At 40.7% G+C, this 251477-nt stretch overlaps 4 protein-coding genes across 13 annotated transcripts; 1 reads left to right on the plus strand and 3 right to left on the minus strand.

Moving 5' to 3' along the window:
- Positions 1-35449: 35449 nt before the first annotated feature.
- Positions 35450-51463, minus strand: TOMM20 (translocase of outer mitochondrial membrane 20). The gene is made up of 5 exons (XM_080822569.1): positions 51136-51463; positions 45475-45521; positions 43323-43404; positions 39264-39406; positions 35450-35950 (listed from the first exon to the last, which is right to left on the minus strand). The coding sequence occupies exons 1-5, from the start codon at positions 51254-51256 to the stop codon at positions 35906-35908; spliced, it is 438 nt and encodes a 145-aa protein (XP_080678695.1). The 5' UTR covers positions 51257-51463; the 3' UTR covers positions 35450-35905.
- Positions 51464-55764: 4301 nt separating this feature from the next.
- On the minus strand, positions 55765-80064 carry RBM34 (RNA binding motif protein 34). Of its 2 annotated transcripts, none has more exons than XM_080822830.1 (11): positions 79171-79646; positions 78897-79068; positions 78563-78699; positions 75817-76045; positions 75022-75081; positions 69708-69751; positions 63377-63460; positions 63156-63219; positions 61586-61625; positions 61242-61360; positions 55765-56815 (listed from the first exon to the last, which is right to left on the minus strand). In XM_080822830.1, the coding sequence occupies exons 1-11, from the start codon at positions 79221-79223 to the stop codon at positions 56534-56536; spliced, it is 1284 nt and encodes a 427-aa protein (XP_080678956.1). In that variant the 5' UTR covers positions 79224-79646; the 3' UTR covers positions 55765-56533. The 2 variants fall into 2 exon arrangements, with proteins under 2 accessions (XP_080678956.1, XP_080678955.1); XM_080822829.1 differs by having other exon boundaries at positions 55771-56815; positions 79230-80064.
- Positions 80065-82523: 2459 nt separating this feature from the next.
- ARID4B (AT-rich interaction domain 4B) lies at positions 82524-224759 on the minus strand. Of its 5 annotated transcripts, none has more exons than XM_080822832.1 (24): positions 224482-224759; positions 223427-223481; positions 166621-166731; positions 163743-163808; positions 159923-160013; positions 156521-156600; positions 150694-150785; positions 142538-142676; positions 138459-138538; positions 137015-137091; positions 135606-135760; positions 132430-132502; positions 130395-130489; positions 129396-129493; positions 128090-128333; positions 127597-127772; positions 123287-123538; positions 108770-108854; positions 106213-106411; positions 96789-98003; positions 93618-93731; positions 91219-91434; positions 89741-89887; positions 82524-84291 (listed from the first exon to the last, which is right to left on the minus strand). In XM_080822832.1, the coding sequence occupies exons 2-24, from the start codon at positions 223430-223432 to the stop codon at positions 84164-84166; spliced, it is 3939 nt and encodes a 1312-aa protein (XP_080678958.1). In that variant the 5' UTR covers positions 223433-223481; positions 224482-224759; the 3' UTR covers positions 82524-84163. The 5 variants fall into 5 exon arrangements, 4 of the variants coding, with proteins under 4 accessions (XP_080678958.1, XP_080678959.1, XP_080678957.1 ...); XM_080822833.1 differs by having other exon boundaries at positions 123395-123538; positions 224316-224758; XM_080822831.1 differs by having other exon boundaries at positions 224316-224758.
- A 349-nt stretch (positions 224760-225108) lies between these two features.
- On the plus strand, positions 225109-242063 carry GGPS1 (geranylgeranyl diphosphate synthase 1). 5 transcript variants are annotated; one of them, XR_013967931.1, is made up of 5 exons: positions 225109-225321; positions 228962-229054; positions 234507-234577; positions 234818-236100; positions 240962-242063. XR_013967931.1 is itself a non-coding variant. In XM_080823168.1 (4 exons), exons 2-4 carry the CDS (start codon positions 228985-228987, stop codon positions 235577-235579), a joined length of 903 nt encoding a protein of 300 aa, XP_080679294.1. In that variant the 5' UTR covers positions 225109-225321; positions 228962-228984; the 3' UTR covers positions 235580-237473. The 5 variants fall into 5 exon arrangements, 2 of the variants coding, with proteins under 2 accessions (XP_080679294.1, XP_080679295.1); XR_013967932.1 differs by having other exon boundaries at positions 240986-241815; XR_013967933.1 differs by lacking the exon at positions 225109-225321 and adding an exon at positions 227119-227224.
- The last annotated feature ends 9414 nt before the right edge of the window (positions 242064-251477 follow it).

Below are 251477 nucleotides of genomic sequence, written 5' to 3' on the forward strand. Positions count from 1 at the left end.
GCCCACCTTGTGCATCCGCGCCCCCCCCCCGGGGCGCTGGGCGCAGAGCCCCGACAGGCCTCTCTCCCTGCAGCACCCACCCAAGGGCCGCCGCGTCCCCGGAGCGGGTGGCGAGGCCTCTAGCCGACAGCGAACGACAGGCAGCATGTACATTTAATTATAGCTCTCCCGGATAGGAAGGGCTGGCTATATACAGTACGTCTGCTGTTACTAATTATATTTATTTTCAAACGAAGAAGGGGGGGGGGATCTTCTGAAGATGAGTCAGAGAAAAAAAAAATCCTTCATTGTTATGAAAGCAGAGGAGCGTCTCCTGAGGGTGTCTGTGATGCATCGCCGTCCCCGCCCGACAATGGAAAACCTGAGCGCAGAGCCAGCCCCGCCGGTCCACATCGGACAGAGGCTTTCCTGGCCGCGCCCCTGCGCGCCCGGCACCACCAGGCCGCGAGGCGGGCTCCCTCCCGGCCCAGCCGCCGCTCTCGAGCCTGGCCCGGCGTCCTGTTCCTGCGAAGATGGGGCCGCTCGGCGTCTGCTGTCACCTTAATTGGGAGGCAGCGCTCCAGCTGAAGTACGGCAAAGGTGTCTCCCTCGTCAGAGGGAAAGCATCTGACCAGATGGCTGCAGCGAAAAGGCTTCATCCTCAGCCTCCGCCCGGCCGACGGGGTTACTAAGAACAGCGCCAAGGATGCCGCCCATCAGACGAGAACACCTAGAAACCCAGAATCGTCCCCCACACTCAGGGAAGAAGCCAGCTTGCACTTGGGAGGCAGAGAATTCTCTGCTTTCGGGGCACACACGTGGGCTGCCATCCGTGTCTCTGCGTGTCAGGGGCACACGGGTGTGCGAGGGGGCCTGGTCACGGGGCCACCTCCCGACTCAGCTCCCTCCTCCCTGGAGGCCACACGGCTGCCCCGCCCCCTCCCCACAGAGGGGTGGGGGAAGCAGCAGGTGACCCGTCCTCCGCGCCCAGGAGAGCCACACGAGGCCAGAGTGTTCAGAACGGGTTTTCCAATAATTTTTTAAACAGTCACACTTGTTTTTGTTTGCTTTCTTCCAGGAAGGCCGCACTGCTCTGGAAAAGGAGGGGGAGGGGAAAAATGTGAGTTCATATGTCTCCGCAGACGGAGCGTGTGAGAAGCTGTGGCCAGAGGGCAGAGCGGCGCTCGGTATGCAGCACACACGGCAGGGCGACTGGAACTTGTCCCCACCCCCGTGTGCTCTTTCCCGGTCGCAGCAAGACACAGCGTTCGGCAACGAAACCGCGCCGAAGGATCGGGATACACGTCGGTTCCCCACCTCCCTCCCAAGAAAATGGTTTTCGGGCCAGTTGTTTTTGGAATGGGTTTTCCCGTTTGTCCAGCCAGGGTTGGACTATTAAATCAGTTTATCCAGAAGAGAGGGCAGAACGCGGGAGCGGGGGCCGGATGACTAGGGACCCAGGAGACTGCCGGGAGCAGCTGGCACTTGTCAAAGTGCTTTTCCACACCCATCAGTTTCCCCACTTCCCACAGCAGCCCGTGAAGCCCGTGGCGATGCGCCCGTTCCACAGGTGAGGCTCTAGGAGGTTAAGCAGCAAATCCAAGGGCACCTCGGCTGCTCCTGCAGCAAAGCGATCTTGCCTGTCGTGTGCTCTCCTAGCAATCTGTTCCCCCTCGCCGCTGCTGTAGTCAGCATCTTACGCAAAGCTCTTTGTGGGTGGAGCTGGCCCACATCCATCGGCCTGTCTCCCCGACGAGGGTGCAAACACCATGAAGACAGGGACTTTCCTTGCTGGCTGACGGATGCGGCGCCGCGCACAGCCCTGAGCACAGGAGCCCGTAGTATGCACTTGGCGGGGGAATGAGGAATGAATAAATGAGCAAGAGCCGCCCGCCCTGCAGGAGGAAAGAAGGGCCAGAAAGACGGGGGTGGGGGGGGGGTGGGGGCAGTCTCGAGCAGGCCAGCGGAGGAGCTACGGGGTTTCATTCTGAGACCTGGGCGCCAGCTCCCTCCGACAGCCAGCACCGAGGCCCGGAGGACCTCACCACCAGGCAATGAAGTGGCCTTTGCGGTCCCAACGAGGTACCGCGCGGAGCGTATGCGGTGTGTGTCCTCCCCACCACGCAGCGGATGGGCACTCAGCAACTGCGAGGGCCCTGCTTGTCCCCAGAAGTCACATGGCAAGTCGGGGGTAGAGTTTGGAATCAGAGCTGTCGGTCTCTCCCATAACTTCCCGGATGGGCTCGTAGACGAAAGCAGTGATCTGCTTCTCAGAACAGCGGTCCCGGTTCTGCTATGGCCTCCCGAGGAGGACACCCTGCCTCACAGTTGAGGAGCCTGGCCACTGAGAAAGTCTCCCTAATCCCCACCACGACTTCCCCCGTTCTCCTCTGAGACCCCAAGGGGGCTTCCGTGGACACTCAGACTGAGGAAAGGAAAATGCCCAGCAGCACAGGGAGAAGACAGGACTGGAAAGAGGAGAGCCCCCCCACCCCCCACCTTGCGCCGCTGCAGGCTGATTCTGCCCTGCTTTGTGTTTGTCTTTGAGCTCAGTTATTGTTGCTGTTGTTGTTTTTTAAGATTTTATTTATTTGACACACACACACACACAGAAGCAGGCCCGTGCCGAGCAGAGAGCCCAATATGGGACTCGATCCCAGCACCCTGGGATCATGACCTGAGACGAAGGCAGACGCCCAACCCACTGAGCCACCCACGCGCCCCTTTGGAGCTTGGTTTTAAGCACAAGCATGTGTAAGCTCTGCCTGTGCTCCTGGCCTTGCCTCCAACAGCAGGACGGCTGAGGAAAGCCAGGGCCCTGCCCTCAGAAGGTCGCCAGTCCAGCGTGAGGCCCCAGAGCCCCGAGGCACGGTCTGGGCTGCCTGCCAGTCGTGGGTCTGCTGCTGCTCTGCGCAGGTGTGAAGAGGTTGGGCGCTCCCAGCCTCCAAGAGCCGATTCCTCCCTTTCGGCCTCTTAATCTCTGACTCTGCCGGCCAAGGTTTATAAGAAAGTGGATCCCATTGTTTCTAGAAGAGCAGCGTAGGGGGTTTGTAACAAATCACCCTTAATGAGACCACATTTTTGCTCCTGGGTCACACGGAGCAAATGTTGGAAACTGGACTCATCACGTCACCTTTCTTCTGGGAGGTGGCCCTTTAGAGCTGTGGCATTAATGACAGCTCCGGGACCAAAGGGGCCAGGACCACCAGTGGGCACAGAGCAAACATCCGCCAGAGGAGACCTGGGGACAGCGGGACTCACTCGTGAGCTGTGCCTTCCACAACAACTTCCCTCCAAAAGGCCATTTGGCTACAACATATCATATGACTTGTTCTTAGAGTTACATTTTAACTGACAAAGTTTAACAACAACTATGACTTATGGCCTTCTAAAATTGGCAGCAGAAAAATGAACTGAGGAAGTAATGGAAAAAAACCACAAGTGAAGCCACTCTGTATTATGCGCAATTTCTGTTGTGCTTCTTTTTTTGCCCCCTTTCCAAGCATGTGTGTGTGTGTGTGTGTGTGTGCTTGCGCACGCGTGTGTTTTCGAAGGGTAGCAAATATTTTCCAGATACACTGTCCTGGCATTCCCAAGCACATATTTATGCCAAGTTTATAAAAAGCAGCTGCAGACAGGGTTGACTGAAAGGATTGCTCTGCTGTCTGGCTTCCAGAAGGTGCTTCGGTTCTCACTCTGTCACCAGGACACAGCCCTACCTCCTGAGACGCTCTAGGCTGCCTCATGCGTCCGAAAGAGGACAAACCCATGGCCAGGAGGGACCCGGACGGACACCCCACATCACACTTCTGGTCTGCCAGGTGCTTCAGCAACACGTGCGTGATCATGTTCAGTCATTCACAATCCTCACGCAGATACGAAAAGGAAAGTGGTCCGAGACTCATTTCACAAGTATCTGGATGGCTCAAAGGGGCAGAACCAGCCCCGGTTTCTGGAAGTTCAGGACTACGGTGGAGCCTTCTGTGGGCAGGCTTGCGTCAGCCTGTCTTTGCACCGACTGACCTTCGGTTCAGCAAGACACCCTTGCTCGGGCCCCAGACCCTCCAATCCTTCCCTTCCCCTGCCCTGGGGCCTCCCAGCCTTCCCCGACTTCTGCCCACTGAGAAGCTCCAGCCTCCCCTTTAGAATGTCCTCCATTCATCCTCACCACACACCCTCCGACACGCCGGGCCATCCCAAGCGACGGCTCACCTGCGCCCAAACCCAGACTCTCACCGGCCTGGGGTGGGGACTCCACTCGCCTCCCTCCCCCACCACGGGCTTAATGAAGACAATAATAGCCTGCTTTGTAGCTTTCCTGGGGGTGACTAATTGGTTAATCTTGGGAAGGCCCTTTGAAGATGAAGAGCCAGTATTACTCATGGGGCTGAAGGCATGCACCTGCCCCAGTCGGGGCCTGAGTCAGCAGAGAATGACCTCCCACCTGCCGCCGGGCGGGTGAGCGGGCTTGGGTCCCCGCTCAAAGTCGCGTTGGCTGGCAGGTGGGATGTGGGGAGCACACCCGGCAGCCCCCCACGGGGAAACCCAGAGGCCTCAGCGGCCTGTGCTGTGTGGCCCACTCTGAGCTTGGGGACCGTCCCATCAGCATTGACGTGGTTGAACAAGCCTTCAGATAACGCTGCCGGGAGGGCAGCACATGTCCGCATGTCCGAGAGTATCAATCAAGACAGTATTTCCTGGTAATTGTTCGAGGAAAATGCTTTCCTTACAGCTAATTCCTCCCAAGCAATGGCATTTTCTCCCTCCTCTTGGGGAAGGGGGCCCGGGGAAGGCAGGCTGCGGCAGCGACGGGTGGCTCTATGCTGGACGGACCTGAGGTCTGGGGGGCCAAGGTGGGGCAGTGGTGTTTTCCCCGTCTTTTCTAGCTCGTGGTCCCCCCCGCCTCACATCTCTGAGAAAGAGGAAGTGGCCACAAGAACAGGGAACCAGAGGCCAAAACAAGGGATGAAGGCAAGGGTCGCCCATGACCACGCCCCCACCCACCCTTGACCCGGTGGGTCGAGGGGGATTTTGACACAGTGGCAGCTGGGAAGCCAACAACAGAAAGCCTTTAATCCGTGCAACCTAATGCCAAGATTCCGCCCGAGAGAGCCCGTTTCCTGCACGGTCTGCACATTCCTCCCATTCCGCCGGAGCACCTTCTCCCAGTGACCCCTCTCCACGCAGCCTCTGCTCTCCCCCACGGCTAACTGCTTCTTGCTTCTAGAAAACGACTCCTGTGGCCAGAAGGATTCCACACACTTCTGCTTTCTCTTTTAGATCCCCAGGTTCTTAGAAGCGTGTCACGGCCCTTTCTCCTCTGGTAGGTTGCCTGGAACCCCAGAGGCCCCGGGGACACAGAGAGGGAGAAAGATCTGGCAAGTGGGCTGGAGGGTCGGGAGCACAAGGGTGGGAGAGAGGGCAGAGGGGCGACTAACTCTGCGTGCCCCGCCGGGAAGGGGCTGTAAGGCGTGGGGGCCACGCCAGCAGGAACAGGCTAGGAAATGATTTTATTCTGCCTCTGTTTGCAAGGAGGTGGGTGGAAATGACAGTTTGGAGAGGATTAAAATGGGGTGGGGGGGCCTGTTTCAAGGGAGGCAGCCTCCGTTCTGCAGTTCTAACAGTGCCATCAAGTGGCCCTGTGTGCAGACGCAGGGCAGAGCCTCCAGACAGCCCGAGCTGACCTGGTGGACGGAGGAGCCGTGGGCTTTGCCTGCTACCTGCCGGCGGCCGGCCAGCACCCTTCCCTAGAGCAGTCCGCCAGGTGGGAGGGAGGCGATCTCCCCAAGTGTGCGTGTGACGACCCTCATGGAAACGGGCCATCACGTTTAGCCCGTTCCTGCAAGCTGCTCCGGCGAGCCTGTCTGCCCACACGCGAGGCATCGCTGGGAGGCGCGAGGGCGAAAGTTAGCATCCCGTGGGAGGCGCCACAGCACACTGTCAACCTGACACAAGGTCGGTGACCAGAACCCGTCTGTCTGGGCCACCAAACCCTTGCCTATGTTTGAAGGAGGGAGGACTGAAGGGTGCCACGCAGGACTCGGTCCGGCGAGGAGGCCCTGCCAGCACCCTCCAGCCGCCCTCCTGGCCAGGGACACGGGTCTCCTTCTGGCGTCCCCTTTACCTTCCCTGTGTGTAGGGGTTTGGGTTTTGCTTTTGTCTTTTTAACTCTGCAAGTCAAAATCGACTCACCTTAGAAATACAAAAGTGGTTGTCTCTCTAAAAAGAGGAATTTAAAAAGAAACAAAAGGCTTCCCCAACAGTGGTGTGTTCGTGTTACGGGGAATGAGGAGACGAGCGAGGAGGAGAGCGGACATCCCACAAGGAATGACAACATGACACTCGGTTGCAGCGGGGTCACCTCTGAGTGACCAGCCTTGATGCCTCAGAGGAGGTGACCCCACTTTTTAGCCTCATTTTTCTATCAAAACAGGGGGTAGAAATAGATCCATAGTTTTCAAAACTACACTTCCAGGCCCCAGGGGAGGGGGTGCCAGTTTGGTAAGACTTTGGCCCCCGTACTCGTTACCAGAACAACTGTCTTTATCCATCCTACGTGTGAGGCTCTCAGACAAGATCTTATTTCAACAAAGGGTTCCACGGTATCATAGTCAGTTTTGAGGTATCTGCCCAGATCACGACTCCCCCAAACTCTCCACCGTGCCCGTGGAGTTGAGGCCCGAACACCGTGTTTCTACTTCATGACCTCAGACCCAGACGACAGTGGACCACACACAGTGAGCCAATATGAGCCCCCTCCCCAGAATCTGTAACTGGATCCGACTGGATCCAAGCCGGTCTCTGTCCGAGCTGGGGCAGCCTTCTTGGATCCCAAGGCAGAGCGGCTCAGAGCACCAGCCCCTTTCTGCTGCGCGCCGTACCTTCCCCGTGCTCCCCGACAGTGTGTTGCCCCTGTTGAAAACTTTAAAAGCTCTGGACAAGACCATCTAAAAACTGCTCCCGGGGGGACCTGCGTGGCTCAGTCGGTTGAGCATCCAATTCTTGGTGTCAGCTCAGATCATGATCTCAGAGTCATGAGACTGAGCCCCAAGTCTGGCTCCACACTCAGCACGGAGTCTGCTTAAGGTTCCCTCTCCCTCTCCCTCTGCCCCTTCCCCCTTGCTTGCCCTCTCTCTCTCTCTATCTCCCTCTCAAATAAATAAATCTTAAAAACAAAACAACAAAAAGACTTCTTCCCAGCTCTAAGAAACAAGATCACCAACCCATTCTGTTTTGGAAAATAAAGGGAAGTTCCTAAACAGACCAAGTACTGATGATTATCTTATGAATTAAAATGTTGAATAGAGTAGGCATATAATGACTCAGTAAATATTGACATTATCATCATTTCTATTACTGAAGTATTCAAAACTTCCTTATAAATCAATCATATTATCCTATTACTATAAATTTTAATTTCGAAAACATTTGTTACTTGTATCTACTTGGACCTCATCTGCCAATAATACTTTTTTTAAAATTTATTTGTCCTGAAATCTTTCATCCAAGGACTTAAGTGTTTGTACATATGCTAGTTCATTCGTTCTTCCATTTTCTTAGATGTTCCGAGTTCACCAAAGAAACAGATGCCCTTCACTAAGATCTCACAATTTTAAGTGCATTATTTTTTAAATATCTTCTTACGTTAAAGAAGACCTCTGCACTCCACAGTAGACTGAAAAATCACAGTCTCCATTTTAGAAAAGGCTCACAAGGTACTTGAGTATTTGTCAAAATCTGGGTCATGACTCAAGAGTGGGCCCTGAAATCAATTTAGCGGATCAGAAACAGTATTTTAGAAATTTTTTTTTTTTAATGTAAGGGTGTCACTCGCAGTAGGACTGCGTGTTGTTATGTAAACCCTGATTTCAGGTATGCCTGTGCATACCTGAGGAAGTCAAATGCACGTCCCACTGTGGGCCTCACAGTGATGTGTCGGGGTCCCAAGGCCAGCCATGCCACCCCTCTTCTTCCTCACCCCTCAGCCCAACCCCACGTGTGCATGGCTACACCTGCACCCCACAATGCGTCCACACCATCCCACTTGCATACAACACCAGCAGGATCACGGCAATTTCCACCCGATCATGACTTCCTCTCCTGAGTGTGCCACACCCACGATGGGCCAGGCCCGCCACATTCGATTCCCAGCACACATCTGTTGGGCTTTCGTTTTGGTTTCAGAGGTGGAAGGGTGGTAGGCGGCAGCCGGGGAGGGTGGGAGTTTGGGCAGGTGGCTGTTGGCATCAGCGAAGTCCGGGCAGCTGGGCATGAAACCCGAGAGCTCTCTTGGACATGCGGGTGCTGGGCCTGGATGGTGGGGGGGATGATGGGAACTGTCCGGTGGCCATTAGTCTGACAAGCAGGCAGGGCTACAAAGGGGCCTGGTTGTCTTCACCCCCTTGGCAGGACAGCAGCGGTGTCTGACAGCCATGGCTGCGTCCACACAGTAACAGAGAATCTAGTCGGAAAACTGATGCAAAATAACCCTTTTACCTAATTTTGTATTTCACTGGCACGAATGAACCACAGGACGGTTTCCAGGGCGGTACAAGGCGCACTCTGGCCACGCAAAGGTGGATCTAGGGGCTGGATTCACCCAGAAGTTTGTTAAAGGGAGACTCTCAACAACACCCCCGCAGCCACACCTGATGAATAAGAATCTGCATTTTCACAACACCCCCAAAGATTCGTGCTAGCTCTTGAAGAAGCGTGAGGAGCTCTGATTCAAAAATGCTGGTCCCCTAACTAGCGACACCCACTGCCCCACTTTCTCGCCGGCGCGCGGTGAAGATGTAACGTGAGATTGGTCTTTTCTTGGTAAGCACTGTCTTTCACTCTGATTTTGTTCCCTTTTCTGCCCATAAAACGCGCTTTGCCTTAGGAAGAGTGATCGTGAATGTGAGTGCAGGTGTGTTCAGGAGGCAACAACACGCGGTTACCCGCGCCTGCCTTCGGGCGGAATTGCTTGAGTCCGCGAACCCACAGCCTGGGACCAGCTGGAGAAAAGGAAGCCGGAAGCGGGTCTTACTGGTGTCGGTGCCGTCTAAAGCAGGACTGGAAAGCGGGTTCCGCGTTAAGACTGGGGGCGCAGCCACATCTGCGGAATCCCGCACAGTTCTGGAAACTCCAAAAGGCGCATGCCGTGAGGAGTGCTGTGTGCTGCTCAGGCACGGGCCCAGGGAGGGAGCCGGCGGTCAGACATGGCATTCCCGTCGCCTGCAGAGCCAGCTCCAGCCCGGCTCGCCCCCCCGCACCACTGTACCCGGGCTTGCCCACCCCCTCCGCACCCATGCCCCCAGCACCCCCCCCCCCCCCGCCCAGACGAGCAGATCGCGGGAAGAACGTCCCGTGCTTGCAAAATGGCATCTTCGGCCAAAGCGAGTTGGACGTGAAACCTCAGAAAAACGGGCCCCGCACTCGGGCCGGCGTAAGAAGATCGCCTCCGCGGCTGGACACCCAAACGTGGGCAGGTGTGCCTTCCCTGACGTGCCCTCCTGAACCCTGGAGGACATGTGAAGGGCAGGAACCAAGCAGAAGGTGAAGAAATCCTGCCATGGGATCCGTAAGAACGTTCTTCCTGCGCACACGGGGTCCTTGGGGCGACCCTGTGATCCTCAGGAAGAGCCAAACTAGGGCCTGGCGTCGTGGGAATGAGAGAAGACCGGGAAGGAGGAGGCATCTGAGGCCCGTGGCCCTGAGGAGGGAGGGACAGGAGCAGCGCTGCTCTCCGCCCGGGAAGCCCACGTCTGCGCAGCGGCATCAGGCCCCCTGGTCCTGCCCGGCCTGCCCGGCCTGCCGTGCCTGGGGCAGGCCGGCCCTCCTGCCCAGTGTCCTGGGATTCCCAGCATTCCAAAGCCCGCAAATAACAAAGGCAGTTTTGTGGCATTTCAAAACAAGCTTGGAAACTTTTAAATGTCAAAATGAATGATGTGGAAAGACTTGTGGGAGAAGCGAGGAGGCAGAGGCTGAGCTGGGAGAATGGAAAGGCTCGGGGGCGCGGAGGGGCCGCTGGTTAACACGTCTGTGGGGCTCAGAAGTCTTTTCATAAAAGGGATACTCAGAAGCAGAAAAACATCTTGAGCTGTCACGAGAACCAGTGATGTGGCGAAAATGTAAAGATGAATGCGGTCCCGGCCGGGAAAGCTGGGACGCGTGTTATTGATTTTATTGGGGATTGGCTGAAGGGGGAAGCACCCGGCCCGGGCCAGACCGGAACGGAAGGGCAGGGGAGGTGGGCAAAGGCCCGAGGCAACGCAGGAGACAGGCCAAGCCAGCCTGCCTCGGGGGCGGAGGGGCAGACCTCAAATGAGGGGAGCGCAGCCTCGTGGCCCCTGCCTCCCCCCAACTCCTGCTGGCGGGACTGTCCAATGGGCCTGAGTTTGGCAGGGATTCTTCCAGCAGCAGCTAGAGAACGGGGAGAGCCCGGGGGCCAGGTGGACCTCGGTCTGCTGCACGTGCTTGTCAGGGCTTAACACCCCCACCCGTGTTCCTGCGTGCAGCAGGGGCTCAGTAAGTGTAACCACTGTCAGCTTAAGGCGGCTCCTCCAACAAAGCAACACCAAGGTCTGCGGCTTGGGGGGGGGCTTGGGCACCCCCGAGGTTCAGAGGACGTCTGAGTCCACAACGGGGGGATGGGTGCTGAGGGAAAAAGGCTGCAATCCTGAGGTTCTGAGTAGGGCAGGGGGCAGGGACCACGGCAGGGAGGCACAGGACTGGACCGGCCTCCTCCTCCTCCCTCTAGTCAATCCTGCCCAGAGCAGACGCTGAGAGAGAGGAGTGAGGGGATTTATTCCTGCCCCAGGCCCAGCCCCTCACGACCTCAGCCCCTGATTTCTTCGGGGACCCTCTCAGCCCATCCCTACAAGGCAGCCCTCAGCAGCGGCCTCCACAGGCACCGCTGGGAGCTTGGGGGCGCAGGCCCCGATCTTTAAAGAACCACTGCCACACTCTGGCCAACAAAAGGACGTGGTCCCCGGTGCTCTGCGCCTGTAAGACAGCCACCGGCCGTCCTCTGTTTGTGGAAGGTCACAGCCAAACAGGGCTGAGGCCAGGCCCGCCCGTACAAGCCCCCGGCGCGCAGCAGCCGGAAGCTCACGGCCTCGGGCCGGGAGTGGCTCCCGTGGGACCAGAGCCCTCAGAGGCCAGGGCTGCAGAAGAAGACACAAGGGCGGAGCTACACGGCCCGGCCAACCTCACGATGAGCGCGTGGAGGACGCAGAGGCTGACAGCCACAGGGGCTTTCAGGAAGTCTCAGGTCTGGGAAGCAGACCGGGTGCCTCTGACACTCGGTCCCTCGCCTAGGACGGGACTCGCAGCGCCGACCCAATGCGACCCTGACCGGCACCAGCACAGCCCACCATGCAGAGCTGTCCTCTGCGGCCACAGCAGGGAAGCCCTCAGGAGGCCAGGGGGATACGTCCTGCCCCCCACCCAACCTGAGCCGCGCTGCTCTGGATGCCTGCCCAGGAATCCGATTGGCTGAGACATTCGGGTTCTTCCTAGAGGACCAACCTGAAAAGTACACGCCCGAGAGCTGGACGCAGTCCTGCCCTCCTCCATAAGGGCTGGGAGGATACAAACGTAAGAGCTTTACAAGAGAGAATAGAAACTAACAGAAGCACTCCCAGCCTCCCCCTCAATTCTGTGAGCTATCTGATATTTTTCCAAGAAATCCTCTCTCTACTTAATGAAGTTTGATTTCTGGTGCTTGCAACCAAAAAACTCAGACTGGCCATGCATGTTATCACATTGAATTCCCATAACATGACCCTACAAGGGCAATACTATGATTTGTCTTGAACAACAAGGAAATTAAAGGGAAGTCTCCAGAGCTTGGATCTGCTCCTGGACAGTCAACCTTCAAAACCCACTGTCTTCCCTGTGGCGTCGTTCGCCTCTGAGGCTACCTCTCCTCAAGCATAAAGACGGGAAATCGAAGGAGATAATGTCACTTGAATCTAAGTTTCTGCTATTGGCCTACAGATCTACGCTCATGACGGGATGCGGCCACCGTGAAGGAAGCAGGCGGGGAAGGAGAATGAGCCGCCAGCCCGAAGGCTGCTGCAGGGGGTGGCCATGACCCTTCCATGTCCAGAGCCAGCACCATGCCTGGACCAGAGTAAACACTCCACCGCATGGTGGCCCGGCCTCCAATCCCCCTGGCTCGGGCCTCGCCTCCTTGTTCACCCTTCCCCCTTGTCCCTGAGCAACAGTAACTATGATCACCAGCTTTCGTCCTGTCTCCGGTGAGACTATGAGCTCTGTTGAGGCGGAGAGACCACTTGCTCTTTGCATCCGCTGCACAAGCAAGCCCTCACTAGATGTTTGTTGAGTGAATAAAAGAGTGAACGATGCACATGAATATGCACGTCTCCTCATATGTGCTTTGGGAAGGAAAGGGGTCCTGCCTGCCGGGGAAGCAGGGACGCCAGGCTAGGACCCTGCAGTACCTACATCGGGCACTAGATGGCACCCACACCCACACACACACCAAGGAGGTGCTTCTGAGAAAGACAGGAGGGGCGGTTTTGGTGGTGGGTTTTCGAGGAAGGCTGTAGATGTTCATCCACAAGGTCCGCCTGATTGAAAGTCTAGAGTCTTGCACAAATGAGCCAGCCTCAGCAGGACACACGGGACTCATCAGGTCGTCCGGAGAAACGGAATCAGCAGGATGTGTACACTAAGAGATTTCGTATAAGGAATTCGCTCCGATCCGCGGAGGCTGGCAAGGCCAAACTCTACGGCGTGGGCTGGCAGGCTCAAGATCCAGGAGAGCTCATGGTGCAGGTGCAGCTGGAAATCCTTCTTACTGACAGACGCGGGTCTTTTTGTTCTATGCAGGCCTTCAACTGACTGGATGAGGCCCACCCATGTTGTGGAGAGTAATCTGTGTTACTCACAGTTCACCAGTGTAAATGGTCATCTCATCCAAAAACACCCTTGCATTGACAGATAAACTCAATCACACACACACACTTTAAGCTTTTGGCCCAGAGTGGTCGCGATCTTGCATGGAGACCTGTGTTTCTCTGTCTCTCTCATCCTCTCCTAATAGTTCTGTAGTGAGTGTCAGGTGCTAGAACAAAGATCCTGTTTCCTCCCAAAGAAACCCAAAGGTTACACTGATCATTGAGTTCTTTCCACGCACCCCCAGAAGACAATGCAGGGAACACGGCCCATGAGAGTGGTTATGAGCTCAACTTCTGAGGGCATTATCCTAACCTAGAAAGCTTAAATACACTGTTTGGAGATTTTTAGTCAACATTTAAAAGTGAACGGATCAACCATAAAGGCCTGTGAACTGACTGTAAGGAAATTCGCTGGAGAGGAGTAACTGGGAAGACATAGGGCGAGATTCTTCTCTTGGCTAACACAGCTCAAATCATAGATAGGAAAAAGCTACTAGTATATTCACTAATTAGAGTCATGGGTACGTTCCCCTTGTCAACTGGAAACATTTGCTTGTGTAAAGGAAGTCTCCTGAGCTCAGTGGAAGGGTTACAACTCCTCTACGGAAGGAGCGTCCTGGGTGTAGACCAGAACGGGCACCCGTGTAAGTGACCGTGCTAAGGCAAGGCACCAACCTGCGATCCCGCTAAATCATTCTCGTTCACGGGACAGCGGTCAAAGTTCTTGCCACCAGTGAAAATGTTCCTCACTCTTTCATGTAAAGAACTGACAACTGTCCTCAGGGAGAAAACCTTTCATCTGTGTTTACATGCTATTGGTTAGCATAATAACAGAATTTTGTTTAAAGTACAATGAGTCCATTTGGAATAGACTCACACAAACTACTAGAAAGAATAAAAACCACGTTGAATCATACAAGATACACTCTACTTTGCAATCCAATTTTTAATAAAATAAGGCTTCTAAGTATATAACATGAATCGTACCCTGGTAAGGCGACTGTGTTGGAAGAAAGCCATTGTGTCCTGGAGAGACAAAGCAACCAAAAAAAATTTCTTTATGGTGGGGCTGTCCCTCTACCATGGCAGGCGACCTAAGGCATACGCTTACCAGGTCACATCCTATTCCCCAAGAGCACGCTGAAATACCTAAGGCCCATTCTGAGCAATGGTTCTCACCTTGGAAATGCTGGTGGCTGCTGGCCCACTCACATAATGTCCTGCAAAGGAAAAGGACCACAATCCAGAATCCCATGAATAGAATATAAAAACAAGTAAAAACACTAAAGTCCAGGGGCACCTGGGTGGTTCAGTGGGTAAAGCCTCTGCCTTCAGCTCAGGTCATGATCCCAGGGTCCTGGGATCGAGCCCCGCATCGGGCTCTCTGCTCAGCGGGGAGCCTGCTTCCCTTCCCCTCTCTCTGCCTGCCTCTCTGCCTACTTGTGGTCTCTGTCTGTCAAATAAATAAATAAAAGTTAAAAAAAAAATTGAAAAAAAAAAACACCAAAGTCCAGACCGTAGGAATAACAGAAGAGAGACTGATCAGATCATACAGGAAAGGTTACAAATCACTTCCTTTCTACAGTCAAATTAGTCTCCCATCTGGCTTTTCCAGAGGGGGTGGGAAATGCTGCCCATGACAAAGGTGCAAACAGGACCAATCTAGGGAAGAAAATATCCCAAGCAGTAGTAAGCCCAAAAGGTGCCCTCCTCTCCCTCCCTCTGGGGGATCAACAGTTCCCTGTAGCTACTTTGTAAACTTGAAGCCGCAGAGCCAGGAGGAAGGGGCCATCAGGTTAACATTTTCTTTCCCCAAAGCCGCCACGACATTTGTCAGGAAGGCTCCCTGCGGGGCCCCGTGAGCGGCCCTCTGGCCAGCCCTCCCCTCAGCATCCGCAGGGCCAGACAGTCCAGCTCCGCTCCGTTAACAGATGAGCCCCGGGAGAGCAGGCCCAGGAAGGGGCCAGCGCCATGCCCAGCCCCCGCAGATGCGCTTCCTCTGCTCGTCAACACAGGAGAAAGAATTGAGTGTGAAACTCTCAGGATCTGTGAGAAACTGTGTGGTCTGGGAGGAAAATCTCAGAAAACCTTTTTGATGCAAAAGACATTGTGAGGTGGGCTTCGGAGAGGAGAATTCGACTCCCCCCTGCGCAAGGCGCTTTCTACAGTCAGGCAGGAATATTGGCATCCCCTTCTGATCCAGCTCAGTCCTTGTTCAAAGGGGGAGAGTCGGGGGGTGGAGGGAGGGGTTGGAGATGACTCAAAGGGAAACAGAACTAAATTCCAAGTCCCTCGACCCTTTGTTTCTGGCTGACTGATGATCCGAAGGCAGTGGATTCTTAGCCTTTCAAGTTCAGGTTCACTGCCTTCTGCCAGAAGTACATAGTGAAATGGGATCGCTGCGCTGATCCAAGCCCCCAGATGTTCTGACAGTTTCCTATTCAACTGTGAAGAAAGAGCAGCGGGCCATATGGTGGCTCTAGGGGATAAGGACTCCACTCAGTGCACGAGAAAAAGGTGAAGACTGACCAAGACAAGACGAAAAAATAAATAAATAAATAGTAAGAAATGTTGGAGATGGACAGACAAAACCTCTGGAGCGGACAATTTAAAATGAGCCTTGGAGGGACGCCTGGGTGGCTCAGTTGGTTAAGCGGCTGCCTTCGGCTCAGGTCATGATCCCAGCGTCCTGGGATCGAGTCCCGCATCGGGCTCCTTGCTCAGCGGGGAGCCTGCTTCTCCCTCTGCCTCTGCCTGCCACTCTGTCTACCTGTGCTCACTCTCTCTGACAAATAAATAAATAAATAAAATCTTTAAAAAAAAATAAAATAAAATGAGCCTTGGAGGGGCATCTGGATGGCTCAGTCGGTTAAGTCTCTGCCTTCGGCTCAGGTCATGATCTCAGGGTCCTGGGATCCAGTCCCGCATCAGGCTCAGCGGAGAGTCTGCCTCTCCCTCTCACTCTCCCCCTGTCCTCCCCCTCTCAAATAAATAAAATCTTTAAAATAAATAAATAGATAAATAGATAAACAAACAAGCCTTGGAATCTTAGGAAAGCTTTGTCAGTTGTTAATGCTGATGGGCTAGCGGTCTGCGAACCAGACTTTGCCTTTGGCGTTGGTTGCCAGGAAGCTCGGAGCTACATTCTGAGCTCAATTATAGTAGCTTCCCTTAGCCTAAGTTTTCTGCTGGGGTTACTGCAAATCATTTCTGGAGTAGGGAGGAAGACAGCGTTTGCGATTTTCTGGCTACGCACCATCTACTCCCCTGCATCTGTGTTAACTGGATACCAAATTCCCTGTAGGAAAATACGTTTCCCTTCTGCTGGCCCCTGCACTTCGGGGAGGGGGGCCCACCTCCACCTCAGGGGAAAGGCATGTAACCCAGACACAAGCCAGTCAGTTTTTCTATCTCCCTTGTCACAGCCCTGAGTTATAGGTGGACAAAGGAGCCAATGAGAGACTAAGAGCATCTTGCCAGGACTCGGGGGCTACCCATTGCTTCCACCGGACTTGCAGTGGGAAAGATACACGTCTCAAGCCCTCACGGTTGTGACGTGACCACAAGGGAAGCATCCACCGGAACATGGAGCTAAATCTAGAGCGAGGCCTGCAGGATGAAGGGAGACGAGGTAAGCAGGTCCAGGGGCATCCCTGGAGCCCCAGCCCAGCTGTGCCTGAAGCCCACCTGCCCTGTTTATAAAGCAGCAAATCCCCCATCTGCTTCCGTCTCACCTGGATTTGTTGTCATAGCAGAAAGCATCCCACCTGACACAAAGGTAGAGACAAAAAGCCATTATTTCGTTTTCTCCTACTGTGAGAATGATACGAGGCAAGGGCAGAAATTCTGAAAAACACAGGCAACTCTGAGAAAAAATATCACCCGAGTCCCATAACCTAGAGACAACGGTAAAATGAACTAACTGTTCCCAGAATTTACTTTGAAGCCACGAGAAAAACACCACTCGTGACCACCTGCAAACAGGCAGTCCCTCTATCCGCAGTCCCGTCTTGGTTTACCAGCCTCAGCCCCACGGCGGGGCAGTCGCGGCTCCACTTCTGGTGGGCTGCGGAGGGCGGTTCTAGCAGGCCCTGGACTTAGATTTCACCATTTTGTTCACCCCCCAAGTTGAAAAGCCATAAATCTGGCCCACCACCAAAGCCATTCTTGCTGGAAGAGCCGAGCTGCTTGAGCGCTGCCGGCATTTCAGGCGGACTCGTCAGCTTTCCGAAGCCACTCGAGGAGCCACGGGGAGGCAGCGTCGCAGCCGCCCAGCGGCTCAGGAGCCAGGAGCTGAGCGGGGGCCCGTCCTCTGGCTCCTCGGGCAGCCATCGTGGGGCATGTCGCTTTCCACGGACAGCACTGCAAAAACGCTACTGCTGCGGGTTTCCCACAAAAGCTACACAGCAGGTTTTCGGTTTCTTTTCTGTTATGAAAGTTTTCAAACACACAGAAAGAGTAGAAAGAATACAGGATAACAAACACGGGCGCACTGGTTCAGTTTCACACTTGTTTACTTTTTGTCAGCTTGGCTTCATGTATTTCTTTTCTATTTCAAGTGTGTTGTTTTAATTTTATTTTTAAGTAGGCTCCACACCCAATCTGGGGCTTGAATTCACGACCCTGAGATCAAGGGAGTCAGCCAGGAGCCCCTTGCTGAAGTGTATTTAAGCAAACTATAGACATATTATATGTGTGTGTGTGTGTGTGTGTGTGTGTATTTTAAAGATTTTATTTATTTATTTGACAGACAGAGATCACAAGTAGGCAGAGAGGCAGACAGAGTGGGTGGGGGGGAAGCAGGCTCCCTGTTGAGCAGAGAGCCCGATGCGGGGCTCGATCCCAGGACCCTGGGATCATGACCTGAGCCGAAGGCAGAGGCTTTAACCCACTGAGCCACCCGGGCGCCCCTACAGACATATTATAAATGGACATATCTGATTGCTTCTTCATGGTGCCATTTTCTCTCTTAATTTCCTATTCCGATTAGGTATCTGAGGAGGACAGTGTAGAACAATTGCCACCGCATATTTCATGGCTGCTGTTCACCAACTGCTTCATGCACTTGTTCATTCAACCATCCACTGGCCAGTATTTATTGAGCCCCAAGTAGGCCACAGTTTGAAGCCCCACGGACATAGGGACACACAACACTGGGGGCGCGCGGGAAGCCAGCCCTCACGGAGCTGACATTTTTGTGGAGAAGATGCACGTTAAAGAGATAAGGTGGAGGCGGACAAGAGTGAGCGCACTGGGTTCTGGCTACGTCATGAAGGCGGAGTCAACAGCAGGGTTTCCAGACGGACTGCATGTGAGGTGTGAGAAGGGAAAAAAAGGGGTCAAGGACGATGGACGTTTTTAGCCTGAGCATCCAGAAGCCTGAAGGGACCATTCGCTAAGATGGAGATGACCCCCGAGACAGCAGGTCTGGACGGGAAGATCTTAAGTTCAATTTGGGGACCCCTGGGTGGTTCAGTCAGTGAAATGTCTGCCTTTGGCTGAGGTCATGATCCCAGGGTCCTGGATTCTCCTACTCTCTCCCTCTGCCTCTGCTCCCCCTACTTGTGCAATCTCTCTGACAAATAAATAAAACCTTCAAAAAGAGAAAAAAAGGTTCACTTTGGCCATGCTACATCTGAGATGGTCACACGGGAAGCCAGTTGAGTCTGGGTTCAGGGGCGATGCCAAGGCTAGAGATGCTACTCTGGAGTCACCAGCATATACGATTATCTTCAGCCCCGAGACTGGATATTATTAAGGGGCAAAACTGGCAAAGATAAGTAAGGACTGAGCCCTGGAAAGTGGGAAACAGCAGCCAGTGTGGTAGAAAACGTCAGTGTAGTGTCCTGACGCCAAAAGCACAAAAGGTTTCCAGAAGGGAGCGACTGTGTCCAATACTACTGATAGGCCTTTGCAGATAAAGACTGAGAACTGGGGGTGTGTGGGTGGCTCAGTCAATTAAGCGTGCAACTTGATTTCGGCTGAGGTCATGATCTCCAGATCCCAGGAGAGAGCCCCACATAGGTCCCCAGGCTCAGCACAAAGTCTGCTTGTCCCTCTTCTCACCTCCGCTTGCATGCTTACTCTCTAAAATAAAATAAAGTCTTTAAAAAAAAAAAAAAGAAGAAGAAGAGTGAGAATTGATCCCACAGTTCAGCACCAAGAAGGTCACTGGTTTCCCTGGCAAAAGAGGTCTGGGTGAAGGACTGAAGTCTGACAGGCCGGGTCATGAGAGAATGGGAGAAGTGGAGAGAGCAGGTCCGGCAGCCCATTAGAGACAGTTTGCTATGATACAAAGGGTATGATATGATACAAAAGGTATACAAAGGTTTGCTATGACAAAGGGTCAACAGGTTTGGTTAAAATGGGATAAATTACATGATGTCCGTGCTAATGGAAATCCCGAGTAGAGAGGGGAATGACGCAGAAGACGGAAGAACGGCCGGAGCAGGGTCCACGCGTGACCCAGAGCAGTTGGGGTCCGGGAGCCGGTGGCCGAGAGGGGCGCCCACAGAACGGGGGACCGGCAATGGGGCTGGGTGCAGGCACAGTAGACACTAGGTGTGGTCAGGGGATTAATTCTCCTTGTGAGGAGATACTACTGTCCTCTTTGGAAATGAATCGACTGAGCCTCAAAGAAGTTAAGTCCCTTGTAAGGGTCAAATCTGGGCCCCAGGTCCAAGTTTCCAGTCCCAAACACCGTTCATTCCGCCGTAGGCACCCCTCCACTTCTGCCCAGAACCAGACGCGAAGGAGTTAAAGAAACCCTCTGCCGCATTTTAGTCTCCACCTTTTACACAAAACAAAGTTGCTCTGAAGCAGTCTGACGATAAAATCGGGATGAGGCCTCCTCTTGGACGAGTCCTTCCAAGTATTTGTATGACATTTTCTCATCTGGCATGTTCCCACGTGAAATTTCAATTTATGGGGCCCAGAGACCAACCCTGACAAAACGTTATCCTGGTACATTTTCCAAACTGAACTTTATTTCCCCCTAAACACATAAATGTTCAGTGCTCTTACTTGGTGACGGGCCATCTCCACGCTTTGGGCAGACCTTGGTCCGGGGCGCGGGAGGCCAGAGCCGCAGCCCGCAGCGCTCGGTTTCCTGCCGGCGGCCGGCGCGGCGCCGCCACCAGAGGGCACCAGAGCTCCGCTCGCTCCTGCCCGGCCCCGCCGCGACCCGCGCTGCCCGGACTCCCGCCCGGACCGCGGCCGCCCCCCACCCGCGTGCCGGCGGCGCCGCGACCCCAGCCGCTGTCCCCTCCGTCCTCCGCCCGGCTTGCAGCACCCCGGCGCGCTGAGCTCCCCGGCAGACGGTCCCAGCACGGCGCACGCGACCGCGGCAGAGCGGGGCTAGGCGGCTGCCGGCAGCGGGGAGGAGCCGGGTTTGTGGGAAGCAGGGCCCGGCGCGCCGTCCGCTGGTCCATGGCTCGCCGAGAGCCCGGCCCAGGGTCCAGCACCTCCTCTGCCTCGAGCCCGACGCAGCGGAGACCGGTTCCGCGTGGCGCGGCTGGGACTTTGGAGCGTGTTCAGACGCGCACGCGCGGCTCACCGGTCACGTCCGTTCCGTGGGGACCCGCCGCGGGCGCGGGGCGGGTGCGTCCCCGAAGCGCTCGTGCGCGGCCGGGACAGGTGCGCGAGCCCCGCGGATGGCCGAGCCCCGCCCAGAGCCCTCTGCGAGCTGCGGGACCCGTAGGTGACTGTCCGGTGACTTTCGGCACGGAATGAACTGAAGGTTCGAGACCCTGAACCCCGAAGCAGGTCAACTGTGACTCAGGACGGGTCTCCTCCAGGCCCAGTGCTGCTCCGCAGCTGTTCGGGAGGCCGGCGCAGAGTCTTCTGGAACCATCAGTATCACAGGCCTCAAGTCCCTCCGAGGAAGAAATCTGTCTCCGCTTTGGAAGGCGACAGCTGTGCTAAAGGAGAGTGTAACTGAGGAGATACGACCTTCACGATGACAAGTCCTTTGTGTCCCTATTGCTTTCTTTCCTTTCTGGAGACGGGGGAATCTGATGGGTTTGACTAACAGTTTTCTATCAGACTCCATAAATTTTGTGTGTGTGCCTGTGTGTGTGGAATCGACATCTTTTTAATTAATTCACTTAGCTTTTACCGAGGTGCCCAGTGTGTGTCAGAACCCATGCTAGGCACTGGGAATGCAACAGCGAACAAAAATAGCAAAAAAAAAAAAAAAAAAAAAAAGCAAGGCTGGGGGCCCCTGGGTGGCTCAGTGGGTTAAAGCCTCTGCCTTCCGCTCAGGTCATGATCCCAGGGTCCTAGGATCCAGCCCCGCATCGGGCTCTCTGCTCACTGGGGAGCCTGCTTCCTCCTCTCCCTCTCTCTCTGCCTCTCTGTGATCTGTCAAATTAAAAAAAAAAAAAAGGCAAGGCTGTACTATAGAGCTTACCTCCCTCCAGGGGAAACCACCAAATGTTTCTAAACATGCATCCTGTTAAGAGGAGGGCGTTCATCAAACTTGCTGTCCTCAAAGCTTTGTGATACTATTAGTGCGACCTCTGGTAAGGTGGTTCGGGTGCGAAGCAGGAAGACGAGCCTGAACTCACTGTGATCACTAACTGTGATTCTCAAGAAGACGCCAGTTTCAGGCAACAGGCTTGAGCAGTGGAATCTCGGGCTGAAGGTGCCCCCCCCCCCGCCCCGTAACCCTCTGGCTGAATACAGAGGGGGGCAACCCGCCTCAGAATACCCAGAGGCCCGAACTAACCAAAAGGCTACAACAGGCACAGCTACCAAAAAAGGAGAATTCCCTACGCTCCCATACCTACCCCTCCTTAAGTCAAGTCCCCACCCACTGCCTCCAGGCAGGTAGTCTCTCCTCCAACGACCTTTGGATGCTCCCCTGGTATTCAATAAACTTCTGTCTCCTCTGTCCTGTCCCAGGTGAATTCTTTCACCACCAGCTTCCACCCCATTGGGTCACCACACATTTTAGGGTTCCAGTTCCAGCACCGCTGCGCCGCACCCCCCCCCCCGTTAATATCCTACCTTCCTCACAGCTTAGAGAATTCAATGATAAGCCACCTAGAGCTGTCAAAACATTACACAAATGCAGGTTTATACATGTTTATGTTATAAAGATTAGTAACTAAAGAGAGCATAAGATAAGGGAACCCAGTCACGAATGATTAGAATGATTCTTCAAACTGGGTTAGAGGACTTAAAGACTGGGCTAGAACTCTACAATCATTAACTTTCAACTCTTACTTACTTCTCTGAAGCACAATCTTAGGAATCCAGAATATTCTAAATATCTCTTAAAGGATCAGGGTTAAGGAATGTGGTCAGCCCTGAAAAGGAATCCCTGAGTTTTATCCCCCCGGCAGCCAGCCTCCCTTGGAGAAGAGCGTTAGGCACATCTTTCGGCTTTACAATGACTGGCTCCCCCAGACAAGCTGACCAAAAACCAACCATGCAAACCCAAGCAGCTTGGATATCTGACCAAGCTCAAGGCCACTGGGGATAAGGTGACACAAGGTGTCAATAACCTCTGAGGTGACTCTGTCCAACAGAGGGACATTCCAGAACCTCTCTCACGAGGCGGGATGAAAGTGAGATGCAGAGATTAGAGGACACTCCCCATTTCCTGAAGGAAGCTGTGCTATGTACCTGGTGGTCCAAGGCCTACAGGTGCCTCCCAGATAAGGAGTCTGTGGAGGTGACTGAGTGACCTTCCCCGGTGTTGAGATGAGTTTGCTTTCTAACCTCCCCACTTGCCCCTGATGAAGAGAACAAAGGCAAAAGAAATGTAGATAAAATTAAATTTCCTTACAACTTGCAGCCCATTGACAAATACTTGGGACAGGCTGAGCAGGACAACCCTCAAGGAGTTCACAAAGGAGTTAATGTTAATGTACCTCTACGGCAAAAAGCAAGGTTGGCTTGAGAACAGCAGCCCTCCAGGAGCGTGCTGTAAGTGTCCGCTAACACAGGAAAATCCTTTTGGAGACTTCCTTTATCCCCGCCCCTCCCTGCTAACTTGAAAGTGTATTTTTTATCAGGCACTCCTCACACTCGCAGTGCTGCTCTTCCGGCCCACTAGTCCCTCCCGTGCAAAAACACCTTTTTGCACCAAAAATGTCTCAACAATTTTTTCTTGACCACTGGCTCCCAGGACTTCCCCATGAATCCTGACAATGCCATCACCTAGAGGCTTCATGTGGAAGGATTCTTCCATTTTCTCAGAAGATTAAGTGGAATTAATACTATTTTTCTTAAGCAAGTACAGCAAGATCTGCCCTTTTGTAGAAGGGTAGTTACACTTGGCCAAAGGAAGACTATCTAAATTCTGCAAATTCCCTTTTCAAAGTTCCTCTTTATTGTGAATAGAGTGCTGGCTGACCATTTTGTTCCCATTAGAGAATCAATAGAAATATACTCCTTCATAGGCTCAAATAATAAAAAAGCCTACGGGAGTGACAATTTATCCACATGGAAATTAAGAGTCAGAAGACCTCTCCCTGTCCACCTCCTCCACTCCACAGAAGTCTGGTATCCTTGTGTCTCCTCTCAAAATCAAGGACTCTGCAACCAGCAGCATTTAGGAAGAAATCTCAAGTTTAGCAGACAGCTGAAAGCATTAACAGAAATAGCTGAATGCTGCATGGTATTGTCTTTCACAAAAATCAAAGGAGCTGGGGCACCTGGGTGGCTCAGTCAGTTAAGCGTCAGCCTTCAGCTCAGGCCACAATCTCAAGGTTCTGCAATCAAGACCAGCATTGGGCTCCTTGCTCAGTGGGGAGTCTGCTTCTCCCTCTGCCCCTTTCCCTGCCTCCCTGGTTTTGCAAGTGTGCATGCTCTCTCACAAAAATTAAAAAAAAAAAAAAAATCTTTATAGAAAAAAAATCAAAGGAGTAGAAACATTTTGGCTGACTTTTCACCCCTTCCAGAAACTTCTGTGCCCTTCTATTTAAAAGCATCCATGTTAAGCCCTAGCCCAGAAAGGAAAATCATTTCTAATTTTTTTGTCAAGTACTAGAATATTTTAATTCAGATCAAATGAACAAAACTGTCCATCCTCCCTGATTTCAGCTCAATAAATATTTACTACCTGCCTACTGACATGCCAAGACAATACTCAAGATCCAAAGAAAAGGAAGATCTAGCTCCGGCCTCAAAAACTCACGGTCTAGGGGCGCCTGAGTGGCTCAGTGGGTTAAAGCCTCTGCCTTCGGCTCAGGTCATGATCCCGGGGTCCTGGGATGAAGCCCTGCATCAGGCTCGATCCCAGGACCCCGGGATCATGACCTGAGCGGAAGGCAGAGGCTTTAACCCACTGAGCCACCCAGGTGCCCCTATAAAGGTGAATTTTAACCTGGGGCTCCTGGGTGGCTCAGTCATTAAGTGTCTGCCTTCAGCTCAGGTCATGATCCCCGAGTCCTGGGATTGAGCCCTGCAGCAGGCTCCCTGCTCAGTGGGGAGCCTGCTTCTCCCTCTCCCACTATCCCTGCTTATATTCCCTCTCTCATGGTCTCTCTCTCTGTCAAATAAATAAGTAAAATCTTTAAAAAATAAAGTTAAAAAAATTAGTCACCTGTGAAAACAGATTAAATGTGACTAAAGTCTTCAAAATTCTGTATGAGGTGCGACTCTGGACTACTGTTTTAAGTTCCCCTTGCCCAAGGGGAAGGTACAAAACAAAACAAAACAAGCTGGTCCCTTCAAAGGGATTGGGAAAAGACAGAGTATACACTGGTCCGCAGAAGCCTTGAATGAGGACTACACATAATTCAGCCCCATATTTGACAAGCTTTCAAGAAAAGGATAAATAGTTTAGAATGACATTTTTTAAATCCTCATAAATGTAAATTCAATGGCCGGCAGGTTCACTTTTTAATAAATGTTTGACATTTGTTCAGCTACAAGGCTGTCAAGATCTATGAGGAAGACTAGATTTGTGCCCTTCTCATCTCAAGCTTTGTATGTTTCTAATAATCCAGTGATGTAACTGATGTGGGAAAAAAAGGCAGAAGAAAAATTATTAAATTTCCTTACAAGCCACAACCCATTAACCAGTCCTTGAAGCAGGCAGAGGGACGTTCCTCTAAAGACTCCACTGCCCCAATGTTAACACTTTGCTAAGGGCAAAAGGCAATCTTAGCCTGACCCCCAGGATCCTGTAAGTCTACTTTAACATATAAAAACTCTTTTGGAAACTTCCTTTATCTGTAACCCCCCAAGATACCCGTTGGCAATCATCCCCCAAGGATATGACCCACCAATCAACATCTGAAGGGTCTCATGACTCAGGTTAGATGGAAATAAATGACCTTTTCCCAACAATAGCTGGAACCCTCAAGGTCCGAGAAACCTTGCTTCCAAAATCCCTGAGATATTTAAGCTCTCCCTAACCCCCTCTCAAATTGAAAGTACGGAACAGGCCACTCCTCACGACTCCACTGCGGCTTTCTGCCCACAGGTCCAATCCCCGTGCTTTAATAAAACCATGTTTTGCACCAAAGACGTTTCTTTATTCTTTCTTGGCCATCAGCTTCAAACCCTAATGTCTCTTCCTGCATCAGTAATTAACAGCTTTTCACTCTTCACAACCATATGCTTTTTTTCCTTCCATTCACCACCTTTCATGTGTCATGTCAAAAAAAAATTTTATATTCATTTCACTGTTAAAGATTCCTGGTCAACTTCTGCTCATGTGGATTTCCACTCATTAAGTATTTCCTAAGTATTGAACTATGCTTTATGCTGGGAAACCCAATCATCAGTAAGACATATGTATTTGGGAATGGCCTAGTGGAAAACGGGGCACATTACTAAAAAAATTACAGTCGATCTTAATGAGAAAATCCCAGGGTTCTACAGAATCTCCCAACAGGGGGTGTCTAACCCTGCAACGGGTAAGGCTTCACTGATTATCTTTCAACCTAAAGGTAAAAATCAGTGAGGGAATGGCCCATTTTGTCTATCCAGAGATCCTTGGCAATAAGCATAGTGGCTGGCCCACAGCATAGGGCACATCATGTGAGATGACAGAATGAGAGCTAGAGAGGAAAGGGCCTATGGGGGAAGTTTGCTCCATAGGATCTAAGCCTGTGTGCTTCTGTCTGTTTGAAGAGGGAGGAGGACATCGAGGAATAAAGTTGGAGAATAAGCCACATCTGATTATAGGGGCCGTGGATGCCATACAAGGGAGGGACAAGCCTCAGAGCAATTCGTGGGGTAGCAGATCAGATCAGAGGACAGGAGGCCACACAGCAACTGGAGGCAAACGTCCTAAGAGACCGGCAGTGAGGCCAGAGAGAAGCGGAACGGATCAGACACCTACTAAGAACAGGAGGGGCAAAGTTTGGTCATCGATGGACCGTGGTGAGTGTAACGGCCAAGCGGAGGGCAGCTCAGAAGGAGCATGTTTAAGGGGAAAAAATCAATTCTGTGCATGTCATGTGAGGTGCCTGTAGACATCCATGTGACACTGAGCAAGCAGGAACCCATATCCACCTGGGACTGGGGTGGGGCTCCGGGGGTACAACCTCAAGGACAGGTGCTGCTGAAGCCAGACATCATGAAATCACCCAGGAAGAATAGAGAAATTAGGGAGTAATTCTAAATGAAACAGAATTTCAGAGAGGAGCAATTTCTAGCAGAGGTCCCACTCCCTGCCAGGAGCCGCAGCTCCCAGCCCCAGCCACTAGACCGCTCTAGCCCAAGTTCATCCCCGCCCTCTCCAATCTAGCCTTTCCAACACTCTGGCCCCGTTATCCGGTCCAGTCTGTGACAGCAGCTTCGGAAGTCATGGCATGGTCTCCTGAAGCATTATATTTGAGTAATTTGGGAGGAGGCAAAAATACTATGTTAGATAATGCAAAATTATAAAGTGGAAAACAAAAAAAAATCTCTCATTTTTTAAAACCAGTAAGACATCATTTCAATACTGTTTTGGGCTTTCAACTCCTCAGACTGCGTATTCTCTCCAGAAATAAGCATCCACCCTGTGTACTGTAAGGACCTATTTTATTTTTATATTTTGTCAAGAGGCTTTCATTGAGGTTAAACAAAACCTTGTTTAGCCCTTGAACTGTCCTCGCTCCCCTTCCCCCAGGGGATTCACTTAAAGGCGGGTCCCGGAAACCAGCTCCGGGTAACAATGCCCAGATACAAAGGTGGGTCAGGCCAGGTGGAGACATCCGATCAGTGGGGGGTTGCATACTGTCTCCCTAGCTACCAAGGAGCATGGGCCCCCGCCCTTTGGGAACCCTTCTGGCGCCAATCCTAATCAAGGTGTAATAGGCTGATTCAAATGTCTACTAGGGTAAATTATAATTCAATTGGTCACCTAACATCACTGTGGAGTTTCCTGGGTGTGTTACAATCTCATTGGCCACCTGTGCGTGGCCAGGCCCGACCGCATGGTCTTTGCCCTTAAAAGCTAGACTGTGAAACAGACAAGGGTCGCCCTCTCTTATAAGAGGTGCGGCCCCGAACGTTCGGTTAGATTCTTGATGCTTGGCGCGAAATAAAGCTTTGCTTGACCTTCGCTTTGTATCAGTCTCGTTCCTTTAATCACGGACCCGTTATTGGGGCATAACATGTACAACTTGAATTATATAACGGCCGTCTTGTTTTGTTTCCTCATTATGTCTCTCGTGTTTGGTGAAAAAGTACCTACATTCTTAAAAAAAAAAAAAAAATAGACGGACCCTTACCCTCTCTCTCAAATAGATAACCAAGTACAGTGCTAAGTTACCCTTAAGTCAAACCCTAAATCTCATAATCAACTAATCTTCAACAAAGGTGCCAAGAATACACAATGAGGAAAGACAGTCTTCAAAAAAATGTGTCGGGTCCACAAGATATCCGCGTGTAAAAGGATAAAACATACCATGTACAAAAGTCAACTAAAAATGGGTTAAAGACTTAAACATAACACCTGCAACCATACGACTCCCAGAAGTAAACACAGGGGAAAAGGTCATTGACATTAGTCTTGGTAATGATTTTTTTCCTAATTTGACACCAAAAGGTTAACAAAAAGGAAAAACAAACAAGTGGGACTACAACAAACTAAAAAGCTTATGCAAAGAAGACGATCAACAAAACAAAAATTCAACCTACCCAGTGGAATATATGTGCATATAAAATAAGCGATAAGAAGTTAATACACCAAATAAAGGATTTATACAACCCAACACTCCCAAAACTTATAATGTGATTAAAAATGGGCAGAGGACCTGAACAGAAGACATTTTTTCAAATAAGACATTTTCCCAACAGACATATGCAAAGAGGCTCAACATCATTCATGATCAGAGAAATGAAATCAAAACCACAATGAGAGATCATCTCACACCTGTGAGAATGGCTAGAATCAGTAAAGCAAGAAGTAACAAGTGTTGACAAGGATGTGGGGAAAAGGGAACACTTTTGCACTGTTGGTGGGAGTGAAAATTGGTGCAGCCACCGTAGAAAACAGTGTGAAGGTTCCTCAGAATGTTAAAAATAGAACTACCATAAGATCCGGTAATTCCACTGTTGAGCATTTACCCAAAGAAAATGAAACCACTAATTGAGGAAGATGTATGCATCTCTCTGGTTCACTGCAGTGTGATTTACAACAGCCAAGATACAGAGGCAAAGTAAGTGTACATTGATAGATGATGAATGGATGAAAAGTAGTAAATACACGCAACAGAATCTTAGTCAGACATAAAAAGAATGAGATCTTGCCATATGTGACCACAGAGATGGACCTAGAGGATATCACGCTAAGTGAAATAAGTTGTACAGAGAAAGACAAATACCGTGATTTCACTTTTATATGGAATCTAAAAAACCAAATGAACAAATGAAAAACAGAAACGGACTCATCAATACAGAGAACAAACTGGTGGTGGCCAGAGGGGAGGCGGGTGGCAGGATGGGTGAAACAGGTGAAGGGGATTAAGAGGTACAAACTTCCAACTATAAAACAAGTAAGTCAGGGGGATCAAAAGTATAGCAGAGGGAACAGTCAATACTGTAATAATGTTGTATGGTAACTACACTTGCAATGGTGAGCATTGCACAATGTGTAGAATTATTGAATCATCATGTTATATATCTGAAACTAATAATTCTGTATGTCAATTATGCTTCCATTAAAAAAGTAAAACAGCAAAAAAGAAATTTACAAAACTGAGACTTGAAAAAGAATTCTGGTTTCAGAATGTTGTATGGAAAATTGTGAAGGTGAAATTCAGAATTCTGAAAGCCAAGGTATTAAATATTTTCATGTTTATAGTGAAATCATAAACAGAGGGGACCACATCGAACTAAAAAGAAATCATCAACAAAGTGAAAAGACAACCAATACAACGAAAGAAAATACTTGAGAATATCTGATAAGGGGTAACATCAAAAAAATACGAGGAATGCCTACAACTCAATAGCAAATATAATCATCATCATCATCTAATCTTAAAATGGGTAAAGGACCCAAATAGACATTTTCTTCCGAGGACATACAAATGGCCAGCAAGCACTCAACATCACTAATCCTCCAGGGAATGTGGATCACGCTTGCCTTGGCAGCACATACACTAAACCACAGTATCACCTCACCCTGACCGAACAGACAGCACCGGAGTCAAAAGGGAGGTATTGGAGAGGACATGGAGAAAGGGAGCCCACTGTAAAGTGGTGTAGCCACTCTGGAAAACAGTATGGAGAGGTCTCAAAAACTGAAAAAACAGAACTACCAGCTGATCCAACAATCCTACTTCTGGGTATGCATCGGGCAGAAGTGAAGTCAGGATCTCAACGAGCACTCTCAAGTTCATGACAACATTGTTCACAAGACAGGAGAAGAAGTTAAATGTCTGTCCGTGGATAAACATGGAAATCCAGCCTTAAAAAAGGAAATTCTGTCACTTCCGGCATCGATGGACCTAGAGGATATCATTATGCTAAGTCAAATAAGCCAGAAACAAAAAGACAGATACTGTTATCTCGCTTATAGATGGAATCTAAACAAATCGAACTCATGGAAAGAGAATGGTGGTTGCCAGGGATAGGGGGTAGGGTAACTGGGGAGATGCTAACTAAGGATACAGACGTTCGGTTACGAGGGAGTTCTGGACATCTGATGTGCAGCATGGGGACCACAGTATCGAATTAGGTGAGGTGAGAGATGTTAATTAGCCTGATGGTGGTGTGCACCTCATATCCACATACACTGAAACACAGCATCATATATCTTAAATACACAAAACTTTAATTTATAAATCACCCTTCAATAAAGATGGGGGGAAAATCTTGAAACTTCCATTTCCCGTGCAACACTAGGCAGGTCTCTTAAGCTGTGAAGGGGGAGATTGTAAGGAGTGAACTGAATCCATTCTAAAGCCCAGGAAGGGTTTGTGTCATCCATTAGGTATGTTAGCGAACATCAAAGAGCACAATGAGGGGCGCCTGGGTGGCTCAGTGGGTTAAAGCCTCTGCTTTTGGCTCAGGTCATGGTCCCAGGGTCCTGGGATAGAGCCCCGCATCGGGCTCCCTGCTCTGCGGGGAGCCTGCTTCCTCCTCTCTCTCTCTGCCTACTTGTGAGCTCTGTCAAATAAATAAATAAAATCTTAAAAAAATAAAAATAAAAAGCACAATGAGATGCAGAGGTGGAGAGAGCGGGCCTGGTATGGGGTGCTCACTCGAAGGTGAGGCAAGAGCTCCTTTTCCTGAGGAGCTAACAAATGCCACTAACGCTAATCCAAGCTGGGTCTCTGTACTTGCTAGCGGAGTCCTAACTAGAGCGGAAGCTTTTGAAAACTACCATAGGGCTCTATAAAAGCAGCATATTGATGTATAACTGGTTTATAAAATAATCAGTCTCTAAACCACAAAGTTGTCCTCTTCAAATGCTGAGTAGGGTGAGCAGGGGCAGGCACAACGGGACACTGTCCGGAGGTCACCAAGGAAGCTGTCTAACCTGTCCAGGGATTCGTCTCATGTGCTGTTCTGGGTGAAGGGAAACAGGTGCTGGTTTAAAACTTCACAAACTTACCCACTCTACCGAGGTAGACTAAAAAGGGCGCTCAGTGCAGTCTATCTACTTCCTCAGGCAACAAGGGAAAGGCAGGGCCTCAGGGATTTTAAGATCTCGGTGAAGTTCCAGTGGGATCTAGTTGTTCTCCCGGAATGAGCAGATCCCGTGCTGGCACATTACACATGGAGGCCCCGCTCGACACCCCATCCGTCAAGTAAAGGTCCAGCTTAACCACAGGCTCTCTTCAACTGGTTCTCCTTCCCCTCACCCACTCAGCTTCTATACCCCTATGACTGCAAAGTATTCGACTGCTCTATCAATGCCAGTGGAAATTAAGAAAGGATTTAGCACCTCTGCAATCTCCTGGACTGTTTCCAGAACACAGCTGAGTGCAGCTGTTAAAAGTGAAGGAAAAAATTACATATATAAAAATGTCCTGGAGATCCTGTATCTAAAAAAAGAGAAAAACCTATTCGATTCACCCAAAGACACAAATATGAAATAAAAATTTTAAAACTCACAACTAAAATGCTTAGGGAATGTAATTTCTACTTAACTGATACATCCAGTTGATAGGCTGTTTACAGAAAAAAGTATTAAAACACATTTAAATGAACTAGCCTATCTTGAACATGAAAGTCTGGGAACTGATGGTCTTTATGCTTCAGATCATTAACATGAGTACTAGATGTTCTTAATCACATTCTACCACTGGTTAGCTGACTTTTTAATTACACATCTCATTTTTACTTTTCTTTATTTATTTTAAAGATTTTATTTATTTATTTGACAGACAGAGATTACAAGTAGGCAGAGAGAGAGAAGCAGGCTCCCTACTGAGCAGAGAGCCCAATGCAGGACTCCATCCCAGGACCCTGGGATCATGACCTGAGCTGAAGGCAGAGGCTTAACCCACTGAGTCACCCAGGTACCCCACACATCTCATTTTTTAAAAACATTTTATTTATTCATTTGAGAGAGACAGAGCACAAGCAGAGGGGCAGAAGGAGAGGGAGAAGCACGTTCCCTGCTGAGCTGGGAGCCCGACACGGGGCTCAATCCCAGGACCTAGAGATCACAACCTGAGCCAAAAACAGACACTTAACCATCTGAGTCAGCCAGGTGCCCCTACACATCTCATTTTTACAGAGTACGGTGCTAACATACATCACCTGTGACATTAACACGGCTGCTATCCTGTAACAATTTCCTGTTTTTATACCACCTTTGAGGAGTTCACTTAAAATAAAAATAAAAATATCTTGGGAGCACCTGGGTGGCTTACTTGGCTACTAAGCATCTGACTCTTGATTTTGGCTCAGGTCACGATCTCAGGGTTGTCAGCTACAGCCCCACATTGAGCCTGGAGTCTGCTTGAGATTTCCTGCCTGTGCCCCCTCCCACTGCTTGCACGCTTTCTCCAAAAATAAATTAACCTTTTAAAAAATGTATTTTGAGGGGCACCTGGGTGGCTCAGTTTTTAAGCAACTGCCTTCGGCTCAGGTCATGATCCTAGAGTCCCAGGATCAAGTCCCACATCAGGCCCTCTGCTCATCAGGGAGTCAGCTTCTCCCTCTGTCCCTCACCCCTTTCATGCTCTCTCTCTCTCAAATAAATAAATAAATAAATAATCTTTTTAAAAAAAAATGTATTTTGAGGGGCACCTGGGTGGCTCAGTTTTTAAGCATCTGCCTTCGGCTCAGATATCAAGCTTCACGTAGGGCTCCCTGTTCAGCGGGAAGCCTGCTTCTCCCTCTCTCTCCCCCTGCTTGTGTTCCCTCTCTCGCTGTCAAATAAATAAAATCTTTAAAAAAATGTATTTTGTATGTATGTATGTATGTGTGTGTATATATATATATACACACATATATATATATATATATGTCCATCTTGATTAAAAAAGAAAGAAATACTGATAATATGCTCCTGCCTCAGACCTACTGCCCCGCAATGTGTTTTAACACTCCTTCCAGACACCTGCTTAAGTTGGGAACCCACTACTACGAAGAATCCTCACCTATTGACAGGAAAGCACGGGCTCTTCACCTGCGATCTGTCAATCCCATGTCAAGAGCACATGTGCGCTGTCCTGGGAGAAGCTGCACAAATGTCAACATTCTCCGAGGGATATGAACCGAAAAACAGGTGCCACCTCTAGGAATCAAACTGAGAATTCACTTCTGCAAATATACACTGAACAAAAATTTTCTCCAAGCCCTTTAATATTTAAACAGTTGAGGCACAAGCAATAAAACTGTTTATTTTTATGTTACAAGAAAGAAAGTTTTATGTAACATTTGCATGATATACTAATTTTCTCAAAATCTTTTCTGTAATATTTCATTAATACTCTGTTCTGTAAGTTGGTTCAACAAGGTCAGAAAAGCAAGCAGAAAGATGGTAAAAAATATCAACCATATTGAGGGATAAGAGGACTCAAACATCTGTTGACTGCCTACTATGCCCGCTGTACTAGGTTTTTATGTACTTTACATAAATTCAATGTGAATGTAAATTCTAGTTATCAATCAACAGGACAGCACCGACACGGCCAGGTAGGCCCGTTTTAAGTGCACTTTCACCTTATGTACAAACTGTGGAATCAGATAGCTCCTTCCCAGGGAAGCACACTAACCATGCACTAATACATATTTCCATTCCCAAAGACTTTCAAGTGTTTGGAAGCTGCACACAGGCTGCACACGTGCAACGTGAACATGGGCACATTCAGGGGGTCATCACTCTAATTAAACCTTGGGTTGAGCACCATTTGCCCATCATCCCTACTGCCCGGGTCCATCACCCTGTAAAACTTTACACAGGAAACCATGTTCTATAATTATGGGCCTGGGAGAAAACCTTGTTTGGACTTTTTTTTTTTTTTTAAACCAAACTATATCACCTTTCAGAAGTAGCAACTAATTTTAAAGCACAAAAGTTGTCATTTAAATAAGAAAATGACCGCATAATCAGCTCCTTTGGGCAGACAGCATAGCCTATTCAACAGGCGTTAGATCAAAGCTGATTATCTTTCAGAAAAGCCAGTGCTACCCAGCTTAGACTACAATACAATTCTCAAGGGCATACAGCCGCCGTCAAACCCCCTCCCAAAGCTGAGTTGACTGCTCCCTCCTCCAGCTCATCCTTGGCTTCTCTAGACCGTTCCTGCCTTGCCACGGGGTCTGCCCCTTGCTCTTTTCACCCCCTATGTTCTAACTCTGACCTATACACTGAATGCCCCTGGTCTGAAGACTCCCATCTGGCTGAGGGGAGTACAAGATGAAAAGACTGTTTCCCAGCTATGTGACCAATGACCACAACACTGCTTTGGATTTGGGATCTATGAGTAAAACTGACTAACCAGCATGTTTGCACTGCTCACGTCCCTATCCCCAGGCAAGAGAAGGCAGGGTGCCATCAAAAAATTTTTTAAAAATTAAAAAAAATTTTAAAAACCATACTGTTTAAGGGTACAGGAACACAAACTTGGAAGGTACATGAGGAAGAGTCCTTAAATGTCTGCGTTACATAGTTTAATGTTCTAATTTTATAGATGAGAATACTCGGGGTAAGTTCAGAGATGTACTGTGACCTGCCAAAGGCTATGCAAGCTGTCCAGAAGCAAAAACTTAGAACTAACTATACTCCAAACTCTTTCCTCTATACCCCAATCACAACAAAAACCCAATGCTAAGGTTAAGGAAAATTTGTAAGCAAATTAAGTAAAAGACTTAAGTACATAGGAAAAGTCTGCAGGATTGCTCCAGATTTTGAGACAGAATAAAGAGGAATTGTGACTCAGTTCAACAGATGACAAGTAAGTACCAAGGATCTTTATTCTCAGACCTAATGTTCAACCTGTGACTGCAGATAACATGTCACTATTTTGAGAACACCTCCATTCTTTCCAAGTCTTCAGCCACAAGGTTATACCTTATTCTCATCATAACAAGATAAATGAATCAGACTGAAAGAGGATTAAGGAGATACACTGAAGATAAAAGCAAAGGGGAACAAACATTTTACAAGTTTATCATCCCAGTTACCCTAAAGGTTAAGTTTCAGATTTACAAGAGTAATGACAAAACCGCATGATTTCAGTGAAAACCAACACAAGTTAGATCTTTAAAAAAAGGGGTGGGGGGGGGGAATCAGTTCAGAAATACTAAGTCAGGCAAGCATGCAAACTTCAGAGTATAAAAAAGGCAAGGCCTGGTCGTCCAAACAAATATAACCCTCAGGAGAAGGTGGTTTTTAAAGATGCTTAACAGAAACAAATGAATCAAAATTGAAAGGGACACTTCTCTGAATTAGCAGACCAATTCCCTCACTTTTTAAGTGAGTAAAGAGGGCAGACAGTAATTAGTGAGGCTCACATGGCTAGATTAAGGATGTACATAGATTTAATTCCCGGTGCTATTTACTACATACATCTAAAATACGATAAATATCTAGAACACATTAAGCCCACCGATTTAAATGACAAATACACAGGGAGGCGGTGAATTAATACAGCACAGCAGCACTTCTCACATCATATTTAAGAGATTAAATGGAAAAAAAATAATCTCTCAAAGATTTTAATGCTCAGTTTTGATAAAGATTCCATCCAATTCTTTAATGTAGAGCAAATGTACTAGCTTAAAAAAAACGTGCATTCTTCAGCTTTCTCCTATCCTTTTCTGCCTATCTTTCAAAACTAAGCACTGAGTATTTTTAACATAAGTAATGTGATGTTATATGTACACTTTAATTGCACGTTTTAGGAATAAAATAAATCCATGATATTTTGGTAACTCATAGTGTATTTATAAAATGAAAAGCTTTCTATCAAAATACACTTTTCACTGGGAAAAATAAATAAAACAGACGAATGGATCTACACAAAGCAAAAATTAACTTTGGTAGATTTCAGTGTAGGACAGTCCATAACAAGCCTATTTGCCCTTTCTCCCCCAGAGCTGCTCATCTTCCGACTTAAGATTTTAAAAATATTTTTAATTGAGATTATGTTGACATTTTCTCATTCCACATCATCTTCAGCCAAGCTCTGAGCACTTACAATTCTCTGAAAGAGAAAAAAAAAAATTTAATTTTTAGAAGTCCTTTGTAGGAGGCAAGAATATCCAATGGAAAAACAGTCTCTTCAATAAATGGTGTTGGGGAAACAGTACAGCCACATGGAAAAGAATGAAACAGGACCACTTCCCTACATCATGCACGAAAATAAACTCCAACTGGATTAAAGATCTAAATGTGAGACCTGATACCATAAACTCCTAAGCAGTAATCTTCCTGGACACTGGCCTTAACAGCATTTTCTAGGTGTGTCTCCTCAGGCAAGGGAAACAAAAGCAAAAATAAACTACTGGGACTACACCAAAGTAATAAGCTTTTACATGGCAAAGTAAACCAAGAAAATGATACGGCAACCTACTGAGCTAGAGGACATCTGTACATGATATATCTAATGAGGGGTTAATATCCAAAATGTAAAAAGAACTCATACAATTCAACAGGAGGGAAAAAAAACCCTAATAATCCAATTAAAAATGGGCGGAGGACCTAAACAAGACATTTTCCCAACAGACAGATGCAAGGATGCTCAACACCATTAATCATCAAGGAAATGCAAATACAAAACCCCAATGAGATATCGCCTCACACAGTGTCAGAATGCCCAGAATCAGGAAGACAAGAAGTAACAGGTGTTAGCAAGGATGTGGAGAAAAAGGAACTCTCATGCACTGCTGGTGGGACTGTAAACTGGTACAGCCACTGTGGAAAACAGCTGGAAGGTTCCTCAAAAAAATTAAAAAAATAGGAATACTGTATGATCCAGTAATTCCACTGCTGGTTATTTACCCAAGGAAAATGAAAACAGAGGGTGCATGGGTGGCTCATTCAGTTAAATCATCTGCCTTCCCTGCTCAGAAGGAAACCTGCTTCTGTCTCTCCCTTTGCCACCACTTCGTCTCTCTCAAGTAAAATTAAAAAAAAGAAAGAAAGAAAGAAAGAAAGAAAAGAAGAGAGATGCCTCGGCTCATCCCATTAAGCCACTGCCTTCCGCTCAGGTCATGATCTCAGGGTCCTGGGATCAGAGTCCAACATCAGGCGCTCTTCTCAGCATGAAGTCTGCTTCCCCCACTCCCTCTGCCCCTCCCTCCTAGCTCATGCGCATGCTCTCTCTCTCTCCCTCTCTCTCTCTCTCTCTCTGATAAATGAATGAAATCTTTAAAAAAAAAAAAAAGGAAAAGAAAAGAAAATGAAAATACTAATTCGGAATGATGTATGCACCTCTAGATTTACTGCAGCATTATCTGTAAGAGCCAAGAAAGGGAAGCAACATTAGTGTCAATCAATGGATGAATGGATAAAGAAGTGGTAACCATATACAGTGGACTATTATTCAGCCATAAAGAATGAGATCTTGCTATCTGCAACATGGATGGACCTAGAGGATATTATGCAAAGTGTTATTTCACTAAGACAAACACCAGTTGATTTCACTTATATGTGGAATCTAAAAACCAACAAATGGGGTGCCTGGGTGGCTCAGTGGGTTAAGCCTCTGCTTTCGGCTCAGGTCATGATCTCAGGGTCCTGGGATCGAGGCCCCCATCGGGCTCTCTGCTCAGCAGGGAGCCTGCTTCCCCTCCTCTCTCCTTCTCCGCCTGCCTCTCTGCCTACTTGTGATCTCTCTGTCAAATAAATGAATAAAATATTTTTAATTAAATAAATAAAATAAATACCAACAAATGAACAAACAAAGGAGAAAGAGATCTCTAAATATGAACTGATGGTTGCCGGAAGGAAGTGGGTGGGGGCAAAATTAAGTGAAGGGGAGTGACAGTTGGTCCAGGCTTCCCGTTACATAAGGATTAAAAGTACAGCACAGGAAATACAGTCAATGATCACACAATACTGCTGTATAGTGAGAGAGAAGGCAGCCACATTTATGGTAAGCAGACTATAACGTACAGACCTGTCAAATCAGTAAGTTGTACGCCTGAAACTACTGTGACATCGTGTGTCGTCAATACTTCAATTAAAAAAAAATTTTAAGGGGGGAAAAAAAAAGCATGTCCTTTGTAGTCAAAGAATATAAAACTTGCTAAAGTTTACCCATTCTGAGATTTCAAAATTTAACATTTCTAAACACTGTTATCAAAAAAATAATGATCACACTACTGTCAGTCCCATCTCAAAATCTAAGAAGGAATAATATGTTTTACATGTTAACCAATTATATAACTAAAACCAAAAAGAACTCAAGATATCTTTTCACTCCCATATAAATTAAGAGTACTGGTCATTCTATGCTCCAAACATTTCCCTTTTTGGCCTAAAAATGCTCAGTCATCATACAAGAAGGAATACAGTAATTCCAAAATTAGCATTTGAAAATATTTCCAAATAACACGAGTTAACTGAGCAAAGGAGGTCATTTTTATAAAGAGGAGTTCAGGTTTCATCCTGAACTCATCCACATTTCAAAAGACCTCACACCCTCAGGTCCATCTTCCCAAAGCACTATGCTCTGCTGCCTTTCCAAGAGCAGGTAACATTAAAACGAGGATTCTGATTTAGATAGACTAGGAACCACATTAGTCTAAATAAAAAGGGTTAAGACCAAATCTTTGGTTTTTAAATCTCTGGGGCCTTTATTTTCTCTCCAGTCCCTTTTCAAACTGAGTAAAGATCAGTTTAAGGAATTAACCAATCTTAAATCACACCAACTGTGGAAATTCACATACGAGTAAACAAACTATTCCAAAAAATAGATTCATTTCGATTTCTTGGAAAAAACTAAAAATGAACAGAATGCATCTTAATCAATTCTTAAATTATATATAATCTTTTATACAAATGGTGGTGTATTCAATATAGCTTTGGAGATGCAGTCAAATAACTCCAAGCCCAAACCCCATCTTGGCAGAAGCAGAGGCTTTTTAGACAAGTGAAGTCAGAGGCTATCCAACAATCCTTTAAGATCTAATTACAGGCTATGTCATCTCAGCCCCTATGCCCTTTGCCAGGCCACATAACTGAATTCATGGGCTCACAAAAGTCGACAGAAAGCTAGTTTCAGAAAGTAGCTGAGAGTGGCCCGATTCTGGTGAATACCAAGGCCTAAGATTTCAGAATATGAGACGTACTTCCTGATGCACATAGGACACAATGACTCGATCTTGGTATCGCTCACTCCAATATTGTTAGGGAAGAAAAATTTCAAGCACTGCTATTTCCAATTCTACTTTGATTCCAAGAATGGGTTTCAAATTTCATCATGTTCACCAGATTAATTTTTAAATGCCAATGTCCTTAAAACATTTACTTCTCAGATTCTACTCACTTTTACTAACATTTCAAATCCTTACCTGACTAATTGTTGGAAGCTTGGTCAGAAGCATCTGGAACACTGGTGGTGGGAGAGTCTGCTGTAACACTTGCAGCAACTGCTGTGGCTGTCCACACACAGCAATTGCATTTGTCAGATGGTCTACACCTTTCTCATATTCGCCTGAAAGGGTTACATAAAAATAACATGTGATCTGGAAAGCCTTTGCCTTTGTCAAAAATTCAACTCTAAATCCTTCACTGTATCTCCAAGTGATACTGACCAAAAACATCCCACAAGTAAAAACTTGGAAATAATGTACAGTACATTCATATAACTGAGTGTTATGAAAGCATTAACAAAAATGAATCAGATCACAGGTACTGATATAAAAGTGTCTTCAAAACACATACAAAAAGGGAGAAATTAAAGTGCAGAAGTGTCCAGGTATATTACCATTTATTTCTGAAAAATTATTTAAGAAATTGCTAACTATGGGGCACTTGGGTGGCTCAGTCAATTAAGCGCCTGCCTTCGGCCCAGATCACAATCCCAGTCCTGGGATCAAATCCCACTAAGGTCTGCTCACTGGGGAGGCTGCTTCTCCCTCTGTCCGCCGCTCCCCCTGCTTCTGCTCACGGCACGTGCTCTCTCGCTCTCTCTCTCTCAAATAAATAAAATCTTAAGAAAAATAAATAAATAACTTGCTAACTATGGAACACTACCCTTCTGAGGACTGGAAGACTGGGGACTGAGGTGGAAAGGAGGCCCAAATTCACTTTAGATTAATCCTTTTTACTATTTTGAATGTTACCAGATGGAGTTTCAAAAAAGAAAATTTATCTTACAGTGGACATATTACTTTTGAAAGAAAAATGATTACATAAAACACAAACTGAGCAAACTTTAATTATGTCAAAAATTATTTCTTCAACTTTCTGGGTTGGTGAACACATCGAGGTATTAAGAGGGTGGTGCATCCAGACACAGTGGAAGATTCTCGTATCCTGCCCATCCTCACCCCCACACCTTGCCCTATACGATAAACCAGTCAACAGTTTTCTGACCCTGACTAAGAGCGTGCCTAAGTAAGGGACTGCAGAACAGCACATGAAGCAGAGAACTGCCGGCTGCAACACTGCCCTTGAGAAAAGCTAAGGACTGAGGTATTCAAACTGAAAAGAGCAGAACTCTACAAAGCATTAAAAATGGAAAATACAAAAGACTTAGATCTTCTGCATGGGCTTGGACTTCCATTGGGGGATACAATGGCTCCACAGACTTGGAAATTAAGATGCCACCTGGCCACTGAATCCTATCACTGAATTTACAGGCAATATAGGGGATTACAACTCTGTTGCCTGGGGATATTAATTCCAATTATTAAATGGAAACAGAGCTGCTACTGGACTGTTGTGTGTAGAACACAGGATCCTGAGACACCTAATATTTCTAAACACACTGGAAGCAGTTAATGTACCACCACAGCAACTCAATGCAGTTTTCCTCTCTGCATCTGCAGACTTGAGCCTGTTACCATCATCCTGAGATGAGATCTGGCTCAGTTAACAGAATTATGCTTATGGGAGACCCCTAGGTGGAGGAGACCACCAAGCAATGAGGTTCACTGCCTAAATCACTTGTGCCTTCACAAGACTTACTTTGATGTTGACTTTTTCCCTAATTTTAACCACCTGAGTCTTCAACATCAGGTTCGGTTGGTAGTTTCCACCAGAAGAAAGGCAGCTTGGCAGAGTTAAGTAACCCTCTGGACAGTGCTGAGCTACAGTGTGAAACATGAGCTTGGGAATGAGAGTAACTCCTGCCTGTCCGTCCCCGGCCTTCTTCCCAGCCACCACAAGTTACTGTCCTCAATCTGGAGCTGACAGCTCAAGTCAACAGATGGCCACAATGCAGAGCTCTCCAAGACAATCCAAACAGAAGTTATTATGAATGCACTTTTTTCTTTCTATTTTTTTTTAAGATTTTATTTATTTGACAGACAGAGATACCAAGTAGGCAGAGAGGCAGGCAGAGAGAAAGGAGAAAGCAGGCTCCCCACTGAGCAGAGAGCCCGAAATGGGACTCGATCCCAGGACCCTGAGATCATGACCTGAGCTGAAGGCAGAGACTTTAACCCACTGAGCCACCCAGGTGCCCCGAGTGTACTTTTTTCTAATATGTTTGACTGTGAGTAAGATAATTTAATATAGCAATTCTAGGGGCATCTAGGTGGCTCAGCTGAAGCATCTGCCTTCATATCTCAGGACACGATCCCTGGGGTTCTGGGATCAAGCTCAACACTGGGCTCCCTGCTCAGCATGGAGTCTGCTTCTCCCACTCCCTCTGCCCTGCCTGCTCTCTCTCTCTCAAATAAATAATCTTTTTTAAAAGTAAATTAATTAATTAGTGTTTCTATTTTGGAAGATAGAAAATCTTGACAGTATCAAATAGGCCTCTTTATTTAGGAGCATGAACAAAATATTTTGAGACTGTTTGCATGAAATGAAATACAACCTATACCTTAGATATCCCTACACATGCAGATTTTTCTTTTCAGATACTAAAGTAACAGAGTCTTTCAAAAGAGTTCTATAAAGTTTTAAGTGCTTTACTATTACCCCATGATTAAACCTCATGTGTTTCTTAACACATGATAACACGTAATAGGCTAAAAGAGCCAAAATTATTTCCCAGTAACACATCTGCATTTTTATTTATAAATATTATCAGTCTACTATGCCATCCAAATAAGGTAATTATTTCCTACAGAAAAAAGCAAAGCAAAGCAATTACTAGGAAGGGGGAGACATGACAAAAGATTTAACGTGTCATTACCACCTCAAACCTTTAATCCTTTCCGTAAAAACAAATTTTAAAAAATCACAAATAACCTCTATCATGTAGTTCAATACTATCTAAATCTATGATACAACAATAAGCATTAAGAAAAACTTGACACCTCATACCATTTTTATTAATGCTAGCAAATACTTCAAAGCTACTTCTGAAATAAAAGCTAATTGGGGGCACCTGAGTGGCATAGTTGGTTAAACATGAGACTCTAGATTTCAGCTCAGGTCGTGGTCCTGTGATGGAGCCTGATGTCTCTGAACTGGGGTGTGGAGACTGCTTTAAGATTTTATCTCTCCCTCTGCCCCTTCCCTAACCCCAGTTCCCTGCATATAAACACTCTGTCTCAATAAATAAATAGAAATCTTTAAAAAAAAATAATAAAGGCTAATTTGTCACTAAAAATTTACAAATACATTTAAGACTCTATTGAATTATAGTTCTCAAATTTGTCAGTTTCATCATTTTAACTTCATAATAGTCGTGTCTCTAAAAAAAGAACTCTTAATCCTTCATTAAATATGTAAAGCACATAGCCTAAACTCTAGATCAGATTCAGATCACTGGCTGGTCCTGAAATCAAGGGCATGAACTCACTGTGTGACCTTGACAGGTAAATTAACCTTCTCTGGGACTTATACTAGCCACAGCCTTCTTATAAATATTAGAAAAGACCTGAATGTTAGATGAAGAAGTTGAGAAAGTATATGCCTATATCACATTCTTTCAATTACTATTTACGTATTACATTATGACTATATTCTCTAAACTGGTAAAAAAATAACCTCGTTTGTAAAGAGTACTTATATTTTTTGTATCATGTATCAAACAAACCTAAAACTCAAAACATATTATGGACAGTGACAACCCACAAGAAATATTTTTCCAGAGCCAGTCTTTTTTTTTTTTTGAGAGCAAGTAAGCCAGCACGCTTGCATGGTGCAGGAGGGGCAGAGGGAGAGGGAATCTCAAGCAGGCTCTGGGTGCAGAGACAAGAGGCAAGGCTCCACCTCAAGACCCAGAGGTCATGAACCAAACTCAAGAGTCAAAGGCTTAACTGACTGAGCCACCCAGGCGTCCCTAGAGCCAGTCTTAAAATCATTTTTCCATTATTAAATGACTTATCTTGAAATATTTAATAGCTTTCTTAAAAGCTGCTACACTATACCCAAAAAAGCCCCTTATCACCACAAATTTATATTTACTGTAAGGAATTCCAATTTCCTAGTCTAAATTAATGACTTACCTTGGGCTAGCAACTCTTCCCCAAGCTGTATTTCTTCAAGGAAGAATTTCTGAACAGCTTCGGCATCTTTAAGGTCAGGTAACTGTTTGGAAATAAAATATTTAATAACTGATACCAAAATTATAGGCCACATAAACAATACACAGAAAATCATGCCACTAAAAAACAAAACAAAAACTGAGTAACTCGAGATAAAAAATGATAAAAATTTACTCTTCAATACTTACAAGCATTAGTTTAATCTACATTTATCTACATTTAAGTGAATACAAGAAAAAAATATGTATTGATCAAACTGATACTGGAACAGTTCTCAAAAGCTGTACATCAAACCTAACGTAAAAAATGAAGAATTATCTCTATCATAAAATATGCACTTTACCTTTTATACTATTTTGCCTGCTATTTCTATAGCTTTTTATGTAACTGTAATCAACTTTTTTTTTAAAGAGTTTATTTATTTGACAGAGAAAGAGAAAGATTACAAGTAGGCAGAGAGGCAGGCAGAGGGAGAGGGAGGAGGCTCCCTGCTGAGCAGAGAGCCCAATGCAGGGCTCCATCTCAGGATCCTGAGATCATAACCTGAGCCGAAGGCCGAGGATTAACCCACTGAGCCACCCAGGCGCCCCTCAACTTTCTTCTGATCCAAATTATTTTGTATAGATTTTACATTCATCTAAAAGACTATTTTTAAATGGTAACAGAATATTCCACTGAGAAATATATGACTGCTTCATCATGATCTATTTGTTGCACATGAGCTACTTCTAGTGTTTTTGCTATTACAAAGCAGCTTTACTTAAATAGTTGGCATTTCTTGTTTTTGTTTTGTAGTTTGTTACATATTACCAGACTATGGTAATATATAATGCCATCAGCTATATGACTTATTAAAAAATATAAACCTACTACAGGGACACCTGGGTGGCTCAGTGGGCTAAGCTGCTGCCTTCAGGTCAGGTCACGATCCTGGGGTCCTGGGATCGAGTTCCGCATCGGGCAAGGTCCTTGCTTGGCAGGGAGCCTGCTTCTCTCTCCGCCTCTACCTGCCTCTCTGCCTGCTTGCACGCGCTCGCGCATGCTCTCTCTCTCTGACGAATAAATAAATAAAATCTTTAAAAATATATATATAAACCTACTATTAAGAAATCCTATTCTATTTAAAAACCTAGACTTCTGTTAATGGAAGCTTTTGGTTCCTGATTAGTATTATATACACTCTCATTACCAACACAGACAGAATTTAAACTTCTGAAAGTAAAGGCATCTTTCATCAACTACCAGACCACAGGCAAGAATTTGATTTTCCTGATCTAAAAATACACACTGATGCATGTCTGTATTTACCATCCCATGTCCTTAGAAAGAAAAGGCTACTGAAACACTAAGAACATATACTTCAGAAAGGTAGCTTATTAATTACATGATTGTTTCAAAATAACAACACGTATCATTTTCTGATTTAATTTTTCTTTGCCTCAACTTACTTTAAAAAGAACCACTACTGATCCTTTAAGTCCTGGGAATCCAGACAATGGAACTAATTTTAGTAAAAAAGAAAAGCTATATGTGTAATGATGAACATTTACTTACACATGTCACAGAACATTTTTTTATCAAGCAGAGAAACCTATGTAGTCACTAAAAATAATCATGAACACAGGATCTATAAAAAGAAAAAAGAAGATTTTTATCTACGTGTACATATAACATCAAGGTAAAAAATCTGCCATATGGTAGGATTCTGGATCAGTGGCTATGAATAATCCTATGTAACCTTCGAAATAAACAGCAGGTGGTTCTTTTAAAAGAAGCCGAAGGAAGGAAAATTAATTAATTTTTTATTGTATTGTTTTGAAGCAGCTGAGAAAGCTTGAACCGTTTGGTAGAATTGTCTTCTGGAGACTAGCAGCTTATTTCCCCTTAAATATTGCTCATGTAGTAAGCTGTCTCCTATTTGGGCCTACAAGGGGAAAATAATGATGGACCAATCTGCAGCTGAACTAACCAATCAAAAAAAAAAAAAGCGCAAGTTATATTTTAAAACAGAAAATGTCTGGTATGAACTAGCTTTCTCAAAAGATATTTGAAGTAGATTTTAAAATCATTATTTCTATAGCATTTATAAATACAGTATTAAAAAAAAGATCACCTTGCAAAGTCCGGCTCTCTCCTTGGCAAGCTTTTGTTTCTTTCTTCCTGCAAGAAATGGAGTATTTTCATTTTACCATTATTAAAGTGGGAATCAAAGAAGTGAAACTGCCGTAGCAGTCATTCATTCTATTTATAAAACATCCCAGAAGTAGGGCTCCCCTATTCTCTTGTCTCCTTGTGATTTGTCAGGGTCAGCATTCTGGTCAATGAGCTACAGACAATTTAACATTTCTGGGCAAGAGCTTTTTCCATCCCTCTGGTGTACCAAGATCAGCAATTTTGAAGATGGAGATAGTTCTAACAGGTGATTAACTGCCCCAAGCAGAGCAAGCCCCACCCACCCAAAAGCTACACAAGACCTGAAACACAAGCAAGAATTAAACCACTGCTGTTAGAAAGCTTTATTATTGAAATATAACAGATTCGACCTTTACTGAATGTGGAAAGACATTCCTAGATGGGGGGGGGGGGGGGAGTGGGTAGGAGGACAGTATTCAGAAACACACTGCAAAATTCTTAACTACTGCTGGCTGGTTAAGAAAAAACCCTCTGCCTACACTCTCTAAACTGTTTAGTTTTTTGGTCTTGTTTTTGATTCAAAAAAGCAACACTACGTATCTCAGAAGTAGGAGATGTTTAAAATCTTAAAACCCTTAAGTCAAATCAATAAAGGACACCAACAATATTTTACATTGCTATAGGAGCACCTGAGTGGCTCTATCAGTTAAGCTTCTGACTCTTGGGTTTTGGCTCAGGTCACAATCTCAGGGTCATGGGATGGCCTGTGCCCGGCTCTGCACTCAGTGCAGTCTGCTTACCCCTTTCCCTCCACCTCTACTCCTCCCACCCCTCCCACCCCCCAAAGGCTGAGGGTTTATCTCTCAAATACATAAAATCTTTAAAATTTTTTTCAAAAAATAAAAAATAAATAGCTACTTAATGATATACTCCATATGAAAGGGTGTTAGCACAGGGGTGGCATAAGCTTGGTTGGTGTCAGCTCTTCTTAGTGTCAGAGTGACTGTGGGCAAGTTACAGTAACCTGTACCTCACTTTCCTCATATGTAAAACTGGCCTAAGAACAGGTACATGCTTCACAGAGTTGTTGTGCATGTAAAGTATTTTTTAACAGTGTCAGGCTTATAATGTGCCATATGAGGGAGTTGGTAAAGAACCACCTCAATAAGCATCTGGTACTGAGACAGCGCACTACCAGCAACTTCGCTAAGGAGCTGTGCTATATGCTAAATACCTACAATAAGTTCCCCGAGTCACTAAAAAGTACCAGTGACATGGACACTGTGGCATAGCTATGAAAGGTTAAGGCTCTAACACTTATTTTTTTTTAAGATTTTATTTATTTATTTGACAGACAGAGATCACAAGTAGGCAGAGAGGCAGGCAGAGAAAGAGAGGAGGAAGCAGGCTCCCTGCTGAGCAGAGAGCCCAATGCGGGGCTCGATCCCAGGACCATCCCAGGACGCTGGGATCATGACCTGAGCCGAAGGCAGAGGCTTTAACCCACTGAGCCACCAAGGCGCCCCAAGGCTCTAACACTTATTACCTTGGTGATCTCTGGCAAATTAAATCTCTTAAAACTCTAAATATAGGGCATGTTTAACTTTACCACTGTGAGACATAAAAGCTTCAAAAAATGTCCTCTGAAAACCTTAAAAAGTGTTCTACAGGTCCAAGTCTCAATCAATGCATGACTAAAGAGACAGTGACCTGTTTGCCTACCACGTGAGATGGGTTAATTTATTGCTGTTAAACACAAGAGATAAGAAAAGGAGTTCTCTTGGGGCGCCTGGGTGGCTCAGTGGGTTAAAGCCTTTGCCTTTGGCTCGGGTCATGTTCCCAGGTCCTGGGATCGAGCCCCGCGTCGGGCTCTCTGCTCAGCCAGGAGCCTGCTTCCTCCTCTCTCTCTCTGCCTGCCTCTGCCTAGTTGTGATCTCTCTCTGTCAAATAAATAAATAAAATTAAAAAAGAAAAAAAAAAGGAGTTCTCTTATCCAACTAACAAACTGGGTTTAACCACACCCATACCTCTTGCCAACTCTAGCCCCCAGAACACCTAAAGTGCTACAACTTTAAGGCTTAAATACAATTCTAGCACTTCCAACAACAAAAAATACGTTAAATAAGCTGATCTTATATATAAATTTGAAGACGCCTATTTTTCTAACAAACTACCTTTCCTAGGTGTTCGTCTTCGGGCAACCACCTGTAGGAAAACAGAACCGTAACATTCTACCCTCTATTTCTTCGAGGGTTTCATCTGGCTGTCCATAAGCAGAAAATACTGAATGCTACCCTACTACATTAACTAATACTGAGTATCACTAGCAGGAGACTACTAAGACTAGAAGAGACACAGAAGACTTAACAGAAGCAGTGGACATGAAGACAAAGAACACTGAGATGTTAGGGCGGGTAAGCACCCAGAAAGTCTTAGATGCCAGACGCTACTCTAAAGGTTAATTTGCTTACTGGATCCTTACAGTAACACTAAAACAAGTACTATCACGACCTCCATTTTACAGACGACAACATTTACTAAGGTCACAACCTGCAAGTGGTAGAGAGGCAGTTCAAAGCCAAGCAGCTCCATTTACGAAGACCTGCGCTCGAACATGACTGTACCGCCGCCGCACGCTGTAGAGAGGCCGAGGGGGCAGACAATACCGACCCTGTCTTTGGCCTTCCAGCCTGCCCACGTGCAGCAGATGACCTCTCTCGGGGCTCTATGTGCCAGGTCCCTTGGAGATTCCTACACAGACCTTAGAGAGGCCCAAGACCACGACTGAGGGAGGCTTTCTTTCGTCTCCCATGAATCTGTGAGAGGTAAGTCTCTCCCTCCTGAGGCACAGGAAGTGCCACAGTATCTAATGAAAGATTAGTTGTCATTTAGGTGCACAGAAATCCTTTGATCCTGCAACAGTGCTCTTCTGCTAGTGCCCTCAGACTAGAAAATCTGTGGGCTAAGGTCTGGACTCTCTACCTGTGTACCTGTGCAGCTGGATCATCATCTGCCCACTCCTCCGTGAGTAAGTTACACTGCATGAACCTGTCAACTGTATGGAGTCACCTGCTCCGGGTCTCAAAGTGCCTTCTCAGTTTGGGAAATACTTCACTATCCCTCTGCTATCTTCTAACAGAAGTGAAGGCATTCCCATAAAAATAAAAGGCACCTCAGAAGTGAACATGGGAAGTTTGTGGAATAAACAGAGAAATACAGTCTGCTAAGCCAGATTTACGGAAAATGACAAAAAAATAATGAAACCCAATAGACAGAAACTTAGTTTCCATTACTATTCAATCTTACAGTTTTTTTAATATGGTGGAGACCGATTGTTTTTGAATGTTTGACTGATACAATTACCAAATTTTAAGACTGATTGGGTGTTTCAAATTTCCAAATTTCTGGGGTGCCTGGGTGGCTCAGTGGGTTAAAGCCTCTGCCTTCAGCTCAGGTCATGATCCCAGGGTCCTGGGATCAAGCTCTGTATCAGGCTCTCTGCTCGGCGGAGAGCCTGCTTCCCCCTCTATCTCTGCCTGCCTCTCTGCCTGCTTGTGATCTCTCTCTGTGTCAAATAAATAAATAAAATCTTCCAAAAAAAAATTCTAAATTTCTAAATTTAAGTTTGGAATTCTAGCTTTAGTTTCATAAGACAATTTACTTGTTACCTTATCAGTGTATTATACTATCTCTGTGATAAAGGGAAAGATGGTAACAGACTGAAACATCAGTTACACATCCAATGAGCAAAATTAAGCCCTGACTCAGTATTTACGAGAAATCAGTCCCAAGTGCTACTGAGTAAACCTAACAAGTGGAAAAAGACTTTGTCAACTTTCAAAAATACACATAAACATGAACTGACAGAATTACTCTGAACGTTAGTTTTACTTCCTAAAGAAAACATCAAATAATTATATTCATAGACAATCTTTAGCATCCATCAATTACCATCTGTCAGGGACTGTACTAAAACTCCCTATGTATTGTAACATTTTACAAAAGAGGGAAAGGAAAGCTTTAAGTCGCTCACCCAAGTTACTCAGCTAATCATTCAAGCCAGACCACTGAGATCTTTAGGCCACCGATAAAGCTAGAAAAAAAATTTATGGATTAAAGAGGATGGAAAAGGGATTTTTAAAATAATCTCTCCAACTGTATAAAACGACAGCTGTTATGTATGATTTCTTCAACCGAAAAATTAGCTCTCTCAATTCTAACAACAGGATTGCAGGGTTTCCAAAGGAAGAAAGGATTAATCCAATTTTTTCCTGAGCTCTCTAGACATACCACCACCACCAGCCCTGACTATTCTGAAACTACCAGAAAATGATCCGAACTTCCAGCTATGATTACAGCTGGCATTTATGGAGGAGCTAGCTCTCCGTCAGGAATGGTGGTGGGCACTTCAAACAGTTCAATCTTCACAAAAACGACCAGAGGCAGGTGACATTACCTGATTTTACAAGCTAAGAAAAATAGGATTCAGAAAGTCTAAAATTATGCAGCTGATCTGTGACTAACCTGGGCCTGGAAAACTCAGTGTCTGAATCCAAAATAGTTTTCTTTCCATTAGTCTATAAAATAAATTCCCCGTATCCCTTCCTTCCTATAACTAGAATTAGATGTCATATTCCAGATGGTATAAGATACCTATACCCCCAAAAGGGTAGGTCACTAGCCACGTGGGGCTCAACACTTGGAATGATCTACTGTTACTTAATTAAATGGTAAGCATTCATTAGGATAATCACACCTTCATACGTTCTGGGCTTTAATAACTTACGTATCAATTTTTTTTTTAAGATTTCTTTATTTTAAAGAACGTGCACAAGTGGGGGGAGGGGAAAGAGGGGTAGGGGAGCAGACTCCCCGCTGGGCACTCACGACCCTGATCTCGTGACCCGAGCTGAAACCAAGAGTCGGACGCTCAACCATATGAGCCAGCCGGATGCCCTTGCATTTTAATTTTAGGACTCATTTTGACTGAGCAACCTAGATGGGTACAAAAACACTCATCGCAGCAGGTTCAGTTGGCTCTTCCGCTGCTGCGAGTAGGGCGGCCTCCGAATCTCAAAAATCTGGGGGACACGATCTCGCTCGCAGGAACCGCTCTCAGAAAGATGTCGCAGGTATGAAATAAGACTGAGCCACCGCGGGAGCGCAGCCCTTCGGACTCCCCGCGGTCTCTGTAGCATTCGCTCATATCCTGGAAGCGTGTGCAGGGCCACCAAGAGGGTTTAGGAATGCAGCAGCGACACCGCGCACCGGCGGGCCTGGTTTCGAGCACAAATCCGTAAATACCCGGCTTCCCAGCGAGGAACACGGGTTTAAACGGGTGACGGCTAAAAGAGACCCCCCCACCCCGACAAACGCACACCTAAATCACCGCCCCAACCCGAGTGCGTTCACGAGGGCGCGGCGGGGGAAGACACCACGGGGAGAGCCGTCCTCCAAAATGGAGGGAACCGTGCGGGGCAGCAGCGGCGGGAGCTGCACCGGGAGCGCCGCCGCCTCTCGGCCGGGCGGGCCGCGGCCGCCGCCCCCCCCCCACCCGCACGGCCCCGCGAGTGGGCAGCCGGGGGCAGGCGCGCGGAGGGGCGGCGGCCGCTGGAGCCCGGGGCCGAGGGGACGCACTCACGTTCTCGAAGCCTGTTCTTGAAGTTGGGGTCACTCCGCCTCTTGCGGTCGAAGTAGATGCAGTAGCCGATGAAGAGCGCCCCGCAGACGCCGGCGGCGATGGCGCTGTTCCGGCCCACCATCTTCCCGCGGCCGAGAGGCAGGAGCGAGCGCGGCGGCGGCGCGGCCGGCGAAGAAGCTGTCGGCCGGGACCCCGCGGACCACGCCGCTGCGACCGGACGCTCGCCGCCCGAGACGCGGAAAGGCCGAGCACACGCACTTCCGGCCCCAGCCGCGCGAAGTCCTCCGGCACGTCCGCGGCAGCGCCTGAGCGGCCGAGTCCGCGCCGCTTTTGCGCCTGCGCGGGCAGCGTAGGCGCGGCCGCCCCCGCGCTGCCGGGCGGGGGGTGCGTTGGCGCCGGGCTGGGCGGGTCGTCTCGCACTTCCTTAGAAGCCGCTGAGCGTGACGTAGGGAAGGTGGCGCGTGGCCGTCGTGCACAGCCTCGGAAGACTTAATCGCGGACGGCCTTGCTTGTGTCGGGCAGAGAGGGCAGGGGCCGACGACGCGTGCTTCCTGCTCTTGTGTAATGGAGGCAGCCTGCGGCTCCGCGAACGGAACTGAATCCGCTTTTCAGGTTCCTGCACAGTCCGCTGTGCGGCGGCAACGGGATCTAGCGACTCGCTGCCCGAGAGGGTTACGATATCGTTTCCTGGGGGGCGGGAGAAAATTGAGCTGCGCGATTCCTGGAGAAATAACGGATAAGAGAAATTGAAAAAAACGGAAAACATGAGTTGTCTTACAGTCGCTGGAAACAGGCGGGGTAGTTTGAATGTAAAGGACAGGGGCACGTGGGTGGCTCAGTCGGCTAAGGGCGTCCGCCTCCCGCTGAGGGCACGATCCCGGGGTCCTGGGACGGAGACCGGCACGGGGCTCCCTGCTCTTGGGAGAAGTCTGCTTCTCCCTCGGCTCCTTCTCCCCCCTGCTCATGTTTGCGCTCGCTCTGGGTGACACAAATAAAATCTTTTAAAAAGTAAGTAAAAGTAAAAAGACAAAACCTCGGTCAGAAAGCAGACGTAAAATAACTACAAATTGAGAGGGGTAAGAGAAGGCACATACAAGGCTGTGTAATAAACGTGGCCGCCTCTGTCACCGGTCTTAGGGACGGATCCTCTCTAACCCTTGGAGTGACAGCAATGGCTCTTACGCAGGGTGAATCGCGCTTTATGCTAAGGAGTCGCCTCCTTATGGGGCCTGGCCGGGCCAGAAAGGCCAACTGTGTGGTTAGAGGGTTGGGGCTTTTGATCCTGGAGATATGCCTGGAGAGGAAGGGGTTTGGAGGGAAGGAGAGTGGGAGGTGGAGTTGAATTTCATGGCCTGCATAATGAAACCCAAATAAAAATCCAGGACCCAGAAGCGGGTGTGTCTCCCAGGTTGGCAATACTCTTTGTAGTGTGCCACGTGCAAGGAGGGTGAGGTGTTCTGACTCCACTGGGAGGGGACAACAGGAGCTTCAAGTGTGGGACACTCCCAGCCCTCTCCCTAGGCGTCTTTCCCTATGGCTGGTTTGGTGTGTGTTTGTTTGTTTTGCCATAGCAAAATTATAATCCTAAATGTAACATGTTCCTTGGGTACCTGACTGGCTCAGTCATTGTAACGTGCATGTGGAGGAAGTCTTGTAGGAAGCTGTGCTCTGTGTGCTCTTAACCTAGAAGTCTGGCCTAATTCTGGGTAGCTGGTGTCCGAAGTTATTGCAAGGGTACTTACAGAAACATTCAGAGGCCCTAACTTAGTCCGGGAGTCCCGGGAAGCCCTTCTGCTTCAGTGATGATGAACTTGAGACCCAATGGAAGACTGGAAATTGGACCAAAGGTATGTATGCTTTGCCTAGACTAGGGTGGAGGAGGGAGAAGTGTGCGGAGATGCATTATGTACCAATGCAAAGAAGATAACTGAGATGTACACAGAACGAATAACACAGAAAGCTTCTCCTTATGCACTGCAAATATACATTCTCATTCTTGTTCCAAAACACTGCCAGTGAACCTCAGCTATTAGAAGTATACCCTGAGCCTCAGGTGTGTTAGAACAAAAGGGACTTGCCCAAGGCCACACAGATGACATGAGGCCTAGCATTCCACTCTCTTGAAAACTAGAACAGAATACATTGCCATTAGATTAAGACTCCTAGGTGGCTCAGATGGTTAAGTGTCTGCCTTCGGCTTGGGTCATGATCTCGGGATCCTGGAATGGAGCCCCGCATCAGGCTCCGCATTCAGTGAGGAGCCTGCTTCTCCCTCTGTGCCTCCCCCTGCTCGTGCTCTCTCTCCCTCCCTCTCTCCCTTCCAAATAAATAAATAAAATCTTAAAAAAAAAAAAAAAAGATTTTGCCTCCTGAATGAACAAAGAACTATCCCTGTGTTGTGCACGGTAAACATGAGGTAAATATTCAGGTCACTCCTATGACGTACAATATACCTGGAAACACGCTTCTAGAAAGCACAGTTGGAGCAAGATTTGTGCCTTGTTAGCCCTTAACCGCTCTACATTTGAAAACACTTGTTGTACAACACAAGCACAGAATCCTGAAACAGAAACAGTCTGGAATCCCCACACTTGTTTGTGAGTCAAATCATTAGTGAGTTGTAATACCCTTAGTGGATCATAACCAGTCTTTTTAATAAAATAGAATTTAAAACGGGGCGCCTGGGTGGCTCAGTGGGTTAAAGCCTCTGCCTTCGGCTCGGGTCATGATCTCAGGGTCCTGGGATCGAGCCCCGCATCGGGCTCTCTGCTCAGCGGGGAGCCTGCTTCCCCCCTCCCTCTCTGCCTACTTGTGATCTCTTTCTCTCTGTCAAATGGACAAATAAAATCTTTAAAAAAAAAAAATAGAATTTAAAGTATCCAAAAGCAGGGCGTCTGGCTCCTGGTTTCAGCTTGGGTCACAATCTCAGGGTCCTGGGATCAAGCCCCGCATCAGCCTCCCCACTCAGTAGGGAGTCTGCTTGAAATTCTCTCTCTCCCTCTGCCCCCTCCCTGCTCATGCACTCACACGCACTCTCAAATAAATCAATCTTGAAAAAATTATATATATATTACATGAAAGCAACCTGTGTAGTAAGAACCAGTACTGCCATATGCAACTTATGTCAGTTAAATATATCCATGTTTGTACTGGTTGCAAAGTAAAGTTAAAGCTACTACAACAGATTATAATCAAAAAGTATGAGAACACTGCTCTAGTCCTTGCCCCTTACTTCACCAATCAAGATATTTAGCTAAAGAGGTTGAGAGGCTTGTCCAAGGTCTTGCACACACAGCCACAGAGCTGGGTCCAGAACAAGATGCCCCTACATTCCAGTCCAGGGCTCCTTACACAAAAACCTAGAGACCAAAGGAGCACTCTATGTTAAAGACTGAAATTACACAAATTTATATATACACTATAAATCATACACAATATAATGGACACTAATAAACACTGTAAGATACATACAAGAAAATTATATACCACATATGGTCTCCATCTACAGTGATAGTCTATATAGGCAATGCATCTTTATGTAAGTTTAACTGGAAATACATGCAAAAATGCTCAAGATTATCAATTAGTATTTACTGAACCATATTTATGAAAAACTAGATTCTAAGCACCATAGGGGATGCCAAACAGAAATATCCAGTCTCTGGATATAGGAAAATAGAGCTCTGATTTTTACAATTTATGGGGTTTTTTGTTTTTTTTTTTTAAAGATTTTATTTATTTACTTGACAGAGGGAGATCACAGGTAGGCAGAGAGGCAGGCAGAGAGAGGGAGGGGAAGGGAGAGGGAGGGAGAGAGGCAGGCAGAGAGCCGCATGCGGGGCTCAATCCCAGGACTCTGGGATCATGACCTGAGCCAAAGGTAGAGGCTTTAACCCACTGAGCCACCCAGGCGCCCCTACAACTTATGTTTTCAAGACCCATTATGTTTTTCTGGTGCTGCGGCCAAAAGAAATGTTTTTTTAGTCATCAGTAATAACTCACTGTCCCTCAATCCACTTACTCACCTGATACACATGATATCATAGATTCTGCCTGCATCAGAGCAGCACCCCTGCATTTCTCCCACTCCTCCCACCTGGGCACAGATGCAGCTTGGTGAAATTTGTGAGGCGGGCAGCAGCCATAGCACGAACGTGAGCCCCAGGGGAATGCACTGATAATCTCTCCCCTTGTTGAATTTTATACTTTGTGACTTAATTACCATATTTTATCAGAAAATATCCCTTACATGGGATTTTTTTGAAGGACTGTTTCATTCTACCGTGTGATACTAATTTAAGAAACACAAGTTTTCCTGAGAAAACATTTTTTCGAATTAAAAAACAAATAAAAGTAGAAATCTGCTTGATAGTTTGCCAAGGACTTCAGTAACAACTTTAATGATTGGTTAAAAAGTCAAAGCAACTGGGGTGCCTGGGTGGCTCAGTGGGTTAAAGCCTCTGTTTTCAGCTCAGGTCATGATCCCAGAGTTCAGGGATCGAGTCCTGTATCGGGCTCTCTGCTCAGCAGGGAGCCTGCTTCCCTCTTTCTCTCTCTGCCTGCTTCTCTGCCTACTTGTGATCTCTGTCAAATAAATAAAATCTTAAAAAAAAAATCAAAATCAAAGCAACATTTCATATAATATTCTTGGGTTGGTTTATTACGAGGTTGTTGAAAGAAAATAAAAACCCAGAAGTCCACTTTTCACAAGTTCAAGAGAAAGGAGGAAAAAATTAGTAGCTATTATATAACAGCCCTTAAAACCCTTTGTTCCTAGGGACTGGGATTTGTATTCGATCAGTATTTCGACTCTGTCTAGGTCCAATCAGTATTAAGGTGTGTGTGTATGTGTAGGTATATTATATATATATATAAAAATTTGCTCACTTTAGTCTCATCCCAAATAATTCTCGAAATAACCATCTGAAATGTTAATTACATATTTCTAACTTAAACTAATATATAACCACTAACTTACACTAGTACATAACCACTAAAATTCTAAGTGTTTACCCTAAGTCTAAAATCTTTAAAACTATATACATATCAGAAAGCAACAGATGTAATAAGGACCAGTACTGTCATGTGCAACTTTCATGGCAGTTAAATATATCCATGTTTGTACTGGTCACAAAGTAAAGTTAAAGCTACTACAACAGATCGTAATCAGAAGTATGAGAACACTGCTCTAGTCCATCAGCAGAAACACATAATCACTGGTGACTAATCTGCCTACATTTTAAAACAAAGGCTTCAAAGGTGTTATTACGATGTGAACAGACTGAAGAGGTTTCCACGTTTCACACGCACCATCCATAAAAAACTCTGAAACTCAGTTCACGGGTTTACCACACATTCATCCCCCGCGCTCAGCGGGAACAAAAGAATCTTCAGGTGGTTACTTCTGTTGTTTCTGCTTCTTAGCTTGTCCACTTTTCTTTTGTCCTTTCTTTTTCTTCTTAATGAGAACAGCTTTTTCTCCAATAAACAAACTTTTAGAAGGTCCGACATTTTTTGAAGCAAAATTAAGCCCCTGCTTATTAGGTTTACTGACATTCTTCAAGCCGGGATTTGAATTTGATTTTAATTTTTCTTTATTAACAGAGCGCATGACTCTGAGTTTTCTTCCCATCATTTCAGAATTATTTAATTTCAGAGCAAGATGAACAGCATCTGTATTCTGCAATAAAAATTAATATATTAATTTCTACCAGAAATTCCTCTGCAAAAGAACTACTAAAATTGTGACCTGAATGGATTAGAACAATTTTCCAGCTTGCCCACAGACTTTTTTTTTTTATATATATATTTTTAAAGATTTTATTTATTTATTTGACAGAAATCACAAGTAGGCAGAGAGGCAGGCAGAGAGAGAGGAAGGGAAGCAGGCTCCCCGCTGAGCAGAGAGCCCGATGCGGGGCTCGATCCCAGGAACCTGGGATCATGACCTGAGCCGAAGGCATAGGCTTTAACCCACTGAGCCACCCAGGTGCCCCTGCCCACAGACTTCTATTTCCACCTCCATGAGAGCCGATCCCATGGGTTACACCAACTGTGCTTGAAGTGCTGTTTTCATCATGATCCTCACGAGTCTTCCCCCAGGAAGCACTCAGCTGCCTTGTCACAACCTGACAGGCTTCATCTTTCTCACGGTAAAAGGGGAGTTTTGGCCAATGACCTTGGTTACATACAATCTTTTAAACCACTGAACCCTCCCCCGACCCACCCACAGGCTCTTTCTGCAGAAGCCCCACTGTGTTAGCTGACTTGAGAGAAGGGAACAGTCTGTGAGATGTTCAACGAGATGCCCTACAGCCTTCCGTTTAGATCCCAAATTCTATTACTCTTTTATTGTAACATAAAACCACTAAATGCTGACAGTCCTGAATATTCATGAAATTTTTGTTAAGGACTTCACCACCTTATCAAGTAAGAGTAGACAGCAGAGAGACAGTAGGGTCACTCCAACGCAGTCAAGACAGAAACAAAAGGCTATGACCACCTCTGTCAAAAGCTCTCTGGTAATAAAACACAGCAAGAGTACTAAATATGGCCGCATCTCTTTGATGAGGGAGCAGAAGGCAAGCTGAGGGCAAAGCACAAGCCGACACCTAGCAACCCGACCCCCAGTACCCCCAGTAGGATGACTGTGAGATTCCTCAGGCGTTCTTGGTTGCCCTTAAACTAAGGGAACGCAACCCACGGAATGGGAGAAGATATTTGCAAATGACATCTCAGATAAAAGGCTGGTATCCAAGATCTATAAAGAACTTCTCAAACTCAACACCCAAAAACCAAATAATCCAGTCAAGAAATGGGTAGAAGACATGAACAGACACTTCTCCAAAGAAGACAAATGGCTAACAGACACATGAAAAAGTACCCAACATCACTAGTCATCAGGGAAATACAAATCAAAAGCATAATGAGATACCACCTCACACCAGTTAGAATGGCAAAAATTAACAAGATAGGGAACAACAAATGTTGGCGAGGATATGGAGAAAGGGGAACCCTCTTACACTGTTGATGGGAATGCAAGCTGGTACAGCCACTCTGGAAAACAGTATGGAGGTTCCACAAGAGGTTAAAAATAGAGCTACCCTATGATCCAGCAACTGCACTACTGGGTATTTACCCCAAAGATACAGGTGTAGTGAAAAAAAGGGACACATGCACCCCAATGTTCAGAGCAGCAATGTCCACAATAGTCAAACTGTGGAAGGAACCGAGATGCCCTTCAATAGATGAATGGATAAGGAAGATGTGGTTCATATACACAATGGAATATTACGTAGGTATCAGAAAGGATGAATATCCACCATTTGCATCAACATGGACAGAACTGAAGGGGGTTAAGCTGAGTGAAATAGGTCAAGCTGGGAAGGACAATTATCATATTTCACTCGTACGTGGAACATAAGGAATAGCACAGAGGACTACAGGGGAAGGGAGGGAAAACAGAATGGGAAGAAATCAGAGAGGGAGACAAACCATGAGAGCTCCGAGAAACAAAGTGAGGGTTATTAGGTGGGGGTAGGGAATGGGGTAACAGGTCAATGGGTATTAAGGGAGGGTACGTGTTGTGATGAGCACTGGGTGTTACACACAAATAATGAATCGTTGAACACTATATCAAAAACTAATGATGTACCATATGCGGGCTAACTGAACATAATAAAAAAAATAAAAATAAAAACTAAGGGAAGGGGAAAACAAACGGTTAACTGAGATCACAGGATATGAGTGTCCATCGGTTTATAAATGTCTTAGTCATTCACAAAGAGAAAGCATTCTTATCAACAGCCTAAATTCCAGAGACCCATGGACTCAGTTTCCTGGAGCCTCCCCTCCAACAGTGATGTGGGAAACAGAGGCAGAAGGGAATGTAAATAAAATCAAATTTGTTTTTAACCTGCAGCCTACTGACAAATACCTGAGACAGGCAGAATATAACATTCCTCCAGGGAACTCTCAACTACATGAATGTTAATGCCTCACTAGAGGGAAAAAGAAACTTCTTAGCTTGGTAACTGCCAGGCCCACAGGATCCTGGGAGTCTTCTTTACCATAATAAAGTCCTTTCGGACACCTCCCTTTGTCCTTTCCTCCCCTAACTCCCAAGTATTTAATCAGCTACCTCTCACAGTTAAAATGCAGTCCTTTCAGCCTTCCTGTCCCTTGCTTTTATAAAATCACCTTTGTGCACCAAAGACGTCTCAGGAATTCTTTCTTGGCCGTCAGCACTGCACCCCAACACCAACATTCCAAAAACTATGGGGCTCAGGCTTTTCATCTGGACTCCTAGCTTCAGAGCACACTTGGTGAGTGCTTTCTCTTGTCTTCCTTTACTCTCCTTGCAGGGGTTTTAAAGGAGTACAATCTTCCTGGAACACTTACATGCTGACTGCTCAGGCTGCAATCCTTTAGCCTGTGGCTACCTTACCAGGAGGAGAAAGCCTACCTTTTGGCTAGAAGTTAGTACCCTGGCCGGAAACCTGATGCCTTCTCTTTATTCCTGTCCTCATACAAAGTTGTCTGTCTTGGGCACGGGACAGCCACCTCAGTGACTAGCATGGCTGCCAATCTTAAGACGGGTGTGAGGTTTTCTCCTCATTGGTCTAAAGTGATCCTGTCCACATCTCTGGTCTAGCAGCTTCTGGCCAGGAGACCTCCACCAGGAGCCATCAGAAACCAGTAACCCAACTGAATTAATACCCAACTGGGGAGGTTTCCTAGAGAAGCTGGCTGTAAAGACTACGTGTGTTGGAATGTCACTTAGATCATGATCGATGTCAGTCTTTCCTGTTTTGTCACTGTCCTCTACTAACTACTTAAATCATAAAATTGGATAATGTCCCCTTGTAAAATTGGTTTTCTAGTGTTTTCCGTGGGTCAAACGCGGCGGGTTCTTCATGGCCTTCACAGTAAGGCAAACTTGGTCCATACACCAGGCCTAGGATGCATCTGGTCACGTTTTGCGACCAGCCTGCCTTCATGATAAGGCAGGATAGTGATCAATAGCGATTTTCATTTGAGGGACACCTCTGGTTGCTTTGACACCTGGAACCTCTGACACACCCTGTGCGGGCTGCCAGCTAGGAGCCAGCTGAGGTAGGGGGCGGGTCTGCAAGTTGTCTGCTTTGTCTTCTGCTTGCCTTCTGCTCCCTGGTCATCTTGACCTGGTCGGTAATAGCCTATTGGGAATCTACCCTAAAGAAGTAATCAAAATCTGCCAGCAAATATTTGAAGAAAAAAACCAACCACTCCGGGGCGCCTGGGTGGCTCAGTCGTTAAGCATCTGCCTTCGGCTCAGGTCATGATCCCAGAGTCCTGGGATCGAGCCCCATCAGGCTCCCTGCTCGGCAGGAAGCCTGCTTCTCCCTCTCCTGCTCCCCCTGCTTGTGTTCCCTCTGTCTTTCTCTCTGTCAAATACATAAAATCTTTACAAAAACAAAACAAAACAAAAAAAAACCAACCACTCCAATTTCATTATTACAGGGCAAAGGGAGAAAGCTGCAAACTCCCAACATCAGGGAAAAGACAGTATAAATTATTTTACATCACTCGATGGAACGTACTCACATGATAGAAAACAACACAAAGCAGGTTGCACAATGTGCTGTATGTTGACAGATACAAGTTCAACTATACATAAGACACAAAACCTGAAAGGAAACATATTAATGTGTGCTTGTAGAGGGAAGAAAAACTTAAGTGCCATCAGGTAGTATGTATATTCTAATAATAATAGGCATGAAACATTGGGTAATAGCTCAACATAACCAACTTTGTATAAACACTAAAATTTCCTTCTCCCTGCATGAACTGTCAATTCTTGGAAGGAAATTTAGAGATTTAATACCTTAATGTCCAATAGCGAAAACATTATTTAATAACATTACTATGGAGAAAAAGGGAACTAGCAAGGCTTTTGGGGGAGGTGCAACTCCAGGAACAATTCTCTATTACGGCAGGTATGAGTTTAGGTTTCTGAAGATGGAATCTGAAGGTGATGGTGACCGTTACGTCTGAGTGATGAAAGAGCAGTGACAGCCTGTCCAGCACATTTCAGAGGACAGTGACAATGCACTAGTCTCCCATACCTCAAAGAGCACATAGCCGAACCCTCTGCCGACTCCAGTAACGCGGTCTCTCACAATCCTCACTGCCACAATCCTCCCACAATCCAAAAAGTGTTCCTCAACTGCAGATTCTTCAATTTCTAAAAGCAAATTCAACCAAAGTGCAAGTAAGGACAGGATCGCCTTAGAAAAAGCTGGAGATGCTAAATAATATAGCAAGTTAATATAATATAGTTAATAGAGCACGCCCCATAAAAATCAGTCAAGTTAACATTCTATGCTTTTTCAAGTTAGTCTTAAAACATTAAGTCTACTCTGTTATTTTAATGATAAATGGGTACTTTTATTGGTTTAAACAAACTTACTGTATGGGAGATTCCCCACAAACACTGATCTCTTGTCTCTCTGAAACATAAAGAGGGTTGATAAAAATCACTGGAGCAGAAAATGGAAGTCATCCTAAAATTCACTCTTGCCCTCACCCCACCTGACTGGTCTCCATCTCCTGATTTAACCACACACCAGTCCCGTTTGATTATTTCTTCCATCCTCCTGCCCGAAAGTGAGCGAGCATCGGAGGAAGGAGCTTTCTGTTCACACTTTGCACTGACACGTGGCAGTGCTCACGAAGGGCGTGCTAGACTGGCCAGCTCTCTCCGTGCTGGGCCAGACAGCAAGTATGTTAGGCTTTGCCAGCCATGTGGTCTCTGTTGTAACTCTCCCCTCTGCCTGTCACAGCACATTAACACATAACCTGATGGGTACGGTTGTGTGCTAATAAGCCTTTATTTAAATAACACAGGCTGGGGCGCCTGGGTGGCTCAGCCCTTAAAGCGTCTGCCTTTAGCTCAGGTCATGATCCCAAGATCCTGGGATCAAGCCCAGCATCAGCATCAGCATCGGGCTCCCTGCTCAGCAGGAAGCCTGCTTCTCCCTCTCCCACTCCCCCTGCTTGTGTTCCCTCTCTCTCTGTGTCTCTCTCTGTCAAACAAATAACACAGGCGGCAGATGGATCTGGCCCTCAGGATGGGTCAAGGATCAAAGCCAGAGAGGTCTACCAGGCCTTGGTATCTGATTCTGTGCTGAGCTCTTATAACACAGTCTTCATTCACTGTGAGAGACCTTTGTAAATTGCAAATCTCCTGCATTTAAACCTGTGGGACTGCTCCTGGACAAAATCCAGACTCCTTAGCATGGTGGACCACAGTCCTCATGATCTGGCCCCTCCTATTTCTCCAGCAGCAACTCTTACTGCCACTTCTCCTCACACTCTACCTGCTAATAACTGTATCAAGCTCTTGCCTTTCCTGAAGCAAATTAAGTTTCGGCCCCCACCACATCTACTGTTTAAAATTTCTTGGGCCTGTGGTAACACTGACTCATCTTTCAAGTCTGACAGGGCACCTGTTCTCCTGAAGCCTTCCTTTGTCCCTTCTTGCTGGCACCTCCCCGAGTCAAGCGTCCCATTCCTAAGCTGACAAAGCATCTTGTGTATTCATCATAAAACAGCCCATCTGTTGGTCTTCACCACTAACCGTGAACTTCTAAAGGACTGAGACTATATATATGTATCAGTCCCACATGCCTGACACCGGGTAGAGACTCAGAAACAGTTTAAGGGGCAGCTGAACTTTCTTGATCTCAGTACATGAAATAAGGAGCTGGCCCTGATGGTCTACATCAGGCTACCTCTCTCTGATTACTTGATCTGGGGGTAGGAGGGCGGGGAGAACCGTGCTCTCAGAAGCTGTTGACTGAGGTCCCTGTGCCACTCTGGGCCCCAACGCTGTCACCACACAGGGCAAAAGTGTTTCCTTCTCGGCTTCCCTCACACTCACCGCTGATTCCACTCCTCTCTTAGCAAAAGCTCAGAAGAAAGCATTTCTCCCTCTGAGACTCTAGTGAAGTTCTTTAAACAACTCCAGTACCACTTACAGATGAAGTCTCGGATGCAAGGTCAACTCTAATCCGAAATCCATCTGCGATTAGGGCGCCATTTCTGCATTACAAATATGAAGGGGGAAGATGGCCGTTAAAAACGAGCACAACTATGAACTATAATGTTCACTCTAAAGGCAAACCAAAGAATAAAGCACGTGTACTCAGACATACTCAAACACAATCATTCTGCTTAAATCTCAAAGAAATGAAATTACCTTTTCAATGCTTTTGTAGCAGCGCTCTCGTCCTTAAACACTACATAAGCATTAATATTTTTCTGATCAGGATGAATTTTACGTCTGCACAACAAAAAAAGACAGTATAAAATCTATTAATCTCAAAGTCACTAAAACAATACAGCTTGTTTCCTACTCACTCTCAATCAACACATACGACAAGAATTCCAGGGGAAGTTTTATCTCCTTTAGTAAATCTTTGGTAACAACTCAAAAAATAACACACAACTTTATACATGTCACCCGTGCCTTATTTGTCATCAATCACTGTGAGAGACTGGGCAGGCCCCCATGCTATGCTATAAAGCTAGGAATGAGAATCTTAGATGCAGCTCTGTACCCAACACACATGTAAGCAGATGTGACAGCTAACTTGATCTGTCCTTTTTACGGCAAAATGGAAACTACACAAACGTGTACAGCTTAGAGAAATATTAAAGATCAATATCCTTGCGGCCATTGCCCACCCCAAAGTCAGTCTGTGCCTCCCCTCCTTCAAAGGTAACTACCACCCCCACTCTTACAGAAACCATTTCCTCGTGTGGCTACATGGTTTTACCATTCAAGTATGTATTCCTTTATTTTATGGTTTTACCATTCAAGTATGTATTCCTTTATTTTATTTTATTTTGTTTTATTTTATTTGTTTATTTTTAAAAGATTTTATTTATTTATTTGACAGAGAAAGAGATCACAAGTAGGCAGAGAGGAAGGCAGAGAGAGAGGGAGGAAGCAGGCTCCCTGCTGAGCAGAGAGCCCGACGCGGGGCTCAATCCCAGGACCCTGAGACCATGACCTGAGCCGAAGGCAGAGGCTTAACCACTGAGCCACCCAGGTGCCCCACTTCATTTTATTTTTTTATTTGAGAGAGAATAAGAGAGCAAGAGGAGCAGCGGGAGGGGCAGAGGGAGAGAGGCAGACTCCCCACTGAGTGGGGAGCCTGCTGTGGGGCTGGATCCCAGGGCCCAGAGGCCCTGAGCCAAAACCAAGAGTCGGACACTCAACCAACTGGGCCACCCAGGTGGCCCTGGGGGGTTCTCCTTTTCTCTCTCTACCTTACTGTTCAACCTATCGAATTTTCCAGCCTGGATTTTGTTGAGTGCAAGGCCACAGTATAGTTCAATGTGTACCTCTGTCCTCCCTATTTCCTGCAAACTGGCAGCCAGATCCAGAGGTTTGATGGGACTCAGACTGGACCCCTTTGTCCGGACTGGACTAGTGTGGGTTCTTTCAACGGGAAGCACGCTGCGACTGGTTTTCACTCTTTTGTAATGACAGCAGCTATAGCTGCTCCGTGCCTACACCCACTAATTCACAAGGTTTGCAGAATGGTCACATAATTTAGATGTGAACAATCAGCAAAAAGGGCCTAGTAATGATCACTGATTCTCTCTGAAGCCATGAACCTACTGTCTTTGAAGTAGCAAAAATGCTAATAAACAAATGAGTACCATCAAAAAAGGTACTGGGAAATGTCAGGGCATTTCTCCTGGCATTCTGTAATAATATGCTACACTGAGAGTTTTATATTGATAAAACCATCTACGGTTTATCGAATGTTTCATACCGGGCACCATGTTAAGACATTTTATGTATTTCATTTAATCTCACATCTCTGACATGGGTGTTACTTTTCTGATATTATGGATAAGAAAGCTGAGACTCAGAGAAGAGCCATGATCACAAGGCAAGGAGTGGCCAGCCTAGGACTTAAAACAAATCGAGCTGACTCAGAGAGCTCTTCCTTCGGTCCTGCAACACTGGTAACATCCTAATCAGCACGTCCTAGGGCAATCCTAGTGTTGTAATGTTTGCATCCTCCCCAAATTTGTAATGTTGAAACCTATTTAATGCCCAATGTGATGGTCACAGAAGGTGACGCCTTTGGGCGTTGCTGAGGTCATGAGGGTGGAGTTCTCATGAACAGGACAAGGGCTCTTAAAAAAGAGACCCCACGGAGCTCCTAGCCCCCTTTTTATCTTACAGCTTAACTTTTTTATCTTACAGCACAAAATGTGAGGGCACAGTGAGAAGGCACTGGCTATGGGTCAGGAAGCTGACCCTCACCAGAATGCAACCATGCTAGCATCCGATTCTCTGACTTCCCAGCCTCTGAAACTGGGAGGAGGAAATTTCTTTTGTCTGTAAAGCCATCCAATCTGTGCCATTTTGTTATCGCAGCCCCCACGGACTAGGACAAACCCCAAGACAACCTAAATGGAAAGTGACTTTAAAACTCTTAATTGTACTGTTATTTCGTGATAAAAGACCCTTTCTTGGCACAGGGAATGAAGAGGACCTCCTTTCTATGTGGCAAGAACATGTTTTGTATCAAGGCTGATGATTTAAAAACACGAATGACATTTAGAGTTCTACTTCTACCTAGAATGTAGAAAGCCAGGAATAGCATCATTCCCACCCTAACAGTAAGAAGCCAGACATCCTACGACATTGTGACTTTTGCTGAAGTCATCAGAGCTGAAGACAAAGGGAAACCAAGCAGCCTGAAAGCTAAGCAAAGACAGGCCCATCAGAGGAGACAGGAGGCAGCTCTAGCTCACAGGGCAGGTGCCAGACAAGCCAACTGGACCGATATAAGCTAGGATTTAAGAAATTGCTAAAGCCTAGTGTGGGTTGGGCCTGAAATGAATCTCTTGGATGCTGCCAACACAGGGATGCACACACACTAGCAGTCTGCTTCACTGACCTCTGCCGGTGTCCCTGGGAATGACCAAGGGCAGGTGAGAGCCCAAAAACCACCATGGGAGTGTGGGCTGGAGAAGAGAAGAGCCAAGGCTAGCGTGGGAAGGGCACAACACCCCACCTCGATTCTCCCTGCGGAGAAGGCGAAGCTGCTGGGTGGCTCAGTCGGTTAAGCGTCTTGATTTCTGATCAGGTCATGATCTCAGGGTTGTGAGACTGATACTGGGCTCCACACATGAAGCCTGCTTAAGATTCTGTCTCCCTGGGCACCTGGGTGGCTTAGTGGGTTAAGCCTCTGCCTTCGGCTCAGGTCGTGATCCCAGGATCCTGGGATCGAGTTCCGCATCAGGCTCTCTGCTCGGGCAGGGAGCTTGCTTCCCCCCCCCCCACCGCCTGCCTTTCTGCCTACCTGTGCTCTGTCTGTCAAATAAATAAATAAAATCTTTAAAAAAAAAAAAAAAAAAGATTCTGTCTCCCTGTCCCTCTACCCCTCCCCACTCTCTAAAAAAAAATTAAAATTAAAAAAATTAAAGGGGTGCTTGGGTGGCTCAGTAGGTTAAAGTCTCTGCCTTCGGCTCATCATCTCAGGTCATGATCTCAGGGTTCTGGGATCGAGCCCCGCATCGGGCTCTCTGCTCAGCAGGGAGCCTGCTTCCCCCTCTCTCTCTGCCTGCCTCTCTGTCTACTTGTGATCTCTGTCTGTCAAATAAATAAATAAAATCTTTAAAAAAAAAATTAAAAAGACAAGCTGCCAGAAAATGGGCAAAATTTTTGAACTGACGCCTCTCCAAAGACTAGATACAAATAGCCAATAAGCCCAAGAAAAGACACTCAATATCTTTAGTCATCAGCAAAACAGAAATTAAAACCACATGACAAACCTTCTGAATGGCTAAAATTCAATGACTGACAACAAGTGTTGGGGAGGGTGTGAAGCAACTGGAGTTCTCACACAGCTGGTAGAATGTAAAACGATGCGACCACTTTGGAAATTAATCTGGCAGCTTCTGAGAAAATTGACATATACCTACCACAAGACTCAGCAATCCCGCACCTCCAGATACTTTAGTAAGAAAAATAATTTGTATACCAATGTTGTTAGAACCTTTCTTCGTGACAGCCCCAACCCCGAAATAACCTGAATATTCATCAAACTGGTCAGTGGATGAACACATTTTGGCACAGCCACACCATGGAATACTACTGGGCAATTAAAAAAGAAAAAAAAAGAACGAGCCACTGAACATCCAACAGTACGAGCAGATTATCTCCAAATCATCATGCTGAGCAAAAGAAGTAGGTAAGAGTATCTCCTGCATCATGACTCCATTTACATAAAATTCTAGAAAATGCAAACTAACAACAGAGGCAGGGAGGGGGTCAGTGGTTGCTTGGGGATGGGTGGGGGTGATGATACACAGAGTGATGAAGTAGTCAGTATCTTGGATGTGGCAATCACTTCATGAGCACATACATATGCTTAACCCACAGAATTACAGATTTCAAACATATGCAGTTTACTGAAGATTAAGTTATATCTTAATGAAGTAGAAACACAGCTAAAAGAATTGACTATATGAAAAGCAAAGTATGTTTTACATGGCAAAAATCCTCCAAGCAAAAGAGCAACGGAAAATATTTGTTAACGCAAATCACTAAAGGCTAATTTCCTCAACATTCAACATCAGTGGGAAACAATTCAACAACAACAAAAATGGGCAAATGATAGTAATAATTCAGATGAAAGGACACACAAAAGACTTCTGGATATATGAAAAGATGCCTGCTCATAAGAGAAATGCAAATTACAAGTATCACTTTTCAACTATCATTGAAAAGCTCAAAAACAACATTTGTAAAGGTACAGAAATACACACAGGTTACCATCTCTGAGATAGCAGTCAAAATGACAAATGCAAATATCCTTTTGGCCAAACAATTCCACTACTAGAAGTTTATCCTAGAGATAATTCTCACATGTACAAAATCACATGCAAACAAGGTTATTCACTCAAGCATTATCTGTAATGGCCACAAGACCGGAAAAACACCTCAATGCCCATGAGAGGAGAGTTTGTTGACACAAGTTATCGTATGCCTTACAGAATACAGAGATGCTCTGAAAAATAGGGAAGCAATTTTTACACTGATAAACTGATCTTCAGTTTATAGTAAGTGGAGAAAAGGAAATGTGGAGTACATATACTGAATACCACTGTGTCAGAAGTTATGTGTGTGGGGAAGAACGTATATGTGTATCAACTTGTAGATGCATAAAACATCTCTAGGAGGTTATACAAAAAAGTAAAAATAACAGCTGCCCGAGGCAGGAAATTGGCTGATAGGGAAAAGGTCTAGGAGAGAAACTTTTCACTGCATGCGCTTTTTTTTTGGTTTTTCAAAGTAGTCTCCATGCCCAGCATAGAATCCAACGCAGTACTTGAACTCACAACCCTGAGATCAAGAGTCGGACCCTTAACTGAAAGGTTAAGGTGCCATGAAAGTCTAAATAATAGATGTTCATGAAAGTCTATTATTTAATACAACTATATCTATAGATGTAATCTGTATACTTATTAATATATCTATATCTAATACATACAACTCTGCTTGTAAAATCTACTATTTCATGTCCTTAGAAAAAAAAAAAAACACCAACATTAGAGATTAATAGGAAACCCTGCACAGAACTGAAGGCAAATGAGAAATAAAGGTTGAGTACTTTGAACTTACATGTTATAAGTCCATTATATTTCAATTTTTAAGATTAATGAGAAATAAAGGAGTAGTAAGGAAACTTGAATGTCTTATCCTTGGCATCAGGTAGATCGGAGGGTAGGGGAAAATCCCCTGAGAATATGAACCACAAGCCACACTACCAGCACGGTTCCCAAACCCTCAGAGAGCTTGAAGTGGTCTTGGACTGGCAGTACCCCGAGGTGACTGACAGACGCAAACATTCTCTCTGGAAAAACCTGACCAGCCAACAGCAACTATGGGGTATTCCTGATTTTCAGATGCACCCTGCTTCAAAATGTTAAGATATGGGAAAATGTATGCTTTAGAACTGACAAAATACAGTACTTATGATTTACGCTGGAATGGCTAGGCACAAAACTTTTTTTTTTTTTTTAAAGATTTTATTTATTTATTTGAGAGAGAATGAGTGAGAGAGAGCATGAGAGAGGAGAAGGTCAGAGAGAGAAGCAGACTCCCCAAGGAGCTGGGAGCCCGATGCGGGACTCGATCCTGAAAGTCGGGGATCATGACCTGAGCCGAAGGCAGTCGTTCAACCAACTGAGCCACCCAGGCGCCGACACAAAACTTTCTTATTCTCTTCCAAACACTATGCTCGATTAAATGTCCTTGAAATTTCTCATGGCACATTTTTCTAATAAGTTGTTTTATAATACTTTCTGTGACTCTACCATTTCTGTTAAGGCTTAAAGACAAACATCTGAAAAGTTTATATGCTATTACAAACATAAGAAAATGGTCCAGTACAATGTCTTACCCAAATATAAAAACCCATGAAAACATGATCTCAACTTTTAACCAAAATTTAAGAGAGTTTAAAACTACTCCCTTTTTGTAATTATAAACTTACTTTATTGCTGCCAACTTTTTGGACAAAGTTCCCTCTGCTGGAATCTTTTAAAAGAAAAAAAAAAAAGAGTATTAAGGAAAATTCATTATTTGAATATTACTGCAAATTAATTATATTTTAATTCATTGAATTCTAAATATCTTATTCTGATGTGATGTGATTAAAAACATTCAAGGGAAATAACTGCATCCTGTCCTAACGTTATATGAACGAGACCGGGTGGCTTAAGACAAAATCTTCCAATGATATAGGACCACATTCAGATTTCACAGGCATTAACTCTCCATCTAGATGGAAGTAAACATAATGTGCCCTCCAACTGTGTCAGATGATTCAGGGAGTCTCTGGTTATGAGGAAGCACTGAGGTTGAAAATGCGTATGAAAAATATAAGGAAAACATGTATAAAGTAAGTTGGAAAAAGGCAACATTTCTAAATTAATATTTTATGATAAATTCTACAGGATTTTAAATATATTGAACTAAATTGGTAAATAATGTCAAGACATACTATTTCATCCATATGCTAAGAGTTGATATATGCTATATGCCAGCTGGCAAAACAAAACAAAGAAACACCACCACCAACATGGTATCTTTAATTGGCCAAATAGGGGGAACCCCCTTTACATTCAAGCTCACTTATCTTCAGTCATACACAGTATTCCTTTAGTACTACCTAAGAGTGAAGGAAAAACCTGACCAGGGTTTTTCCCTGACAACTTTATGGAAGGGATGGAAATTCAAGTCAACAACTCTGTCAGTGATGTGCCAACACAGCCGGGTACTGAGAAGAAAAGGTGAAAAGATATGGACCCTTCAAGTTCACAATATGAATGTCAATTTAATTTAGGGCAATTTAAGTTAGGGCAGTAACTATAAATCTCTGGAAATCTTTCTTAGTCATCCGATATGTAGCAAAATTAAGAAATTCTCAGTTTGTCCTGTTCAAACTGCTAACATACAGTCAATATGGACAGTTTAACAGTACGTGACATGCCCAAGTGAATAATCAACAGGTGAATGACAATCTTCAAAACACATTTACTGGGTGCCTTCTAGAGGCGTGCAAACATCTAGATCCAGTTACTGAAGATACAAAAGTTTAACTGTAACCTAAGGCAATAAGGTACAGGAACAATTTTGAGGGGAAAAAATATCACTTGATGGTATAAAATATCAGGAAAAACTTGAATGAGTGACATTTTATTTATTTTTAATTTTTAAAATTTTTTAAAAGGTTTTCTTTATTTGAGATACAAAAGTGAGAGAGCGAGAGCGAGCACAAGTGGAGAGGGAGGGAGAGGGAGAAGCAGACTCCCTCTAAGCAAGGGGCCCAATGAAGGGCTCAATCCCAGGACCCTGGGATCATGACTTGAGTCAATGAAAGACACTTAACTGACTGAGCCCCCCAGGCACCCCTTTATTTTTTTTAAAGATTCATTATTTGAGAGCGAGCGAGCACGCACGCACATGCATGCACACAGGACCAAGTGGGGAGGAGCCAAGGGAGAGGGAGAGAGAATCCCAAATGGATTCCACACTGAGCCCAACTCAGGGCTCAACCTTAAGACCCTGAGATCATGACCTGAGCCACAATCAAGACTTGGACGTTTAACGGACTGAGCCACCCAGGCGTCCCTGATATTAACTGCCACCATAAACACAGACAGTACCTTACTAGGCAAAATGAGACTTCAAGGAGGATTCCCAACAAAGGAACAGAGCAAAAGGACAGGAGTGAGAAAACCCAAGTGCATGATCAGCACTGAGGGAAGCCCCGGGGCTGCAGCAGAGTCACATGTGGAGGCACCTAGAGCCTCGGACCAGGCTGTGAACAAGCGTCAGGCTCAGACCCAGGACAGATTTCACTCACAGCAAGAAAAATCTAAGGGTTTTACGCAACTCCACATATGTCTGATGTGCACAACACGCAGGTACTGGTGACCTAAGGATGAGTAAGGCAAACAGGGTATTTGCAACCACGGCTTTCAGTCCGGTGGGGCACACGAACAACGTAGCAATTACGAACAGTATCTGAAGGACTGTGCTGAAGTACAGGGTGCTGCCAGCGCACAGCAGGGTCAACACACAGATGCGAATCCAGGCACAGGGAAAAATCTGACCAGGCTCCTCAAAGGTAATACCAGGTAATGCCAGGCCACCAGGGTGTGTGTGTGTGTGTGTGTGTGTGTGTGTGTGTCCGTGTCTGCACACGTGCACGCACACGTGTGGTATGGTGTCTATGTGTAATGATCATGAGTTCCATTAAGAAGAATTTTTAGGGAAATTAGGTTGATAGTGGGTATGCTGAACAGAGGTAGACTGAAGGTAGGAAACATAACATGCCTCTGCAACTATTCTGACAAGAGGTAATGAGAACTTTGGTGGAACAATGCAGAAAGGAAGGAAGGACTCCTTTTGGGAAGAAACCACAGCCAAAACATAGGCAGGGATACAGGCGATGGGCTGGGTGGGCCAAAGAAGAGTCCAAGGCAAAGAGGCTTGCAGCCTGGGTGGCACTAACTCATCTAGAACATCAGCATGCAGCCGGGGCCAGGGAGAGGTGGCGGTGAGTGGAGATGTGCTAAAACTGGGGTGCCGGAGACAGCCAAGTGGATACATCAGGGAACATTCTGATATGGGGAAACGGGACTCTGAAGGGCACACAAAATATGTATGAAAAAGTGAGTGAGATGGGGCACCTGGGTGGCTCAGTGGGTTAAAGCCTCTGCCTTTGGCTCAGGTCATGATCTCAGGGTCCTGGGATCGAGCCCCGCATTGGGCTCTCTGCTCAGCAGGGAGCCTGCTTCCTCTTCTCTCTCTCTGCCTACTTGTGATCTCTGTCTGTCAAATAAATAAATAAAATCTTTAAAAAAAAAAAAAAAAAGAGAGAAGAAAAAGTGAGTGAGAAACAAACACCATGACAGAAATTATGAAGACCATGCCAAAACCTTGGGAAATGTCTACTTTTAAGATATATTTTAGAGAGTGAGAGCTTGCACACAGGGGCCAAGCGTGGAGGCAGGGGCAGAGGGAGAAGTACAGGGAGTCTTAAGCAGACTCTGTGCGGAGTGAGAAGTTCGACTCAGGAGGGCTCGATCTCATTACCTGAGATCACGACCAGAGGTGAAAGCCAGAGAGTCCTACAGTTAACCGACTGCACCACTTAGGTGTCCTGGGAAATGTCTACTTTTTTTTTTTTTTAAGATTTTATTTATTCATTCGACACAGAGAGAGATCACAAGTAGGCAAAGAGGCAGGCAGAGAGAGAGGAGGAAGCAGGCTCCCAGCTGTGCAGAGAGCCCGATGCGGGGCTTGATCCCAGGACCTGATCATGACCTGAGCGGAAGGCAGAGGCTTAACCCACTGAGCCACCCAAGGCACCCCGGGAAATGTCTACTTTTAGAGAAGTGGCAGTTTTGTCCTCTGGGAACATTTGGCAATGAAGGCAGAAACCTTCCGTGGTTACAGTGGGGATGGGGAGGGTGCTACCGGCACCTAGTGGGTAGAGGCCAGAGATGCTGCTAAACATCCTCTAATGCACAGGGCAGCCTCCAACAGCAGAGAACTATCTGGCACAAAACATCCATAGTATCAAGGCTCAGAAATCCCATGTTAGAGAAGCACATGAGAAAGAACAGTTAGAAACAAGGAATAAACATTTCTTATATTTTGCATTATTTACATTTAAATACATAATGCATTAATTATGCACAGGCAATAATTACATTTAAGAAATACAAATGAGAAAAAAAAAGAGAATGACACTATTTCATCTTCCAAGGAGCATGGCTAGAACTGGTCTACAGAGTGCTCAGTGGGTGAAATCAGGTACCTAATCTACTATAAAGGTTTAACATTAGAGGCGCCTGGGTGGCTCAGTGGGTTAAAGCTGCTGCCTTCGGCTCAGGTCATGATCCCAGCATCCTGGGATTGAGCCCCGCATGGGGCTGTCTGCTCGGCGGGGAGCCTGCTTCCTCTCTCTCTGCCTGCCTCTCTGCCTACTTGTGATCTGTCTGTCAAATAAATAAATAAAATCTTTAAAAAAAAAGAAAAAAGGTTTAACATTAAATTGATTTATTTTTTATTTATTTAAGATTTATTTATTTCACAGAGAGAGAGAGAGAGACAGAGATAGCACCACCTGGGAAGGGAGGGAGAAGGAGACTCCCTGCTGAGCAGGGAGCCCAATACGGGGCTCTATCCCAGGTCCCGGAGATTATGATCTGAGCTGAAGACAGACACTTAACTGACTGAGCCACCCAGGCGCCCCTTGGTACATTGCTTTTCTTTTTTAACTTCATCCACCAGGGTGCCTGAGTGGCTCCGTCATTTAAGCGTCTGACTCTTGATTTCGGCTCAGGTCGTGATCTCAGGGTCATGAGATCAAGCCCTGCATCTGGCTCCATGCTCAGCAGGAAGTCTACTTGGAATTCTCTCCCCCACTCTCACTACCCCCTCCCCACTTGGATGAGTGCAAGCCCTCTCTCTCTCAAATGAATAAATAAAATATTAAAAAAAAAAAATAAACAAAACTTTGGCTGCCTATGCTCAGAGTGTAAGTACTATTTGCAAACTTCTGTATCGAATGCCTAGGATTCTAGAAATGCTAGACGTGTATTAATTTTTTTTTAAAGATTTTATTTATTTCGGGGCACCTGGGTGGCTCAGTGGGTTAAGCCGCTGCCTTCGGCTCAGGTCATGATCTCAGGGTCCTGGGATCGAGTCCCACATCAGGCTCTCTGCTCAGCAGGGAGCCTGCTTCCCTCTCACTCTCTCTGCCTGTCTCTCTGCCTATTTGTGATCTCTCTCTGTCAAATAAATAAATAAATAAACCTTTAAAAAAATAATAAAAAAAAAAAAAAAAAAAGATTTTATTTATTTCTTTGTCAGAGAGAGAGAACACAAGCAGGGCGGGCAGTAGGCAGAGGGAGAAGCAGGCTTCCCGCTAAGCAAAGAGCCCGATGTGGCACTCGATCCTAGAACTCTGGGATCATGACCTAAGCTGAAGGCAGACACTTAAATGACTAGGCCACCCAGGCATCCCAACAAGTATTAATGTCCTGGAGACAAAAGTCAAATATCCACCCTCCAACAACGGTATCATTTCACTATGTGAACTCACTAAATTACCAAGAGAGTCCAAGTGTCAATACTATATACTCAGAACACTTCTTCTCTTGGGCTAGATTTGAACCTATTGATTCAAAAGGCTGTGTTTCTCCATCTCACTAATACCAACATGTTAATAAGTCTGACTTAAATGCAATACATTTTAAGATTTGCAACTTCAAGGTGGGGAGAACACATACCAGAGAACGAAATCGTACAGACTCTATTTGTCCATATTCTCTGAAAAATGACTTCAGCTTCTAAAACAAAAAAGTATACATATACTTTAGTTTACTTTCAGAACATCAAATAAGTGTTATAAAAAGGATTAAGTAATCTGATAATTATCTTATCTGATAATCTTTTACTCTCGCGTTTTATTTTAAGAATATTTCAGGAATAACTGACTATTCAGTTGGAAGACAAAAAAATTCTTCTGAAATTTATATATATGCACATGTGTATACATGCATATGTTCATATAAACACAACTCAAGTTCTTGTTACTACCCATAAGGTACACAACACTTTTATCCTTCAATCTTTACCACATATAAACTATAAAAGTAAAGGGGTTTATTTTGGGTTTAGTGAACCCCACACAATGGAAGAAACTTAGGATGTATTCATTCATTTATACAACATTCATTGAACCTCTTACTATGCACTAGGCATGATTTCAGGTTTATATTCTAGTTACATGTAACAGAAGAGACAGCTGGAAGAAAGAAAAAACTGGGATAGAAGGCCACCACAACACATCAAGTAAGATTTGCAAAAGACTGAATCAGGGCAGTGACTATGAAAATGGAAAGGAGAGGGTGTATACTGGAATCAATCTATAGAATGATTAATATAGTCATTTTAATGAAGTTAAATGTTAGTAATTATTAATTATGTACTTAGGCAATAAAGGAAGAGTATCAATAAAGAAAGAGTAAACAAAGTTTGATTAATGTCCCTGAATCTTTACAACAGGCAGGTTACACACTTACCTTCTTGTTACATGTGACAGGCAAATTCCCAACAAACACAGTTCTCTCATTCTTTAATCTCTCCTCCTCTTGGTTGATTTCAATTTTCTTCCTTTGATTTACAACTGTGTGATCTACATCATCAAGTACTTTTTTATCTGCTACTTTAATACTAGATTGAGAATTACTCTTTTTTTGTCCCTGTTTTTGATGAATTTCTTCTAAATCAGCACTTGCTAGAGCATTTTCCCTTCACAAGGCAAAAAAAAAAAAAAAAGGGCAAAAAGAAGAAATAAGAGTCATGGAAGTCAGGTGTAATATTTGACAAAGCACAAGAATCAGAAATATTTCCCGGGGCACCTGGGTGGCTGAGTGAGTTAAAGCCTCTGCATTCGGCTCAGGTCATGATCTCAGGGTTCTGGGATCGAGCCCCGCATCGGGCTCTCTGCAGAGCGGAGAGCCTGCTTCCCTTCCTCTCTCTCTGCCTGCCTCTCTGCCTACTTGTGATCTCTGTCTGTCAAATAAATAAATAAAATCTTAAAAAAAAAAAAAAAAAAGAAATACTTCCCACCTGGGGAGCCTGGGTGGCTCAGTCAGTTAAGCGTCCAACTCTTGATTTCTGCTCAGGTCATGATCTCAGGGTCTTAGAGTTGTGAGGCTCTGTGCTGAGCAGGAGCCTGCTTAAGATCCTTCCTCTCTCTCTGCCCACATCCCCTTCCAAGCACACATGATCTCTCTTTCAAAAAAAAAAAAAAAAAAGAAATTCCCACCTACTTCTGGCTTTCCCAAATATAAATGTATGGTTCACAAATATATTTAAATTTAAAAAGCAGCATTATCAAAAAGTGACTGGTATCTTCAGAAAACTCAAGATTAGGAAAAAATCAAGCTCAATTTTTTGAAGATATGTTAAAACTGCCAGGTAACAGCAGAGCAACCAAACTTCATTTCAACAAAAGTTGGTTCATTTAAAGCTCTTGGAGATTTAGTTTACGCTCTATGAATGCCTAGTTTCATTCTTGGCTCTAGAACTCTAGGGGAACTGCTGCACTCCTGGGGAGGTCTATAAAGGTTAATATGGGCTGCAAAATACTTTATAAAGAGCAATCTGGTCAACTCACAACCTAGTCAAACCAGACTTCCTATTTATAATAGTTCTGTAATAGCTAAAGGACTACTTGTTAAAAGTACATTCTAAGATGGTGCATGTGAATAAGTGAGATCTGACCGGGGGGAGAGGGTATGGAGAGGGTGGTGGGGTTACGGACACTGGGGAGGGTATGTGATATGGTGAGTGCTGTGAAGTGTGTAAGCCTGGCGATTCACAGACCTGTACCCCTGGGGCTAATAATACATTATATGTTTATAGAAAAATAAAAAAATAAAAGTAAATTTAAAAAAACACAACAAGCAATCAGACTACAAGTTCACGGAAGATAAAACAGATCCAGAAAAGGAAGAGAACACAAGTATCACATTTTTCTGAAAGCTTGACTATGACGAGAAAGACCAAGGGAATTGTAGGTAGCAAACGGGGAAGTATGACTATAGACAGGGTTTGGTTTTGTTGGATTTCTCTTTTTAGGATGAGAATCTTGAGCACATTTGCATGGTAGACAGAGGAAAGACACAGGAAAAAGAAAAAATGCATATACCTGATGGCATGATCCCTAACGAGGCAGAAGAGGCCTGTGGTATACACATCACAGGTTACTGAATTAATCTTGGACAAAGAGGGAGACACCTTTCTCTAAGAGAAAGGGAAAGAAATTAAGGATGTGCATAAAAAGTAGTGGTTAGTAACTGTTAGCAATTAATAGCTCTCTGACTAGGTAACATCACCTGGGGAGAGAGAAACAAGAAATAAGGGGTTTGAAGAGAATGGCTTCATGAGGAAAGTTACCTGGGAACTGGTGATGTTACTGCATTTTGGATCTTTTTTTTAAAATTATTTTTATTAACATATAATTTTTTGCCCCAGGGGTACAGGTCTGAGAGTCATCAGGTTTACACACTTCACAGCACTCACCATAGCACATACCCTCCCCAATGTCCATAACCCAACCACCCTCTCCCGCCCCCCTTCCCTCAGCAACCCTGTTTATCTCCCCAAGATTAAGAGTCTCTTATGGCCTGTCTCCCTCCCGATCCCATCTTCCCATCTTGTTTCATTTCGCTATTTGGCTCTTGATCAAATAAACTGTAAAGAAAACTTTTTTTTTTTAATATTTTATTTATTTGGCAGAGAGAGAGATCACAAGTAGGCAGAGAGGCAGGCAGAGAGAGAGAGAGAAGGAAACAGGTGCCCTGCTGAGCAGAGAGCCCCCATGCGGGACTCGATCCCAGGACCCCGAGATCATGACCTGAGCCAAAGACAGGAGCTTTAACCCACTGAGCCACCCAGGTGCCCCAAGAAAACTTTTTTAAGCTAATGGCAGAAATCTGATCTCTGACTTAGTAAGTTTAAGAAAACAAAACTCACCTTCTTCCCGGCTGAAATATTTACAGATTCAGATTACAGATCTCAGATTTGCTTCCACTTAGTGCTTAGAGCTATGAACAGGGTAAAGATGAAACAAAACTGGCCAAGTGTGAATAACAGTTGACGCTGGGTATATGAGGTCCTCCTCATCCTTTTTAAATTTTGGAATGTACATGAAATTTTCCAAAATAAAGCTTTTAAGCTTTTTTGGTAAAAATGAGTATCGCAGGTCCAAGAATCCTAATTCCTCTACCATCTAACTTAGCTTCAGAGGATTCTACTAACCTGTTGGCCACCCTTTGGTCTGCGTCAGAAAGTTTCTTCTTCGCTTTCATTTTGTCCGAAAGTCCTTCCAAGAGTGGTCTCTGAATTTGGGATGTACTTTCCTCCTCCTCATCCCGTTTCCTTTTTCCGGTGTTCTCCTTTCAAAAATTGGAAGTTACGTTTGCCCACTCACCTTTTTCAATCATTTAGGAGTCTTTCTAAATTAGCAAGTTTTCTTTCCCGCCGCTGCACGTGCAGCCCTGAAGCGGGACTCCACCTTCACCCGCCCTGCCCCGCCCTCGACGCCAGGCCCCGCGAGGCGGACGGCCGCTCGGGAGAGAGCGCGGGGACTCACTGTAGGCGCCGGCACGTACACGGGCTGCAGCGGAGGCTCCGAGGAGCTGAAGAGGGACGCCAGCCGAGCGGCGCGGTCTCTGCAGGGCCGGCCGTGGAACAAGCTGCCGGAGACTTGTCCAACCACATAGTCTCCTGTCAGATTCCCGCCGACGCCGCCGTCCGGGCGGTCCCTAGACACCGACGCCACAAGCTCAGCCCCGCCGCACCGCTTCGCCCGCCCGAGCTCCCAAACGCCCGCCTTCGCCCAGGCAGCCGTGCCACGCGCCACTCACCCTTCCACCGCACCTCCCTTTTTCTTCCGTTTGTTCTTCCCTTCCACGGGCATGCTCACCCCAAGGCTTCCTGGACCGCAGCCGCCGCGCGCGCTCGCCCTGCCGGCTCCCGGCCACTTCCGCTCCCGGGCCACGCCCCTTCCGCTCCCGGCAGCATGGGAGCCGGAAACACCGGCCCGCTGGGGCAGGGCTTCCGGCACCGGGTTGGGGCTCTTCGGGTTTGAGAGAAGCTCTCCTTGGAGCGAAGGAGTCTTCGGGAGTCCTGAGACCTGACGTGCACATAACCACCGGCCAGGCTGGGTGTGGGGCTTCAGCCCAGCGGAGGGAACACGCGGTCGAAAACCCCCGAGTCGCTGACGAGGAGGGGGAGGGGTTTACCAAGAAGGGCGGTTCCAGGGATGTCGGCTACGGAACATTAACTGGTGAATCGGCGTCAGGCGTTCGTGGGTATTCTTTGCATGGCTCTGGCAACTTTTCTGAAATTTGACACATTTCAAAGTTAAGTTTAAAGCACTGGAGGCCCCAGCCCTAACCTGCGCGGCCCTATTCTACCCGAGCCTTGGCACTCCGAACTCCTGCTGTTTTCTCAGCCTTCCAGACTCCTCCCCCTCCAAACCGGCACATTATACCCCTTTTTTATTTCTTGTTATTCCTTCACCCAAAATTATCTCTTTACTCATTTTCATCTGCAAAGTCATGTCCATTCTTCAAGGCCCAGCTGAGATCTCACTTAGGAAAAGTTCTCAGCTATTTGCAATAGATGTTTTCCAACCCTTCAAACCCTCTCTAGATGTCTGGGAATGGGTGTCTTATCCCATTTTTGTACCTCTATTTGCTGTACCTAGTGAGCATAGGTAAACTGATTTTTAGGTAACAAAAGATAAATATTAGATTATAATTAGATAATTGAATCCAGAACTTTGGTGGTTAAATCGGATTGAATTTTGACTCTGAGTATAGACCTGCTTTCTGAAAGCTCTTAACAGAAGTCATTGAGAATATAGCTGACCTTTCAGAGACCACATCAGAAAAATGATGAAAGAAAAAAAAAATCATCTGCTTGGCCATGGTTTTGTTTTCTGAGTCTGAATTAGGTTTCTCCTAATTGTGACTTTGCTGTATTTCACAAAAGATGGGACAAATCGAATTGTCCCTATTTGCAATTCAAGTATCTCCCTCCATCTATCCTAAACAATCCAATGAAGAAATTCTTTTTCCTTCAGAATGTCTCCCAATCCCGTCCCTTCCCTAATCTCTCTAGCATTATTCCAGGAATCATCTTATCTGTAGCACTGCAACCTCATCATATCTGGCCTTTCCTGACTCTTCCTCTCCATTCTTACCTACACATTCCACTTCCAGATGAATCTCCCTTGAATGTCACTTCAAGGTTTGCATCTCCTCTTTATTACCCTCACATCTGTCGTCACAATTCCCATATGCTCATTCATCACCCACTTTAAACACGTATGCACTGGTTTTCCCTGACCATCCAGTTTAGCACATATTTTATTCGGCCTTACATATAGTACTTCCACAACTAAACCATGAAAGTATTCCTCCAGGGTATCACATCTAATATACACAAAACCTATCATGATGTTAGCCAAAAATCCCTAAATAGTAGGTTAAAATTAAGAGAAAGGTGGAGAAATGGACCCCAAAAGAATGAAAGGCAGCACACATTTCTAGAGGAAAATAATTAGTGAGGAATAAAGAAGCTGTGATTGGAGAGTTAAGAAATGATCCCCACTGCCATTCAGAACTGGTTTTTAAGTGTTTGGAGATCACTTGACTCCCCTTTAGGAGTTTAAAATATAAAGTCATTTCAGAGGAAAGAACACACAAGGGGTGCCTGGGTGGCCCAGTCTGTTACGTGACCAATTTTTCATTTCAGTTCAGGTCTTGATCTCGGGGTTGTGAGCTCAAGACCTCCATTGGGCTCCACCCTGGGCATGGAGCCTACTTTAAAAAAAAAAAAAAAAAAAAAGACAAAAACACTTTGTAAAAAATGTTAGTGGTTTTATCTATGCCGCTTCAGCTTCTCCAATCTCCCCAGGTTAATTAACAAGATCTCTCAGTTTATTTCAGTAAGGAAAAAGAAGTTTTGGAAAACACTGCAAAAAAAAAAAAACATATAATTTTAAGCTAGGTTGATAAAACCTAGTTCAGGAGACCAGATGAAAACTTAAGTCAAATTCTGGTAATACCAAGAAATTCTCCAACTCTCCAGAGGAGCTGGGAAGAAGGGAGAATTGTCAGGAAGGCAGAAAGGCCCAAGAGTATAAACCTCAACTCCCAACAAAGTTCGGAATCGGTCCCTTTTAGAGCACTATTTCTGTAACATACAAAGTAGGTTGTATTAGTAGTTCCTTGAAAAACAAGGTTTCATGACCAGGCAAGATTGAAAACAATAGGGGTAAAGGAAGTTAGCCAGGTGTCTCTTCACAGGCCTCCTCAGTTTTTAATATGCTAACAATGAATCTCTGTGGGAAAAAGTGCTATATGTGGCATATATATTTGACAACTCCCAAAGCATTTCCAGGAACCAGTATTCTAGGATTTCATTTTGGGAGCACTGTTCCAGATTTTAAAACTCATCCCTAAGAAAATTAAATTTCTGTAAACATAAATAAAGGGTCATCCCAAAGGTAATTTAAAACTATACATTTGAGCTTTTTAGGCCTTAAAAACTGTTTTAAGAAAGGACTGTCTCTTGGTGGAAAGTTCATTAAATGGGGCAAAAAACCCAATTACTGATTTTTTTTAAAATGGGGAGAAAAGCAGTTCTCAACTCAGATGCATATTAAAGTCACTGGAGACCTTTAAAACAAGATCGACATCCAAGTCTCATCCTAGACCAATTCAGTACAACTCTGTGGGGCAACAGCTGCCCCACCACCACCACCACCACCGTGGGCACAGTACAGAGTGTTGACTATTGTCCAGATTATTCCAATGTGCAGTGCAGCAGAGTACACTAAAAGTCAACGTCCAATGAAATGACAAGACAGAAAAAAGGAAAAAATCTGCTGGTGATGGTTCCACATGTTAAAGAAAATAATTTTTTTTCATCTTTAGACAAACCTCCAAGTCATAAATATTCATGTTCGGAATCAAGCAAAATAGTCTATAGAGTGTATATACTCTGTATATACTCATATACAATGATAAAAATTGCCTAATAAATCCTGTGTCTGGTTAATGGACTTTTCATTTTTATAGGTATAGTATTTCCCTTTTTTTGGTATGTCAATGAACCCCTTCTGCTAATACAGGCTGGAGATGGATGTTCCAGTCAGTCATCATATACAGAAATGAACTAAAATTACTTAATCTTTTAGAAACAAAATCAAGGATTCACAAACTATGGCATTTTATTTCAGAGCCTTTGCTTACATTTGTACAATATATTACATAATTCTTCATTGTTTGCAGATCCTAATATATACTTTATAGCTTTTATTCTATAAGCTTTTTCTTCAACGTTTTGCTGTCAACAAATCTTTACAGTCCTGTACAAATTTGAATAACTTGAAACCATTTTCAACAAAATTAGTTACTTTAAGCACACACTACAAGACTGAAAATGCTTTTCTTAGAAAAGTTGAATGTAAAGGATTCTGACACGTTAGCATCTACAACAAAACGCTTCGAAATTCTCACATGTCGTATTGCCAGAAAACAAATAAAACATGCCAGCTCCATCCAAAAAAAGTACACAGAACTACAATTAAAACGGTAAAACAGTCTGTACAGTAAAGTACTGTGTATTAACAGTGCCAGGTATTAAATAGCTTGAATGAACACATCCGCAATATACAAATGTCTTACAAAGGTGTAGAATTAAATACAAGTGCCAAACAGAACAGAGATTGGAATCATACAACATAAAGTCAATACAAGTGAAAACAATTTTGCGCTCATTTTGGATTTTATACAAGGCATTTAACTTTATAGGCCTACCACCCCAATTAGCTATTTATACTTAAAATAACAACCATCCTTTTGAGACAGTTCGTATCAACAACCTTGAACCATACTAATACAGTTTACTTGTTCCTGAAGTCCTCTTGTTGTAGCTCATAATAAAATAAGCAATACAAATGAATTATCTGTATTTAAGGAAAAAGAAACATTTACAAGAAAACACAAAAATATAACTGTTATAATTCATTATGAATAAATATACACTTTGAACTGGCTAAGTACAATCTTTATACATTGTTTAAGATTTAATACAGTTTATTAGCCATTTTCTTTTTTCACACAATGTATTATATCAAAATTAAAAAAAAATACTGATTTATAGAAAAATGGCAAAGTACAGTAGTTCCATTCCAATTTGAAGGGGCGTGAAAAGCCACTGCAAGACCTTTTAGCCTAATTCAAACCTGTAAACATGTTCAGTCTTTTTTAAAGAGAATCTTTAATATTTGGTTACCAGGATTGATGTCTAATATCCTGTTAACTGCAGGTTTTGAATTTATTACATGTGCTTGACTTATACAATTAAAGCCACCCTGAGGTGACTTGCTTTAAAAAACAATTAGCTCGTACAAATGAAAATAGGTTCATATTTTTTCATAAATAAATGGAAAAATATCAAATGTTCCAGCTTTAACAAAATACAAGGGAATACATATACAGTAAGTTATCTTAACCTGTTCTGGCCCACCGAATAACTATGCTTACTGTATTGTCTCTACAGGCAGTGAAAAGCCTCCATTTGCCACAGTGGAAGGCCTTCAAGTTACCAGACACACAATTCCCAGACAAGTTGGAAACAATTATTGCTTGAGGAAAAGCAGTTCATTGTACTTTTTCTTCATAAAAAAAGTGCACTTAAGTGCCAAGTCAGCTTGTCAAGAAACAATTTTTAAATATAAAATAGTGCTTGTCTGATTTTTTTTTTTGTGCCACTGTGCAGTATAAAAAAAAGACGTGGCCCTCAACAGCCATTAAGTGCAAAGTGCTTTAGCAAGTCCTGCTGTCACCTGCACTCAACTGACATTCCATTTTGTGATGCGCTGGACATTGACGGTTCAGCTAAAGTTAACATAACAGCAGCTGTTATGGAACTGGATGAAGGGGAAGAAGAGGATGAGGATGTAGCAGCACCTGAAGAAAGGGAAGACCAAACCAAAGGCTTAATAAATGTATACCCGACAACAGAAAGAAAGAAAACGGAAAACGTCAGTCCTCTCAACTAAAATTCTGTGTGTTCTCTAAAACCAGTTAGCTGACAACAGGAGCAGTGTAAATGTCACAATACCATCATGTAAAGAAAGGAAAAATTACTGTATCTGAAGTAGCTAGACCGTGCCAACTACAGTTAATGAAAAAGAACAGATCAGGGAACGCGACTCCTGCATGGATCAATTAGGAAGAAAAAAATCATGGGCCCAGTCTATTAAAACATGGAAATAAAACTAAGAATCGACTTTCTGTAACAACAGAAACAAATGTCAAAAGGAACTCTGAATCCAGTAATAAAAATCTGTAATCCACCCAAAAATCGCTTCCTTCCTCCTAATTCCTGCATCTTCCAGTGTTGGGAGTTTCTTAGGAATTTAAATGGTGATGAGAATGGGAGGCTAATTGATTCTGCATTTTCCTTAACTTCGTTTACAAAGCAAATGACACATTTGTTATTTTCCTCAGGGAAATTCTCTTTGCTATCAATCGGTATTTGGAAAAAAAAAACATGTTTTAAGGAATACAAGCATAAGGTAAAAGAAAACCTTCAGTACAGGTATATAAGGTGGAAAAGCAAACCTTCTCATCAAAAACCCTCCTAAACCCTCCAAATTCCCCTTCCCCATTGTTACCAGTTGCTTCGTAGTCTTTAAAAAACTCTAGAATAGTGGCTGGCAAATTACTGCCCCCAGGGCAAATCTAGCCCACCTGCTTTTGTTAAGAAAAATTTATTGGAACACAGCCATGCCCATGTATTTACATCTTGCCTATGGTAGATTTCCCACCTACAATGGCAGGGTCAAGTTGTTCTAAAGAGACCACTTGGCCAACAAAGTCCAAAATATTTATCGTCTGCCTCTACAGAAAATGTTTCCCAGCCCTGTTCTGGAAGAATGCTATCTCCAGAAGCTAGAGATATGATATGCAAATTAGACATGTGTAGCTACAATCCTACTTTAAAAAAACAAGTGGAAGCATCACAGCGCAGTGTTTGACTCTTGATTTTTTTTTTGAACACTTTATCTTAGGAGATTGTTCCATACCTGAACATAGACAAATCTACCTCTTTTTCTTTTCTTTTTTTTAGAAGATTTTATTTATTTATTTGAGACAGAGAGAACAATCAGTGCAGAGGGGCAGAGGGAGAGGGAGAGAGAGAGAGAGAGAGAGAAACAGACTCCCTGCTGAGCAGAAAGCCAGATGCCAGACTGGATCCCAGGACCCAGAGATCATGACCTGAGCCAAAGGCAGATGCTCAGCTGACAGCCATCCAGGCACCCAAATTTGGGGCATTTTAAATAAAAATTTAAATGTCTACTTTTTCTTCAATGTAATGTATCCCAATTTAAATAATTTCTATCTGTTATTATAAATATAACCACAAACTTCTTTATGGTTACTATCTTTCCTTGAGACCTATTCTCAGAACTGGATTTAGCTAGTTCTCCAAATAGAGTCAAATTGTTTTCCAAATTGTTTGCCAATGCCTCCAGCAATGTGTATGAATTTCAGTATATTTTCCTACCACTGGTTCCAATTATACTTTTTTATACTTTTTTTCTTTTTTGGCTAGGAATAGTATCATATTTGGCTTGCTTTTCTTTGACAACTAGGATAGTCATTTTCCTACTAGTATTTTATTTATTTCAGAAAGAGCATGAGAGAGAAAGCATGAGCATGGGGTGGGGTAAGAGGGTCACAGGGAGAGGCAGAAGCAGGCTCTACACTGAGCAGGGAGCCTCAGTTAGATCCCATACTCCCATCCCCGAGATGGAGGTATGATCCCAGGACCCTGGGGTCAGTAACCTGAGCTGAAGCCAGATGTTTAAAAAACTGAACCACCCAGCGGCCCCTTCCTACTGATATGTTAATAGTATTTAGGAACTGACTTTTAGAGCTAACTCCCCAGAGAAAGGATTCATTTATCAGAACCATTTGCTACAGAGAATCTATGGTGACCACATGTATGTTAGAGGGGCAGTTTCTGGATAGAAATCTTACTACATAAAAAACATTCTAGGGGTGCCTGGGTGGCTCAGTGGGTTAAATAAAGCCTCTGCCTTCGGCTCGGGTCATGATCCCAGGGTCCTGGGATCAAGCCCCACATTGGGCTCTCTGCTCAAGAGGGAGCCTGCTTCCCCCTCTCTCTGCCTGCCTCTCTGCCTACTTGTGATCTCTATCAAATAAGTAAATAAAATCTTTAAAAAAAAATAAAAATAAAAATTCTAAAAAGGATTAGACGACTTAAGGGTAAGGAGCTCTAACATAAGCTTTTAAATAGTATGTTTATTATAATTGATTTTTATTATTTTTAGACAGTTATATATCAAAGAGAACCCTGATCCCCTTCCTTTGACAATGTTTCTGTAAATACCTCCTATATATTAACATTTCTTTTCAAATTACTCCATAACCCAGACTTTCAGCCAGCACACAAATTAAAAAGCCTAGACAAAAGATGGAGAGAGTTATAGGACTTATTGCAACAGCAAAGGAGAAAAGGAAGAATATTCATCTAAAGAAAAAGAAACTGAAAATAAAAGTGCTTCAGAGAATGGGAGCAGTGGAAAAAGAGGAGGGTTGGGGAGGCAAAATCGTAAGCTTGTCCCCTTCCCCCACTTTTAATGTCCCCTTTCTGCATTTGCTACAAAACTACAAAATGTGACATTTTCCTAGGGTTCCCTTTCTCCTAGGGTCACCATCTCTACCTCCTCACCTCCCTACTCCATCCTCTGCTAAATCAGCTTTAATCCAGCTTCACACCTCCACAGCCCACAGTAAATGCTCTTGAAAAGGTCACTGGTGATTCCAACATTGACCAGTCACTGGTCACTTCACTGGCCTTTCAGCAGCATTTGACAAGATGACAACTCTTCACTTCCTCAACTCCTGGCCAGCTTCTCCTGGTTTTCTTCATTCAAGGTTGCTCCTCAAGTCTTACTAGTTTGCTCTTCTCCCTCTCAGCCCTGCTACTAAAAGTGGGCTTGCCTCTGCTTTCCTTCGTTTGTACCCTCATTTCTTTACTAGGTGATGGATGGCCTCAAGTACTGGGACTTAATAAACCATCTGCAGTAACTACTGTGCTGTAGCTATGCCTATGACTGAAAAATGATCTCTCTAGTCCTGTGTTCTCCCCTCAGCTACACACTTACACATCCCACCATCTACCTGACATCTCCAGTTGGATGCCTTATGGGCATTTCAAAAAGTGACGTGGCGGGGCGCCTGGGTGGCTCAGTGGGTTAAAGCCTCTGCCTTCGGCTCAGGTCACGATCTCAGGGTCCTGGGATCGAGCCCCGCATCGGGCTCTCTGCTCAGTGGGGAGCCTGCTTCCTCCTCTCTCTCTGCCTGCCTCTCTGCCTACCTGTGATCTCTCTCTCTGTCAAATAAATAAATAAAATATTTTTAAAAAATTAAAAAATAAAAAAAAAGTGACGTGGCAGGGGCACCTGGGTGGCTCAGTGGGTTGAACCTCTGCCTTCGGCTCAGGTCATGATCTCAGGGTCCTGGGATCAAGCCCCGTATTGGGCTCTCTGCTCAGCCGGGAGCCTGCTTCCCTTCCTCTCTCTCTGCCTGCTTGTGATCTGTCAAATAAATAAAATCTTAAAAAAAAAAAAAAAAAGTGACATGGCAAAGGGGTGCCTAGGTGGCTCAATCAGTTAAGTCTGCCTTCAGCTTAGACTATGATCTCAGGGTCCTGGGATCTGAGGCCTTTGTTGAGCTCTGCACTCAGCAGGGAATCTGCTTGTCCCTCTCCCTCTGCCATTTGCCCTACTCATACTCTCTCTCACACTCAAATAAATAAAATCTTAAAAAAAAAAAAAAAGGCAACATGGCGAAAACGAAATGTCTGATCTTTTCTGTGTTCCGCAACCCCCACTGTCATCTTTTCTAGGTCTTCCTCATTTCCAACGTCAGCACCAAATACTCTTGTGTTCCAGCTGAAAAAACCTACAAGTCATCCTTTCTCCTCCACCCGCACCGGATCCATCAGCAAGCACTGTCAACCCAGCGCTGACTACTCTCCATCTCTCCTGCAAGCACCCAGTCCAGGGCACTGTCACTTGCCCCCTGAAGCCACTGCAGTGGGCTCCCTAACCGATACTGCTTGCCTCCACCACTGCCCCTTTAGAGTCTGCTTTCTATACTGCAGACAGGGATCTTCAAAAACTACAGACCATGCTGTTTCCCTGTTTAAAACTTTCAAATATGGGGCACCTGGGTGGCTCGGTAGGTGAAGCCTCTGCCTTTGGCTCAGGTCGTGGTCTCAGGGTCCTGGGATTGAGCCCTGCGTCGGGCTCTCTGCTCGGCGGGGAGCCTGCCTACCCCCCTCTCTCTGCCTGCCTCTCTGCCTACTTGTGATCTCTGTCAAATAAATAAATAAAATAAAATAAAATATAAAAAACAACAAACCTTCAAATAGCTGTCCATCTCACTTAGAATAAAATCGAAACCCTTCATCCTTGCCTACCAGGCCCCACATGATTTGGCTTCTGCCTACCTAACTTGTGTCTCTACCACTTTCACCACAGTGGTTTTCTTTCTGCTCCTGAAAAGCACCAAGTGTGCCCCCACCTTAGGACAGCTCTTCTCTATCTGGGGCGATTTTGCCCTCTAGAGGATATCTGAAAACATCAGGAGACATTGGCTGTCATGACTGTGGGGGACTACTGGAGTCCAGTGGGTGGAGGCCAGGGATGTTGCTAACCCATCCCAAAGCGCACAAAACAGCCCCCACAGCAAAGAATTACCTGGCCCAAAATGTCAACAGTTCCAAGTTTAAGAATCTCTACCTTAGGAAATAACCTGCTGTATCTCAGGGAATACAGGATTCTTTCACAGAATGAATTGTGTCTCTCCAAATTTCCATGTTGAAGCCCTAACTTCCAGTGTGACAGTATTTGGAGATAAGCCACACATTTCCTGTTGTTTAAGACTCCAGTCTGTGGTACTTTGTTATGGCAGTGCTGGTAGACCAAGAGAACTCTTTACCCTCAGAACTAACTTCTCTCACTTTCTCTGGTCATGCAGGTCTCAATGAAAAGGGCTTGACCACTGGTAATCTAACGCAACCCACCCAATCCCTGCCTTAACATCAGTATCTTCCCAGTGATGTTCATGATCTGAAATCTCATTTGGGTTTTTCATTGTTTTGTTTTGTTTTGTTTTGTTTTAAGGCAGATTATAAACTCCATGAAAGTGAACACTGTGATTTAAGATCGCTTTTTCTCTTTAAATAACTTTTTCCATTTTATAGATGAGGAAAATAAGGCAGAGCAATTAAAGAACTTGCCCACAGGTACACAGAAATACACTCACATAAGTCTAGCTGCAGTCAGAAACTGCTTGTTTAAGTAAGACCAACACTTACTTTCTCTCTCTTTCTTCTTTAAACGCTTTCTCCTCCGATCAATGGAAGCTACTTCAGATTTTAATGACAGATAATGTTTTCTGATTTCCTGAAGTTTTTCTTGAAGAATTGTGATACGTTCAGCACTTGTCATATTTTCCAGGTCCGCTGTGAATTTAAAACTTTCATCAATATGTATTTTTGAACAAAATCATAGTGCATAAAAGAAAACATATAGTATGGTTGTAGAAAAGTGTCAAATAAACTAAAAATAAGGTTTGTGGGTATTTGTTTCCCTGAGATTTTTTTCTTCCTAGCATAAAACAACATAAAAAGCCAGCCTATATAAAGACGTGTGGCTGGCTCAGCCGGTTGAGCAAGTGATTCTTGATCTCGGGTAGTGGGTTTCAAGCCCCACGCTGGGTGTAGACATTACTTATAAATCTTTAAAAAAAAAAAAGGGGGGGGGGCGCCTGGGTGACTCAGTTGGTTAAGCCACCGCCTTCAGCTCAGGTTGTGATCCTGGAGTCCCAGGATAGAGTCCCACATCGGGCTCCCAGCTCCACAGGGAGTCTGCTTGTCCCTCTGACCCTCTCCCCTCTCATGCTCTCTTCTCATTCTCTCTCAAATAAATAAATACATCTTTTTTTAAAATCTTAAAAACAAAAAAAGAAAAGAAAGGAAAGGAAAAGAAAAGCTCTGCCTACATGCGCCTGGTACGTAGTACACGCACAGTTTACCTGTTGAATGAGTGAGTGTGTAGAATTGAAAACCTTAGGACCTAAACAAGTATGCTAAAAGTTCCACATTCATATACAGTATCACCACAATATATCACTAAAAATCATATTTAGAAATAAAACTAGAAAGACACCAAAATGTTGAAATGATAATAAAGTTTTGAATGTCAGGTCTGCAGGTAAATTTTTCTCTTTTGGCCTCTTTTTGTCCTCTTTTTAGATTTTTATGAGTATGTACAACTTTTTTTAATGTTTAACTTTTAAATTGTAGGAAAATTTTTAAAAGCTCTAAAAAGCAGTTTTCGATTTCCTAAGAATATCTCTGTATGTGAGAAACTCTGGGGTAATCCTTTTCAAAAAGTTTTTAATTATGGAGATTTTTCATATAAACAAAAGTACACAGAATAATAATGCAGCCCCACATACCATTATCCAGCTTCAGTGACTAGCAATTCACGGCAAATCTTGTCTCATTTACACCTCATCAACTCCCACTCCCAAGAGCAGATTATTTTAAAGCAAATTTCTAACATCCTATCATAAATATCTGGTTAATGTTGGTATTTGCCTGAATTGCCTTGAAATTTTTCTTTTAGGAATTTGTTCATTCAAATCAAGATCCAAGTAAGCTCTCTACTACTGCAATTGGTTATGATGTGTCAAGTGTGGTTACAACCTCTTTTTTAGGGTTATTAGCCTCAGGAATTATCAGGCTGAAGTTTCTTCCTCTTAACTGTCAGCTTACTAAATGTCACTTACACATTTGAAAACTCCATTTGTAAACTTTGGGTAATCGATTACTGGGTTCCTTGAGATCAGGATCCTTATCTCCATTCTTTCCACATTTTCCTGGGGACTGTGTCCTTGCAGGAGATTTGGTACTGTGAGACTTCATTCCGGTGGAAACTGATTTGACTGACTGAGTCTTAGTTACACTTTCCCCAGCAGAAAGTTCTTCACTATCACTACTGTTTGCTGAAAGAAAAATGAAAAGAAAAGCATGAGTAAACAGAAAAGTAACAAAAAATTTTCACTGATTTTAGTAAACAATATAAAATTAACCACATGAATTTATTACTAAAGTAAATAACTTGCTTTATAGACCCTGCCTAGATTCTGGAAAGTCATCATATACAAATATAGCAGCATCTCAGTTAAGAAAAACAAAAACAGAACCAAAAAATTCTTCTTACCTGAATTGCCAATAATCTTTTTTTAAAAAAAACATTCAAACTAATCTTCCATTATACCTGGTAGACTGTCAAATGTATCATAATTATGTATCGGAATGGCTTTTTAGTCTATCATGTTACTATTTATATAGCATTTTAAAAAATGACCCATTATAGGAATTTAAATTTAATATTTTACGTTGTATACAGATCATGTTCACATAACACTTTTTCTACTCCTCTGGCCATAAGGACACAATGATGGATAATCATGAAATTCAATAAAAAATTCTTTGGGTTCCCCAACTCTAAACTTCAATGTGTACAATGATTTTTTTCCTCAAGTAACTCCTACATCATAGCTTTTAACTAAAATAAACCATCAGTTCAACTCTGGTAAATATATTTGGTATGAAGATTTCACAAATCTGCCTCTGCTGAGTAAAGCCTCAGTCCTCCAATAGAAAGGCTTAACCTTGCCAGTTTACCATGTGAACAGGTGATGGGATTGATAGTTCCATGAATTACCGCTTTCTGGATACAAAGTATTATCTGTGATTCCATGAGTTGGTTCCACTTTACTAAATTATTCTCAGAAAATGGTTTCCTTATTCTGATTTACCAAGCCCAACCATGAAAATGGAAGAATACAATTAACTATAACTGCTACAGAACAGTCATAGAATACAATCAAATGTAACTGCTATACCTCGAAATTATAGGAATACATTAACTGACTTGTTGAAGATGAGCCCTCTTAGGAAATGTCATTTAAATGGTGAAGTCTTGAAGACAAAAGTATCACTTTCAGTATCCTGTCGGTTATTCCAAGTAACTGGTGATCAATGTGGCACGTATTTATTCTTTAACAGCTACCCCCCCAAAAAAGCACAGTCAGGCTCTCGAAGCCTGAAAAGCATTTAGATAGAAAAGGTACACAGCAGCTCCTCCCACTGTGGTGCTTGGAGAATGAAGCCACTCCACCACTCCTTGACACACACCTTAAGTGAATCCCCTCCCAATCCCACCACTGCTGCTCTGGAACCCCTGGCAACTCCTAGCTAAGCCACCCAAGGCTTGGCCCCACTCTGATGCAGTGGTCTGCCTCAGCCTGGCTTTCATGGCCTTGCTGAGCACAGCCGCCCGGGGCCCCGAGGGACGCCATATTCACCGCCTGGAAGTCATATGGGCTCAGCAGAAGCTCGGGGAGCTGGCCGCATAACCCTTTTCTGCACTGAAGTGCAGCCAAGCCGGCCGATAGCAAAGGTCAGGCAGTGGAGGTGGCAGGAGTCTCCTGGAAGAGCAGCAGGAGGTCAGTGTGGGGCACCTGAAAAAAAATTCTTTACATATTTTCTGCTTCTCACTTTGTCTACAAAAGAGAGATAAAATGTGCAGCTCTCAGGAGAAATACAGTATATAAATTCCTGTTGGTCAACAAACAGAGCCATTACTAAAGTTAAGTCTTAAGTACTGTATATAGCTGCTCTTGGGACACACAGTTTGGGGTACCAAAGATAAAAGTAATAGACTGGAGTTGTTGGAATTACAGCTCTAAAGCTATCTTGGTTATTCTCTTCCAGTCTCATTTTGCCTTGAAGAGTTACAAAGCAATCAATTTCACTGTAATAAAAATAATATATAATTGAAACACTTTCAATTATATATAGCACATATAATGGCAAATGGAAAGAACTGTGGGACATAAAACTAACAAAGATGTTGAGCTTATATTATATTGGCTATTATTTTAAAAAGAATTACCTGATCATTCATCAGCAATCAATACCACTGCTGAATATCAACACCAAACTGCTTAATCCTAGAATTTACCTAGGATCAGAAGACTTCTGTGTGACTTTTTTGAGGGCAGAGACAAAATCAAAATATTTAACTATCCCATATCCTGAATACCCTTTCCTTAATAGGGGGAAAAAAACATATCCGCCATTATTTTTATATTTAAATAATGAGAGGTTTCACACTTACTGCCTTTTCCCTTTTTTTTGTTGTTTACCACTGTTGCTTTATGGCTTCGTTTCTGCTTTTTTGATGAACTTCCTCCTCCCTGAGATTCTTTCCCTCTTTTCTGACCTGTACAGGCTACAATGGGAAAGAAATTATTAAGTAACACAAAATAAAATCAAGCTTTTACAGGTATAAATTCCACATTTTAGAACCATAGAACAATTCTGAAACCATGCATGTTCTTTATGAGATTTATAAATTCTCACAGAAATTACTGTAATTTTAGAATAAATTATCATTAATGAACTGAATTACTGCACATAATAAAAGTTTTTAAAAAGCAAATAAAATATGCACATCCTTCTTAGAAAAATGAGGTGTAAACCAAAAATAGTTCTCAATTTAGTATGGGAGCTTGTGAGTCTAGTAATTCAAAAACAGGTAAATGCTGAAAATAAAAACTGAAATTTGTTAAAATTCAATAAAACCAAAATAAATATTAAGATTTAATTAAAGGTTAAAATATTGATATACCTTATAATGATATTAATATAATTTTAAAATGATACCATATTAATGGGATAACTTTTAGCAGTAATTCACACTTAGTTATTTTACCAATTTATTTATTCCAACAATAACTTCACTGCCAGAGCACTGGTTAACGCATATACCATTTACAAATCCAGCCTAGTAATTCTAAGAACCGTTTCATCTTCTTCTTAGGAAACTATCCCGAAACATCATAAATGTCTCCCTTTTCGTCAAAGATTAGCCCACATCCTACATCTTCACTAAAACCTTCCTTGATGGCCAGGCTTCCATGGCTTAACCACTACTCCCAACGGCAGTTTCAGTACATTTTTCTATACTATTAACTTGGTCCTCAACATCTGCTATGTTTCTGTGTATTTCTAATTACATGTGTCGTCTACCAGACTTCTTCGGAGATTAGGAAAGTCCCATCTCTACTCAATACAATGTCAGATACTGTAATGACATGATATAAATATGATTAAAAAATTATGTCATATTTGCTACAAGAAATATTTCTTAGTCCTGCTATCAATGATAAAATCAGTCTTGAATATACAAGAAGACATGGCTTCCTTGGTCAAAAATGGGATAGGTTATTAACTATTTTGTTTGCAACTTCCTAGACAGTTTTTTAATTACACCTTACTGATAACTTTTCCTAATGCTATTTTAAAATAACAATTTAAATGAAACATAAAGAAGGTGATTAAGATGACGACTATATTGAAGCAGAAGAGTCTTGAAAATAATTGCCAGGATTCTCCCTAAAAGAGTATTAATTCTGAAGCTTTGAGCTGCAAGAAATAGAAAGCTTAATGTAAGCTAATTGGAGGGAATCCTAAACTTAAATTGTAAAATTTACATTTTTACTTTTGATATATGTGAATTCTCTGGTATTGGTAGACAAATTTCTTAAAATGAGGCCATACGAAATAAATGCTTAAGAATTTATTTCTAGGGGCGCCTGGGTGGCTCAGAGGGTTAAGCCTCTGCCTTCGGCTCAGGTCACAATCTCAGGGTCCTGGGATCGAGCCCCGCATCGGGGTCTCTGCTCGGCAGGGAGCCTGCTTCCCCCTCTCTCTCTGCCTGCCTCTCGGCCTACTTGTGATCTCTGTCAAATAAATAAATAAAACCTTTAAAAAAAAAAAAGAATTTATTTCTAAAGAGAGATCAATTCTAAAAACTATTATATGCTTTGATCTGATAGAGCAGATGGTCTCTATTACCCTAAATTTGGGGTTATTCTTCAAGCTGAATATTTTTTAACCTGGTCAAGATTAAGATTCTAAAGGGCAGTGCTGGGGCGCCTGGGTGGCTCAGTGGGTTAAGCCGCTCCCTTCGGCTCAGGTCATGATCTCAGGGTCTTGGGATCGAGTCCCGCATCGGGCTCTCTGCTCAGCAGGGAGCCTGCTTCCCTCTCTCTCTCTCTGCCTGCGTCTTTGTCTACTGTGATCTCTCTGTCAAATAAATAAATAAAATCTTTAAAAAATAAAAAATAAATAAAAAATAAAAATAAAGGGCAGTGCTAACTTAGTCTATCAGAATATAAGCTCTTGTGTCTCTTCTTCATGGCACACATACTGTAGCGTATGAATGTGAAAACACAATGAAGATCCCAATTGAATTGCAACTATATTTTTTACTTAATATTTATTTTTTAAAAAGAATGTTTTAAGTCAAGATTTGTGTGACAATGTTACACCAATTATATCTCAGTAAAGCTGAAGAAAGAGAAAAAGGAAAAAAATATTTGTGTGAGAAAACCTGTAATTAATTCATTTGATCTCTATCACATCTCCTTAAGCTCAGCTAAAAGCACAAGTCTAGCATAATAAAAACTGTATGTTATAGAAAATACATATCCTATCTTTACAACGGAAAACTATGTTTCGAAGCCAAGTGTCAGCATATGTTATATTCATTTGAGGACACCACAGAAGTGGTTTATAAGAAAAATGATGACGGAAGAATAGCCATGGCAAAATCAAAAGGCACTAACACTTTTGGGAAGTACTAATTTGAATTTCCACCTTTCCCAATTGCACGGAAAATCAAAGAAGTATTACTGTAGGTTGTTAACATACACATTGGTCCTTCAATCTGGAAGCTATGCATCTAAGAAAGCATCAAATTCCTTTACAAACTCACACAAGTTAGTCAGGCTTGAAAATCAGTTTGACACGGTTGTCTGAGGAAAGCAGTGCCTGGACAGTTGGTTGCTCCAAACCCCTACATACAGTATTTGGTTAAGGGTGGAGGGGTCTGTCAATAAATCAAAATGTTTGTGAGAAACTGCACATTACAATCGCAAAACAACGTTACAGAAATATATTTAAGCTGCTCATGCCATACAGTCAACCAGTGTATAATGAGTCTTCAGAAAGGTCTGGATTTGGGCCTGGGGGCACTTCTAGCATGTGTCCTGGTCCACTATGAAATGCAACAGACAGCTCAAGCAAAGGACATTAAATCCTCAAGCTTTTAAACTCTTTCACTATTCAGTGACTCAAATTACCCTCCAAATTTCCGTGTTCACCATGTTCACACAAGGACTTCACTCCACCGCCTCACGTTCTAACGAGAGATACTGTGAAGCCCGTGAAAATGCAAGGAGGGAAATCCCCGAAGCAGGCGGTGTGCACCTGCCGCGCTCACCTTTGTCGGGATGTTCGGGCTCCGGCTGATTACTACTGCTGGAGCTCACGCTCGCGTCGCAGCCCGCCGGGGAGCTGTTCCCTTCCGACTGGAGGTCCTGGAGCTCCCCCGCGACGCTCTCCACCTCGACTGTGCTGTCCGTTTCGCTCTTGATGCTTCGAACCTCCTCCTGGTTTGGAGCCAGCGGTTCCGCGACCGTCCCAGAAGACTGCTGCCGACCGGCTTCTGTCACAGTGACCGAGGAAGGCGACTCCGGTGTGGTAGGAGGGGTGTTCAGCACTGAATTGCTGCCACTACTAGGAAAGTCTGCTTTTTTGTCACTGATCTCCACTGGCTTTTCCTCGGCAGGTTTGCTGTCGGCGCCGGCTGGGGGCGGGGTTTCCAGCTCGGCGCCGGGGGAGCCGCTCTCCTCCTCGGCCACGGGCTGCAGGGACCCCTCGGCCGGCCCCTCTTCCGGGGCAGGATGGGGCGGGGAGGCTGCCGCCTCCGTGTCCGAGTCTGAAAACAGCTCCTTCAGTGTTTTTTTAGGCCACTGTCCCTGAATGCTTGACCAGACGTCTTTGCGATCTTTAGCTCTGCTGTTCTGAAGTCTTTCGTCAGAGTTATTCAAAAGTTTTATCCTTTTTTCTGCCACCTCTGAAAATCCGGAATAGAAACCAGTTGTCCGTAGAGATTTTCTCTTTTCCTCCAAACCGTTATACTTCTTAGTTGGCGTCAACTTTGTTTTTGATTTTTCTTCTTCCTCTTCATCTGAAGAGCTGTTGCTACTGTTTTCTAGGCAAAGCGATTCTTTGTTCTTGGCCTTATCTTCCTTTTTGCCAGGTGATCCGCTTTTTAAACACTCCTCTGTGTTGCAATACCTTCTCTTACCACGTTTGACTTGTGGCTTTGAAGATTTCTCTGTGGTGTCCTTCTTAACATCCTTTCTCTTTTTTGTGATGTCATCTTCTTCTTCATCATCAGTATCTTCAGATAATCCTTCCATATCTTTTCTTAACCTTTCTGGAGATTTTGACACTGGTTTGGATATTACCAAATCTGCATGGATTTTGTTCTCTTCTAGCAAAGATGAACTGTTCTGTTCCTCTTTCGCAAGAAGATCATTTCTGCTGTGGGTCAAATGATCAATCTTCGAGTCTTCTCTGCCATGGTTATCTGTGTCTTGAGCACCTGTCTCACCCTCCTGCTCACTGTCTTCAGCAGAACTTTCAGAAGCTAGAAAATAAGACGAAAGACTGATGAGTTTTTCTAGCAATGTCTTCCCTGTGCAAATTATATATTAGCCTCTGTGGTTATAGCCACCTTGGGTTGCTAGGTTTTATCTCCATTTTGCAGGTGAGAAAATGGGAGTTTTGGAGAGGGAAGATACTCACACGAAGACGGTAATGTTTTATACTGGGACAGTGGCTGTAGAAACACTACTGTATACTTTTGCCAAAAGTATACAGTAAATACACATCAAATTATAAGCATAAAAGCTGTGAATTTTATTGTTTCTAAGTTATACCTCAATAAAACTGATCATAAAAAAGAAACTTCTCAATTTTCTGAGTAGAACATAATAACGCAGTCAGGATGCAGTCCCAGGTCCAGGTAATTCCAACTTCGAAGTCCGTATTCTTAGGAAACTGTAGGCTTCACTTTCAGTGTAGCAATGATTATTCAAAGATTTGTGAACAATGCATTTCCACGAAGTTTTAAAGAACGACACAAGTAACCTAAGTAACTGATACCTTATGTAAAAATATTTACAGAATTTTTTTAAAGATTTTATTTATATATACGATATATAAATAATGAGAGAGAGAGAAAGAGACAACAAGAGAAAGCATGGGCAGGGAGGAGAGGGAGAAGAGAAGCAGGCTCCCTGCAGGGAGCCCGATGTGCGATTCCTGGGATCATGACCTGAGCTGAAGGCAGACGCTTAACTAACTGAGCCACCCAGGTGCCCGAAAGTGACATTTTAAAAAATTTTTTATCTTCTTAAGATTTTATTTTTATTTACTTGAGAGCAAGATAGAGATAGTGAGAGAGATAGAGAGAGGGAGCATGAGCAGGCAGGAGGAGGAGAAGCAGGCTCCCTGCTGAGCAGAACAGAGAGCCCGATGGGGGACTTGATCCCAGAACCCTGGGTTCATGACCTGAGCTGTAAGCAAAAACTTAACCCAACTGAGTCACCCAGGTGCCCCTTAATTTATTTCTTTTTTTAAAAAAAAATTTTATTTACTTATTTGACAGAGATCACAAGTAGGCAGAGAGGAAGGCAGAAGGAGGGGGGGGAAGCAGGCTCCCTGCTGAGCAGAGAGCCCGATGCCGGGCTTGATCTCAGGACCCTGGGATCATGACCTGAGCCGAAGGCAGAGGCTTAACCCACTGAGCCACCCAGGTGCCCCGCCTTAATTTATTTCTTAAAAATTGATTTTAGTAAATGAATTTAATTAAGTATAAAAAATAATTGCCAGGGGGCGTGGGTGGCTCAGTTGAGTGTCCGACTCTTGTTTTCGATTCAGGTCATGATGTCATAGGGCCCTGGGCTGGAGCCCTGTGTCGTTAGGCTCCACACTGAGCAGGGAGTCAGCTGGACTTTCTCTGTCCCTCTCCCTCTGCCCCTCCCCACCACCTGCAGGCACTGTCTCAAAATAAATAAATAAATCTTTAAAAATAATAATTGCCTTTGCTATGACTTTAATATAACATTTACTGAGAAAATGCTACATGCCAGATGCTTTGATATGCTTTGTATAGATTGTCTGATTCTTCACAACAACCCTATGAGGGGCATGTTATTATTAACCCCATTTTATAGTTTAGGAGACTGGGATTTAGCGAGGTAAGCCATGCCAAAGAGCTAGTAAAAGTCGAGATGAAATCCAAACTGAAGTCATTTGACTCCAGCATTTAGAACTGTAATTACAAAACGATGCATGTTCTTTAGCTAAGTTTCCTAAAAGTAAAGAATAACAGACACAATTATAACAATTAAAAACACTTAAACTTTTCTGTATAACTGAATTGTTTTAAACTGATATCAAAGCAGCATGTCTATGACTACAAACAAATGTACACTCATGGGCGCCTGGGTGGCTCAGTGGGTTAAAGCCTCTGCCTTCAGCTCAGGTCATGATTCCAGGGTCCTGGGATCGAGCCCCGCATCGGGCTCTCTGCTCAGCAGGGAGCCTGCTTCCCTTCCTGTCTCTCTCTCTGCCCGCCTCTCTGCCTACTTGTGATCTCTGCCTGTCAAATAAATAAATAAAATTTAAAAAAAAAAAAATGTACACTCATACTAGAGAACCAACAGCTCTTTTTCTTTCTCCCTCAGCCTACAAAGTCTCAATTCTATTTTTTCATATAGTATATTATTAAAAGATGATAACAGTAACTATTTGTTTAATTAGAAGTTTAGCCTGCACTGAGCAGTGAGGATGTTTTCTTATGAATTCTTATTAATACTCCCACTTCCCAGGGCGCCTGGGTGGCTCAGTGGGTTAAGCCTCTGTCTTCAGCTCAGGTCATGATCTCAGGGATCGAGCCCCACATCTGGGCTCTCTGCTCAGTAGGGAGCCTGCTTCCCCCCTCTCTTTGCCTGCCTCTCTGCCTACTTGTGATCTCTCTGTCAAATAGTTAAATTATTTTAAAAAATTACTCCCATTTCCCACCATACTTTCTATATATAGTTATCTTTAGTTAATCAAATATGCTATTTGTAACGTACATAAATGTGGTTCACTGCAGAAGTAGCACACTTAATAAACTTCCTTTCTCATAGAGCAAATTTATTTTTCCAAGTTTCCAAAAGTCCTTTTTTTCTACGTTATGTCTTCCTTTTGTAGGCCTTTCACATTTATTTCTCTTTTTTTAAAGATTTACTAAGCAGTGAGAGAGCACGAGCGGAAGGGGAGGGGGAGAGGGAGAAGCAGACTCCCCACTGGGCAGGAAGCCTGACACAGGGCTCGATTCCAGGACCCTGAGTTCACAAACCGAGCCAAAGGCAGACACTCAACTAACTGAGCCACCCAGGTGCACCTTTTCACATTTATTTCAACTGCTCCATAAAGTCAAGCACTCCATCCAGTTCCCTTATTCACCAAATCTCTCTGTCCTAAAGGCCGACTTTCTACTGCATCTAGCTGGTTGCTCTCTGGGTCTGCTCTAACAGCCATCGTCCTAGGAATTCCCTTCACTGCTTTCTCTTGACAGAGACCCGCTGTTAAGTGAAATGCCCATCTCCCCCCTTCTTGGTTTCTTCCCATATATGTTGGAGCACATCAACTAGTACTTTCCTGAAAAAGGTACAAAGGAGATATTCTTTGTCTCCATGTCTAAATACATCCTAACCCTCAAACTTCATTGTTTTATGGATAGTTTAACCAGGTATGGAATTCCAAGTTGAAAATTATTTCCCTTCAAAATTTTGAAAGTACTTTGCTTGTAAGTGTTAAAAACTCTACTGTCATTTGTCTTTTCATCTTTACTGGTGGTTTTTATTCCTGGTGTTTTAAAATTTCATAATAATTCACTGGGGCATGGCACCTTCTTCACTGATTTTTCAGGTGTCTGATGGGCTCTTTCAATATAAAGATTCAATGTCCCGGGGCGCCTGGGTGGTACAGTCGGTTAAGCATCTGTCTTCAGTTCAGGCTCCGGTCATTATCCTGGGAATTGAGCCCCACATTTGGCTCACTGCTCATCGGGGAGTCTGCTTCTCCCTTTCTCCCTCTCCCTCGTGTCACCCCCACCTGCCAGCTGGTGCTCTCTCTCACACACACACATTTTCTCAAATAAATGAATAAAATCGTTAAAAAAAAATATTCCAGTCAGTTCTCCAGATTTTTCTTCTTTTTGTTACTCGGTAATTTCTACACCCACCCAAGGATTATTCCAGAATGACCCCAGTGATTAATATGTATACGGGGGTGGGGAGACTACACCACTGTATATACAGCACCCACTAAAGGAGAGAGCGAACATAAGAATAATCATGATAAATAAAATATAGTATGTACAATAATAAATAATATTCACTAAGATATGAGGTAGAAAGCAACAAATCAATAATATAGTTGTGAGACAGTTCATAAGAAAATCCTGAGTTTTTTTCTTGTTCAGTTTTTCAAAATCCAACTGCTTTTTATAGTTACATGTAACCAGACATGCCGTTTCCGTGGCTTCTTGATTCCTCAGGCTGACCGATTCTAGCAGCAATGCTAGTGTCTCTCTCCCCATTATAAAAAACAAAGATATAAACATGTAAGTATACTCTAACAATAGTGGTGTGTGTGGTTACTTGTTAATTTTTTCCCCTCTAATTTCACTATTCCTAGAATAATACTCAATATCACTCATCTCCTAACATTTCCATCACTGCTTCCTTATACTTTCTGGAAGTTTTCCTCAACTGTAAACTATGCTTTATTGAAGTATAGTTTCAATTTTTATTTCCAAGTTTTTCTTCTTCTTTGTTCCCTTTTCACAGTATACTGTTCTTGTTTTATAGATGCTTATGGGTTAATAATAACCAGAGATAATTAATAGTTTATGTTTGTTACCTTCATTATCTCTCTCCTCAAGGGTCATTTCTTCTGTTTTAGTTTCAATCTTTTATGCTGGAGCTTTCCTTGATCACTCACACTGAAGGATGACCTACTAAAACTTGACTGTGTTGGTAGAGTTTATTAACGAAAAAACTGTCCATCTGGTGATTCATCAGGGATCTAGTTTACTTAGGGGATCTCTGGTACTAAAATGTGGAAGAGTACTCTCTAGAGAGGCGCCTGGGTGGCTCAGTGGGTTAAGCTTCTGCCTTCAGCTCAGGTCATGTTCTTAGGGTCCTGGGATCGAGCCCCACATTGGGGGGTCTCTGCTCAGCAGGGAGCCTGCTTCCCCCTCTCTCTCTGCCTGCCTCTCTGCCTACTTGTCATTTCTGTCTGTGAAATAAATGAATAAAATCTTTAAAAGAAAAACTATTTACATTCCTAGATCCTCACTCCCACTGCTGCTTGCTAGGTGACTTCTCTTCTGGAAGTTTATTCTCTGAAGATGGTAAGACAGGGTTCCTGGCCTAGGCAATGCTAAGAACTATTGAAGTCATAGGTACAGGTGTGATGCTGAAGTCAGTGAAGTCAGGGAGCTAAAAATGCTAAGGCGCCCCTGGGTAGCCCAGCTGGTTAAGTGTCCAACTCTTCATCTTAGCTCAGGTCTTGACCTCAGGGTCGTAAGTTCATGGCCGTGTTGGGCTCCATGCTAGGTGTGGAGTCTACTTAAAAAAAAAAAAAACCACTAAGAATTTCCCCTCCTCCATTCCCATTCCTCAACTGGATCCAAGAGCACTGGAAGCCATTCTCTTACCCTCCAGTCAAGACTAGAAGACTCCTCTCTTCAGAATGCAACTAGTCTAAGAAAAAGACCTAAAGATCTGACAGTAGTCCTCTCCAAAAAAAGATGCACCCAGATTACCCTACAGTGAAACTCAAAGTTGACCTGTCCCAACCATGTGCTCAAGATTCCTAAACGGGAGAAGACAGCCAAGGAAAAAGTCCTTTATAAGGAAGAGATCAAAACAATAAAGCAGGAAAAAGCAAACTGGAAGTAAGTAACCATGCAAAGGAAGAACAAACACAAATATTCTTTGGAAAGGGCAAAGACAGAAAGATAAGATGTTATACCCATCTTAAAAGAACAGAAATGGTACGAGACCATGTAGAAAATAAAGAGCTCTTGAAGATTAAAAGCACTATAGCTGTCACTAAGCATTATAGCAGTAAATTAATAGTCAATAAAAGGATCGTAAGATAAAGTTGAGAAAATTTCTAAGTCAGAGAAAACAGGCACCTGGGTGGCTCAGTCAGTTAAGCGTCCAACTCTTGATTTCAGTTGAGGTACAGATCTCAGGGTCCTGGGATCAAGCCCTGCATCGGACTCCCCACTCAATACGGAGTTTGCCCGTCTCCCTCTCGCACTGCCCCTCCCCCTGATCGTGTACTTGCACACACTCTCTTCTCTCAAATAAATACATCTTAAAAAAAAAAAAAAAGGAATCAAAGAAAAATATAAAATAATTAATAACAGCCCACCCCCAGAAAGATAAACATAATAGAATATACTACAGAAAGTACAATATTGATATAATGACTAGCCAAGGAAAAAACCACACACACACGCGTGCGTGCACGATCAGTAAATGCAGAGGAGGAAATAATCAACAAAATAATTCAAGAAAAGAACGTGGAACAGAAAGGCACAAGTTTCTAGAATGAAAAGAGCCTAGCAAGAACACAAGACAGTGGATAAAAATACATCCATATAAGCCATAATCACTGTGAAGTTCTAGGACATTAGAAACGAAGATTCAAGATTCCAAAGATAGGAGAAAGCAAAAAAACAAACAAAAACAAAAACAAATAAAACAAGTCACACAGAAATAATGAGTAATTGGAAGAGCTCTGGACTTCACAGAAACAACGCTGGAAGGGAAAAAAGACAACTGAACAATACCAATAAAATACTGAAGGAAAAACATTCAACCCAACTAAACCATGCACAGAACAGATTTTCTTAGACTTATATAGTCTCTCAAAACTTACCTTCCTTCTCACCCACTTGTTCTTGAAAAGTTACTAGAGAGTATGCTCCAAAACGAAGAGAGTATGCTCAAGGAGGGTTAAAAGACATGAGATGCCAAACCCAAGCGACCGCAAGGAGTTCTCTGAAGAGTGAGTGATCTGTGGAACGGGGTCTCCCCAGGAAGATACCCGCATACCAGACGCAGGAGGAAGCCAGTCCACTCTAGCAGTGCAATGTGAAGGACTACTATCACTAAGATGGGATCAAGCCCACATGGTCGAAAGGAGTTTAAATAGGTTTAGCTTGCCCCTACACAGTCAAAAGGAATGTCGAAAGCGGACTACCCAGCAGAAACATTTTGCTTTGATCTGCACCTGAAAGCTAGAGGGGTAAGGTAAGGTGTGAGCCGTCCCTTTGGTGAGCCTAAAATCACAAAATCCAGAGCAGCTTCCTACTCCCATATTCCTGTTCATCATCCACTACAATGACATCAAATTTTCCAATCATGGAGGGCCTCAGTGTATCCCAGAACTCCTCTATGACCTTGCCCCACTGAATTTCCTTAGAGATGATTTTGCAAACTCTCAGAGAAGCTGAATATGAAGTAAGAATGCGGCCTACAGACTCCATTCAGGTAACATTCTCAGGCAGCTTTCATCTGAGTGCAACAGCGCCTTTTCTCACACAGCAAGGCTTATGCTTGCTACTCAGTTTAAAAAAAACTCAACAATATGCTCTTTAGAAATGTATGTTTTTTATATATATATGTTTAGTTCTAAAGAAAAATAAAGGAATGATAACACTAAAATCAGGATATTAGGGGTGCCTGGGTGGCTCAGCTGGGTAAGCATCTGCCTTTCACTTGGGTCATGATCCCGGGCTCCTGGGATCGAGGCCCGCATCAGGCTCCCCACTCAGCGAGGAGTCTGCTCCTCCCTCTCCCCTTGCCTCTCCCCTTGCTTGCGCTCACTCTCTCTCTCACCCACTCGCTCAAATAAAATCTTTAAAAAAATTTTTTATAAGTCACGATATTAATTACTTCTGGGGTAGAAATGCAAAATTCTTTTAAATAAATGCTGTTTGTTCATCACTATGGTAGGCATACCAATGATCATATTTATATTATTCTTTAAATTACATATATATGTATACATTTTGATACATTGTCTGTATATCTGATACATCAGAAAATTACAGACTGAACTTAAGAATATCTATAGCATTATAAAACTGGTTCTTGTAAATAACCATCTAAACTAAGAGACATAAAACAATTTGTCATATTCTAAATGAGTAAAAATCCAAACTCTTAAGTCATGAGAAATGTAAAATATTTTTATGAAGAAACATACTTCATTTAACAGGTCACATTTCCCCCTTTCCCTGACAGTCAAATTTATTAAATCCCCTCTCCAGTCTTCCTCATTTTTATTATTTGATAGTTATACTTCATTCTGCCTTAAATATTAAGCAATAATGCCATCATAAAAAAGATCAGAATAGATGCAATCAAGATAAGCAAAGTTTGGTATTCTTGATAAAAAATTCAGTTTAACTATACAGTCTAATATTGCATAAGACAAACCATGCTTTTACCTGGCAATGGAGAAGGACAGTACCTGAAAAACCCACAGTACAGTACTGTAGGGTGAATAATAAATCATAACTAAAATTTCATGACACCTTTAGGTCTACTACTCATAGAAATATTTCCAATCCTCAATCAATGGCTGATTTTATTTCAAGTAACAACAGAAAACAAAATTATGATCCAATTAAAAAACAGTGACTTAGCTTTATAGAATTTGACTTATAACAACAAAAAACATATAGTTGCACGCAACAGGTTATTTGTTATGTTTACCTTGAAGTCCATTAAGGATAGAAGTAATTTCTATGGATTTAATGTGAGCTGTATCAGAGTTTTTGGCATCGGTAAGATCCAGTTTGGATACCATTTCCGGGGACGGATTCGTCTGGAAAGGCGGTTTTGACAAGCGCCGAAGTTTACAGCTCTTAGGAGAGTATTTTTCATCTTTGTCTTTTTCTTTGTCTAATTTATTCTAGGTGAAGAAAAAAAAGTATCTCATGTTAGCCATAATTTATCATGAGGCATTTATTAGTAACAATGTTAACACTCATTTTAAATTCAAAGTTGTATTATATATTATTAAATAATATGAGAATAAAGAACATAAGAAGCTCCTCACAAACAGCCAAAGATGTTTTTCCAAAGTTTTAAACAAATACTATAGGCTAAATAAAATATTTTTGTCTAATATTTAAATTTTAATAGTGGAGGTAAGTTAGTGATCCCATAAGCAATTCAGACTAACAAACCTCAAACTGGTAATAACTGACATTACAAATCCTTCAAAATTAAAACCCAAAAGGTTTAAATATTCATTAAAAAAATTTCAACCTGGTAGTTTCAAAACTTGTAACATTTTCAATATAAAATGTTGGTCGGGAATGACAAAATTCCAAACATCTTCAGTTAGCTGACACTGGGAACAACTCTAAACAAATGATCTCTTAAAAAGTGAAGTCACTCCCTCCTGCCGAAAACAACTGTTTACAACGGAAATGAGGAGAGGCTAACTAAAATACTTCCTAGAAACTGCTTTTTTTGTTTTGTTTCAGGGTAACTGTTTTCCAAGTGTGGTCCCTGGGCCCACACCACGAGCACCTTACTGGAATGTGTTAAAAATGCAAACTCCAGGGGCGCCTGGGTGGCTCAGTGGGTTAATGCCTCTGCCTTCGGCTCAGGTCATGATCCCAGGGTCCTGGGATCGAGCCCCACATCGGGCTCTCTGCTCCGCGGAGAGCCTGCTTCCTCCTCTCTCTGCCTGCCTCCCTGCCTACTTGTGATCTCTCTGTCAAATAAATAAATAAAATCTCTAAAAAAAAAAAAAATGCAAACTCCAAGAACCAACCTCAGATCTAGCGAATCAAAAATGCTGGGGATGGTGCTCGCTTCGGCAGCACATATACTTAAAAAAAAAAAAAAAAAAATGCTGGGGATGGAGCCAAGCCATCGGAGTTCCAACAAGTCCTCCAGATAACTGTGATAGGTGCTCAAGTGTGAGAGCCATCTGGGCTTAATTCTCAGAATGCAATGAAAAGCCTGATGTGCAGGTAGATGACCACAACCTATCAGTAATTAGTGCTGCTCCATTTTTTCTCCTGTTGCTAGCCTTTTCGCTACTTCATTATTTTATTCCAGAGATCAGAATGTACCCTGTATTCTGAGGGCAGAAAAGGTCCACCCCATTCAGAATTCAAATATGGCTTTTAATGGCTATCAGAAGACAGATGAGACAGAATAAGGGAGGGGTGTGTAATATCAGAGTATTATCTAGAAAGCTTTTCCCAAATTCACAATTATTCCCTAATGACCAGGAATTGTAATATGCCCTGGGAGGGGGCAAGAATTGCACTGAGAATAAATATTTAGGAAAAAACTCCCTAGGGAATAAATTTTTTTCAAAGATTTTATTTATTTATTTGACAGAGATCACAAGTTGGCAGGGAGGCAGGCAGAGAGAGAGAGGGAAGCAGGATCCCTGCTGAGTAGAGAGCCTGATGCGGGGCTTGATCCCAGGACCCTGAGATCATGACCTAGGCCAAAGGCAGAGGCCTAACCCACTGAGCCACCCAGGCGCCCCCAGAATGAGTATTCTAATACCACTTCTCCCATCCCTACCTCCTCCTCTACCTGAGAAATACTCGCTCCTAAAACTTGCTTTGTCTGTGGAAATGGGCTTTTTAAATACCACTCGCACACAACCCTTCCAGTAGCTAAAAATAATACTATATATTCTGATTTCCATACTTCCCAGTAAAGACCAAAAGTGGAGATGAAAGGGGTTTGAGAAACCCTAGTTGTAGCGCCTGGGTTGCTACACCGAAACTTGAAGAACAGACCCAATTTTACAGTGAGAAAAGAACAACCACTCTGGGGGAAGCTTGCATGATCTGGGGCCACCAGCTCTCCTCTACTTTCAGAGACCCCCTCCTTTTCTTCCCCTGAATAGTTTCCAGCCATTAGACTAAAAGCCAGGCTCCCAGTCACACTATTTTATGGCTCCTAGCTGGAAATGAGAGGGGCAAAAAGGACGGAAGTAAGTAAGTGAAACCTGGCTGGGTGGCCTTACCCAACGTTGGGATTAAAAAAAGCCTCAAAGATCACTTAGTACTGTTTCCAAAAGACCTTTCCATAAGCTGACAATACTAACTATACCCAGATCTAGCATTTGGTAAATTCACTGTTCTTGAGTATTGCTATCTCTACCAACACTAACACACACACACACACACACACACACACACACACACTTAATGCATATTTAGAGGAAAAGTTCTTTAATTAACAGCTATGATGTAGCAAAAAAAGCACTTTTAGCAAAATAAGCACTTACCTTTATTTTCTTCCGATGTTTTATCTTTGGCACGTTTTTATCAGCAGGTCTTACTATTTTATCTGCTTTAATCCACTCATCATATCTAAAATTAAAAGAAATTCATCTAAGTACACAAAACATCACTTAAGTAACTATGCCATGTTAAAGAGAAACTCATAAATAGAATCGTAACATTTTAGAACAGGAAACATCAACTTCCTGGTTCAACGAATAAAGCTACCAAGGTCCAAAAAGAGAGATGAAGTGATCGGCCCAAGGACATAATGTCGGCTACTGGCTGAACCAAGACCAGAAAGATCTCTTAACATCTAAACTAGCACCCCTTACCCTGTTAACATAACTAAAAGAAACCAAATTTGTACTGTAAAGAAACCACAATTTTTTCTACTTTTTTTTTTTTTTGTCTTACTCTGTTTTGCTTTAAAGCAGCAAGTAGACCATTTTTCCCCCCCTAGACATATCAGGAAGCTAAGGTAATATGCTCCAGTTTTAAATGACATTGTGTTATAAAAGAGCATAATATTGTAACTTACAGACAATGCAAAATCAACAGAAAAAAAAAAACCTTCTCATAAAACAGTAGGAAAGCTTTACTCAGCCAAGTTTTTCAATATTCTGAGATGCTTCCTACATATACACACAGCTAAGAGTCAACAGCTCTGATGGCCTTCCCACTCAATGCCGACAGTCTCTCTGAGTTTCACAGGGTGCAACTTACTCCCGACTGCAATAAATCTATTTGTTTAAAGCAAAAAAGAATGGCAGTTTATTTTTGTAAAAACTCAACTAAAAGGAAGAAACATTAAAAATGAGTTAACCTCCTTTTATGTTCAAAAGTTATATATATTTATTGTGGAAAATGGAAAACTCACTAGCGTTTTTAACTCCAGAACATGAAGAACTGAAAATAAGCTTTTAAATGAAAACGTCCTCATTAGTAGAGGTACTAAATGAAGTAACAGAGGCCCCAAACTAGGCAGTAAATGATCTGGGTCATCATCTGACTGATAAAGCATATTCTTGCTCCGGAGTGGGCCTGGAATGTGTGCCTGTAACAACACCCAGGCAAAGTGCTACTGCGGGTGCAAATACTGGCTTTCCTAAGGCCAAGGGCACACCCCCAGGCAAGGGATTAGGTCTGTATCTGCTGGAAGCTGTTGAGGGCCACAGCGATAATTAGAATGAGGAAGAATGGAATGAGTTCTAGGAAAGTCTTCCTAGAACTTCCCTGCGGCTAGTTATGTGGCCCTGGTCAAGCCATTCTCAACATCAGACTCAAGTGTATTCTGTATCAAATAAGACTGTATTTAAAAAAGAAAAATAAGAAAATAAGACTGCACAGCACATCTAGTTTTCAATAATCAAACACAGTAAGAACTTCGAAAAGTTTTAAAACAAGTATTATTCTACTCAACACATCCCTTTAGGTATTTATACTGGCACGGTAGCACCTACCTAAATATTTATAGTACTTTTAACTTTCCCATGAATACTGAAAATTGCATTATGCTTGAGATGAAAGCTACTTAGTTCCTTCCAAAACTGGAATGAAGGTGGAAAATGAAGAGAAAATATGGTATCTCTGCCCTTCGCAAAGTTGAATGTAAATGTCTAGAAGTGGCTCTTACTTGGATATAGTTATGGAAGTTAATGCTGCGTACTTTGTTTAAAAGAAAACAAAACAAGCTATCTTCTTATGAGATAACTGAAGACAGTTCATGATGGTTACTTATACCTAACATCAGTGTAAACTAAACAAGGATTTATTATTTTTTACTGTTCTTTACTCAAAACTATCTGTTACAGTTAGTTCGTAATATCAGACATTTTTACTATTCAATTTGGGTTTTTGGCATGAATTATATTTCAAATTAGGGCAAAACAGTCGCTTTCAACTTAAGATCATCACCATGATATTCCATACTTGTCAAATACATCAAATAAGCAAAAAAAAAGAAAGAAAGAAAGAAAGAAAGAAAGAAAAAACAAAACAAAAACAAAAACATTTACTGCCTCCGTAGCTAAAATGTTCACATGAGGGAGAAACCTTTATGAGTCACAGAGAATGGATATTCTCTTAGGAACAAGGTAGAAGAAACATACACATCAATAAAATAACAGCTGCTGCTGCCTTAGTACAGGCTGATGCCCACCGCCCAAGCTCCACCAGTGTACATACGCTATCTGGTCACCATTTTCTGAAGAGTCCTATAAGAGGACTGGCTATCAGAAGAACTTAAAGCAGTGACTGTGGAATGTGTAAAGAGCATTGGACCAATCAGAAAAGAAAAAAGACAAATTCTGGAATTAGATGAAAGGAACTATACACACTTCTAAAATACTGGAATAGCAGTATTTAAACACTATGGTCTTACTATCTTGGATGACAGTTTTGTTTTAAAATAATGAATATTCTGTATGGTTTTAAGAGATGCCTTGGAAAATTCTTTAAATATGTCTCCTATTGAAATAATAGGTACACGGTAACTTACAGTCCTATAAATATTAGTTAATATTATTACTCCTGTATTATTTGCCTCTTTCTGTTCTAATTTCTCAGTGTTTTTTGCTTGTTCAGGTATTCCCCTGTTCTGACACTATTCTTTTAGATTTGTTCTTTTCTCGGCCAGACTTATTCTCTATTTTTAATAAAATGTAGTGACACAATATTTTTATTATTATAATTAATAACCTTTAGAACTAGAATATGCCTTAAAAATCTATCAATGAATTCACTTCACAGATTAAGAAAACTCAAACCATGGAAGTAAACTGACTCTGCGAGCAATAGGTTTGCAAAAAAGCACGAGGTAGAGAGTTAGAGAAAAATGGGTAAGGGACTGCCTCTTAAGACATTCTGGTCAACACCAGAATAATGGTAGAGGGCATGGATGGCAGATCCTATCCAGAGTAAGAACAGAGAAAAGAATAGTAGATCAGCAGATAGAGAAGCCACATTAAAAATGCACAACCTGTGATGAGGAAGAACTGAAAACAACGTGAGAATTTTGATTAAGGGAGAGCTTTCAGATTATAAATGCCCTTACCAAATAAAGTTGAGATCACTGACACAAACATTAACCCAGACAAATATTTCAAAACTTAATGAGGTTCTAAATAGCATTTTAGTTGTCTGATTACTCTTAGAAGGAACAAAGATTAGAGAATAAACTGAGAGCTGTTAACTGATCACTGTTTTTTTTTTTATTTTTTTTTGAGATTTTTATTATTTATTTATTTGACAGACAGAGATCACAAGTAGGCAGAGAGGCAGGCAGAGAGAGAGAGAGGAGGAAGCAGGCTCCCTCTGAGCAGAGAGCCCGATGCGGGACTCGATCCCAGGATCCTGGGACCAGGACCTGAGCTGAAGGCAGAGGCTTTAACCCACTGAGCCACCCAGGCGCCTGATCACTGTATTTTAAAAATAATTCTAGTATATGTGCTGCCGAAGCGAGCACTGTATTTTAAAAATAATTAATGTTCCTTCCCTTTATGCAATTACTCAGTGTCATGCAAGTGTTCCATTTTCTTTACAGAGTACTTTCAAAGAACAGAAAGGAGAGACACGTAAGTTCATGTGGGAGAAAAACAAAAACCGGTGCCCAAAACAAAACAAAAACTGCTGCCCAAAACAAAACAATGCTGAAACTTTTCTACAGACACTAACTCATGTACAAGAAAGAGGTAGGCCAATTTAATTTTGACTTTCCTAGTGCCAGGTAATTTAAATAAAGGAGTCAATATTAATGGGTCAAGATCTCTGACTCCCTATCAAATACCAAGAATAAACACTTGAATGAAGGGAATCTAGTTCAGAACTACAAGAAGTTGATGCTGTTCATTCTATATAAACGTTGACTTTTAATACAGTGTATTTTATATTAAAGAGACCATACAATTACTGTGGGCATAGTAAGAAAGTAATCAATGAAGATAGAAAATGAGAAAATTCAGCTCAAATCCAACTATCTTGAATACCATAAAAACCGAAAATTACTGGAAGCGGCGAAGAGCAGAAAACTGCAGCTAAGAAAAAGAAATACCATAAACGAGTTCTCGATTTCTCCTTAGAGTAACATATTGAGTAAGATATCCATTCATGCTTCAAAATACATTCTTAAAGAACATAAGAATCTTAATAACTCAATGCGATACATTTTTTTTTTTTTTAATTTGAAAATGTTTCTAGTCCTTTTTTCACACATCCTCAAATACACAGGCATGCCGTCCTTCGCTGTGACAGTCAGGGACTCTCCAATGTTCTCAATTCTGTTTTAAGTACCACAGAGGGAATCAAGGGCCTATTTTGATGGGGTCTCTCCACCGCACAGGAAGAGCACTGCTTAACAGTTACTTAGGGGAACATGTCCTCAGACTTCAGGGAAACCACTTTTTCTCATTAAATACCTAGATCACTCTTCAAGGTCGGTGGGCCTGTTGCTGTCAGCTGTCATGTTTAGTGGTCACGTAGTCTGAGAACTAGGAGACAATGCAAGCTAAGCAGTGGGCTGACAAACAAAATGACCTGCGGCTTCGGATGCAAGCAATGGGAGAGTGCTGTGAGGGTGTCCGAAGCAGGCAGGCAGTTTGGATTACTGAAAAAAACTGTCCTGCCTTAAATCAGACATTACCTTTAGAAATTATGATCACAAGCCAGTAATTGGCCCTTTTGTGAGAAAAGGAAATATAGTTTGCCAGGGCACAATGAAAAGATTACTAAATTCTTCCATTCAAAAACAAATACTGAGGCACACCTGGGTGGCTGAGCATCTGCCTTTGGCTCAGGTTGTGGTCCTGGGGTCCTGGGACAGAGCCCCCCATTGGCCTCCGTACTCAGCAGGGAGCCTGCTTCTCCCTCTCCCACTACTCCCCCTGCTTGTGTGTGCATGTGAACTCTCTCACTCGCTCTCGCTCTCAAATAAATAAAATCTTTAAAAATAAATAAAAACAAATATTGAAAAACAAATATTACACACTGAATTTAAAAAAATACTAAACAGAAAATTAAGTCTGTTACTAATTAGGCCATACTTTTTCAATGATTAATAAATCTACTGTAATTAAAGGATGAAATCTAGACAAGTATCTCATCTCATCAGATATTTAAAGTATTAAGGAAGATATTTTCAAAGAATGTATATGGCATACCTGAGAATATCTCTACTAACATTCAACTAATGGAACAAACATGAAAGAACAGACTACATGAGCAACTCATTTAACTTACAAACGTCTGCTCCCTGTCCTATATAGAATGAAGGAGCTGGACCAGATGATCCCTAAAGTAAAAAATTATATGAAACTATAGATACATGTATATATACATATATAAAAGTATGCATGAGGGCTTATTCATTCGATAAATACTTCTTAGGTACTATTTATGTGACGGATTCTGCACTAGGCACTGGGTATTCAGGAACGAAAGCAGCACTGCTCCTTCCCACAGGGAGCTTACCGTGTTAACAGAGAAGATAACACCAAGCAGTAATTACAGAAGTAACAATACAAACCTTCTCAACTTCTGAAAGCAGCAGCCACACAGATATTTGAATTTTTTAAATGTGTTGAATTAAAATATTCATACAAAGCTAGAAGGAACCATTCAGAGACCATAACATACTTGCTCTCACCAGAGAAAAACAGAGAAAAACAGCTTTCTGATTTGTTTGGATGTGTTGGCAAATCATCTAAGAAATTACTTGGCAATGATAAAAACGGAAAACAATGTTAGTCAACCAGGTAAGAAACCAAAATGGTTCTGTTGCCCATATCAATTCAGATTTCGGTTCTTCATGACCCAACCAAACCACTTTTCCAAGGAATATTAGCAGCGTGTATTAAGACATACCCCAAAAGACATAACCTTAGAGATTAAAAAAAGTTTACATGCAGAATAAAAATATTTAAAAAATAATTTCATAAGCAAAACCAAGTTGACATATAAAATTATAGCTCACTATTTGAAACATGTATACAAATTACAAAAAATATAAAATCTAAGAGCCAACCATTAATTTAGATAAAACATTGAAATCATCTGTATTTTATTTTATTTTCTGTAACGATTAGACAGACTCATTTAATAACAGCTGAACAATATGTACTTTGTATCTTACCTATCTATATATAAAAAGTTAATGAATGTCATATAACTAAGGTTTTAAAAACCTCACATCTAAAGTGGAAATTCAGGCTATCTTAGCAAGGAAAGAAATTTTTCCCTTCTTAAAGTAAAAAAAATATATAGAAAAAAAAGTATGACACTGTAATGGAAAAAAAGACCAAGTCACATGAAAAGCAGCAACAGCTACCAAATTATAAATTTTATAATCCATTTTATCAATATTTGCTGACTTTATGAATTTTCTATAATAACCTCAATTTACACATATATTTTTAATGAGAGAATATCTAAAGCAAAATTTATAAAAGACCCACTGAACATAAATTTAATGCCTTCTGTCATGTTAAGATATAATGAAATAAAAATAAAGCATTATACTATTGAAAAATAAAATTCTAAGCATGCCATTGACATTTCATATTTCCACTTCATATAGCACTTAATATTAAATCCACATTAAAGACACAGAATGGTGTTCAGCATAATAAAGAATATAACAGAATAAGAATAACTTGGATAGTATAGCATAAACATATTTAATATTTGACACAAGCAGCCCAACAACATGGTATTGTAATTATATCAACTGGTTTTCCTGGAGAGTTTAACTCTGTAAAATGAAACAAAGGTATAGGTCTTTAGGCAGAGGTAATATGTAATGTTAAGAACACATCACAAAGCATTGTACCAGGCTCATTTATAGAGATCACTGCGAATGGTTAACAACTGAGGCATTCACTGTATTTTGTGACACAGATACTGACTTAGAAGTACCTGAAAAGTTTACTTCATTAACATTTGGTAAGTTCAGGGGATTGGTATCTATGCACAGTTAGACAAATATACTGATGAACCTACCTATCTACAAAACCAACAAATGAACAGGTCCACGTTTACGTTCTACATTAAATGTATCTGCCAACCTACAAAAACTACTGAATGGAACAGGTTCAATTTAGTAAACACTCTTATATAAATACAAAGAAAGAAAGCCCATCTGAGTGCAAAAAGAACCAAGTTACTCATCTTTGTTTATGAAGGGAATATTTATATTCACTTGCACTGAAAAACTAGTCAACTCAAAAGTCGTATTTTTAAAGTACAAATTATTATGTTCACTTCAGTCACTATATGTCTCTGTAGGCAGGACTGTCTGATACAAAGCGTCTTCATACTGCACAAGAATTTTTCACATGAGTGGTAACACAGTCCTTTGACTACCAGAGTACTTTTTAATTTTAGTATGTTTTCCATCCTAAAAAGTGAGTAAGCTGGGAGACTGTGACAGAGGGCTGAGGAAGTTGAGAGTTTGGAAAACATGATAGTGAGGTATGAAGAAAAAAAGAACGGGACACAGGAGGAAAAACATGCAAATGGAATTGGAAGTCTTGGTCAAAAAGACTCCCTATCCTCGGAGCGCCTGGGTGACTCAGTGGGTTAAGCCTCTGCCTTCGGCTCAGGTCATGATCTCAGGGTCCTGGGACTGAGCCCCGAGTCGGGCTCTCTGCTCAGCAGGGAGCCTGCTTCCCCCTTTCTCTCTGCCTGCTTCTCTGCCTACTTGTGATCTTTGTCAAATAAATAAATGAAATCTTAGGAAAAAAAAAAAAAAAAGACTCCCTATCCTCTAAAACAAGTTTGTAGATACTCACTTGGAAACCACTGTCAAATCGTCTTCATTTGTAGTTTTTTAACTTCCACACTATAGCAATAATGCAGACAAGTTCCTAGAGTACTTTGCTTTTCTTTCTATCATTACCAGAATAATTATTTTGAAGCACAGGAACAGAACAACTCTATATGTACTCTTCTGTCAACATTCCTAAGTCCAACAGCATACACAATGAAATTAAGGCAAGGATCAGATTACATGGAAGTAAAAGAAAAAAAAAAAGTTAAGGATGTAGAACATTCTGCAGATAGAAGGAACAGAGAAATTAAGCTGAAGTGACATAAAAATTCTTAAAGGGACAAAAGGAGACAGAAGGAAAGTCACAGAGCGGGAGTGTTTCCAATCAGATTCATTCTAGTCTCTCATCCTCAACCCCATTTTGGCTACTAATTAGGAGACGGGCTCTTCATATGACAAAAAAAGATCATAAAGAAGAACTGACTGCCATATTTACATATAAAAATTAACTCAAAATTGGTAAGAAAAACAAAAAACAAAAAACAAAAGACACTGGTATTAGAGCTAAAACAAGAAAATTCTTTAAAGAAAATATGGGGAAATTTTCACTCCCCTGGATTTGGTGGTATTTTCTGCGATACACCACCAAAAGCATGGACAACAAAGAAAAAATAGATATATTTGGATTTTGTCGAATTTTAAAACTATTGTACATCAAGACACTATCAAGAGAGTGAAAAGACAATTCTGCGGGTTCAAAGAACGGGAGACAATATCTGCAAATTATTTATTTGAGGAAGGATTAATAAACAGAACACATGAAGAACTCCTACCACTCAACAACAAAAACAATTCAAAATTGGGCAAAGGGCTTAAACAGACATTTCCCCAAGGAAGACATACAAATAGCCAATAAGGACACGAAAAGATGTCCAACATCACTAGTCATTATAAACATACAAATCAAAACCAATGAGATACCCACTAGGTTGGCTATAATAAATCTTTTTTTAAAAACAGAAATTAATAAAATGTTGGTGAGGACATGGAGAAACCAAAACCCCAATACAATTCTGTTAAGAATGTAAAATGGTGTACCTTTGTGGAAAATAGTTGGGACAGTTCCTCAGAAAGTTAAACAAAGAGTTACCACATATAAAAGCATCAATGGAGAGCCAGGCCACAGCTGTTCCAATCTCCTATCAGTCTCCGTATTCTACAGGTGTCATTTTTATAGACTAGTCCCTTTTATATAGATTTTACCTTCTATTCTACTTCTATTTCATATCCAGGAGGTCCAATTTAGTTCAGTATTTGTTTCCTACTTACCAAATGCAGACACGTACTTTTCTAGATGTGGTAAGGGATATTAATGGAATGAATATGGAATTGGGATTTTTTTTCATGTTTTCAAGTTAAATGCACTTTTGTTTTTGCTTTTTTTTAAGGTTTTATCTATATATTTGAGAGACAGAGAATGAGAGGGGAGAGGTCAGAGGGAGAAGCAGACTCCCCACAGAGTAGGGAGCCCAATGCAGGACTTGATCCTGGGGCTCCAGGATCACCTGAGCTGAAGACAGCCGCTTAACCAACTGAGCCACCCAGGTGCCCCTAAATGCACTTTCGTATTGAAAAATAATGTTGTCCTGATGTAGAAAGCTTGAACAATTTAAAAAAAATTTTTTTTTTTTTATCCATGGTCCTAGGTATAAGCTATATTCCAGAAGGTCAAATCCCTTTGACTCCATAAAAATAATTTGGAAAAATTCAGTATCAGAAAAAAAATGTCTCAAATTAGAACTGGAAAAATAGGAATGGAAAGTGAAAGAAGTTCAGATGGATATCAGAAAGATAAAAGAAGAGCACGACTGTAAAGAAGAAAACACACAAAGACAAGAGGAGGCTGGGCTAAATACCACTGATAAAGCAAGTGGCAAGAGGTCAGGAAGTAAGGATGGTGTTCAGCTAGATGGGGTCACTGGTGACAGGGAGGTGTGATGGGGCAAAAGCCTTAGTGGAGTGGCTTTACACAAAACAACAGGAGAGAAACCAGGTGACAAGTGTAAACTCATAGTTTTGCTGGATGGAAATGAGCAAAGAAATGGCACAGCAAGAAAAGCAGGTAAAGCTCAAGTGAGTTTTGAGATGGGAAAAACCACGGCAGGTCCAGATGTGGATGATTCAAAACAGAGTGAGAAGCTGACAAAAGAGAGAGGGGGAAAAAGGGAGAATTTCTAGGCCCATGTCTCTGATTTAGGAAAGCAGGCATGACAATTAGAAGAACGGCCTGATATAGCAGCACGCTTGTTTTCACGGATGACTAAAGCGGGAGAGACAGAGGATGCGGCAGCAGATGCAGGTAAGGCGGCAGATGTGGAAGTTCACAAAACTCTCCTCTCACTTCAGTTTTTCATGAGGTTATAAAGTAAGGTCACCAACCGAAAGTGAGGATGGGGAAGAGATGCTGGGCATCTGAGGAGATGAGAAACAGTATGAAACAGTCTTCTGAGAAAAGGAGGGAGTGAATGGAAGAGAAACACATCGTGGCCACCCAAAGTTCATACTCATGAATTTAAAAGAAGTCAGCGGGGTTGTTTGCTTTCTCCAGACAGGATCAGCTGCACAGATACAGGCCAGGAGTAAGAGCGTGAGATGTAAGCAGTGTTCCAGTGGTTTTGTCCAGGAAGAACTACAAAGCAACACAAGAGCATGGGGGTCAAAAGAGAGGATGATAAGGAGTGACTGAAGGTAGGCAGCACAAGAGGAGCGCTGAGGGCATCAAGAAGGAGGGTGTTTGTAAATCCTGACGGGGTAATTCACCCCCCCGGACAATCAGTTCCTTAATAGGGACCTCTTCTTTTTATCTTCAGTCCAAGTATAGTATTTTGCACATGACATTGAACTTACGTACGTCAAATAAAGGAATAGACGTTTGTTAAAAAGCAGCTGAATGTTAGCACAAAGTGGGTCTGAACCCATTTATGGAAGCTTTTGACTAGTTCCCCCGACCCCCATTCCCTCAAAGGAGGAGCCAATTTGCTTAGAGAGGTAAGATATTTTTTAAATGAAATACATTTAATTTCAGGTAATGTTTAAGTATAATATATCTTATCTTCAGTTTCTTATAGCTTATAATACGGAGTAGAACTAACTTGTTACTTAGGAGTTCAACAGTTGAAATTTCAGTGTTGCTTTTCCTGTTCTCTTTTAGTTGGGGCTATCTTTTTCACGTAACTGATGAATCTCGGTATTTAAAAAATCTCAAATCAAATTCCCAACCCCTTGATTATGGAAAGCCAAACTAGAAATGGAGAAAAATCAGTCAGCCTCAATACATAACACAATACTGATAGATTTTAATCCCAAGCCAAGCAGTCTAGATAGCCATAATACACTTAGCTGTATCACTAAACGGGATAAACCCAACACCAGCAACAGAGATTACAGCAGTTGAATTTCAAAGTGTAACTTCATTTTCAAAAATCACTCCCACGTTTATGCCATGACTTAGAAACTTGAGAATGAAAGGGATCAGTTAGCTAACAGTACTAAAAACTTCTATAAAATACTAGCATCGCTAAGAGAAAACAAACAAGAATGGCTACTACTAAAAACTACTGAAGTATGATTATAGTTTTTAAAAACATATGAGCTCTGTCTTTTTAAAAGAGGACATACTACAATATTAAAATAGTTGTCTTTCTACTTTTATATACTGACATCTTTCTAGATTGAATGCTATTTTTAGAAGAGTTAAAAACAATTTATAAAAAAGCACTGACTTTTCCCCAAGCCACGTGGCAGCCTAGCCAAATCAACTTGTATCAGACACTTGTTTGATACACGACCACCTCATCTGAAAAATTCTGTAGCAGTATCATACCATTTACAAGCCAGTATGCAGTTTAAGATTCAGAGCTCTGGCTATTTTCCAGAAAACTGGATGCAAGCCTGTAAAAGTGTGTCTTTTTTTTTTTTCCATTGTGGAAGTAAAAAACAAATTGGCTCAAACACTAACCTTTGTGTAGCAAAAATTAACATTTTCAATTGTGAAACAGGGGTACAAATAAAAATATCAATATAACGGTTTACACAGAACTTTAGAAAAAAGGAAAAATGTAGAAATTACCAGAAAACAGTATTTTTCAAACTAAGACAGATACTTTTGTTTTCTTTTAGAAAAATTACTTCACTGGGAAGTGACCTTTCAGATCAAACAAAACTCACATAAATAGCTTCATGTAAAATTTCCTAAATTGCTATGGTAATGACTGCCACTGAAGATAAAACTATTTTCATGAACTTTCGTGCATAAATCTTCATTTCTAATTTCATGTCTCTTAAGTGTAAATTCAAAGATCAAGCTGAAGATCACCGGAATAATAGGAAACTCGTTGTAGAAGTGGTGAGCATTTGTTGCAGTCCCCATTAGATCAGCTTCAGAGGGAAACAGGAGTACTGTTCTACTGACTCAAAGAAAATTAACTGCTAATACACAGAAGTACAGTTTTCTCTATGATGCTGGAGGGTGGAGAGATCCACTCTACAGGTCTTCATCAAGTTGGTTAGTTTTCTTCTTTTGAAAGTTCAGACCATACAAACGCTTGAGGTATGAGGAGTAGATGGCATCCTTCTCAGTAACATAAGCTTGTCTTGTTGAACTAGGTCTCATTTTCTTTTCTATGTTATTAAAAACTTGAAGGCCTCAATTCAAAGTCTTCCCTTACCCTACCCAACCCCCGACCAGTTTCAAAGCTAAAAAACCAACATTCCCTTTCTACCCTCTAAAATTCAAGTGTTCCGAGGAAAAGATAACTCTTGCCTTTAGTCTGTATTTTCTTAACAAACAGAAAGTTGTAGATCTTCTTTGCAGAATAATTTTATGAATGTTTCAATTCTTTCACCTATAAGCCTCCTTTCTGTTTAATGAGATAATAGAAAATAATCAAGCCCTGATAATACTGCAAGTTGGAGAACACCTAAATTCTACCTGCCACAAAATTTAAAGTATTTAATATAAAGGCCACTAGAAAAACTGCCTCATTATATAAGCCAGCAGAATAACTAGGACTGAAGAACTCAAGGAGCGGTAAAAGAGGATGTGGCTCTTACCTATCCTGTGGGCATGACTCAGTAATTATTAATTTTTCCTGATTCAATTTTTTCCTAATTTTAAGCTAACATGGTCAACATTTACAGTTACATCCTAGGCATAAATGGAACTCCCTCTACATTTGTATTAGTAAGATCATTTAGTAAGATCAAAACGATGAAATATCAAAGACTGGGCAAAATATTCCTATAGCAGCGATATCAGATCTCAAGCATCTTCCTTTGAACATGATCTATTTAACAGCCAGTCCTGCAGGTGAGGAAAGTCATGCACCACAGAGGTAGCGTAAGAGCCAACAGAGAAAAGGATAAATTACACATGATGTTGAAACGGATTCCCTGGAAAAGCTTATGTTTCAGGACAACACTTATGATAGCAGCATTCTTAAACTCTAAAACTTTATCTTGCTAGTCAGAAATAATAAAGAATGAGTCCCAAACAAAACTTCTGAACATTTCCTTATGACTTAAATTGTTATTTTCTTCCAAGCTTCAGAATGGATCAGAACTGTACTTTTCTCTAAATAAGAAAGGTAATCAGATTAGCTATGCTTCCTACAGTTTCCTACTGCCACAACAGGATGGCACAAAATGGACTCTGAAGAAACAGAGACTGCACAGTTTTTTTAGGAAACAGCATTTGAGAGTATGTTTTCTTAATAACTCTCCAAATCAGAGAATACAATTTAAATAAAAAGCATGGGAACTATATTCCTCCTTGAAGATACTACGTACACCATGAAACCACCACATAAAACTTCTATGATAAACTGTTCAAGGGCAACAACCCTACCAGAGCACAGGCTGTATTTCAAACGTAATATCAAATATTCCAAAATGCATTAAGTTTTTCTTAAAAGATTCCTAAATGACCAGATCCTAAAACGGGCTTGCCAATTTGGGATAAAATTCAAATACAAAATCTCTCTGGATAAACCAAAGAAAACTTGTGTAAGAAAAGACCTTAAGTCATTGAACACAACCTAAAACCACACCTTAGTCTCGCCTTTCTTCCCCCTAGGGTCGGCAGCAGTCAGAAAGCACACTCTATTTTAGTCAAGCCGACTTGCTTACACGTCCACCATATCGTCTCAAACAGACACAGTTCTGGGGCTTCTGAAGAAGGCTGTCGCGCGAGAGCTGTTAGCGAGGAAACAACGGCCCCCTTAAAATGGCGAAAGCTTCTGAAGAGATTGCAACTTTAAAATCCCTGCCTACTGAAGGAAAGAAATGGGATGACTTAAGATGGCAAAGAAGAGGTTATTGTGGCAATGTAGCTGTAAATGCAAGAGAGCAAGAAGCCTGGTAGTTAACTTGCAGACATCAAGAAGCTCAAAAGTCTTTTAACTTAAAGATTTTTCTGTCATTTCACCAATGTTGCCTCTGTTAATCTACATGTATAACATAAAAATCAACTGTACGGATTTCAGTTTTCTAGACACTAAGAATATCTTCTAAGTATTAAAAACAGTGAGTAGGAAGTCACTACGTGAGGCATTTACATGCTAAAATCTACATTTTTTTTTTAATGGTACTATGACCTCCATTAGAATACTGACAAGTCTGTAATTCGTTAATTCAATTTGAAAATAGAAAATTAATTTATACGTGTTTTTAGGTAGTAATCACTAGCTAAAACTCAAGTTACCTCACATTCCATCCGCAGTAATGCACCAAGTAAAGGACCTCTCCACCTTCGACATCAGAATCTTTAATACTAGCTTCATACATTTTTTGATTTTTCCCTCGTCCATACCGCACTTGGACTTTCATGCCTGGTGGATAGCATTCAAACTCCTCTTCCTCGTTGTTGTCATCATCCTCTTCATCCTCTTCCTCCTCCTCCTCCTCCTCTTCTGCTTCTTCATCATCTTCATCTTCCTCTTTATTCGTTTCATCTCTTGAAAGGTTTAAAAAATTGCAGTTAATAAAAGACACCTCACAAGCTTTTCAGTTCCAAACCACATAAAATGATAAAAATCGTGGCTGTGACTGCTCCGGGAACAGCAGGTTCCATGTGTATGAAATTCTGAGTTTCAACGTAACGTTAAAAACTAAAACTGTTTAAGATGACCATGGTTACAGAAGGATACATGTAGAGAAAATGAAGATTGAAAAATGCATTAAAAGAAAATTTCCAACAGCCAGAAGAACAGAAGTTGTATAAGAAACTAGTAAGGTCGACTATAACAACTTTTTCATGTTTTATTTTAAAAATGTTTTATACAAAAGTATTGACAAAAACAAAAATCATTACACCCCATAGCCATTTCAGACTAAAAATTATTTTCTATTCGAGTATTTCCAGCCTCAGGATGTTTAAAACAAAAACTTTTACTAGCCAACAGCTAGTCTTACTGAGTTCAAAAGGTGCTCCAAACAAAATTTCAAAAATTATGCTAGCTGAATTATTTTACCTTTCACAGGAATATTTGACTAATTTCACATCAATATCACATCAAGTTTTTTCTTTCTAGTCTTCTAACTTTGCTACAATTTCTGCTTTCTTTACTGTATATTTACTGAAAGTCTTCTACCAATTCTTTCAACTTTGAAGTTCCAATGAAATATGTATATGAGGCCAACTCCAAGTAATACGAAACTAGAAGTCAAATCATTCTAGAAGCAGCACTGCAACCATTTCAATCTTCTCAATATTGTGCACTTTTAAAAACAGAGCATTTGCATTCAGCCACAAATCTGTATTAAAGTTGGAGAAAATCTTAAATTATAAATCTTTCCAAACACTAGATTTATTTTTTTAAAACTTTTTTAAAAAACTATGAAATTCAACTATATTTAGTTCTAAGTTTTTATCTGCTATACAGTATAAAAACTGTCTATACTTTTTACAACAATTTGTCTCTCAAAAAGAAACCATCACTTAAGAGCTGACAAAGATCATAAAACAGAACTACAAGACAGCTAAAAGTAATTATGCTTTAAAAGTTGATGAATATAATATTTACATAAGAAGCTTTCTCCACTGATAACTTGTGTTTTATATTCTTCTATGCAAACTTCTTAGCAATAACATACTTTATTATCACTCCTGATCATGCAGTTATAGAAGCAACAAGAATAATCTATAGTAATACAAGCAACACTATAAAGAATTTTTATTCTCCTACCTCTTTCCTTCTACATAGTGAGGGAGGAGGGATGAGGGAAACCTAGCAGTCTTGTGAAATTGTCTAAATTTACAAAAGTTAACAAATGCAACAATTTTCTCTGAAATACATCATAAAGTCTATAGAATCTCAAGAATTATTTCTATTTTTAAAGACTCATTCATATTCAAATGAATAGGTACTTAAAAATTAAGACCTAAACAAAACCAGCTATAATCTGAGATTAAAAAAATAGGAACTCTATTATTAAAAATACATTAACATGTCTAGAATGAAGAAATAATTACTAGCAAGGCTAAAATATCTAGAAAATTACTAGAAAGGGTATTATAGATGATACACTATTATTAACAATTTTAAATAAATAAATGTTAATATATAAAAGTTAAAATGCTAAAGACATTTTTGGGGGAAGAATATTACTTGCTTAAATCATAAGCTTGTATCTCTGCATATCAGGGAGAAAAGGAAGTGTATTCTAGTGGCCACAACAAAAGAAGAAATTTACTATGCACTGAAGAGATTTACCATGTACCTCAGAATCATCATATATTGGGAAAAGAGAGATGCAGAATAAAACATCTAAGATTTTTTAAATGGCAACAAATTCTAAACTAGGTCTTATACAGTGCACTGAGCACAACTGTAAAATGCCAGTAATACCAAGCACAGTTCTACTTTAAGTGGCAGCCAGGGCAATCTTTATTTCAATCTGGAATAAAACCCTAACACTGTAATAATAAAGCAATCAAAAATTAAAAATAAAAATTTTGCATCGAATATCAAACTCAAAAACAAACCAAATGAAAAACACTTAAGTAATATACTAAAGTATAAAAAAACAAACACCACAATTACTATCAGCCAAATAAAATACCCTACTCCCTCCTCTAATAATTCAGTGGCAAAAAGCAGAGGTAAATGCACTAAACGAGATAGAACACAGAGCAAAGATATCCTTTGAAAGTATAAAATGTAAACAGCATACAGATTTCAGAAATTCAATTTATATATATACCTCACTCACACCCAATGCATGCGCTGCACCTGTGCATGTGCATGAGCGTACACAACACACATGTGCGCACACTTTTGTTACTTATCATTTAAAGAACTGTATTTTGAGAAACCAAATGTGTAAGTATTTTTCATCTGAATTCACAAAGAAATACCAAATTTTCCCATTTTGATGTCACACTCCTCACAATGGAATAAATTTTTTTAAACCTATAATTTATTAATACCTACTATGGGGCCAGCCACTGAACCAGGCATTTTACCTGAATTAACTTACTTAATCTCCTACACCTAGGGTATGAGAGGAGGACATGGAAAGTTCCTGGTAGTAGCTAATTACTTAGAGAAAGTTTACATGCTAGAGAAATACATATGATTCTTTATCACTGTAAAATTTTTCTGTTGTACTCATCTAATAAAATTCAGAAATCAATCTTGGACATTCCCAACACATAACACTTCTGAAGAACAGCTACCAAATTAGGGCAGTCACGGCAGGAAAATTCCAGTTTGTGGTATGATACATTTGTAAGTATATATAGTAAATTAAAAAGCTATATAGTTAAGTAATTTTTTAGAACCTACAATATATAGTTTACACTATAAAATCAACTGAAACACCAACTTGAAAAATTAATTATTAGTAACAAAAAGAAAATACAGGCTTATCACAGCGCCTCCCACACAGTAGATATTCCAGAAATATACGCAGATATAAAAATCAGATTTTTAGGCAAAAAGCTGAATCCTTACTAAGTTTCTTAAGAGTTGAAATAATCTCCAGTAGCAGCTGGGAGTACTTCAAATACACACATGCACACGGGACTACAACAAAGTGTAATGAGAAAACACTTATACTATATTCTTCTAAACCCAGGTTTTTCCTTCCATGTTTATCTACATGCCACAGCCAGAATTTCAGAGGACACTAAAATGATCAAGAGATTTTAGGCAAAAAGCTAGGTACTTACTAAGTTTCTTAACAGCGGAGATAATCTCCAATAACAGAAAGGAGTACTTGATATACACATCTGTACACAAAAATATATAACAAAGTATACTAAACAAACACCTCTCACTATATTAAGGAAGCATATTTTGCTTCCCTTCCCTGCTTGTCTGCATGCTGTAGCCAAATTTCAGAAAAATACTAAAATGATCAAAAACATTTGGTTGTACTTATTTAAATCAGCCATTAACAATGGAGATGTTTAGGTTGTTTAAACCTCAGAAATAAAGACCAGATCCCAAGATCACCTACAAAAATCCAGGGGTCCACTGGCAGTGCATAAATTACATTTCTAAATAAGTAAGTTCATCATTCCAAACTGACCAAAACAAGTAATTGCTACTGACACAATAAACACAATATAACAATTTTTGGCCTTTTGAAAACTAATTATTAGCACTTTTCCATTCTTATTTTTTGCTTAAGGAATTAGTACAACTTAAAATCTAGAGCCAACATTCCATCTACAAAACATAACAGAAAGCCATCTTCCCAAATTTATATGATCTGGTTATTCAGCAAAGCTTAATGTAGAAAGAAGTACTTTTTCTCTAGCTCAAAATTTCATATATTTCCATGATGAGAGCAAGAAGAATGGATCAAAAATATGAACTTTTGCTACAAAGTCGCATTAGCAGGGTCTCTGAAGGAGGCACATGGAACTCACATAATAAATGCAAACCACTCAAAAATCCTGTATTTTGTCAAATTTAGATTCAAACATACACATACAAAAATAAAGAGCAAATTGCTAGAATTCATTCAGCCAAAATGCATCTTAACCAAAAACAAATTTCTTACCCAGATTTTGCTTTTTCTTCTTCAGCTTCTACCTTTATGCTGAGGGATTCATCCACCCCAGTTGTCTCCTCGTCTTTATCCTCCAGATTTTCACTTTCTTCTGTTTTTTTCATGTTAACTTCTTTTTCCTGATCAGACTGTGTAGGTATAGAGTCTAATAAATTCTTTTTACTTCCCTAGAAAAAGATCAGAGGAACTAAACCAACAAAAGTATAAACTGTCACCCTCATTTCATGTTCTAATTGTTAGCAAAAGGAGGTACCAACCAATACTAATATTGAGAAAAGTAGTAGTAATTTTAAGAAACTCCTGCCATTCCTAAAACACTAAGCAAAAATAACAGCTAATATTAAATATAAAAATAGCACTTAATGAAAAAAACGCACAAAAAATAAAGTATAACATTTTACGAAAAATTAGCTATGAAAACTTTATAGACGAGGTAGAAAATATACCAAAGAAGGTACAGCACCATTAACAGTATCTGATTTACCAGAGAGGGTTTAATATTTTCCTTTCTTTCAATATCATCATCAGTAGGTTTTTCTTCTTTTGGTATTATATTCTCCTCCTCTTCAATCTTTATTTCTTTGATTTCTGGTTCAATTTCTTCCTTAACTTTAATTTCTTTTACATTTTCACACTCCTTACATGGCTTGTTAACAACTTTCTCTGGTAATGCCATCTGAAATTCAATATTGGCCGACCTACAGTACTCCTCAAAACCATATAAGTATCTGGAAACATGAAGAGAAATTACATTTGGGAAAACATTTCAAAATACTGCTGTAGAGTTATGGTTTTTAAAATGTGTTCATTTCTTTTAAGTCCTCAGATACTGAGCCATATTATTATTCCTGTTTATTCTAGTTCAGTTCTTCCCAATCTCTTTAACCCAGAGAGAAACATTTTTCGAAGGAAAAAAGTCACTAAAAAAACTACACTATGGTGCCTGGGTAGTGCTGTCAATTGAGCACCCGACTCTTGGTTTTGGCTCAGGTCTTGGCCTCAGGGTCCTGAGATCGAGCCTCATCAGTGCAGTCTTCCTAAGACTCTTTCTTCCTCTCCCTCTGCCCAGCCCTCTCCCTCTCTCTCAAATAAATAAATCTTAAAGAAAAAAACCTACACTAAAAGTGAAAAGACAGAAGGTTAAGGATAGTAACTGTAACAACAGTAGTTATTAAAGGTATGAGTAGCCCTCTGTTGAGCACTTCTGCATGCCGTTCACTAGGCCTCTGCATTCACATGAAATTTCATGTAATCATCAGAGTAGTCCAACGAGGCAAGGACTAACATCCCATCTTACAAAAGAGGAAACTAAAGCTTAGGAGAACAAAGAAATGGTCCTAGAGGCACAAAAGCTAGTAACTGGAAGAACCAGGATTCAACCCTCAACTGTTTAACACTCTGGCATTTTAACCTCTACATACTACTTTCCGAATTTACTTGGCCACAAAAACTCTCTTCACAGAATATCTCAGAGATGTAGTATTCGTAGAGTACACTGTAGAAAATGCTATTATAGAGGGATCAGTCTAGTAAAAATTACTGATTTCTTCTTAGAAGAAATAATTAGTCAGTTATACAGTAAATTCTAACCTGCTCTCTAGGTAAAGTATTAAATGTAGGTTTATTAAGTACACTAACTTTTTTTTTAATTTTTAATTTTTTATTAACATATCACAGCACTCACCATAGCACATACCTTCCCCAATGTCCGTAACCCAACCACCCTCTCCCTACCCCCTCCCCCAGCAACCCTCAGTTTGTTTTGTGAGATTAAGAGAGCACTGACTTACTTTTTATAAGCACATTTAACGTTGTATCCTGCAGCTGAATTTAAGACAGGGATTCCAAGATCTTGGTAGACTTGTTTCCAAACAGCTCCACTTTCAATCTAACAAAGTAAAATGAAAACTCCCAAATTAAAAGGCTGGAATATAATAAAAGTTTTATTAATGCAGCATATATATGGTTACATGTGTTGGTTCTGGTCTCAAAGGAATGAAAATAACCTAATAAATTCTAAATGAAAAACTTGGTTTACAACAATGTTTTAAAGTTTTAGTATTCTAATAAATCTTAGAATTACAAATGTTGACATATTAGGCCCTTTCATTTTTAAATTAGCCCTGACATAGTACAAAAGAAAATATTCAGGTTTCTAAATCAAAATTTGTAATGAAGAGCTGCAGATAAAATTCTTTAAGTAAAGTATTAGTTCCCATAAAACTTACAAGCTTAATAAATCAAAGCAGTTCTAAGGAACTTAATAAAATATTTTATTATACAAAATCCTTTTTTCCCCCAGAATAATCTTAATTGAAGGGACACCACACATCATGGCAACCTTAAGATAATTTCTTTGGTTCAACGAAGATTTTTTCTGCATGTTTCTACATATACATATGCATTATGTACGTGTATGTGTGTATGTGTGCATCAGACAGAATGGAAGAGATTAAGGATATAAAGAATATTAACTCTCAAGGACCTTACAGTCTAGTGGAAAAGAGACAGAGGACGAACTTCTATCAATATGGTTGTGCTGTGACTCAGACATACACAGGTGGTTTATTAAAGTTTGACAAACTTAACAATAAATCAGAAAGCTCATTTGAAAGAATCTTTAGTTAAATTTAAATTTGGTCTAAGGAAGCTACCTGGTTCTAACCTGTGCTTTCCATTTTCTTCTCCTTCTACTCTTAAGTTTTTATTAGTATATAATTTTAAGTAATTTTTAGACAAGAAAACATGTTGTATGAAAAACATGTTTCATTTCTAACTGTAATACTTACATTATCAAATCCTCCAAGCTTGTGTACAAGTCTGAATAACTTAAAGAGATTCAAATTTCGATATCCAAGTACGGGCCGTTTGTTAATAGGTGTGCCTATTAAAGAAAATACAAAATATATTATAACCATGCTACATTTTTTATTTAAAATTACAAGATTCAGTATTCACAAATATACGTGAATATTCACAAATATTCACAAATATTCATCACTGAATATTTGAATACATATAGTGCAAAGTGTATATATGAAAAAACAAATCCCTTAATCAAAATATGATGTCTACTACTTAAGCCCATTTCATTTAAAAAAATTTCTCAAACCAGATTTTGGAAACCTTATATGATTTCATTCCATTTTCATTTCCTTGATGAGCAAAAGAATAAACAGTCGATAAAGCAAAATAAAATACCAACGAAACAAATTTTTTTTAAATCAAGGAAACAAGGTTTAGTAGAACTGAAGAAAGGGATAAGATAATTAACAGGCAACAGCTTCACAATGAGGGTGATTTTCATGATACTTTCTTTGTATGTTATTAATTGGTTCCTAGTCTAAACAATGATTCCAGCATGAAACTATATAGTTTTGTTTCTTTCTAAAGATATTTATTTATTTATTTATTTATTTGAGAGAGAGTGCACGGGATAAGAGGGGTCAGGGGCAGAGGGAGAGAGGCACTCTCCCCGCTGAGCGCAGAGCCCAACACGGGGCTGGATCTCACAACTCATGAGATCAAGACTTGAGCTGAAACCAGGAGTCGGACACTCAGTTGACGGAGCCACTTAGTTTTGTTTCTTTCTAATGTGGACCATGCAAGGCAAGGACACTAAAACTACCAAACCATTAGAAAGTGGTAGAGGAAATAATGGGATGGAAACATAACCGTGGCCCTTTCAAAACAACCTATGACTCGGATGGTCATATTTTATCACTCTTTCTAATATTAACTTTTAAAATTTTCTTCACTTTTTTATTTATCTTACACAAAAGCCTAGGAAATTGCTTACACTCTTAGGGCAAGCCTCCTTTCACACAAGGAAATAACATGAAAGCAAAGACATTTCCTATCAAACAATAAAAAGATACGTACACTACAGTGGCCACTATCACTTATGAGAGCAAAAGACAGAGTCAGCTTCTACTTATCAGCATTACAAATGAGGATTCAAAAAACATTAATTCCCATCCTGCAAGAAAATTAATTCCCAGAATACGGTGGCACTTCTAAATATTATTCATTTTGTCCTCCTCAAGCTAAAAAGTTTTCTGCTTCTCCTCACTTCCCTTTCTAGCATCTTCCCAGGAAAGGAGACACTATATTCTAAACAGCAGAAAAGCAGCACGGTAACAGGGGCACGGTGACCAGCGGGCTAGGTCAGGACCAGAAATTAAAGGTTAGCACCCACACCACTTTTCCTCAATCCTTGCATTTCCTTAACAACATTAGGCTGATTCAAACAGCTAAACCAAGGCTTACCTTGAGACTCTGTAACTTTTCTCTACATCTAACTCTTTGGATGGTTTAATTCTCTGCTTAGTTCTGTGTGGCTGGGTCACAAGAACACTTATGGCCCATCTTAGATTATGATGTCTCCCTCCCTCCCTCACATGAACCCATACAGACAGATCCTAATTATATCAAACAGTGATTCTGGAGAGGGAGGCTTTTAACTGAAAGCACCTATGTAGGTGCAAATAAAATGGTACTATGATTCCCATTCTGCTACTGCTCCCTAGTACTAAGAGTTCTTCGGGGACCCATGGATGGTGGGCCAGATAGCCAGGACAGAATTCAGGCCATATGGGTCCATGGCCATAATATGCATCAAAATACTATCAAAGTCCTCATTCCATTTACTGTATGACAGGGACTACGCTAGGTGCTGGTAATGCTGCCAATGAAGAAGCGAGCCATGACCTGACTCATTAGATCATGAGCCAGGTGACATGAAGCTTAATGAACAGAATTCTTAAAGTATTAATTACCTATATAATACATTATAACAATAACCATGAATTTAAAAAAACTTACCTCTATCCTCCATAAATTTGTATAACTGCTGAAGAAAGTTCTCCCTTTCTTCTGGAAATGGTTCTATTTCTTCCTAATTTTAGTCACAGAAGAAGAAAATATTATTTTTCTCAAGGAAGCAGTTTACTAATACAAGATTTCCTACCAACAGCAGAGACTAATATTTAGCAAAATGTTTCAAAGGCTTTTTTTTTTTTTTTTTACCAAGTAAAAATTATTTCTTAACACTAAGCTATTCAAAACCTGGCAAGTCTAGACATTTTATGCTTTCCAAAGGAGTATGTCCTAAAAGGTATCTCAACAGTGACAATTCCAAATGTAAATTCTCATATAAGTGAGACTTAGCAAGATGGCTCATGAGCTTTTTACCGTTATCAGATATCTATTCTTTAAATCAGGGCCACAGGCTCAAGAAGACCTACTCTCACTTATATTAAGTCGGGTCAGGGTTTAACATCAAAACCGACTCCTACTGCTCCTCCAGAACTATACAGGCGTGGGTCCCCTTAGCTGTAACACAAGTATCCTTCACTGTATACAGCCCCACTGTATAGCACTTCAAGCTTATAAAATCAGTAAAGTGGGGAACAAACTTGATCTACAATACCTGAAGATTCAGACTTAGGGAAATCTTCAAGTAATAAAATAGTTCCCCGATTTATCAATTACAAGGGAGGGACTAGCTTCTTGCTGCTGTGGCCAGGGGCTGTGGCAGTAGGGAGCTGGTCCTGAAGCGACCTGCAAGGAGCAGGGTAGCAGGTGAGACGGAGGAACTCATCAATGCAGTGACTATCATCCATTCAACACACCACTTAATGAGCACCAGTAAGTGTAGGCACTATGCCAGGTGCTGAATCAAATAAAAGAAAAATAATAAGCGATGGAGAACATGATCAGGAGTAACTGCAGAGAAAGTGATTCAAAATCCACACCTGGGGTTACAGTTACTCTGACTGAAACAAATGCATCTTTGATGGTAAAACTTAAGAGCATACTTTTCAATGGATAGTCTAAATAAATCTATCATCTTAATTTTTTAAAAATCATGTGTCTAATGCCATTGTTTTGACATTTACCCCTTTATTCTAAAAGCTAGCAAAGCAAAGGAAGGCAAGTTAAAAACCAGAAACAAAATCCATGTCGATAAACTTTTAGGTCTGCTGGTTGAGCAGAGAAGAATAAATAACAATTATTAATTTGTTCATTAAAAAAAACTGCACTTCTCAATTTAAACATGGGCCACAGAAGCTAGGCTTTGGTAAAGTAATCAGATACAAATCTAAGGGAATCTAACTTTCTAGATATTATCTTAAATGCCCCCGATACAATATTTGACTTACATAAACTGCCAAATGTATTCCTGTCACAAGAATCTTTCAGTGAAGTTTGTATTTAACTTAAAATGTTTAAACTGGAAACCATATTTGCTTTTACAAAAACATTTATAAAACACAAATCTAAGCCAACAAAAATTTTAGTAACTAGTATTTATTGACTCTCATTTATTTACATGTTATACATGCTGACAGACACGCTCGAGTAACACGGGTCTTTTACCCTTGAGGAGCGTATAGGGGAGAAAACAGGTGATACGTGTGTGGGTGGGGGGAAGGGGTATAAATAACAAAAACATGCACAAGGAACGGTATCAGGTTAGACTAGCAAATAAGAGTGATTGACTTTCCTCAGGTGAGGGAGGTGATGCTTCACAGAAGGCCTCCCTTTACAGAGGTCACATGTGAGTAGGGTTCTGAAAACTGAACAGGAGTTTGCCAGGCTAAGTGGGGGAGAACAGGGAAGAGCAGTGCAGGCAGAGGTACTGGTATGCGTACAGGCTGAGTAGCAACAAGGTATATAATTTAATACGGCTTCAGCATCAAGTTCAAAGTGGCAAGGTATGGCAAGAGAAGTGATATGAAGGTGGGGCCAGACTGTAAGAGGTTCTGCAAGTGAAGCTTGACTTCTCGGTGAAAAGGACCTTTGGGGAGGTTTTAAGCAAAGGATTGCTTGTTCATTTCGGCATTTTAAAAAAATTTTTTTAAAGACTTTATCTATTTGGCAGAGAGAGAGATCACAAGTAGGCAGAGAGGCAGGCAGAGAGAAGAGGAGGAAGCAGGCTCCCCACTGAGCAGAGAGCCCGATGCGGAGCTCGATCCAAGACTCCGGGTTCATGACCTGAGCCGAAGGCAGAGGCTTAACGCACTGAGCCGCCCAGGTGCCCCATTTTGGCATTTTAAAGAGAATGTAGTGGGGAGACTGAAGTTGAGAAACTCCTACACTACACACTGTCATCATAAAGCACTATGTCATAAAACACAATGTCTAAAACAATCCTATTTCATCAATAGTTGTTTATTACAGTTAGATGGCAGAATAACTTACCTAAAATATTATATATTGACATTAAATTACTGGTTTCCTGAAAACATTCAGTCCAGTTCCCATAATGATCACAGACACAGGCTTCACTATCCACACCATTCACCACTAACTTTTAGGCAGTCATTCAACAGAACATTAATGAGTACAGTGGTGCAGTATCACCAGTAATATCATGGACATCTTTTGTTGGTACTTATCATTGCTAGACCTAAAGTACCATTTACAGTAAAATCTACAACTTCATCTCCTTGACCCATATAAATTCACAAATGCCTTATTAATTAGAACTATCCACCCATTTGCATTAGATATAATTTAAGATTCTCTGAATCGAAGAGATATTAATCCTTTTTGCTGATTAATCTTTTAATAATACTAGATGGACAATATATTTTATACTTCTCAAGGTACTTCAATAAAATATGCAGATGAACACACAGTAGGAGGTGAGAGCTGGCCACGGGACAATGAAAAGCATGTGAAAGCAGCACTCTGCCATATTAGGTGGGTATTTCCCTTATTATCTGATAAACCAAAAGCATGGCAAGATTAACAAACATTTCTGAGGTTACTGAAATAACTTAATATTTTTAATTTCCCAAGACCATATTTCTATTTTAAATAAGCAAGCAAACTACTTGGTTATGATGGATAGCACAAGCACATTTTTATTATGAAATATTTCTAATACTAAAAACATTGAAGTGATTGATGACTTTGTGCCAAATCCCAACTCACAGAGGAAACCCAACTGTTTCTCTGCGTTTCCTAAGACACCAGCTGTCTGTCCTTACCTCTTCTTCGCTGCTATTATCCTCCTTTTCTTTTTCGTCATCTTCCTCCTCCTCCTCTTCCTCTGCCTCACTGCTAGAACTGTCTTCCTTCAGTTCAGTCTTCCAATTAGCAGGAATAGTTCTACTTTTATGAAACTCAAGGGCCTGATCAAAGGCTGCAGAGAGGACCAAAACTGTATGAACTGGAGAAATTAAGACAACTGATTTGTCTAACAACATTAAACAAGATAAAAAAAATGAACCACTATGCTAATACATTTATTAGCATTTATCAAGTGTTGGCTGTGGGCCAGGCACTGTGACTTTAGTAACTCATTTAAAACTCAGCAGTCCTAAGCATCAGGCACCCAATTTAAAGATAGCAAACTACTGTTACTGGAAGGTGACTTAGGTTCAAACAAATACAAAGGAAAAGAGCAGTTTTCTTCTTTTAAACAAAAATTAAAGACGCCTAGTAAAAACAACTTTAAGATAGGTAAACTTTCTGGGGCGCCTGGTTGGCTCAGTGGGTTAAGCCTCTGCCTTCGGCTCGGTCACGATCTCGGAGTCCTGGGATGGAGCCCCGCATCAGGCTTTTTGCTCAGCAGGGAGCCTGCTTCTCCCCCCACCCAAGCCCCCTGCCTGCTGCTCTGCCTACTTGTGATCTCTGTCAAATGAATAAATAAAATCTTTAAAAAAATTTTTTTTAAATATAGGTAAATTTCTAATCATTGGTTCAACAAGTGATTATTAAACAGCATTATATACCAAGCACAAAGCCACTGTAATGAGCATACAATAGCTGAAAATATACTATAGATACGTTATCTTCATTCCTAGTAAAACCTGAATTAAAATTGTATCAATAATGAGCTTAAACCAAAATTAGCAAGACACAATTATTTTTCTTTTACAATACGTGGACAGGAACTCTAAGCCACGAATTCTTGCTGATTTTTAACTAGTCTACATAGCATCTTACCAGATTTGATGAGCCCGGGCAATAAGAAAGTTCTACAATGCCAAAAATCAAGTAAGAAAGGCAATTATGGCATATTCCTCAATAAAATATTATTGTTATACTACAAGAAGTGCCAAATCAAAATTACTTTTGATTCCTGTTTCTATAATCCTCGGGAACTAATATTTTATTTACTAGGCAAAAGCAAGTCTATAGTAATTGGCTAATGATCTAGTTCCTTCCCACTCCTAGACTACTGCCCCGATTAAAAGCTAAAGATGAAAAAGCAGCCCTGTAATAGCAAAAGACACACGGATTTACAAAAGTGTAATTCATACAGAACCAAATAGAACTTCAAAGACAGAACTTCAAAAATATGTACTTTTTAAAGAGCAAAAGAAAGTTTGATCTTCAAAAACACTTTAGCAGTTTTTAAATTAGCCATAAATCATCCCAAGATTATCTTTACCTTGTTTTAATACAGCATCAGGCTTTGGTGCAGTGTCACTAGTAATTTCATGGACATCCTTTCTCGGCACTGAAGTACTACATTATTTGTTTTAATTTTAAAGAAAAAAAAAAGCCACAAAAACACAACAGAGATTAAGAGGCCAATCATGCACCACAGAAAAGATACTGAAAATATGGAAACATTAATATTTACAACAAAAGTGACTGCACAATGTTGCAATTCCCAAATAAAATGCTGGACAGGATGTTAAAATATGTAATCATCTACAGAATGACCCCTCCTTGAGAGATGTTTTACAAGGTATTCTCAAATATCAGAGTCCCTGCCTAATGCAGTAATGAAAATATTGATCCTGCTATCCAAAATAATAATAAATGAAAATACCTGGATAGCAGGATCAATCCAATAAAAAAGAAGTCAAATAATAAGAATTTGCCATTGTCTTGGGATGTTCACAAGAGATTACTAAATTTAAGACTGGAAGAAAATGTACATATTTATAATGTAAATGTTCTTTTGATAATTGTTTTTAAATTGGAATCTAGGCTCAAAAGCAAACTTCTAATATATAATTAAAGATCCTTCATGGAACTTCCCAGCCATAGGGAGGATGTCAGATCCAAGCAACTGGGAGAGTTTCTATCATATATATCACATCTACCTCCTATTTTACAATAATAAATCATTGTTCTCCATCATTCAGCTCTTCTGCATTTGGCTTATATCAATCTACAAACCCCTGAGAACTACTCCAAATACATTTTTCAACCTGCCTATTTTTTTAACTTTTTGTTTTAAAAATTTCAAAAACATACAAAAGGAGACAGAACAGTGCAATGAACCACCACCACATATCCATTATCCAACTACAATAATCATGAACTCATAGTTACTAGTTTCATTTACATCCTTACCTACTTCCTCCCACCCCATGTGATTATTTTACAGCAAATCCCAGATATTATTTAATTTGATTTATAACATACTTTATTATGAAGCTTTAAAAGAAAATTCTTTTTAAAAATCATAATACCATTACTACACATTTAAAAATTAACAATAATTTCTTAATATAATCAAACCAGTATGCAATTTCAGTTTTCAAATTTCTGATTACCTCAGTTTTGTTAAAGTGGATTTCATAGATAGCAACAAGCATTAGATACAGTAGATACATTTAAATTTGCCTCAATACATCACCAGCTACTATATAGGCAAATATTGACAAACAAGGTAAACTCTGGGATTTTAAAAAAAAAAAATGATCAAGGAAAGCAGACTTGTAAGACCACTTAAATGATAATGTGAAAAATGATCATACTTTGAAACATTCTGTATGATGAAAAGTAAAAGCATAAGCATTAGAAATAACTAATTTATCATTTACCATCCTAACTTGGAAAAACAGCATATTTTTCACCCCTAATGAAATCATACTTACAATTTGCCATCTTTGAAAGATCGAACAAGAATATTGTCTTTTTTCACAGCAATTTCATCACTACAATCTGGACAGACCACCTTTAAAAAAAAGTGTGAAACTATTAGAACTAAGAGCACATTTAGAGATATTTACGTATCAACTATGTAAATCCTTTCAAAAAACAGTTTCAGCTTAAAGTTTAAAAGCTAATTTCAGCTTGTAGGGTAACCGGCTACACGCATGTGGGAATACGCACAAGTAATTTTAAATTTACACCCTCTATCCCTCCAGCTGCTATTTAAAGTGAGGTTAAAGCTGGTCTTCCCAAAGGCTGCTACAAGATGCCTATGAATTTTCAGCATTCGAACTCCAAGACAGCCCACTGGGCATACCAAGAACAAGTTAACAGAAGAGTTATATTTCTAAACGAAAAACGAGCTAAGAAAGTATGACAGGTTTGTCTTAGGGATGGTCTCATTGGCTTTGAGACAACACAACGGTACATAAAGGCACATACTCTCACCACAGGTCAGAAAGCAGCTAGAAATAGGTTTGTTCTATCCGGTCTTTAAGGAATTGGTTAACATTTTCCGTAACTGCAACTGCATTGTACTAGGCATTCTTTAAATGTTGATGGACTTCTGAATGAACTCCTTGATCAAAGTCTTTTATACATTATTAGCATCAAGGGAAACTTCCCCGTCATTTCAAATAAAGTCCTGAAGTAAATACTTAGCATTTGCTCATATACTCATCTTGTCACTCTATAGGTACTGACTGCCACCTCGAGCTACTCTACTAGATGCCAGAGAACAAGAGACCAAGACAGTCACTGCTCGTCCCCACGTGGAGCTTGCACCCTACATTCGGGAAGACAAGCACTAAACAAGTAAGTGCACGTGTATTTAACTGCTACTGCATGAAGTCCTTATCTAAGTAGGCAGGGACCACTTTCTTGAAGACACAACATTGAAGCTCAGCTTTCAAGACTGAGTGGGAACTGGCCTGACAAAGGAAGTACGTGGATTCACATGTGTATAGTATAAGGGATTTACTGCAAGCACTGGAAACAAATAATGGGAAGGTGCAGAGACAGCAAGTACCGGAACCCATCCCAGAGAGCAAAAGGAGGTCAGTGTGGCTAACTTTCTGCTTGGACTGATGAGGGGAGATAAGAAGGGTTCAGATTTTTCCAGCATTTCAGGCCATGTTAACTCTTAGGATAAAATCTAAAATCTCTAAGGAAAGACTCTGAAGCAGGAAAATGTTATAACAGATTTGCCTTTTAAAAATTACTTTGAAGGGGCGCCTGGATGGCTCAGTCAGTTAAGTGTCTGCCTTCGGCTCAGGAGTCCCAGGATCGAGTCCCGCATTGGACTCCCTGCTCAGCGGAGAGCCTGCTTCTACCTCTGACCTCTCCCCTCTCATGCTCTCTCTCTCTCATATCCTCTTTCTCAAATAAATAAATAAAAATAAAATCTTTAAAAAGAATAAAATAAAAATACTTTGAAAAAATGAAATAAAAATTACTTTGCGGGTGCCTGGCGGGCTCAGTCAGAAGAGCATACGACCCTTTATCTTGGGGTCTTGAACTCAAGCCCCACATGGGGGGGTAGAGATTACTTAAATAAATAGAACTTAAAAAAAGAATAAAATAAAATAGAATAGAATAAATAAAATGGAATAAAAAATTACTTTGGCTGTTGTAAAGAAAATGGGCTAGAGAAGGGCACGAGTTGAACGAGGTGAAGCCACCACAACCACCCTGGTGAGAGAGGCGGTGACTCAGACAGAGAGTGGTGGCAACTGCATATTAAAGGAAAGAGAGTATTAGAGGCAATTAGGGAAGTGAAGGGCTGAGTGAGCCTAGGACGCTCAGGTTTCTGTCCTGTGCAAATGATGTCATTCACTGTGAGAGGAAACACTGGAGGAGGGCCAAGTTTGGGAAGGAGGGAGGAGAGAATACATTTAGTTTGAAACATACTATGTTTTGAGATGGCTGAAGGACATCCAAATGGAGAAACTGAATAGATACCCAAGTCCAGAGGTCAGAATGGAAGTCTGAACTGTAAGATATAAACTTGGGACTCAAAGTATCGGGGCTTAAACTTGGGTCTAAAACTGTGAACAAAATCTACCTTTTTCTTTTTTTCTCATGGGTTTTGCAGTCCTCCACTCTACCAACTGAGCTATTGAAGGACTCACTTTCTTAGGTGTTTCAAAAACTACACATATGGTAGCTTTGGCCAGCGCTGGTGGTAGTGTGTAAATGGGTTCGCTTCTCATTCCGCCTCAGGAACAATAATCCATACTTCATCCTGTTCACCCATGTGTGTGACTGTCTTGGTCCCTAAGGCATTCTTATCTGATAACTCTGCAACCGATACTATAAAAGGGGATGAGATCACCCTAAAGAGAATACAGAGTAATATATTCTGAACCTTGCACAACAACATTTAAAGGTTGGTTAGAGGAGAAAACAGTGAAGGAAAATGAAAAGGAAGACTGTGTAAGTCATGGAAGCTAAGACTTCCTCCTGTTAAACAGGGTAAATACCCCTTATTTTTCCAGTCTCAGTTAGAATTCAATGAGACTATTTATATGAACCAGCTTCACACAGTACCTGGCCATGGCAGATGCTCAACACATGGGGGCTACATCCTAACACAATGATGTTACTAAACACTTGCAAAATTTACTCAATTTATAAAAACTAATTTTAAAAATTGAAACCCAAATACTATTTATGTGACTATGTCAAGACTGTTTGATTCACAACACAATTTTACACTCTAGATGACAAAAATTATTCATCCACTATCCAATTTCGGGGGGAGGATTACATATATGAATAATTCTAAGATTCTTTAAATAATACTGTGATGGTTCCTACACTAATTACTGACAATTCAACAATAGAAATCCTTAAATATTTTTCTCATCATCAAGGAAATTATTTAGAAACTATGGGTGAGAGAATCTTAATACTGAATATATTAACAGCGAAAAATTAGTATTCCTATTATTTTAGAAAAAGACACACAAAACTGTTTTTTAAAACATGTTTCAAAAGAAATTCTTACAAAGAATCTTAGTGCTTTGGGAAAAAAGAAATGATCATACACCCTGATACTTAAGTTTTCAGCTCACCATTAACCAAGTTACTTAATACTCAGTCTTTCTAATACTTTCTAATACTCAGTCTCCTGATCTCTAAGTGAGGATAAATAATATTACCTGCCTCGTAGTCCTTGTAAAGGTCTTAACACAATCCCTGCAGATAGCAGGCATCCAATAACTATTAGGATGGGTAGATGGATATATGCAGAGGTACGAAGGTATCATAAAGTATTTACATTTATTAAAACAAATAATTGCCCTCTTTAGTTTTAATCTTAAGATATAACAGAAGTTTTAATTATAAGAGCTAACATTTATAGGGCAATTACTTTGTGCAAAACAGTGAGCTGATAAGCATTCAGGATAAAGAATACAAATCACGTTCACTGAAAAGAATGATAAACAGACATCATTTGCAAATAACAGCAGAAAAAGATTCTCTTCTTCTACAGTCTTTTGTATGATGAATTTAGGAGTTTTAAAAGTTTGCATTATGAATCTTCTACCCAAAATAGAGCAGTATAATGAACTCCCACATACCTACCCTCTAAAATTACTGTAATTTTGCCTTTCTTGGATGATTTTAAGAGTTCTTGGTACTCAAAGACAATTTTGAAAGTAATCTTTGTGTAAACTAAATGATGCTAGTACCATTTCCCTACTCTGTACCTATGAAAAACACTAGTAAGATTATCAGTTGTTGGGACGCCTGGGTGGCTCAGTTGGTTAAGCAGCTGCCTTCGGCTCAGGTCATGATCCCAGCGTCCTGGAATCGAGTCCCACATCGGGCTCCTTGCTCGGCGGGGAGCCTGCTTCTCCCTCTGCCTCTGCCTACCACTCTGTCTGCCTGTGCTTGCTCGCTCTCTCTAACAAATAAATTTAAAAAAAAAAAAAAAAAAAAAAAAAAAGATTATCAGTTGTTTTTTCATGAACCTAAATAGCTGAAAATTAAACTCTTTTATACAGAAGTTACTCACCAATGCAGGAAACCATAGTGCTTTCTTTTTATCCAAACTAACGTAATCTACACATACAACTTTTCCTAGTAGTTCATCAATCTGTTTCCTATCATCCTCATCTTCATCACTGGAGGATGAAGAAGACTCTTCCTCTGGTCTAGGGAAAGAAAAAAATAAGATATTTCCATTTATCTTCACAAAGAATGAGCGTGCCAAGTTGGTAAGTAAAGGTATTCTACAAATCTTATCCCATTTTCTAAAACCTACAGAACAGCAAATTTAAATTTTTCAAGTTTTCTAAATTTCTAAAGAATAACAAAAAGGATCATCATTAGAAGAAAGCATATCATTTTCCTAAACATCCTTCAGGTTTATTTAGTGCTATTTTAAAAGGTTAAGGGGGAAGAACAGAACAGAGTAACACTGGTCCCCAAACCCTCAAAAAACTGAAGGTCCAAGACAAAACATCCCAGTACTACACTAAAATGTATTAGGTCCAACTCTCAGATTAAAGAAGTTCTGAAGATAGTAATTTTATACTCCCAATACAAAGCTAATTTTAAAAAGGGGAAGAAAGATCTTTATTTATTGGGGACTTGGGGTGGGGAGAGAAGACAATCTGATAAGAGATCACCAATGCTATCCTTAATATCAAATATACACAAACTAGGCACTGATAAAATGTACAATACTGTTACTTTGTATTAGGTTAGAAATTCCTTTCAGTTTCCACTGTGTATTAGACTAATAAATTAGAAGTTCACTGTCAGCAGAAAAATAAACTATTGAAAACCATCCACTTGTTGTTAGACAAAAGTATACCAAAAAGTAAAACTTTTTAAAAAGGAAAAAAAAAAAACATAAAACCACTCTGAATCTGGTTCCAAGAAAGCCCACAACCAGTGTTAAAGAAAAGAAAGATTCTAACTGAGTGCTCAAAACGCCCATAGTAAGTGAAGACACAAGAAATCAAGAGACTGCACTATGGGTTCTTTTTTACAAAATAAAATAGAAGAATGGTTAGTATTAGTTACCTACAGGGATGAAAACATTTTTGAGATAGTTGGTAATGACCAAGTTCACTGAGAAAAAGTGTAAACTGATGGATTATTTTTAAAAACCTTAAACATGATTTAACTATTTGGTTGACTGCGACAATCTAATATACTCCAAAAATTTGTCTTGATGCCTTTCCAAGGAGATGGCAACATGTCACTCCTTTAAATATTTCAGCATAATTATAAAGAAAGCAAGAACTACTATAATAATATTAAACATTTTGGAGTGATATGGGAAATATCACTCTTTGATTTCAGCGATCAAGTGACTTAAAAACTGTCCCTGTTAAAAACAAAGCAAATTTTCAAGTTTGCTGCTGAGAACTAGAGAACTAGGATTATTTCAAATGGCACTTAAAGCAGTGTAAGTAGGGACATAGGAAGTAAGTAGAAGGTAGGAAAAACCAATACACCTTCATATTAGCAAAGCATAAAACCTTAAAAATAGGCATACAGCTTGGGATAATAAGGACAGACCTCCCAAGTCTGAGTTCTAATTGATCAGAAGTGTTTTTCAAGGGCAATGACTTTTATCTCTTCACTTTCTAATGACTGTAGAAGACAACCAAACTTAAAACCATAATTACTGCTTTTTCAAAGCAGTCATAAAAAACTTATTCAGCTAGGATTTAAGGGACACTCTTTATGTCATTATCATTAGCAAGACAGAAAGTCCGAGTATCATGCATAACATATATTAAATCTGTAAAACATAGAGAGAAAACTGGGCTTTATTTGCCTCACAAAGTCATCTGCATCTTTCTGAAAATTCTCATTTCTTTCTTAAGACTTAACAAGTGTGAAGACTTCAGACATCAGAAAGTGACATATAAAAAGAAAAGTGACTGCCTACATAGAACACCTATCCACCCTTCATATCAAATGTTCAAGTTCCACTCTAAAACCAGTGCCCATTTATGGACTAGATTTCCTGCCCCCCCCACCCCAAGATTTTGTTCCAAGAGTTCTCATTTCTCTCTCCTGTATCAATTTTTTTTTCTGCCTCTACTACACTGAGTCCCCTCAGCATACTGTTATTTACATGCTATTATTTCTCTCACTTAAAAAAAATAAATTCCCTGGGGCACCTGGGTGGCTCAGTGGGTTAAGCCTCTGCCTTCGGCTCAGGTCATGATCCCAAGGTCCTGGGATGGAGCCCTGAGTTGGGCTCTCTGCTCGGCAGGGAGCCTGCTTCCTCCTCTCTCTCTCTGCCTGCCTCTCTGCCTACTTGTGATCTCTCTCTGTCAAATAAATAAATAAAATCTTTAAAAAAAAAAAAAAATCCCCTGACCTCACCTTCCCCACCAGCTACTGCCACCTCATTTCTCTACTCCCCTTTGCAGTCAAACAGCTTGGAACGCTCGACTCCTCAACATCTGGAAACCCTTGGACTCCTCTAAGTATCTTTTCAACTGTCATTTCAATTAGGTGACCCTGACCCTCTCATTCAAATGTGCCCCAATCTCTCCTCACTTTTATTCTTTACCCACAGCATTTACAAATCCATCATACTAATATAATCTACTTAGTTCTTTCTTATGTATTCTCTTTATTGCCTATCTCCCATATATGCGAGAATATAAGCTCTAAGGGCAGAGATTTTATCAATGCCTGTTTTATTCACTGATATATCCCAAGTACCTGAACAGTGCTTGGCACAAGCATACATATTTAATAAATATTTGTTGAGTAAATAAATGAACTAAATAGATTTCTTTCTTTCTACTATGTTATTTCTAATTTTATTTTTCCTAAAATCATAAAATGTATACAAGCAGTATAATGTACACAACCAGTATAAACCACACCATTATCTACAACTAAGGCTCTCTTAACTTTTCCTCTTGGAGGTGTTTAGCCAGGAAATAACTTACCCAAGACACTCAATAAACTAGTGAACTGAAATAAATGAGCACCAAAAATATTTTATTTAAGGCTAGCTCAGTGAGTTAAGCATCTTCCTTCAGCTAGGTCATGATGCTGGGGTCCTGGGATGAAGCCCCACTTTGGGCCCCCTGCTCAGCAGGGGAATTTACTTCTCCTTTCCTCTCTGCCGCTCTCCCTGCTCATGAGCTCACGTGTGCTCTTTCAAATAAATAAAAATAAAATGTAAAAATAATAAAAAATAATTTAAAAAAATATTTTAAGGGAGCAAACACAGAGCAAGCAGAGAACCTGCTTGGTGTTATAGCCCTCTGACATCGTTGCTTCTTTGGTAGTAAGATCATATCTGTTTAGAGAGCCAGAACAAAATAATGCATTGTCTTTGTGACATGGTATCTGATACCCACTGGAAACAAAGCTAACTACACGGAAATGTTTACCACGCTAATTATTTAAAACTGACTGCACATCACTATTAATTGTAAATTAATTGTGAGTTAAGTAAGAAGAACTTTAGACAAGATGTGTGCCAAAGAACAGCAAATGACAAGATGCAACCAGAAAAACTGACTTCAATGATCCTTATGATTTCAGGCAAGTAACTCGGTGTCAAATTTTGTACACTAAATTAAAAACCTGTATTAGTCAGTATCAGGAAGTCTAACAATGTACAGCTCTTTAGAGATTAAAACATAGAACATATGGTCATGTATATACTTACCAATAAAAGGGTTTTATTTTTTCCCCAATTTTTAATCAAGAAGGAAACTAGAATCAAATTCTCTTATCAAAATAAAACAGCAAATAAAAAAAAAAAACTTCTAGAATTAGATAGTGGTACTGGTTATGCAATCTGTGAATATACTAAAAACACCACACACTAGACACTTTACAAGGGTGAATTTTGGCATGTTAATTATATCTCAGTGAAAAACATTTTTTAAAGATCTGCAGACCTATAAATACCAGGTACACATCACTACTTTACTGGGTAAACTTTAGTACTGTCAATGGGTAAAATCCCTGTCCATACACAATCCCTATCAAGAACCATTTTAAGCTTTCTTATGCTTTATTCTTTTTCTGAAGGAGAAAAAAAAAATAACAGCAAGCAGACTGACTTCTACTGTAGCAGCTGCATATGCACTTTTGCCAGGTTATTGGAAAACACTTTTGAGGGGTGAGGGTACACAAATGTTTCTATGATTTCAGTTATTCTATTATTTAGGCAGAAATAAAACATCGATATTCAATGGCTAAATTGTAACAGCAAAATCCAATCAATTTACGTGCTGATTAAATGATCAATAACTTGCCTTAAAAAATTAAAATAGAAAATGATAATCTTAAGAAAATAGCTGAATTTATTTGAATTAAGTAGTTAAAGGTAGAATATAAATAAAACTCAACTGAAGGAAGGTATCAAAAATAATCAATTTTGGAATAGCTGGAGGCACATTAACTGCCATGTGGATTAAAAGTTGTTAAAAGAGGGGCGCCTGGGTGGCTCAGTGGGTTGGAGCCTCTGCTTTCGGCTCAGGTTGTGGTCTCAGGGTCCTGGGATCGAGCCCCGCAGCAGGCTCTCTGCTCAGCGGGGAGCCTGCTTCCTCCTCTCTCCCTGCCTGCCTCTCTGTCTGCTTGTGATCTCTCTCTGTCAAATAAATAAATAAAATCTTAATAAAAAAAATAAAATAAAAGTTGTTAAAAGAAAATAAAAATAGTGATATACTCGTAAGCAATGGAGTCTGGGGAAACCTGGGAAGAAATAACCTTATTTATCTTTGTACAAAATTAAATTTTAAATGACAATCAGAGAATCAAATGAAGACTTTTTAGTTGAGTAATGGAAGAGGAAATGAAGGTCAGATAAATGACCATAAGGTCCAGGTCCAAGACTTTGTTGTAGAAAATCACTCAGAAAGGGGAGAAAGAACTCTGAGGGACTGTAAAAAAGGAGAAGGGAATTCCCAATTGTGGTACTTGCCTGTGGTGCCTACATACCATGGCGTTAAGTGCTAAGCGAAAACACTGTAACATCTCTTGGCAATGAGAATGACCACCATCGTGAGGGGGAAGGAATAGAGCAAGCAAAACAAGATTACAGATGAGAAGGGCTTCAGAATTAACTGTAATAGTTAATTCTCAACCCCTCGTTGGCCTTCTAACTCTGCACATATGCAATACAACCCCAACAGCAAATCTTTCATTATACACAGAGATTCTCAACAGGAAAATCATTCAGAACGCCTGCTGGACTCTTCAGAAAGCAAAGATCAACCTGCTCAGTGGCAACTGCAAGCTTTAGTCTCATTTCCAAGAAAGGGAGACCTCAGCTAATAGATTTTTTAATACATTATAACTGGGTCATTTTTAAAGATCATTCTACGTGACACCCTATAAATTATCTTGCTTCAAATTTATGTTTACATGTGTAGATGACAGTTGAAGAAAGATAAAACATGTCTAAATATTAGATGCAATTATTTTTCAAAATTTAAAAAGAATTTTTTATGGACACAAAAATTGTTTTTCTTACAATATATATATAAAATATGGAAATGTTGTTTCAAAAAATTCAATAATATAGCCAAAACCAGTTCCACTTATCAGACATAAACACTGTAAGCAGAATTTTTATATACTCACACATGTAAATATTTTTATGAATGAAGTCAAGTCACATACTGGTATCTGATGAAAATTTTTACATTCAATACATGACGTTTGATATCTAGTATTTACACAGTGTTTCCTATATAAACACTTTAAGGGTATGAATTCATTTAATCTTTGCAACAATTCTGAGAGATAGGTAATACTATTATCTCAATTTTACAGATGAGAAAATTGAGGCATGAACACTAAGTAATCTGCCCAAAGCTACAGAGCAAGGAAATGGCAGAGAGTTATTCACACCTAGGCCACCTGGCTCCAGAGTTCACACTCTTAACAATCAAGCCACATTGCCACTCTCAAAACCTAGAGAAGTAGAAATCTTCACTAATGAAATAATTTTCCATCAAATATACCCCACCTCATTATTCTGATATCAATGATCACAATTAGAAGTTGACTACCAAAACTACGGAAGACTCTAATGAGCAATGGTAGGTAAAATTTTAATACACAATTGAAGTCATTAATTTTCAAAGAGACATTGAAAGGTTTATCTTGTAAGTGCTTCAGTGAATATTCTACAGCAATAAAACATCCCTCTGGAAAAACTGATAACATTATTAGATCACAGTAACATCAAATAATGACAACAGGATGCTTTCATATGAGTAATGCTAACATACATTTTTCATTTATTTCTCCTTCTGGATGGAACAAGTCGTATGGAGAAGAGCAAATAATAGTTATACCCTGAATACCCTAAGATAATCAAGTCATCAGCAAGCTAAATCCCAAGTGAGAGAAATTATTCACTTAGTAATTAATTGAAAAACATCTTCTAAAAATTTCAGAGAGTTAAGAAAAAAAAATGCGTAGTCTGAATCACAAGTATAGTAGGAAAATACAAATATGAAATATTTTTTCAGTGTAAGGATTAGTCTTTTAATTTCCTCCCTCCAATGAGTCATTATTTATTTACTGTTAGAACAATTTTAGAAAGTAACTGAAGTACTACTCTATCTAAATAAGAGTCAATCAGTTGAATGGGAAAAGGCCCATGGAGCATGGGTGAGTTCAAGTCCTTGTCCGTTCCTTAGTGTGTTCCTTGGATTACTTACTGTCTCTGAGCCCAATGTCCCCAATTATTAATATGGGTAAAAATAACACCTATCTCCATCACTTTCCTCTAAGGCTGAAAGTACCCAATATGAGAGAGAGCCCTTGCCCGATCGATTTCTATCTCCAAAGCTGAGCCATACTTATATTTAATATGTGATTCTTAGTACTGAATGAAAGCATTCACTTATGCTAAAGATTTCAGTAATTCGACTCAATATTTATTTTTAACTGCCACTCTGACAATTTTTGGGCTCAGACACGTTAAAATTTTTGAATTTTACCCAAGTGAAATGTTCAAAATTGTTTCTAAAATAACCTCCAATGGAATACATTAAAAACTCATCCTTCCCAATTTTCTTCACCTGCTCCCATGGAGGCACCTATGTTTTTAACTATTCCAGCTGTTTCTTTGATAGTTAGTACCTTATCTCTCAATAATACTCTTACACTGATTTATACATTGTAGGCATTATTCTGTCGACTTCCTACTGTTACTAGGACTTAATTTTGTATTTAAGCCACCTCCTCTCCCTCCATCCTCCTAAGTTTTCCTTTCTGATACAATTTTCAGGGGAAGCTACTTAATGCCTTTGCTATTTTTTCTCTATTTGTTGCCATCATACTTTATTTTCCCCCAATGTTCCATTATATTAAGTAACCGAGTCCACCTTTTTAATAGAGACTTCCATTCCAACATTCTGCATTCTAGTGACTACCAGCATCTAGTATTACTATGGAGAAGTCTGATCCCATTGTGCCTCCCAGTCCTTCGCAATAAATGACTTTTCTTTCTCAAACTGTTGGAAAATTGTTTATCTCTGATGACCCTTCGATCCTGTGATCCTTTTTAATTTAGAGCCTTTTGGAGCCTATGCATGGCCCATTAAAAGTAATTTGTTAAACAGATAGAATATATGTCACAACTGTAAGACATAAAAATAAGTAAGATGGTTTCTGTCAAGGAGATTAAGATTATTAGGAAGAGAAAACAAATACTACAAAGACAATAACAAGTGAAATACTGTTTTTGACATTAGATAAATGCAAAGAATTTAGAGAGTTCAGAGGAAAGAAAACAGGTCTGTTTTTAAGGAAAGAGTAGGGAGACACAAAACAGTTCACATAAAGGTGGGAGCATTTCTGTTGGGAGACTGAATGAGTGAGATAATGACATGGAAGGTGGCATTTGAGAAAGAAAAAAAAAAGCACGAATAAAAGCAAAGTATCAGGAAAACAAAGGATGTATCTAGCGAATGTTGACTGGTTCCACTCTGACTACAGCACCAAGACGCATGCAGGGAGAAACGGCAGACAGATACGCAGCTGTTAAGGCTGGGTGAGCATGGAGAATCTCAAGCACCGCGCTAAGGAGTCTGAAATTGCTACGAGATCCAGTTAGCATTTTGCAAAGTACAATTTCAAATTAGTAACTCTTAAAACAATACTAGAAGGAGAAATGAATTCAGGTTCAACTAACAGTTATGAAAATGGACTTACATATGATTAGATCTTCTTCCTCTATTTGTTTTCTTCCCTATGACAGGAGTGCCAAAATGTTCAGGGTTGGTGAGTGGGAGCTGGTCTAATGTCTGTGGGTAAGAACATAAACCCATCAAAGTTATGACGTAGCAAGTTCTCTTTCCTTTTTAAACCAAATCAGTTTAAGAATATGCTTAGATTTGAAGATTAAAAACTGCCCCCAAGGAAGACTAAAATACAACTTTCCTAAAGATAGACAACTGTCATTTCAAAGATATTAGAATAAAGATGAATGAACCCATTACGGGGCGGGGGGGTGGGTGGTGAGAGGGGGGAGTGAAAAAAATTAAGTTGTTCTTTCTTCATGGTTTCATTATCTTTTTGAAGGCTGACAGACTTCTAAGAATGATTAAAATACAAAATAAAACACAGCTCAGTAGAAAATAGACCGGAGAGAGAAGAAATCTATACGTAAGGACCTAGCATCTGAAATGGGGCCAATTGCAAATCAAATTTCTCTTTGCTCAAAGAGAATCATAATCCGTAATATAGAATTCTTAATAGGTAACAAAATTATCCCCCAAAAAAGCATCAACTGTTTGAAAAAAGGCTTATATAGGATATATTATTACTTTGCAAACGTTTTCTGCAATACACCTTTTTTAAAGAATATGTAAATATTGACTTTTCTACATTTAATTTTCCCTTCCTTTTTAGTCTGCAGCATCCAATACGGTGATTGGTATGAAGATAATGATCAGCAAGTAAACTTCCTATTGTCAACTGACAGTTCATGTCAAACCGTTTGTCCCTCACCCCATCCTAAAATGATGATTTCCAGGTGAGGAATTGGTTGTTGGTTAATAATAAGCAGAATGAAGAAAAAAGGAATCCTGGAATGATTCCCTTCACTTCTCAATATTAGATACTTCCTGGATTTTTCTTGCCATTATTTCCTAAAAAGGTTTATCTAACTAAAAAGTTAAGGTCTCAATCTGAAGACACTATCCCAACTAACTGCATTCTCCGAATATTAATTTTGATAATGCTGCTTTTTCTGCATTTTTAAGATCTTCCATACATTTGCTATTCCTTTCACCTCTCCAATAGAACCTCTGCTATTACAGATAATTTCTAAAATACCAGGGGAACTAAAGACTCCACAAAAACTGTCAGGACGGAAGTGAGGGTGAGAAACTACTTAGGATAAAGACTTCTCCAAAAAATAAAAAATTTTTTAAAAAACTTCTCAAAGTTACAAACCAGGATGTTACATGAAAGGGTATATAGTATTTTAGATTTTAAAAAATCAGACTATCTAAATATAAACTGTAAATATTTAAAAGGAAATTTTTAACTTTTATTTTTAAAACAGATAATTTTGTTGAAGCAAGATGAATAAAATGTGAAAGGGGAACCATATTAATAATCTTGCATAACTTGTTAGATTGCATAACTTATTAGAATATATGTAAATGCACCTGAGGTACATAGGTCTATGTATCCAACAACAAAGGATACTGAAATAGGGAAAAGGTACTACCCGTCAAACATAAAGATCAATTCCTTCAGAAGACAAAAACTACTAACTTTTATAGGACATCAAATCTAATCTTGCAAATTCAGCTTAAGTCAGGCATTTAAAAGATATTTGGAGGGATGCCTAAGTCGTTCAGTCAGTTAAGCATCTGACTCCTAATTCCAGCTCAGGTCATGACCTCAGGGTCCTTGGACAGAGCCCTGTGTTCAGCTCCATGCTCTGTAGAGGAGTCGACTTGAGGATTCTTTCCCTTGCCCTCTGTTCCCTCAATCTCTCTGTCAAATAAATAGATTTTTAAAAATAAATAAATAAAATAAATCTGGAGGCAAAACTTGGTCTAAATACAGTAATATACAAAATAAAACCTCTCTAGAAGTCACTTGTCAGGGGTGGCTGGTTGGCTCAGTCAGTTAAGCATCTACCTTCGGCGCAGGATCAGGACCCTGGGGTTCTGGAATTGAGCCCTGCATTGAGCTCCCTGCTCAGCAGGGAGTCTATTTGTCCCTCTCCCTCTCTGCCTCTCATCCCTGGCTCGTGCTGTCTCTCACTCCGCTCTCTCTTTCAAATAAATAAAATTATTTTTTAGATTTTATTTATTTCAGAGAAAGTGAGAGTGAGAGACTGAGCATGAGAAGGGGGAGGGTCAGAGGGAGAAGCAGACTCCCCAATGACCAGGCAGCCCGATGTGGGGCTCGATCTCAGAACACTGAGATCATGACCCAACCCAAAGGCAGATGCTCAACCAACTGAGCCACCCAGGCGCCCCTCAAATCAATAAAATCTTAAAAAAGAAGAAGAAGAAGAAGAAGAAGTCACTTGTTATTAACTCCTAATTATGCTTCCTCCCCAAAATTTCAAAGTACAATATTTGCTGAACAGAGAAAATAAATTAATCTGGATTTACCTCTGTCAAGTGAACATAAGGATTAAATGCCCCACCTTACTCCCCTAATATTAAGGTTGCTCCTGTGAAAGCAGAGACTTCTATCAAGTACTGGGATTTCTGTTTTAACCATCTGGTAAGTCACCAGTTATAGGAAAACAAAAAAATATCCAGGATTTCTGATTACTTTCCCTATGTAAGGAAGAGTTAGAGGAGTACGAAGCCTTATCTCTGTCCCTAGCCTCAAACCATGTCCAGGAAAGTAGGAGCACCTCTATTTCAAGTGAGAGAAAAGACTGAGGGAAGGGTAAAATTTGTCTCATTAAAACCTAAAGAGCAAAAATCAGACACTCCTAGCTATATTAAAGCTAAAAGAAAATTCCATAGGCCTAGGGGAGACATGCCTATGGCCCTGTTTCCTAAATGGGCTATAGGAAATACGGAGATGAGATTTAACTAACCTTTCTTTGGAGTTATCAACTGCACATAGGAAGTAGTAAACGCACAGCGAATACCAGCTGATGAAACTACTTCTGAGCAACAAGCTCTGCAGAAATGCCCCAACCCCCAGGCAGTGTCAACACCCTCACGAAGCCGGTTAGGGCTAGAACCAATACTGTTAGAGCCGGCATTGACCGACTGAAGTGTGGCTGTGATTCTCTTACATGGAAATCTTAAATTTAAGTCTTTAAGTATGTAGCTTCTTAATGGAATTAGTGACCCCAAACACTGCCAGTCTGATGTGGTTTTCTGCTCAAGATCAAAGTTATTACTGATAATAACAATGCTCTGAGTAATTTTTCAACAAATTAAAAATGTTTTTTGAAAATATCAAAAATATCAAATAAAGAGAAGGAATACATAGATGGCAGATTAAATACACTCCTGGCCATGCTACCACAGAACCCTGTACATATATAATCTTAGAATATATGGTTGTTTGATTAATGCTTTTTCTCCTCCAACAGACGGTAAGTTACTCAAGGATAAATTCCATGTCTACTTGGCTTACTTACCCTTGTGTCTCTACTACCTAACATAGCATGCACCTGGCTTATGAGAATGGGATACAATACACCAGTATTCTAAGTACCCTCTAGCAAAATATAAAGTCTAACGCATATAGACACACACAGTAAAAGTGTCCACCTTGAAGGTGAGAAGGACACACTGAGGTACTTGTTCATACTGCTTCAGCCTTTACACTACAACTGCCCTGTTAACTATACGATTCTCCTGGCAGTGGGGGCGGAGGGAAGGGGGCAACAATAAAGTATTTTAGATATTTCTCTGGATTAAAAAAATAAGGCACATGCCTTCACTAAACAGATGAAAAATCAAGTCTTTAAGCCCCCATATGTATTCACTGACCTACTATAACTGTACACACATTCTAAGAGAAATGAAATTATTTCTAAGAATTATATAAACTTAGGGATTCCTGGCTAGCTTAGTCAGAAAAGCATATGACTCTTGCTCTCAGGATTGTGAGTTTGAGCCCCACACTGGATGTAGAGATTAAATAAATAAAACATTTAAAAAATTACATAAACTTATAGAGAACTGTTACTTTATCAGTACAAAAAGCCAAATTCACTGCCAATTCTACAGTTGTATATAATTCCTATATTTAAGGCTTCACAATTAATTAAAAAAATATTTACTGAAGGTTTCTATACAGAAAACACTGGGACGGGGGGAAGAAGAGCCTATCAAAATGACAAAAATAAGGCTATTACCCCGCAAAACAGCTTAAAATCTTACAGGGAAAATAAGAATAGTAATAAAAAAGACCATCAAATTAAGAATAAGAGAAATGCCAAAGGATCAAAGGATAAAGGGATCAAATCTGCTTAGAAAGCTCATGAAAGACATCACGGAGGAACATTAAGAGCAGTACTCAGCAGAAACCAAGAAAAGAATATGAATCATAATCCGAAAATACCAAGTAGTCTTATAAGACAGAAGTTCAGGGAAATGGGGCACCTGGCTGGCTCAGTCGGAAGAGCATGTGACTCTTGATATCGGATTGTGAGTTTGAGCCCCACATTGGGTATAGGGATTACTTAAATAAATAAAAACTTAAAAATAAAAAAAAATAGGAAAAGAAAAAATAAGTAGAAAGAAATGTTATAATATGAGACTGAAAAAAATAGGCCGGAATCACAATACACAGAACCTGTCCCAAATTCTGGAATTTGGGACATAGGAATTCAATTATTTAAGGAAAAGGAAAATATTTTCAAAACAAGAAAACATAAATTTGGAAATTTGGGACATAGGAATTCAATTATTTAAGGAAAAGGAAAATATTTTCAAAACAAGAAAACATAAAATAAAGTTTAACAGTCAAATAAATAATATAAAAATGTCCCCAAAGAAACACTGTTCTAAATAGTGACAAGAAGAAAAGTAATCATGGTTTGGCCATGCTGTGCATTAATATTTATAGGCTGGACTACAGAATATAACACTTTAACAATATGTCCATTTTCAAAATTCTGGATTGCAAACTACTGATTTACAAAACTTTGTAAACCCTCCCTCCATTCTTAGTAACTTAACACCTTTCAATTCTAGAGCATGGCTTTGGTACTAGAAAATACTGGTTTGAGAACCAGGTCTGACCATCAGTTTCACCATCTGTAAATTAAAGATAATGATGCTATCTACTTCACAGTGTTATGAATATGATGATGTAGGTAAAGCAGTGAGCAAAGTCCATGTCAAATATAAGCACTTCATTTATTCATCTGAGTACCATTTATTCAGTGCCTACTCTATTCCGGGCACCGTTCAAGGAACTGGAAATGAGTGGTGAGGAAGACCTATGAAATCCCTGCCCTTGTGACACCTTCTAGGGAGGAAGGCAGACAATAAACAAATAACTAAGCACATACACATATCCTGATGTCAGAGAATGACACACGCTCTGAAGAAACTTCGACCAATCTGAAAGGACGGAGAGGATGGCAGGGACTAGTCTAGAAAGGGCAGTCAGACAAGGCATCTCTGAGGAGGGGCTATAATGACGTCAGCGAGCAGCAGCAGTTAGGGACGACTTGTAGTATCTACAGATCCTTTAATGATGAGGGGGTTCAAGTGGATTACAAATGGACACCTCTTTTCTATAATTATTTAAAATTAGAGTCTACATAAAAGTTGCCTAAAAATAATAGTTAAGCAAGATCACTGAATTTTCATTGTGGACAAATGCTAAAATATTCTTGGCGGGGGGCGGGGGGACGGAACATATCACCTGGTACTCAAACACAAGGCCTTAAACAGGACTCACAGATCACATGATAATGGTATTAATGAATTTTCCTGACTAACAAGTAAGTAGCTTGAGTTGAGAAAGAAAAATACGCTCCCCCAATACAAAATATGAAGACACAATCATTCATTAAACGATTACTTACTTCACTTTCAGCAAAATGCCTCTCTCCCTTCAGGCACAGTGAAGATCGTCTCAGTGTCTTCTCATCTCCATCATCAAAAACTATGAGAGAGAGGAAGTAAAATTAGAAACTACTGAAGGATTTTTCAAAGATTAACAAGATGATATAAATTATCATTTAATTTTGAGTGCAAACATAACTATTGTTTCAGAAGAGTACATCTGAAAATTAGTCCACATTTTGTTTTCTGATAACTTCAAATACAGAATATGTTTTCCAATTTCTAGTGATAACGAAATAATATACCTGAAATGAAAACATCTTCCCTGACCCAGAAAACATTAAGGGGAAAAAAAAAAGTTAGCATTTTAGGAAAAAACAATCTAAATGTTAATTAACCCTTCTCAAAGTGGTCAAAGAAAGGCAAGTTTTCCAGCTGGTAATACTGACAGATTCACTGGACAAAAAACAAAAAGAATACAAATTTATATATTCAAACTGCACCTAAAAAATTATTCTGCTTTTACTATTTAAAGCAGGGTTTCTAAACCTGAGCACTACGAACATTTCAGGGCGGATAATTCTTTATCACGAGGGCTATTCTGAACACTGTAGGATATTTAGCAGCTTCCCTGGCCTCTGGCCACTAGATGCCACTAGTGGCTCCTCATTTCTGAAACCCAAAGTGTCTACGGATATTGCCAAGTGCTCCCTGGGTGACAAATTCGCTCCTAATTGAAAACTACATATTTAAAGTACTAAAATGTCCCAGCAAATTTACTGTAAGTTTATGCATACATATAATACATTTATTTTATATTATAATGTTAGCATATACTTAACATTCCTCACAAATTATGGGAAAAAATACCTCTATTCTAAAGTTACCAGGCTTCGATTTTAGAAATGGCAATTTTTACCTAAGTAACAAAATTAGGTTCTTATATCTTAAGTGAAACTATGTGACACTGGATAAATAACTTTTAGCACAAGTTTTTAATGTTGTAACTAAAATATTCAATGATAAAAATGTCAGATTTATGAGACTGAATACCGTACATAATTACGATCTAGGCTTACTACAAAGAACATGCTCATAGTCTGGTCACCTACATAAAATCAGATTTTCCTGTCTCAAATTAAAATTTCCCCTCTCTTCACCAAGTTTTTTCTCATCCCACAAAAATATAAACAAAACTCATCTATACTATTTCAAAGGTCCATCAAATTTTGACAACATCATTTTAACTAGGTGCTTACTCTCACCTATGAGGTCATTAAAGTATAAGAATTACCCCTATTAATAAATAATAATTGGCTATTGATGGGGGGGAAATATGACATTTCAGAATGTCCCCCAAAATAAATAAATAAATAAACTGTAGGTAAAATAAACAGCTCTTTGCAAAACAAAAATAAAACTAGAGGGACGCCTGGGTGGCTCAGTGGGTTAAGCCGCTGCCTTCGGCTCAGGCCATGATCCCAGAGTCCTGGGATCGAATTCCGCATCGGGCTCCTTGATCAGTGGGGAGCCTGCTTCTCTCTCTGCCTCTGCCTGCCACTCTGCCTGCTTGTGCTCTCTCTCTCTCTCTGACAAATAAATAAACAAAATCTTTAAAAAAAATAATAATAAAAATAAATAAATAAAACTAGAAACTGAAGAATACACTGGATAATAAATTTACAACACTGATGAAAGGAAGCCCTTTTAAACAAGATTCAAAACTAAAACTACAAAGCAAAAGGTGACCACAGGAAAAACTGTGAAAACTGACAGCAGAAATAAAAGTAAATAGGAGAAAAGTATTTGCAACTAAGGTAGCCAGAGGTTTAATATTCAGAATATACAAAGATCTCACCTCCTAAAAATAAGAAAATGTAACCACGCCAATAGGACAAGGGAGAGACTGGGAAGACCCTTAAGACAGTAATCTGAAAGGGCACCCTGGGCGGCTCAGTCAGTTAAGCCTCCAAATCCTGGTTTCAGCGCAGGTCATGATCTCACAGATCTTAAGATCAAGCCCCACGTCCAGCTCTGTGCTCAGCAGGGAGTCTGCTTGAGATTCTCTCATCTGCCCTTCCCCCAACTTACGTGTGTGAGCCCTTTCTCTCTCTAAAATAAGTCTTTAAAAAAAAAAAAAAAAAAGATGGGGGGGGTATGTGGGTGGCTCAGATGGTTAAGCATCTGCCTTCAGCTCAGGTCACGATCTCTGGGTCCTGGGATTGAGCCCCACATTGGGCTTCCTGCTCAGTGGAGAGTCTGCTTCTCTCTCTTTCTCTCACTCTCTCTCCTCTCTCTCCACTCCCTTCCCCACCCCCCACCACTGGTCGTTCTCTCTCTCTCTCAAATGAATAAACAAATCTCTCAAATAAATAAATCTCTCTCTCTCTCAAATGAAAAAATATAAATAAATAAATAAATAAAAAGATGGTAATTGGAAGAAGAAAATACAAATAAAATGATTTCCTTTCAATAAACATATGAAAAAATGTTCAATCTCACTAGTAATCACAGGAGGGGAGTATTAAAACAAAACTGAGGGGCGCCTGGGTGGCTCAGTGGGTTAAGCCGCTGCCTTCAGCTCAGGTCATGATCTCGGGGTCCTGGGATCGAGTCCCGCAACAGGCTCTCTGCTCGGCAGGGAGCCTGCTTCCCTCTCACTCTCTCTACCTGCCTCTTTGCCTATTTGTGATCTCTCTCTATCAAATAAATAAATAAAATCTTTAAAAAAAAATAAAACAAAACTGAGATACTACTTTGTATCCAAATGGGCAAACATTTTTACAGCTTATTAACATCAACTTTTACTTGGGCTGGGAAAATGAGTGCACTCATACACTGTCCATGGAAATGAATACCACCTTCTAGAAAGGCAGTTTTCACTACCTAAGTTTTAAACTACATTTCACTTCACCATGCCTGGTCCTCAATGTACACATATACCAGGGAAACACAAGAATAACGTACATATACAAGACATTCAATCCAGCATTTACTGTAATGCCAAGAAAACTGTCAACATCATCAGTAAAAGAAAATAAATTATGGTACATCAAATATTATGAAACATACTACCATAATTAAAAGAAATTTCTGTTGCATAACATGAATACATTTAACACTACCGAAATGTGCACTTAAAAACAAGATAAAAAAAAATTTCTCTAAGATATACTCTGAAGTGGAAAAAGCTACAAATTCAACTGTATAATATATACACTAATTTCAAATTATACTTTATGCACATACTTATGAATTAAAAATTTTAAAGACCAGAAAGATTTAAAAAACATTAACAGCAAAACAAAAACAAAAAACATTAACAGAAATAATACCTATGGCGTTAGGGGAGGAACTAAATCAAGGAAATTTTGATTTGTATGATCTTTGAAAATACATTTTTAAAAGATTTATTCCCTTACCTACAGTGTACCAACTTGCATCTGTTAATTTATTGATAACAGCTTCCTGATATGCACCATCAAGATTCTTCACTTCCACAATAGCTCCGACCTAAAGTGTTTTTAAAAAGTTAGAAAAACTTTTAGAATGTAAGTGAACAAAACAAAAACTAGCTTTTTTTTTTTTTTAACTGAGTGCATGGTGGCGAAGGATAAAAAAAAACTATTGATTTGATTTGATTTGTCTTAAGGTGCCAACAGTTTTACCTACTACTGTTTTTGTACCATCAGTGAAAATGTCAACATAGTAAAAAAGGTAAATAATATCTAAGTATTGTTATGAAAATAGTATTGCCCTTATAACTTCCCTGAAAGGGGTCTTGGGAGCCCTCAGAGGTCTCTGGACCACACTTTGAGAACCACGATCTCTGAAGTTGACAATCCTTGCCTCATATTAGTACTCTTCTTTCCAAGAGGCTGGGGAAAGGTAGGAACAGTTAAGAAAGAGCTGTGCTATCTCCTTAAGAGTTATAATGTACCACTAATGACAATCATTTAAAATATTTTCCATCTAATCAAGAAAATGCCGGCAATTACATTCATATGGTCTTTATAAGTACCTCAAACTAAGAATCTTCTACACAGTGAAAGAAATCATCAACAAAATGAAAAGGGAACCTACTGAGTGGGAGAAAGTATCTGCAAATCATGTACTTGATGAGGGGTTAATTATCCAATATATAGAGAGAGAACTCCTATAACTCAAGAGCAAAAAAACAATCTGATTAGCAAATGGATAGAGATCTGAAGATCTGACATTTTTCCAGACACACATGGGGTCAACAGGTACATATAAAGATGCTGACATCACTAATGAGGAAAATGAAATCCAAACCACAGTGAGAAATCACCTCACACCTGTTAGAATGGCTATTATCAAAAAGACAACAAAAAGCAGTGTTAGCAAGGATATGGAAAAAAGGGAACCCGTGTGCACTCTTGCCGGGAATATAAAATAAATTGGTACAGCCACTACAGTAAACAGTATGGAGGTATTTAAGTTAAAAATAAAACTATGACCCACCAATTCCACTACTGGGCACCCATCCAAAGAAAAGGAAACATTAATTCAAAAGGGTATCAGCACCCCCATGTTCACTGCAGCATTATTTACAACAGCCAAGATATGGAAACAACCTTAGTATCCACTGGCGGGTGCATGGATATAGAAATAAATAAATAAATAAAAATTTAAAAATATAGTATGTGTGTATGTAACATACATGTGTATGTATATAATGGAATACTATTCAGCCATAAAAAGGAAGGAAATTTTGCCATGTGCTACATGGATGTACTCTGAGGACATTATGCTAAGTGAGATAGAGTAAGACAAGTATCATGATATCACTTACATGTGGAATCTAAAAAACAAAACAAACAAACAGAAGCTCATAGACACAGAGAACAGACTGGTTATTGCCACAGGTGGGAAGGGAGTGGGGAGTAGACAAAATGCGTAAAAGTGGTCAAAATGTACAAACTTCCGGTTTTAAAATAAATTAAGTCCTAAGGATGTAATGTACAGACAGCATGGTTACCATAGTCAGTAATACCATACTGCATATCTGAAAGTTGCTAAGAAGAGTAAATCTTAAAAGTCTCTAATATAAGCAAAAAAAAAAAAAAAAATTAACTATGGATGGTGATGGATGTAACTAAACTTACTGTACTGTTCAAACATCAAATCATTATGTTGTACACCCAAAACTAATAACATATTATGTCAATTATACCCCAATAAAAATAAAATATAAGTATCTGGTCTTTATGGTGATAACAAAAAACAAACTTGCTCAGAGAAAGACTGTTAGCCCCACAAGAATTAACAGAGCTTTTCTTAAACGACTGCAGTCAATAAATACATGGTACCATTTTTTTAATTTAGTAAGTAGTCTAGGTATTAAGTTTCATGTGAACTCATTAGAAAATACATTGAGATCAAATGACCATCACTTTTGGTAGGTTTATTTCCTCTAAGAGAAACATTTATCGAAATGCTGACACTTTCTATTAGGTAATAGAAAGCTATGAAGCATATCAGGGAACAACTTAAAATCTATACACACACACACAAACAAAAAACAATAGACAAAAGAAAATACTTTAACAATCTTGAGATAAAATTTAATATACCTGCCTATGTCAAAATCAAAATCCTTAGCCCTAATCATAGACAGAGAACAATTTAATAAAGTAAGAAAAGCCAAACAAGTAAAATAAACCAACTGTGCCATAAAGAGGCAGGAGCAGAAGGAGAAAAAGAGGGCCTGAGGATACAAAGAGGTTGCCTTTTCTATCTCTTCACAACACTGCGCGTATTTTGTAGCTGGTAGGAGCTGGCCTGAGCCAATGCGAACAGGGCGGCAGTCAGTGAGAGCTATGCTGGTGTGCTTCTGCGGCAAGAACACAAATAAGGCACAGAATTCTATGTGTTCTGAACATTCAGAGGGCACACGCTTCAATGACAAGAATTTTGGCTCTGTCATCACTGGCTGGCATGGCCAGATTACTTTACGTTCCTTTAGTGTCTTCTGTGAAGAGCTGTTAGAATTATGTAAGACAGTATGTGTAAAAGACTTATTAGCCCAGCATGAGCACATACTAAGTGCTAAATAAATGGTGACAAGCATCATATTATAAGTATACACATTTTGGGTTTTTTTGTCCCTGCAAGTCATGAACACATGCACATAGCATTAAAAATGGCACCTACAAAACGGGAATGGTGGAAAATAATTTTTGTAAGGCAATTTTTTTTTTTTTTAATTACAAGCTTTAGCTCTCTATAGTGCCTACTAATGCTCTAGGGATCCAATTAAAAATCTTTCAATCAAAAAAAGAAGTCTTCCAATCAATCACAAACAAACTGGCAGATACACATATCTAATTCCCCCAAAGTACAGCTGTGTCAGTAAAGAATTTTTCTTGTATCTATAAATGTTTCTTCAATTCTGTTAGCATTTCTTAAAACTCATCCAGGCAGGCCATTGTCCAATTTTCAGACATTCAAAAGGGCCAAAGAGCACACAGTGGCTACCCACACATTCCCTTTAGCTTGCTCACTAGTAGAAAGTAGAATAGCACTGATTTCATCCACCAGTGAGGAGAAATGAATGCAAATAAATAAAACTATCTGTATGTAACATGCTTAACACTTTGTCTGATAATTCATTTGCCTGTAGCTGTTTCAACAAATTAGCACTCTAAAAGCTCTCTGGGGCTCCTGGGTGGCTCAGTCAGTTAAGCGTCTGCCTTCAGCTCGGGGCATGATCTCAGGGTCTGGGGATCAAGCCCCATGTTGGGCTCCCTGCTCAGAGAGGAGTCTGCTCCTCCCTGTCCCTCTGCCCTTCCCCATGCTCTTTCTCTCTCAAATAAATAAATAGAATCTTTAAATAAATAAATAAATAAATAAATAGAAGCCCTGAGGTTCTTAACATGTTGGAATTTTTCCCTCACTTTTCACATTGTCACAGAACCTCCATCACTTAATCCCTAATTCATCACCTATTAATTCTGGAAGTACAACATGGTAAAAAGGAAACAGATAGTAAATAAAAAGCAGTCAATGCTTCCTTGATGTTTACTTCATTTCTAAACACGGGTTCTCTTATAACATCAAGTTTCACTGAATATTCTATTTTTTACTACTGGCCTATTGAGAGAGAACTATGTTTATCAACTCAAAAACAGCCAATGATTAAAAAGAAATAACCATGTATAATTTTTAATGTCTCCCATTGAAGCATTAGAATTAATAATGAATAAATAAATGAATTACCTTTAGTGGGCCCTTTATGTGGTCATCCTGAACTTCCACTGTTGAAGAATCATGCCTAAATGTTACCTAGAGATCACAAATTTAATTAGCAACAAGCCCACACACACACACAAAATCAAGTGACACAATTTCATCAACGAATGAATTTGTTCTCATTACAAGTAATCTAACACAGCTGTCTAGTATATATAACTCTCAATACCTAACCAGATTAACTGAAAACTTTATTATTTTAGACAGACAACTTTCCAGAATAAATCAGCTGGTGTTTCATATATTAGACTTTATTCAATACTATTAGCTATTACCTTAGTAGTATAATTTCCTTTCCTAAAAAGAAGGAGGGAAGGGAAAAACAGGTGGAGACCTTAGGCTATTAAGTCCTCTATCATTCTCGGAAGACCTAGTTTAATAATAAGCTGTAGCTTATTTAGTAGCAACATTTACTGAGAGCTAAGCATCAGGCTCAAGCATTAAACACATAATCTTTACAACAACCTTATTAGGTAGGTATGATGGTTCCCACTTTGTTGATAAGAAAACTGAGGAGCAGAAAGAATAAGTAACTGGTCCAAGATCACAGAACCGGTACACAGTAGAACTGAGACTCAAACTTAAGCGGTCAAGCCCCCGAAGTTTACTGTACTCTGTATCAGTACAGGACGCAGAGAATGGGAAACCAGACGTGAGGAGATTACGTAAAAACAAGGGTTCAAGTTTAAATATTTTGCATTAGTTGGTGAAAATAAGACAGCTTCAATATTCAGTGTAAGAAAGCTGTTTTCCCTACACAAAGCAACAGCTCTTACAGGGATTCAACCATCAACATGGTCTTACCAGACGTCTGCGGTACTCCATCTACGGAATGTGCTCACAAAGAAGTTGTGAAGAGATGTCTTATAGCATCCCAGGCATTTCTGTCTCACACAAAAGCATTACCATGCTTTATTTAAACTATGTGTTTAGTTATTTCTGTCACTCGCTCAGACTGTAAGCCACTGTAAGCCACTGACAGAGATCAGATTTTAACACTGGAGTTTCAAAACCTAACAAAGTACTTAGCACATAGTAAATGTTTGATCAATGAAAACTGATGAGGAAGAAGTATATCAACAAACTGTTGAAAATGTATGAACTTTATCTGAATCATAAACAAATCAGAAGTATACCACTGTATCTGTTGAGAAAATAATTAAGTTTGAATTACAGATTTTTAGAGTGGCCAAAAAAATTAACAAGTTTTAGGTATCTGTTATTTACAAGGCACAAGATACTGGTACTCTGTGCTATCAACAGAAGCAGTAAAGACTAACAGTTCTCTTCCTTTTATTAATAGCAAGAAATGGCAGGAGTGATAGATGCCATTTAGCTGGTTCATTCATTACACAGCAACACCCAGCTGAGACTGCAAGTCAGAGCTAAAATCCAGCCTGTGCTCCGCAAACCAAAGCAGGGGTCCTAGAGTAAAACTGCTCCTGTCCAAAGGGAACACCTTTTTCTAACACTAAAGTCTTACCTGTATGCCAAGCTCTACTAAAGAAGCGATCTACCAGGAGGGAAAGCGTTTGTCTGACAGTAAGGTATTGCATGTGCTAGTAGGAGCTCTGTCTGCATTTCCAAGATAGTAGTGGCAAAAAATGAGTGCTCAGGGAACACCAGTGTGTGAAATCAGAACAGGGAACGCCACTCTGAGAACACTGTAAGAGTACCCACAAAAATCAAATCACGGAAGAGCACACAGGTACCACACGTGTGAAAACTAAAGGCATGGTGTGGCCAAGACCAGACTCCTATAGTTAATTTACAGGTCTTAACCACAACGGATCTTAACTAGAGTGTAAATCAGGATCACAGGAAGCTTTTCTCGACTCATCCCTACACACAGAAGGAAGCTAGAGTACAGGCACGGAAAAAGCTCCAGAAGAGAATCTGAAACTCTCCACTGGACAAACACCTCTGTGGCCTGTTTGACTTGGTGATATTCAAACCAAAGTTTTACAGGGTATCTGCTAATCTGCACTATAAATCCTCTGAGGACAAAGATCGGGTCATCCCCACATCCCCAACCTCCTTCCACCTAACAGAGTACCCTGCACAGTTTACCACTCAGTAAATAATTGACAAATGAATAAATATCTACCTTCAAATATTTCATTTGTCCTATATTTTTCGACACTGATAGTTTACTAAAATGTAAACAATTACATTTCTTTTTCTGTATTATCTGAGACAAAACACAAGTATTTAAGAAAGATTTTTTTTTTAAAAAAAGAAAATAAGGAAATCAACAACTAGATCTACCTTATTTTATTATTATCTAAAACACCATCAATTATAAATCACATCTCAATTTGATGGTTAAATGGTGGAGGGTGGTACTAAAATTAAGAATTAAACCAAATGGGGTGCCTGGGGGGCTCAGTGGATTAAAGCCTCTGCCTTCGGCTCAGGCCATGATCCCAGGGTCCTGGGATAGAGCCCTGCATCAGGCTCTCTGCTCAGCGGGGAACCTGCTTCCTCCTCTCTCTCTGCCTGCCTCTCTGCCTACTTGTGATCTCTGTCTGTCAAATAAAAATTTGGAAAAAAAAAAAAATTAAACTACATGATTTCTAAGGTCCTTTCCAGCTCTAAAAGGCTAACAACACAAACAGTACAAAGTCTGTCTATATTGAAATGTCATTAAAAATATCAATTTGTAATAATCTAACTTCATCCTAATTAGAATACTTTAAAATCCCAAATAGTGTTTTGTTTTCAGGTATTTGACAACCCTTATATAAAAATTAAACCCACCTTGCAGAAAAAAGTCTTAAATACACGCACCAAATAAAAGTTTAAATATCAAATACTGAACATATAAAATCTACATATACTGTACCTTGACTTTGACAAGTCTTTTTGCTGTCTTGATCTTAGCTTCACAAAAGGCTCCTCTGTATTTAGCACTCACATCAGTGCCCACTGTCAAATAGGGAGGCTCATCAAGGGCCTAAAATGCAAACAAATACAATTAGATTTAAAGTCTCTTAATTCTTTAGCACAATTAGACTTTGGACTGGCAGATCTAATCCTATGATAGCTATAAAAGTTGTAGTAATTGAATGTATTTGTTAACAAGAACCATCCACAAAATACTCTAACTTAAAAACAAGTAAAGGGGCGCCTGGGTGGCTCAGTGGGTTAAGCCTCTGCCTTCGGCTCAGGTCATGATCCCAGGGTCCTGGGATCAAGCCCCGCATCAGGCTCTCTGCTCAGCGGGGAGCCTGCTTCCCTCCCCCCCTCTCTCTGCCTGCTTCTCTGCCTACTTGTGATCTCTCTCTCTCTCTCTCTCTCAAATAAATAAATAAATAAATAAATAGAATCTTTAAAAAAAAAAAGATTTCCATGCTAATTGCAAACCATGTTTAAAAAAGAAAATAAAAACAAGTAAAATCTATGTATCAAAAAAATCTATTTAGATGTACATCATATAAAATAAAAATGAATCTTTTTTCTATATAGAATACATATAGCCCATCATATGAATAAGCTTAATCACAAGTTTATCATTCTATCTACCCTTCCATCTATCCAATCATTCAAGGCAGATCCTTAAAAGCCTCAAAATTTTAGGCTACACCTTAAGAAGCCACCCAAATTCCGAATAGCTTTGTCATATCCCTACCTAGACAATTCAAAGGTAGAATTTATTTCAAACAAATGGAAAAAACTATAAGAAGAAATCCAATCTGGGAAATCGTAAATACTTTGGGATGAGTTCACTATTTGTTTACCCTTACATGTTAAATATTTTAAGTTTCCTCACTTGTGATTCTATTTTTTTATTGTGTGTGTGATTTCGTCTTTTAACAGTCCTAATCTAGCTGCTCTGACTCTTTACAATCATGTACATTTCTGTATCAGATCTATAATTTTAAGGAGTTCTGCTTATATTAATCAATGCATAATCAAAGAAAGATTATGTAAGTAACTTTTTGCAATGTGTTTTACAAGAAATACTAATATCCTGAGATGCTCCACCAAAAAGAAAAGGAGGAGAAAGTTTGGGAAAATCAGTTTATTGAATGAACCCCCCCCCCACTCTGCCTCATCGTCCAAAGAAACCCTTTTTCCTATTAACATCTATTAACATCTTGTAGAAATTTTATAGACCATAAGGAGGAAAAATGCTGTTAATATAGCAGTGAGTGATGAAAATACAGATTTCATTTGGATGGATCTTTAATTAATCCCAACAGTTGTGGATAATACACATAAGGAGTGATCTATCCCAAAAAAAAAAAAAAAAGGATATATAGTCTAATGACATACCAAAAGTATTATAATCAAATAATTGTAACTTTTTTTTAAAGGTGGGAAGTAGCCCATAAACCAAGACAAAGTTACTACAACTAAAAATATCAGGATGACCTTCTTAATAACCATTTGTTTCACATTCTATTTATTTCATGACAAGTATTTTTAAAAATAACACAAAATATATCAAGTATATGGATTTTAAAATCTACATTGGGGGGGGGGGGTGCAAGCTGGCCCAGTCAGTAAAGCACAGGACTCTTGATCTTGGGGCTGTGAGTTCTAGTCCAATGCTAGACATAGTTACTTAAAAAAGAAGTAAAAAAAAAAAAAAAAAAAAAAAAAAAAAAAAACCTACCTAGGAAAACGCTTTTATTTCAATTCATTTATGTCATAACACAAGTACACCCTCATAGAAAGACAATAACTTCTGAATTACTACCACTAAAATTTGTTGATATCATTGACTACAACCTTGATAACTTTGTACTGCTCTTGCACCAAAAATTTAAGAATGTATTCTTCTACTTTACCTACTTGCCTTAAGCCTCTTAAAATACCATTTTCCTTGGTCAAATTCTTGGTTAAATTCCAGACAAGCTAGTGGCTTTCTTATACAAAGAATATGAAACGGACACACAACACTTTGCCCAGAAATTTTAAGAAAATTTCAGGAACACATCAATTCCCTTTGTGGTTCAACTGGTACTGTGTGTTACTGCTACAAAAGCAAATGGTGGGGCTGTCTTCATGACTATTAAACATTACTCTCCACAACTTGCAAACCTCTTCCATTAATACATCCTGCCTTATTAGCCAGTAAATTTTATTTTCATAGACAAATAGTATAATTAAAATAAAGGAATACTGATGAGGAACAAGAAACTGTGAAACATAGGAAAAAAACAAGAGAACTAAAAGTTGAACATTTATGCCTACTCAAACAAATGTTTAAGAAGCGATACTTTTTTTAGATATTTTTATTAAAGAGTACTGTGAACAAAAAAGGGAATAGAATAGTAATATATTTAGACTACTTATATACAGAAAACCATTTACGTATTTTTTCATTAATATTCATACCAAACCCTGGCAATATGCCAATGATAGCAATCTGTCAATATGTTTATTGAGATTTATTCAACTTAAACTTGAAAGAGATTTTTCCCCAAAACCAAGCCTTACCAACATAAAAACCCATGCTAACAGAAAACAGTAATAATTACCTCTAATATTGTGGAGGTAAATTATTGTTCTGAAGGGTAGTATTTCCCTTCCTTCAAGCTAGAACACATGAAAAGGAATTAGCAAAACACATAAAGAAAATGTCTATTACAAAAATACTTGAGAAGGGAAACCAAAGTCTAATAAACATCTGCTAAACTGAAACACATTGTTAGAACAGTGTTAATCTGTTAAAGGTAACACATGGAAAGCAAAGATCTATGGTCTGATCTTACTTCTGCCTCTATTATTTTGTTTTGTATCATCTTAGGTAAGTTACTTTTCTGTTCCTGAATTCTCATCATTAGATGAACATAAGAATTTGAATTCTGTATACCTCTGTCTAATGAGTGTTTCTCAAAGTATAGGGGTTACAGAGATGGTCAAAATGGGACACTGAGAAACATAATCATCTAGAAGTGAAACTATGCTAACCAAAATACGAATGAGAATTTCTACAGAAAAACAAATAAAATCCACAACCTACCTACGTGGTCAGATTTGTGTACATAATTTTAGAAGAGCATAAATTATTGTATCATTAGTAAAATGTAAGGTAATAAAGCAGACCAACAGCACAGGCAGAAAAGACAAGGTCCTTACTCCAGCTCTATTCTTTACACTAACTAGATGAGTTTTGTAGGCTACTAAACCTCTCTAACCTTCAGTTTCCATATTAGGAAAACATGGTCAATATTAAAAAGCACTCAATTATGATGTCTCAAGTATATAGCTATTAATAATTACTTTTACTATTAGGAAACACTCAAGGTGGGCAAACAAGTCATTAAACCAATGTAAATTCAGATTTGACACACCCTCCTTTTTTTTCTTTAAAGATTTTATTTATTTGAGAGAGAGAGAGAGAGAGAGAGAGAACAGGTGCACACACAGGGAAATAGGCCAAGAGAGACAGAATATCTCAAGCAGACTTCAAAGAGAAAGCAGAACCTGACATGGGACCCGATCCCATGACCCTGCGATCATGGCCTAAGCTGAAACCAAGAATGCTTTGCTTAACCAACTGAGCCACCCAGGTGCCCTGATAAGCAATCATTTAAAATGAGGTATTGTGGGCGCCTGGGTGGCTCAGATCATGATCTCAGGGTCCTGGGATCAAGCCCCACATCACATGGCTCCCTGCTCAGCAGGAAGCAGGCTTCTCCCTCTCCCACTCCCCAGGCCTGTGTTCCCTCTCTCACTGTCTCTCTCTCTGACAAATAAATAAATAAAAATCTTTAAAAAATTTTTTTAAAAATAGGATGAGGTTTTGCCTCTAGCATTTTGAAAGAAAAAAAGGAGGTACCTGGGTGGTTCTGTCAGTTAAACTTTCTCTAGAAATGCAAAAATAATCCTCTATCTATGTTATATTATATATATATAAAATATATACACAATAAAGATAGGAATAACTGCTAAAAAGGGATTAACCAATGGGAAAGGGAATAGAATGGAGGGATACATATATAAAAATATTTCGTTCAAAATAAGTCTTCCTGTTCTTTATTTTTTAATTTTTAGAGAGAGAGAGCGTGTGTGCACGGAGGGGGAGAGAGACTCTAAGCAGGCTCCATGCTCAGCACAGAGTCTGAGGCAGCAGGGCTCAATCTCACGACCCCAAGATTATGACCTGAGCCGAAATCAGGAAATGGATGGCAACTGAGCCACCCAGGCGTCCCAGTCTTCCTGTCTTTAAAAAAAAAAAAAAAAAAAGAGGGGGGTTCTTTTTTGTTTGTTACAAGTGGTTTGTATTCTTTGCATTTTAAAATGTATACTGGGGGCGGGGGGGGGGGGGGAGGCACACCTGGGTGGCTCAGTCTGCCTTTGGCTCAGGTCATGATCCCGGAGTCCTAAGATGGAGCCCCACATCAGGCTCCCTACTTAGTGGGGAGCCTGCTTCTCCCTCTCCCCTTGCTTGTGCTCTCTCGCTTTCTTGTTCATTCTCTCTCAAATAAATAAAATCTTAAAAAAAAAAAACAAAGATTTTCTCTCCCACTCCCTCGGCTCCCCTCCCCTCCCCCTTATGCGCATGCACTCTAAGAAAATAAAAATGGGGCGCCTGGGTGGCTCAGTGGGTTAAAGCCTCTGCCTTCGGCTCAGTTCATGATCTCGGGGTCCCAGGATCGAGCCCCGCATCGGGCTCTCCGCTTGGCGGGGAGCCTGCTTCCCCCTCTCTCTCTGCCTGCCTCTCTGCCTACTGTGATCTCTCTCTCTGTCAAATAAATAAAATCTTAAAAAAAAAAAAAAGAAAAGAAAAGAAAAATGAGTAAATAATAAAACGTATACTAAGGAACACTTCAAACATATATAAAAGAAGATGGGACTCTATAATAAATCCCCCATATACTCATAGTCTGGGTCCTACAATTATCAACACAATTTTGTCTCATCTATACTCCTACCCATTCCTCCTAAACAATGATTATTTTGAAAGAAATCCAGATATTACATCACTTCATGAGAAGAGTAAAGAGCATTATAATCTAAAGAAAAAAAAGTATTCTAATCTGTAGTAATTGGGATTATGAGTTATTTTTATTTTTCTTATTAACACTTTTCTGTACTCTCTAATATATTTAGAATGAGTATATAAATGAGAGTCAGTACAATATAGTAAATTAAGAGCACTGGCTCTTGAATTAGATGCTTGGGTTCAAATCTACCACTTAGTAGCCAGATGACCTTGGGCTGCACCTCTGTACCTCAGGATAAAAGAGTGACTATCTCAAAGGGATGAGACGTGAAATGCTACATGTAAAGTGCTTGGAACATGGCTCAGCATACAGTGCCAAATAGACTGTTACTATTACTTAATAATTTGGAGGAAATGTGTCATTAAAAAAATTTTGAAGTCCTACACAAGAGATTCCACACAAATAGAAGAGATGCCAGTGTAATTGTGCATAATACGGAGGAGGCTGGGGAGGATGTGTTTAAATATTATCCCCCTCATTCAATTCAGAAATAAAGTAATCCTATTGATTCTAATAGCAACAGAGGTTAAAGTGTTTGTGGTGTTGCTCCATTATGAAGTACATCACAACCCTTTAGTACAGTGGAAAGAAAACCAAGACTATATACCTATTCCAGGGTTCCTGGCCTTTGGTGCAAGAGATATACAAAGAATTATTCAGCTGGTTCATTAAATTACCTCGACCAACACTGACCCTGTTAGACACACATGTCTTTAAACCAGAAAAAACTCTTAGCTTCTCTTTTTGCTCTGCTTCTCTGATTTTGGTCAATAATATGTACCATCTCAGAGGCTAAAATAAAATGTTATTATGCAGCACCTCCATGCCAAAAAGGAAATTAAACTACTAAATTACCATCCCTTTGTTTAGCAAACAGAACAGTTTTCTAGTTGTCAAGGCAACGGCTACCTCACAGTTATCCAGCATTGCTTAAACAATTATTTTTCTAGTCAATCTACCAAATGCCCTAACTGGCACCTAAAAACCGCTGAATTCTATGGGAACACTAAAAAGCGTAAGAGATTTTTAGATTAGCTATTGGTGGGTAATAATCCTTTAAGAAGCCAAAATGCCAGTGAAACATACAAGTGTCCAAAGGAATCACAGTGATTTCTAATGTGCCTTGGGCTGCAGCACACTAAATATTTGAAGTAAGCTTCAGAAAGACAATAGTTCAATCAATTCTCCAAATGGCTGACTAATGTTGACACTGCCTAGGAAATATTCAGTTACTCAAGATCTATTTTTTAAAAAGCAAAATATGCCTAATGACATTTTATTGAGGTAGTTTCTTCAGTAGGGTAAGCATTCAAACTGGTTGCGGCAGTGCCAATGCAGCCAGGAGAAACAGAGAACAAGAGTATTAAATTTGATGCTAAAACCCTCAGTACTTAAACACATAGTGTAAATAAATGTACTTAAACACATAGTGTAACAATAAATCTAGGAAAACAACCTTTTGTATATGACAATCTCAAAGAGACATTAAAACAATAGTGGAAATAATTCCAACAGATGAATGAATGAAAAAATAAACCTGTATGCCAAAGAGTAGGTCATTTAAAATGAAAATGCACAATTTCCTAGAACATTAAAAAAACTAAGTACATTGAAGAAATAAAGAAAACTGTGTAATCTAAATCTAACTTTAAAATCTTCTCTGGTACCATTTCCTTTCTTCCTTTTCATGGGTACTAAGGACATGGGGTAGCAATGAGGCGTAAGGGTTGGGACACAGAGGGACACAGAGGGACAGGACAGATGCTGACTATCCAAGGTAACGAGGAGGCTGTGAGAGTCACATGGAAGCACAGGCCGACCCTGTGGCTAAGGACATGGTGGGAGCTGAGCAGGGACAGGAAATGAGCAGCATAATTAAATTTGTTACACTCACCAAATAACTAAACTGACTGATCAAATAAGTAAATATACTGAGGATAGTGGGGCCATGTTTCTCACTGCCAAAGATATTTAAAAGGAAGGAAGGGGAAAGGCCAAAAAGAAGAGTAAGGTGGGGTGCCTGGGTGGTGAAGTCGTTTTAAGTGTCAGACTCTTGGTTTCAGCTCAGGTTGTGATCTCAGAGGTCGTGAGATCCAGTCCTGCGTCGGACTCTGTGCTGGAAGGGGAGCCTGCTTAAGATTCACTGTCTCTGGGGCACCTGGGTGGCTCAGTTGGTTAAGCGTCTGCCTTCGGCTCAGGTCATGATCCCAGGTTCTAAGATGGAGTACCACATCAGGCTCCTGCTCAGTGGGGAATCTGCTTCTCCCTCCTCCCTCTGCCCCTCGCCCGGCTTGTGCTCTCTCTCAAATAAAATCTTAAAAAAAAAAAAAAGAAATATGAATTCTTGATTACTTAATATACACACACAGAAAAATGAACAGTTACAGATGTGTGTATATATATGCATGTATGTGCACATATATACGTACATATATTTTCCTAATTCTGTCCGCCTGGAAGGCCCAATAGCAACTGACAGCCCAGTAACAAAAAAACATACCAATGGCCCATCTCTTGATTTCTAAATCCCATCCTACTTTAAAAGAAACCAAAGATCTTCGGAGAAATGGCTGACTTCGAAGCTGGGCACTGAAACTACAAGAAGAATCTGAAACATTTTGAGCCAGAGAGTAAGGAAATGTTCAACAAATGATGGGAGAGATTTCAGAGACACAGGAGCCAACTGAAGGGGCTCCTACTGGTCAAATGGGGGAAACTTTGGGCATCAAAATAAATGCTGGTTATCCTTAACAGGCATGTATATGTATGTCAAAACTGACTAACTTAAGATGTATATATTCCACCGTAAGTAAATTATACTTCAGTTTAAAAACTTAATAACAAATTACAACCCATTCATTAAAACTGGCATCCATGAATCCATACTGACAAGTGAATGAATGATGAATAAATAAGTAAATGCAGAAAAGAGAAAAATGTTAATAAATGTAGCAGGAATGATGGGAATAGAGGAGAATCTTTTGCAGCCATCTTAAAGGAGACAGATTCATAGTGTTGTCTATAGATGCTGAACTGATGGGAGCTGAGGTCTGATCAACAGCGTACTGGTATAATCCTGGAATATTACCCATCAGTGGTGCAATGATGGAATATACTGAAAACAAAAGAGCAACTTTCTGTGTGGCACTTGACAATGAGAAAAACCAGACCCAGGTTGAAGAAGTTATCCTACAGAATTCCTTATTCCTGTATTCCTTAAAACCCAAAAGAATATGAAACATAGGGAAAACCAGGAAACAGTTTTAGACTGAAGTAGTCTGAAGAGATTTGACAGTCAAATGCAACATGAATTCCTGGATAAAGCAGGGACCAAAAAGGAAAAAGAGACATTCTTAGGAGATATGGTAAAATCTGAAAGGGATCTGTGGATAGGACGGCAGTATTATGCCCATGCTGATTTCCAGATTTATAGGTCTGAACGCAGGATAGGTATAAGAGTAGCCTTTTTGTCGGGAATTACACAGTGAAGTATTTAGGAGTGACAGGACATCATCTCTGCAGCTTGCTCTCAAAAAATATGAAGATAGGGGCGCCTGGGTGGCTCAGTGGGTTAAAGCCTCTGCCTTCAGCTCGGGTCGTGATCTCAGGGTCCTGGGATCGAGCCCCACATCGGGCTCTCTGCTCAGCAGGGAGCCTGCTTCCTCCTCTCTCTGCCTGCCTCTCTGCCTACTTGTGATCTATGTCAAATAAATAAATAAAATCTTAAAAAAAAAAAAGGAAAGAAAATATGAAGATAAAGATAAGGATACATACATACATATACATATATAGATTATGTTAATTATTTGTACTATAAATTTAAAATTCCTTAAAAGTAAATTTCTTTTTTAGGTAGTACATATATTTATTGGGCACCTGTGTATCTTTTTCTAGGAGGTGCTCATTTGTGTTCTTTATCCATCTTTCTGAGGTACTTTTTTTTTTAACTGGATTGTAAAAGTTCTTGCATAATTTGTTTAAGCTCTTGCATATTAAAAAATAATCAGGGGTGCCTGGGTGGCATATCAGTTAAGTGTTCAACTCCCAGTTTTGGCTCAAGTCCTCATCTCAAGGTTGTGAGATTACACTCAGCATAGAATCTGCTTGAGGCTTTCTCTCACAAACAAACCAACCCTTCCCCCCAAAACACAAAAACCTTCTCTGGATGTCACCTATAATTCCTAATATTTTCCTAAAATTTAAGTCACTTTAGACAATGGAACCACAGACTACTTATAAGTAAATTTTACCCCCACATCTACTAACCAAAATTTACTCATATCTACTAGCCAGAGAGATACTCCACATTCACAGATATTGACAGAGGCATATTCCTGGAAATTTTAAAAGCTCAAAATAGACATTCTAATTAGACTATTCATCATCAGCAAAGATGTAAGAAAGCAATATAGGAAGCACATTTATTAAGTGCCTGCTGTATATTTAAGACATTATTCTATAAGCGAAAAAAGCACAGAACTCTCCTCATACAACACAGAGGTAGCCAATTTATTTTGCCCTCAGAAGAGGTCAGTCTTATTCGGTATCTTGCTGGTGAGGTCAAAACTTTATTCAAACTAAATGAAACTGCTTCAGAATAATGACATTCTCAAAACATACCACACTCATTTATAATATTTAAACTTTAATGATCTGGAATTTAGAAGAGCCTAGTAGTGCAGCAAATTCAAAAAATCAGATTTTATGAAGAAAAACCATGACTTGGCACTGTTCCAGTTTATGTCTATTTGGGCACATTAGTAATATCTACTTTGCCATGAATCGAAGGGCAATAAACATTCTGAAATGTCACAAGGTAAGTCACTAAGGATGCATCTAGAGAATATTTCCTAACAGTTCGCTTGATTAACAAAAATAATAATCCTTGAAAGTTCCCATTAACCAAGCTTTTAGATGACCTGAAAACAACAATATTACATTTTTGTTTTATTTCCAATAAGAATAACAGTAGAAAACGAAGGAGAAAAACCAGGTCAGCAGAAGCGTCCGTCTTCTCAGAAGGCCACTGTCATCATGCCACCGCAGGTATTTCCCCTGTCAAAGTAGCCAGAAAGATGGATGACAGACAGTTCCATCACCTGCTCTCACTTCATTGTGAACTTCTGTTTTTCACTTAGTAGAGTCTGAATTGTTCTTCCCTATCTTAAATATGATTCTGTAAAGTGACTGCTAATCGCTACACAGTCTTATCCGTGCTGTACCAACCTTTATGTACTTATTTCTTCATGACTGCAGAGAGAGGGAGACAGAAGCAGGGAAGGAGTGGAAGCAGGATGGATGAAATAAAGTATGACGGGGAGAGAAATGGTAGAGGCCAGAAGCAGAGAAAACGAGGAGGCGGCAAATCCTATGGGTTTGGTACTTGGTTCACTGGGCGTCCTGATGAAAACCATGTCCTATTTGTGGTCTGATTTCAGTGGTTGTACAACTTAATGTACTGATTAAGACCCTGGCAAATTTGAGGAATCTCTGGCTTTCGAGCTAGAGACTGCTAGAGACTGTAACTTTCTGTCTTGGAGCATGTCACCTCCACCATTTTAATCTCTGGTTTCCTCTCTGTACACTGGAGATTTATCTTCTAGACTGCTTGCAAAATGTTTAAATTCAAACTAGGTAGTATATTTAGACTCTCAAGGAGACTGACAAGTTCTGGGTAAGCACTCAGCAAATGTTAGATTAAACCATACGAAACTGCTATATTTATAGATCGAAAAGGTCAAATATTGGCAACTTATAGCTCAACCTAATGTTGATTTGTCCTTTTCTTTTAAACAGGTGGGAGACCAGAGACCAACATCTCAGACGCCTAACAGCACAGTGCTCGTCCGCAGTTTGCTCAGACCCTGCTCTTAGTCCATTGCCCATGAACAAGACTACTACCCCCTCTTGGTCCCACAGTGACTCCACTCACATGTATTTCCTTTAGATGACTGTGCTCTGGATCCTGGGCAACCTGCATTTGACCCTTATACCACTAACAGAGTAAACCTATTTGTTCCTTCTTGATGGCTATCTGGCCCACCAACCAACCTTTTATCCTATTTTATATCCTCAAGAATATAACCTTGAAAGAAGCCATCAAAAGGAAACTAATCTGGAGCACCTGGGTGGCTCAGTCAGTTAAGCATCCAACTCCTGATTTCGGCTCAGGTCATGATCTCGGGGTCCATGTTGGGCACAGAGCCTGCTTAAAGATTCTCTCCCTACCCCCATGCTCTCTAAATAAAATTAAAAAAAAAAAAAAAAGGAAAATAATCCTTGATTGCTCAAAAACCTGTCCATTACTTGCCCAGTGACCAAAACAAACTGACCTACTTTATATGTAATAAGCACTCTAAGCCCTAGAATTCATTCTAATTTCAGACTACTGATGTATTAACTCCTTTGGTAACCAATACTACAATATTCACTCTTACACTATATACTGGCTTTGCTTGTCCCAAACACATACAAACATTCTATAAAGGTGAACATTTCACACTGTATTTTAATAATTTGTATCTGTTCTCTCCTAGATTGAACAACTTCAGGCAGAAATAGCCTCTTACTCACCTCTGGATCCCCTAGCCCCAGAACTGTACCTACATGTAGGAGGGATTTAGGAAACATTTACTGAACCAAAGAAGTTAGACATAAATTAAGTCTGGCTAAATGAGAGTTCTCTTAAAGTAAATATTTATATTTCAAAACACCTTATAATGAGAACCATCTTATAGCAAGAGGTCGAAAGAATGAGCTCTGGAATCAGAGTACCTGGTTCAAACTCCAGGTCTGTGACTTACCAGGTATGTGACCTTTGAGGCAGGTTATTAAACTTCTCTGAGCCTAGCTCACATTTGTGAAGTGGGACTGATAAATAGTAATATAATGAGCATATACTATGTATTTATATGTAAGTAAAATATAAAGTTGTGATCTGTTACCTAGAAAATTATATTATGTGCTAATAAATCTAAAAGTTTACAACTTATCAATAACCAAAACGATTTAAAGATTTATTTATTTGAGAGAGAGAGAGAGAGAGGGAGAGTGAGCACGCACATGAGAGGAAGAGCAGAGGGAAGAGGAGAGAAGCACGTTCTGCTGAGCGTGAAGAGCCTGACTCGGTGCTCAAACCCACAACCCTGAGATCATGACCTGAGCTGAAATCAAAAGTCAGACTGAGCCACCCAGGAGTCCAGATAACCAAATTCTTACAATAAAAAAAGACCACACAGCTTCATAAAGAATAAGCTGGTAATATGACAAACATCATTATTAGATCATTTCTCCTAACAAAAAGATATGTTCTGGCAATATATTCTGCCAACAAGTTGATTAGACTGGTAGCCAGACACCTGATCCAAACTGGGCAGACTGAGTTCTCTCTCCGAGGAATTTAACGCTGAAATGCTAGTCAACTTTGGGTTTTATTATTATTATTATTTTTGCTGATCAAACTTGTTGGTAAAGCAAATAATATAGGCTGTAGCCATTTTCTGACATGTGTAGGAAGAGAGAGAGAAAACTGGTCCACAAAGAAAGAGCGAGAAATAAAGAACAAAACAGATGTACAGGGGGAAAAAAGGGACACATAAGAGACTGTGTGTCCTCTGAGTACCTAAGGAAATAGCCAGTTCCTGCTAACTCTCCAACTCCCACTCACTTAAATCCCTCCTAAAATTTGACTGGATTTTCTGCTCTCGGACATTATGTATCCTTACAATAAATTCCCTTTTCTGGTTTTGATAATCTGGGATGGTTTCTATTACCAATAATCAAAATAATCTTAATTAAAACTCATCAGAAACTTATTAAAGTAGAAATAATATAAAATGTGACTATAATCCTATAAACCTTTACTGAGCATCCATAATGCTCTGGGATACTGAGGGCTTAGATCACATCTATACAAACTTTAAACCAATTCCAGTTTAAAATTTTAGGCTAAATTGTCACAATATAGGTCTACGACATTGAGAAGACTAACTAGACACATTTGATGTTGTGTATTCCAGCGAGCATGATTTGGATGGGAAGGGAGGCACTGCCAAAGGCTTCAAACCAAAATCCAGGAAACTCCAAAGTAATTTGATCCATGGTTTTGAAAGACTACACTGAAAATAAGATTTCAACCTTCCATGAAAAAGTAAGTTCCAAGTCTATTAACCCACTAACTATTCTTTTCTCACTGAGCTGAATACTTACTGAGTAAATAGTCTGAATTCTGGTTAACCGCAGCACATATATTACATTATAATACAAAGTTAGATACTTTGGAATTGTTCTAGAAAAACATTAATTTTGAAGAATAAAATCACTTACAAATAAATGGTCCTTGCTTCCCAAGGACCATTTGTATTACAATTTGTATTACAACTATCACTAAAACTGGAAAGAACTTTCTGATATATCTGGATCCATGGCTATCTATCAGTCTCCAATAAAAGATAAACAATAATAATAAAGACAACAATGTGAGACTTTTTTAATGCCTATTTTCTTATGTGCTTATTTTAGTGGGTTTTTTTGTCTTTTTGTTGTTGTTTTGTTTTGGGGTTTTGGTTTGTTTCTCCCCTGATCGCCATCCCGGCATCTTTCAAGTCTTTAATGGTAGCACCAAATGACTTATTTGGCCATTCCCACCATACCACATCACACTAAATGGGGATTCTGTTAGTTGTTGAAGAGCTCTGTTCACTTAGAACCAAGAGAAATAATTTCAGGACAGGTGTAGAGAAATATGCTTAGATCAAAACTACCTCTTGGCTCTGCATACGCACCTAATCTTATTGCTAGGTCACACTGGTTGCCCTCCGGATCACCAGAAATTACTGTTACATCAGAGTCAGTATCAAACAGTTCCAGCCATATTTAAAGACCTCTTTACCCTTCACCACTGCACAGTTATTTAAATAAATGAACACAAGGTATCATTAATGAAAGCAGGTAGAAAAGGCCATACTGTATACAGGGATCTATAACAGGCCCTCCAGGGTACTTATCTTACCTCCTTTCAATGGGCTTGGAGAACAAAGCAGACAATCCCTAAGGCATTCTAACACAATAGCTTACATCAGACTGGTCATCACCAGAACTGGAGTTTTAAAAATTTGTACCAATTGAACAGGTGACTTACCAACGTAGGATACCATGTGGATCAGAACAGTTTCAGAATTTCATAACCACGCCTGCCCTGCCACCTCCCGTGATGACCATGCCCAACTTGCCACCAGCTAAAACTCTGCCTCTTTGGGATTCTCTGATCTCAATGAGGTCATGAAAAATTTTCAGTGAGATCCCCTTTCATAAGCTTTCCTAGCTGGAAGGAAAAGCCAATAAAGCCCTAAAATTCTAGCATTTCCCTTGCTAACCTATTTTCTAAGAAAATGTTTAAGTAATAATCCACTGGTCTGATTACCCAGGTTGAGCTGAGAAATTACAAGCAGTGTGGGGACAATTCACTGAACATATAAAAAACACGGAAACTTTTATTTATTTATCTTAAAAACAGATAAAAAGTGAGCTTTTTATTTTTTTTTTAAGATTTTATTTTTATTTATTTAGGAGAGAGAGAGAGTATGAACACTCACACGTGAGAGAGCACGAACAGGGGTGGGGGACACGCGAGAGAAAAGCAGACTCCCTGCTCATCAAGGAGCCCAATGTGGGACTTGATCCCAGGACCCCGGGATCATGACCTGAGCTGAAGGCAGACACTTAACCAACCGAGCCACCCAGTCATCAAGAAAGTGAGCTTTTATTTTTTAAGATTTTATTTTTTTATTTGACAGAGAGATAGCAAAAGTAGTAACACAAGCAAGGGGACTGGGAGAGGAAGAAGCAGGTTTCCCACAGAGCAGAGAGCCTGATGATGTGGGGCTCAATCCCAGGACCCTGGGATCATGACCTGAGCTGAAGGCAGATGCTTAACCTACTGAGCCACCCAGGTGTCCTGAGAATAAGCTTTTTAAATACCTACTTATGTTAATCCACCTGAGCCATGCGTCCCATAAACACATTATGTCCTGAGTGAAAAGTGGCAGTTACAGAACACAGTGGGGGCTGAAAGTGGTCCATTCACTCTCGGTGTATATATTGTGTTCAATATGCCTGCAGATGTATATTTGGCAGAGGACACAACACATTCTATGAGTTGTGGATTATATTACAAATTAGGAAAGAGGTTCTCAAGTGTGCTCCCAGGACCAGCTGTGTCAAACATCACCTCCAAATGTGTTAGGAATGCAAATTCTCAGGCTCCACTCTGGACATCCTGAATTAGGAGCTCTGGGGAAAGGAATCAGCAATCAGTGTTTTTAACAAGCTTTTCCAGGGAACTCTGATATACCTTCTATTTGAAAACTTACAGACTATTTCTGTAGGTCTTCACTAGAACTTGTCATAGGTAAGACTCAGCAACTAACAGAATCTCTTATTTGGGGCACCTGGGTGGCTCAGTGGGTTGAAGCCTCTGCCTTCGGCTCAGGTCATGATATCGAGCCCCGCATCAGGCTCTCTGCTCAGCAGGGAGCCTGCTTCCCTTCCCCTCTCTTCCTGCCTCTCTGCCTACTTGCGATCTCTCTGTCACACAAATAAATAAATAAAATCTAAAAAAAAAAAAAAAAAAAATCTCTTATTTGGTTTCCTGACCCATGTATTATGAGATACTATGATGGGAACGACCAAAGAGAAAGTCATTTGAGAATCATGGCTACCATCAAAATTTGAAAGATGTCAGAATGGTGATAATGAAAAAAATATTTAACATACACACACAGAATGAAAGAAGGTAGTAAAAGACTCACTTGAAGTAATATACAAATGTGGCTTAAGATTCTAGCAAAGAAATCAGAAACTGAGATAAAACTATTTATGCAAAAAGTAAAAACTCTAAGAAAAATGAAAACTAATACTTCTCTGCATAAGAGTCAAATACAACAGGCTTGACTGCTATTGTTGGCCTGCTTGCAAGGCGGGCCCTTAGATGGCATCTGGGAACTTATGGGAACCTGGATTTCAGAAGGGTTCCCACAACTCACTGATAAGACCGGCTTACTGTGCCTAAACTGTATTACAAACAATACAGTTTATGCTAAACACCTGTTTTCATTCTCAGAGTTGGGCATTTGGGTATATGCCAAGCACGGGGTGCCTATGTAACTAGCCACTATAAAAATCCTGGGTGCTCAGTCTCTAACAAGCCTTCCTGTTGGCAACATTTCAGATATACTATCACAATTCATTGTTAGGGGAAATAAGGGCCTCCGGTGTGACTCTACTGGGAGAAGATTCTGGAAGTTTGCACCTGGTTTCCCCCAGACTTCACCCCAAGCATCTTTTCCTCTTGTTGATTATGTATCCTTTTGTTTTAATAAATTACAGCCTAAATATAACTATACACAGTCAGTACTTTGAGTTCCCTCCATGATCTTGAAAACTCCCAACACACTCTCTTCTATTATGAGCTCTGACAGTCACAAAACAGGGTTAAAAACACTGATAATACCATCAAATCTGACATGTTTATAATATTCTTACTTGATGCATTAATAACACATTTTAATATTATTGTATTTACATTTTACTTTTTCTTTTTTAACAGATATCCAGGAAGTCTAATTTGAATCACATGCTCAGTCCTTGGCCATCAAGGAGAGGGCAACTACGCTGACAGTCCCATAAGGGAGTCCAGCATGTTGTTATCAAATGAACGGAGAATACACGCTGGGGAGGCCCAAACAGGAGAGGACCGCTAAAATCAGGCTATTTGGCAAATCCAAAATTAACTTCAAAGAAACTGGGGAAGCATCTCAAAGAAGACACTCATGATCTCCCACAGTTCAAACTAAGTTACAGAGTCCTGAGTAACTTCTAATAGTTTACATTTTAAGACATAAAAATAAACAAAGTGGTTCCCAATGTGAGCTCAAAACAAAAAGTCGCAGACTGTACAGACTGCATAGTGATGACCTGCGATCAGACTGCTTCTTACCAGGGCAGTGCTATAGCATGTGCCCCAAGGTGAGCAGGAATTAATAATCTAACAGCAGTTAGCAATTCTAAGGCAGCTGGGTAATAGCTAATAAAAATATTTTTTACACCACTGAAAAGACCAAGGAGAGATGCTAGAAATGTCAGAGACACATAATGAAAAAAAATTAACATATTACTAATTATAGTATATATCAATATTATCAAATAATGGAATAATTTTCAGACACAAAATGGTCCTTAAACTTTCCTATTTGGGGTAAAATATGGGCCTAGGAACATATACCACAGCTTAGGAGAAGAGGGATCACATATGAAATAAAGAGAAACACTGAAATAGAATTTAGTGGTATATTTGAAGGTATTAAAATCATCAAAAACACAATCACTACGTAAGCATAATGGTGCCTAACAATGGTCTCTAGAGGGTCCCTGTTAACCCACTACTTACTTGGTCTGCCCTTAACACTGATACTGCATGAAAACTGTTTATAGCCCTGCCTGCTTACTTATATCCTCAACAGCCTAAGTTTTGACGTGCTCCATTAAACCCAACATCCTCGTTAGCCCTCACTGCTTGCTGCCTCTAACTCACAGAAGGGAATATCCTGCTGCAGATTACTCCACAGGATACAATCAGCCACAGGCAACCTCTGTTTGGTAGACTTTGGGATAACAGTATGTAAATTTAGTTAATGCAAAAATTAGTTTCAAGTGGAAGTAGGTAAGCACAAGTAGGCAAACGTGGACGCACAAGTAGGTAAACCAAGGTGCTATGGACAATGGATGCAGACTATAGTATACATAGGAGTCGTTAGCGTGGAAGCCATAAAAGTGTTTCTGTTAGGTCTATGACGACCCTACAATTAAAGACAGAATTTTTCAGAGATTTTATATATGTATAATAAATATATTTTTTCATAAACACTTTCATCAAGGTTACCTAATTAAAACGCAAGAAAGGAAGAGAACAAGAATACTTTGAAGCACATTAATCAGATTTAACCAGAGATGGACATATTTACTACTCTAGATAGTATTTAACATTGTAACAAAATAATAAAAATGATTAACACATTCCTTTCTATAGAAAAAAGAACAAACTCTGTAGGTCAATAGGAAAAGGACCATTCCTCACTGACTTAAAAAAGCAAACAGAGGGGGCACCTGGGTGGCTCAGTGGGTTAAGCTTCTACCTTTGGCTCATGTTATGATCCCAGAATCCTGGGATCGAGCCCCGCATCAGGATCTCTGCTCAGCAGAGAGCCTGCTTCTCTCTCTCTCTGCCTACTTGTGATCTCTATCAAATAAATAAAATATTAAAAAAAAAAAAAGCAAACAGAGGCAGAACTTTAAGTGATTTTAAGGACACAACTAATTAGAGATAGGAAAAAGGCATATACCCAAATTTCTACTCAGTGTTACCGCATGCACCCTGTAAGTAACACCAGCTTATCATCCTTTAAAACTCTATCTGTGGGGAGCCCGGGTGGCTGTCAGTTGAACATCCGACTCTTGATTTTGGCTCATGTCATGATCTTGGCATTGTGGGAACAAGCCCCATGTTGGGCTCCATAATCAGGGTGGAGTCTGCTTGTGATTGGTCTCTCTCTCTCTCTCCCCCCCACCCCTTCCCCCCTACTCATGCACATGCACTTCCTCTCTAAATTAATAAATTTAAAAGTAAATAAATATAACTCTATCTGTAACTAATATATAAACTGATCTTCCCATTTAGGAGCCAATATTAAAAAATATTAAAAAGAAAAATTATTATTACAAATTCTGCTTAAAAAAACATGTGTGTATGTAAAGACTTGGAAGGATATATTAAAATATTAGTAGGGCGCCTGGGTGGCTCATTGGGTTAAAGCCTCTGCCTTCGGATCAGGTCGTGATCCCGGGGTCCTGGGATCAAGCCTCGCATCCGGCTCTCTGCTGGGCGGGGAGCCTGCTTCCTCCTCTCTCTCTGCCTGCCTCTCTGCCTACTTGTGATCTCTGTCTGTCAAATAAATAAATAAAATCTTAAAAAAAAAATTAACAGTGGTTATCTCTGCAATGTCTGAATTGTGGGTGATCTTTATCTTGTCTAGATTTCTAGATTTTCCATACTTTTATGAGTTTTTAATAATTTTATAGTAACCAGAAACTTTAAATAAATTATTTTATTATAAATTATTAATATTAAACATTAGTATTTAGTATTTACTTAAGAGCAGTCAATTATGAGATTTCTTGCTAACACTGTGCTTTTCTTTTTAGAAGTTAACCTGAACTCCTTTATAAAGGAAATAAAACTCATCCTCTACTTTAAGTGTATCTCCATTAATTCTGTCAAGTCTATCACCACCTGTTCTCCAAGCATACTGTAAAATTATCTTAAGATGAAATGTGATAAAATGATCAGATATAGACATTTAATTACATTTACTTCACAGGCTTTCATCTGTTTGTACCTATATATGACAAGTGTGTCTTTAAAAATATAATGTGACCATGGTCTATTATTTCAACTAAAAATTAAGTGACTGAATTCTAAAATGACATGTTTTCACTGCAAATTAGTTTTTATTTAACTTTGCAAACATGTCACTATTTTTTGCATAATTGGCTCTTTTGTCACTTCCATGGTTATCAAAAAGAAGTGGTTATATTTCCTCCATACAGATTAAAATACTGCATTTGTTAACCAGAGAACACAACATATCACCTACCACATTACTCTTACACTTCATGTGTACATGGGTGCTGAAGTTTATCAATAATACAGTCACTATCATCAAGAAAGGAGTTAAATTGTTTAAAACTTTTTTTTTTTTTTTTTTGACAGAGAAAGAGATCACAAGTAGGCAGAGAGGCAGGCAGAGAGAGAGGGGGAAGCAGGATCCCCGCCGAGCAGAGAGCCTGACTCGGGAGCTCGATCCCAGGACCCTGAGATCAAGACCTAAGACGAAGGCAGAGGCTTCACCCACTGAGCCACCCAGGCGCCCCTAAAACTATCTTTTAAACAACATAAATACCAAGACATTTTATAAAATTTCCATTAAAAAATCTTAAGGCTTGGGGCGCCTGGGTGGCTCAGTGGGTTAAGCCGCTGCCTTCGGCTCAGGTCATGATCTCAGGGTCCTGGGATCGAGCCCCGCATCGGGCTCTCTGCTTGGCGGGGAGCCTGCTTCCTCCTCTCTCTCTGCCTGCCTCTCTGCCTGCTTGTGTTCTCTGTCTCTCTCTCTGTCAAATAAATAAATAAAATCTTTAAAAAAAAAAAAAAAAAAAAAAAATCTTAAGGCTTAATGTTAGAAAAGGTAAAAACTGTAGTTAGTATCTAGAAGTCACTCACTTTTCCTGAAGTTTCCAGAAAACCTAAGTTTTAATACTGGATCCTTGAGTAATAGAACTATTCAAATATTATCCTCAAAAAATATAGGGGTGGGGCACCTGGGTGGCTCAGTGGGTTAAAGCCTCGGCCTTCGCCTCAGGTCATGATCCCAGGGTCCTGGGATAGAGCCCCGCATCCGGCTCTCTGCTCAGCAAGGAGCCTGCTTCCTCCTCACTCTCTGCCTGCCTCTCTGCCTACTTGTAATCTCTCTCTCCATCAAATAAATAAATAAAATCCTTAAAAAAAATAAATAAAATAAAAAATAAATAAAAATAAAATAAATAAATAAAAAGCTTATGTTAATATTAATGGCTGACATTTGTGCTTACTTATATGCCAGGCCCTATGCTAAGCATTCTACACTAAATAACCCATGTAGTCTACCTATGAGGTAAGTAATATTACTGTGCATATGGCATGAAATCCTAAAATAACACCTATAACACCAAAATATTCCTCCAGTCTCAATGAAGATAGTATAAAAGAAGGTACAAGTAAGAGAATAAATAAGACTGATAAAGGAATGAAATTCTGACTTTTTGTCTAATTCACAAACTGAAATATTATCAGCCTAATCCCACAAATGTAGCTACCTAATCATTTCCTCAACAGGCATGAATTTTGGACACTATTTCTGTATGTCTGGAATCCTGAATTATTGATTTTTTTCATGTGTAAGATATTCTCTTTTAAAGAAATTATTAGTAGACTCTTTCAGCCAAAATAGAGTTAACAAGCAACTGGATTTACTATCCAGCCTGAAACTAACTAACTAAATAACTTTAAACAATGGTTTTCAAATCACTGGACATCAGGCAAAGAACAAAAAAGATCCCTAAAAGAAAACAAATGAGGTGAGCCCCTACAACTGCTCTAGTTTCCTGCTTTCATAGTTACCAGGCCATGGCACAAGAAAAGGAAACTGAGGCAAAAGTCAGAAGACTCCCTGCATTGAAGAAACTGAGACAATAGACTAAGGAGACCAAGATGGCTAGACGTCCTAGAACAGACCATCAGAGAGGGGAAAAATCCCAAACACAAGCAAATAATGCAATGAACCAAGCTGACCTGATTTACATCTATAGTACTCTACTCAACAAAAACAGAACATTCTTCTCAATTGCACACACAACATTATCAAGACAGAATATATTCTGGGCCATAAATTCCCTCAATAAATGGGAAAGCACTTAAGTTATACAAAATATGATTATAATGGAATTAATATAGAGATCAATGACAAAGATCTCTGGTAAGTCTACAAATATTTGGGAACTAAGTGACACATGTCAAAATAACCTGTGGGTCAAAGAAAAAATCAAAAGGAAAATTAGGAAGTATTTCGAACAGAATGAAAATAGAAACAGAACACATCAGGGGCGCCTGGGTGGCTCAGTGGGTTAAGCCGCTGCCTTCAGTTCAGGTCATGATCTCAGGGTCCTGGGATCAAGTCCTGCATAAGGCTCTCTGCTCAACAGGGAGCCTGCTTCCCTCTCTCTCTCTCTCTCTCTCTGCCTGCCTCTCTGCCTACTTGTGATCTCTGTCAAATAAATAAATAAAATCTTAAAAAAAATAGAACACATCAGAATGTGTGTGATGTTGCTAAAGGAGTATTTAGGCATGAGTTTATAACACTAAACACCTGTATCAAAAAGAAGGTCTCAGATCAATGACCTCAACTTCCACCTTAAGAAAGTAGGAAAAGGGGGCACAGAGGTGGCTCAGTCAGTTAAGCGCCTTATTTTGGTTCACGTCATGATCTCAGGGTCCTGGGATCAAGCCCTGCATCAGGCTCCACATTCAGTGGGGAGTCTACTTGTGCCTCTGCCCCTTCCCCTACTCATGCTCACACCCTCTCTCTCTCAAATAAAATACAATACAATAAAATAAAATCTTTTAAAAAATATATATTGTCCTGGAGATTCCAGCCAATGCAGTCAAGAAAGAAAAACAAAAGGCATTTGGATCAGAAGAAGAAAAACTATACTGGCAGGTGACATGATCAGCTAGCCGTTCAGTAAATCCAAAGTCATCTACAAAAAAAGCTACTGGAACAAGTAAGTGGTTTTAGCAAGATCAAAGAATACAACAGGTCCATTAATTTCATTCCTATAAACAAAAACAATCAGAAATTTAAATGATCAAGTGCTGAAATTTCACAACAAAATAAAAAATTACTCAATAGGGGCACCTGGGTGGCTCAGTGGATTAAGCCTCTGCCTTTGGCTCAGGTCATGATCTCAGGGTCCTGGAATCGAGCCCCGCATCGGGCTCTCTGCTTGACAGGGAGCCTGCTTCCTCCCTCTCTCTGTCTGCCTCTCTGCCTACTTGTGATCTCTCTGTCAAATAAATAAATAAAATATTTTTTAAAAAATTACTAAATAATTACAGATAAATCTGGCAGAAGATGATAGTTATCATTCTGAGAGTACTAACTTGTACATCAGGGATTCCCCCTCAGTGTTTTTCAAACTAAGTCATGATCAATTGATGGACTGTGAATTTAGTCTGGGGAGTCCTGATCAGCATTTCAAAAAATGAGGTAGGAAAGAACAGAAAGTATCAGAGTGAAATGAACATGGAAGAATTATTATTTTGTGGAATTTGTTTCCAGTGTCTATGTGTACATGTATTGTGTTGTTATATAAAATCTAAGCTCAAAAAAAATTTGAAAGAGACTTAAAGATAGCTCTTTTTTTTACCTGATGAAAAACCCAAAAGATATATGGCCAAAGGTTATGTCCAAAGTAAATAACAAAAATTCCAACTCCAAGTATTGGCTCTGAACCAAGGAATCGGAGCGATATGGGTACTGTCAAGTGTTATTCTAATATAATATTCAGAGGCAAGAGCTAGACAGGCATAGGTTTTGTGCTCCAGCCATGTTAGGCTTTTCAGTACTTCAAATTCTCCCAGCCTACTGGATCTTTGGCCCCAATGCTATCTGTCCTTGAAGTATCCCTCCCCCTACTCTCCATCTAGATGTTATTCATTCTCCAAAGTTCTGCTTAGACATAAAGGCTTCTCTGAATTCTCTAGACAATGGCTTCCTATTCTTCCAAACTTCTGTGTATCCTCAGGTCAAAACACACAGATTCTACTACTCACATACATACTTTAAGATATAGATGTATCTTATATAGATATATCTATGGGTATATCTTAAAGTATACATACTTTAAGATTTATCTCTCTACCATCCCTCTATATGTTGAGTCATTTATATTTAAAGTAAATAGCAAAAAATTAATAATAATAATAATAAAGTAAATGGCAGAAGGCTTCCAGGTTCTGTTCAGGCCTATAAGGAGACTGGAAGTTACCACTCCCATCCTCAGAAGAGAAAAGCTGAATAAACTGAAAATCAATGACTCTTCTTCATCTCTTAGGGAAATGACATCACAGGTCAAACCACTGTTTCTAAAATTGAAGAAAAGAAGAAGCAAATACAGAGAATTACAACTTAACCAGAGAAGTAGTACAGAAGTAAAAATCTGTGCTGGAGGTAGTAAGGCATAAGAAAACCTAAATTGTAATTGAAGAATTGTTAAAGGCTCAGTATGGACAGCCTGAGCTGTCCCATACTTTCATTGTTTAAAAAACATTTTATTTGAGAGGGGATGCAAGCATATGTGCACCAGTGGGGGATGAGGCAGAGGGAGAGGGAGAAGTAGAACCCTGCTGAGCAGGGAGCCTGATGTAGGACTTGATCCCAGGACCCTGGGATCGACCTGAGTTGAAGGCAGACACTTAACTGGATTGAGCCACCCAGGTGCCCTGTCTCATACTTTCATGAATGACCTATCAGGTTCTCGCAGAGATCAAAGAAAAATCCCCTCATGCTTTCAGCAGGGCCTTAGAAAAAATCTTCACCACGCTGAAATACCCCTAGAGCATTTTCTTCACAACACTGGCCCTCAAAAGAAACTATTTTATCAGAGCCTAACCAGCCTAGGAGAAGGAAAATACCCAACGCCAGCCCCTCAAAACCTTCCAGTCTCATCCGTGGAGAAGGACCTGAGAAACACTTGTGAAGATCACAATCCAGGGACACCAGCTCACTAAAAGAATGAGACCTGTTCATCAGACTAGAGAACGCTTCCTTCCCCTTCCCTTATACCTTTCCATCATATGAACAGAACTCCTTATAGTAACAGAGGATTACAAGTGAAAGAACTGCACGTATAAGACCTTATGTAAGAAAGTCTCTTAGAAGGGGCACCTAGCTGGCTCGGTCAGTAGAGCACACACTCCTGATCTGGGATCCTGAGTTTCAGCCCCACATTGGGCATAGAATTTACTTAAAGAAAACCTGAGGTCAAAAACAAGCCCACCAGGGAAATTTTAGCCTCTGACAACCATAGCTACAGTAAACAGGACATACAGCCTAAAACTTAGCCAATAAACATAAAACCTTACATTAAAGGCCCATATACCTCAGTTCCTTTTACCCAGTACATCATTACAAGTAAAAATTACAAAAATTTAGAGTAAAAAATTACAGGGCATACTAACACATTTTGAAGAAAGAGACTGTATCAGAGCCAGACTCAGATATGGCGGAGATGTTGGAATTATCAGAGAATTTATTTATTTTTTTTAGATTTTATTTATTTATTTGACAGAAAGCAAGAGAGAGAGAGAGACAGCGAGAGTGGGAACACGAGGAGGAGGAATGGGAAAGGGAGAAGCAGACTTCCCGCACAGCAGGGAGTCCCATGTGCATGATCCCATGGGATCATGACCTGAGGTGAAGGCAAAGGCTTAAGGACTGAGCCATCCAGGCGCCCCAGAGAATTTATTTTTTAAAATATACTTTATCCCAGTTGCATTTATTAGTTTTCTAATAAGAACACTTAATTTTTGTTTATTCTGTCATTTGCTGTACAATTTTAAATCTGTATGCAGTCAGATCAAGGTTTTCAGTTTATTTTTAAGTGAACTCAATGCTGAGCATGGGGCTTGAACCCACAATCCTGAGACCAAGAGTCACATGCTCTACCAACTGAGCCAGCAAGGTGTAAGAATTTCAAGTAAATGGCAGATGTCAGAGGAACTTTCCCCTAAACACTTCAGCATATCGCCTTTTTAGTTTTTAAACTAACAGTTATATCCCTTGCCTAGAAATCTGAAAATAAAAGAGCAAATGTCCATTCTTTGTAATAAAAATAATAAATTCTTGTATTCCTGGCAGGGGGAGGGGAGAGAGAGGAATTAAGCATAGAATACTAAGAACCCAGCACACAAACTTTCCTCCTATTCTTCTTCAGTTTCCTTTTTCTTTTACTGGTCCCCATTTTTTCTACTCCTTTTACCACTAGGTGGGGAAAGAAAGAGAAAAGAAAGCTTGCTGAGAGTTAAGATTGCTTGAGATTAACCATTCACTGACTCACATGTTTCATCTAAAGCCTATAATATACCAGGCACTAGTTAGGAACCAGGGAGACAATCTAAGACCTAGTCTTTGTTTCCAGGGAGTCCAGTGGAGGAGTCAGTTAAACAAGTGAGTAATTACAACACAAAGATAACTAATGCGATCAGGTTCTGTACAAGAGGAGCACAAAGAGCAATGTAAATCAGTCTTAGAAGAGCAGACAAGGATACCTGAAGGATGACTGGTAGTCTAGAAAAAACAATCAAGATGCATAATGACCTGGGGACGCCTGGGTGGCTCAATCAGTCAAGTATCTGACTCTTGATTTTGGCTCAGGTCATGATCTCAGGGTGGTGAGATCCATCCCTGCCTGGGTAGACTCCATGCTGGGCATGGAACCTGCTTAAGATTCTCTTTCCCTCCTCTCCTTCGTCCCACCCCCCAAGCACGCGTGCTCGCTCTCACTTGCTCTGAAAAAAAAAAAAAAAAAAAAAGGAAAAAAAAGATGGGTAATGACCTGAAATGAGAAATACAGAGTCTGGAAAACTGTAATGCAAGGGGAAAGATCAATACCTAAGAGTCTACAATTATTAATGACCATACTGAAAAGCATGTTGATAGTCAAGGGAGAAGCACGGCCTGAGAGCAACAGGAGAACCATCACAAAATTTTATGCAGAGTAAGATGATCTGATGAATGTCTCGCATCACAGTGGCTGCCATGTGGAAAATGGACTCCAAAAACACAAAACAGAATCAGAGACAGACAAGTTAGGAATATTTTTTAAGCCTGAATAAGATGTAAGGTAGGGACAGAGAGAGAAGGACTGACTAAAGACATCTTGATAAGGAGGCAAACCATAAGAGACTCTTAAAAATAAAAAAACTGAGGATTGCTGGAAGGGAGGTAGGTGTGGGGATGGGCTAAATGGGTGATGGGCATTAAGGAGGACACTCTTTGGGATAAGCACTGGGTGTTTAATATGTAAGTGATGAATCACTAAATTCTACTCCTGAAACCAATTCTACAGTATATGTTAACTAACTTGAATTAAAAACAAAATCAAAACCAAAAACACATCTTCATATTCAGTGACCAAGTGAATAAAGGAATAATGAAGAATTTTATCTTTTTTCCTGTCACTGCTGATTCCCATATCATTAAAACAGATCTGATCCTGGACTAGTGAACTAGGAAAACTGAACTAGAGAGATATCCAGAGTGCAGGAGAGGTTGTAACGGCACGGGGGTAAGACAAGAGACAATTCCAGATGAGGCCACAGGAAGAACAGTTCTATGTTTACTATCTTGACTGTATTAGAAGCTAGAAGTATTCATGATGGTATATGGGAAAGGGTCTACATATTTTCATTCTTGTATTTGCCCTAAAGTGATGACCGTACATTGTTATCAAGCAAATTAATGCCCTAATTATCATCAAATTAGTAAACTTTGCCTTTATTCTCTACCTAGTGATTCAACTGGCAGCTACTATTTTCATTAAGAACCGTTAAATGAGCTGACAAAATGAGATCATATTCTCATATGAATTCCAGTCCCAAAGAATTTAGGCTTTTCTTTTTCATCATACAAGTTAACACATGAATTCATTTGCTTCATAAAAACATACAGATGTATACAGAAAGTAAAAGCTATCTCCCTTCACTTTCTCCTTTTCTCACATCCCTTATAGCCTAACTCCTTTTGCCTTTTAGGGTCTCCTTAAAGTCTCCTTTCTCTGTACCTACAGGGATCTATGCACAAAATGACATGATTTTATTGCCAACAAATATTTAAAATTAGCTTTTATTTACACAGCCTATGAATATAGTATCCTTGTACAAATAATAAAACATTACCATACCCAGTCCCAAACCCTTCCCATTGATTTATTTATTTGACAGAGAGAGAGATCACAAGTAGGCAGGGAGGAAGGCTGGGGGCGGGGGGGGGGGGGTGAAGCAGGTTCCCTGCTGAGCAGAGAGTCCAATGTGGAGCTAGATCCCAGGACCCTGAGATCATGACCTGAGCCGAAGGCAGAGAGGCTTAACCCATTGAGCCACCCAGTCACCCCAAACCTTCCCATTGGTAACCACTTTTATCATTTTGGCATATGTCCTTCCAGATCTTTTTCAGAGTTCTCCATTTATATACTTGAATATGTACCCATAATACAATACTTCTGTGAATATGTTTTTACATAATTGGTACTAAATTTAATATGCTCTCTTTCAACTTTTCTTTTTCACTCAAAATATGTTTTGGAGATCTTTCTAATCAGTAAACACTGACGATCAAATTATCTTTGTGGTATTTAACGACATTAAATGGCTTCTAGCTTTTCACTATTACAAACAAGGCTTCAATAAATGGATTCATACACACTTCCCTGCGCACCTACCTGCATGAGTGTTGCTCTAGGACAGAAGTCAAAAGGGAGCACAGAATATGCACATTTTTATTTTAAGAGATAATGCAAATGCTCTAAGAAGTTCTAAAATATAATTCTGGTACCTTGAAGACCAATACATAATGAAAAAAAGAACATTCTCAGTGTTCAACAACTAAGTGTTCTACTTTCAACAAAAGCTACTTTCAACAAAAGTTTAATGATCTGGCATCTTGAACACAAATCACCATCAATTTCTTCACCAGTTATTAGCAATGAAGTATTTTAACAGTCTTAAAAGCTACATGTATTCAATTTGAATTTGATAACAATTATCAATATTAAAAACTCATATAGGGGTGCCTGGGTGGCTCAGTGGGTTAAAGCCTCTGCCTTCGGCTCAGGTCTTGATCCCAGGGTCCTGGGATCAAGCCCCACATCAGGCTCTCTGCTCAGCAGGCTCTCTGCTCAGCCCTAACAATGTACACCAAAATTCATCCAAAAGATACATTTGTACATGGTCAGACAATGTATGTTCAAAGGTATTTACTGAAGATGCAAGTCAGAAATCTGGCTTATTTAATTCAAAGTGATAATGAATTATGACCTTGGAAGGATATTCAACTTATGCCTTACTTTGAAGAGTAGATTAACTTGAAGTACAGAAGCTACTAAAGAAAACACTGATAAATGAAACGATTAAAAAAAAAATCTCAGGGGCTGCCTGGGTGGCTCAGTCAGTTAAGCGGCTGCCTTCAGCTCAGGTCATGATCTCAGGGTCCTGGGATCGAGCCCCGAATCAGGATCCCTGTTCATCGGGAAGCCTGCTTCTCCCTCTTCCTCTCCCACTGCCTGTGTTCCCTCTCTAGCTGTGTCTCTCTCTGTCAAATAAATAAAATCTTTAAAAAACAAACAAAAAAAACCCCTCAGAGGCACCTGGGTGGCTTAGACAGTTAAGTGTCTGCCTTCAGCCCAGGTCACGATCCAGGGTCCTGGGATCAAGCCCTGCATCCCGCTCCCTGCTCCACAGGGAGTCTGCCTCTCTCTTTCTCCCTCTGCCCCTCCCCCACTCATACAAGCACAGGCACTTTCTCTCTCAAATAAATAAAATCTTTTAAAAAAAATAGACATTTGGACTTCAACAATACGAATATATCCTGTAACATAACTTGTCTGCTTTCACATTTCATTATATATTATATTTGATAGAAGTTTGCAATCATCCTAATATTAACAATTAATCTATCTATCTCAGTAAAAATGTTTTTTTAAAAAGACCATCTATATACCAGTCTATACCCCTTAACTAAATTAAACCAGTAAGAATTGATTAAAAAAAAAATCAGTAATCTCTGAGGTAAAACATCTAACTTACCTAGATAGTACAAAGGTAAGCAAACCACTGCCCAAACCTAAGTAAGTACATTGGGGTTTTATCACGCAACATACTCTAAAAAGCACAGATACTGAAAGAAAAGAGAAAAAGAGAAAGGATGAAAGGAAGATAGGGACAAATAAGGTCTAGCAACCCAACAGAGCAGTACAGCCAGCTTATCGCCATCTACCTAGTCAAGAGCTGATTTTAACATCTATTTCTGTGGTAGCCTTGGCATTAAGCAAGACTATACCTACAACAGATCTCCTCCACTAGAAAAGGGCCTACTCTGGCAAATCTGAGCCATATAATCTCTGAAGTCTGACTCTGTCATAATTTCAATATATCACCCTGCTAAACTGAGAAACAAAAAGAGAAAGCGAGCAGGGGGAGGAGCAGAGGGAGAGGGACAAGGAGACTCCACGTTGAACAAGAGGGCTTAATCCCAGGACCTTAATCACAGGACTTAATCCCAGTACCCTGAGACCCTGACCTGAGCTGAAATCAGGAGTACAATACTTAAGTGACTGAGCCACCCAGGCACCTCATGCAAAAACATCTTTATACAGTTATTAACTGATGGGGGAGTAGAATTACATGAAGTATTTATTGTTTATATGCAGATATCACAATCACAACTTTCAAGCAATGATAGTTCCATCTACCTTCTAATGCCATGCAATATGTTTAAAACCAAGTAACATATTTGAAATTCTAAAAAGCATAATAGGTAGGTGCATCTGGATGGCTCAGTCAGCTAAACATTGGACTTGATTTCCACTCAGGTCCTGATTTCAGGATGGTGCGCTCAAGTTCTGCATGGGATTCCACTCAGTGGAGAGTCCGCTTAAGATTCTCTCTATCCAGGGCTCCTGAGTGGCTCAGTGGGTTAAAGCCTCTGCCTTCGGTTCGGGTCATGATCCCAGGTCCTGGGATGGAGCCCCGCATCGGGCTCTCTGCTCAGCAGGGAGCCTGCTTCCTCCCTCCCTCTCTGCCTGCCTCTCTGCCTACTTGTGATCTCTGTCTATCAAATAAATAAATAAAATCTTTAAAAAAAAAAAAAAAAGATTATCTCTATCCTTCTCTCCCCCTCTACTCCTCCCCCTGCTTATATGCACTCTCCCTTGCTCCCTAAAATAAATAAATATTTTAGGGGCGCCTGGGTGGCTCAGTGGGTTAAAGCCTCTGCCTTCGGCTCAGGTCATGATCCCAGGGTTCTGGGATCGAGCCCCGCATCAGGCTCTCTGCTCAGCAGGGAGCCTGCTTCCTCCTCTCTCTCTGCCTGCCTCTCCACCTGCTTGTGATCTCTCTCTGTCAAATAAATAAATAAAATCTTTAAAAAAATAAATAAATAAATAAATAAATATTTTAAATAAAAAAATAAAAAGCAATATAAACAACTATTTACTGCCATGAAAAATTTATACTGGACTTTTAATCTTAAATCTCAAAAAACTCAGAACAAGCATAAATTAGATTTTAATTAATAGTAAAAACTCGAAAATAAATATAATATTTAGAAATATAATTATATATTTATATAGAATATAATTCATACAATTATATAAACATAAAAGTATAACAGAATATTAACATATTTAATATAGTAAAATACAAATGTAGTAAAAAATTAAAAATTTACTGTAAAGTAACACTTCATTTCTTCAGTGACAGAATATGAGAACAATGATTCTCCAACCAACTGCATTGTTTTAAAAATGCCCCAACATTTGAAAACATGTAAATATTTACATTAAAAAAAATGAAAAATAAAAAGGACCTGGCTAGCTCAGATGATAGAGCATGAGACTCTTTAATTTCAAGGTCATGAATACAAGCCCCACGTGGGCATAGAGCCTACTTTAAAAAAAAAAAAAATTAAAAAGAAAAAAATAGTAATCTTGAAAAATCAAAACCAAACTGAAATGAACTGTTTAATAAGGTGGTAGGATAAGCATATAGAAACAATGGTTTCAAATCACTTTAAAATAAGTATTCTTGGGGGGCCTGGTGGCTCAGTTGTTGAGCGTCTGCCTTCGACTCAGGTCAGGATCCCAGGATGCTGGGATCAACCCCGCATTGGGCTCCCTGCTCAGCAGGAGGCCTGCTTCTCCCTATGCCACTCCCCCTGCTTGTATTCCCTCTCTCACTGTCTCTCTGTCAAATAAATAAAATTAAAAAAAATAATAATAATACTCTGGGGGCGCCTGGCTGGCTCTGTCAGTTGACCGTCTGCCTTTGGCTTGGGTCTGGATCGTGATCCGGAGTCCTGGGATAGAGTCCCGCATCCAGCTCCCTGCTCCGTGCGGAGCCTGCTTCTCTCTCTGCCTCTCATGAATAAATAAAATCTTTAAAAATAAATAAATAAGATAAAATAAAATAAGTATTCTGGGGCACCTGGCTGGCTCAGTCAGAAGACCATGAGACTCTTGATTTTAGGGTTGTCAGTTCAAACTCCATGTTGGGCTCATGTTTACTTAAAAAAAATAATAATAAAATTAGAAAGTAAAATGAAGTAAGTCTTCTATTCTTATATTCCTCGGGGGAATATAGCTTAAGGACAAAAAAAACCCCCACAGTGGAATCTTGTTTTCTTTTTATTTCTATTTTTTTGGAGAGAGAGAGAGAAAGAGAACACCCAGGGGCAGGGGAAAGGGACAGAGAGAGAGAATCTCAAGCAGGCTCCACACAGAGGACGGAGTCCAACATGGAGCTCTATCCCACAACCCGGTGATCACGACCTGGGTCAAAATCAAGAGTCTGATGCTTAACCGACTAGCCTCCCAGTTGCTCCCACAGAAGAATCTTAAATTGCATCAGTCTTAGTATTACTAATAAGACTGATTTGTTATTTCAAAATGTATGTATGTTATATGTAATATAAACTAGTGTTATTAGGAACGAAGATTTTTAGCAAAAATTTTAAAAAATACAAATATAAGTTAAATCAAAACTTTAAGTGTTCATGGGAATTGGCAATATCAGCATAAAGTCATTATTTATTTTTCTCTTTAAAAACAAGCATCAAGCAACAAGGGTACCTGGCTGGATCAGTCAGTCAATAGAGCATATGACTCTTGATCTCAAGGTTTTAAGTTCAAGTTGGGTATAGAGATTGCTTAAAAATAAAATCTTAAAAACAAACAAACACCAGCCAACAAACCAAAACAAACAAACAAACAAAACCCTTATTTTCTGGGTATAAACACTAAAAAAAACTAGAAGCAGTTAACAGAACCAGTAGCAGTAAACAACCCTAACACCTAGATTGTGATCTCTAAAAACCATTTCCCACTTGGGGAAACCAGGGCTCCTCCAGGAAAAATTTGATTCCGGATCTGGAGCAGGCAAGATACATGAGGAGCCTGAGATCCCTTGTGCCAAAGGTAAGGAAGTTACCAAAAACTAACAGGTTCATGTTCAAAAGAACACAGAATCCATTTTAAAGGACTCCAACTGACTCTGAAATGTCAAACAGCAACCACAATGAATTAAAACACACAGAAAACATAAAAATCTATAATACTAAAAACAACAACAACAAACCTAAAACAAAAACCAAAAAACTTCACTGGTCATTTTAGGAGGGCACCTATTAATTATTCTAAAAACCAGCAAAGTGAAGGGAAAATAGTCATTTATTTTGTATTTTTATATTTTAGAGTCACCATATAGAATTTCAAATAACAAATGTAGTAAGAGTGATATAATTATAAAATCATTTTGCAATCCTTGTCCAATGGATAGGCAACAATCATTAGTGGCTGCTAAAACCACTGAACAGATAAGGCTTATAACACCTAACACCACTGACCAATTTTAGTCATATTTTTTCAAAAAGTGAATCAAGCTGACATTATGTGCCTCCTGATGTTACATAGTAGAAATACAACACCTCTTAAGAAGTATACTCATCAAAAAAAGTCCCTAGAATTACCAGTTTACAAGAAATAAAGGGGTTAAACAAAACCACGTCATGTAATGAGCTATACTCTGAATGTTGGAAATTCTACAGGTTAGATAACATGGCTCCTTCGGCAAATAAATGGCATGAAAACAGAGGAGACTTTATAGGATAAGAGACTTATTTTCCAATGGCAGTGTGAGGACTTTATTTGGATCCGAGTGTAAGGAATCCAATTGTAAAACACATTTGTGAGACGATCAGAGAAATTTGAACATATTCTAACTACAGGATGGCATTAGGAATTATTGTTAACATTATTAGTTGTGACAATGGCATTGTGATTATGCTTTGGAAAAAGAGATGGGTGAAATGATATCTGAGATTTGCTTTAACCAACTGAGCCACCCAGGTGCCTGAGACTTGCTTTAAAATGCTACACAGTGAGGGGGATGGGAGAGGAGTAGCAGAATGAAATCGATAAAACTAGAAAGACAAAACGTAAACAATGATGAAGCTAGGTGATACGTATGTGAAAATTCAGTGAACCTCAATTTTGTATGTTTTAAATTTCCATAATAAATTTTTAAAGCTGTTATTACCAGCATATTTATCATACTAAAGTGTATTCATCTCTAATCATCTATTTTTATTACTTGAAGTCTCCAGAATTTGAATGTCATGGAATTTTCTACAAATTAAAAAAATTATAATGTTTCAAAAAAAATTTGTATTAATCTAAAAGCCAACTGCCATATCATATTAAATCTATACAAAGATTACTACTTGCATTATTAATACTGTACCTATCCACAGACTGGCTGAATATTTGTTTAGCAGACTGGTCCTTAGGTAGCATCTGGCTTCTTTCACTTCAGTTTTACTTGAGATCTTCACCGTGCTTAACTAGGACCCTATATTTGTTTCATCAACACTTAATCACAGCTAAAACTGCAATCAAGATGATTTAAGTTATCATTTCAGTGGTGTGGAGATGGAGAACTAAACCACAGTGTTAATGTTTGCAATAAAAGCTGGCTTCAATGCACACACAGAGGCATTTCATTCATTAAAAACTGCAGTCTTCGAGGAACCTGGCTGACTCAGTCAGAGTGGATAACTCTCCATCTCAGAGTTCTGAGTTCAAACCCCACATTGGGTGCAGAGCTTACTTTAAAAAGCAAAACAAAAACACTGCAGACTTGTAAATCTCTGATTGTACTTTCTAGAGTCACCTTAAAGTTTGAACCTAATCCAAGCTCACATTCATTAAATACTTGTTAGTGTTTTTCGAGGAGATAAACTATGTTTTTAAAATCATCTAAATGTTTAACATGCTAACAACAAATAACAACTGCTAAGAGCTCAGCCTAGTCAAAAATTAACACCAGACACTAATTCATCAAGGAAATAATTACTCATAGAAACGCTTCTTGCCCATCACTATGGACACTGGTTTGGAAGTAGAGGGTTCTGTTCTCTGGAATACAATGAATACACTGGAATACAATGGAAAGGAATACAGATTTATGAGTCAAGAGATCAAAGGAGGAGGCTGGTCTACACCAGTTTGAATTCCTCACTCTTACCCATCTGTGAGAGCAGCCTAAAGCACTATCATGACAAGGAATTCTAAGGTTTCATTTACAAATGAATGGCTAAATACGGTGCTCCCCTTCCCTCCACATCATTCCACTCCAGCTCCACCATTAGAGAATCCAAGAAAAACTAAGGAGAAAAAAATACTCTTTCCTTTGCTTTTTCACTCTATCCAGAAACTGATTAAGGAGGTGGTGTGGTTGCTAAGAAGGCAAGTTCTGGAGCTAGGTGAAGTTCAAATCCATGCCCTACTATTTTTTCCTTATCTGTAAACAAGAATAATAAAAGTATCTATTTCACAGTGTCGTCATCAAAATTAAATGAGTTATCTGTTTAGAAGAAGACATATATAAAGTACTCAGTAAACAACAGCTGTCATTTTTTATTACTGCTTCTATTACTGTAGTTTGTTCTTAAAAAAAAAAAAGACTTATTTATTTGAGAGAGAGAACATGCACACACGCACGTGCAGGAACGAGCAGGGGGCAGGGCGGAGAGAGAGAAAGAAGCTCAAACTGACTCGGCAGCTCAGGGCTCTATCCCATGTCTCCAAGACACCACTGACCAGAAATCAAGAGTCAGCAGCCCAAGAGACTGAGCCCACTCAGGCCCCCTACTACGGTTTGTTCTACATTAAAGATGCCTTTCAGGAGAAAAAAAAAAATAGCCACAATACATTTTAAATAAGTGTTCTTCTTCAGTGATAGAAGTTCTCTTCCTTCCTTTCGTATCATTATTTTAGATGTTTTTAAAGTATTTGTAATCTCTAGTGCTTCCTTTACACAGAAGTTTCATCTACAGTATTTTCTTAAATGTATACAGGCTATCTAGAGTATACTGTGGTCTCCAAGTTTTTGTTTCAATTTAAATGCAAATACTAAACAAGGAAATAAATCATGAAACTTAAAATAAAACCAGAGATTTTATCATTTTAAATCACTACAATGTCACATTTCCCTTTAAAAAGTTTCCCCCAGGGGCACCTGGGTGGCTCAGTTGGCTAAGCAACTGCCTTCAGCTCAGGTCATGATCCAAGGGTCCTGGGATCAAGAACTGCATCAGGATCCCTGCTCAGTGGGAGCCTGCTTCTCCCTCTCCCTCTGCCACTCCCCCTGCTTGTGCTTGCTCTCAGTCTGCCAAATAAATTAAAAGAATCTTTTAAAACAAATAGATAAAGAAATAAACAAAATAAAAAGTATGCCCCTCCCCCACCAAAAGATCCTGGTAAATTATGTATCAACAATAAAACCAAATAATGCATTAAGTCAAATGAGATAAAAGGTAAATGTACAAAATTTAGTATCTAAATGTAATTTTAACAACCAAAAAAGTACCTGGCACATGACAGATAGTATCTACAGACTACTTATTTGTTTGTTTTAAAGATTTTATTTATTTGACACAGAGAGAGAGACCATGAGAAAGGGAACACAGGCAGGGGGAGTGGGAGAGGGAGAAGCAGGCTTCCCGCCAAGCAGGGAGCTGGATGTGGGGCTCGATCCCAGGACCTGGGGATCACAACCTGAGCCCAAGGCAGACGCTTAACAACTAAACTATCCAGGCTCCCCGCTACAGACTATTTAAATGTATTTTAACAAAAGTATTTTTAAACGAAAAAGCTTTTAATCTAATCACCATAACATAACTCTGAGAAAGAGCCATGGAGAACACAGGCACACGGACATCCTGTGACGTCAGATGAGGAGCCACCAGCCACAGATGGACTTGAAATGTGGCTACAGAAGAACTGAGTTTTTTTTAATTTTATTTAATTTTAGCTTAAAAACTAATCTTCAATTCAGTTATTAGAAAACTTTTATGTAGGGGCACCTGGGTGGCTCAGTGGGTTAAAGCCTCTGCTTTCAGCTCAGGTCATGATCCCAGGGTCCAGGGAGCCTGCTTCCCTTCCTCTCTCTCTCTGCCTACTTGTGATCTCTGTCAAATAAATAAATAAATAAAATATTTTTTTAAAAAAAGAAAGAAAACTTTTATGTATGTTTAGAACAACTTGGATATATCAATCTACTTTTTCAACTGTGAAACTTACAAGCTGCAAATATAGATCAAGTATCTCCAATGAAAATTTATGTCCCAATTAAGATGTGCTGTAGGTGTGAAATACACACCAAATTTCAAAGACATAGTGTGGAAAAAAAGGTAAAAATCTCATTAGTAATTTTCTGTTGATTACACGTTAAAATGACAATATTTCAGATATGCCAGGTTAAATATTAAAATGAATTTTACCTGTTTTTTTAATGCCACTACTAGAAACCTTAAAATTTCACATAGCTCCCATTATATACCTGCTGCAATGCTGTTCTAAATAATACAATCTAGCTAGCATCTGAATACTTGCCCACTACTTATCCCTTCTATTTATCTTTATTAATAGTAATAATTAACAGCTGTCATTCAGTAATACTAGACACCATGCTAAATGCTTTACATGGATTGTGTCATTCAATCCCTCCAAAGAAGGAGGTTGGTTTTATCTTTATCTTCATTTCAGAATTTTTTTTTTAAAGATTTTATTTATCTATTTGACAGAGACCACAAGTAGGCAGAGAGGCAGGCAGAGAGAGAGGGGGAAGCAGGCTCCCCGCTGAGGAGAGAGCCTGATGTGGGGCTCGATCCCAGGACCCTGAGATCATGGCATGAGCCGAAGGCAGAGGCTTTAACCCACTGAGCCACCCAGGCACCCCATTTCAGAAATTTTAAATTAAGAATCAGAATTAAGAATTTTTTAAATTAAGCTTAAGTCATTTGCCCAAGGTAAGTAATGGTGTGTGGATTACAATTCAGTCTGGTTTAAAGGGTTCTGTTCTTAACCATCAAGACTCTTTTATCTCCAACCCTAAATTTACACTCCTGAATTTTACATTATTAAAGACACTGCCCCCGAGGTGCCTCCTTAGCACAGTAGGTAGTGCACAGGTCTCATGAAGGTGCTGCCCCCCTAAAGAGATTATCTGCCAGTGAAAAATTCCTATTCAATTCTTTTTATTGAAAAGTACCAAAAAAAAAAAAAGAAGAAGAAGAAGAGGAAATCAGGTAAGAAAAAAAATGGGAGGCTCCAAGAACAAAGACTAACCAAAACTGTACAAATCTACCAACAACTCAGTGCACCGGTAATAAACACTCTATATATTATCATAATGCAATACACTCTGACCATACAAAGTACCTATCCTAAACTATTAGCAATTGGTAATTCAAAGACAAGTAGTCAAAGTGGCCTCCCTATGTTACAGTTATTATTTTTTGGCACTTAGAAACTGTAGTATTAAGTATTTTGCATGTATCTTATTTAACTCATAACAAAATGACAAAGTAAATATTATTCTTCCCATTTTTCATATGCTGAAAATAAGACTCAAAGAAATAAATTGCCTAAGGTCATGCAAATAGTAAAGAGTCAAAGCAAGGGATGCCTGGGAGGCTGTTGGTTAAGTGTCTGCTTTTGGCTGAGGTCATGATCCCAGGGTCCTGGGATCAAGTCCTGCATCAAGTTCTGCATCAGGCTCCTTGCTTAGCAGGAAGCCTGCTTCTCCTCTGCCTGCCACTCCCTGTTCCTTCGCTTACTCGTTCTCTCTCTTTCTCTCTCTGACAAATAAAATATTTTAAAGAACTGTTAAAAAAAAAAAAAAAAAAAAGAGAGCAGGATTTCAACCTAACAAATTGATTCTACTGTATTACCTATCATCAGGGTGATGAGGTGAGTAGGGACAGTACATTATTTTGCTTCTAATACACCTTTGCTGAAGTTGGACAATGAAGGGTAGTACTTGAATTTATCATCTCCATTAAAATGAAGTACTGAGATTTCATTTTTAAAAAGTTAGATAACAATTTGAATACAGTACTGTATGTACTATAAAATTCAAATCATTCACGTACCTGCCTTCTAAGAAACACTGTACAAAATATTTGACATATATAAAACGAAACTGTGAAAGCAAAAATTTGCAACTCAAGGCACATACAACTTTTTCTGAAACTGATTTTATAAGATGCATTTATGAAAATAAATAGTTGGAAAAGAAAATAAATAGCTGTTCAGTATTTATTGCCCGTCATTAGAGTATTATAGGTACATTGCTAGATATAGCAATACAGTAATAGCACAAGGAAAAGAAGGTTCTCAGAATCAGGAAAGATATCCTGGAGACAGAGGACCTTATAATGCTACAAGAACCAAATCAGTGGTTGCAACTCAATCTTTAGACACATTCTAAATTAAACCATACTTAACCAACAGTCATGTGTGCAAAGAAATACACAATAATGCAATCTAGAAATAATTTTTTTCCAACCACAAGAGTAAGAAAACCTCTATCAATTACTTTCTTAAAGTAGGTTTGTATTGTAATAAGACAGAATTAGCAGACCTCTCTTTCGATCTGCAACTACAAGATGACCTTACTATTGTTCACATAGAAGTGTTTTGCTAGATTCATTCTAGAGCAGCATATTCCAAATTTTAGCCTGGAAATAAGAATAATGAAGATGACCCACGTTTGCTCTTAAAATTTCCATCATTAAGGGGGTTCTCACAGTCACTTCCACCCTCTACTCCACTCTCCAACCTTGCCTCACAGCACCACAGTTTTGAGTACTGAAAGACTTTTAGGTCAACCAAGCAAAAAGGTGGCTCTAAAAAAAATTAACAAATCAAACATTAAATACAGCAATCCTCCCAAGAATAACTCGGGAAATTCAAAAAAAGAATAACAACTAGGGACATAAAAAATAATCATAAGCAATTGTGATTTGAAACTGCCTACTACTCAAAGCACCCCCCCCCTTCTTTTTAAGATTTATTTCAGAGAGAGAAAGAGAAAAAGAGTGCTAGAGAGAGTGTAAGCACAAGCAGCGGGAAGGGCAGAGCGTTAGGACGCAGCAGACTCCCTGCTCAGGGGTTCCATCCCAGGGGTGTGGCTCGATCCCAGCACCCCAGGATCACGACCTGAGCCAAAAGGAGACACTCAACAATTGAGTCACCCAGGTGTCCCTCAAGTTCCCCAAAGTAAAAAAGCCTACTGCTTAAAACATATAGTTTTAGAATAAAACAGGAGTCAAATCATTAAAAAAAATTGGAGTTAAGGGGCGCCTGGCTGGCTCAGTTGGAGGAGTGTACAACTCTTGATCTTGGGGTCATTAGTTTGAGTCCCAGGTTGGGTGTACAGATTATTTAATAAAACTTTTTTTTTAAATTAGAGTTAAGCATTCATCTGGTTTTTTTTTCAACACTGTGCTATGTAAATCTTCAATGTCCTCAACAAACAAAGGTCTGGAAAGGCCAAATTCTAAAACAAAAAGAGTCACAAAAGAGTCAAATTAAAAGGAAACAACAGGGGTGCCTGGCTGGCTCAGTTGGTTAAATATCTGTCTGACTCTTGATCTCAGCTCAGATCTTGATCTCAAGGTTGTGAGTTCAAGCCCGGAACTGGGACTTCACACTGGGTGGGGAGCCTACTTCAAAAAAAAAAAGAAAGAAAGAAAGTAAAGAACAGCAGTGAAGTGTCTGAGTCACTGACATTTTGTTCTGCTTCTAGAGGCCAAACTTAACTCCAATATTCAGACCAGAGTTTACCAAGCCCACTGGTTACCTATCCCAAAGCATCTACCCAACAGATGAATCTGTAAAGAGCAACCAGTAAACATCTGTTAATAATTCTGAGTGTATTCTATGCATGATCTGTCTGTACTGGCACAGAATTTCCATTTGCATGAAATTCCTTTGTGGTAAACAATAAATACAAATCTCATTTTATAGAAGAGCCTAAAAGGCTAAGTGATTTTGCTAAACTAATGAACCTGTGGTAGGTAGAATAATGGCCTCCCCAGAGATGTCTGTATCCTTATCCCCGTAATCTTTGAAAATGTTGCTAAACAGCAAGGGAGAATTAAGGTTGCAGATGAAATTAAGTTTGCTAATCAACTGACCTTGAAATGGGAAGATTATCCTGGATTATTTGGACTGGGCCCAACGAAATCACGAGGGTCTTATACAAGTGAAAGAGGGAGCCGGAAGAGTAGGATCAGCCAGAGACTTGCAGACAGAGGATAGGTCAGGAGGAAAGGAATGTACATGTACAGCCTCCAAAGGCTGGAGAAGGCAAAGAAACATTTCCCATCCAGCCTGCAGAAAGAATGTAGTCCAGCAACAAGCGTTTCTGCCTTCTGACCTCCAGAACTGCAAAATAATAAACTTGTGTTGTTCTAAGCCACCAATCTGTGGCAACTTGTTACAGCAGCAACAGGAAACAAATACGGAACTGAAATCTGTCACAGCTCTGCAAGAATTTTCTGGTTTTATAAAGAACCCAAGTAGTATCATTCTGTAATGATTTGCTATAAAAACCTCTGTTGCATTTAATCCCTCTAAATTCAACTTGTATACTCTTTCATAAAAGTTTCTTGATTCTTAAAGAAAAGTAAAGAGTAATTAATCCTGAATTTAAAATATACTTTAAAAATATAACAGCAACTTATTTGCCCAGTACCAAGGAAGAATGAGGTATTCCACAGAAGTTAATTTCTTTAATAAGTGAAATTTATTCTTTCCAGAACACAACCCTACATTTTATGAAAATTTCATGGACCTTCCTAAATTCTCCCACTTCCCTTGTTTCGTAAAGAGAAGGAACAGGGGTGACTGGCTGGCTCAGGTGGCAGTGTGTGCAACTCTTGATATCTCAGGGCTGTGAGTTTGAGCCCCACGCTCGATGTAGAGATTACTTAAAAATAAAAACTTAGAAATGGAGCTTATTAAAACCTGACAGTTTAAGGTCCACATTTGAAAATGGAAAGGATTACTAAACAAGAATACATTCATGTGTCTTAGTTTTTAAAACTGTCTCCCTTTTCTCTTCCTTCGGTAATTCTAGCACTCACTGTGCCCATTTCAAAATCCCTCTCCCAAGACCCTTATACGTCCATATAAACATATACACACACACACACATCCATACTCATGACTCACAAAGAACTGGATACTTCTTAATCACCTGTGGACTAAGCAAACTAGCCATCTAAGTAAAGATATGTATGTTAAATGAGAGGCAGAACAGTGTGAGTATTGATAAGAGCTCTGATTTGGAGTAGCTTAGGTTTAAAACTTAGCTCTACTACTCACTAGCCGTAGGAATTTACTTAGGTCAATTACATAATCTCCTCAGCCTTACTTTTTTTATCTGCGGATATTCATAAGAACCTCTCAGCATCTTTTTGAGAATTACATTTTAAAATGTAGAAAATGTCTAACACATGTGAAGCACTATAAAAGTAGTAGTAAAATTATCATGATAATAATAATGATGAAACTGATGATGTCATAAAGAACATGATGAGGGCAGAGGTTGTTATAAATATTTTAATACTATTTCAAAACAAGACAAAACTGATGACAGCTTGACTTTGGGATGAGTGGGATATGTCTATCGCAGTAAAAAATGTATTTAGAAATTACATGTTTATTAAAATACAGGTTTGTGCTAATTACCAAAGTACATAAGGATTAACCATTACTTATTATCAAAGACTTATAACTCATGTCAAAGCATCTGTTTTAACACTCCAAAACTGAATATATAATTTTCTGGCTCTCTATGATCCCTTCAATTAAATCTCTTTACAATAGTTGCCTATTACTTGAAAACTTCCCCACGATCTCCCACTATCAACACAAAAAGATTACAGTTAGAATTCTTTTCAACTGGAAAGAAAAAAGGTACCATATAAGAAAAAAATAGTGATTATCATCATACTGGAGGAGAGGGAATGGGAAAATAGAATCAAGTCCAAACAAGTAAAGAGAGATTATTTCCAATGGATAAGGAAACTTATAACTTAAGGGACACTGCCCAGATCGGAGTTTTTTTAGTCTAAGTAACCTATGCTGTCACTCGCCACACTAGCTGGGGTCTAAATCCACAGAGCCAAACAATCTTTGAAAGTCTATTCTAGCTCTACAGGCCACAGTTGTTTTACTCAAAATTACTTGGCAATATAACCTGGGGCTTCATTTTTCTCCTACTATAAAATAATAACTCTTCAAAGCCTTGTGCCATTTTCCTCTAATTTACAATACTAATTTTCAAGCCAGCAAAGGTTCTCCCAGAAGAACTAAGTCCACTTGGTTCATTTTAATATGTTTTCCTATAATTTTTTTCTATTTTTAAAAGAATAGGATACGGGGCGCCTGGGTGGCTCAGTGGGTTAAAGCCTCTGCCTTCGGCTCAGGTCATGATCCCAGGGTCCTGGGATCGAGCCCCACATCGGGCTCTCTGCTCCACGGAGAGCCTGCTTCCCTCTCTCTCTCTCTGCCTGCCTCCCTGCCTACTTGTGATCTCTCTCTCTCTCCGTCAAATAAATAAAGAAATTCTTTAAAAAAATAATAAATAAATAAATAAATAAAAGAATAGGATAAATTTACATACGATATTTAATACCATGATACAAGTAAATTCTAGCTTTATAAAGATTTTCTTTCAATAAAGAAAGTAGGTAAAAGGTTTCTAAACTATATTCACTATTCCATAAAGCCATCAAAAGGTCACTAAATGGAAACAACTTTATCACTCACTTATAACTAGCAGAGAGGCCGCATGGTTCAGTTTACTAACAAGAGAACAGATTCTGCCATCAGTTTAATGTGCGCCTGTGGGCAAATCACTCAACATCTTTGCATCTGCTTCTCCAACCATAAAAAAGGAAAAATGCTGCTGACCTGCCTCAAAGGGATATTATAAGAAATAACTAACGATTATGAACTTTAAAAACATAATGTGCCATTTAAACACATTATAACGCTAGTGTTAAAAAATACTTTCTAAACCACCTATTCTGACAGGAAGCATCTGTGGGGGTCAATGGCTACAATAGCCTGTCCTAAAATTAACCTTTCTAATACATGCTACTAGGGATCCCAAGAATAGCACTAGCTTTCTACAAGCAGCCATATAAGCACAGGGATGCTCCCTCACCAACTTCCCAGCTTACCTCATATAGTATCATGCAATAAGATTTCGTTATCAGTTAGTAGCTGTAATAATAATCCATAGGGCCATGAGGGGCTGTCATAAATGCTACAGATGACTGGGACTATTCACCACCTAGCAGTACTACATACTCAAAATAAATTAACAATACTTACGCTATAAAAGAAGTTTCTACATACTTGCCAAAACTTAAGGCTAAAGAAACAGTGGTGCCCTATATGAATCATTTGGTGGTAGAGAAAAGAGCATATCGAATGCAAATAAAATCTTGCTAAAGCCATCAGAAAAGAATGACAAAGCTGTTATGTACTAACGCAGAAGGACAGTTTAAAAGTTATAGAAACTAGTATGAGCCCATTTCTGAAAAACCAAGCACAACAAAATAAATCCTCTTTCGTAAATACGTATGGGCAAAGAGAAAGGTATGGAAGACTATATACCCCAAACTGTTAGCTCAAGTTGCCCACAGGAAGTGAGACTGGGGAACATAATGACTTTTAGTATTCACTGTATGATTTCTATAATTTTTAATTGTACTGCTTTTATAATAACTTTATAATAAAAAACTTATTTTTTATTAAAATATTTTTTGAGAGAGTGAACAAGAGAGAGAGAGACAGCTTGAGCAAGGGGAGAGGCAGAGGGAGAAGAGGGAGCCCTCTAAGCAGGGAGCCCGATATGGGGCTCGATCCCAGGACTCTGGAATCATGACCTGACTCAAAGGCAGACACTTAACCAACTAAGCCACCCAGGTGCCCTAAAAACTTTTTAATTAAATTTTCTAGGAACAGAACTAGTTTAGAAAAGTAGGTCTCCAAGTTGGGGTAAGGCATAATTAGATGACTAAGTGTCAAAAGCCCTCAGACACCAAACAACTTTTCTCAAAATCACTGAGCAACTTTCAGCAAGGATAGTCAGATAAAAAATAGAGATGGGTCCTTTGGTGAGATAGCCTTACCAAGATAAAATTGAAAAAATGAAAAGCTACATTTTTTAAAAACTCCCAAATAGGCATAAGCCAAGCTGCCTCATTTAAACTTTGACAGCAATAGTAGCTCCTTTGTCTTCAAGCCTGTTCAGCTTTCCTTTTACTCCTCTCTAGAGTAGAGACAGGCTTGGCAGGGCCCCATCACTCATTTGCCCCACCCCCACCGGCTCAGGATGCCAGACCAGCTTCAGGTGACTAACTGCCACATCAGAACAGTGATCGGATCAAGAGAAGAAAAAAATGTTTGCCCTACATAAGCAAGGCTAGAGGTGGATGCTTATCCAGAAAATAAATATCTCCAGTGGTTCACTTAATCCAATAACAACCCTCTAGGCTTGGAAGTAAAATATACTTTTCCCTTGAAAGAATCCCATCTGGGCAAACCAGCAGCAAATTAGAAGAGAGGACAAGTATTATATTTACTAAGAGAAGCTTCTGCATCAGAAAGGGAGGGCTGGAATAAAATAAAAGTTTGAAATGGGAGCAAAGAGTTCTTAGAATAAAAACATCTGGTTTTCCCCTTTCATGAAATATTCTTTTTTTTTTAAAGATTTTATTTATTTATTTGACAGAGAAAGAGCAAGGGAGCGCACAAGCAGGGGGACAGAAGGCAGAGGGAAAAGCGGACTCCCCACCGAGGAGGGAGCCTGACACAGGGTTCGATCCCAGGACCCCAGGCTCATGACCTAAACCAAAGGCAGATGCTTAACTGACTGAGCCACCCAAGCGCCCCTAAATTTTCTGTTTTTAAGGAATTGATAAAGACAAAAATACAGGTTTTACCCTTAATCACAAAATTACAACTTCTCTACCAAACTTCCAAATCAATTTTAAGTTAAAAAAGATTAGATTGACTATATCACCCTGAAAGCCTATTTAAACTCACAAGAGTTTGCACATTCTTTCCATAGAACTAATAACTACAATTTATTGAGAATTTACTATGTAATAGATCTTGTTATAACATTTAGTCATTCCCCAATAATCCCATGAGGTAAGTACTACAAACGTTTCTCATTTTAGGTAAGGACATCAGCCTTCTTAGAAGGTTTAAGAAAACTGCCCACAACCCTGGTAAGTAGGAGAGTCCTAATCAATCCCAAGCAGTCTTGATTAAAGAATTCTCACTCTATCTGTTTACAAAAGAAGTGACAGGCTTTTAGAGGAATAATAAAGCTACCACACACTGCTCAGAACTATGCCAAGTACAGTATAAAGCATTTTAAATGTCATTTCATTTGGTACTTTAAAAACTTTGTAAAGCAACTATTATTATCCCCACTTTGCAAAAAAAAAAAAAAAAGAAAGAAAGAAACTGATGTTTCCTTTCATTGCAAAAATAAATAACACTGCCCAAACTTCAACAGCCAAGTAAGGAACACAGTGAGACAGTACTGGGAACAAGACCTCTCTTTCCAAGCCATACGCTCTTAATCATTTACACTGTTTATTGGACACTTTAACTAAACAAAGATGGTTTTTACAGTCATATTTAAGTATAACTTTTTACTATAGGTATAAAGTGAATCTTTTCTTTAAATGCCATTTGCTCAAAGTTTTGTAGTTTATAATCTTCATTTCTGCTATTAAAGTAAATTATTAAAAATTAAGTAATTTTCAAAAAAACTTATTCAACAGGTATGTATGATCATGCTCTCATAAATGATTATGCCCAGCAAAATTCCAAATTAGGAAATAGCAACCTGTTCCCTGGCAAAGCCTTGACAAAGAACTTCAGATATACTAGAGCTAAGTCACACTGCCAAAAATCTATCTGTAAATTAGAAAAAAATGGTTTTAATATGTCTATATAAAGTACCCATACCACCACCCAAGATACACTACATATAATCTGACACTTCAATAGCATAAAGCTATTACAGAATTGTTATTCTCTTAATTATAGCTAAATTTATCACTTGAAAGTGATAAGGGGCGCCTGGGTGGCTCAGTGGGTTAAGCCTCTGCCTTTGGCTCAGGTCATGATCCAAGGATCCTGGGATCAAGTCCTGCATCTGGCTCCCTGCTCAGCAGAGAATCTGCATCTCCCTCTCCCACTGCCCCATCCCCCCGTTCCTGCTCTCTCACCCACTCTCTCTCAAATAAATACATAAAATCTTTTTTAAAAGGTGGGGGAAAAAACGTGATAAACACTATCTTCTGTAAGATTTTCTTCCTCACAAATCATAATGGTCCAGAGAATCAGCCTCTGTTACCACATGACTGCCAACCCCAATGTTAAGCTGGAGAGACACTCACACCAACAAGAGTAATATAATCTCTAACTGTATCCTAAAGCTGAGTACATCTGGATATTCAGTTAGATATTATCCTTGCTTTGGATGACCCCATTTGGCAAATAACCGAATGTGGAATAAGTAAGAGCAAACATACATTAACTTTTATAATAAATAGGGTTTTTTTCTTAAGATTTTTTTAAAATTTATTTATCTGACAGAGATCACAAGTAGGCAGAGAGGCAGGCGGGGCACGGGGGGGGGGGTGGCGAGGGGAAGCAGGCTCCCCACTGAGCAGAGAACCCAATGCTGGGCTTGACCCCAGGACCCCAGCATCATGACCTGAGCCAAAGGCAGAGGCTTTAACTCACTGAGCCACCCAGGCGCCCCAATAAAGGGTTTCATAAGTAAAGCCAGCATGCTAAAAACTACACTTCTAGATTTTTAGAGCAACTTTTAAAAATTATTTTATGAAATGTTTCCATGAATCAAAAGCTATTTATTTATAACTGAAAGAAATTCAAATTCTTTCCAGAAATTCAAAGTCAAATATTGTAAGCTATATATGCATTTCATATAAATGCTAACATTTCAAAAATAAAAATCCTTTTCTGATTGTACAGTGATCTAAAAAAAAAATAGAAAATAAAATAAGTAGTAACCAATTAATTACCTGTTTAAGAATAAGATCAGAAGGACACAAAAACTGCTATTCCCATCAAAACGATTACCAGCAGACCAGCTAACAGGTAATACCACAGAGCTGTATTTCTTAATATTTGTATTACAGGTTCTACTGAGAAGCTGATAAACGCTATGGTTTATCTTCCCAAGAAAGCATATGGGTACATGAAATTTTACACATAACTCTGGGGAGAGGAGGGATTCATAGCAATCCTGAAGCTCACACATGAACCTTCCGAATAGAGTATGAGCAAATACTGATTAAGGAATAATGGGAAGTATACTCAAAGTAAGACACGTGTCATTTTAAAACTTTCCCTTTTTCTTGTCTTTATTTTGTCCCTTGCTTCTATTAACCAGCCAAAATATGACCATTAGCATAGAAAGATAAACATAATGTCTAGTTTTTCTGTCTTTGTAAACTGATCCCCATAGATTTGCCTTTTATTTTCTAGTAAACTGTTCATATACTTTTATAATCTCATTTTTTTCCTCCCCAAACCTGAATGCTATCCTGAATCTTAGTACAAAAATGATCAGATTTCTAGAAACACATTATCTTCCACGGAAAACTTGAATGTCAGAATTTCCAGTACTTCTGAAAACAGAAATGTAGTTATTTTTAAACAAAAGTTCTCTTTTGGGGCGCCTGGGTGGCTCAGTGGGTTAAAGCCTCTGCCATCAGCTCAGGTCATGATCCCAGAGTCCTGGGATTGAGTCCCGCATTGGGCTCTCTGCTCCGCGGAGAGCCTGCTTCCTCCTCTCTCTCTCTGCCTGCCTCCCTGCCTACTTGTGATCTCTGTCTGTCAAATAAATAAATAAAATCTTTAAAAAAAAAAAAGTTCTCTTTTAAAATTAAACACACTGACCAGAAGTTTAAGAGATAACAAATATGTATACAGTCTTATTTTGATGTAAGGTAAGTAAATGAAAATATTTCAATTATCTTGGGAACAAACGCTAGTTATAGCTTGCTTTGTTCAATGTCCATTAAGTATAAAGGCCGCCCAACTGAAAAGAAAAGAAGACAAGACTAACACACTTTCTTCAGAGGCCTTATCAAAATCCATACCTTCTATAACCTATAACACTTAAATATCAAAAGGATGAATAGGACTATGGCTTCCACTGCTTATTATGAGTGTCATACAGAATACTAGATATAATTTTCACGAATGTAGAAACATCTTTGTTCTATGACACCAAAGGAAGGCAAGAGGAGTCTTCACTGTGATGGCCAATATCCCACCACCATCATTTATTAAAACAGCTTCCCAACTGGTCAGCTTCTATTCTATCTTCAACTTGCCTTCAGTTTGTTTCTAACACAGCTGTCAGCGGCCCCTTAAAAATATAATGAAACTCCGCCACTCTTGTTATCAGACTGCACAACTCCTCTGCTCAAAACTCAGTTTCTATCAGAGTAACTCTCTATCAGAGTAGAAACTACAATCCTTAACAAAGGCTGTTAAGGTCCTAGGTGATCTTGATCTGCTTTGCCCCCAATGTGCATCCCCTTTATCTGTCTGACCCATCCCCTCCCATTCTCTTCTTTCCTTACTCTACTCCAGCCACCTTGGCCTCTGTTCAGTTCACTGAACATGCTCAGCTGCCTTTAAAGCCACATGACTAACTCCTTCACATCCTTCAGTCAAGTATTTCCACACATGTCTTCTCAATATACCTACCTGATACCTCACCTGTTCCAACCCCCACACGTTCCCACCCTCCTTACCCAGTTCTCCCCTTATTTCCATACTTTTTGCCACTTAATAAACTAGATTACTTATGTTTCTTCCTCTCTGCCTGCCCCCCCCCACCTTAAAATGTAAGATTCCAGAGGGCCAGGACATTCTGTTTTGTTCATCGATATATCCTAAATGGCTAGAACAGAGACCAACACATAAGTGTTCAATAAATGCTGGATAAATCTTTTAAGTGTCCAAATCCTTGGTGGTCATGTAAATACAGTGGCACAAAGTATCTGAAGTTAAACACTCAGCTCTTAACAGGGTTACCAAAGGTAGTATTACTACCCTGAAAACAGAAAGATCCACTTCTAGGACCCAAGAAAATTAAAAACAGGTCCACACCAAAGTTCATAGCAGCATTTATTCAAAATAGGCAAAAAGCAGAAATAAAGCTAATAAGTGGATCAACCAAAAGTGGTACATACATTTAATCACTAAATGAAATATCATTCACCAATAAAAAGGAATAAAGCATGCTACAAAATGAACCTTAAAAATATTATGCTAAGTGAGGGTGCCTGGATGGCTCAGTTGGTTAAGCATCTGCCTTCAGCTCAAGTCATGATCCCACAGGGTTCTGGGATTGATTCCCACATGGACTCCCACATTGGGCTCCCTGCTCAGTGGGGAGTCTGCTTCTTCCTCTACCCCTCCCCCCTGCTCGTGCGCTTGCTCATGCACGCGCTCTCTCACAAATATAAAATCTTAGGAAAAAAAAAGAAAATGTTACACTAAGTGCAAGAAGTCAGGCACAAAAGGCCACATGCTGGATGATTCCACTGATAGGAAATGTCCAGAACAGGCAAACCCCTGAGACCAAAAGCAGATTAGTGACGGCTGGGGAAGGGACAGAGAAGGAGGAGAACAAGGAGTGACAGTGAATAGGTACAGGTTTCTTGCTGGGAAGACAAAAATGTTCTGCAGTTAAACAGTAGTGATAGATGAACAATCTTGTGAAAATACTAAGTACCGACCTATACACTTTATATTTTTTTAAGAATTATTTGACAGACAGCACGCAAGAGACAGTGCTTGACTGCATGTGTGCGGGTGTGGGGAGGGGAGCAGGGGAGAAAGAATCCCAAGCAGACTTCCTTGCTGAGCATGGAGCCTCGTGTGGGGTTCAATCCCACAACCCTCAGATGATGACCTGAGCCGAACTCAAGAGGCAGCACCTCTGCACTGTACACTTCAAAAGGGTGAATTTTATCTCCTTTCCTAAAATTCAAAAACAAAAAAAAAAAAAACAAAAAAAAAAAACAGAAAGGACTGCTCATCTCAAATGTTCACCACTCACTAACAAGGGAAGACTAAGAGCTGGGAATGTCTTCTTCGCTGCAGTCAATCCTAAAAATCCCATCCACCAACTCATCACAAAAAAACATATTTTAAAAGGGGAGGAGGAGGGACTAGTCAGCCATAAGTAGCACCAAGCAGAACTTTCCCTTCACATTCAATCCATTCAAACCCTATCATCTCCACCGGCAACAGACCCACCTCTCACACCTGGTCCACCACCATCTCTCACCAGAACTAACTTGGCAGGCTTGCCACCGGCGCCCCTCCTTCTACACCTGCTCGCCCACAGTCCAGTCTCTGAACAGCAGTTACTGCTCCTGCTCAAGACCCTCCACTGACTTCCAAAACAAGCATATTTTCCTCTTAAGTCCTTCCCATGGCCTACAAGGCCCTACACTACACGGTAGGAACTTGTGATCTCTCTAGCCTCATCTCCTACCACTCCAGCTTTAAAGCCCTCCCTGTTCCTTAAAGTATGCCACGATCAAACAAACCAAAAACATTCCTCCAGACCCTCGCACTTGAATTTTCTGCCCAGACTGCTCTTCCTCCAGATAAGTGAATGGCCCACTGTATCACTTGCTTCGCATGATGTTTACATGCCATCTCCAAAAACAGGCCCTTTATTACACTTCATCTAAAGTGAACACCTTCTGTCACTGTAACCACTTATCCTGATTTTGCTTTACTTCACAGCACTTACCACTTTTTTTTTGCTTGGTGTCTGTGTATCCCAATTTAATGTAAACTCCATGAGGGGAAGAACTCTTGTTTTGTATACTGCTATATCCTGAATACCTAGAAGCATGTCTGGTACATAGAGGGTACATAGAGGGTACACAATTTATCTCTTCACTGGACTGAATTCACAGACTGAAGTAGCAAAAACACATTCTTCAGGGAAATATGTACTCATCCGACATGCTTTTTTAAAAAAATTACAATAGACAAAGAATTAGCAGTTTAGACAAAACACAAGTCAGGGGGTGCCTGGGTGGCTCAGTGGGTTAAAGCCTCTGCTTTCGCCTCAGGTCATGATCCCAGGGTCCTGGGATCGAGCCCCGCATAGGGGCTCTCTGCTCAGCAGGGATCCTGCTTCCTCCTCTCTCTCTGCCTGCCTCTCTGCCTACTTGTGATCTCTGTCTGTCAAATAAATAAATAAAATCTTAAAAAAAAAACAAAAACACATCAGTATTTTACAAAATTACCTGTTCATCAAAGAGATCACAAATTCATAGGACAAAATACATATGCTACATTATAGATATAAATCCTCTCAAATTTTACAGTTAAAGTTAACTATGAGGTTAACATTCAGACTGAATTAACCAAGCCTCTGATTTCTCTTCCTCTTACCTACTCTCTTAATCTTACATTGTAACTAGAGGATGTGGTCATTCTACAGGTCCCTTCAATACTCAAAACCCTGTACAACATGTTTACTTCAATGCCAACGTACTTCAGGTGACAATAATATCAATCTCATTCCCCAAGACAGAAACTTCTTCTTCCCACCCTAGGGCGAGTAACTAGGTCCTGAATTGTTTCCTCAATATCTCAGACCTATTCCCACTGCATGAGTCCAAGCCCTTACTTCTCAGTTGGTCTTCTCACCTGCCATCTCCAGATCTTCCACTCAGATCTCCCATTTGACATAGTCACTACAATACTACCAAAGTGACCTCTCCAGAATATAAATCCACCTGCTCTACTCCTTTCTAATAACCTTCAGTGGTTCAAACCATTCAAGAAAATGTCCAACTCCCTAACTTAGCCTTCTCTCCATTGCCCTCCTATTCCCACCCCAAACACATCATGCTTTAAGTCAGGCACAGCGAACTAAGTTTCCAAATACACCAGCTCGGGTTTTTTTTTTTTTCACGTTCCAACATGTAGTTCCCTTTCTGTCTCAAACACTCTTTTCTACTCTTCGTTGCTCAATGAAAGCTTTAACACTCAGCTTAGATGTCGGTTCTACCACAGAACTTTCCATGACTCTGATTGATGGACTGATTGATTTTTAAGATTTTATTTATTTAGTTGACAAAGAGAAACACAGCAAGAAAGGGAACACAAGCAGGGGAAGTGGGAGAGGGAGAAGCAGACCTCCCGCTGAGCAGCGACCCCCCCCCCAACCCCACCCCCCCCCCCCGGGCTCCATCCCAGTACTCTGGGATCATGACCCAAGCCAAAGACAGACACTTAACTGACTGAGCCACCCAGGTGCCCACCTGACTCTGATTTAGATGTCCTCTTCCGTCCTCCCACACCACTTACCACAATTACTATATACTGCGGTCAAGACTCTTGTAACTCAATATGTGCTGTTCTGCTTTATTTTTCTATGTCTTCTATTAAATTGTGAGCTCCTTGAGAGCAGATCTGAAAGCTTACTCACGTTCATTCCACACTGCCTGATGCATGGAAGGGGCTGTTGTTAAATGAATGATTTATGAAAGAGGGAAGGGAAAGAAAGAAGGGAAGAAAGGGTTAGAGAGAATGAGGGCAGAGGGAGGAAAGGAGAGCGAAGAAGGAAGTGAAGAAAAAGGAAGAGGGGGCAAAAAGGAAGGGAAAGAAAGAGGGAAGGGAGGAGCCAGGGAAAGGAAAGGGGGAAGGAAGGTGGAAGGAAAGGGGGAGAGGGGTGAGAGCAACCACAAAAGCAAAGAGCATTTATAATTAATCCATAATTTTTACGTGTTCTAAAGGCAGTGATTACGGAAGAGAATGGTACATCTGAGAAAGCCCATCTCTCTGAGATTCTAGGGACAACCATCTAAATCACTTATCCCATACAGATTCTGAAATCTCCAGCCTCTCCAGCTTCTCCCACTTCACTTAAAAATTTACTGCAATGTAATGAAAGACGTTAATAACATGCACAACGTATAAGAAAACAGTTTTAGTTAGAAGAAAGTAGGAAACGAATCTGACATAATTAAAATTAAGTCTTGAAATCATTTACAACTTCTAATAATCTAGGATTTCCTGAAAATGTGCTATCACTGACACTGAAAGATCTATAGAAAGTATAAAAAATCCAGAGCGCCTCAGTCATTAAGCGTCTGCCTTCGGCTCAGGTCATGATCCCAGGGTCCTGGGATGAATCCCAGCATCAGGCTCCCTCCGCGGCGAGAAGCCTGCCTCTCCCTCTCCCACTCCCCCTGCTTGTGTTCCCTCTCTCACTAAGTCTCACTCTGTCAAATAAATAAATAAATAAATTTTTAAAGTATAAAAAATCCAACAAAACCCCACATCATGACATATGTTAAGAATAAAACTGCTTTTGTGTTACAGTGCTATTTCTCAAAAACACACTGGGTAAAAATATTACAAGACAGAATATACTAGTGACTAAATGGGTTTATTTAACTAAACTCTTGAAGTACCACAGCAAAACTGTTTCTAACAACCGTTTCTAAAAATTGTTCCGAACATAACATTTAAAATGATATATACATTTTTCTTTATTTTGGGACTTTAAAGCAACAACCAGAAAAGTATTACTAAACATTCTTTCAATGACATCAATACACTGTCATTTAATAAAATTTAAAAATTTCTTGTGACTAATGAAACAGATAATAAAAACTTAAAAGCCTGCCTCAAAGTACAAATATGTTTGGTGAGATCTGATAAACAGCATAAATTCTCCTATAGCACTGTTGTCATTACAATTTAGAAACTGGGAACACACAAAAAAGAGAAAATGTGAGCCCACTATAATTACTATTAAGTACTTTCTGAATTGCAACTTTGTTAAAGCAAAATACCAATCATGGGCAGCCTCTCAATGTTCACCATGTAAGAAATCAAGTTGTAAGAAATAAGCTAAGTTTGTAATACTGCAGATTATCAGTAGACTCCCAAAGAGAAGAGTCACTATACATACAATAACAGGAAGTTCTTCTTGTATAAAATCAGAAATTTACATTAATAACTCTTCCTTTCAGCATCAGTAGTACCCTTTTTAAAAAGGGCAATGTTAATGGAAATACTAAGCACTTAAAATTAGTAGGTCTAAAATGATACCAAAAAATTTGCATTTGCCTAATACTATGACATTCTTAAGGTTAAAGTTTCCAACGTACTTTCATTTTTTAAACATACAAGTTAAAAAAAAAACGGAAATGAAAGAAAAGGAAAGAAAATTTAAATCTTAAGGACCTTCGACATACTACATTTCTTTTAATCAAATATTAACAAAATACCAAAGATGCGCCAGGCAGTACATTGGGAACTATGACAGACTGCAATATCTACCAGAAACTAAGTCCTATATTATTCAGCTTCTGAATTTATTATATGTTATTCAACCCAACACTTCCCTTTAAGAAGTTCTCACCCAACACCAAGGAAGATATATGGTTTTTCCTAACAGATTCACTTGTCACTGTTTTACACAGGTCCCAGGAGTTATAGCTAGCATCTGTGACTAACAAAAGGGATCTGTTTCTGAAACATCACTGACTATTTTTTTCATTTACATGAAGGTAAGACAAGAATTCAGCAGATACAAACTGTTTCAGATACTTTATAGCACCCAAACTCAAGAAGAAAAAAAAAGCCTAAAGAAAAAAAGGAAAAGAAAAACTAGACTAAACTTAAATTACTTCGTATAGCTGATATTTAAGTAGTCACAGCTTTTACTTTCTTTGATAAACATAAGCATTACAAATTTTCATTTAGATGCAGTACTATAAAAGCAAGTCCATCCTGAAGAGGGGAAAACTTTTCAAATAATTCAAAGGAACTATCAAAAGTAGACAACATTTACATTTTCAGATACTATTCTATGCATTCCTATACTTGTGAACACACCCTACCGTTTCAAGCACTTCCGAATTTGTCATGGATGAAAAATATCTCTAGTCTCTAAGTTCCACCAGTTGAATCTAAACAGGCCAGATATCTAAGGCTTTTTATTCCCCAGTGTATAAAAAATAACACCATTCAATTACATAGTCTGCAAAAAATAAAAACCTACACTTCCACTGCCATGATCTCTTCCACCAGCTAAGTAAATTCTACTTTTTACACATTATCCTCCACTCGGTCAACATGTTTACATTTAAGAGGAATCTGGCCATGGGCTTTCCACATCAATCCACATTGGTTTTATCACAACATCTGACAATTTAGACTAAACGGATCAACAAAGGAAAAAACAAAAAAACAAAAAAACGTAGGGTCCTAAATCCCAGGAAAAACTAATATCTCTGAGTTGTGTAAAGATCATAACGATTCTCTTTAAAAATCTTTCAGTTCAGATTATTTTCCCAGCAAACAAACAGGTCTTCTGCTAGAAATTCCCAGCACTGTTCACGCCAACAGACGGGATTTTCTTTCATCAGTGTAATCGCTAGAACCACAACACAGTTCAGTTTCCAGAGTCGGATTACTTGACCTGCTTTTTCCGTTTTACCTTTTAAAACACTTTATTTCATGCAGTTACTCCTGCCTTAGTCTGCAGAAAGAGACGTTCGATATGGGAGAATCGTGCTCAGCGCGACCTCCTGGAAGCGGCCCCAACTCCACAGCAGAGCCACAGAGCGCCACGCCAGCGGACCCCCACCCGTCTCCCGGGGAAGGGGCTCGGGCCCCAGGCCGCCCCGCACACCTTCCTCGGCGAAACTCGGAGGCCCCACACACAACCCCGATCACCCCCCCTTCCCCAATTCTAGAACCCCCGAGGTCGTTTCCTCTACGCAATCTTACCTTCATGATGATTCTGGGACCGCGATCCCCTCGAAAACACCAGATTCACCTGCACCTGGAGGGGAAACAAAAGACACCCAGTCGGCACCACACGCACCCTCTGCACCGGCGGAGGCGGAGGGAACCGAGCGCAGCCCGAGCCCCGAAGAAAGCGCCGTGGCGGACGTCAGCCCCCGAACCGCGGACCGCAGACGAGGGGCTCCCCGTGGCCTCGCCAGCCCCGCAAACCCAGCCACCTCCACGGCTCGGCCGCTTCCCGTCCCCATTGTCGGGACCCGACGGAGTTTCCCGTCTCCGACAATGACGCCATTTCTGTCAGAGAAGAAACTCACAACAAGCCCGGGGGCCGGCGCGGGGCCGCCTGTCCTCCCCGAGGGCCTCGGGGCCCGGCCGAGCGGGTCGGCGCCCCAGAGGGTCGCGCAGCCCCGCTTCCGAGCCGGAGCAGGCCCGGGCCCGAGGGGCCCCGGGTGGGGGCGGCGGAGAGGCCAGGCGGGCCGGAGGGCCGCGGGCAGGACCGACCCGCCGCTCAGCCGCTGCCCACGTCCCGCTCCGAGGCGGAGACCAGACAAGTGCGAGCGGGATCCCCGGCTCCCGGGCCGCGGGGGCCGCCAGAGGACCGGGGGGCCGGGAGGAGACGCTGCCCCCCGCGCCGGCCCGGGCCCCCCACCGCGGCCCAGAGCCGCTAAACCGCTGAGTGTGCAGCCGCCAGGCTGGGGGGCGACTCGGACTCGGCAACTGCACGGGGGCGGGGGCTCCCGGAAGGCCGAGGCCCCGAATCCCGGCGCCCGGCGCGGCCACCGAGCGATCGCCCCCTGCTCCTCGGCCGGGCCCGCGGACTCCCGAAAGGACCCCCTCACGGGACCGCGAAAGCCTCCGAAAATGCCCCTACCTTCGGCGGAGGCGAGCTCTCACCCTGGCACGTCCAGAGTTCCCTCCCCTGCTCCCCCCCAAAACCAGTAGGCCCGGGGGAGAGATAGGGGAAGAAGGGCGGCGGGTCCAGCGGCTGCTGAGGCTGAAGCTCCGGCTCCTCCTCCTCCCGCGGCGGCGACTGGTACCTTTGTTTGGCGGCCGCTCGGGCTCCCTCGCTGGGGGGAGGGGGGGGACGACGAAAAATCCCTCCCGGACTGGAGGTCCGGGCCCCGGATCGCGCTGCCCTCCAGAGGACGGCGGCGCCAGACCCTCTGCGGCTCCCTCCGGGCAAAGGTCCAGGCGGTGGCCGTGGCGGCGGCAAGCTCCAGCTCAAGAGTCTCCCTCCGCTCCGGCGCCCGAGCTCCTCACTCCGGACTCGACTGACGGGCAAACATCGCTTCCCCCCCCCACCCCAAGAGCCCCCCTCCCTTCTTTCTCCCCTCCCCTAGATATTTTCCCCTCCCCTACCTCTTGCCCGGATGGCCCCTCAGACGACCTCGGATTGGTTAGTATTCTTTAGAACCCGCCCATCCCCTATTCTTATTGGTCCCCGGGATACAAACAACGACGCCATTTTCCCACCACTTCTATGGAAACAGAAAGTTACTCCTCAAAGCTTCCCGGGAAATGTAGTCCAACCTCTGGGGCCAATGCGCAAAGCCTTGCCCAGGAGAACTGCAAGACCCGCAATGCCCCGCGTCTGCGTGAGGCAAGTAGTGGGGGGAGGGGAAGGGGCGGGGCGACAAAGCAGTAGGGAGGCGGCAACGACGCCTGCGCAGTGTGACCGGGATGGCGCATTTTCTTGCACCGAGTAATGCGGCGTCGCTGGCGGCTGAGGAGGGCGGAGAGTTCTGTGGTGAAGTAGGGGGAGGGATCCATGTAGGCGTCAGGCGGGGCGTTGCTCTGAACTATAAAGTGGGAAGTTGATGCTGGGCACCACTAGTCCCGGACCGGCGGCGCGAAAGTTGTGATATCACCGTTGAACCGTGAGCGGCTGTGGTGGCGGTCGGGGGGGACCCGGATGGGAGTGAGGGCGGGGGAGGCGGGAAGGCGGGGTCGAGGGGAAAGAAAGAAAGGAGGGTGAGGACCCGGATGCTGAACCGGATTGTGTATGAATTTTCCATCCTCGCTGGAGAAGGGGAGGAGCGGTGGGTGACCCGGTAGGGCGGAAGGGGGCATCCGAGCCGAGAGGAAGCAGGAACCTCACCGACCCCGCGGGCTCCGACTAGCCGAGGAGCGCCTGGAAGCGCTTGGGCCAAGTCTCTGCTAAAAATCTGCCTCGAAGTTATTTAAATCCGCTGCCTGTAGCTCGGGCAGTTTTGTTCAGGTCTGTCACCTCCCGGGGTTTGAGTGGAACGATCCGTTCTGCGTTTCACAGCTACACTGGTACTCGTCTGGCACCACTTAGCAATTTTGAAATCAGATCATTCCCTTTAAAAAAGCAAAAAGCAACTTGCACGGTATTCTGACTTTTTATACTGCAAGTGTATGCCCTGATTTCATCCTCCAGCGCGTTAGAACCATGAGGTTCATTCAGTCCTTCCCATGCTTACTGAGCGCCTGCCGTCTGGAAAACGGTACAGACGGGAGTAAAGTGGACCCACAAGTGGGTGTGAGGTTGGTAACAGTTGTTGGTAACAGAGGTTGCTGCGAAGGAGAGTTACGTGATGATTTAAAATGGGGAATTCGACTTAAGGGAAGCAGAGTGAGGATCGAGCTCAGACTGGGTTAGCAGGAGTTAGTAGGGAAAGAACTTTCCAGGCGGAAAAAAATAACATCTTGGGAGCCTTGTATCTAGAGAGAGATTTTAAAGTGTGAAGAACTAACATAATAATAACGATAATGATAATAATAAAATAAAGTGTGAAGAACTGAAGCTGGGGGTGGGGGAAGCGGCACTAGCCCAGTCTTCCAGACAGTTTGGTAGGGAGTGTGTTCTTACTAAGAGCAAAGGGATGTCTCTGAAGGGTTCTCAGTCGGTTGGGAAATAGGGCCAGATCTGAATTTTGCTGGCCGAAGAGCAGAGGTCTACATAAGAGGGGCAAATGCAGGGAGCCCAATCAGGTTATGTCAGTAGTAGTCCATACAGGGGGGACAGTTATTTTTATGTTAATATTCAGCCATCAATTGTATGAACAAATTAAAGGCAGTTTTCCAGTTTTGAAAGTGAGTAGTTTCAGACTCACAGAGGCATTCTATAGTTATTCAATCTAAAATCAAGATAGTTAATTTCATGTAACACTAATGCCTCTTTATGTTGGAGTCTAGTACCTACCTGATGACTGAAATTTCCAGCCATAATAGGAGGCTTTGCATAAAAAGGGGGGGGGGTGCGGAAGCAGGTAGGGTATAGGCCGCTGTATGTAGAAACCCTGAGACTTAAGAAGACGCAAAACAGATTACTTTTCAATATCTAGAAAAATTGAGGTTCCTGTGTTTTCCCACTATGGAGAATACTTGTGTATAAACATCCTGTAGGAAAGGAACATTAATTCACTTACTTATTAAGAGTTTCTTAAGGTAATTTTAAAAAATTAGGGACACCTGGGTGGCTCAGTCGTTAAGTGTCTGCCTTCAGCTTGAGTCATGATCTCAGGGTCCTGGGATCCAGCCCTGCGTTGGACTCCCTACTCAGTGGAAGCCTGCTTCTCCCTCTCCTACTCCCCCTGCCTGCGTTCCCTCTTCTCTCTCTGTCAAATGAATAAATAAAATCTTTTTTAAAAAGATAATTTTTAAAAATTTATAATTCATTTTTTTGTTTTTTAATGGCATCAACCAAAGCCTTAAGAATTGGAACAGAGGTTAGTTAGCTCTGACTTCTGGGCAAGAGTATACTTGTCTCCAGATGAAGACAAAAGAGTTCTTGAAAGGTAGACTCATTATTTTAAGGTAAGTGTGTTCTGGAGGTTGTGAAAAAAAGATAAACATGATTATTGCTCCCAACCTGTTATGGAAGAGATGGCTACCAACTGTTCTAAATGCAGAAGTATATAAAAGATCCCTTTTTTTGTTTATCCTACCTTTAATTCTGTTTAATAATCTTTTATTTAAGTGATTATTCTTCCTGCTTGTCGTCTTTTCTTTTTCTAATCTCTTAAGAATGAGGTAATATGTCAGGACGCCTGCGTGGCTCAGTTGGTTAAGCATCTGCCTTCAGCTTGGGTCATGATCCCAGGGTCCTGGGATTGAGTCCCACATGGGGCTCCTTGCACAGCAGGGAGTCTGCTTCTCCCTCTGCCTGCTGTTCCCTCTGCGTGTGCGCTCTCTCTCTCTCTTTGACAAATAAATAGATAAAATCTAAGAAAAAGGAAAAAAAATGAGGTAACATGTCAAAGTTTAAACAGTATAGATAAGAGGTTACTAGTTTTTAGATAGTTTCAAAATATTTCCTGAACTTTTTTTTCCCGTGTGACATACTGGGTATTAATTGTCAGTCAAGGCAGGTGTCAGAGCAGTCAAGGCATTTCATTTCTCCATGGAATGTTTCTCTTTGAGGTCATATTGCTGAGATGATTCCCTTTGCTGGAGTGCTCAGTTCTGAAGATTGTTTCACCTTGTTAATCAAGAGGAGATTACAAAAAACACACTTTTTGATCCTTTCAGTTCATGATCCTAAAGATTAAATCATTGTTATAGAAGCAAAAGAAAGCAGATAAAGGTGAGAAGCCACCTAAAATGTGCCAAGATGTCAGAGTAATTAGAAAAGTAGATTCCTAAGATAAGGACAAATAAAAATAGCAAAAGATACTTACAAAGAAGCCAATTAGGGGTTGGATTCAACAGTAAAAAAGTACTATAGAAAGGCCACAAATGGTATTCTAGAAAACACTGAAGTAAGGTAAAACTCCCAATAATAAATCGCTACAAAGGAATTTTGTGTGTGTGTGTGTATACAAGGTAATAGTTTTGATAATTGTATTCAAGTTAATGTATGTCTTAAATTAGAATCTCTGAAATGGATTGATTGTAAAGAAAGTGTAAGAGAAGTTTTTGCCTTATATTTTAAGATATAAAATTTATTCATTCTAATGCTCATTGAAAAAAGTATGCTTACTAATTTATGTAATCAGTCAAATATAGAAGTATCTAATTCTGTGGATTTGTTTTGACATTGATTTGATGTCAACAATTTAAGCCTTTATGATTAAGTAAAATAAGAATGGCTTAGTTTAGTATAAGTTTTGTAACTGAGGAAATCACTTACAACCCAGGTGAATACTCTGACTAATGAAATCACTTGAAGATTTTCCTTTTTTTTTAATGAGATAATTTACATGTGTGGTTCACCCATGTAAAGTTAACATTTTAGTATATTCATAGGGTTATGCAACCATCACTACAGTCTAATTGAAGAGTATTTTAATTCCTACAGAAAGAAACTTCATACTCCCTCTTCTTGCTACCACAGTGCTAGGCAGTCATCAATCTACTTTCTGTGTTTGTGATTTGCCTTTTCTGAAGATGGGCTGCTTTTGCTTACCATGTTTCATATATGTAGAATTTTCTTATACAACATACTGAAAGTCTGCCTATACAAAAACAACTTGAGATACAAATCCCTTTGCATTTGGAACTCAAAATTAATTCAGTTATTAAGAATGTCTTTGTATTTCTCCTTTTTCACAGATCAGCTTTGAAGTTTAAAAACAATGGAGAAGACTCAAGAAACAGTCCAAAGAATTCTTCTAGAACCCTATAAGTATTTACTTCAGTTACCAGGTAACTGTTTAGTTATGGTCCATAGGTCCATATAGGTCCATATAGGGTCTTGTGATAGAGTTGTGGTCATTCAAATGCTGGCATACAGAAAAGATTCGACTTACCAGCTCCTAAGATTTCCTATTTAATAAGGGATACATACAAGAAAAATTACAAATAGAACATTTTATTTTTATGTTCTTAAAGGGGATATTTTGGGGACGCCTGGCTGGCTCAGTCGGTTAAGCATCTGCCTTTCACTTGGGGTCGAGTCCCGGATCGGGCAGTGAGGAGCCTGCTTCTCCTTCTGCCTGCCACTCCCTCTGCTTTCTCTCTGGCAAATAAATAAATAAAATCTTAAAGGGGGGGGGGCATTTTTGAAGTACCCTTTTAAAAATGTCCATTTATACAACATAACTAAAAAAAATATATACTGAAAACATTGAGTACGTCATTGGAGGTTTTGGGATGCCACACATTCCTATTCCCTACTATTTAAGTATCAGGGGCTTTTATACCAATTTGTGTAAAAACAAAAAGCTTTACTTTCCACGTTCATGTTTTCCACTGTCATCCACACACTGCATTTCTTATGCTACTAGTTCCTTTAAGAGCCAAATAGTAATGCATCTCTAAGTGACATTACTTGGAAACAAGGCCCCCATTATTCATATATAAAGATGGGTCACCTAAACATGGCTTCTTACAGTAACACCTGCCTAATCACGTGTATATGTATGTTTTATTTAGCTGTTTTTTTAAGTTGGTCTAGAAAATGGTGGTAGCAAGTTAAAACTCATATATATAATAAGGGTGGGTTCCTGTAATAAAAATTCATTCACAGACCAGTTACTTGAAACTTGGAATGTACTTTCTTGTAGAAATTTTATAAAAGATGGTGAGTTAGTTGACAACCATAAAAACCTGTTTAGCCATAAGATAGCTAACCTATAGACCAGTGATGTTCTCAAATCAGTCACAATAAACACTTTTTCATTTCTGTTCTAAAGTGCACACCTTTCTTTGTGGGCACACCTCGGTGGTATTATGTGTGTTTCTATTCTTCATAGCCTGGAGAGGATAAATATGGTTATCAGAAGCTGAAGAGTGGTAGCTCCCCAGCTACATCTTGAAAGCCATCATGAATAGCGTCATTTCTATTCTGGCGGACCTACATGGAGACGTACCTGCTAATGTCAATGTTTCAGAAAAATGGAGGGAACCAGGGCGTCTTTGGATCGGGTCATGATCCTGGGGTCATGGGATCAAGCCCTGCATCGGGCTCCCTGCTCGGTGGGAAGCGTGCTTCTCCCTCTCCCACTCCCCCTGCTTGTGTCCCCCACCCAAATAAAATCTTTAAAAAAAGTAATAACTCACCAAAGCTTATTAAATGAAATCTAATTGACAGCATAAAGATTTTCCATAGTACTATAGAAGCAATATAAAATGATCCTAAATTTGTTAGATATAAATTACCTTCCACTATGATGAGTCCAGAGACAAATAAAATCCTGCTTCTTAAAAGTTAAAATCCTAACATATTCAAGATGAAATCCTCAAGATCCAAAGGACAAAGAAGATACACACTTTTTAAAAAACTGTCAGTCTGTTACTTTTTTTTTAAGATTTTATTTATTTGCCAGAGAGAGAGCACAAGCAGTAGCAGTCAGAGGGAGAGAAGCAGGCTCCCCACTGAGCAAGGAGCCCAATGCAGGGCTCGATCCGAGGACCCCCGGACCATGACCTGCACTGAGGGCGGATGCCCAACCTACTGAGCCACTCAAGACACCCAGGGTCTGTTACTATTTTTAAATTCATTAAAGGTAGTGCACCTCTTTATTGCCTACACCCAGGGCAGACAACGTTGACTGCCTTGCCCTTGTCATGGTGCTGCTTTTTATTGATGTATAACTACATAAACAATTATTGTAAGTACAGCTCAAAAAGTTGACTAGGGGGGCACCTGGGTGGCTCAGTCGGTTGAGCATCTAACTTCAGCTCAGGTCATGGTACCGGGTCCTGGGATCAAGCCCCATGTTGGGGCTCTGCACTCAGCAGAGAGTGCGCTTCTCTCTCTCCCTCTGCCCCTCACCCCCATTGTACACGTGCATATGCTGTCTCTCAAATAAGTCTTTTTTTAAAAAAAGAATCAGAAAAGAATAATGAAAAGTTGCCTGCTATTTAAGAAAAAGCCAAGAGGCATCTGGTTGGCTTAGTCAGTTAAGCATCTTGACTCTTGATTTCAGCTCAAATTTCAGAATCTGATTTTGAGATCAGGTTCTCTCTCTCCCTCTGCCCCACCCACTCTCCCCTCCCCACCCCCCACCCTCCCCCAAAAAGAAAAAGCCAAAGAGATGCCTTTTGAGTGATTTATTCAGCAGCTAGTAACTACACTTATTTCAGGGTCTCCTGCTGAGAAACAGGGTGCTGTTTCTCCTGCACTCTACCCATTGTTGGACTTACTTTGTAACAAGTTTGCAGACACTGGCTAGAACTGGGCTATGGTAAAACATGCCAGTTATCAGTGCTGTAAAGCATGTAAGGAGTGTCTCCTGTTCCTCTACTGTGCAAAGCAAGGACCATCTGTAGCTAATTTTAGCAATAATGTTTACCTGTGTAATGAACTTCTGTAACATTTTTATTTAAACCTCATTATCCTATAGTATTTTAAGCCATTAGATAACATTTAAAACTCTCATTAGGTATCTCACTTTTTTACTATCTAATACAATCTTGCATCCATTATAGAATATAACCTCAAAAAATTTTCCTAAAGAAAAAGAAAATTATGAAGCACCTAGCTGAATCAGTCATTGGAGCGTGTGACTCTTGGAGTTGTAAATTCAAGCCCCCTGCTGGGTGTAGAGATTACTTAAAAAATAAAAATCTTTGTGGTGCCTGGGTGGCTCAGTTATTGAAGCATCTGCCTTTGGCTCAGCTCATGAGCTCCGGGGTCCTGGGATCGAGGCCCATGCCAGGCACCCTGCTCAGCGGGGAGTTTGCTTCTCCTTCTTCCTTAGCTCCTCCCCCCAACTCAAGCTCTCTCCCTCTGTATCTCAAATGAATAAATAGAATCTAAAAAATAAATTACAAAACAAAAATAAATAAAAATCTTTAAAAAGAAATAGGGAGTGGGGGAATTAGGTGATGGAGGGCACATAATACAATGAGCATTGGGTGTTATATGCGACTGATGAGGGGCGCCTGGGTGGCTCAGTGGATTGAAGCCTCTGCGTTTGGCTCAGGTCATGGTCTCAGGGTCCTGGGATCAAGCCCCGCATCGGGATCTCAGCTCAGCGGGGAGCCTGCTTCCCCCCACCTCTCTCTGCCTGCCTCTCTGCCTACTTGTGATCTTTCTGTCAAATAAATAAATAAATAAAATTTTATATGCAACTGATGAATCTAAATTCTATCCCAGAAACTAATAATACAGTATGTGTTAACTAAATTGAATTTAAGTTAAAAAAATTTTTTAAATGGAGGGGTGTCTGGGCAGCTCAGTTTGTTAAGCGTCCAGCTCGTGAATTCAGCTCAGGTCATGATCTTAGTTAGGGTCACAAGATTGATCCCTCATCAGGCTCCACATGGAGTCTGCTTGAGATTCTCTCCTCTTCCTGCCCCTCTGCTTGCACATGCAGTCTCCCCCCCCCAATAAATAAATAAATAAAATATTTAAAAAAGAAATAGGAAATTGCATTATGCATAATAAACCTATTTTTCACAGAACTCAGAGAGGTGGGTCAGGCCATTTATTCTGTTGAAAAGTTATTCTTACTATTAAAAGATTATAATAATTAGCAATTATTATAGTATTAGGATTTTCTGGAATTTGTGAAGTCAAATGACTTTTATTTATTTGCCCTAGTGTAGGTCCCCAGACCTGGAGTTAGTAATGTTAAAGTCTTTTAAAGAAGAGAGGTAACTGGGGGTTCTTGGGTGGCTCAGTTGAGCATCAGACTCTTGACTTCGGCTCAGGTCATGATCTTGGGGTCATGGGCATCAAGCTCTAGCATCAGGCTCCACGTTCAGCACAGAGTTTGCTTGTCCTTTCCCTCTCTCTCTGCCCCTACCCCCACTCACACACTCTTCTCCTAAAATATTTTTAAGAAATAAAGAAAAAGGGTTATTATCATTTGTTTCTTTTAATTTTGAGGGATCTCTATGACTAGCACCTGTTAGAAACTATTTGGGGCCTTAAAACTACCAATCCAGACCCCAGACTATGGTTAAAGGAAAAAAAATACTGAAACACAACTACATTACCTATAAGTTAAGCCATTTATTGTGCTCTTTTCTATGTACATTCAAAAGCAAAAAGGAAAAATGTGGCTCCACATTGATTCTTTGTGTTCTTCATCTTCTGAACTTGTTTTTTAAAGCGATATGGTTACTTTGCACAGATGTGCTTTGTCAATATAGCTCAGATTGGCCTTTGTTAAACTGGAAAGTAGATCAAAGTACAAACTATATATCTGCTACCCAGACCATGCTCACCTTAAAGGTTAGTAGACAGAAAATACTGCTTCTTGAACCCTAATAGATCCTTCTCTTTTAGACTTCTCACAAAAAGTGCAACATTTTTCATTTGGATATGGGATGAGAGTTTATTCATTTGCTGGGTGACTGGTGCAGAGAAAACATAGATAGGTCTTAGAAAATACTGGTTTTGTTCACTGAAACTTTTTATGTAACTTTTTCTGAAACCATCTGAAATTAGGATGTTACTGTGCGTTCACTCTACCAGGAAGCTAGTAGAATGCTATTAAAAGAACTGATTGGAGTTTTTATCTACCATTCCTTTATATTTGGGCAAAAATGACTTCTATTGATAACTACTACCAAAAACCTCTTGAGCTTCCCATGTAAGAAAATGATAATATTGAAAAACTAATGGCCCTAGTCAAAATAAAAAGATTAACTTTTGACTAAACTGGGATGCTGAAAGGGAATACTTCAGGGAATGGTCATCTCATTTTTTGATAGGAAAGAAGCAGAGTTGTACAGTCTCTAAAACCTTAATTTAAAGAAATGGTAGATAATTTTAAGAGGTAATTTTATAATATTTTATTGAATTCAATAGCAAAGTACATTTCATTAGAAATACCTACAGTTCTCTGAAAACAGACATTGTTGATTAACTGCCACTGACTAGACTGACTAGGCTTATTTTTCAGAAAAGGAATTAGATCGTAGTTCCTAAAATGCCCACATTTCATTCCAAAATTGTTGATACAAGTTAAGATGAAAGGAGTGGGCTTACTAATGGGCCATTTGCATACCTTAGACTCTCCTTGCATGCCCTAATTTCAAAAGACTGAGCTTTCAGAATGCAAATTTTGGTAGAGGGGGCAGTAGGGAGGGGCCCAGCAGTGATGGGGCTGGATTCAAGTCTGCACAGTTTCCAAGGAAGTTTCTGAATGTCTTTTTGATAACTGAAATATTTTTATTGCCAAATTTTATTCTTTAATTTCAGGTAAACAAGTGAGAACCAAACTTTCGCAGGCATTTAATCATTGGCTAAAAGTTCCAGAAGACAAACTACAGGTATTTAGGCAATTCTAACCTCGTTCTTAATCCCTAACAAATTAATAGATGTCACATAAAATGCTCTTTGCTCTTAATTGAGTTAAATGTGGATACATGTATTGTTTTATATTGAGGTTGCTAAATAATTATTCATTGCAAAAACTAAGAAATCTGAGACTCTCATAATCTGTTAAGTATTTATAAGCTGTTTTGAATAGGTCAAATAAAATGAAATTATCACTTGTTTTTTTTTGTTAGATTATCATTGAAGTGACAGAAATGTTGCATAATGCCAGTTTGCTCATCGATGATATCGAAGACAACTCGAAACTCCGACGTGGCTTTCCAGTGGCACACAGCATCTATGGAATTCCATCTGTCATCAATTCTGCCAATTATGTGTATTTCCTTGGCCTCGAGAAAGTCTTAACCCTTAATCACCCAGATGCAGTGAAGCTTTTTACCCACCAGCTTTTGGAACTCCATCAGGGACAAGGTCTAGATATTTATTGGAGGGATAATTACACTTGTCCCACTGAAGAAGAATATAAAGCAATGGTGCTGCAGAAGACAGGTGGACTCTTCGGATTAGCAGTAGGTCTCATGCAGTTGTTCTCTGACTACAAAGAAGATCTAAAGCCACTGCTTAATACACTGGGGCTTTTTTTCCAAATTAGGGATGATTATGCTAATCTACACTCCAAAGAATATAGTGAAAACAAAAGCTTTTGTGAAGATCTAACAGAGGGAAAGTTCTCCTTCCCTACTATTCATGCTATTTGGTCGAGGCCTGAAAGCACGCAGGTGCAGAATATCTTGCGTCAGAGAACCGAGAATGTCGATATTAAAAAATACTGTGTACATTATCTCGAGGATGTAGGTTCTTTTGAATACACTCGGAGTACTCTTAAAGAGCTTGAATCTAAAGCCTATAAACAAATCGATGCACGTGGTGGGAACCCTGAGCTCGTAGCCCTAATTAAGCACTTAAGCAAAATGTTCAAAGAAGAGAATGAATAATATTAAACCATTTCCGGTTAGACCTGGTAGCTTATTGCAGTTGACTATTTTTTTTGTCTTTTAGCCTATCACTTTTTTAAAAATTTGGACCGAGCTGAATAGGGGTGATGTGAATGAAGTTGTTTCGATTTCGAACCCCTTTGTACAGATAATCATCATAGTACAAAGTTGAAAGAATCAAAACAAGCCACATTTAAGTAGGTCTGATTTGAATGTCAGAATGTGCTATGTTTGGACTTTATGGACAACTGCCACAAATGTTCTGTTGACTCAATAAAGAAGACTTCAGCTTCCAGGAATTTTTATCCAGATACTTCCTAACTGTGCTATATGGGCAATTTCCCATTCGTCTACCCCAGTTTCAAGTCAGTGACTCCTTGGGACCAGTTTCTGTAGCGAGCTGGCCCAGAGACCACTGGACCTCCTCTTTCTTCCTAAATGTTGTTACTTGTATTATCTCAGTCTCTTCTTGGAAACTCCCTCACTAAAGTCTTCCATGAAAAAGCTGACCGTGATAAGCAGTAAGTGCACTAGTCTTTTTTCTTACCGCCTTCCTTTTTTTTCTTCCTTCCTGCCCAGCAAATTCTGCTTTTTAACCAGGGAGACTCCACTTAATGGAATTTATACGCTAGTCCAAATTCATTCATTTTTTCCTTATAATTTGTGACCCCAGAATAGATTGATACCTGGATACAGCAATGTCTTTCCATTTGAGAAGAAACAAAGATACATGGAAAGAGTATTTTAGGGAGGAGCCTTTATTTAAGCTTTGTAGTTTCCTACTGGTTAGTAAGTGAAAAATCAATGAAGAACTGTTTGCTCACCTTAAGTATGAAAGCAGGGGGAAACGCCCTTTTCCTTGCCACTGAGGTCACTACTCCCCCTTAAAGGCAATTGGTGCTTGAATAAAAAGGGAAGTAGGTATCTTTAATCTCTGATTAAAGGAATGAGAAGTGTTAACCTGAGAGCTAGTGCCTGGCTGAAAAGTAGTCAAAGGCTATGCTGTCAGGTACTCAATTAGCTTTATAGTGCTTTAACCCTGACTCTATCCCTTTTGTGTACTTTCTACCCCGAACACCCTGGAGCCACCTGGCAACAAGAGGTAGGAGAAAAGAAAAGAAAAACCCTGATTCCGTAGTTTACAAGTGTTGCTGACCTCCCCAAATGAAACTGTTTTCCAGAAACATTGCATTTTGCTTGTTTGGTTCCATTATAAAATGTTTTGGCAGATTTAATCACTATGAACTTGCATGAAAAAATCTCACTGAAGCCCTCAACTCAATCTTTGAAGAGTTGGGTAGTACCTTCACTAGTTTTTAAAATAATTTGAATCTTCCACTTTAGTTGAAAATCATGGGTATTTATGCTGCATTATGGAAATTTGAACTGTGTTTATGAATCCATTACTTAAAAACTTAAAGATTAGTCAAAAAGATCTAATGCTAACTAATTAAACAAAATATTTACTTTTAAGATGAAGGCTGCTTAAGTTGATTATTCCTTACTTAATCAAATTAATTTAGGCCTGGTGCTGCTATTGATGATTACTTTGTCATTTGTATCTGGTCTTTGTCAATGACAGAAATGCTTGACCTTGAACTGGGGACTTATAAAAAGAGTCATTTTATCCATTAAGTAATCAAAAGTCTATTCTTTTCACCTTGAACTATAATCACAGTTGTCGATACAGAAGAACAATGTAAGAGTACTTTAAATCTGGTAAAAATATATTAATTTATCTTCTTAGGTTTAAACTACAGTATTTTTTTTTTCTGCTTAAAGGAATGTCTTGAAAGTAAACTGGATTTTGGATGTAGAAAACCTGTAATTTTAAAATAGTTTCCTATTTTCTAGTCTATAGAGGTTCAAAAAATAAATTGATTTTTTCCTTGCCAAAGCCAAAAGAATGAAAGCTAAATTATGTTGTCATAAATAATTTTCAGCGAGATTTTAAATCCATTAGCTCTTCTCTATTCTACTCTATTCCACTCTGTTAACTTCTAACTTGACTTCCTTCCCTTCTTGACCTATGCCCTACAGTCATTCACTTCTGGCAGCCGTTTAGGGGCTTTCTCAGATCACTTTCCTCCTTTCCTTAGGTCCTTCTCATCCTGCCAGTTCCCAGTCCTGGTTGCATCCAACCACCCCCACCTTTGTTCCTCCCAACTTGCTCAGGGCTGCTGGGGAGTGTTTCCAGAACTGCTGTTACCACCATTGCAGGTTAACATGCTAAGGCCTCAGTAAGACCTTTTATTTATCTAACCCTGATGGGAGTTTTCACATTTGTCAATCTAATGTCTACTGCTTCTTTTCCACTCTTTTCCCAGTTAATGGAAACTCTGCAAACTTTCCTCCTTTCTACTTCGTAGGTCTCTCAGCCTTTCAACTCGAGAAAAGTTGTTTGTCCTCATGCCATAAGCCCAAGGAACCCCTCCCGTTCTTGTTTCCCTCCCTTTCTGCCTCTCGAGAGCCTGTTAAGTCCTCTGCATTATATCCTCAAGATTTATCTGTTGGCTCTTTTTTTTAATCAGTGTACTCAGAGGAAGGAAAAGGGGTAGGAAATGTACATAGATGAAGTACCTATTGGGTACCAGATGATTTGTTCAGGCATTTGTTGAGCAGAGCCAGGACCTTGAATACAGGTCAAAGCACGTGGTACTATACAGCCAGCCTCCCATTCTATGTGCATATTTAAATATGTTTAAAAGTTTTGAAAGCACTTGTCTATTATAGTAACATACACTCCAACCAAGGTGTTCTTTCCAAAGCATAAATCTGATTGTCATTCCCATGTCTTACATTCTCTTTGGTTTGTTTGGGTTTTGGGTTTTTTTTTTTTTAATTTATTTTTAGAGAGAGAGAGCACATGAGTGGGGAGGAACAGAGGGGGAGTGAGGGGGAGAAGGAATCTGAAGCAGATTCCACGATGTGCTCCGACAGCCCAACGTGGGGCTGATTCCACTCCCTGTGAGATCATGACCTAAGCTGGAACCAAGAGCCGGATAACCAAGGAGGCACCCAGGCGCCCCTCTGACATTCTCGTTGAATCCTCAGTATGCCACCTATAAATCCCTTGGCATAACATGTAAGACTTCCCAAAATCTGATCTCCAACCCACTATCACTAACCATATTTCCTAACACCACTCTCCCCACACAGCTCATGTTCTGCCATGAAGTAGTACTCATCATTACCGAGACTTACCTATTTTCATTTAATTCATTTAGAATATTTCCTGAGTGCCTATGTGCTAGATCTACGCTAGGCTTTGGAGATGTAAGAGTGATAAAGACACTATTCCTTAACTTCATGATTTTTCTGTGATGGAGACTAGTAAGTAAGTAAGTTACTAAGCAGCATTGTTAGTGCTGGAATCAGGGCCCCTAATTACTTGTTTACTTGTCTCCCTTTGCACTGGAAACTCATTAAGGGCAAAGTCTGTGACTTACTCACCCTTGTATTCCCAGAAGCACTTAATAAATATTTATAATGAGTAAATCTGCTTGAAACTAATCTCTCACCTCTCAAGGGTTCCATTAAAAAGAGTGTGAAAAGATATCATAAACTTCAAATGTTAGCTCTTAAGTTAATGTGGTTCTACCTCTCACTCTCAAATGATTCTTACTCAGTGCTCTGTTCCCTTCTGAAAGGATTCTTAGACTCCTTACTGTTTTGTCCGTGAGAACCATTTTATCCAAAGCCTGAGCTCAAATTCAAGTCCTGTAACTCCCTAGTCATTTGAGCTTTCCATCAGCACCTTGAAATAACATAATTAAAGCCAACCTATACTTCCCTTCGATCCCTCTACCAATCCAAACAATGGAATGAAACCACTTCTACCTCTGCCTTGTCTGTCACCATCTTTATGCTTCAAGTGATTCAGGAGTGTGATTTATTTACCCTCATCTCCTCCATCTATCCAGTCCTCCCAAGTCCTACAGCTGCATCCTTTTTCCCCCCCTAAGATTTTATGTACTTGTCAGAGAGAGCATAAGCAGGCACAGAGAGAAGCAGGCTCCCCACTGAGCATAGAGCCCAGCTCGGGGCTCGATCCCAGGACCCTGGGATCATGACCTGAGCCAAAGTCAGACGTTTAACGGACTGAACCACTCAGGCATCGAGATCATCCTTTAAAAAAAAAAAAAAAAAAGATTTTATTTATTTGAGATAGAGCGAGAGGGAGAGAGAAAGCCTAAGCTGCGGGAGAGAGAAAGGGAAAAGCAGCCTCCACTGAGCAGGGAGCCCGACATAGGGCTCAATCCCAGGACTCGGGGATCATGACCGGAGCTGAGAGCAGATGTTCAACCAACTGAGCCACCTAGGTGCCCTGATTTGTCCTTTGAGATGTCTGTTATCTGACCCTTACTTTGCATTTTCCCTGTCATTAGAACAGGCTTTGTTGCCATACATACAAATCTGATACTTAGTGGTTACAGTACAGAAAAAGACTGATAATGGATTCCACAATCATGTGAATTCAGATAGAACACAATTGGCGTTCTTCTCTTCAAACTGCCCTCACCTCCAGCTGGCTACGACAGACTTTCTCTAGTTATTTCACTAATATTATATTAATGCAACCTCACATTTTATGTGATTAAATATACTGGACCTTAACAAGTGGTATGGCTTATTTTTACTATATGCTAGCTAGTAAAATATATAGTAGTGCATTAAACAATAATGTTGGTAATGTAAGTTTCAGTGTTCACCCATGAGTTCAAGTTAATTGTGTAGGATGCTTTATAACCATTGATTAATGGGCATCTTTTCAAAGAGACGTCTGGAAAACACCTGTAGCACTAGCTGCTATATTATGAGAATTCTTTTTTTTTTTTTTTAAGATTTTATTTATTAGACAGGGAGTGAGCATGACCAGGGGCAGGGGCGGAACTAGAGGGAGAAGCAGGCTCCGCAGTGATCAAGGAGCCCAATGCAGGATTCAATCTCAGGGCCCTGGGATCATGACCTGAGCCGAAGGCAGATGCCTAACCAAGTGAGCCACACAAGTGTCCTTTTTTTTAAAGGTTGTATTTTATTTATTTATTTGGGAGAGGAGAGGGAGAATCCCGAGCAGACTCCATGCTGAACACAAAGCCCAACGAGAGACTCGATCCCACAACTCTGAGGTCATGACCTGAACCCAAACCAAGAGTCAGATGCTCAACTGACTGAGCCACCCATGTACCCCATGTGCATTCTCCGTAAAGCACTGTATGCTTTAGGAGAATGACCAAGTGATTATCCTTGAATTACATTTGTTACTGTACATAAAGAAAACTAGATCTGAGGATCTGAGAATTGGTTTAATGAATAATAGATGTTTAATGGTAAGCTTGTAGGATGCTTTATAACCATTGATTAATGGGCATCTTTTCACAGAGATGTGTCTACCTTCCTCCTCAGAGACATTTCTGACAGGATCTCCACTGGCCTTGCCCAGCACTTAGCCAGGAAGACCAACGAACAGGTGTTTGTCAGCTGTAACCTTCAAAGCACAGACAGTAACTTCCATTACTTGTGGAAAGAGGATGAAGGAAATGGAGGCTGTTTCGGAAAAGTTCTAGCAGAGTGGGAGAAGTGAAGATTTGTAAGTCATGTACCATATATACTTAAATAAATGGATTAAATTTCAAAACAACAAAAACAAAGGCCTTCCCTTGAGTAGCTTAGGCCTTGTTGTACATACCTACATAAGAGTATAACAAAAGAACCTAGGTCAACAGTAGAGGGGGACGCCTGGATGGCTCAGTCCAGTTAAGTATCTGCCTTTGGTTCAGATCATGATCACAACTTCATTTGTTTTTAAGTCTGAATTATAGTCCTTTGCATGGGTAGACCACATTTTATTTATCCATTTTTGAGTTGACGGGCATTTGGGTTGTTCCTACTTTTTGGCTATTATGAATAATGTCAACATTTGCATATAAGTTTTTGTGTGCGTGTATTTTTTCATTTCTTTTAGGTAATGTTATGGGCTGGTGGTCATGTTGTGGAAATAATTATGTTTAAATGAGGTCATAAGGGAAGGGACCTGATCCAACAGGATTAGTGTCCTTATAAAAAGAGACAAGAGAAAGCTATTTTCTCTCTCTCTGTCATGTGAGGACACAGTGAGAAGAGAGCCATCTGCAAGCCAGGAAAGAAGTGCTCACCAGGAATCAAATTGGCTGGCACCTTAACCTTGGACTTGAGCCTCCAGTACTGGGAGAAAATAAACTTCTGTTGTTTAAGCCACTCAGTTTGTGGTATTTTTTTATAGCAGCTCAAGCCAACAGTGACAGGTAAATCCTAGAAGTGGAGTGGCTGAGTCACATGGTGATCTTGTTTTACATTTTGAGTAGGCAATATATACTTAAGATATACCCCCTTAGGTGTACAAAATGTATGTAAAAATATATTTATTTATTACAGCAGTATATATGATAGAAAAAAGTAACAAGTGTCCACCAGTATAAATTGATTAAATCACAGTCTGTGATTGAGTGCAGCAAAACTCTCTATATACTGGGCACCTGAGTAGCTCAGTCAGTTAAGTGTCTGCCTTCAGCTCAGGCCATGATCCCAGAGTCCTGGGATTGAGCCCTGCATCGGGCTCCCAGCTCAGTGGGGAGCCTGCTTCTCCCTCTTCCTTTGCCCCTCCCCCTCTGCTTGTGCTCTGTATCCCACTTTCTCTCAAATAAATAAAATCTTAAAATTCCTGGAATACAGAAAGCAGATGACCGACGGATAAGAGCAGTGTGGATAAAGCCATAGCTGAAAATACATAGGGAAGGGGTTGGGGCTGACATAGGATCCACAAGGCTCAGTAGAACCAGATGTATAGGCAGAATAATGCCCCCACCAAGGATATCCATGTCCTCATCCCCAGAACGGTAATTTTGGTACATTCTATGGCAAAGGGGAATTAAAGTTGCAGATGAAATTAAGGTTGCTAATCAGATGACCTTAAAATACGGAGATTGTCCTAAATTGCCCAGGTGGACCAAAGTAATACAAGGATTTTTCCAAGTGGAAGAGGGAGGCAGGCAGGGAGAGTCAGAGAAGATGTGAGAATGGAAACAAGGTCAGAGCAGTGTGATACGGAAAGGAGTCAACACACCATTTCTGACTGTGAAGACGGAAGACAGGGACCATGAGCCATGGAATACAAGTGGCTTCTGGAAACTGGAACAGGCAAGGAACAGGTAATTGCCTGAAGTCTCCGATAGGAACACAGCCCCCCTGACACCGTGGTTTTAGCCCAAGGAGAGGTGTTGGACTTCTACAGAACTGAAATGTAATTAATTTATGTTGTTTTAAGCCACTTCGATTGTGGTGATCTCTTAGAGCACCAGTAGGCACTGATGCTTGTCAACACAGAGGTTTGAAGGGATAAGCAAATGTGGATGAAAACATAAATTAATTGGTGGTCTGTAAAGAAAAGGATGCACTCCTACTACCTCTTTCTTGTACCCCAGTGGGGAATCTAAATCATCATTGCCAGGTATATATCTCTAAGCAAAAGAAAGTGAGACATCTTCTCTAGAGAGCTAGAAGTCAGTTTCCGGGGAGAATCTGGGCAACTGGCAGAGGTGTTGGTGTCAAACAGCTACACTCTTCTATTTGGCCTTTGGGAGCCTTCCTGGAGCATGATGGCTGTTCCCTTCCCTTTCACATGACAATGAGACTTACCATCAAGCAGCCCTCCTAGAAACTCCCACATTTATAGAGCACCTGCAGTATAACAGAGAAAGACCAGGGTAAAAGAAAAGAAAAGAAAAAGCAACAACATTTAATTTAAATTTAAACATTTAAGGAAACAGGAATTATTAAGAGCACAGAGAAACCCTTATAATAAGACAAACCATAATAAAAAATATCACTGGAGGGGCGCCTAGGTGGCTCAGTGGGTTAAAGCCTCTGCCTTTAGCTCGGGTCATGGTCCCGGGGTCCTGGGATCTGCTCAGCAGGGAGCCTGCTTCCTCCTCTCTCTGCCTGCCTCTCTGCCTACTTGTGATCTCTATCTGTCAAATAAATAAAATCTTTTTTTGAAAAAATCATTGGAGAGATTTGAGGAGGGAGTGAATTGACTCTATGACATGTTTTTTCTCTGCCCAGCAATCACTCCTTGATTTTCCCTTGTGGAAAGAACTCTGGTATATTTCTCCATGCTTCATGGTCCTATGCTTCCCAGGAGGCAGAGGAGGTCAGTCTTTTTCTCTTAAGACCCTCAACTGACTGGATGAGGCCCACCCATACTAAGGAGAGCCATCTGCTTTACCCAGTCTACTGATGTGACTGTTAATCTCATTTAAAATACTCCTTCACAGCAACATTTAGACCGGTGTTTGACCAGATATCTGGGTGCCATGACCTAGCCTAAGTTGATACAGTTAATCTTCGCAACCAGTACGATAAAGGGAAAAATTGCCATGTCAGAAGGGCCAAAAGTTCATAAGAAGAAGGCTGGCAGGAATTTGGCATGATAACCACCAGCTGCTGGGGAACATCTCCCTGGAAAGCTGACTCTTCCTTGCAGTGGGGCTAGGAGGAGTCCCAACCTTGAAGAAGATTGTAAAATGCTACAATGAGTGAATTCACTTTTGATTTTTTCTATTTTATTTTTTAAAATATTTTATTTTTAAGTAATCTCTATCTACACCCAACATGGGGCTCAAACTCATGACCCCGAGATCAAAAGTTACACACTTCACTGACTGAGCCAGCCAGGCATCCCAGATTTTGTTTTCTTATACAAATCTTTCTCAGAATGTGCTTGTGAACAATTATTCATAGCCTCAACTTCATGATGTCTAATTAGATACTAATGAAATCAATAATTTCCTGAAATTGAGTGGGCTTACCTGAACTTGAAGTTCTTTCAAGTCACCCCACAACTCCAAATGGCTTCTGTACTGAAATAGTTGTCATGGTCCCAATAACAAAAACCAAGAAAGTAAATGTAGACACTGAGAAAGTATGCAGCACAAGAACAACAAAAGGCAAAGACAGATAACCAGGGAGGGAGCAGTCAAAGGAGTAAGGAACTCAGAAAGGAAGAAGAGAACAGCTAATTGAAAAAAAAAAAAAATGAGTGTTCTTAATCTGGGATCCATGGGCAACTTTGGGGCCTATTAATAGGCTTGAAAGGATTAATTAACTCTCTGAAATTATAAGCAAAATTTATATGTATATGAGTAACTTTCTTTAGATTTCCAAAGTGACTCATAACTCCCTGTCGAAAAAAGAAGAGGAAGAAGAAGAAGAAGAAGATGAAGATGGTGGAGGTGGAGGAGGAGGAGAAGAGGAAGAGATATCTGGCATTGGCATTGGGATATCTGGTGTCCAGGAGTGAACCATTACAGTGTAATGCAGCGGAGATATCCAATAGGATACTGACTGAAAAATGTTCATCAATATGGCAGTTAGATCTATTCTGTGAAGAGTCATTTAGCTTTGTTCCCTCAACTTACTTTCTACTTCAACTCACGCCAGTCTGCCTTCTGAGCTCAGAATTGCCAAAACAGCTCTTGTCAAGGACACTGACATTTATCTTGCAAAATCTAGTTAGTACTACTCTCTCTTCATCTTCTTGACTTCTCAGCAGCTAAAAGCCCAGTCTACAGGGCCCCTGAGTGGCTCAGATGGTTGTGTGCGCCTTCAGCGCTGGTCATTGTCTCCAGGTCCTGGGATCAAGCCCTGTGTCAGGCTCCCAGCTCAGCGGGGAGTCTGCTTCTCCCTCTCCCTCTTCCTGTCTCTCCCCCTGCTTGTACTCTCTCTCTCTCAAATGAGTAAATAAAATCTTAAAAACGTAACAAAAATAAAACACCATTCTTCAAGTTTTGCTCCTACCTGTCTGGTTTAAGCCACCATTTTCTTTTCAAAAAAATTTTTAAGTAGGCTCCATGCCCATTTTGGACCTTGAACGCATGACCTTGAACTTGAGAGTCACATACTCTACCCACCGAGCCAGCCAAACACCCCTAAGCCATCACTTTTGTGTGTGTATGCTCTAGATGAAATGACTGTAATAGCTGATAACTGACCTCTCTACTCATCATCTTCCCGCTTAGCTCACCCTCTCCCCTGCTTTCCATCCCTGTTAACTTGTAGCACTAGAAAGATCTTCACCAAAAAAGTTTTTTAAAAGATTTTATCTATTTGACACAGAGAGATACAGCGAGAGAGGGAACACGAACAGGGGGAGTGAGAGAGGAAGAAGCAGGCTTCCTGCTGAGCAGGGAGCCGGATTCGGGGCTCTATCCTTGGATCATGGACGTGGGATCATGACCTGAGCTGAAGGCAGATGCTTAAATGACTGAGCCACCCAGGTGCCCCATTAAAAAATATTTTAAGGATCTTATTTGACAGAGAAAGAGTGGAAACAGGGAGAGCAGCAGGCAGAGGGAGAAGGAGAACCAGGCTCCCCACTGAGCAAGGAGCCTGATGCTGGGCTCAATCCCAGGCCCCCGAGACCATGATTTGAGCTGAAGATCCGCTGCTTAACCCACTGCGCTACCCAGGTGCCCCTAGAAAGATCTTTAATAACTGTAAGTCGGTATTTCCCACTGGGGGATCTTCATATATCCTCTTTCTTAGGCCTGTAATGCTCTTCCAGTTTTTCTTTTAAGATTTATTTATTTACTGGGGTGCCTGGGTGGCTCAGAGGGTTAAGCCTCTGCCTTCAGCTCAGGTCATGATCTCAGGGTCCTGGGATCGAGCCCCACATCGGGCTCTCTGCTCAGCAGGGAGCCTGCCTCCCCCACCTCTCTCTGCCTGCCTCTCTGCCTACTTGTGATCTCTCTCTCTGTGTCAAATAAATAAATAAAATCTTTTTTAAAAAGATTTATTTATTTACTTATGAGAAAGAGAGAAAACCTGAGCGCATGCACTCAGGTGTAGGGGAGGGGCAGGGGGTAGAATCTTCAAGCAGAGTCCCCAAGCTCAGGGAGAAAGCTGACTCAATCCCTGGGGTTGGGGGGAGGGGGATTGATCCTGTGGGGCTCAATCGCACGACCCATGAGATCATGACCTGAGCCAAAACCAAAAGTCCGACGCTCAACTGGCTAAGCCAGTTTGTTGTTGTGTTTTTATTTTTGTTTTTTAAACATTGCTGGATCCTCTTATCTTCCACCTATCAGTTCAAATACCATCTTGAAAGTTATCTTCCCCTTACCTTCCTACTCTAAGTTGGTTACATCTTATGACAGCACCCAGTGTTTCCTTTATTGCACTTAGCACAATCTGAAATTATTTATTTTATTTATGTATCATCTGTCTCATGCCATTAGAATATACATGTCCCAAGATTGGAACACTGCATCTCTTTTTCACTGCTAGACCTCCAATGCCTGAAAACAGTGTTTGGTGCAGAGCTGACACTCAGTAGGTATTTACTCAATGCACCAATGATGAAACTCAAAAGAGATTCCATTGCAAATATTCAGTATTTTAAGTTTGAGCTTTTTTCTATAATGTTTTAAATACAACTTTTATTTTTATTTATTTACTTATTTAATTTATTTTTAAAGATTGTATTTACCTATTTGAGAGAGAGAGAGAGAGAGAGAGCGTGCACAAGCATGGGGGAGGAGCAGAGGGAGAGGGACAAGAAGACTCTGTGCTGAACACAAAGCCTGACATGAGGCTCGATCCCTGTCATTAGAACAGGAGACAATGACCCTAGCCGAAGTTAAGAGTTGGATGCTTAACTGACTGAGCCTTAAGTATGATTTTTACAACAAAAGGTAAGAATTAATCCTATCAATGGAAGAATAAATATTGTGAAAATGTCTGTGCTACCTAAAGCAATCTACACATTTAATGCAATCCCTATCAAAATCCCATCAATTTTTTTTCAAAGATATGGAACAAACAATCCTAAAGTTCATATGGAACCAGAAAAGACCTCGAATAGCCAGAGGAATATTGAAAAAGAAAGACAAAGTTGGGGGCATCACAATTCCAGACTTCAAGCTCTATTACAAAGCTGTCATCATCAAGACAGTGTGGTACTGGCACAAAAACAGACACGTAGATCAATGGAACAGAATAGAGAGCCCAGAAATAGACCCTCAACTCTATGGTCAGCTAATCTTCAACAAAGCAAGAAAGAATGTCCAGTGGAAAAAGGACAGTCTCTTCAACAAATGGTGTTTGGAAAATTAGACAGCCACATGCAGAAAAATGAAACTGGACCATTTCCTTACACCACACATGAAAATAGACTCCAAATGGATGAAGGACCTCAATGTGAGAAAGGAATCCATCAAAATCCTTGAGGAGAACACAAGCAGCAACCTCTTCTACCTCAGCCGCAGCAACTTCTTTCTAGGAACATCGCCAAATGCAAGGGAAGCAAGGGCAAAAATGAACTATTGGGATTTCATCAAGATCAAAAGCTGCACAGCAAAGGAAATAGTCATCAAAACCAAAAGACAACTGACAGTATGGGAGAAGATATTTGCAAACAACATATCAGATAAAGGGCTAGTATCCAAAATCTATAAAGAGCTTATCAAACTCAACACCCAAAGAACAAATAATCCAATCAAGAAATGGGCAGAGGACATGAACAGACATTTCTGCAAAGAAGACATCCAGATGGCCAACAGACACATGAAAAAGTGCTCCACATCACTCGGCATCAGGGAAATACAAGTCAAGACCACAATGAGATACCACCTCACACCAGTCAGAATGGCTAAAATTAACAAATCAGGAAATGACAGATGCTGGCGAGAATGTGGAGAAAGGCGAACCCTCCTACATGGTTGGTGGGAATGCAAGCTGGTGCAACCACTCTGGAAAACAGCATGGAGGTTCCTCAAAAAGTTGAAAATAGAGCTACCCTCTGACCCAGCAATCGCACTCCTGGGTATTTACCCTAAAGATACAAATATAGTGATCCGAAGGGGCATGTGCACCCAAATGTTTATAACAGCAATGTCCACAATAGCCAAACTATGGAAAAGAACCTAGATGTCCATCAACAGATGAATGGATAAAGAAGATGTGTGTATATATATATATGTGTGTGTGTGTGTATATATATATACACACCACATCTATCTATCTATCTATATATATATATATATATATCACAATGGAATACTATGCAGCCATCAAAAGAAATGAAATCTTGCCATTTGCGATGATGTGGATGGAACTAGGGGGTATTATGCTTAGTGAAAAAAGTCAATCAGAGAAAGACAATTATCATATGATCTCCCTGATATGAGGAAGTTGAGAGGCAACGTGGGGGGCTTGTGGGGTAGGAAAAGAAAAAATGAAACAAGATGGGATCCGGAGGGAGACAAAACATAAGAGACTCTTAATCTCACAAAACAAACTGAGGGTTGCTGGGGGGGAGGGGGTAGGGAGAGGGTAGTTGGGTTATGGACATTGGGGAAGGTATGCGCTATGGTGAGTGCTGTGAAGTGTGTAAACCTGGCAATTCACAGACCTGTACCCCTGGGGCTAATAATACATTATATGTTAATAAAAAATTAAAAAAAAAGAATCCTATCAACCCATGTCGTAGAGAAATCAAGGGATATGGGGACTGAGGAATCACCTCGGTGATTTGAAGTCACTAATGAAGCCAGAAGGCCAGGCTGAAAGGGATAAAAGTGAGAAGGAGGTGAGGAACGAGAGACAGGATGTACACACCTCTTTAAGGGAAAGATTGAGCAGAGTGAGTACTTAAAGTAGGGAACATAGTCGAGGAGGCAGTGTACAAGATCAATGTGACAAGAAAAGGACTGAAGGCAGAGAGATCATGATTTCCCTCTAGATAAAACTGGGCAACTATTGCCATAATTTAGTGGAGAGAAGGGATGTCTGGGTGGCTCAGTTGTTAAGATCTGCCTTCAGCTCAGGTCATGATCCCAGGGTTGTGAGATCGAGCCCCACATTGGGCTCCCTGCTCAGTGGGGAGCCTGCTTCTCCCACTCCCCCTGCTCGTGTTCCCTCTCTGGCTGTCTCTCTGTGTCAAATAAATACATAAAATCTTTAAAAAATTTAGTGTAGAGAATAAAACATTTTACAAAGGAAAAGTAGATCCGTGCTTTCTGTGTCTGTAGTGGGGTGGTGTGAATTTGGTAGATGCCAAACAATTTTCAAGAATGGCGGGGTTTTCTCTGCCAAAAGGCAATTTAAAAACCTTCAGGTTAAAAAAATCCTCTTTTTAGGACATATATGAAGGTCAGTAAATAACTTACCTGCTTCAGTTTTTGTCTAAGGGTTAAAAGTGTCCTCCAACCGATTCAAATCAAAACCACATTGAGATACCACCTTACACCAGTTAGAATGGCCAAAATTAACAAGACAGTAAACAACGTGTGTTGGAGAGAATGTAGAGAAAGGGAACCCTCTTACACTGTTGGTGGGAATGCAAGTTGGTGCAGCCACTTTGGAGAACAGTGTGGAGATTCCTTAAGAAATTAAAAATAGAGCTTCCCTATGACCCTGCAACTGCACTACTGGGTATTTACCCCCAAAGATACAGATGTAGTGAAAAGAAGGGCCATCTGTACCCCAGTGTTCATAGCAGCAATGGCCATGGTCGCCAAACTGTGGAAAGAACCAAGATGCCCTTCAGCGGATGAATGGATAAGGAAGATGTGGTCCATATACACTATGGAGTATTATGCCTCCATCAGAAAGGATGAATACCCAGCTTTTGTATCAACATGGATGCTATATATATATATGCATGCATGCTATATATTTAAAATACATGGTGTTAGACCTTGGAGTTCATTATTTGTCCTAATGCGCCTTGGGGCACAGTTTAGGAACTACAGAGATAGTGCGAATTCATGTTTCTTCTGTTTGCTTTAGCCCGTGTGACTTTGAAGGAGTTTGCCAATAAATCAATTAGCAAATTAGCAAATAAAGATATTAATAATTACTTCAAAAAAAAGTGTCATCCAACATTCATGAGTGCAAGAAGCTGGTCAAAATAAACAGTGGTAAAGTCCATCAAAGACGAGCCTGTATGGGACGCCTGGGCGGCTCAGTTGGTTAAGCGGCTGCCTTCGGCTCAGGTCATGATCCCAGCGTCCTGGGATCGAGTCCCACATCGGGCTCCTTGCTCAGCGGGGAGCCTGCTTCTCCCTCTGCCTCTGCCTGCCACTCTGTCTGCCTGTGCTCACTCGCTCTCTCTCTCTAACAAATAAATAAATTAAAAAAAAAAAAAAAAAAAAGACGAGCCTGTAGTCTGACAAAGTTGGGTTTATTGACTTGCTGAAACAAGTGAGACCACACACACCGGAGCAACTGGGGGAGTCTAACTAAAGAGAAGGGATCCGAAGAGACAGGGATAGCATAGGATTGGTTGGAATATAGGTAAGAATTAAGCAGGCTCTTGTCTGAGCTATGAAGCGGAGTCTAAGGTATAGAATCCTTGACAACTACAAAGCTAAAATATGGAACGTTCTATCTGAAAACCCCTCATGTGAGGCTCTATACCTGGATTGGATTGGAAAAATGTCAAAATGATCCGTATGGCTCAGCTCAGCCAGGCAGGGAGGGATGTTCCATTCTTACTGATAGGATTTAAAACAACAAAGCTTCTGAAAGTTTGTTCTAGGGAGCAAGGTCTTTCATCCTATGTTCCTTCATTAACCAAAAAATGCAGTTTTTATAGATTCACAATTAGTATCTATCTCATGTACTGAAATTCTTCTCAACTTTCATAGCATGAAAGCTACCTCCCTGAGTTTTATTCAGTTTCCCTTGGGTGGGTGAAAGGCCTCTTACTTTCAACTAGTGATAACGACATCGCAGGTGTCGTGTGTTTTGATCACGTACCAGACCCCACTGCTAACCGTCTATTTGTGTCGTCTCATCTGATCCTCACAACACACCGTTTGAGCCTTTGAGCTAGTTACATAGAATGTTGAGGCTCAGA

The sequence above is a fragment of the Martes martes genome (genome assembly GCF_963455335.1).
Source record: "Martes martes genome assembly, chromosome: 14".
Taxonomy (NCBI): domain Eukaryota; kingdom Metazoa; phylum Chordata; class Mammalia; order Carnivora; family Mustelidae; genus Martes; species Martes martes.

Bases quoted from the DNA above. Each gene is read 5' to 3' on its own strand.
- TOMM20 (XM_080822569.1), bottom strand. From the start codon at position 51,256: ATGGTGGGCCGGAACAGCGCCATCGCCGCCGGCGTCTGCGGGGCGCTC. The intron at 45,522-51,135 runs GTGAGTGCGTCC...CATTTCTTGCAG, and splicing joins CAAGAACAGGCTTCGAGAAC to GAAGAAAGAAACAAAAGCTT. The intron at 43,405-45,474 runs GTGATCTTTTTT...ATTTCCAAACAG, and splicing joins AGAGAGCCGGACTTTGCAAG to TTACCTGACCTTAAAGATGC.
- RBM34 (XM_080822829.1), bottom strand. From the start codon at position 79,327: ATGCTGCCGGGAGCGGAAGGGGCGTGGCCCGGGAGCGGAAGTGGCCGG. The intron at 76,046-78,562 runs GTTAGTAGAATC...TGCCTTGTGAAG, and splicing joins GACCAAAGGGTGGCCAACAG to GGAAAATGCTCTAGCAAGTG. The intron at 56,816-61,241 runs GTATGGGAGACT...TTTTTATTGCAG, and splicing joins TCGGCTATGTGCTCTTTGAG to AATACAGATGCTGTTCATCT.
- ARID4B (XM_080822832.1), bottom strand. The intron at 138,539-142,537 runs GTGAGTAACTTC...TTTTTTTTAAAG, and splicing joins CACTATGGTTTCCTGCATTG to GTGGTCTGTCCAGATTGTAG. The intron at 137,092-138,458 runs GTAAGTATGATT...CAAATAATGTAG, and splicing joins TCTTTCAAAGATGGCAAATT to TACTTCAGTGCCGAGAAAGG.
- GGPS1 (XM_080823168.1), top strand. From the start codon at position 228,985: ATGGAGAAGACTCAAGAAACAGTCCAAAGAATTCTTCTAGAACCCTAT. The intron at 229,055-234,506 runs GTAACTGTTTAG...CTTTAATTTCAG, and splicing joins GTATTTACTTCAGTTACCAG to GTAAACAAGTGAGAACCAAA. The intron at 234,578-234,817 runs GTATTTAGGCAA...TTTTTTTGTTAG, and splicing joins TTCCAGAAGACAAACTACAG to ATTATCATTGAAGTGACAGA.